Source organism: Carcharhinus amblyrhynchos, chromosome 17 (assembly GCF_965287045.1).
Source record: "Carcharhinus amblyrhynchos chromosome 17, sCarAmb.v2.hapA, whole genome shotgun sequence".
NCBI classification, from domain to species: Eukaryota; Metazoa; Chordata; class Chondrichthyes; order Carcharhiniformes; family Carcharhinidae; genus Carcharhinus; species Carcharhinus amblyrhynchos.
This window is the reverse complement of record NC_137340.1, coordinates 28,648,312-28,931,513: the sequence shown is the minus strand read 5'-3', so window position 1 is coordinate 28,931,513 and position 283,202 is coordinate 28,648,312. Positions and strand designations below refer to the sequence as shown.

The 283,202-nt window shown below is 42.7% G+C and overlaps 1 protein-coding gene across 1 annotated transcript; it reads right to left on the bottom strand.

Moving 5' to 3' along the window:
* Positions 1-55,301: 55,301 nt before the first annotated feature.
* Positions 55,302-239,499, bottom strand: cpxm2 (carboxypeptidase X (M14 family), member 2). The gene is made up of 14 exons (XM_080205676.1): positions 238,479-239,499; positions 237,673-237,768; positions 197,622-197,731; positions 188,770-188,909; positions 146,406-146,490; positions 142,921-143,071; positions 123,926-124,014; positions 112,676-112,799; positions 105,280-105,476; positions 104,995-105,174; positions 92,169-92,466; positions 75,110-75,249; positions 65,786-65,885; positions 55,302-62,505 (listed from the first exon to the last, which is right to left on the bottom strand). The coding sequence occupies exons 1-14, from the start codon at positions 238,714-238,716 to the stop codon at positions 62,255-62,257; spliced, it is 2,199 nt and encodes a 732-aa protein (XP_080061802.1). The 5' UTR covers positions 238,717-239,499; the 3' UTR covers positions 55,302-62,254.
* Between the last annotated feature and the right edge of the window lie 43,703 nt (positions 239,500-283,202).

Sequence of the window (283,202 nt, the reverse complement as noted above, 5' to 3'; positions counted from 1 at the left end):
TGAATGTGATAAGAGCTGAAATATTTTAATTAGAAGGTAATCATTGTCAACTAATTCTGATATCAGCAACAATCACTGATTATCTTTGTTTTTTAAGTTGGAGCCTTAACCATGTATGTCATAAAATGGAAATCACTGAGGGAACTATTATTAGAGAAGTATAAACAGAAAATGCCAAAAATATTCAACAGGTGTGCCAGCAAGAGAAAAACAGAGATTCAGGTCGATTAACTTTCTCCACAGATCTGCAAGATCGGCTGTGTACTTTTAGCATTTTCTATTTTATTTCAGATTCCCAGCATCTGCAGTCACTTGCTTTTTGCTTATTTGAGAAATTGCTTTCTGAGAATAATTTCATTTGATGTCCTCACTTCAGCAGTGAACATTGAGTTTTATAGGCATCATCAGCTCAAGCTTTATCTTTCCTAGCACCCATATAACCATTGTAATGAATTAACTCTATTTATCAATGTAGTGTTTTTAAAGCTAGGGGAAGCAGTGGTGTAGTGGTATTGTCACCAGTCTAGTAATCCAGAGCCCAGGGTAATGTTACTGGGGACCCAGGTGTGAATCCTAGATGGTGAAATTTCAAATTGGGAATGGAATTTCAAATTGGGAATTAAAGTCTAATGATGACCATGAAACTATTGTTGATTGTTGTAAAAATCCATCTGATTCACTAATGTCCTTTAGGGAAATAAATTTGCTGTCCTTACCTGGTTTGGCCTACATGGAATTCCAGATGTGCACAGCAATGTGATTGACTCTTAAATGCCCTCTGAAATGATCTAGCACTCAGTTCCAGGGCAATTAGGAATGGGCAATAAATACTGGCCTAGCCAGCAAGCCCCAATCTCCTGAACGAATAAAAGAAAATCATAAGAACTTGGATATTTTCAGGCATCCCAGCAAAAATGAGTTAGTATTGAAGACGATTGATGAATAAAGTAGCTTCATTCTTCATACCTTGATTAACATTGAAATATGTAAAAGACATGTCTGCATATACCTTCCTTTTCTCAATTAGGGAGGCAGGAAAAAAAGCAAATAAACTTTTAATATTCAACGCATATTCAACATAATTTATTTGAGAAGGGATATAATTAAAGCTTTTATCTTGACTGGCAGTCACTTCAGAATTAAATTTATTGGTAAACAATGTTAACTTTACAGCTGTTATTTTTGTATAATTGCATAAATGTACCCAGAAACATATCCGTTATCAGTCTGTGTGACATATCAGCTAATCAATCTGAAGTCAGTAAGCAATGGTGACATTTGGTGATAGAAAGGTGCTCAGAATGAGTTACACACATCACACTCACTAACCTTCAAGATGACCATTATGATGTATGTTCGCAATTTCTAGCTAGTCCACTGTGGGATGTAAAAGCTGGAAATTAACAATTTAAATCAGCCATTCAGTCAGTCACAAGGTGACTATGTGACAATGTGATAATATTCTTGTGAAAAGGATTGATACTATTATCTTTCTTGAAGCCCCCTAGCTCCAAAGTACAATGGATGATAATACTCAGGCCCATAAATACTTTCCCATTAAACACTCCACAATTAGTATAAGAAATCAATGAAAGCAGGTTGAAGTCAAAATCTTATATAAAGTTGACGTTGCCGACTTTATACTTTCTGTGTAACTATGCTTTAAATCGTTCTTTAATGAAAACTAATAGAGAACATCAAAATGTAAATCTAACTCCAAGCAGCATAATCTCTTGTGGTCGACATTGATAATTACAGGGTTCATGATGAGCGCTTTGTGCAAAAAAAACACACACACATGAACCTTGCTCAAACAAGAGCTCACAGGAAAGCAAATTCCAAAAGTTTTCTGTTCACCACACTATGGGAGTGATTTTCATAAAAACTAAATGCTGCAGATTTTAAAGCTCTGAAATAAAAACAGAATGTGCTGGAAAAACTCTGCCGGTCTAGCAGCAGCTGTGTAGAGAGAAACAGAGCTAACAGATGGAAACTTATCACTGTTCATGCTGGCAGGATTTTCCCATCCCACTGCAGTGAACAGAGATTTGGCTTGCCGCCAAATTCTCCATCCTTGCTACAGCAGGAGCATAGCGTGAATGGCAAGTAAGATTGTGCCCAATGTTTTAAGATGACTATGACTCTTCTTTGGAACTGAGCTGTACCTAAAGCTGACATTTGTCAGTGTAAACAAACACAATAAAATCTAGTCTCCTGAAGTTGCCATTTGAAATGTCAGTATGTGGCCCCTGCCTGATTGCAGTCATCTGACAGTAACACTGGTAACGTGAAACTAGTGTAGCTTTTTACATAGTAACAAGCCCTTTTCACCTATCGTCCTGAAGGGATTGGACAGGGTCGCTCCTGCTGAGGTCCTTCTTAATATATGAATGTCAGCTGTAAGTGACATCACTAAAACTTGAGTGCAGTTTATTCTTGAGTGGTCTGAGTAGGAAGTGGCCGGTAAATACCCCCTCAGGCCAAAACTATGGCAAAGAAGTGCCCTTACTTTCTTTTTTTTCACTTTCCTTCTTGTATCAGGAGAAGTAGGATGCTTCTCTGGGCCCCACGAGGGAAGTATAGGCCCTCCCTCCACAGTAACTTCACTTCCCACCAAGCCCAATCATGAGACTCTTGACAGATGGCCTGGCAGCCAATCCCACTACTTGGCTGTTGTTGGCGAGTGATCATTAGACTCTATGCTTTTCCACACTTGATGCTCAGAATTGGTTTACGGGATTTAAACCTAGTCCAACCATTACAGCAGGCCATGATTCTTCCATCGGCAGTTATAATCCAAGCCAAAGAATTTATAGCTTCAAATAATAAAAGCATAATTTGTTTGGTAACTATAATATTTGAAGCTGGTATAATTTCAGACTTGTTATTTATGGCAGTGCATTATATTCAATATAGATTCTTAGAAGAGAATACTTATCTGCCAATGTTCATTCTACTCAAATTTAGCTGAATATATTTGGGGGTTTTGTTCCTTTATTTCTATTAGATCAAATTGGAATATTTTCCTCTTGTTGACATACATTTCCAAGTTCAAACAATCATTTGAAAATTGTGAAGATTCTGTCAGAGTAGAACTTACTTTTCAAATTGGAAAGTCGAGATCAAAACAATGGCCCAATTAACCTTTACTGCTTTTTAAACACCCAAAAATATTAATCACGCTCTATATCATGAAATGAAAGGTAAATTCATTGCAAGTAATGCTTTATTAAAGTAATTATTTTTCAGTCCACATGAGAGTGGCTTGACAGTGTGAATATAATAACTTTTCCACAATGATTATTCTAATAAGTTACCAGAGGAATTGAATCAGTGTGGTCTTATGCAAGATGCTAAATGCTGTGACCTTTGCGGTTGTGAAGTATTTGAAGATTTACAATTGAAAAGGTCCCATGATAAAATTGTCTATTTAAACCATTTCATTTTGGGGGTTCATTTTACGGAGGGGTGGGTTATGCCCCCCCACCACCCCCTCGCACCTATCCCCATGCACCCCCCCCCCCACCCCCCCGCACCCACATCCCCGACCGAAAAGTCTATTAGCACTGTGTTGAGCAGAAACCCAGTTGCCCTGCCAGGGCCTAATTTATTGGAAGGGGCTCTCCTGCCCTCAAACCCAGCAAGAGGTCCCACCCTAGAGAACTGTTGGCCCATCTGATTGGCTGGAAGTTCTGTAGTTCCAGCAGCAGCAGAAGTAAGTGGTGGCTACTACAAGCAGTCCAGCAAGGAGAACAGCTTTAGATCCTCAGCGTCAGGCAGATCAAAAATTTTTTGGTCAGGCTTGCCTGGCAGACCTCAGTGAGGGGAATGTGAGTGAAGGGCGGTTGGGGTTTGGGTTTAGAGACCGACAGGAGAGGAATTAGGTGGGTGGAGGTATTATCTTGGAAGACTATCTCCAAAAGCCACTGGTTCTCCCAATAGCCACAAGAGGCTTCCCAAAGGAGGTATCCTTTCTTCCTGCCCCACAGAAGCCTATGCAATGAAAACTCCTGGGCTGCCTCCACCTTCCAGATAAGCAATTACTGTGGAGGCCGAATGAGGCCTATATGTGGCCATTAACTCCAAAGATAGATGGGATGCTTTATGCCTTCCTAGTCCACCATAATGTGGGAGACAGGTCGATAGTGAGTAGAACACAGCAGAGGCAGGCTGTTGTTTTATTTTACCTTCCTCCCTATTCCCGTCCTGAAAATATTTTGATTGTAAAGTTCAGTGATGAAGCATTTTCAGTCACTCCTTTGTATTTGCAAATAAGCTCTTTAGTTCTCTCTGAAAAGGCAAAACTTTATGTGTGTGTAGCTTACAGGTTCTGTCTGGAGTGCTTTATGTTCCATACAGCAATTAAAACCGCCAAAAGTTACATGAGAAAGTTAATGACACTTTGGCTTCTGTGAGCCTCTTAAATGAAGTGAATGTCAAAGATCTCACGTCACTGAAAAAATAGGAATTCAAAACAACAACATTTGCTAAGTCTAAATTGCATTTGAGTAATTGTATTTATGCACTGCATTGATGATTGATGATTGACATTAGTGATATGAGTTCAATCGCAATGTCTTGGTTACAGGGGAGAGTAGATGTATTAGTTACTGTTCCCCACCTACTCAACCTGCTGTTATAATGTGCATGTGGCGCCACAAAGTCATTATTGTCGGTTACCTATGTACTTGTAATTGCACTTTTAATTTCAGAGAAAACTAGACTGCTGATAGTGTGAGCAAGTTTAAATCTTCCAGTATAAGTGAAAGAGTGTTTTTAATACACATTGCTTGATGAGCATTGCAGCCTAGTAGCAGGAGAAACCATATTCTATTCTTCCAGTGATTAAAGATGCACAATATTTGCATGATTCCAATATACGGGTAGAAACAAGAACAGCAAATGCATCCCATACTCTTTTTTGATTCCAGTCCACCATTCTAGGGAAGTATGTAATGGAGCCCATCAGTGAGGGCGTGATGACAGGGTGTGGGGACAATCAAGCAGGAGTACCCACGATGGATCCCTGGCGTCCGTAAAATTGTTCCCTGTTAAGTGGAATAGGAAGGGCCCTGAGATACGAACCCTGCCTGATGGTGATTGGATATCAGTTAGAGTCATTAGTGAACTATTTGACTCCAATTATTCCTGAACCCACCAGAATTTAGTTTAGTTTAGGTTTATTTATTAGTGTCACAAGTAGGCTTGCATTAACACTGCAATGAAGTTACTGTGAAAATCCCTACTGTGAATTTAGTGGTGGCTCAGGAAATAATTGAAAGTTACACAACTTTCCCCTGCCTCTTGAAGGCAACTGGCCATTGGCCTCATAGAGGGTCCCTCATTCACTGGTATTGGGAAGGGAGGAGTGCTGGTGAAAGCCACTCCTTGCCCTTGCCTCTGACCCTCTGCACCCTTCCTCCATCTCCAGGGACTCCATCTCTGTGACATTCACTCCACCCCCACTCCCCTATGTCCTTGAATCTAGTGTTGATCATTGGGCTGTCTTTTGAAGAATTATTGTCAACAGTCATCACTTCCACTGCCATGGCCAGCAATAGAGGGCTGGAAGTTTCTGATTGACTTGCAACTCTAAATGGGTGGGATTTCCACCCTATGGTCTGAAGTGCCTCAGGGCAGGCTTGATGTTGGCAGGTTAAGTAACGTGGTATTCCAACCAGTTTTCCAACTGGTGGGGACGCTCTGTCACAGGAACAAAATCCCAGCCCTAGTTTCAGGGACAAGTAGGTTTCATAATCATGTTACTCATCTCTTTTCTTAGATGTTAGGTTTTTGTAATTTTACATTAAGGAGCATCAACTGGAATTAGCAGTGTAAACACACAAACTATTATGGGCGTGATCTTAGCACCACACTCCTGCTATAGCGAGGTCAGAGAATTTGACAGCCATCCAAATCTTCGTTCACAGCTGCAGGATGGGAAAATTCCACCTGCATGAACGGTGGTAAGATTCTGGCCTAAGTCTCCGAAACTAGCCTCTGTTGTGAAAACTAAAACATGTCAATTGGTTAAAGAGACTAAAAAGGCATAGAGTTAGAAGAAATTGGGATGCATTTAATGAAACTTTTTTTAAGTGTATCTTCACACCCACACGTTGAGAGCTTTTATCTAATCATTTGTTATGAGATTGGTTAGCTCCTTCTATCACATGTTACTTCTGCTGTTTATCATATATGTAGTTTTGTGGTGTAGTTTCACCAGATTAGCACTGTACTTTTAGTTGTTCCTGGCATTGTCTCCTGCATGCCTCATTGAATCAGGGCTGATCCCCTGGCTTTACGGTAATTGTAGAGTGAGGGAGATTTGGGACATGAAATTACAGATTGTACTTTTATACAATTCTTCTGCTGCTAATGGCCTGCAATGCCTCATGGATGCCAAATTTTGAGCTGATATAATTAGAACCACAGAACCATAAAACATTATAGCACAGAAACAGGCCTTTTGGCCCTTCTTGACGGTTCCAAACCATTTTTTTGCCTAGTCCCACTGACCTGCACCTGGACCATATCCTTCCACACCCGTCTCATCCATGTACCTGTCCGAGTTTTTCTTAAATGTTAAAAGTGAGCCCGCATTCACCACTTCATCTGGCAGCTCATTCCACACTCCCACCACTCTCTAAGAAGCCCCCACCCCATAATATTCCCTTTAAACTTTTCCCCCTTTCACCCTTAACCCACGTCCTCTAGTCTTTTTTGTCCCCTAGCCTCAGTGGAAAAAGCCTGCTTGCATTCACTCTATCTACACCCATCATAATTTTATACACCTCTATCAAATCTCCCCTCATTCTTCTACACTCTAGGGAATAAAGTCCTAACCTATTCAACCTTTCTCTGTAACTCTGTTTCTCAAGTCCCGTCAACATCTTTGTAAACCTTCTCTGCACTCTTTCAACCTTAAAAATATCCTTCCTGTAATTAGGTGACCAAAACTGCACACAATACTCTAAATTTGGCCTCACCAATGTGTTATACAACCTCACCATAACATTCCATCTCTTATACTCAATATTTTGATTTATAAAGGCCAATGTACCAAAAGCACTTTTTACGACCCTATCTACCTGTGACACCACTTTTAGGAAATTATGTATCTGTACTCCCAGGTCCCTCTGTTCTACTACACTCTTCAGTGTCCTACTTGTTCTGATTCTATCTCATTTAGCACAGTGCTAATTAATCACAGCATGGTGGAGGGTATCCTCAAGATGGATCTTCATCTCCACAAGGACAGTGTGGTAGGCACTCCTAACAATGCTGTTACAGACAGATGCATATGTGACAGGAAGATTGGTAAGGGTGAGATTAAGTAGATTTTTTTCTTTTATTAGTTCTCTCATTACCTGCCACAGGTCTTGTCTGTCAGGTATGTCCATTGGGACTAAGCCAGCTCAGTTAAAAACCTGGTGATGGACATTGAGAACCCCCACCCAGAGTGCATCTGTGCTCTTGCTACCCTCAGTGCTTCAAGTGATGCTCAATATAGATGAGTACAGATGGAAGGAAGTTGATAGGTGGTATTGACAGCAGAGTGGCTGGATAATGTTTGACCAGGGGTGGAATTTTCCCACCATGCCCACCACGGGGAATCGCTGCGGGAGGGGGCAGACCACGTAAAGGTCCATTGATCTTGGGTGGGATTTTCCAGTCTTGGGGCAAGCATGGCCATAAAATCTCACCCGAAATGTCTGAGACTTCATGGGGTCCAGAGACATGTTGAGGACTCTGAGTGCTGCTCTTCCTGACTGTATTGCACTGTGCTGCTGCCACATGGGATGGATGATGGAGTGTGCCTGAGACATGATTGGCTGTAAGATATAATTCAGTGAGTATAACTGTGCCATGCTGTTGCAAATTGTCTGCAGGACAGGTCTCCCACTTTTGACACTAGCCCCCACATGTTAGTAAGAAGGACTTTGCAGAGCCAACAGGGCAGACTGTGCCTTTGTTGTTTCCAGTGCCTGGGTCAATGCCAGTTTATTGATTTTTCTGTAGCTATTTGATATAACTAAGTGGCTCGCTAGGCTATTTCAGTGGGCAGTTAAGAGTCAATCATATTGCTGTGAGTTTAGAGTTAGAACTGATAAGGAGAGCAGGTTTCCTTCTCTGAGAGGCATTAATGTTTAAAGTTTACTTATTTACTAAAGTTTTAAGTTTGTTTATTATTGTCACAAGTTAGATTACATTAACACTGCAATGAAGTTACTGTGAAAATCCCCTAGTCACCGCACTCCAGTGCCTGTTCGGGTACACTGAGGGAGAGTTTAGCGTCGCCAATGTACCTAACCAGCACTGGCGGAAACCCACGCAGACAGGGGGAGAACATGCAGACTCCACACAGACAGTGACCCAAGCCAGGATTTGAACCTGGATCCCTGGCACTGTGCTACCATGCTACCCGTTAGTGAACCTGATGGGTTATTCTAACAATTTGGTAGTTTCATGACTGTCATTATTGATACTAGTTTCTTTATTCATTCCAAGTTTATTTATTCAGCTGCTATGGTGAGATTTGAGCTAATACCTCCAGAGATTAGACTAGACCTCAAGATTACTAGCATTGTAACATTACAATTGTGCTAGTGTCCCCTCACTTTGCAGGCTGCAAGTTTTTCCATTTTTCAGCTAACAGTCAAACTTGGTGAGAGTTTCTTTAATATGAAATGAAGCACATCCCATTTTCTCCATGGTAGATTAACTAATTAACACTCACTGAAATGCATTGAGAATTCCCTGCTTGATATCACAAAACATAACCATTTAGCTGAAACATCCCCTGAATTAATTGTTGTTATTCATAACTAGAAGCCTACTGAGAAAGAAGAATCTATGGGAAATTTTCCTGTCCTGCCTGCCACAGGAATCATAGTGGGCAAAGGGCGGACCATGCAAAGATCGTTGATCTCGGGTGGGATTTGGGGCAGCACGGTAGCACAGTGGTTAGCACTGCTGCTTCACAGTGCCAAGGACCTGGGTTCAATTCCCAGCTTGGGTCACATTCTGTGTGGAGTTTGCACATTCTCCTTGTGTCTGCGTGGGTTTCCTCTGGGTGCTCCGGTTTCCTCCCATAGTCCAAAGATATGCGAGTTATGTTGATTGGCCATGCTAAAAATTGCCCCTTAGTGTCCTGAGATGCATAGGTTAGAGGCATTAGCGGGTAAATATGTAGGGATATGGGGGTAGGGACTGGGTGGGATTGTGGTCGGTGCAGACTCGATGGGCCAAATGGCCTCTTGTTGCATTGTAGGATTTCTATGATTTTTCTATGATTTTGGGACAAGCATGGCCGGAAAATCCCATCCTATGATGTACACAAGATGCTAAATACAGTGATAGTACTTCTCACTGTAAGGTTTAAGTGCAGACATTTTATAGAATTACAGAATCCTACAGTGCAGAAGGAAGCTACACGGCTGATCAAGTCTACACTGACCACAATCCCCACCTAGGCCCTATTCCCCATAAAGCCATGCATTTACCCTAGCTAGTCCTCCTGACACTGAGGGGCAATTTAGCATGGCCAATCCACCTAGCTCACACATCTTTGGACTGTGAGACGAAACTGGAGCACCTGGAGGAAACCTGCACAGACACGGAGCAAGCGTGCAAACCCCACACAGACAGACACCCAAGCTGAGAATTGAACCTGGGTCCCTGGCGTTGTGAGGCAGCTATGCTAACCATTGTGCCACCATGTTGTCCTTGTCAAATTGGGACATCATTAAACTGAATATGCTCCAAGTTAAATTCTGCAGATGTTGACCACGAACACTTTAATTTACACTATAAAAACACTATTGCTTATAATTTATTTCTAATTTTATCTATAAGCACAATACACATGGTAAGAAATGCATTGTTTTCAGTGAACAACATAGGATATGAAGCTCGATAGACTAACTGAAGAGACTCCACGTTCCCTGAGAATCACTGAACCACCTGGTGAGAGCCATTGCCCTTAAGGAAAAGGAAAGTTGGGGAGACAGAGATTGAAGCTTTCACAGCAAAACTTAATTTTCAAGTCCAAGTATCAGGAAATATGATTTTGGATACCTCATTGCAACATGTTACAAGATAAAGTTAGCATGTGGTCCAGAACTATATTAGTTTCTCCCCAACCCCCACATAGTTATTTCACCTCTTGTCTTCATTCTATAGTTGTAACTTCACAGCAACTCTTCCTAACCCCACAATTTGCTGCAAAAAGGAATAATAGTCTGCCACTGCAAACTATCACAGCAATCCAGTATACCTGCAGTACAGCAGCAATTTATTGCAATGTAATATTTTATTTTGTACTCTAATATTGAACACTCCTTCAATGATCATCAGACCAATAAGTGTGAATCTCAATTATATTTGGTGTGGCTTTTTTCTAACAATTGATATATAACTGTCATTGGGGTTCCTTCATATAATGTGGCTATCAAAAACAATGAAGGCAACCTCTTTGAAGTGTTTAGTCTCTGTGGACCCCTTACATGTGGGTGGACAGTAAATCTCTTCCATATGGGAGATAAGAGCATGGTGATTTTTGATTATCCTACTATTCAAGTGTAGGTTGCAAAAACGTTTTTTGTTTTATCTTTTGTTCCCTTACATTCAGAATTTTCTTGAGATTGTTTCCAATATTCCAGTGAGATTCCTGCACTTTGTCCAATGTATGAATTCCGATAAGTTAAGATATTATTATCAATCATTAGAGTGTTTAAAACGTTTATCACATGTACAGTAGTTTTATTTTTCATAAATCGATGAACTGGCTAATGTATTTGTCATAAAATTCTACTGCAGTTCAATTTGTGAAAAAGTTTATGTACAGCAGTGCAGATTATTCACAGCAATGCTTGTTGAGTAGTGTTGTTCTGAGTTATATCCTCAGCTTAATGTTTTTCAGCCCCAACAGCTGAAAAGTGACCTTGTTCATAATGACCAAAGCACCAGGAAGCCTGATTGTGACTGTAGCAACTGAATTCATTGATAATCATGAGTTGTCAGTGTGGCAGTGCATTCATCTCAAAGGCACATCCAAACAGCCAAACCTGAACTGCCAAACAAGACGTGGGCTGGAAAGTGTTAAACACAAACGAGTATGATGTATGTTACATCTGTGCTATTGGAAGTGATTCTGTGTATGCATAAAGAAATATTAGATACTGTATTCTATTTTTAATATATGGGAATGTTGTTTGAATTTGCAGAAAATATTTATTGTGATTTTATTAAATGAAATCTGAATGTTGAATAATATTGCATCAGAGTAATTTGTCCCAGTCACCAGATGATTTTTTTCACTGCGCCCTTTATATGAACTTTATTGGCCTTCACTTTACCTCACCAGATTTATTTTTGCTTAAGGATCCCTATTCCTTTGAGTATTAACATGCATTTTATCACAGAAAGGTCAGAACCCGAGTGTGAAATAATCAATGGCAAAAATCCATGATGCATTACAGACTGTAAATACCTTGCCATGCTGTAATTGTGGAGCATTGTTTCAACATGTCTTTAGAGTCACGCTGGGTTTGAGGCATGTACAATAAATATCTTACTGCTTGTAATGCAAATCATACAATAATCTCAGTGCTAAAACACTAAATTTGTTATAAGTTGTAATGCTTCAAATGCCTAAAGAAGCCAATTTAAAAACTTGCAAAATTAATTTTTTATGATAGGGAATGAGAATCTGCTAGATATTTATTGGATGCACAGATTTGCTTAAAAGGCAGAAAGACCAGAAAACCTCTAGATTGAAACAACAATTAGATCACCCGGCATTTTCCACCAACCTCTATGCCTCTATTCCCATCTGTATAAAACGTTATTCCAAAAACTGATGTCAGGTTTAATCTTCATGAATCAGAAGACTCTTAATAGTTTCATGAGATAATTGACACAGTTAAATGTGTCAAAATGTTTAAACAGTGGTTATAGATCAAATTCTGTATTCTATACTCTGGAAAGCCCACAGTACCTGACAGCAGTCATTGGCAAATTGTCCAGTGATCAAAATGGCACCTCAGAAATGTCAACAATATTGTCTTCAATCATGGATCCTGTGAACACGTTTTAATACACATAAAGGAACATTATGTGGCATCCAGCATAATTTACAATATGACAAAATTAATGCAGTGATATTTGTATATTCCTTTTTTATATTTTTCTCATTTTCCATAATCTATTTGTCTTTCCAGTTGATTTGACTAAGGATTTATTCCAACTCCATAACTAAGATGTTGGAAGTATTCACTACAAAATGTTGAAATTAATGCACACGATATAAAAAAAACTGTCAATATCCTGCATCTCGGTAAGCCATTCATATCCTTGTTGACTTCAGTTATATCCTTGCTTTCATTTGATGAACAAACAGCCCACTCGATAACTCTGAATTGACTGGGCTAAAGATTGGATAGGGTCCATTAGTAGGTACAGAGATCATGATGCATGATTACCCTGCATCTGATGGCAATGCTATAAGCAGCACATAAACTTTGTGCTGTTTGCTCATCTACATGACTGTGGTATTTAGCCCCATGCTAACTGCACTGCTGTCAAGCTACACACTCAGCATGTGGACCAACTTGGTGTGAGGCCAATATCACTTAAAACTAGCCTTCAATTCTTAAAGAGAACTACAGCCTGGCCTCTGGTAGTGGAAGTCATTCTATGACAATTGGAGACCAGGAGGAGAATGCATGCTAAATTGTACAATGATCAAGATAGCAGATGGTAAGGTTCCCCGATGCAGGCTGAAGGCCTTAGTGCTGGAGGTACCAAAGAGGACATAAGTCCTCATCCCTCAGAGGACCAAGAGACCCTCCTGGGCCACATTGTGAAAGACAAGATAGCCACAAAATTTATCCCAGGGCTGTGATCCCACTCAAATGCCATAAGAGATTTAATAACCTCATGTGACAGGTCAAGATTAATGAAATAACATTTATTAGCATATGATACCACTAGTCTTACACACTGACCCATTCGCACACCCTTCAGTCAGCTACCAGCAATCACGATGCATAATCTATATTCATAGCCTTATCCCACCCTCACAAACCTAGCATTACCGCAAACCTCATGGTCACATCACACAACTTCCACATATTGCCAGCTATTCAACTGTGCCAGCCATATCACCCAAATTCATTGCACCACACCCACTGACACACTTCCCTCCCTCTTTTAGGAGAAGCAGAAACAAAAGTGGTAGAGGATAGCCGTGGCTATGTGCCTTCTTGGATGAGTCAGTGATGGAGGGCTATCAATGAAACTACGGCAACCGCAGGATTGAAAATATGGAGGATAGCGGTAAGCTTTTACTTAAGCATCTTCCTGCACATCACTCCCCCCTTTTCACACAACCCCTTCTAATGGACAAGCTACAGTTGGTATCACCACATAATTCTTGCCTTCCCGCCCTTCTGTCATCTCTATTTTCCTATTCTGCCTTTTCCTATTCACTGGTGTCTGGTCAGCCATATACAGGAGACTCATGTCCAAGTGGAACAAGGGCAGTGACGATCAGAAGCAACACTTGTTCAGCTGACACTTGCAGCCACCAGCTCAGTTACTGCTATAGTTTGTCCAATGGAAGGGAGTAGTATTGAGACAAGTGAGTCATTGGGCAGAATCATATCGCAACCAAGCCAGGGGAAAAGGATAGTTTAGGCACCAACTTCCCAGAGAATGACATCACAGGCAAGTTCTGCTGCTGAGGACTCAGGTGTGAGCTTTGCTGTGGAGGTGTATAGGAAAAGGCTGCTAGACATTTCCAGCAAAATGCTTGGAGCAGTGGCATACCTGCCCTATAGCTTCTTATCATGGAGCGTGACAGCTCCAACTTGGCATTAGGTCTCATGCAGAGCTTGCAGCTCGCCCTTTCCGGTATAGAAATGGTGACTGACATCATGCAAACACTTCTGGACGTAACCCATGATACAGTATGTGATGTCCGATATCTCGGCTTCCATTGCATCACAAGCAGAAACCATCCAATACCTGAGTGCTGCAATGAATATAAAAATTATCACTAGAACCAAATTAAACATTCAGTACCTTGAGCCAGCTCTGTTTTTCAATACGTTCATGGCTAATATTCTATCTCATTTTCATGTTCCTGCTTGCATCCCATACCTTTTTATTTTTTTAAAATGTCTATACTCAATGATGGAGCGTACCCAATGTGCTAATGTAGACAGTTCTAAAGGCTCATAATTCATGGAGTTAAGAAATTTCTTCTCATCACAGTCCTCAATGGTTAACCCTTTGTCCTGAGGCTGGGGCCCAGGGTCTAGATGCTCCTAGGGAGTAGTTTCCAAGGGCACTGCCTCAAAGTAAAGGTACCCTTTAGAACTGAGATGAGAAGGAATTTCTTCAGCTAAAGGGTGGGGAATCTGTGTAATTCATTGCCACAGAAGGTGGTGAAAGCCAGTTCATTGAATACAATTAACACAGAGATAGATAGGTTCTTGATTGGTAAAGGGATCAAAGGTTACGAGGAATAGGCGGGAGTGTGGGGTTGAGAAACATATCAGCCATGATCGAATGGTGGAGCAGACATGATGGGCCATTTGGCCTAATTATGCTATAACTTATGGTCTTATGGTCTAAACAATCTCTCAATACTGATCCTGTCAACAACCATTCAGAATCTTGTATGTTTCAATGAGCTCACCATATACTCTTCTCAACTCTAGAGAGTGTAGGACCAATTTTTTCAGCCTTTCACCACAGGAAAATCCTCTCTTGCCACAAACCAATCTACTGAATCTTCACTGCCCTGCCTCCAAGTCAAGTATAACATTCCTTAGCTTTGGAGACCAAAACTGTGCACAGTAGTCTAGGTATGGTCTCACCAAAGCACTATACAATTGCAGCAAGACATTGTATTCTTGTGTTCCAATCCGCTTCTAATAATGGCCAACATGTCATGTGCTTTCCTAATTGCTTGTTGTATCTGCATTCTTTCTTTCTGTGATTAAACCCAAGTCACTCTAAACATCAACATTTAAAAGTTTGATGCGTTTTATAAAAGTTCTCTTTGGTTATCCTTACTACCAAATTGAATAACCTCACATTTTAAGAACATAAGAACATAAGAACATAAGAAATAGGAGCAGGAGTAGGCCATCTAGCCCTTCGAGCCTGCCCCGCCATTCAATAAGATCATGGCTGATCTGTCGTGGCTCAGTTCCACTTTCCCGCCCTCTCCCCATAACCCTTAATCCCTTCTCTTATCAAAAACCCATCAACCCGCTTCTTAAAAATATTTAGCGAGGCAGCCTCCACCACTTCAACGGGCAGAGAATTCCAGAGATTCACCACCCTTTCCCATGTTATACTCCAACTGCCACTTAATTGCCCATTCATCAACCTGTCCATACCTCTTTGCAGCCTCATCATGTCTTTCTCATAATTTATATTCCTGACTAGCTTTGTTATCATACCAAGTTAGGTATATTATTCAGTTTCTTTGTCTAAGTCATTAATATAGAATGTAACAGGAGTTAGAGCATCTGGTAGAGATAGCTGAAGGACTTCACTGGTGAATTCTGGGAGAAGTTGGACCAGCAACATCTGTCAAGAAGTAGGAAGCAGAAGATCTGGTGTCAAGGAGTGGTAAACCTGAAACACTACATTAGTGTTTCCCTTCCTCCCTCCTCCTCTAATCAAAAAAAAAATGCCACTGTGAGATGATAAAAGTGAAGGTAAGAGTTTTATACATTTTTTCAAATAATTTAATTGATGCTCGAAATGTCAGTCAGTGGGGTTAAGTGTTGCACGTGAGATGTGGGAGATCTGTGACGCTTCCAGGTCTCGGACGACTATGTCTGCGGGGTGCACCCAATTGCAGTTCCTTACGGACCGTGTAGATAAGTTGGAGCAGCAGTTAGATGCACTTAGGAGCATGAAGGAGGTGCAAAGTGTCATAGATAAGAGCTTTAGAGACATGGTTACACCCAAGGTGCAGGCTGATAGAGGGCTAGAGCAATAGTTATAGGGGATTCTTTGTCCCTCCCTGCTTAACAACAGAGCCAGGCATGGTACCACTGCTTTGATTGCTGCTGCTGGTATCCCCTAATAGCCCTTCTCCCCCAACAGTATCCAAAATGGTATACTGCTCCAGAAGGGGCAGGCAGTCAGTGCAGGTGTCCCCTGAAAGGTGAAAGATGAAAGGTCATTCCCCCTTTCTAACAAGTATACCATTTTGGATACTGTTGGGGGAGATGGGCTATCAGGGGATACCAGCAGCAGCAGTTAAAGCAGTGGTACCATGGCTGCCTCTGTTGTTAAGCAGGGAGGGACAAAGAGGACTAGAGCAATAGTTATAGGGGATTCTACAGTTATGGGTGCAGATAGGCGTTTCTGTGGATGTGAAAGAGACTCCAGGATGTTATATTGCCTCACTGGTGCCAGGTTCCTGAACAGACAGAAAGCATTCTGAAGGGAGAGGGTGAACAGCCAGAGGTTGTGGTACATATTGATACTAACAACATAGGCAGGAAGAGTTATGAGGTCCTGCAGCAACACTTTAGGGAGTTAGATAGAAAGTTAAAAAGCAGGACCTCTAGGGTTGTAACCTCAGGATTACTCCCTGTGCCCGTGCTACTGAGGCTAGGAATAGGAAGCTAGTGTAGCTCAACATATGGCTAAACAGCTGGTGTAGGAGGGAGGGTTTCAGACATCTGTACCATTGGGGTGTCTTCCTGGGCAAATGGGACCTGTACAAGAAGGATGGGTTGCATATAAACTGGAAGGGCACAAATAATCTGGCCGGGAGGTTTGCTAGTGTCACACGGGAGGATTTAAACTAGTTTGATAGGGGGATGGGAATCAAAGCAAAGGTGAATTAACTGAAGGGGAACCAGAGAGTAGGGCCAGTAAGACTCAGAGAAAGAGTGGTTGCTAATCAGAGAAGGTCTGGTGGATTGAAGTGCATTTGTTTCAATGCGAGAAATGTAACAGGTAAGGCAGGTGAACTTAGAGCTTGGATTAGTAAGGAACTACAACATTGTTGCCATTACAGAGACTTGGTTAAGGGAAGGACAGGATTGGCAGCTTAACATTCCAGGATACAGATGTGTCAGGCAGGATAGAGGGGGATGTAAAAGCGGTGGGGGAGTTTCACTATTGGTTAAGGAGAATATCACAACTGTATTCCGGGAGGACACCTCGGAGGACTCCTACAGCGAGGCAATATGGGTAGAGCTCAGGAATAAGAAAGGTGTAGTTACAATGTTGGGGGTTTACTATGGGCTACCCAACTTGCAGCGGGAGACTGAGGAACAGATATGTAGGCAGATTTTGGCAAGATGTAAAAATAACAGGGTTGTCATGTTGGGAGATTTTAATTTTTCCTATATTGACTGGAACTCACTTAGTGCTAGGGGCATGGATGGGGCAGAGTTTGTGAGGAACATCCAGGAGGGCTTCTTGAAACAGTATGTAGGTAGTCCAACTAGGTAAGGGGCCGTATTGGACCTGGTATTGGGGAATGAGCCCTGCCAGGTGGCCGATGTTTCAGTAGGGGAGCAGTTTGGGAACAGTGACCACAATTCAGTAAGCTTTAAGGTACTGATGGATAAAGATAAGTGTAGTTCTCAAGTTAAGATGCTAAACTGGAGGAAGGCTAATTACAACACTATTAGGCAGGAACTGAAGAATGTAGATTGGGGGCAGATGTTTGAGGGAAAATCCTGTCTGGGAAAGGATGTGTAGATAGTTTGGGTCATGTTGAGATCAAAAAAAAGGAGGTATTGGGGTTCTTGGGAAGCATTAAGGTAGACAAGTCCCCAGGGCCTAATGGGATATACCCCAGAATACTGAAAGTAGCTTAGGCCCCTGATCCTCATAGCACTCCACTAGTTAAAGCCTTATCAACATGAAAATGCTAAGTTTATCCCTACTCTTTGCTTCCTGTCTATTAAACATTGTTCCATCTATGTTAATTATTGCCCTTATTATTTTCAATCATTCTTGGGATATGTGTGTCACTGGCTAGGCCAACAATTATTGCCCTTCCTTACTTGTCCTTGAGAAAGTGGTAGTGAGCTGCCTTCTTGGACTGCTGGAGTCATGTGGTATAGTTAGAGTTCAAGGATTTTGGCACAGCAACAGGGAAGGGCAAAATATTTCAATGTCAGACTGGTGAGTGACTTGGAGGGGAACTCCAGGAGGATGGTGTCCTCATGTGTCTACTGCCTTTGTCCTAGGCAGTAGTCATTGCAGGTTTGGAAGATGCTGTCTGAGAATGCTTGATGAGTTAAGCATTCTTAGCATAATCACAGTGTATACCAATTCCTAGCAAAGCTCCCTTTATTTTACCCACTAATAAATATGAAGCTAAACTTTAGTTAATCAACCTCATAACCTACCAGTGTCTAATTTTGCCTTTCTGAGATACCAACCACTTTGCAATCTTCTAGTTAAACATCATCAGTCTTGAATGCCTGTAGATCAAAAATGAGATCCCTATTTATAAAATAAACAGAGGGATTGGAAAATTATGGTAATTACAAATATGGTATTACAGTATATGCTTGTACTTGTAATCAAATTCCTATGATGCATAGAAATGTTAATGTGAGTATTTTAAATGAACTGTTAACATTAATATTCTGAATAAATATTTTGAATTCATCAATCTTACATAGATGTATAAATAAACATACTAGTTACATTTGATCTGTATATGTGCATGACAATAACTCCAATAACACACACCTTTATTTATTGTTTAATATCATGCAATTGGTTGATCTGGTTTAAATACATCAAACAAATTAACTAGATAATACCTTGCTTTTAAATCAGTAACCAAATTGATGATCTTAATCATACATGTTCAGAAAGCTGTTCAGAAGAAAAAGAGTTTTATCTGCTAAAAAGAATGGGGATAATTCTCTCATGAAAATTCTAAGTGCCAAATTTGCATAAAAACTGGAGTAAATCATGCTAGAGTTTCAAAAGGGATCTCCCACGCTCTGCATTGCAGAGGGCACTAGTGTGAATCTCATTAAACATCAGTGGGTGGGGCCCATTCCTGAGCAGGCCAGTGCATGGACCGAGCTGTCGTAATGGACTGCCCTGCACTGCTGTTCTCTCTATTGCTGCCAAGCTCAATTGCTGACCAACCCCGCATCATTGGCTGTGCGGCTCCCCCACCTCCACCACCCGCTTGCTGGTCTCCGAGACGAGTCTGGGTCAGCGTCGACCCCAATCCAGCCCCGTCCCACCACCACCGTCTTCTCCACCCCACCAGCCTACCTTGATCTCCCGGTTCCCCTACCCCACCAGCTCCCCTCTGCTCAACAGCCCCGACCCTCCCCAGAAAGGCCCCGATTGCTGGCCTCCTCCCTCTGTCACAAAGCCCTCGTGTAAGGTGGCAGCAGGGCTCCCCACCTCCACCGACCTGCCATCCCCCCACCTCAGAGGCCCACTCCCCTATAGATACTCAGTGGGCATTGCCAGGAGGCCAGGCTGGCACTACCAAGCTGGCAAAGCCCAGGGGGTAGCCACCCTTACCTCTAACCTCCTGGAGGTCCTCCATGACCCTCCTTCACTCCAACGGGGTCAGGCTACCAGCTCCTCGCTGATGGGGAGCTGTTGTAAACCCCATTGGAGTGAAGCACTCCTGGCAGCAGTGGGGGGCGGCTAGCAGGTCCAGAGACTTCAGTCCCTGGCCCGCTAGTGATATGAAAATCATTATTATAATAATTTATTCAGCTCCACACCAATTTCTGACATGGAAATCCAGTGGCTGGAGGCGTGCGGAGGTATGGCACCCAGCGAGGAGCCCAGCACATAGCCTCTGCTGGAGTCTCCCAGGCCGGGAGAATCGCCCTTCAATAAGTGGCATCAAGAGAAACATTTTGTAGGTTCTAGAGGTTCTTATAGCAGAAAAAATAGTCATGTGGCAGAAGTGTTTTTCATCTATTGCCTACTCGGTTAATAAGCGTGCAATGGTGGAAATGGCAGGGGAACAGTGACCATTACTTGGACAGTCAGGGCCTTATTTAGCAATGTTCAGGGCAGCCAGGGAATAGGTGCCAAGCTTTCACATGCAAAATGGACAGGAGGCTGGTTACATGTGCAAACCTATAGTGGTGGTAGGGCCTCATTTGCAATTTTGAGCTACAGATGCACAGAGTGTGAGTGGCATTATCACAATACCTACAGCAATTAAAGGGACTGCTGGAGACAACTTCAAAAACAGTGTGGAATATTTTGGGGGAAATTTGGTGAGCATTCCTCCAGGACCCACTGAATTACTGAGATATGTGCTGACTGCTCGGTAGATGTGCCCCTGGTGAATCTTCCCCCTCATTTTATTGATGAATTCTGATTTAAGAACATAAAAATGTAGAAAATAGGAGTCAGGAATAGATCACACGGCTATTCAGATCCTTCCACTATTCAATCTGATCTTGGCTACTCTGCCTCAGCTTCACTGTCCTGCTTGCTGCCCACATCACTTGTTTCCTTGACAGGTTATCCATCTCAGTGATAGAGCATTCATAATGCTCTGCGACAGTGAATTCTAAAGATTCACAACCCTGAATGATGACATTTCCACTTGTCTCAGTTCTAAATAATTGACCACTTATCCTGAGACTGTGCCCCCATGTTTTAGATCCCCCAGCCAAGGGGAAACAGCCTCTCAGTGTCTACCTTGCTGCACCTTCATAACTACACTCCACAGAGTACAGTTCCCTATTTACTTTGTGTGTTACCATAGGACAACCCTCTCATCCCAGGAATCAACCTACTGAATCTTTGCTTGACCTCCTCCAATGCAGATATATCCTTCCATAAATATGGAGGTAAGAACTGCACTCATACTCTGGGTGTGGTCTCCCCAAAGCCCTGTACTATTACAACTAGACTTACATAGCATTGCACTCAAACCCCTTGCAATAAAGGTTAACAAGCCAAATGCCTTCCTAATTATTTGCTGCGTCTTTGTGCTAACTTTCTGTGCTCTTCATGTGAATAAGTCCTAATTTCTCTGAATAACATAATTTAAAAGATTCATGCAGTTTAAAAGAAATCCTGCTTTTCTCACACTTCTTCGCATTGTATGCTGCCTGACACTTTGTTGCCCACTTGTGTAACGTGCCTATATCTCTTTGCAACCTCTTAATGTCTTCTTCACAGCTTCTATTCTCAAATAACCCTGCATCATTAACAAACATAGATACGTTATTCTTGATCTCTTCATCTTGGCTATGAACATGGATTGAAAATAGGCCTCAGACAGATCATTACAGCACTCCATTAGTCACAGTCTGTCAACTTGAAAATGCCAAGTTAACCTTTATTCTTTGCTTCCTTGTTCGTTAACTGATTCTCCATCTGTGCTAGGATATTGCCCTCAACTCCATGAGCTCTTAGGTTGTGTATTAACATTTGCATGTAGCTTATCGAATAGAAATCCAAGTATACCTCTTCTATCAGCCCCCCTTTATCTACCCCATTAATATATTCTTAAATAAGTTTGTCAAACAAAATTCCCCTTTTGGAAATCCATGCTGACTTTCTGTAATTGCACTTTGATTTCCTGGCTGCTTTGTTAAGTCTTCCTTAACAACAGCTTCCAGCATTTCAGCAACAACTGAGATCAGATTAAGTGGCTTGTAGTTCCCAGTTTTCTCTTTATTTTCTTGAATATATTTACAACTTCAATCCATTGGTATCATTCTCGTATCTGGGGAATTTTCCAAAATCATAAGCAGTGCATCCATTATCTCCCCAGCTACCTCTTTTATAATCCTAGGATGTAGGCTATTAGGTCAAAAAAGTAAAAGCCCATGTGATATAGGGTAATGTGGCAAACTGGATCAAAAGCTAGCTTAGTAACAGGAAAAAAGAGTAATGGTCAATGGATGCCCTTGCAAATGGAAAGTTGTTTCAAGTGGTGTTCCACATGGCATTGTGTTGGGTCCCTTGCTGTTTGTGTTACATATTAATGATTTAGACGTGAATGTGGGGAGCACAATTTGAAAAGTTGCAGGCAACAGAAAGATTGGCCAAATAGTGGATAATGTTGAGGATAGCTATATTCTCCAAAATTATATTGATATGTTGATGGAGTGGGCAGTAAATTGGCAGATGGATTTTAACATAGGGAAGGGTGAGGTAGCGCATATACGGAGATTGAAACAGCTATGGGAAGACACAATAAATGGGAATAAGAAGTGTAGATGAAGTGAGAGATCTTGGTGCACAAGTACACAGGTCCCTAAGGTAGCAGTTCAAATAGACACAGTTGTAAAGAAAGCATATGGAACATTCTCCCTTATTGGAAGAGGTATAGAGTATAAAAGTAAGGATATTAGAATTGTGTAAAACACTGGTGAGGTCACAACTGGAGCATTGTGTGCAGTTCTGGTTATCGCATTACAGGAAGGATGTAATTGCTCTGGAAAGAGTGCAGTGGAAGTTTACAAGAATGTTGTCAGGGCTAGAGAAGTATAGTTATGAGGAAAGATTGGATAGGTTGGGATCATTTTCCTTGGAACAAAGAAGGCTAAGGGTTGACTTGATAGAAGTGCACAAAATTATGAGGGGAAGAGATAGAGTGGACAGAGTAAAATTGTTTCCCTTGATGGATAATTCTGGAACCAGGGAACAAAGATTCAATTTACCAATAGGTGTAGAGGCAACATGAGGAAGAACTTTTTTACACAAAGGGTGGGTGAGTGTTGGGAATTTGCTGTTCAAATTGGTGGTGGAGGATAGAGACCCTAACTCTTTTAAAAAGTAGCTGGATCTGCATCTTAGGTGCTGTAAGCTACAGGGCTATGGGCTAGGGGCAGAAAGGTGGGATTAGAAAGGGTACCTGGGTGTCCCTGGTCTGGCATGGACAGGATGGGCCAAATGGCCTCCTACTGTGCTGTAACTTTTCAGTGGTTCTATGGTCCTGACAATTTGCTGGATTTTAGTCTCTCAAGTGCCTCCAATGTTTTTTCTCTGCTGGTATTAATTCCCTGAAGTTCCTATCTCTTACTAGTCCCGCCATTATGCTGTATTTCCAATATGCAATTTGTATCTTAGCTGCTTGCCTGGAGTCACAGGATTTTCAACAAATGGAAGCCATTTGTTGCCTCTATTGAATGCTGGGTGACTTTAATAAGGATTGAACCTAAACACAGTGCAGATTTCTGCTAGGAGTGTCCATGGGTGCAACTAAATTCACACCCTTTTCAATATATGTTTAAAATCACCTCCTTAGTCTTTCTGGATCTGACTTTGCAAATCAGCAAAAGTTGGATCAAACCAAAAAGCTCTTAACACGATGTGATAAAATATTTAGCCCTAAGCAACATGACTCTGAGACTCAAAGCCATGGAACACCTGCTTCTTCCCTGATCCCAACAAAACACAGGCTTTTCGAAGCCAGCTCAAGTATGATTCTGATCCAACTGAGTGAAGTCTAGAGGATGTGTACAGTTTGAAATGACCCGAGCATTAATCATTCACTGGAGAGAATTAAAAGAGAAAAAATAGACACATTACATGCCAAGGCAAAGTCTGCAGCTGAGTTTCACACTTACAAATTTGGGGAGCAATAATCACACAGGAGAATTGCCTTGGAAATTCATTGTGCTCCATTCTGTTGACATAAATATGATGGACCAAAAACCCTTCTTCAAAACTCAGAGATTTTGTCCCAAATCCCAGGGACAGGATCATTCGGTTGGTACGCCAGTCTAGAATCAGCTGCTAGGAGGCAGTTACACCAGCTTGAATCCAGTCATTCCCGGAATTCAACCATTCTTGGTATCCATCCATTCCCGGAATCCATTAATTCCCAGAATCCAGGCACGACTGGATTCCACCTGTAACCAGAATCCACCGACAACTGGGATCTACCTACAACGAGGATCCACCCACAGTCTGAGCCCATCTTGAAACTGATCCCACTATATAAAACCTTGATTAGGTCACATTTAGAATATCGTATGCCGTTCTGGTCACCACGCTACCAGAAGGACATGGAAGCTTTGAAGAGAGGGCAAAGAAGCTCACCATTGTGTTGTCTGGACTCGAGTGTGTTGGCTATGAGGAGAGGTTTAATAAACTAGGATTGTTTTCACTGGAAAGACGGAGGCTGAGAGGAGACCTGAAAGAGGACTATAAAATTATGAGAGGCATAGACAAGGTGAATAGTCAGAGGCTTTTTTCCATGGTGGAAGTGTCTATTACATGGGGGCACAAGTTCAAGGTGAGCGGGAGAAAGTTTAAGGGAGATGTGTGGGGGAAGTTTTTCATGCAGGAAATGGTGGGCGCCTGGAACGTGCAGATCGAAGATGTGGTAGATCAGGCACATTAACAACATTCAAGAAGTGTCTGGATAGGTACATGGATAGGGAGGGAATAGAGGCATACTGACCAAGTAAGGGCAAAAGGTTATTTTTTAGTTTAGTTAGGGCATCATGATCAGCACAGGCTTGGAGGGCTGAAGGGCCCCTTCCTGTGCTGTACTTTTCTTTGTTCTTTGACCTTTGCTCACCCTCAGCGTGAGTTCAACCACAGCCTCTTCCAACCCTGGCCTGTTCGCACCTCTGATTTGACCAATGGCCTGTTCCCACCAATGCTCTGTTCCCACCTAAAGCCTGAGGCCATCCATGTGACACCAGCCACTCCCTCAGCCCTGCTACTCTATAGGGCTGAGCTAAGTTCCACCGAGACCAAATAAGTTAAAACAGAAAGGGGTGATCTTACCAAAAAAGTCTAAGTGCCAAACAAGGGTGAAAATGGAAGAGAATTGAGCCCATTTTTTGGGCTAGCTCTCAGGCATGATTTTATGCCATTTAGTGCAAAGGAAAAGGCAAAATGTGATTCATTCCAGTCAGGGGAGTGGACGAAGTGTATTCTCACCAGAAAACTGGCTGTTGACAACTAGAGGGTGCAATTGAGCATGCACCTTGATTTCTCAGTGTTCTGTGTACAAATGTGTACAGAACCCTGAGAGACCTATCACTCCTCACCAACACCCCCCCAGATATTATCCTCCCCCACGCATGCCCATTTCCTGGACATCATGCCCCCGCCTTGTCCCCCAATTGCTGGCTACCCCAACTCATCACTGGCCTCCTTAGCCCATTACTGACCTCTCTGGCTGACTGCTAGCCTGATAACCGCCTGGCCGATTGCTGCGCCAGTAACCCCCCCTCCCAAGCTGATCATCTCTTGGCAGGTCACTGCCTGGATACCCTTTCTTCCCACGCTAGCATTGCCAGGTTGGCAATGCCCAAGGTGCACTGTTCCCCATCCCTGACTACCCAAGGGGCTTCAATGGCCATTGGCGAGGCCATCACATCTGGTCCCCTTTGGTGAAGGATCGTAAGTGGTCCTCATAGGTGACAATCTCCACTGGTCAGGCTGTTAAGGCAAAACATTTAAATATTATAATCAGCTTCACGTTCTTCCCGGGAAGCCAGTTTTTTGCCTCTTGCGATCTTACATACTCACCATGTTAACCGACTTGCGAAGCAAGCCAGTAAGATCACCTCCTTAGAGTTTTTAATGCTCATTGGAATCAGCTCAATAGGTGAAGATAAGCAATATCGTTCCTGCTACTAAGCTTTGGGGAATCCAGAAGACGCGAGAAAACATTGGTAAATTTCATAAGTGGAAATGCCAACAGCCAACATTTAACAACACACACAAGAGATGCAATGCCAATAACAGGCATCGACTTTGACTTTGTAGTCAGGGATGGAGAGAGAAAGTATCTGTGTCTTCATGGTTTCTTGAAAATGCATACTTTTCCATTATTAATATTTGTGTACATTTTGTCATTATCGTCATCAATTATCACATTCCTCATTAGAGATTCATTAACTACAGTTTTTATTCCAGAGGCGCAAAGCATTACAAAACTTAGAAGATTGCTGAAATCAAAAACCCTGTGGTTCCAGTTAACACTGTTAACCAGCTGCCCACGTCATCATTCATATCTCTCTCTTACACCCAGCATCTTAGAAATGTCACCAAATTGTAGTGTAGAAGATTGACACACGGTGAGAGGCAGAGGCACAAAGAAGCCAAAGGAAGGAGACGTGGAAATGTCACCTTACGTGATAGATTGGAGATGTAGTATATGTCAGTCCTGGCATATACTAAAGGTTCTACCAAGATGGATGGAATCTAGCAAGTGCATCAGACACAGGTTTTATTTACTCTATCCTTAAAGGTACAAAGCCAATGCTCAGAATTGACTGGGTAAACCCAGATCATTTCCTTACTTGCTTCAAAAACCAAATTCAAATTCCAGTTGAATATGATTCATGGTCCTCACAAGAGGGACAAACAAGACCCAAGCTGACTAGATAAGACATTGCGTTCCATTGTGGGCTTGATCTGATGCTTGATCTTAGCCAAGAGACCAAGAAGATACAGGGAGAGATGTTATTTGCTCACCTCCAGAATGGTTGGAGGTGCTGTCCACAATCCCAAGGTGTGCTAACATGATGCATTTTGTGGTGGAACTGCCTACCCATACACCTGTCTGTGTTACAGATGGCATTTAGGTGTTGAACCAATGGAGCCAAAACTAAGCATGAATCATCATCCCCATGGAGGAGAGAAGAAAATTGTGAAGGAATTAGTGCAAGTTAATAATAAGCTAGCAGACAAAGAACCTTAGGGTCCAAAATATCAGTATGTACTAATACATAACCCAAGCAAACAAAGGATCAGTTCTATCCATCCAGGGAGCATGAACTGTCAGTAAAATAACATGCTTATTTTCATGGTTATAATATTCCAAGGTTTCTTTCTGAAAATCCACCGCACGGAGTAGTGTTCGCAAATTTAAAAAAGGCAGGAGTAAGGAAGGAATACTGTTTCAATGTCAAGTACATTTATGAGTTAAGTCATATAGGAATGGTAAAGAATGGTAAAGAAATCTTAACTGAAACAAAACAGTTGAATTACACCACCATCTGGTGTTGCCAATATGCCTGGGAGCTTTGTCACTGACACCAAGGACAAATCTACCATCAGCTGCAAGAGGAATTTTCACTTCTTCCTCCAAAGATCTAGAAACAAAAGCAGCTGGACAATAATTTTGTTTTGCGTAATCAACAGGAAGGTAGCTGGATAGGTTAAACAACAAAAAGGGGATGACTGATTTGGTGACTCAATGATTAAGAACACCATTTAGTGTGGCACTAAGTCACAGAAACTATTAAAGTCCCAGGTTTGGTTCATGTCCGCCATTGACTTTGCTCATCTCAGTCTCAATCACCTAGAGTTAGCATTGCTGACTAATGACCATACCAGAAACTGTCTGTTTGTGGATGTCAAATCAAGATTCCCATGTCATGTTTCCCATAGCTGAATAACCTGCCAAAACTCAATGTCAGGATTCACAAATATAGGGGCCCCTTGGGTGAGGTGCTGGAGAACTGCCAGTGCCTTGAGTCAATATGAATCAGTGGCTTCAATCAGTGAAAGAAATAAAAACATTGCAGGAGAGAATATTCTTCATACAGGAGCAAGTGGACAGAACAAGCAAAATCTGGCTGAATAGCCTTTTTAATGAGTCTATCTTTGTACATATACATCTTTCTGTAAAGATCGCAGTGAAATAAACAATAGCCCAGAGGCTGTAAAATTAAACATCAAAATAAATAATCAAAGGTTTCAAAATTGAGTGATGCAATGTTGTGGTAGGAATGAAACAGCTGGGTGAAGATTTGGATTGTGTGCCTGTGAAGGAATCCAACCAATTTCTTTCCTATTAATTGAAATGGAAGGAATATCATGCAGGTTCCTTTATAGACACGCACTCTGACCCACCCAATGTTCTGACATCTGCGGTGCCGTGACTAACCAGAGCAATTGGCTACCGATCGAGGGAAGTGTCTCCTCTTGAGACTTTATGAATAAAGTCTATGGAAAGAAATGAATATTCACGGGTATGAGATATTTAATTGACTGGAACATGGAGAAAAATGAATTCAGCAGATTCAGTCAAATTTGAAATAATCTTCCATTAAAGTAATCTGTGTCAGCATACAAGAATCCTATTACTTCTCAAGACCCTCTGAATTGAGATGTGATGTCCTGGCAACATATCATCACTTTGATGTCAGGAATACAAGCGGTAGAGGCAGGTTGCCTCACATCCTTTAAAAAGTATCTGCATGAGCACTTTGCATGTCTTAACATTCAGGGCTATGGGCCAAGTGCTGGCGGATGAAACTAGGTGGGAGTTCAGGTGTTTCTAATGTGTCGGTGCAGACTCGATGGGCCGAAGGGCCTCTTCTGCTTGTATGATTCTATGATTCAATGAAAATTGTGTGAAGCCGAGAAGCTATTAGGCACTATGATAACTCAGATATAATATATTCATGAGTTCTAAAAATTGGACCAAATTTAACAGTGCAAAATATAAATTGCACTTCCTTACTGAAAATTTCTCCCATAGGAAGAATTCTGTTTAAATGTTCATTTACATAAGCTAGATAGCACTGCCGCAATTTCAGTACATCCCTTCCAGCTGACAATACTAATGCATGAGCAGTTCTGTGTTTGTTATGCAAAACTGTTGCCAGTTTAGCTTCTGGATAGCAAATCTCTTGATAATGACATTCAGGTTAGTAGTTTCTGTTGATGCTTTTATTATTCTATAATCTTTGGCTTTCAAAACAGAAATAGCATCAATTATCTTCTTTAATGTTTACAGAATTCTACCAGATACAGATCAAAGTGACGGACATGATCGAAGTGATGGTGGCTCAGGTCTAGCCATCAGTTCGCCCTATACTCCAACCCTTCCCCAACTCACAATTTAATGCTCCACACTGCTGCATTCTGGACAAGCGGATTTGCCACTATCAGAGATAAGTGTTTCAAAAGCAGAATGGGTGTAGGAACAGAGTTGGGAATATTATGAAGGTATACAGTGTGATGGATTTGAAAGAGCGAGCAAAAAAGAGTTCACTGAATTGGGTACGGAGGAGAAGGCAGATGTTGTGGTGTCGCAGAATGTTGAAGGCTGCAGAGGAGCTAAAGATTTCTCGTAGGGATACTGTGTCACAGTCACAGAATTCTTGGCTGTGCCTAAGGTCCTCTTGTTCTAAACTACCCCCACCAGGGGAAATAGCTTCTCTGTACTTGGCCTATCAAATCCCTTTATCATTTTGACTAACTAGATTTAATTATCTCTCAATATTCTGGAGAGTTCCACTCACCTGACAAAGGAACAGCGTTCCGAAAGCTTGTGGCGTTTACTACCAAATAAACCTGTTGGACTTTAACCTGGTGTTGTGAGGCTTCTTGATGTGTTTACCCTAGTCCAACGCCGGCATCTCCACATCATGACTCTCCATTTAGAGGCAGGAGTGGGAACTCATGACTAGGAGTGCCCTAGTTGACAGTCCTGCCACTGGACAATCAGTTGCGGCGAAAGGGACGGATGAGAGTTGAACTCGCTAAAAGGTAATTAGAAAACTCACAGAAATAGTACTGACATCATGTATCCCCTGCTTCCTTGGATTGGTTGGTGTCTGTGGACAGTCAAACTCCTGCAACAACAATGTTTTGCTGCAAAAATTATTTATAAGGAAAATGAATTCTCAGACATGACCACAAATGTTTGAGCAGCCTAAAATAAAAAAAAATTGGGCAATTATTGCTTGGCTGCATCTCTGGGTATTTGTCATTATAAGTACCAAATCTGCAGACAAACACAACACAGCAAGATAGGAATAGTAAGACTCAGGAAAGGATAAGAAGCTTTTGTGTGAACAATGAAACTAATTTTTTAGTGATGTTTCGCTCAGTCACACACATATTCTCACAGTACATTTTGGATTTTTCTCTGTGCAAAACCATCTGCTGTGATCAGTGACTGATGTAATCAATAGCCTCCCACACAATCCATTCTTATCTGCCTTTGCTGCTGCAATTGCCTGAGTTCTTTAATTTCTTGGTTTTTCTTCCACGGTCTCATAACTTCTAAGGAAAAGTTTTAAAGTGAAGCGGGATGTGGAAGTATTGCAGGTTGAAGCTTTATGTTCTGCAATGCAAGCGTAAAATATTCAGCTACATTAATTGCAAAGTGAAAGGAAGATTCGAAGCAGGAATACCATAGAAAAGGGCAGTTATATTAAGTATGTGGGAAGGAATGCTTTAAATTGTGATAGAATCATAGAACCCTACAGTGCAGAAAATCATTGTGATTCTCTTTGAAAGAAATATTAATTCTTAAAAGGCGTGTTCATGAATTTGTAAAGGTACAATAAAACCAGTATTATGTTTACCCCAGAAAATGTATTTTGTCCCACATTTCTCTCAATTAAAGATTCTTCTCCCAAAGCAGCTTTGACACAGGGTCATTTGGACTTGAAACATTGGCTCTTTTCTCTCCTTACAGATGCTGCCTGACCTGCTGAGATTTTCCAGCATTTTTTTTCTTTTGGTTTCAGGTTCCAGCATCCGCAGTAATTTGCTTTTATCTCAATTAAAAATGCTTTAACCGGCCGCTAACCTGATGTCTTGGGATTACCTTCCAATAATCACACAGGCTGCAGACTGAAGGGAAATAAATTCCGTGCCATTATCCCAAAATAAGTGTAATCTGCTAACTACATAACAATGACAACTACGAAGGTACAGGTAGTAGTTAAAGCTAATCGTTATGGGAAATTGGTTTGTCAGTATTTATTCACAAGCATCTGCCTGTGATCGAAGGAGAGATTCATTACTGTCATCACTGTGATGACAGCGCATTCAATTATCACTATTTTTGTGGGTGGCGGTGTACAGTGTGGGTGTCGCAGGAAGGCCACATCTGTATATCTGGTACTGAATTTAAGAGCATGGGAGAAATTACCAAAATAGTGCTTTCTACAGACTGAAGTCATTCTCATTTTTTTGTGACAGCCCAATCTTTTGTCGCTTTTATTGTTTCAGAGAAGAGGTCATTTTCTGAGCATGTAAGCAGCAGACTGATTTGAAACCTGCTCTGCCATTGTCAAACTGTCTGCTGCTCTAATAAAAGGCTGGCAATATCTTGTCAAAGGACAGGACGGATAAAAAATTCATCTATGTGACATAAGGAATATGAGGGAAAATTTTAACTCGTGGACAACTGGGGAGAAAATTGCCCAATCCTGCTGATGGTGGGCCCCACCATCATGCCGTTGGGGTTCTGCCTTGAGCTTCTGCTGTTCCTTGCTCCATCAAAAAAGAAAATTTATTTCACTTTGTGAGTTTGTGCTTTCAAGGCTGGGCAGTGTGATGAACTTGCTGCCTCAGCGTCCCTCGAAATTAAATCAGTGTTCCATGTACTTCGTCAGGACTCTGATTTGCAAAATGTTTGATGCAGTGGGTATTTACTTATTATTTATTTATTAGTCACAGTAAGGCTTACTGCGATGAAGTTACTGTGAAATTCCTCTAGTTGCCACAGCCTGGCACCTGTTCAGGTCAATGTATCTAACCAGCGTGTCTTTCAGACTGTGGGAGGAAAGCAGAGCACCCAGAGAAAACCCACGCAGATATAGGGAAAACATGCAAACTTCACACAGACAGTGACTCAAGCCGGGAATTGAACCCGGGTCCCTAGCGCTGTGAGGCAGTAGTGCTAACTACTGTGTCACCATGCCGCCCTGGGCTGCCCATTGAAAGGCTCCAGTGAATATAGTTAAAGTAGATTGATGTGGCTGGTCTATCATTGTCAGCCAAGCATGGAAAAATTCCAGAGGTGAGGTGAGTTGAGAGTGACTGATCTCAGTGTGGCACAAAGGAATCATGATGAAATTGATGTCAGTGAATTGGGGTAAACACTCCAGTGGGGAACAGGCAGAGGGTACACTTTTCTTCACACAAAATAACACACCTTTCCAGAGTGGAGGGTAAAAATGACTGTACACATGATGCTTCATAGGCACCAATTTGGAGAGTTACTACAGCCTCACTCCTTCAATTTTAGGTTGCTGTGTAAGAGACCAGTCAGGTCATTGTTATACAAGACCAAGGGGGCCATTCTCCCAGCCCACTGTGCTGCTTTTGCTGTGCAGTGGACTGGGAGACTCAAGCAGAGGCTTTGTAGTGAGCTTCCCGCCGGGCACCACAGCCACCGCGAGTCTCTGGGTGCTTGATTTACGGTGCCGTCAGCTTCGCACCAAAAATCAGCACACAGCTGTATAATTTATTTAAATTTGAATTTGCATGTAATTAGCGGGTCCAGGACTGAAGTCTCAGAGCCCACTAGAGTCTCCCCCTCCAACCGACCCTCCCCCCTCACCCCACCTCACACCCCCCCACCCACCCCCACTGGTGTTTCACTCCAAAGGGGCTTGCAATAGGTCCCCTCTTGCAGGGAGCTGGTGGCCCAGTCCAAATGGAGTGAAGGGGGAGGGCCATGGAGGCCCCCCAGGAGATCAGTGTTAAGTGAGGGTTGCGTCCTGGGCATTGCCAGCTTGGCAGTGCCAGCCTGGCCCCATGGCACTGCCCAAGGCGCAAAGTGGAAATGCTCAGGGTTTCACATTGGTACTGTTCCTGGACATTGGGCAATGCCAAGGTGGGGGTGGGGGGGCAGAGCTAGAGGGAATGGGGCCTATATGGGCGAGTCCTCTGGGGTGGAGATCAGTGAGGGTTGGGGATCCCACAGCCACTCTGCACTCAGCAGTGAAAGAGGGAGGAAGGTCAACGATTGGGGCTGGGCAGTGCGGGGTGGAGTCAGGACTGGGTGGATGTGGGGGAGGGAAATCAGGGCTGATGGAGGGGTAGGGTGGATAGAAGCTTGCCCAGGGTGGTGGGGTTGGGGGTTCGAGGCTGGTCCTGACATGTCCGGGGGGGGCAGCAATGTGGGGCTGTGGGGCTGGCCAGCAATCAGGCTGGCCAACGATGGAGAGGCTGGCAGTGTGGGGCAGATCGGCACATGTGCAGTGGCCCACTCAGTGCTGTCAGCCTCCCAGGCAAGAATAGGCCCTACCCACTGATTTGTTATATGATTCACACGAGTACACTCTGCAGTGCACAGAGTGTGGGAGATTCATTTTGAAACTTCTGCTCAAAAAAGCATTGGGATTTATTCCAATTTCTACGTGAATTTGACACTTAAGATTTTTTTAGGAGAGTCTCACCCCAGATGGTGGCAACAGGGTGGCATGGGATATTTGCTGCCACCTGGCTCATGAATCTGGTACCCATCCCATGTGTGGGTAGGCAACATAAACATATATTTGTTATTCATTCATGGAATGTGGACATTGCTGACATTTGTTCCCCTTCCCTAACTATGCTTGAGAAGGCGGTAGTGAGCTGTCTTCTTGAACCGCTGCAGTTCATGTAGTAGCAGTACACCCGTAGTGCCATTAGGAAGGAAATTCTAGGATTTTGACCCAGTAATATTGAAGGAATGGTGACATGTTTCCAGGTTAGAGTGGCATATGCCTTGGAGGGAAACTTGGTGCTCCTATGCATCTACTACCCATATCCTCCTAGTGATTGAGGTTGTGGGTTTTGGAGCTGCTGTCAAAGGAGCCCTGATGATTTGCTGCAGAGCATCTTGTGGATGGTACATATTGCTGCCCTTGTGCTTCTGTAGTGGAGGGAGTGAATGTTTAGGGTGGTGGGAGAGATAGCAATTAAGTAGATTCCTTTGTCCTGGATGTTGTTAAGTTTCTTGAGCAATATTGGGGCTGCACTCATCCAGGTAAATGGAACGTATTCCATCACACTGCCCAGATTGTGCCTTGTGGATGCTGGACAGGCTTTGGGGACTCAACAGATTACCAGCTTCCGACCCACTTGTATAACCACAGTTTAGTTCAGTTTTGATCAATGGTAATCACTATGTTGTTGATGATGGGGAATCGGTGATGGCAATGGCACTGAGTTTCAAGAGGGGATTTCTAGATTCATGACACATCTGTCTTCTCCAAGGTACATCTGTACTTGCAACTTTCTAGGTAGGCATTGCCAGCTCATCTAATCCTGCTAGAGAGAGAGAATTGTGTCAGTGAGCACACAGTAAGCTTGGATGATGTGTCACAATCAATAGCTGGCAGTGTGTGGATGTTGTGACATGTGGATATGAGACTTGTACCAATGCATAAGGGTGAGGTGATGAATGTGCTGTAGTGCAATGATTAACAGAGATTGCTGGTAGGTGAGTGACAGGCTGGAATGCATTGAGCAGTATGTGAGGCTAGTGGTTTAGTTGTGAGGACTCGCCATTTGAAGATGAAATCACTGACCTTGACCGCTTGTGTCAGGTTATCGAACTTCTAAGGTATTGCACCAACTCTTCGGGATCACACTGCTTAAATTGACCATGGAAAACATCTGCTCCCATTTACCTTCTAAGAGTTGATGGCCTCATAGTCCCTACAGATAAAGAGCAACTCTTCTGCTGTCCACTGTTTGCATCAAGGTCTTCAGTGCTGCATCTGAGAGTTATGGAACGTGTTCTCTCTGTTATTTTTGCCATTTGTTGCTCTTCTTCAAGGTCAGACACTGGTTCCCAGCCATTTCCATCAGCTCCAGCCGGCTCCTCTCCTTTAAGAGGTGCAGTCTAGCTTTGAATGGTGCACACTAGCTTTACCTTGCGCTCGGCTCATACAAACTCCAGCCACACCCCATCTGAGAAGAGAAGCCACTCCTCAGTGAACATATCATTGGACTACACATAGCTCCCATGCAAATATGTTTGTGTGCTTGTTGGAGTGAACGTGTGCAGTTTAATCATGCATCGTGATTGTCATCCACTTTTTCACTGTCAAGTTGGGAAAAGCACATTTCAGGGTCCTGTGAAATCACAGAAATCATTGAAACCCTACAGTGCAGAAGGAGGCTATTCGGTCTATCGAGTCTGCACTGACAGCAATCCCACCCCAGGCCCTTTCCCCATTGTGCCATACATTTACTCTGCTGGTCTCTCTAACCTACACATCCTGCGACAGTGAGAGGCAATTTAGCATGGGCAATCAACCTAACCCGTACATCTTTGGAAGCTCAATATCTTTGTATGATTGCTACAAGCCCAAAACCTCTCTCAGATTTCTTTAGAGAAGATAAATTATACCTGAAGCACCATAAACATGGTAATAATTTTGTTATCAGGTACACCTGGAACCAATATAATCCCTACAGTGCAGAGCTTACACCGACTCTCTGAGACAACATCTTAGTCTGAAAGATGTACTGGTTAGGTGCATTGGTCATGTCAAATTCTCCCTTGGCGTACCCGAACAGGTGGCAGAGTGCTGTGACTCGGCAACTTTATTGCAGGCTAGATAAGTAATAATAGGAAACAAAGAAATGGCAGAGGAACTGAATAGTTACTTTGCAACAGTCTTCAGGGTGGAAGACACCAATGGGATGCCAGAGCTCCACGAGAATCAGGGGGCACAGGTAAGTGTAGTGGCCATCACTAAGGAGAAGGTTCTGGGAAAACTGAAAGGTCTGAAAGTGGATATATCACCTGGACCAGATGAGCTACACCCTAGGGTTCTTAAAGAGATAGCTGAGGAAATCGTGGTGATCTTTCAGGAATCACTGGAGGCAGGCAAAGTCTGGAATGTAGCTAATGTAAATCACTGTTTAAGAAGAGAGGGAGGCAGCAGCTGGGAAATTATAGACTGGTGATCATTGGCAAGATTTTAGAGTCCATTATTAAAGATGAGATCGCGCAGTACCTAAAAGTGCATGATGAAATAGGACTGAGTCAGCATGGCTTTGTCAAGGGGAGGTCATGACTGACAAATCTGTTAGAGATCATTGAGGTGGTAACAAAGAAGTTAGATAAGGGAAAACCAGTGGACGTGATTTCTTTAGATTTCTGGAAGGCCTTTGACAATGTGTCGCATAGAAGACCATTAAATAAGTAAAAAGCCCATAGTGTTAAGGATAAGATCCTGGCATGGATCAGGGATTGGCTGACTGGCAGTAGGCAGAGAGTGGGGACAAAGGGGTCTTTTTCAGGATGGCAGCCAGTGATTAGTGGTGTGCCTCAGGGGTTAGTGCTGGGACCACAACTTTTCACAATGTAATTAATGATTTGGAAGAAGGAACTGAAGACGCTATTGCTAAGTTTGCAGATGATACAAAAATATGTAGTGGGACAGGTAGTATTGAGGAAGCAGGGGGACTGCAGAAGGACTTGGACAGGCTAGGAGAGTGGGCAAAGAATTGGCAGATGGAATACAACGTGAAAAAGTGTGATGTTATGCACTTTGGAAGGAGGAATGGAGGCATAGACTATTTTCTAAATGGGAAAATACTTAGGAAATCAGAAAAACAAAGGGACTTGGGAGTCATTGTTCAAGATTCTCTTAAGGTTAATGTGCAGATTCAGTTGGCAGTTAGGAAGGCAAATGCAATGTTAGTATTCATGTTGAGATGGCTAGAATACAAGAGCAGGGATGTACTTCTGAGGCTGTATAAGGCTCTGGTCAGACCCCATTTAGAGTACTGTGAGCTGTTTTGGGCCCCATATCTAAGGAAGGATGTGCTGGCCTTGGAAAGTGTACTGTGGAGGTTCACAAGAATGATCCCCGGAATGAAGAACTTGTATGAGGAACGGTTAAGGACTCTGGAGCTGTACTCGTTGGAGTTTAGAAGGATGAAGGGAGATGTTTTTGAAACTTACAAGTACTGCGAGGCCTGGATGGAGTGGATATGGAGACGATGTTTCCACTGGTAGGAAAAATGAGGACCAGAGGGCACAATCTCAGGCTAAAGGGATGGTTCTTTAAAACAGAGATGAGGAGGAATTTCTTCAGCCAGAGAGTGTTTGCCACAGAAGGCTGTGGAGGCAAGTCACTGACTGTCTTTAAGACAGAGGTAGATAGATTCTTGATGAATAAGGGGATACGGTTATGGTGAAAAGGTAGGGGAATGAGAATGAGAAAAAGATCAGCCGTGACTGAATGGCGGCGGAACATGGGCCGAGTGGCCTAATTCTACTTCTATGTCTTATGGTCTTATAGTCTTAACGTAAGTCTACATTGTGACTCTTAATAAATGGACTTTAAACTTTAAACTGAGTGTATGGGTCCTGTGAATAAGTGGCAGAGAGGGTTTCTTTCAGGGATGGTGAGAGAAAGATGACCATAAAGGGCAGGTTTGGTGGTATCTATGGTGGGGTCCAGGGCATGGAACTGAAGGCACTGGCAGTGAAGGGAGCAGTGACAATGAGAGGAGGAGTGGAATGTGATATTGTGCCAAGTACAGGGTTAGAGTCAGATAGTGAATGGTCTCATGGTGGAAGGGAGGGCTGGTCACCAAAACATTATAAAACAGGTGGTATGGATAAAGGCAGGGTCAGTGTCAGAATGGGCATGGTGACAATTACAGGTGTAGGTTTAGAAAGAAAAGAAGGCATGAAGCACATGGAGAGCGATAAAACAAGTGAACACATTAATTCTGATAGCAATGTGACCGCCCTCTTACCCTCTGGGGGCAACTGCCCACAGCCGCCTTTGTCTCTGGCACCTCATTCTGCTGATCCTTGACAGGCTTCTAACCTAGAACTATCCATTTAAATCACGTCTGAGGAACCACCGATGTGAATGCACCTGCACTGGCAGTGGGAGTACTTCAGTTGGTGCTGGTTCATCTAAGGCCTCTGGTGATGCTGTAATTCAGTGCTGAGTTAAGTTTAAAAAAAAATCTTTGCCTGTAGCACCTGCAGTCAGGGTTAGCAGACAGGGTTCAAAAACTTGCAAGTTGGATGGAGAGTGAGAGGAAAAAAAGTGATGCCCCCCCCCCACTCCAAAACTGGTCCTGCCAGAAAGGATTGCACTCATCTCCTTCATCTGGAGAACTCAATTGTTTTTTAGCTTCTCCTCCAAGCATTTCAGCTCTCCATCACTCGTTTGTTCATACAACACCATCCTCATGAAGTCCATGCTGCCTGACCCAGGGTAGTGAGGAGGGCGAGTGGGGGTACTCCACCTCATGTGCTGTTATGACCAGGTAAGGACAATTGAATGGCTTCCCTCTTTTCCCTCCTTGTTTGTCCACAATAGCTTTTTTGGAAAGGATATCCTTGCCAGTTCTGAGAATTTATGTTGTCACAGGAGTCCCAATCACAGGTTTGCTTAAGTTTTTTGTAAAAGAAAAGATGGTTTTTAATTGTACTTAACCCAGTCTTAGTAAAATAACAAATGATTCTTCAACATATGCACACACAACACACACAACAAACACACACACAACACATGCACAACACACACAACACACACACATACACACAACACATACACAAACACATATACATTCAACACATACACAGTAGACGTGCACACAACACGCACACATACACAATGTACACAACACAAACACAGGCAGATGCAATACACACACACACACGCATGTGCATGCACACGTGCTGATGGGTCAGTAATTGTCCTTGACACACAATCAGTGTCATGTTCAGGAGCAGAATCCACCCTCAAGCTGTTCACTGGTGTGTGCACTGCTTACTGCAGAGCTGGAACCCTGTCATCTGGCTGTTGTGTTGAATTCAGCTTGCCAGAATGAAAATCATTGTAAAATAATAGTTTTTAATTGTACTTAATCCAGCCTTAGTAACAGTTGGTGTTCAACTTGCACACACACATACACATACACGCACAAACGTGCGCATACACACACACACAAACACGTGTGCACACCCCAGACACACAGACAAGCACGCACTCATGCAAGTATGCACACACAGTATAAGGCTTTTGATTTAGCTGGCTTCAGACTGAACTCAGTTATCCTACCACTTTTAAAATAGAGGTGGGTTAAAGCTGCAGATGGGTGATTAATCTGTTCTTCCCGAGACCTCAGTGCTGAGTTGAGTTATATTTAAATCTCTGCTGTGGCACCTGGGTAGGCGGAATTAGCAGATAGGGTTCAAAAACGTGAAAGTCAGATGGAATGAGAGAGGGCAAAAAAAGGAACACATTCAGGGTTTTATTCCTTCAGTACCCTAGATTCTTGTCCTTCTCTGCAGTGAAAACGCACAAAGGGTTGGCTAATCACATGACCTTCTCTCATCGACAGCCCAGTTTCCAAATAGTATCATGGCTCATGTATTCCAGTTGTGACTTGATTAGATTATGACTGAGAATTCCTCTCTCAGTGAGAGTCTGATTACATTCAATGGTTTACTCCAATTAAATACCCAGATGATAGTCTGGACACTAATGGAATAGAAGATGGCCCCCATCCAGCCTCTTTCAAGGACTGCGATCCTAATGTGATTTTTCAGACAGGTTAACTCCATTTCAATGATTTTTTGAACGTAGAACTTAGAGCAATGCCAATCTGCTGACATTGTTGACTGTGATGCAAAGTGACTAGAATGTGGCTACAGTCATTTTTTAAAATTCGGTTTCCAGGCAGTAAATTCAAAATAATTTTTTGTAAAAAATGAATTCATATTTGTCCCTTCTCTCTGATATTCTGCAAGGACGAAAGAGCCATAGATATGGCAATGCTGGCCTCTCTCAACAATTCCAATGGCTCATTAAAATAAGAAGCTGCAACACTGCCAGGTCCTCATATCACAAAGGCTCTGACCCTTGCTGATGGGTCAGTAATTACCCTTGGCACACATTGCGGTCACGTTCAGAATCCACCCTCAGGCAGCTCACTGGTGTGTACACTGGTTACTGCAGAGCTGGAAACCTGTCATCTGGCTTTTGCATTGGATTCAGCTTGCCAGACTGAAAACCATTAAATCTTTTCCTCCCAGACAACACTGCAGCTCATGACAGGTTCTGCCAACTCCAGCCATGCTGGCTTACATGGTCTTTTCCTGCTCCCTTTCTGAGAACAAGACTCTTAACCTCTTGCGCACTGCCCAAAGATCACCTTATGGGTTGAATTGCTAAACTGTGGGACAATTAAACCAAGGGTGCCAGGTATCTGTTTTATCTCCAGTGATTTCTGCCTCCCGCTGATTTGCAAGATGGCTGTTACAATAATGGCTGCCGTCACACCTTTAAATCAAGCCCACAATTTCCACCCACATACCACTGCTAATTGGCCATCAAACCTACCCAAATAGGGCTAGCCTCAGGAAAAGCCTGTGAGTACTTTCCCATCAGAGCCAGGCTGGGAAATTGAAATTGTTCCATTATCGGGGTTCTGACCCAAACAGAAAATCCTGCCCATAATGTCAAATTACCATTAATCTTAATTTTACTTTTGTGCTTTCTGTTACGTTAGTACATAAAATAAATTAAATGCAAGGTTTTTCTTGGTTCACTGTGCTGGCCAATATACTATCTGATTGACATATGATTTCCAACCCACACACACAAGCAATCTGCAATCTGTAAACATTCATGCGAATCCTACCTTCCACAGACCATCTTGAGTGAGATAGAGGAGATATTAATACATATGCTTGTGAACTGACAAGACTCCAAAGCTGGTATTGATCCAATAGATACTTGAAGTTGATTTTATGCTTGATATTTTCTTATGAAATCTTAATTATATATCGAGGAAATGATGTGTGTTGCAGTACAATGTGCTAGGTATCTCAGGAAAATGATTTGTCAAGTGTTGATATATGGTTAGACACAAAGGTTTTTTATCATATCACACATTTGGTCCTGAATACTTCCTACTTATGACACTTGAAGAAAAGAAGTGTTGCTGAATAGTTCAGTAGTTTTGTTGTCACAAGGAAATTATTTGAAATGATGTTGTTAGATTGCTTTGTCTTCGCAAAGTTGATTCTTCATTTCTGTTGTTATTTCTCTCCTCGTGCTCTCCAGGCAGAATTCTCCACTTCCAAGACTAAAGAGGCAATTCTCCAACCTCTTCAGGTGGCCAGCGGGAATGGGGCAGCAACCAAAAATCAGGATTCGTGACAGGCGTGAAGGCTATTGGGATTAACCTGCCCAACCCTCTTGGCCCTGATCATGTTCCCGTCCAGAGTGGGTGGCAAACCCACAAGTTTGAATGCCATTAGAGGCTTTGTCAGGCCATTCATCCAACCCGCCAGTGGGAATGGCACTAGGCAGCTTTATATGTGCTACCCACAAGTGAGGACTTGGAGTACTGGATCCTGACTGTCCAGGGCAGCACCAGCAACCCCTCAGGGAAGAGGGACATCCTTCCAGCCCCCTCACCACTCAAATCACAGATCACCCCCACCCTCCCCCAACACACGCACACCACACAAGCATGAAGGTAACCCGATCTGATCTCCTCTGTCAACTTCCTTTCTCCTTCAGAGCCCCCACTCAGACTCCCCCTTCAGACCACGTGCCACTGGCAGTGCCCATGGTGGCCTGGCATTTTGAACGCCAAAGGGGCTTTGAGAGGTATGTCTAGTGGCCATTTTCCCCTTTGTTTCTGCCAGACTGCAGAGGAAAGGTCCTTCACGGGTACTGGGGATTGGACTGGCTCAGGCTGGGGGTAAGGGGTTGACCTCCCCACTCTCTCTGTTGGGATGGGGGTGTTGTGGTTGAACTGACCCTTCTGATCTTGGCAGCACTGAAGGTCATCCTGACACAATGATTTCAGGCAGCTGATGTTCACTGTCACATAGGGCCCTAGAGGCCACCATCCTGTGCTGCTCAACCCTCTGTTGCTTCATGTTGTTCATGTTCTGGTCATTGCTCTGCCTGGCTCTGGGCTACTCTCCAGCAGTTCCTCAGCAACTGACTCAACTGTGCTCACACGCAGGGGTTCAGGGATCACAATAATGTGACCAGCAATGTGAGGTGTTTGCCCACATGTCAGAGTTCTTTGAGGCAGTGCACAGTCCCGGTTGAGAATGGAGAAGCTCATTCAGCCCATGGCATAATGGCACAGTGGTTAACACTGCTGCCTCACAACATCAGGGACTCGGGTTCGATTCCCAGCTTGGGTCACTGTCTGTGCGAAGTCTGCACGTTCTCCCCATGTCTGCATGGGTTTCCTCTGGGTGCTCTGGCTTCCTCCCACAGTCTGAAAGATGTGCTGGTTAGGTGCATTGGCCAATGCCAAATTCTCCCTCAGGCACCAGAATGTGGCAACTAGGGGATTTTCTCAGTAACTTCATTGCAGTGTAAGACTACCTGCGAAAATAATTAAATACATAAATTAAAAATAAATAAATGAATGAATGAGCTCCTCCATTGAGAGACTGGCCAGCTTATAGAGAGCCATATGGAACAATAGGCTGAGTGGATGCAGGGACAGTTCACTGACTTGCACAGAATACATAGAATACACGGTTCACTGGAGATCTATGGATTTCTTGAAGAGGTTCAAGGCCACGGTGACATTAATAGCTACAGTCAAGGCATGGCGGGCAGTACAATGAGTATTCCTAAATGAGTGCACAGATCTCAGATGCCAACTGTTTAGATGGGCATAGTTCCTACAACACTGATTCACTGACATGACCAGATAGCTTCATCTTTGGCGGTATAGCTGATGCTAAGGATACGAACCTTGTTGCCTTCCTTCCCCTCGTCCCTCTCTTCTATCTACCTGTGCCCAGGACAATGCAATTGTCCCCGAGAATCTTGATCTTGATTACTACTCATCCCTACCTCCAAGTTCCTTCATCCCATATCCCACTGTTACCTTGCTTGTGGCCAGTTGCTTCCTGATGTTTCTTGAAACATACTGTTTATGCTTTCTTGATTGCTGGATAGTAATGATTCCCTCCACCTACCAAACACACACAGAATACTTACTCAAGACCTTGAATACTCACAGCAAGACCCTGGAGTCCTCATGCATCAGTTGCTGAAAGTAAGTGTGCAGGTATAGCAGGCAGTAAAGAAGGCAAATGATATGTTGGCTTTCACAGTGAGAGGATTTGATTATAGGGATTGGGGTGTTTTGCTGTAATTGTATAGGGTGTTAGTAAGGCCACACCTTGAGTATCGTATGCAATTTTGGTGCCCTTATCTGAGGAAGGATGTCCTTATTACAGAGGGAATATAGCAAAGGTTTATCAGGCTGATTCCTAGGGTGGCAGGTCTGTCATGTGAGAAGAAATTAAGTTGGTTAGGGTTATATTTACTGGAGTTTAGAAGAGTGAGAGGGCATCTCATAGAAAATTATAAAATTCCAGCAGTGTTAGATCCAAGGGTAGATTCAGAAAGAATGTTCTCAATGGTGGAGGAGTCCAGAACTAAGGATTATAATTTGAGGATAAGGGGTAAACCTTTTAGAACTGAGGTGAGGAGAAATTTCTTCACCCAGAGGGTGGTGAATATGTGGAATTCACTACCACAGGAGGTATTTGAGGCCAAAATGTCTGATGTCAAGAAATTAGATACATGTCTTGGGGCTAACAGGATCAAAGGATATGGAGGAAGGGGGGATCAGGATATTGGATTCGATAATTAACCGTGATCAAAATGAATGGGGGGTGCAGGCTTGAAGACCAAATGGCCTACTCCTGCTTCTATTTTCTCTGTTTCTATGTGCCAATGGATGACACCCTTCTCAGCTGTGCACCCTATAAACCCATCTAATGGAATGACACGGCCATGACGGTGTGCTGTTGTATTGCCGCTTTTTTCCGCATGGATAGCTCCAGAGCCATCATGTAACCTGTGTCTTCCCACAAAAGTAGCAGACTGGCCCTTAATGAGCAGACAATAAGCTCAGTAACTAGTTTAATTGGACATTGATCCAAATCAGGTCCTGCTTTCCCCCCTCTCCTGAAAAAAAACTGCTGACCATTAGAATGGCATCAGGAAAGTGGCATGACAGCAAGTGGCATGAAGTGATGTGCCTACCTCCCTCCCGTCCCTGCTCCTATATCACAGCTTCATATTTAGTGTTCCATTGAGGCCAATACAAATTGCGTAGCTATGAATATTGTAGTGTAAATGATCTTGAAAATGAAACAGAAGACACAAAGAGACCTAAATCAGAGGAATGGAGGGGTATAAATTCATCTCAGACAGCGGTGGGAAAGTTCCCATTACAGCTGCCAGATATTCAGTCCAATGTAGTTAATGGAATTAAAATTCCATAATATATGAATGTTGTCAACTCACTTGTACAGCAAGATAAAAGGATGGGTTACTTAACCAGTTAGTCGAGTTTTATTAGATGGATCTGATGGAAGGTCACCCTGACTCAAAATGTTCTATTCACTCTCCAAAGATGCTGTCAGACCTGCTGAGATTTTCTAGCATTTTCTGTTTTTGTTTTAGATTCCAGCATCCGCAGTGTTTTGCCTTTATTTTGTTAGATAGTTGTTGTTTGCCTACAGTCTAGGGTGGAAGAGAGGAAAAACCCGCAAATGTCTCTGACGTTGTCACAAACAGAGATGCATTGGTTTACAATAAGAGAACAGTATCCAATGCCATCTGATTTGCTCCCTAAGCTCCGAAAGTCCGTCCTTAAAGGCATCTGTCTTTCTAACTCTCTTTCTGATGTCACTTTGCAAATGACACCTCCTTGATTGAGTTTTTGGTCATCTGGCCTAATATCTCCTTATATAACTTGATTCAAATTCATTTTATTTATTATAGTCACATGTATTGGATTGTAGTGAAAAGTATTGTTTCTTGCATGCCACACAGACAAAGTATACTGTGATAGACAGAGAGAAGGAAAGGACAGGGTGCAGTGTCAAATGCTAATGTTCCTGTGTACAGTGGCATGTTTCACTATATTAACACTGCTACAAGTTATTACTTTGCTTTTGATTGCAAACAGTCCTTTCATTTCATTGTTTTCTCATATGGTGCATTCAAAGAAAGATGAAAATAATTAAAATAGGTTCAAATGTCTACACATAGAAAACATTCCTAAAGTTTTATAAATTACTAATGCTATGGAAAAGAGAGTTAACATTTGTTAACATAGCTCGGCACAACATCAAGGGCTGAAGGGCCTGTACTGTGCTGTACTGTTCTATGTTCTATGTGTAAAAGTTATATATTAACAGTCTCATTGCATAACCTTCATTCAGCTAATATTTTTTAGATTAGCAAAAAGCATTGTGGCTGTTAAGGGCATGTCACACCTCATGCAAAACTAAATAGTCTTTTCCAGGCTGAAACACAAAAGGGGCTCATAGTCACAAGATAAGTGGTGTGTTAGACTCATTAAACCTTCAGGTTCTACTTCAGAGTGGCGCTGCCCTATTATGTACTGGACCACCAGAGCAGCCCACTCCAGACAACTCCAAGCAGACAGCACCTATTTTAAATGGTTACTGAAGTGGAGGACATCATTAAAAATTGTAAAACCAAACTTTCATTCTGCTGGTCTCCATAGCAACCCAGTCCTTGACATCAATTCACCACTTTTCCAGTACCACTGATGTCTCTCTGTGCCCCACAGACCTGTATTCCCTCCCTCAGTGCCTGGGGTCCTCCAAGAAAGAACCTAAAACACAAAGGGCAGCCAGAGACTATTCACTGGCAACTGGTATCCCCGGTGTCAGACTGAAAAGCCAGGAACAACTGTGCCTCGGCCATCTGGGGAAGACTGGGCTACATTTTCTAAGCACTTAGGCAATCGATCTTTTCAAAGACAAGAATCCACCCCAGAGCTGACAGACTCTCAGCAGTTCCTCAATCTCAGCACTGCCACACGATGCAGTGGTCACTGCAGGAACTGCAGCTATCAAAAATACATGTGACCTCCCTACAAAATTGGAGTTGCCAGGGCCAATCACGTAGGTCTTGCTAAGGGGAAATGGGGGCGTGGGGGGGGGGGGCGGGGTGGGGCGGCGGAGGAAGGGGAGGTGGGTGATTGCCGGTTAGGGCAGGGGCTGTTTCCACAGGCATGGTCCTTATTGCAGGGAGTCTCTCCATGGGCCTCAGAGCCATCCAATCAGCTCCTGAGCCCACAGGAAAGCCGCCAAAGGCAGTCTCCCCACATCAGGTGAGGTCCATCAGCACCTGGCAAATTCACCTCTAGGCACCTTGCTAGCAAGTCATTAAATTCCACAGCATTGAAAGCCATCAAATCCTACAGAATCCCTACAGTGCACTTGGCCCATCGAGTCCGCACTAACTCCCCGAATGAACATCGTACTCCCACCCTACCGCTGTAACCCTATGAATTTACCATGGCCAATCCACCTAACCTACCCATCTTTGGGCACTAAAGAACAAATTACCTTGGCCAAATTACCTAACCTGCACATCTTTGGACTGCTGGAGAAAACTGGAGCATCCAGAGGAAACCCATGTAGACATGGGGAGAACATGCAATCTCCGCACAGTCACCCAAGGCTGGAATCAAACCCAGGTCCCCTGCGCTGTGAGGCAGCAGTGCTAGTTACTAATGGTGAGCTCTCTACATTCACACCTTCCTCCCTTAACACTTTTCCTTCCCACCTGCCTCTCATCCCATCCCTAGAATGCTGGTAAAATTCAGCCCTCAGTGAATAATAAGAAATTCCATCAATGTGGTAATGAATTATGCAAATATACTGACCTCATAGGCTGGCCCATGCATACGGTTTACCACTGATAGCATGGAACTTAGATTGGACTGTTAGCCTCACCACCGTATCTCTCTAATCTGGTTGAGTTTACAAAATAAGTCTGTAAAATATAAATTTTCTCCTTTTTTGTAGCCTCATCCTAACTTTTCCGCTTTTTAGCAATTACTTTCCCATTCACAAATCTTACTTTACTTTCACAAGGACAGCACACAAACAAACCTATGCAGTGCAGGCAACTATTTTGTTTTATTCATTCTTGGCATTTATTGTCCATTCTTAGATGCTCTGAAAAGACAGTGATGGGCTATTGTTACAATTCAGTCCAATTTTCTGTCTTGTTAGATCATTTCTGAGAAATGTTAAGGTGCAAACATGTTGGTGAATGTAGTAGCGTGGCCCCTTTAAGGGAGTATAGTAGCATGGCTCCTTTAAGGGCCTATCAGGAGGAAACGTGCAAATCGTCACCTATTGAGTGTTAAGGTGCGAGTCCCGGTAGGAGAGGACCTTCAGTGTGAGTCCGGGTGTCGGTGGAGCTAGATCTGTACCTATATTGAGCTTGGATAAAAGCAAATTAATGTGGATGCTGGAATCTGAAACCAAAAGAGAAAACGCTGGTCTGGCAGCATCTATAAGGAAAGAAAAGAGCTGATGTTTCGAGTCCAGATGACTCTTTGTCAAAGCTAAAAGGCATAGAAAGTGGAAAATATTTATATTGCAGGTGAGGGAATGAAAGATGAGTCATAGCCACAGAAAGCAGGGGAAAAGGCTGCTAATAGAGAGAATAAAGGGTGTGAATGGCCAAACAGCAGAGAAGCTAAAATGAGAAGGTAAGCTGTGACAGATCAAGATGTTGGGCAGTGGGGAGGGGGAGCGGGAGGGAAAGGATGAGGCAGAGGTGAAATTTAGAAAAGGGGAAGCAGTGGGGAGAAGAGGTAAGGGAAAGGGGATAAAGTAGGGGAAAAGAAAAGGGGGAAGAAAAATGAGGAGCGACAATAAAGAAACAAAAGGTAGAGAATAGTAAAAAATTAAATGAAATAGAATGAAAACAAAGGGGGCCGAGGTGGGACAGAGCAAACCATCTGAAGTTGTTGAATTTGATGTTGAGACTGGAAAGCTGTAAAGTCCCCAACCAGAAGATGAGATGCTGTTCCTCCAGTTTGTGTTGAGCTTCACTGGAACATTGCAGCAGGCCAAGGACAGACACGTGGGTATGGGAGCAGGATTGTGTGTTAAAATGACAAGCAACCGGAAGGTCAGGGTCCTGATTACGTAAAGTCTGAAGGTGCTCATCAAAGCGATCACCCAATCTACGCTTGGTCTCTTCAATATACAGATCACATTGGGAGGAGCTTACCCTTTCATTTTAGATTCTCTGCCGTTTGGCCATTCACACCCTTTATTCTCGCTGGGGACAGCCATTAGCAGTTTTTTTTCCCCTGGTTTCTATGCCTATGACTCATCTTTCATTCCCTCACCCTGCAGTAAAAATACTTCCCACTTTCTATGCCTTTTGGTTTTGACAAAGGGTCATCTGGACTCGAAAAGTCAACTCTTTTCTCTCCTTATAGATGCGGCCAGGCTGGCTGGGATTTTCCAGCATTTTCCCTTTTGGGTCCTACATTGAGCTTATTGTATATAGTTTTATCTTTCCTTCAATAAATCAATGTTGTGATTCAAGGCTTCTTCATCGTGATACCTTGCGCTACAACACTGGCAATAAGAATAAATGGGCTTACAATTGCTGAGTCCCTGAAAGTAAAACCTGAAAAGGAGGTTAAAAAAAGTTGTGCCTTCCTTGGCCGAGTAGCGTGCCACTGTTTGGGAAAATTGATCCATTTGATCCGGAGGTTGAAAGTTGGGGCAAGTACACGGAAAGATTTTGATGCAGTTTTGCAGCTAATGAAATAACATCCGAAGAAAAGAAGAAAGTTATTTTGTTCACTGTTTGTGACCCCCAAGCTTATAACCTTGGAGCCTTATGTCTGCAGAGGCACAGGACATAAAATCTTTTGACCAGCTATTCACTCTAGTCAGGAACCACAACAATTCCTGACCTTCCATTATTGTAGTGATGTAAATTCCACTCAGCCATTAGGGGTCCAGGGGAGACTGTTTCTGCTTTTGTCGCTAGGTTTCATCATTTGGCTGAACACTGTCAGTTTGGTACATCCTTAAATGATATATTATGTGATCGTCTTGTATGTGATATTCACAGTTTGAACGTCCGGAAGAAGCTGCCCGCAGAAACTAAAATATCCCTGGATAAAGTGGTTGAATTGGCTAAAGTGACTGAGAACACTGAACAAATCTTTTGAACTGCGAGGCGTGCGGAGCGAGGTGAACAAGATGAGTGAAGAACAGTGGCTTGCTCAGTGTACCAGAAATGAAGGCCCAGCAGAGCCTGAGAGAAATAAGAGAAATTGTCAGCCACAAGGGGTTGACGTGTGTTATGGTTGTGGGGGAGACCATCCCCAACACAGATACAAATGTAAAGAGTTCATTTGTTTTGGATGTGATTGGAAGGGCCACATATAAGCTAGATACAGAGTCAGACAGTCTGCACCTAGTTTCCAGAAATCTCCAGTAAACAAGATTGAGGAAGATTCAGACAATAAGTCTGAAGTTTGTAAACTCAACATTGTAAAGTTAAATAAGACACCCCCCCCCAATCAAAATCTCCCTCATAGTTAATGACCATCTATTAACTATGAAGGTCAATACACGTGCTTTGCCCACGGTAATAGGTGAACAAACCTGCAAGTATTTTCAGGAAGGTCTGTAACCTATGAGTCTCAGCAATACTCCAGCAAAGTTGACAACCTATACGAGAGAGACACTGAGGATATTGGGCACAACGTCAATACCAGTGTTTTACCAGCACTAGTCTGCTGAGATACCCCTGATGGTAGTGAAAGGACAGAGGCCTAGCCTTACAGGTTGAGACTGGCTGAAGCAAATCACATTGAATTGGCTGGAAATATTCAACATCACAGATGGGTTTTCCAAGAGCTCTTGTGCAAGTACCAAGAAATCTTTAAGGGAGAGCTAGAGTGTGTACAGGGAGTTATGACTAAAATTTACACGAACAAAATATTTTAGAGCTCAGTCTGTCCCTTATGCTCTACATCAAAAAGTTGAGGTAGAGTTGAAGCAATTGGAAAACTTAAGGAAAATCAAACAGGTACAATTCTCAGAGTGGGCTGCATCAATAATCCCAGTGCTAGAACAGGATCACACAGTGAGGATTTGAGGCAATTACAAGCTGACCATAAACAGAGCTGCTCAAATAGATAGATCTATCCCTAGGATAGAAGATCTTTGCACTAAGCTAGCAGGAGGCCTCAATTATACAAAATTGGAATTAAGTCAAGCATATCAACACTTAAGCTGGAAGAAGACTCGAGGAATTTTATCACCATTAATGTGCACAATGGCTTATTCCAATATACAAAGTTACCCTTAGACATTTCATCTGCATGCACTATGTTTCAATGCATCATGGAAAGCCATTGACAAGGGAATAGTTGTGTATCTGGATAATGTCTTAATAACAGGGCCATCACCCGAGGAACATAGAGCTAATATGGCGAAGTCCTCAAAAAAGCTGGTGTCTGCTTAGAAAGAGAGAAATGTACTTTTCAGGCCAATGAAATCATGACTCTAGGACTTAGAGTCAATGGGGCGAAAGGATTTCACCCACTAGAAGAAAAAGTAAAGTCAAAGATGAGAAGGTTAGTTGGATTGGCCATGCTAAATTGCCCTTTAATATCCAAAGATTTGTCGGTCATGTGGATTAGCCATGGGAAATATGGTGCCCTTACAGGGACAGGGTGGGAAGACAGTCTGGGTAAGGTATTCTATTACAGAGTTAGTGCAGATTCAATGGGCTGAATGGACTCTGCACTGCAGGGATTCTATGATAAGAGACTTGCCTGCACCCAAGACCATATGAGAGTTGAAGTCCTTCTTAGGGATGGTCAACTGCTATGACTGTTATTTCACCAAATTGTCTATCATTTTGGCACTTTTACATGTTCTGGAACCATATCAATGTTGGCAATGGGAAGATGCCCAGAGGAAAGTCTTTGACTAAATAAAACAGCCTTGCAATCATCTATCTTACTTGTCCATTTTGACCAAGCAGATGGAGACACATCATCTTATGGCATAGGAGCTATACTTTCCCATGATGAAAGATGACATGGAATGACCTAATTCCGAAAGGAAGTTCTCGCAGATTGATAAAGGGAGCCTAACAGTTATATTCGCTGCCAAGAACTTTCACCACTATGTGTTCAGCTGCCTTTTCACCATCATTTTGGATCATATGCCATTGCTAGGGCTATTCATGAAGATAAACCAATCCTGCTGGTCACACCAGCTCCAGTACAAAGATGGGCCTTAGTGTTAGCTGCTTACAGCTACACATTTCAGTAGAAGCTAGGGACACAGATCGCTAATGCTGATACTCTACGTTTGTTCCCACATCGACAAATTTTATGAGAATGATTCTAAGTGTCTAGCTGGTGTGAAAATGGGAGAGTTCCTGATCCCTCTTTTGGGCAAGTTTCAAACCTAATCTTACACACTTAATCATTGAAAAAATGATGTAGACTGTTTCAATCTGCTTCAGGCAGTGGGCTGGGCTTAATTCGCTAGCCAGCCTGTAGAGGGAGCTACTGCGCATGTGCTCTGATACTGCACATATGCAATTTTGGTAGCAGGGGTCTGACAGAGAGAGAGCTGCCAAGCCCCTGCTGCTACAGACAGCCTCAACCAGCTTCCCCCACCCCCCCACCCCTGCAATTGTGATGCCTACAGCCAGTCACGAGTCTCACAACACACAGGCATACAGACATCTAGCCCCTGCTGCTGCCCTGCTGCCCAGACTGATCATGCCACCAACCATACCCCCCCGCCCCCCGATCTGGTCACATCTGCAGAGTGGTAGTGGGCACCCCTCCCCCTTGAACAAGCTGCACCCTCAGGCCCCATCCCCCTCAGGCCCCACCCCATTAAGGCCCTGCCCTGTCAAGCCCTATCCTGTTCAGGCTCTGGTCATGGCCCCACCCCCATAGGCCCCACTCCCCACAGGCACCGCCCCCATAGGCTCCACCCCCCAGGCACCGCCTAGTATGCAATGTTAAGGTGCCTGCTGGGCATTGCCCAGGTGCCAGACTGGCACTGCCAAGGTGTCAGGGTGGCACTGCCAGGCTGGCACTGCCAAAGGGGCACCCCTCATTGCCCTATCGGGGGGCCCCAATGGTCTTTGGTTTCACCAGCAAGGTAAACAGAACTTCCCTCTTCATGGAAAGCAAATGTTTTCTTCACTGAGCCTCTCCCAGTGGTGCCATAAAGGCAGGCAAGCCCAGACACTTCAACGCTGGGCTCACTAATCACATGCTTCCCTGTTTCCCGTGCTGTGTTGTTCTAAATATAAATAATTTATTCAACCTCTCACCCATTTCCGGCAAGACACTGACCTCGCCAGAAATCCAGCTCTCATAAAATTGTGTGATCCTGATTTCTTGGCTCTCACACAATTATACCGGTTTGCTCCACCCATGGCTGGGCAGAGAGAGCCGGTAGAATCCTGGCCATGGTATCTTTGCCTCCCCTTCCATAGGAGATAGTCTTTGGTTTGAATTTTATGGCACTCTACCAATTTCACTGGCCCACATCAAAATGTGGACTAGAAGAACTTAGTCCTTTTGAAAGTTAAGAGAATGGGTTTGACTGGCTGGTATTTGACAGATCTGAGCAGGTTCCACCCTACTGGCAGCATAGGGGTGAAATCTGTGAAGACAGGGTGCTTTTTATGGGGGAGCCAAGTGATAGTACCACCTCCCGAGCTGACAGCGACTCCTCTAGAACTTGCACAGTGTACATCCTGGGCGGACCAAGATGAAGATGTTGGACAGGAGTTACATTTGGTGGTCAGGAATTGTGGTCAACTTATGCCAACATTGTTAAACACAACAAATCCTTCCACCCACAGCAAATGTATTCTCCTGGGAGTGGCCTGGCTCCCCTGGGATAAGGCTCCACATTGATTTCACTGGCCCTTTCATGGGGATGATGTTTTTTGGTCCTGATGGAAGCCAATTCAAAGTGACTTCATGTGCAAATCATATGTTCCACAATGTCGTTAGCCTCTGTATATAGTTGTGAGAAGTTTTCACAATTCATGGCATTCCAGAAGTAATTGTTTCTGACAGCTGAAGACTTTCAGCAGTTTTATCAGAACGAATGGCATCCAACACATATGCATGACCCAATACCATCCTGCTTCCAATGGTTTGGCAGAAAGGGCAATGAGAACTCTCAAAGCATCAATGCAGAAACAAGCCAATAGACCACTGTCCCTCCTGCTTAGCCAATTTCCAACTCCCCTATAGCACCCCCCACCACCACCAACCCCGCCCCGCACCCCCCCCGTGCCACTACAGGAGTTATACACCAAATTACTGATGGGACGACAGCTGAGAACCTGCTTGACCTCGTTTTCCCAAATTTAACAGGGAGAGCAGAGGCTAAGCAAGCCTCACTGAAGGAGTATCATGAGTCAGTCAAGGGAGACAGGTCATTGGACGTGGATGATTTGGTTTTTGTCTGGAATTTGGAAGGGGTACCCAGGATGATAATTCACAGGATTGGCCTGGTTTCTTACATTATCGATCTACAAAACCACGTTAATCACATCGGAAGGCAGGAAGCTGCAGCACCAGCCACCAGTCATTAAGAATCCGTAATGGAGTCCAGTGCGTCAGCAGCTAAGTCGGCACTAACAGGAACCTTAGTCCTTCCCAAGAAAGATCTTGAGTGTCAGCAGAGGAAGAGAGCACGAGCCCTAGTTGAATGTCAAAAAAATGAGGCAGCACAATGGTTATTACTGCTGCCTCACAGCACCAGAGACCCAGGGGTTCAATTCTGGCCTCGGGTTACTGTCTGTGCGGAGTCTGCACGTTCTCCCCGTGTCTACGTGGATTTCTTTTGGGTGCTCCGGTTTCCTCCCACAGTCCAAAGACATGTGGTTATGTTGATTGGCTATAGTGTCAGGAGGACTAGCGATATAAACATGAGGGGTTACGGGACTAGACCCTGGGCGGGATTGTGATCGGTGCAGACCTGATGGGCTGAATGGCCTCCCTCTGTGTTCTAGGGATTCTATCAAATCTCTCAGCCGACCTACTACTATTTTAGACTCTGATAGCCCCATCTTGGAGAACACACAGGCAGGGTTCTGTCACACCATGAGAGTCCGAATACCCCAGAATGACTGACTTTGTGAACTTTGCCGAATGGTCTCTTGCGCATTTTATTTTGACTATATATGCTATATATATCTGCGCAAAAGAGTTTTTCTTTGTAAAAGAATTAAGGGGATGGGGACGTGGTAGCATAGTTCCTTTAAGGAGTTGCTGTTCATGGTTCGCCTCCTGGTGCCTAAGAGAAGGAAGCGTGTGAATCGTTACGTATTGGGCACAGTTCCTGGTAGGGGAGAACCTTTAATGTGAGACTGGGAGGTCGGTGGAACTTGACCTGTACCTGCACTGAGCTTGTTGTATATAGTTTCACCTTTCCTTCAATGGATCAGTGCTGTGATTCAAGGCTTCCTCGTGATACCTTGTGCTACAACGATGTGATACTGGATTGACGAATAGATCAGACACATAAAGACAGCAGATTAACTCCCTTAAAGAACATCAGTGAGCTGACTGAATTTTTCTATCAATTTGATATCCCCCGTGGTCATTTGTTTTTTTTAAACATAAAGAGAAATTCCATTTTGTTTCCAAACTGCGACGCTGGGATTCAAACGAACGTTATTTCAGAACTCTAGCCTGCTAGTCCTGTAACAATACCAGAGCACGACCATGCCATAATTCACAGGGTAGTGCGCTGAAAATATCATGAGAATTATACAATTTAAAAAAAATTAATTTGAATATAGCTGCATAACAGCATGTGTACTTCATAAATAAAAAGTCCCATTTTAGAGGAAACCATGCAGCGTTAAACAATTCAGTTATCATTACAAAGGAAATGCATATTAATATTTCAAAATTTCTACTTATAGAGACTATCACAGAAAATAGATATGACGCCAGAGCCCCTGCTATGTTTGAAATGCAATCCCCCTTATTGACCTGTAACTGCCACACGTTATAGTGGAACTAAAATTCTGCTAGTAGAAATAACCACATGGGTCTCCAATGCCTAAGCATAGAATCCCTCCAGTGCAGAAAGAGGCCATTCGGCCCATCAAGTCTGAACTGACTCTCTAACAGAGTATCTTACCCAGGCCATTTCCCCCAACCTACACCCATAATCGACACACTTTCATGGCCAATCCCCTTAACCTACACATCTTGGGGCACTACGGGACAACTTAGCATGGCCAATTCACCTAATCTGCACATCTTTGGACTGTGGGAGGAAATCGGAGCACTCGAAGGAAACCCTCGCAGACACAGGGCGAATGTACAAACTCCACACAGACAGTTACCCAAGGCCGGAATTAAATCCGGGTCTGTGGCGCTCTGAGGTGGAAATGCTAACCACTGTGCCATCATACAGTCCTAATATCAATGCCCAATATCTATCACCAGGAAAGGCCAGGCTGCAGATCTCAACTGCCCTTTAAACACTTTTTAAATCTAAGGTGGAGGTTCCAACACATGGAACTCTATGGAACATGTAGAGAGTTATGAATGAAACTTTCAAAATGCCCTCAGCTGAGTTCTCTATTCAAATTGGCCAAAGCAATGGTGGCCACTATAAAAGAGTAGAAGAAAATAGGGCCAACACTGGGAAACATCAGCTCATCATCAATATTACTGAATCAATTCAGGAAGAAATGACAAACTGATATGTTATAATGCTTTATTTTAAAGTGCAAGAAACACTTCATGTTCAGATAACTGCAAGTTTACAAACCAGCACAGAATGACAAAGTAAACAGAATGAACAAGTTACAGATATTGTAGCAGGTTAACTATAGAAAAGGTACCAATATTCAGCTTACAGTTTCCACCATCAACCCGAGTGTATACCAAAAATATAAAAATATTATGCAACTGTGCTGAAATAAGGAAGGCACTACTTTCCAAGGCAATATTTAGAACATCAGCCATGACTACATAAATGTTTGAATTATGCTTTGATTACTTGCCACACAGGAATGTAACACTGGTTGTAAACAATACTTAAAACACTCAAAAGTGATGTGACAAACTATTTCTAATTGATTTTTAAGTGCCATTTCACTGACGGGAAGTGATACCACTTTGGGCTTAGAACATGTATGGAAACACCATCAAGTTTCGCTTCTCCCAGCTTCCATCAAATATCCACATTTCTTTGTGAAGCATAAATTTAAAATAAAATGTATTAACAAAATAATTATACCTTCTCAGATGTTACCAATCGAACACTAATTTTGAGCATCTTTAAGTAGAATTCCCCGTCAATGTTAACCTCACTTTTAAGCTTCTGTGTTCTTCTTCTGATTGACTATTTTTTGACATTTGCTAAGCAACAAGAACACGACTGTAAAGCTCTGTCCAATTTCAATTTTTTTTTGCCTGAAATACATTCAACCACAAAGTATAACTTATCACATCCCATCCCAAGTTTTTTTCCAGACGCGATGACCATTGGTGTTCCTCACATCCAACTGTGAAAAGTGGTTCCAACTTGAACACAAAGGAAAATTCTTCTTTGTCCATAGAATCAATGGCATGCATCCATTGGAGACCTGGCTTTATTTATCTTAGTATGTTAATGCCCAAAGAGTAGGAAGAAAAAAGCAGAGACTTGGTGTGACAAGAACTGGATGATGGTTATTGCTGTAACAAAGGGGACTGATACTGGACAGTAAAGATTGAAAACTGGAGAAAGAGAGAGAAAGAGAGCTATTCTCTGGGGATAGTGGGATTGTTGAGTCTAACTATTTGAACAGAGACCGCTGGGTGAAGGCAAATGATTTGTTGAAGAAGGAACACCCAGTTAAAGAAGAGTAGAAATGAAGACTTTTGGGGAAGAGAGAGAGAGAGAAAGCGAGAAATAGTATAATAAGGACACATGTGCTGGAAGTGTGATTTGACTATTGCTGTCAGAATTTCAAAACAGCCAATTCTCCGATGCTCAAAGAACAAAACCACCAGCCTATATAGGGCAATCTTCCAACTTCTGCCCCAAATGGACACAAAATCAATAGGGTGATTGCACTACCCATCCAAACACTCTGTCAAAGGACAAAATTATATTGCATTTGGGCCTGCTCAAGTGCCTTCAAAAGCCAACTGCTTCACTAATGTCCTTCAGGGAATGGCCACCTAAACCCAGTCTTGGCCTAATTGTGATGCTCGTCGCACTCAACATCGTTGAATCTTAATGTCATCAGGCGGTCTAGGTAACTGACATTACCTACATCCTGAGAGTAAGCAAAACACCCTGATATAACTTATTGAATCTGAGATGGTAGGGAAGTCAATTGATTCCCACACTGAGCAGACAGCAGGTTGGGCCTGCAGAGAGGGGAGAGCCTGGGACTGAACAGCAGGCAGCTGGCTGGAGTCCCTCCTCTGCTGGCTCAGGAGAAACACTTATTATTCCTTTCAGGTGACTCAGAAATAAAAATGGAAAATTTCTTGATTTGTTTTTGAATGGTCTCCAGTGATCGTTTTAAGGGGGAGGAGAAAGGAGGACGCTGGATAGACTGCTCTCTGTTTGGTGTAGAAATGGGTGGGGCCCATTCTGTACTCCAAAATTATAATTGGAATCCTGCAATTTTGCGGGAGCTCCATTTCCCACATTTAAAACCACCCACCGGGAGAAAGGCAGATGTTTGGCTCTCGTTTCCAAGCTTGTCTGAAAGTTCAATCAGATACTGTTAGTAGTTCGGCCAAGGAATCTGCAATCTGTTTATCCAGCAGTTGAAAAGGGGATTCCAATCTATTTAAAAGTGTTTAAATTGGCCATCCTTTTGATTGCAGCCAATAACAAAAGTTAATGTGCAGTAACATTCAATGGGGGAGTTTTCAGTTTGAGTAGAGACAGGTGTAAAATGGATATCCATTCGCACCCAGTCTGAAAATGATCCCTGTTTGTTGCGACTTTTTTTTGCTTCCTTTATATTGTTCCACATTCATCAGATTTATTGGAGCTTTGCTTTATTTACTGACAACAATCTCGCTTTCAAAATCAAAAGGTTTTGATCGAATCTAATTAGAACAGTATCTGGATCGAACCACTGAAAACAGCAAATGCTTAACAAATCAAAATGATATAGTTTGTGCCCAAAACCAATAAAAGAATATTGTGAGGCAATGTAATCTGCATTCCTCATTTTCCATAAGCCACAGACTGTTAGACTGTTCCCTTGTTGGCTCTTTACATTTTACTGCAGTTCAAATCAATTTTGTATTACAATGACTGAAATAGCAGTGACTCTTTGCAATAGTGGTGCCTCAAATGTTTTGTCTTAAGTGTAAACAAATACTTCCCTCTTTTTCAATTTAAGCATTTGCAATGTTATTTACAACCTTTGGAGATGTAGCACGAGAATAAGAGATCAGAAGAGATTTCTCAATTGTTTTCCTACTGTATAACAGTGGCTGTTACGCTCTGCCTCCGCTGCCAGTGAGAATGGAGAATTTGGCGTTCAGTCAAATCTCCGCTCACAGACTGGAGAATCCCACCACGGACGAGGTTGGAGAATTCTCAGCCAGTAACTGTGAAAGTATGTTACAAAGGTCAGGAAATTGCTTAAAGTTTATTTATTAGTATCACAAGTGGGCTTTTATTAACACTGCAGTGAAGTTACTGTGAAAATCACCACAATTTGGTACCTGTCTGGGTCCACTGAGGGAGAATTTAACATGGCCAATGCATCTAACCAGCATGGCTTTCAGACTGTGGGAAGAAACCAGAGCACCCAGAAGAAACCCATGCAGACACAAGGAGAACGTGCAGACTCCACACAATGACTCAAGCCAGGAATCAAACCTGGCACTGTGAGCCAGCAGTGCTAACCGTACTGTCTTTGCCTTGACAAATAGGGCTTCTGCTACATGACCAGTAAACTGATGGCACTGGAGCAGATCCCGACAAAAACTAAAGCAATATCTCAGCTTTCCAATATGTTTACCAGAAACATGGCTATTTTGATATTAGTACCAAAATCTCCACCTAGATGGAGAATATTTCAATACAACATGCCTTTACATTGCAACTCATTAAGAGTGCTTTTTTTGGTTCTAAATCCTGATTCAGAACCCAAACTGGTTCCAGAATAGAACAGCATGAAACGCTTTGAAATAATCTCACTCTGCCTGGTGTATCTGCTGGACTCCATGCAGGTATATTGTGCTAGCATCAATTCCCAATTTAAATGTTTAGAGTGTGGAAATTCTCCTCTCCTTGCCTAAAGCTTTATATATTGATTAAACACATCTGCATCCTGGCATGCCTGGAACTACCCTCTGGAAAAGGCTGCCAGGAATTTGACAATGTACATGTAGTGCTGCCTGTCAGGGACATGTGCCGTTACTGGCTTCATACTAATAGCTGCAATGTAAATGTACCCTCAGTTATTGCTTCAGGTCACACAGAATAAGTTCCTATCTGAACACATTGGTACAGAGTTATCACTTTGTGATAAAAGATCTGTGAATTTAGTACTGCAGTGTGTGTCTTGTGCCCGTTCTAATAAAACCGAATGCTAACAGCGCTTAGCAAACCAAAGTCCACTGTGGCCATTTGTCTGTGATGTGCTTTAGTCATTGAGTCATAGAGGTCTATAGCACAGATAAACTCCTGTTGGCCCATCCGCTGGAATTCTATCGCCTCACCCGCCACAGAATTGGAGTGGGCAAAGGGTGAACAATGGAAATGTCCATTGACCTCAGGCGGGAATTTACGGTCTCGCTCGAGCAAGGCCACAAAATTCATCATGTCTGCACCAATCAAATCAAACACCTAACTATTCTAATCTCGTTTTCGAACATTTGACCTATAGGCTTGTATGATTGACATCACAAGTGTATATCTAAATACTTCTTAAATATTAGGAGGGTCTCTACATTCACCCTCCTTTCAGGCAGTGAGTTCCAGACTCCCACCACCCTTTGGGTGAAAAAGATTTTCCTCACATCCCCTCTAAACCTCTTGCCCCTTACATTAAATCTATGCCCCTAGTCATTGATCCCTCCACCACAGGGCAAGGTTCTGTCCTTTCTACTCTATCTACATCCCTCATAATTTTATACATCTCAATCACGTCCCCCCCTCCCCTGCCGCCAGTCTCCTCTGCTCTAAGGAAAATAATCCCAATCTATCTTCATAACTAAAATTCCTCAGCCCAGATAACATCATGGCATATCTCCTCTGCACTCTTTCCAGCGCTATCACTTCCGTCCTATAATGTGAATTCCATAACTGCACACAATACTTTAGCTGCGGCCTAACCAAAGTTTGATATAGCTTCTATATAAGTTTTACCTCCTAGCTCTTAAACTCAGTGCATCAACTATTAAAGGCAACTACACCATATACCTCCTTAACTTGTTTATCCACCTGTTCTGTTAGACTGGTGTACATGCACACCAAGGTCTCGCTGATCTTTCCCTGCTTACCATGCCTGAGTCACTATGAACATGTAAATTGCCATTCTAAGAGATAGTGAATTTGGTAAATACAGGCTGTAACATTTCTGCTGCAACGTTTTCTTGTAGACGCTCCCTAACCATACTTACATAAATGAGGAAGAAAGCCTCTTTCAGGCTGTCCTCCTCTGCAACGTACAATTCTTTAGTAAAGTTGCCCCCCAGACTAAACTTGAATACACAGAAGCAAGTTAGTAGGCAGGTATGGTGCAAACCTCAAATAGATTTTAAAACACAACAATTCTATTTGATAAGACTTTTTGTGAAAGTTACTAGGGTAGTTGATGAGAGAAATCTGATAGATGTTGTCCACTTGGATTTCCAGAAAGGCTTTGATAAAACACCTTACACTAAATACCATCTCATGATGGAATCTTGATGCATTGGTAGAAATTTGAAACACTGGATCAGGAACTTGCTCTGATCCCCATGCCAAAAAGGTTGTACTTAATGATTGTGGGTCACATTACTAATGGTGATCCACAGGGATTAGTCCAGGACCTGTTACGCTTCATGGACTTTATCCCTGACCTGTAGAGCAGGCCTGAGAAAATGGTGAGTACGTTTGACACCAAAATCTGTGCAAGGGTTAAGAGGTTAGAGGAGTCCAATCAGATCCATAAGATTTTGATGTGCTAAGGGAGTGGGCTACACATATGCAAATGATATGAAATTTAGATAAATATAGTACTTTATTGGTTATAAAGTGCTTTGAGCTTTCTAGTGGTGATGAATGATCAATGCAAGGCTTTCTTTCATCATATATATTTTTGGCTAGCTCAGAATTCATTCAGAAATTTCAGGAAACCATAGTGAAAGAATTTGAGAGAAAAGTAGTCTTCATGTTATTGTGCAAAGGTTACTGAAGGTTCGTGGCCAAATTGAGAAGCCAAAGCTAACAGGGTATCTGTTTGTATTACAAGAATAAATTAGTATAAATCAAAATTAACATCATGACACAGTACAGGTTGGTAGTCAGACTGCACCTAGAGCACTGTGGCCAGTTTGATCTTCCTACATGATGACTGGAATAGTAGCCTTGAAACCAATCCAGAGGAGAGCGACTAGAATAATATTTAGCTCAAAGAGCCTCAGATACTTATGTAGGCTCAGGACCTTGAACTATTTGCTTTAGTGCAGTGTAGGCTTGATAAAGGTCTATAAAAATAATTCAAGGGCTAGGCAGCTTCCCCATTGATAGATGATTGCAGTTTAACAGATTGAGGAGAGCAAGGGGACATGCATTTAAATTAAATAAGGATAAGAATGGACTGGGAGTAAGGCATTTCATTTTCCCAAGAGAAATGTGAGCTTCTCAGTAGCATTGCCTCTTGGATGGAATTTTCCCGTCCAGTCCGCCACAGGATTCATAACGGGCGGGAGCAGAACATGCAAAGGTCCATTGACCTCGGACGGGAATTTCCAGCCTTGGGTGAGCATGGCCAGAAAATCCCGCCCTGAACCTCTGCTTGCCTTCAACAGGGATTTGGACCAATTCCTGGCTCTGATAGATTTTGCACCAAGTAAAAGATAAGCACCCTTATTCACATCACTCACCCAGCGTGATCTTTGAGACTGGTTTTCATTGTCTGTGGGGTTTGGAGAGGGGCATTATAGAGTATTTTTCCCTTATTGGCCATTTTTTTGTCTGTCTTTGGAGGTTAACTCGCGGCACTAGCGGATGCGTAGTTAGCTGCGGGAGGGTGACAGGAAATGGGGTGAGGTTTAACCATGATGGACCAGCCATCATGATGGGAAAGCTGGTCTTTTCCTGCCTGTCAATTTTTGAATGTTCAGATTCTATTTATTACAGTACAACTTGTAACACTGTAGCAAGCTAAACACTCCCAATAGTTACAGAAGATTTGAGGGTACAACCTTTTGAGATACATGAATCCTATCTATTAATGATGGCCAGTGTTTCTATGTATGCAGCAGTGTGGCAAGTTTTCTAACTACATCATGCAGGAAAGTGCTGAATAGTATTAAAGTTGCATGTGTTATATATTAAAATAATGAACTGAGTATCGTGCCCACAAATGGCATAAACCCAGATTGCACCTTGTTACTTGGAAACGTTTTGTTGTTATTTGATATAAAATATCTTGGCTGTGATCATTTAGAAAGGTCTTTTTTCTTCCTCGACAAGAATGTCCTATAACTGACGCCGCCTGTGTCGGACCCGCCTGAACCGTTTAAGGGACAGATTGATTGGCTGCTTCCCAAACTTCTCCATGATCTCTTTGATTCTCGACAGGTTTGTCCTGGCCAGAACAAAGTGACACTGTGTTGCTCCCATGTCGTACCCCACCTCGCAGTTTCGGGTTGCACTCGAGTAACCTTCAGCCTTGGCAGTGACTTTGTACTCGCCGGGATTTAAGAGCCGCCAGTAGTCTCCATCAATAGCTGCAATAAAAGATGCGTCCACAGGATTAGAAGCCATGATGTGGAGATGCTGGTGTTGGACTGGGGTGGACAAGATGGAAAATCACATAACACCAGGTTATAGTCCAGCAGGTTAATTTGAAATCACAAGCTTTTGAAGCACTTTGTCCACCTGATGAAGGAGCAGAGCTCCAAAAGCTTGTGATTTCAAATAAATCTGTCGGACTATAACCTGGTGTCACCTGACCTCTCACTTTGTCTACAGGATTAAAAGGCAGTTCATTTGGTATAAGATCAATTTTCACTGTCACTCCCCACAGCACTTTATGATCAGACTTGAATCAGAAGACAGCAGCACTTTGATTAACCAGCCAACCATTTCTTTTCAAGTGCACTCCAAACTCTGTTCAGCATGGAAAGTTTGTCTTTTTTTTAATGCTGTGTATTTTTGTTAATGATTGCAAGTAGTTTACAATTTACACTTTACTTATTATCAATTTTTACAGTCCAGGAATTGTTACTCGTATATTGACCAATACAAGCTGAGACATCATTCTTGCTGAAATCTGTATGGCTTCTTAATGGTGGGATTAACTATATTCTGCCTCAGCTTTTGTTAGAATACCTCCTTTACCAACCCACCCCTTTTATCATTAGCGCAGTCAATTTTCTATTTGTTCCTTGGCTTGATTAAATAAAACAAGTAATGGTAATTGGATTCCATACAAATATACATATAGAATATATATATAGATAGATTTTACTTTTAATTTTTTGATTTTCTTTATAATAACTTCTAAGGTGACACATTAAGATTTCAAGTTAAGAAGGGTTTATTACCAAATATACTAGCGATGGTCAGCCAGAGCTCTAAGACATGACTCTCTGCTCCCTGGCTCCAATTAAGCTTCTTCCCTGGCCCCAGATGGGCACCCTTGCTCCCAATTGGTTTGGTTTAATGTGCTGACTCTCCATTGGACCCAGCCCAAACATGGGGCCCTCAGGGATCATCCCCTTAAAGGGGCCACGCTCCCACATTCTCCATTTTCCTTTCTTCTTGCCTTATATTTGAGATATTCTTGTGATTTATTTAACCTCTCGAGCTGCTGTTATACCAGAAGAAGGTCAAAGTTGTTGAAAAGATAGTTGGGATGAATTTTAGTTCTCCCTCTCGGTGGGGAGAGAGGCAGAATGGAGTTGCCTGCATTTAAGATGCAGTGGCTCCATTTTCCACTCCCTTCTCAGGGATTCCTGATTTGGATCATGCTGGTCCACATGGTCAGACACAAGTGGGAGCCTCACGCATAAATGCAAATAAGAGTCCAATAACATCAAAAACTTGTTTCAACTTTGCAAATAGTTAGGAAAAGTGGGATAACTGTGGGGAAGGGAGAGCGAACACGCCTCCCCCTGCCCCCAGTAAGAGAAGCAATTTCTATTAGGAAGCATGGGATCAGAAGTACCGATCTGTACCTGTATGCCAGTGAGCTGCCACAGGTCATATGAACTTTGCCTTCTGGCTTGTGCTCTGCATGCCCAGCTCAACAGTGCCAAGCAAGAATGCCAGTGGCATTTGTAAAAAACCTGGGAGTTAAAGATGCCCCAAGCTTGTAATTTCAATCAGTGACTGTCTTTCACACTTGCCCCATCTCCATCTGTCTGTAACTTGGCTAAATTTAACTCCCTTATTTCAGCATTCCCTGAAAATCTCTGAATATTCCCTGAATATCTCAGTGAGCATGTGAGTGGATCAGAAAAAGAACTCCTTCAACCCCTACTTCAGCAAAGGAAACTAAATTGATATATCTGCTTCAGTGATTAGCTTCGATTTTTCATTTTTTCTTTCAAGAGGGTTGTTCTCTGTCTTGATTAGTTCTTCGCCTCTTATTTTCCCAGGTGGCTTTTCTTTTCTGGTGTATTTTTCATTGGTCCCAACCTGGTAGCAAGCATCAGATCAACTCAGTTAAAGGGCAAATGCATCTCTTAAGCAAGGAGTCACTGAACTCAGTTTAATTCAGCACTGTCATTGGAAGGATTCCGTGTGGTAACTTGTCTCACGCAACAGCACCTTACTTCTTTAATGGAGTGCCTTTGGTGGCAGTGAAGCAGGCAGGGCATGGAGACAGTTGGTTCAGAGACAGAGGTGGTTCAGTGACCTGACCAGGACATTGAGCAGGGTGAGTGCGAGCTTGTCTGGTTTTCTGCATTACACCCCGATGTGGCATTGCCATCTTTCCCACAGCACTTAAAACATTTCCCTCCTCCGTGACACATGCACTTCAGCAACTCTGTTTCTTCCAGTCACATACAGATCTTTGCCCTCACAACAGCAATAAAATGCAATCCTCTGTTTTCTACAAACAACAATGGAGCATTGTATTCTTCTGCAAGACTACCTTCTCATTTCACATGGCCTCCTAACTATCTACTTGCAACTTTATTGCTCACTACGTGATGTTGATTCTCACGTCAGCACAAATCTTTTCAACAGCCATGCACTAACTCTTGTAGGAGAAGTTGAGTCATAACAAACCAGTAGAGGACAAGAAGGTCCAGCATCCATCCCAGCCCTCACTCAATTGAGAGCTGCACTCACTCAAATGCAGCAAAGATAGACATCAATGGGGCAGGTAGAGCAAGGGACATTACTGATGGTGTGACAATGGTGCCACACTCAACAGGGTGTCAACCAATTGTTTGCATCCTTTTTCTTGTATCCAGTCATACACTCAAGGAGTGGTGCATCTTATGTCAACTTTCTGCTGGTATCTGAACTCTCTGTTGTGCTTTTTTTTCTATGCCCTTCTGAAGACATTGGAGGAGGGCAATCCTGCTGAAGAATCATGGACAATCCATCCCTTCAAACAGCAAAACAGAAATCGGCACCACAGAAGGAATGGATAGAAAGTTAGAAGCATCTGCACTGAGTAAAATACACAGCATAGATGAACAGGGACAGGGGCTGATGGAGAAGACAGTCCAGCAGATAATTCATTGGAGAGCAAGCTGAGATCATATTCTGCTGCAGAAGATACAATTGCCAATGCTTGGACCCTAGCCCTCAATTGAAAGTTTAGCACATATGCAATTGTGTGAGCTATTGGGAGGTATTATTCGATGTTTGAGGAGATGGAGACTCACATCCCGTAACTAAGTTTCCTTTGTGATACTGAGATATTTGCTGCTACCCCAACATAAAGTGACACCCTTAAGATTTCTTGCATATTGTATAGGTTTTAATTATATTATCATTTCTGCATTTTGGTCTAATTTTGTTGAGGGAAAAATGAAGTTTTCTTACCAGTTATGACATCGTGATTTATGCCTTCAACAGAAATAACAGCATTTGGAATTCCTCTGCCTTGTTTATCCTGCACCAATCCTTTGATCCCCCTATGGACCTAATTAGGAAAAAAACTCATACAGTATAACACAAATATTGAAACAGAAGTCTTCTGTTATTGTAACTCTTGCACTGAATATAATTGTTGAGCGCCAAAAGACTCATTCACCTGTAACCTTCATCCTGAAATTCCCAGAGGCAGACTTACAGTGAAACATACTATTCTACAGCACACAGTCCCAACTGGGGGGTGGGGGGGGTGCACCCATGCTGGCCGGTGTCTGTGGGGACACTAATCAGAGCCTGATAGCTCTGAATTTGCTGTAAGGCAATGAAGAGCAACGCTGGCTCTGATTGGTCGCATCCCCTTAGAGCAAGGCTTGATTAGAATCATTGTAAGTCCACTTCCGCATGCCTCTGTCCAGCCTGATCCAGGTGACTCGGGCCATCTCCCAATCCCTCCTGAACCACCCTGTCTCTCTGAGTTACCGAGCCAGGATGATCATGAGTGTCTGGCTTCAACTCAGCCCCAACTCCCTGTTTGATGAGCCGCTTTGGGTGTGGGTAAGTGGCCACTTTTGACTCCAACAGGTCATCATGAAGGCTTGTAGCTAGCCCCTTTAAGGGCCATTCTCTCCCACTCCTGGCAACCCAGAATGTTGAGTGGGACAACAAGATCCTTGGCGATTTCTTCACCAAAAGAAAAAAGAACTAAAGAATAAGAAAAAAATGACAAAACCAAAGGGATCAAAGTGGCACCACTCACCAGACTGGCCTAGGACACAGAGTTGCCTGAAGCTCCCACACTCATTCTGGCTCTATGCCCACCTTGCCCACCACCACTATTACCATCATCTTCCTCATGCCAGCGGTAGTGGTGGTTTCCGCTGAAACTGCACTGTTATTGTTCCCAGAATGACCAAGAAAATGAAGAAGGAGAAAAAATCAGGTGGTGAAGAGTGGGTTCCACGATTCCCAACAGGGGTAAGGGAGAATGAAGAATGGAAGGAATTTGTGCGAAGGAAGATGACTTGGAGTGGCTTGTCAAGCAGGGCATTTCACTGCTGGAGAGTAGCAGGGAGATGTCAGTGGAAGAGATGTTTCAAGACAGGCACTGGCTCAAGCTTGCCTGCACCATTACAGCCCTGGCTTTCAAGGCTGTGTCATCCTATTTCCTATCTCCTATTCTGTCAGGTTAGACCCTAAGCTGCAAACTGGGTAAGTCAGAACTAATTGAAGTTCAATGCATTTTCTTTCTTGATGTAGTTCCTCATTAATGCTATTTCTTTTGTTTTAAATTGAAGGCATTTAAGTCTTGTTTCCTCTTGTGTTTTCCCTGGCTCTGCAGTTGAAGATGGGAGATTGCCTGCGTTTCATATTTAAACCTATTTGATTTTGGGGAACCTCATGTGTGGGTGAGTTGGATTTCCTTGCTAATAGTGGGCAGCATATGTTTCTGCTGGACTTGCACCCATTTTGTGCCAAACTCCGAGGAAGTTGGGACACTGGTAGTCATGGCAGTGATCAGTTTGGCACACAGCCCACAGCAAGGCCAAGTTTCCTCTTCCCAGTGCCTGACCAGAGGCATAAACCCAAACAGAGTGGCAAATTCCCAGCACAATATCACATTATCAGGAGGAACAGTATTGTGCTTAGCCTAGTGTTTGGGCTGATCCGTTGAGTTCTAAATATCCTGAACGCTCCTCAGGATGATCCTCAGGACCCTGATGATTGTGAAATTCTTGTTGATGATGTTACATAGATGGTAACTTCCGTTGCCACATTCCTTTTGTCTGCCATATTGTAACAAATGTTTTAAACTGTCTATTTTTGAGTGAATCACATCATTGGTACTGTGAAGAAAGAGGTCATTCAGCCCATCATGTCTGCACCAGCTCTCTAGAAGAGCATCATGATTTTGCCCCATTCCCCTGCCTATTCCCTGACACCACTGCCTTCATTCAAACAGTGGATGCAGCAACCACAGGAACAAAGTGGGGCTCTTTGTGCCAATTACATTGTTCCCAGGGCAAGCCGAGTCAGTGAGTCGCTGCCTGTGGTTTCAGTGCTGATAGATCAGACTGATTCATGTAATATTATTGCTGCTGATTGTGTAACTGCACCAGAAGATTAGGAAATACTGGTTAGCAGATAAATATTGAAGGGGTGATGTTAAACCAGCTGCAGTTTGTGTGGGATCATGATATCATTTTCAATGAGCATTAACTGTCCAATGAAATGAGATGTGTTTGATCAAATGTTTTTCGTTTCTAGAAGCTTAAAAAAAAATCTTCTTTAATATTCTGGTATAATTTGTTAACACGAGGGGTGAACATTGGCTAAAGTAAGGCCAGTAACTATTTAGCATTTTAAATGCTAAGTGCGGGATGGGGTATGGGCATGATGTCATTGTGAGGGGCCCCCAGAAACAAAGGTGAGCAACAGGATTCCGCAAAGTGTAAGTCTGCCACTGCAAATTCCGCAAATATATTTATGTCATGACAGACCTTTCAGCACTTTGTGATGGAGGACAATGTGTCTTAACCACACAATTAACTGCAGTGGCATCAACTCCCCATGAAACCATTAGCAACACAGTCAAACAGTACATATGTACGTGAAAAGATACGGCAGTGCATTGTTCACTACAGATGCAGTTTATTGTCAAATGGGGTTAAACCCTAACAAAGTAAAACGTGCTGATTTTAATGCGATCGTTCATTGTAAACTCATTGCCATAATTATGCACAGATTGAGGCACAGATTTGGACATGGGTAGAGAGCGCATTGAGTGTGAGAGCAAAATTTATGTTCGCATGACAGAGAATTGCAGGGAAATGTCAGACTGGGGGAATCAAAGATCTTTGCAGACATAGATAATACTAAAAAAAGTATTTTCATCCAGCAATAGTCTCACCCACGACAGATGGGGGAGAGGACTAATGAACATTTGACAGGCCAAAATGAAATGTTAGGAAACTCAGTTATCAGCAAATGGTGGAGTAATATTAGTGCCACACAACTGCCAGGGAATGACCATCTACAACAAGAGAGGATCTAACCATTGCCCCTTGACATTCAATGGCATTATCATCGCTGAATCCACCCACTATTAACATCCTGGAGATTATTATTGACCAGAAACTGAATTGAATTAACCATATAAATACAGGGCTACTGGAGCTGGTCAGAGGTAAGGAATCCTGCAGCAAGTAACTCACCACCTAACTTCCCAAATCCGGTGCACCATCTACAAAGCACAAGTCAAAAGTGCGATGCAATACTCTCCACTTGTCTGGATGAGTACGGCACCAACAACATTTAAGAAGCTCCACAAAGGACAAAGCAGCCCACTTAATTGCTATCCCTTCCACAAATATTTACTCCCTCCATCACCAACAAACAGTGGCAGCCATGCATACCATCTACAAGAAGCATTGCAGGAACTCACTGAGGTTCCTTAGACTGAACCTTCCAAACCACGATCACTACCATGCAGAAGGGCAAGAGCAACAGATAGCTGGGAACACCAGCATGTGAATGTTCCCCTTCAAGTCACTCACCACCTTGACTTGGAAAAATCCCGCTGTGTCAAAATCCTGGAATTCCCTCTCAAACAGCGCTATGGGTGTACCTACACCGCACTGCAGTGATTTAAGGCGGCAGCTCAATACCACTTTCTGAAGGGCGACTAGGGATGCGAAATAAATGCTATCCTAGCCAGCGACACCCACATTTCCTAAATAGATTTTAAAAACTCAACCTCATGTTTGATGTCGATGTAGGACAATGTTCTCAATGTGCTCAATGTAGGAGCTTGACAGAAATGAAAAAGATAACAATTTGGAATTTGTATGGGGCTTGTCCTAATTTCTCACAGTAACAAAGGAATCCTGGTGAAAGGGTGTATATAACCATTTCCATGTTATTTGTTGGGGTTCTGCTGAACTTCTGGATGGCTGAATGGCTGGTTCGTGAGGCACAGTGATGCCAACAGCACGTGTTCAATTCCCCTACTGGCTGAGGTTATTCATGTAGGCCCTACCTTCTCAACCTTGCCCCTTGCCTGAGGTGCGGTGATCCACAAGTTAAATCGCCACTTGTCAGCTCTCCCCGTCTAAAGGGAAAACAGCCTCTGGTCGTGGGCGGCACGGTAGAACAGTGGTTAGCACTTCTGCTTCACAGCTCCAGCGACCTGGGTTTGATTTCCAGCTTGGGTCACTGTCTGTGTGGAGTTTGCACATTCTCCTCGTGTCTGCATCAGTTTCGTCCGGGTGATCCAGTTTCCTCCCACAGTCCAAAGATGTGTGGGTTAGGTTGATTGGCCATGCTAAAAAATTGTCCCTTAGTGTCCTGAAATGAGTAGGTTAGAGGGATTAGCCTATGTAGGGATATGGGGGTAGGGCCTGGGTGAGATTATGGTCAGTGCAGACTCGATGGGCCAGATGGCCTCTTTCAGCACTGTAGGGTACCTATGATTTTATAATCTGGGACTCTGGAGATTTTACCTTTATCTTTACTAAAGTTAGAGTTGAAGACTGGTAACTCCAAATTTCCACCTCAAGATTTCCACTCTAAAGTTTAGACTGAGGTTAGATCAAATAGTCAAAATTCAAGTCCTCAAAATATAAGTGACTCATCAGACAGTGGCACAGCAAAATAGGTGCTCATGAATATTAATACTCTTTTAATCGCAAAAAAACAGCGAAATGTCAACACTAGCTTCTGCTAACGTTTTATCACAGTATTATAACATTGAGAGAATTGGGTCAGCACCTCGACTACATGTAAAGGCAATGATTTATATGCAGGGCATGAGTATGGAAGATGAGGTGACTATTATAATTATATCACGATGAGAAAATGTCCTTGAGGTACTGCAAGCTATTACTTATGATTGTAACCTTGCTTCCACAAACGTTGCAACACCTTGTCCGCATGAAGAGAGTGTTTTGAGTTATTTTATGGTCATTTCCTTTGCTTATATCATTATCACAAATCCACTTTCCTTCGAGAATTACCATGAGATTGTTTCAAAATGAAAATATGTAAAAAGTTCACATTTTCTCAAAAATTTGCGAGAAGACAGAAAATGAAGAAATGCTTTTCGACAGCTCTATCTGATTTAACACAATAGAAATCCGCAGGAAATTGTGTTAAGTCATTTAAATAGTCTGCATGTTGAAAGCAATTGAGATCGCCTAAAGAATTAAGAAGTTTTTAGTGTGAGAATCAATTATAGAAAAAATTATTCACTGAATGGTTAAGATTTTTAACCTATCATTTGAATTTTGTATTTATATTTATAAAGGGTGATAAATGGTAGGATGATATGCAGAGAGGCATTTGTAGCAGTGTGATACCAAAGCAACTGAAGTAACATGCCCTGTCATTTGATTTAGTAAATAAATATAAACTGATGAACTGGGATTATTTTTCACAAATTGTATTTGAACACAAAATTCAAGGAAAACATATTTAAAATGGCATCTCTCAAGTCAAATGTATTTTCTTTACTTTTAAAAGGCATTATCTCTAAAAAAAAGGCCTTCTTAAATGTCCTGGTGTGGAATAATTTGAAAGCAATTAGTTTTTTTATTTATAAAAGAAGCATATTATTTAAATAGTGAGATATTTGCAATGCAGAGGGATCTGGGTGCCTTAAGTGCAAGAATCACAAAAGGCTAGTATGTGGGTACAGCAAGTGATTAGGAAAGCTAGTAGAATGTTCTTATTTATTGTGAGGGGAATTGAATAGAAAAGTAGGAAAGTTATGCTTTAGCTGTACAGGGGAGCATTGGTAAGACCACATCTGGAGTACTGTGTACAGTATTGCTCTCCTTATTTGGGGAAGGTGTAAATGCATTAGAAGCAGTTCAGAGAAGGTTTACTAGACTAATACCAGAAACGAATGACATGATGACACAGTGATTAGCGTTGCTGCCTCACAGCACCAGGGATCCGGGTTTGATTCCAGCTTTGGGCGACAGTGTGAAGGTTGCACATTTTCCCCGTGCCTGCATGGGTTTACACTGGGTGCTCTGGTCTCCTCCCACAGTCCAAAGATGTTCATATTGGCCATGCTGAATTGCCTCTTAGTATCTAAAGATGCATAGATTAGGTGAATTAGCCAGGGTAAATGCCTGGGGTTATAGGGATAGGGCTGGGGGTCGATCTGTGTAAGATACACATTTGGAGACATTATTGTTAGGATATAACTGGTGACAATTTTGTATCAGATGTAACGTGACCAATGGTAACAAGTTATAAGAGTCAGCTGATCCAGCAAACCACAGAACCAATTAAAGAATGATGTGATGGTCAGCTGAACAGCTGACTTACTATGAATAAGAACCTGTTGGGAATTGTGGGGAACTTGGAATGGCCCAGAGCGAGGCCCCAACTTTGGAGTAATGAAGTTCCTTTATTAAACCCATTCTTTGATTTATAAATTGGAGTAAGTTTTGTTATATTTTTATTGCCTACATTTGAAGAGTTCCTTCCAAAGAAACAATGATGGATTGAATGGCCTTTTTCTGCACTGTAGGGATTCGATGGGCAAGTTGTCATGAGGAAAGACTGGACAGGTTAGGCTTATATCCACTGGGGTTTAGAAGAGTGAGAAGCAAATTGATTAAAATATTTGAGATCCTGAGGAGTCTTGCCAAGGTGAATGTGGAGAGGATGTTTCTTCTTGTGGAAGAAACTATAGCTAAGGGTCACTGTTTTAAAATAAAGGGTCATCTATTTAAGACAGATGACGAGAAATGTTTTCTCTCAGAGAATATCTTGGAACTCTCTTCCTCAAAAAACAGTGAAAGCAGAGTCTTTGAATGTGTTTAAGGCAGAGGTAGATAGATTCCTGATTAACAAGGGGTGAAAGATTATTGGTCTAGGTAAAAATGCAGGGTTGAGGTTAAAAACTGATCAGTCATAATCTTATTGAATGGCAGAGAAGGCTTAAGAGGCTGACTGACCTAGTCCTGCTCCTAATTTGTACATATTTCAGTGCCTCAGAAATAGGATCTTACCTGAAAATGCACCTACGCTGTGGTTGCAGTGTGGATGCTACAATGATGTTGGGATCTCATTCGACTGTGTCAGGTAAGCAGCTAGAACTACCTGTGTTCAGGATGCCCAACTCTGTGGCAGGGCACAGGATGGCGGACATTCCATAAAAGAAGGGATGGTGGATCACCAAGGCTATGATATTCAAAGGCTGCTTGAGAGAACCAAGCATCAGTGGTCTCTGATGGCAGTCAGGGCTTCTCAAAAAGGTCAGTCTGACAATAGAGGGAGGAAAACAGTGTTGAATAAAGTTATTGGCTGCCGGGCACCAAAGTTACATGCCCTGGTTCTCAGATGATACTTTGGAAGCCCTCATTTTGGTAGTGATCAGGGGGGGAGACATTTGATGTAGCAAAGTGGAGAATGGACATATAAATTGTTCCAAGCTGGAATTTGCAGAGAAAGGTGGGTGAGGGCTCTTTCAGCTCCTACTCATGCATCAAGGTGGTCTATGAACCACTTAAAAAGCCCTGCAATGTTAAATGAAGATCTGCATTTATTACCAGTGATGCATTGAAGTTCTGATCCACTGCACTAGGCCAAGTGGTGACATTGGAACTGGGACTGTGGGTTGACTGTGAGAGATGATAGTTTGGAGTAACCGCTCTGTTTGACATTTTGTTTTTAGAATGTGCGACTTGTGAAGTAACTCTCAGAGATTCTATGCCACGGACCTTTTTGCACTATACATATAGCTGCTGCCATTTTAGAATAATGGAACAATCTGAACAGAAATGTGGCATAATTTGAGCAAAAGTCAGTATTATTTTACTGTTTCACGGGATGTGGACTTCACTGGACCAGCTGTTCTTTGGTAATTTAATTGGTTGGTCAACCCAGGTCACATTTTTGTAAGATTAATATTGGACACTCTTGCAGCTTCAACGATAAGACCTCTGAGCTGTGAAGCTCTTTTTGCTAAGCCTATTATCACCATTCCAGCATCAAAGAATGCCTATCATCTCTGATTCAAAGCAACAATCGCACACAAAGACCTATTGTTTCTTCCACTTAAGCTCCTTGCATTATGTTTTGATCCAGGAACACGGAACAGCGGAATGAAGAGAGTTAATTATTCACAAAGGGGCTACCAGGCTTATCATAGATGGGAGAAATATCAGAGGGCATGTCAAATGCAGCAGGGTGGCGATGACTCATTGCAGAAATGAGGCAGTAATAGCACTAACATGAGTACATTCCTGGCAGACTGGCAGGCATTATGTGCAGCAGTCTTCTTCCATTCAGGAAATGCAATTACAGCCACCCCAGCCGTCACCTCCGTAACAGCTGCGATCATTTGCTATAATGGTTCCTGAAATGGGCCACAACTGTCAACTACTTTTCTGTCCATGTGCCTAACAGGAGCGGGTATGACATACCTCACACATGAATAAAACTTAGTAAATCGATTGATCAAATAATGGAAACCTGGCTTCAAATTTCAGAGAAACCATATTTTTCAAACATGCCACGTGTCTGCACATTTTTTATTTATACAGATGTTTGGCTGGTGCATTAGGTTGGCAAAATATTTATGCATTTTAAGGAACAGTGTGCTTTTAATTACATTTAATGTCATTTCTGTCATTATTGGAATGGTAACAGCCTTGAAATGGGACGGTTAACTTTACAACCAAATTCAGCTCTACAATGCATAATCGCCATTTTGAAAAGGCTGTCTACTTCAGCCTCTTGGCTACGATGTCATTTGAGATGCTGATTGCCAGTTGCTGGTTGCAATTGGTCAGAGTGCATGCCAGGCCTGTTCTGATCAGTTGTGTGGCTGATAAATGTAGATTTGCTGAGTTTGTGTGATTCTAATATCTGTGGGGGCCAGGAGGTGCCACCCCAGCATCTTCCCCGCACCACACTCTATGATTGTCAACTCCATTCCCATACCTATCTGGCTGTCAGGTGTAGCAGCTCAATATTGGCCTGACTTTAATCCTTGAGCTTCAAACAAAAAAAATGTTTGGCGTCCTGTACTTTGATTTAAACAAAGCCAGGGCTTCAATTTGCTGCTTGTTTCTGTGACATCGATCAGTGACTCCTAAAATGATATATGACCTCATGTACTTTTGACCATTGCTATCGCCCAGTCCAGCTTGTCTTGCACTAGAACAGTATTATATCCTCCACTTAGCAATTATTAATCCCTTACCAATGTTATCGATGTGGATATATCATACAGTGAATGACTTTTCTATAATGTACCTGCTCCATGAAAACAAGGAGGGATTCTCGGTTGTTTTCCCACTGATCTGGGAGTTCACTCTCATGGGGGAATTTGTCACATCCCACGTACATTGAAATTTCAAAGCAGTTTGTATGCAGGTAACTGAAGTCATTCATGCCTTTAAGAAAGAAAAGAATGTTATTTTCAGAACAGTTGCTAATAATTATCTGGCCAATTATCATAGAAATGTTTCATTCCAATCAAATTAAAGTTCCACATTTTGCTAACATTGATTCTCCAACATTTACTTCCACTTCCAACTTACTTAAATATATTTTGCGAGCATCAAACTAACTAACATTCTCACATTGTTAACATTCTTCAAAATACATTGAGGAAAATAAACTGCTGTAACAAGAACAGAAAATGCAGGAAAATCTCAGCAGGTGTGGCAGCATCTGTGGAGAGAGAACTGAGCCAACATTTCAAGTCTGGATGATTCTTCATCAGAGCATTTTCTGTTTTTGTTTTGTTTCAAATTCCAGCATTCCACAGTAATTTGTTTTCAAAAACTACTGTGGTTGCTGTTTGCAACCACATTGTGAATACTTTCAAAAAGAAAACGTTGGTGCTTTCACTACTTTAGGGTACTTCTTGATGATTGAATGCAGAACTTTGAAAATCAAATTTTTATATCCAGCAAGTGATACATTAAAGGGCATAGCGGAGTCAACAACAACTTGCATTATATGTTGCCTTTAAAGTAAAATGTCCCAGAGCAATTGACAGGAGTTTAATCAGAATGGAATTCACGCTGAGGCTAAAAATGGATTAAGATTGCTGATCAAACGCTTAGTCAAAAACGTTGGGCAGAACTTTCCAATCCTGTCCGCCACGTGATTCGTAGTGGGCTGGGCAAGGACCATGCAAAAGTCACTTGACCTCAGGTGGGATTTTCCGACTTTGGGGATGAGTGCAGCTGGAAAATCCCACCCGTCATGTTTTAAGGAGAGTTTTGAAGGAGGTGTTGGAGGAGGAGGTGCATAAAGGTTTGGGAAAGGAAATCCAAAGCCTCCTTCAGCCCAGGTAGCTGAAGCCACTGTGAGCAAAAGAAGCGAGAGGTCAGGAAGGAAGTGGGGGGCCTCAGAAGATCACAGGGTACTTGGAAGGTTGTATGGATGAAGATGATAAGGTTAGGGTGGGCTCAGGCATTTGAACATGAGGATGAGAATTTGAAAACTGAGGCATTTAGTGGACTGGGAGCTGTAGTAGGTAAGTGAGAACAGGCAAGGTACCTGAACAAGACTTGTTGCAAGTTAGAATACTAGCAGCAGAATTTTGGATTAGCTCAAATTTATAGAAGGTAGAAGATGGAAGACCGGCCCAGGAGAATGTTGAAGTAAAAACAGAAAATGCTGGAAATTCTCAGCAGGTCAGACAGTATCTGTGGAGAGAGAAAAAGAACCGACATTTAAAGCTGATGACATTTCAGCAGAATTGTTTTGTCCCAACTATTGGCTAAGGGATTGCTTAGCTCTGCTGCATTGTATTGCTTCTCCACTATTCAGCATAAATGTAGACCTGTGGCGTAACTTCAGCAGATTGGCACCTTATTTTAAGCATGCGAGGTGTGGCTCCTGGCTGCCCTTTTACACTCCCCATTGAAACTGGTTTGAGGGTAATGGTGGAGTGAGGAATATGCCAGGCAATTCGGTTGCAGATTGTGATTGAATATAATTCTGCTGCTGCTGATGGTCAGCATGATTGGTCAGTTTTGGGTGACTAGATCTGTCCTGAGTCTGTCCCATTTAAAACAAGTGGTAGTGCCACAAAACACAATGGAGGGTGTCCTCGAGGAGTCTTTGCCTCCCCAAGATCTGACTGATGGTCAGCCCTATTAATATTGTAATGGACAAATGCACCTGGTGCTGTGTATATTGGTGAGGAGGAGTTCAAATAGGTTTTTCACCCCTGTTGGCTCCCTTGCCATCCGCTGCAGGCTCAGTCAGGTAGAAGTTTCCTTCAGGACTCAAACAGCACAATCTGCAGTGGTATGGCCAGCCCATTTGTAGTGATAAATATCACATTTTCCTACTCAAAAATCATCATTTTTTGCCACTACTACTCTCTGCATTTTGTCCAAGTGATGTTCAACATTAAAAAGCTAATGATTCCTGATTTGAAGAAAGGTAATCAGCAGGTGGTCGGTTGCTTGTTATTTTGACCTGATGCCATGAGATCTAACTGTCCAAAATCAATGTTAAGAACTCCTCACCGTTATATGCCATTGCATTCTCACTTCTAGCGTATCTGTGAGTATGACTATGTTAGCCTATTGCTTGATGACTCTTGGGACAGCTCTCCCAATTGTTGCACAATTTTCAGATGTCAGTAAGGAGAACTTTGCAGGATTGTTTTAGCTGGGCATACCTTTGCTGTGTCTGAACGAGGTGACTGGATTGATGCCAGGTAGTCCAGTTTTATTCTCATTATTGTTCATCAAGACAGTTTTAATAGAACTGAGTGACTTGCTCAGCCATTTGAGAGGCCAATTAAAAGCAACCAGTGGGTCTGGAGTCACATATATCATCACATAAGGATGATAGGTATTTTTTCCTGAAGTACATTAGTGAACCAGATGGATATTTTTAATGACATTTCAGTCATTTCATTTATATATTTGAGAGTTGTAATCTGATGCAGTTATACTAACAGTTGACAATGTGTTTATCAGAAAAGTAAGCCTTTTCAATAAGGAAAGTTCCTATGTGAATAGTCGTCCTCTGTGAATAATCGATGTAGAAATCACTGAATTAACTTAAAAAAAGTCACTGAACCATTTAATGCTCAATTTCTTACCAATTAAATATTTTGATGTGAAAAATGTTCAAAAAATGCCTACTAGTACCTATATGCCTAAGGAACTAAGCATAATTTGAAGAGCTGTCCTGAAGCAATGCCAATGGCACAATCTTACAATTGTAATCTGGGGCAAGGCCAGTTCAGTTAGTCGAGCTGGCTTGGCCAAATTGAAGTTGAACAACTGTGAAATGTCTCAGAAAGCATGACAAAAATGTAAGTGAGGGTTTAACTCACTTACATTTAATATTCCCATTGGTTCGGACCACCCAGATTGCATTGAAGTAATTAGCACAAAGAATAGACACTCATCTCCAAGACCTTCAATATATAAGAGTCAATCTCACATTATGTGGGATTAAGAGGGTGAGGGATAAATTGGCCCATAGCATACAGGTGTAATTCCACATTACTGTGATGGTTAAGCAGCAAACGTCTCAAATAATGTCAAAAGCAAGGAATTGGAGCTGGCTGCAGGTTTCTCTGCGCTGACTGACAGAAATTGGGAGACATAAAACTGAAATGCATTCTGCAGCTTTGGTATGTACCATATAGCTGCTGTGATAGCACAGCCCTGGAGCTAGATAGCCCTCTCCTTAAGGGAGGTCAAGATTTTGAGACAGGGTATCTGCCTTCCACTGATCTGTCACCAGTAGGTATTGTGCGCCAATTTGTCCTGCAAGGAAATAGGTAATATCTGTGAGACTTGCAGTTGGTTAACCATGTTTGAAGTGTAATTGCAGAGTTGGTGTGTGAGCAGTACAAGTTTAGGGATGCCAAATTGGTGGAGCATGCATCAGGGATGCATTAGTCAGTTGCTGCATGTTTAGGAAGTCGTGTACACATCAGGATAGCACAACGGAGGTACCCTGAAGCTGAGTACAGTCTGAATTGTCAGATGAATGAATGCTGCTTTCAGAGCATTTGGTCTGTAAGTGCTCAGGATGGACAAGAAAGAAAGTGTCTTACCTTTCTCTCTCTGATCATGTTGTTGAACTTCATCCTACACTGATCTGGGTTTGGGAGTTACACTGTTACCTCCCTTCAACCATCATGATCCCACATCCTGCTGGTTTGGCTGTACTGCCGGCCAGAAGTCAATCTCTTCTCATTTTTAATCTCTTCCACAAGTTCTTGTGAGTCTTCAACAACGACATTGCAGATCTTCTTCCTGGCTGCCCCAAGGGGCTACATGGTCAACTCTCTGGGCTCATTTTGAGCAACACTCACCTCAACCAGCAAGCTTGAGGTCAGCCTGAAATTGGTTCTTAATGCCACATAATGCATGAGCTGCTGATTCCTCCAAAGACAGAGCATGCATTTAAGAGGTATGAATATTGGGTTACTGATCTCACCAGTAGAATGTCCTAAGTTAAGTCCCTGGACAGTAACTTGAGTGGGAAACAAGAGAGCGGGTTAAGGAGGGGATAGACTGCATTCATTGCCAAGACAACATTTGGTAGGATAATATGATACAGAATTTTTTAAAAAATCAAAACCTTAAGTGAATGAACATTTAATAGCCTTGAACAGCACTTTGACCAGCAACCACCTTGCTTGTTGTGTGTAATCACTCTGTGTTCGATTGTGTCTGTCTGTTGACTTTTCTCTCTGCTGTGTGCTGGTAGTTAAGATTAAACCTTTATGTACAATCATAGAGAAAGAGCAACTGAAAACAAATAGGAGCTTATAACTGTAGCCATTTAAAAAAAAAGCTTTTGAAGAATGTCCTGTTCACCCATCGAACCTGATGTGCATCATCTCTGCATATCTCTAAGGAACAGAATGTTCTGCTTCTCATTTTAATTACATTTGTTAAGGGTCTTAAAACATGTGCTTGACTCCACATATAAATATTTAGAGGACCTGGTGCTTGATATTGGCAACCACCAAGTAAAGAATAGCCCAATTCAATCTTGGCTCAAATTTCTTTTTTGGCATCCTTTGGCCACAGGATGTTGGCACTCACTGCAGTGTTAATGTAAACCTACTTGTGACACTAATAACATAAACTTAAGCTTAATGTGGCCCAATTTCTACTCAACTGAGAAGAGAAATTAAAAAAAGAATGTGAAAAGCAGCTACTGGCACTTTTATCTCCTACTCCCAAACATTCGAAGAATGGTCTTTGTACAGCACATTTAAATTGCGAAACCTCTATTAGTCAGACTAAAGTTCAACCTGCTTTATATTGGTACCTATATTCAAGTGTGGGGAAATGAATTCTTCAGGAAATTGGTTCACAACTTCTTGTTGGAGCAGTCACTGAAAGCAACATGTAAGTAGTTAATGCTAAGACATTGAATGTACTCTAGAGGCGGCTGGATATAGCAATTGGGGCAAATGGGATCAAAGGTTATGGAGAAAAAACAGGATTAGGCGATTGAGTTGGATGGTCAACTATGATTGCAATGAATGGTAGAGCAGGCTCGAAGGGTCAAATGGCCTCCTCTTGCTCCTATCTTCTATGTTGCTATGTAAATAATGGTACAAGTATTAGATTGAGGAAATTCTAGACCATTCTGTTAATTATAAACAAAACATTATAATCACTGACGGTGATCCATAAATTAATTCTAGAGAATTCCAACTCAATGCATATTTGTGTATTATCAGTTCATCTTGTTACTATTCTGTATGAAAATAATCATGTAAGCTACCACTCAAAAGCTTTATGCAATGTGATGTTGCCAATATTGGTTTTCTATGTCTAGATGTGAGGCTCAATATAATTTACAGAAGCCTCTATTCTTGTACAGTTCATTTATAAAATGCCATTATTTTTCATGAACCATGTGAAGGAAAAATATTGTATTCATATAATGTAAAATGACAGGATAATGGTATCAATTACATAAATGGGAATCTTCATTATTTTTGATTTGTATATGAACCGGCAGCCTGAACCACATCTATCTCTGCTAATCACCTCTGTCTAGTCATTGTCTACTTTCTTTCACTGCTGTAAATTATCTTGCACTGAACTGTGAAATTATGATCCATTTCTTAAGATCAGACCATATGGAACAATAAAATGCCCAAACCTCTCCCTTCTTCTCATCTCTGCCTTATGCTGGTGCATAGTTTCAAGGGTGATAGCAGCCATCTGGAATTTCGCCCAAATGGTTATTAATCATGCAAAGAAGGTGGTGGCATTGTGGTATTGTCACTGGACCAGTGATCCAGAAATTCAGGAGTAATGCTTGGGTTCAAATCTCGCCACGACCAATGGTGAAATTTGAATTCAATAAAAATCTAGAATTAAAAGTCATTGTCAATTGTTGTAAAAATCCATCTGGTTCACTAACTTCTCTTAGGGAAGAAAATCTGTTGTCCTTACCTGGTCTGGCCTACATGTCACTTCAGAGCCACAGCAATGTGGTTGACTCTTAACTGCTCCCTTAAGTGCAATTAGGGACGGGCAATAGATGCCTGGCCAGCAATGTACATGTCCAATGAATGAATTTTTAAAAATGTGAGTTTATGTAGTGAGGGCTGCTGAGGTATTCATTTATGGATGACACTGGGGCAAATTTTACCATCCCACCAGCCATGGGAATTGGAGCGGGCAAGGGGTGGATCATGGAAAGGTCCGCTGACCTCGGGTGAGATTTTCCTGCTTCGGGGCAAGTGAGGACGGAAAATCCTGCCCACTATCTTTGTTGATGATACGAAATTGCTTCCCAGCAGTGGCTATTGCAGAGACATTGAGAGTAGAAATACCCATAGATCTCCCCATGTTTTTGAAAAGAGGTGCCAAGTTATTTCAGCTCCAGAACTGCTACCTTGGTAGAGACCTAACTCAGCACCAGCCGAGGGCCAAGTTTAGGAGTTTTGTGATATATATTGCAATTGCAGTGTTTGTCACTGAGTTCTGGGTAAGTTTGCAACTCAGATCAACAGATTCTTCACAAAAGGTAATCCACTAAGAGTTGGGATGTCCTGAGAATGTGAAAAGTTGTATAAAAATGCAAATTATTTCTCTTCTCTGAACAAAATTATTATTTTCCTAAGTTATATCTTGATAATGTGTACTTGTGTTGGTATCCGCCCATCAAATTGTAACAAGTGAGTGAAGTCACCATAGTCACAGGTGACCGTAGGTTGCTATGCCCTTTGAGGGCAAGAGTTAATTGGTGGTGAGAGTATGATTAAAAAGGCGGGACCTTCATGAATAATCTCAGTTGGTATGGGAATCAAATGTGCACTGTTGGCCTTACTCTGCATCACTAACCAGTTGTCCAGCCAATTGAGCTATCTGACTCCCCACATTGTTACGCTTCTTAATGGAATACACCAAGTATCCCTGATGTCCATTATATATCCTCTACTCTTTCTCAGAAAATGATTTCAACGACAGATGTTAAGGATGTAGAGGATACATTAGGAAAACCATGAGACATTTATTATCCACTGGTGGACCAACTTGATAAATCACACACAATGACGTCACAATAGATTTACTTCCAGAGTTTCCGTTGGGACATATATCAGATCCCAAAGGCTTTCAACATTTATTCTGCTTATAACATATGTTAAAAGAATGTGAACAGGAGAAATGTTAAACAAGATATATTTAATGGCATGTGGTCCCTTATGACATAGTTTCTTAAGCGCTATTTCTCTTGGTATGGTTCCTCCTTGCTACATAATTCATGACTTGCTTCTCAATGGTGCATTCCCCTGTAACATATTTCCCTGTGGGGTGGTTAAGTGTGATTGCTCATGACATGGTTTCTCATGATGCCTTCTTCATGGCATGCTTCCATTTGACACAGTTCTGGTGGAAAGGTTGCTTGTGGCACCACTCCTCTTGGTACCCTTTCTTGTGGCACAGTTCCAGTGCAGCCAAAGCTGGTATGATTTCTGATTAGCTGGTTATTATGTGGCATTGATTTATAACATTTGTAATTTGAATTTACTGATAAAATAGATATTGGAATGAAAGGTAATTCAATCAGTTTGAAGGCAATGTAACTCCATCTTGATAATATTTCAAAAATATTCATCGGAAACATCAAGTCTGGTGAAAACTGTTCAAAAAAGCGAACAGTAGTAAACACAACAGTTTTTCCTGACAAAGGGTGGAAAAGTCATCAACCTGAAACATTAACCCTTTTACTCTCTCCACAGATGTTGCAAACAGCAAGGTACATGAGTAGACCATACAGTCGCTCAAGCCTGCTGCATTGTTGATCTTTTGCCTTAACTCCAATTTCTTGCCAGCTTCCTATATCTCTCAATTCCCTGAGAGACCAATAATCAGTCTTGACTAGCTTTGAATATATTCAACACTTAAGTCGCTAATGCCTACAAGAGAAATCAAATGGAAAGATTGGGGTTTTTCAATGAAGAAAATGAATCATGGAACACTTACGCAGAGCATTTTCAGTACTTTGTACAAGCAAATAAAATTGCAGATGAGTTGCTCATATTAGCTTTTCTCAATACAATAGGAAGTAAAAATTTCAATTTGCTCCAGAATTTGGTTCATCCATCAAAGCCAGGAACCAAAATGTATGATGATTGGACAAAGATCCTTGAAGAGCATTACACTCAAGTTACTGATCATGGGACGGTTCAGGTTTCACTGAAGGAAACAAGTGAAAGTATTGCAAAGTTGTGGCAATCTTAAAAAGGCTGGCACAACATTCTGAATTTGGTGAGTCCTTGTAAAATACTCTTTGAGATTACCTGGTTTGTGAACACCAAAATGAAGCTTTCCAAAGAAGATTGCTTACTTGAACATGCTTTGGCTTTAAAGATAGCAGTAGAAATCGCAGTGTCAGTAGATTTGGCTGCTAAAGTGGCTTTATAATTTGGTGCACAAATGAAGATGCACAAATTGGCAACTGTTCATAAGAAGTCAAAACAACAACAAGCATGACACAGATGTGCCAAAATGGGCCACGGAGCCGGTGAATACTGAAGCAAAGATAGTCAATGCAAGAATTGTGGCAAAATGAGTCACATTGCAAAAGCTTGTTGGGCTAGTCCAGCTTCCCCTGAGGAGAGTATTCAGGAGAAGAATCAAGAAGAGGAGCAAGTTTCATTCTACAAAAAGAATTACAACATGGAAGAAAAGAATTATGACAGTGAAAAAGTGAATGTCCAGAAATATGATGAAGAGCTCCAACTGAATGTCTTATCCATACAGGATGGGTCACAGATTCTGGGTGATTTCAAAGTGGACAACATATCAGGAGTGAGATTGATACTGATGCTTCTATGTCTTTAATTCCTGAGACTACTTACCATCAAAAGCTGACACATCTCCCATTAAAACTAACTGAAGTGATTTTGATGACATACATGGTTACATCATGCTCAATATAGAGTTGAATGGAATAAAACTGGAATTTCTTCTTCATGTGGTCTACGGTAATTTTCCATCTTTGTTTGGGAGGTCATGATTAGAGAAGACAAAGCTTAACGACAGTGCTGTCAACAGATAGGTTGATGCCAAAACAGAATGGCAGCACCTTCCGGATAAGTACAAGAAGGTATTTAAAGACATGCTTGGCTCAATGAAGGGGTTCAAGAGAAACTCAAGATAAAGCCTAATCATCAATCACAAGTCTCAAAGCAAGAGCAGTGTCATATGCAGTCCTCCCACGTTGAAGAAGAGTTGGTACAACTCGTTGTGTTGAGCCGATTACAATTAGTAATTAGGCTATCCCCATTGCACCAGTCATGAAACCAGATGGTTCAGTTTGTACTTGTAGTGATTTTAAAACAATTATAAATCCAGTGTTATGTATTGATCAATATCCATTTCCTTTAATTGAAGATCTGTTTTCTGGGTTATCAGGTGGTGGAAATTTAGCAAGATTGATCTTTTAAAAGCATATTTACTGATGAATGTAGCTGCTGAACCACAACCATTGTTACTTGTAAAGTTCTTTCTTGTTATAAAAGAACCTTTTGGAATAACATCCGCACTAGTCCTATCCCAAAGATTGATGGATCAGATTTTAAGTGGTCTCTCTGGTGTATAATGTTATCTGGATGATATTCTAAGCACTTGGTCTAGTGAATACAAGTGAATAATTTCGAAGCAATATTGGAATGTCTTCAAGTACATGGTCTGTGTATCAAGAATGAAAAGTATGATTTTTTTTCCAGACATCAGTCCAGTATATGGCTCATGCTATTGATATTAAAGCTACTAAAATGATGGACATTAATTTCGAAGCACCACATCCAACGATTGTGATGCATTTGTGGTCCTTTCAAGGATTATTAAGTTATTACGGTATACTTGTTCCTAATCTGGCTACATTATTGAAGCCACAATTTATTTTGTGTGAAACAGTCATGGGACTGGACAAAAGAATATGAAAAAGCATATCAGGTTATCAAAGATGTGTTGCAGATGTCTGAAGTATTGGTTCATTTTAACCTGAAATTCCCACTACTACTTGCTTGTGATGTTTCACCTTACTGAATAGGGGCAGTCATTTTACATGCCTTTAAAGAAGAACGACCAGCAGCTTTTGCTTTGTGTACTCTGATTAGTGCTGAATCTAACTACGCTGAACTAGAAAATGAAGCATTGAGCATAATTTTTTTCATATAAAGAATTCATCATTATTTATATGGTCGTCATTTCACATTATTGACTGATCATCGACCCTTTACTATTTCTGGGCCATAGAAAGGCACGCCTTTAGTAGCTGCTAGCTGATTGTGAAGATGGTCACTGATCTTATCTGCACATTCTTATGAAACAAAATAGCATCAGAGTGCCATGCTAATACTGATACATTATCATGCTTATCATTTACCTATTGCCAGCTCCTCTAGCAGGATGAGGCCCCATCAACTAGTTTTGCTATTATTTCTCAGAAGTAGATCATTTGCCTGTGACAGCTTCTCAAGTTCAAAAACATACTAGAAATATTCCTGTGATGGGGAAGGTGATGGAAATGGTATTGACAAAAAGGATAGCTGGAATGCACCATCCGCACCTTGATTTGAAACGACATGTGTCAAGAAAGCTTGAGTTGACTGTTCAAAGTGAATGTCAATTGTGGAGTGTCTGAGTGATCATTTCTCCTAGACTGTGTGGAAGAGTTCCTGAACAACTACATGAAGGACATCCTGGTACAGTCCAGATGAAGCAATTAGCACATCATTATTTTTGGTAGCCAGGTTTGGATGCTCAGACTGGATTGGCCTTGGAGGTCTGGTAGGCCAGCGAATGTGGGGGAAGGGTGGGTGGGGGGGGGGGGGGTGGAGGGAGGAAAGCCAGTAGGTAGGAGTGTGTCTGGAGACCAGCGATCAGGGTGGGGGTTCGAGGATAAACAGGAAGCTAGTGATTGGGAGGCAGATGATTGGCAGGGCTGGGTGCAATGTGTACGTGCACTGGCACACTGACAGATTGGCGCATGCGCAGTGGCCTACTTAGCACTACACTGCCAGCTCCTCTAGCAGGATGAGCAACCCCCCCACCATTTTCCAGCATGAATCCCTCTAAAACACTCTGTGATGCACAGACAGTAAGAGATTCATTCAGGTAAGTATGCCCAAAGAACGGGCAGGAAATTCTACCATTTTCCTGCCCATTGGGCACTTAGTTTTTTTTTGGGAGAATCCTGGCTCACACCTTCTACTTTTTCTTCTATTTCATCCTTAGAGATGAGAGGAGGTATCATTAAAGAAACGCACAGATTAGAGAAAGTTGGGAGTGGGACCAAGTGAGAGCAGAGTGATGGAAGAAAATTAGATGGGGACACAGTGAAGGAGTTGAAATGGTTATCCACAGAGTTTATGTGAGATAAGGTGAGATTTAAAGACTTTGGGCGGAATTTTCCCATCATGCCCACCACAAGAAGTGTAGCGGGTGGACACGGACCATGCAATGGTCTATTGACCTTGGACAGGATTTTCTGGCTTTGAGGTGAGTGCAGCCAGAAAATCCAGCCCACAGCATTGGATTTTCATGGACTCAGGATTTTCATGGACTCATCTTTTAAAAATCGTAAGTCAGTCCAAATTCCAGGATTCCTGAGTCCGTTCCTGGGGTTTCCAATTTTCATGAATCCCTTCTAAGTGCATGGGCTGGTTCAGGTTGTGGGCTCGCTTCCTACATTCATTAGATGACCACTAGAAAGTGAATGGGAATAAACTAACCTGGGCTATTGATTCACTAACACTCATTTTGGTTTAATACCCAAGATCAATGTGATCAGTGTTCCATGTTCTGAAATGTAACTAATGATAGTTTGCTGTTGGAAAATGTTTTGCTGTGTAATGTTCAGAATTCAAATTAACCTTTTTTTCATAATTAGTTGCCAGATGTCATTTATTATAGCGACACAAATTACTTCCTTTTTATTCTTAAGAACTGTTGCAAGATCTCAGCTGTAAATTGCATGTGCATTATGGTTGGATTTAATGTTAATGTAAATTACTTCAAATCAATAATCTTAGTTTTAATAGCACAAGTTTGATGGCATCTGTCATTATCTGTTTTTTGCACACAGTTAGAATTCCCAGTAGATTGGGTAGCAGCGAGTTTTGAATATTATTTTCTAATTTCCACTGACAGAAAACAGATGTGTTGTTGCTAGTTTTGCTGCAATGTCTCCCGCCTTTCATAAACAGTTATAGTTACAGCATGGCCAACCCACCTGGCCAGCACGTCTTTCGAACTGCAGGAGGAAACTGGAGCACCTGGAAGAAACCCACACAGACTTGGGGAGAACTTGCAGACTGCACAGACAGTGACCCAAGCCGGGAATCGAAGCTGTGTTCCTGGCGCTGTGAGGCAGCAGTGCTAATCATTGTGCCACCCATATGTATTGATTTTCTTGAGTCTAACCTATCTCCTTCATTATTTCTTTGAGAAGTTAAGGGTGTGCTGGTTGTTTGTTTGCATTTCAGATATTTAATTGAATATTTTGCAGTGGTTCTATTGTTGTATTGCACCAGAATCAGATAATAGGACTTCAATTCCCCCCCAGTGTACCTGAACAGGCCTGGAGTGTGGCGACTAGGGGATTTTCACAGTGACTTCATTGCCGTGTTAATGTAAGCCGACTTGTGACATTAATAAATAAACTTTAAAAACTTTAAATAAGTGAATGGGAAAGAGTGAACCTAATGCAATGCTCAGGTAGAAGAGAAACAGGAACCTGGAAATTATAGGCCACTCAACTTGTGCCATTGTCTGAAAAATGCTCAACAGCAATATTACCAATGTCTGTTTAAAGAGCTCAGTGCAGGTTTAAAGACCACCAAGGCCAGAAGAAATAGTCAGTACGCAAAAGCAATAAACCATGCCTCATAAAATCTATTGAACTCTTGAGGTTGGCAACTATGTTCGTAGATGGGCACTTGATTATGATCTAAATGTGAAGCATTTAAATGAGGGTAATACTTATGGAATTAATGAAAAATTATTGCTCGATTAAGCATTAGCTTAATAGCAGAAGGTGATAATAAATTGAAAAAAGCTGTGTGTACGTCCGTAATTAAAAGAATCCTATAGACTTTGTAAGGACAGCTCAAATCAATCGAAGGAGAATACTTTGTAACATGATAATATTTGCCAATAATTCACAGTCTAAATGATAAGGTAGCCTCAAAAAGATATGTCAATCAGTAACAAATAGGCTAAGAAACATAGGAACCAGAGGAAGCCATTTAGTCCTTCAAGCCTGCAATGGGATCAAAGCTAATCTATAGTGTAACACCATCTTAATATTTGTAATTAACATGACTATATCAGTGGCAGGCTTCAAATTAAGAATTGATCTAGCATCAATTGCCATTTGCAGCAAAGGCATCCAAATATCTACCAGCCTTTATGGGTAGAAGACTTCCTAATTTCACTGTTGATAAGATTCTGCTCTGATTTTTGCAATGTTCCCTAAGTTCTAGACTTCCTAACCAACAGGAATAGTGTCTGCAATTCTCATGTTTTGTTTTCTAAATGCTCCTGCTCGGGGGAAAACCAGTTTCTCGCTACCACTGATAGTGCCTGTCAGGTGAAATTTAGCCACCTTTGATATGTAAAAGTATGTAAAACACGCTGGCCAGCCCAGCTTCACAAAGATCATGTTTAATGACATGAAGTGCACTCCTAATGCTACAATACAAAGAGCTTCTTCCCCCCAACTTCTAAAAGAACAGGTCAACCCTTTCCACACCTTGCAGACATGAGGGTGACCCAATCTTCACCCCTCTGGACAGAAGCCACATGCCCACCATCATCATCACAAGAGAGACATTCCAAAATAGGGTCCCGAGGTCAAACCCTTTCCTCAACAGCCCATGCTTGCCAGTAGCAGAGGGACACGAGTACAAACTTCACCTCCTTTCCCCACCATACCTCCACCAATCCCAGAATCCAAGGCACCAGGTCCACATTTGTCAGGATCTGCATCAAATCCCACCCACTTGGGGCAGATACATTGCAGGAAGGTATTAAATTGGGCTTATTTTAATATGGACATATGTCAGGTGCTGCAATTTCAAAGAGTAAACAGGAGTGTGCGTACCCACCAAAGTTCTGTCCAAAGAAAAAGACAGGAGTATAATTACTTACTATTCATCAAAGATTGACACCCAATGTTATCAATAAGCCAATCAATTATTTGCTCTGATGAAGGGAGGCATGCATTATGAGGTTAGGTTGAGGGAGCTGGGTCTCTTTTCCCTGGAGAGACGAAGGTTGAGAGGCGACCTGATAGAGGTTTATAAAATGTTGAGAGGAATGGATAGGGTGGATTCTCAGAGGCTATTTCCCTGGGTTGAAATGGTCGCTACGAGAGGACACAGATTTAAGGTGCGGGGAGGAAAGTACAGAAGTGATGTTAGGGGTAAGTTTTTCACTCAGAGGGTGGTGAGTGAGTGGAATCGGCTGCCGTCAGTGGTGGTGGAGGCGAACTCGCTGGGGTCTTTTAAAAGACTTCTGGATGAGTATATGGGGTTTTATGGGATTGGGGGTTATAGATAGGTGTTGATGTGATCGGCGCAACTCGTGGGCCGAAGGGCCTGTTTGTGCTGTAGTGTTCTATGTTCTATGTCCTAAACTCAAAATGTTGGCTCTACTCTCCACAGATGCTGTCAGACGTGCTGAGATTTTCCAGCATCTTTTGATTTTCAATTGATTATTCAAATCTACTTGTAGGTTATCTCATTACAAATAAAAAGTATTTAACCTAGCTTTGTGCAAATCCTATGGTGAAGTCACATTTAGAATAATGTGTGCAGTTTTGAATACTATTTCACTGTAATTTTTATGTCCTCATTGGCAGGATGAGTATTCTTATTGGCCTCTCTCCACCATTAGAAAGTTGATGGACAAAGAGCATTTCTCTGGAAGAACCAGAAAGACTATTGCTTGAGGGATGTTGAATGGGAACGCGCACTCACCACCACCCAAGTATGCAGATCCCCACAAGAGGCATGTCAGAATCAGGCCCTCAGCACCGACACGTTAGGCAACCTGTTCCAGGATGTAATTGTGCTCTCGAGATGACAACTTGTCTTACAGCACAATAATCTTGAGAATCTGGAAACTGCTGGAGTATGTACAAAGTGTCAGACCTGAACAGTCCAAACAACGCACACAACAACCTGAGTGTCAGCAACTAACAATCCATCTTGTAGCTGGGTTGATTTATAGTGATTCAAGGTTTTGGCTTTGGAAAATGTAACTGTAGCAAGGGAAATGGGTTGTTACAAGATGCCACAAAACCATTCCCATCTCAATTAAATACACCAGTCCATTGACAGGTGGACATTTCCACTTTCTGCCAAAAATAATGGGGTGGGAATCAAGCATTATGGATTGCCACCCCCATTTATCCTGAAATTACAACCACATGATGTTGACAATCTCAGCTCCTTTTGAAGTGCTATTCCATTTCAAATTGGAAGTATGTGGAATGAACAATAATAGGTATTTTGTTCTAAGATTTGTTTGCTCTGAAACTTCGCTAACACTCCACTTCTGTGCTGAATATTTTAATGTTCCACACTATTGTTATTAACAGCCCGAGGGAAGTGATTTATTTCTTACTGGTTATCGTAGCAGATCCTTTTGTTGTATACACTAAGGTCATAATCAGAAATCCTACAATCAGATGTATTTAAGTATCATGTTGACTATATTGTTTGTGAACCTTCATAGGTTCACAGACAACCTTCATAGGTTCACTTACATATGCTTCTTTGTACTGCATCAAGTATGTAGTGATTCTTCTTTCCCATCAGCTAAACTAAATATTTAAACCCTTGGGTTTAGTTTGATACAGATCCTTAATAATTTGTTGTCATTTCCCTACATTTCACTGCTCACAAGATGCGTGCAAACATAAACAGTTTAACAGTGAGGCAAATTTAATGACTTTTTTTCCAGCTCTGAGAAGCACAGGAGCTAATAATTAATAATGGCAATATATCAATCAAAAGAAAAGGTCCATATGAGGACCATTAATTATGGATATAATCTTCAATGGCATCATTGCAATAATACTCAACAGTCATTTATGTGCACCTCAAAGAAGCGATATTGTCTGTGTACAATAGCATTTTTATGTAAATATTCTTTGTATAAAGGAAAACATCAGGGGCAAAATTCTCTGGCCGCGCTGATTTAAAAGTCAATGGAATTTCACATTGTCCTCAACCCGCCTGCTAAAATTCCAGTGGTGGGCAGGATGGGAGAATTCCAACCCCGAAGTCTTTAGGAAGAAAGAAGTAGAAGAAGGAGAATTGAAGAATTTGGAAATGGGTAGATTTCTATATTCTTTCAAGGCAAGCAGAAGAAAAGCAAGGCAAAAGGGTGCTCAGGAAGAGAATTTCATAAGCTGGGGCAGAAGAGCTGGGGATCACAAAAAAAGGGGCACCAATTATTTTAACCTTTTTTTCATTCTTTCCAAACTCATAGCCACAGTGACATATAGTTAAAGTAGTTTATCATAGTTCAAGAAGTATTTCATCCCGCCTTTTAATGTGCTGAGATTCCTTTCCTCTGTTGCTTTACTGGAGGCAGTAACCCATTTAAAGTAAGCTGAGTAACTCTCTCCTGTTAAAATAACAGAAAGGATCATTTAACATGGATGAAATTTACGCAATACTATTCATAGTCAGTATCCGACAGAAACGGAGAAGTGGTTTCACAATGGCCGAGGTATTTCTAAATTAGAAAAGCAAGCAGCTGGGGGACATTTGTTAATTCTTATATCTTTGCTCGTTACGTTCATGCGCACGTTTCACACTTACTTCCTGCCACTGTGTGCCATGATGCCCCATTTATAGTTCCATCTTCTTTAGCAAAATCATCAGTGTGGCACACTCTTCTATTTGCATCCGTCATGAGTCGGTGAGTGGATGCATAAGAGAATGCCAGCCACCGGAAAACATGATCATCTGGCGTGGCAGAGTACTCGTGGACTTTTGAACTAAACCGTGTCATGTCGAATGGATATGTCACAACCAATTCTCCTCCATGTATGTTTCCACCCAAAACAAATGGAAATTTTTCCATCCAGGCAATCACTGCTCGTGTCTCAGCAGCTACCTGTAAAAATCAATTGTTTTCAATCAAAATGATGTTCAATATTTGGTGCGGAATTGAAAAACTGATAGATGTGCAGCTCTTACTGACTCCTGATATCCCAGACTATATATTCTCACTAATACTCCGCGGACTTAGAAAAGTTCAACCATCATCAAAGCTCCCCACAACCCTCGTAAAAGTAAAATGGGTTCACTCAGTTTGCTGGATGGCTCGACTATTGTACGGAATAACAGCCCTGTACTGGCTGAAGTGCACAGGGTGGAATTCTCCCACCCCGCCCGCCATGGGAATCGGAGCAAAGGTCCATTGACCTCGGGCAGGAATTTCCAGCTTTGGGGTGAGTGTGACCGTAAAATCCCCCCACAGTTCTTGGGGCTTGCCTCCTCACTTCATCATATAGTGATATCACGCATAAGACATGGTGAGTAACCCTTAAAGCAAGGATGCCACGTGACGAGAGAGACAAGTAAGCCTGCCTAGCTTTGTTCCTCATTAATGATCTGTGAATAAACCAAATAAAAGATCTATATAGTTTACCAATGACTTACAATGGTCTGTAAGTTCTTTGGAGTGGCAATCACCAGCAGGTTGTCACTCCTGTGATTTAGTTTCACTGGAATTCCAAAACCCCTGTCTCGCCTCACCTTCCTCACTCAGGCAGGGTGAGACACGAATAGCGGAACTCCCTGAATCTACTATAAGCCTCCCTTTTTACCCTTATCCAATGCTGTACATCCATTGACACCCAGGGTTCTGTCAACTCGTTGGTGCCATCCTTTACCTTTACAGGAACATGTCGGATTATACTCTTTGAACCCCAAGGGAACATAACTTAGGAATCATATATGTTCAGCATTAGGGCTTTGGGTGAAAAAGAGCCCATTGTTCAGTATGTAACTGTTGTAACAGTGCTTGTGAATTTGTGCAACCAAAAGATGATCTCATTAAAGATAAAATTGTCTTGCGCTTCAGAAATCAGACGATGAAAACAAATCGACTGTGAGAGGAGCAACTTACTCTCAGGAAAGCAACAGACATGTGAAAAAGTGCAGAGGTTGTAAAACATCAGTGAGAGGACATGCCTGGTAGAACAGACCTGGAATTACTTTATGCTCAAAGGCATTCCAGGCTGAAATAGTCGAACACAAAGGACAGGATGCAAATACCATGGAGGATATCATACAAAGGGAAAAAAGGATTGTCCAGCGCGGGAAAGCAATGTTTTAACTGCAAGAAACAAAACTGTTCACACGTAAGTGTTTGGCTAGAAAGAAGCAAAACAAGCCTTTACAAATGGTCACTGGAGAGATATCAGCAGCAAAGTCTGACAAATTACTATACACCAAACAACAGGTTGGCTCTATCAATTCTACAGGAGATAAAGATTTCCAACTTTGCTGATGATATGAAAATAGGTGGAAGAGCAGATTGTGATGAGGATATTGTGATTATTGGATATAGTTAGATTGGGTGACTGGACGAAAACCAGGCAAATGGAATTTCATGTAGGGAAATGTCAGGTTATGCACTTTGGTAGGAGGAATCAAAAGGCAGTTTATTATCTAAGTGGAGAGAGACTGTAGGTGAGTGAATTACAGAGGGACCAAGTGTTCCAGTGCATGAACCACAAAAAGCAAGCATGCAGGTCCAACAAGCAGTTAAGGCAAATAGCATATTGGCCTTTATTGCAAATGGGGTTGGAGTTTAAAAATAGGGAGGTTTTGGCGAGGATTTTACGACCTCACTTGGGCGAGGCTTGTAAAATCCTGTCTGAGGCCAACGGTGAATTCCATTCTGCAAACCTCATCCACGCCGATTCTGAGGGGGGCATGCCAGTGAAATTCCAGCTTTTGTTTCATTTATACAGGGTGTTGGTGAGACTTCATCTGGAATGCTGCATATAGTTTTGGCCCCTTTATCCTTAAAAGGACATAATAACTTTGGAATCAGTAAAAAGGAGATTCATCAGGCTAATTTTTGAGATGAAAGGGTTCTCCTATCACGAGAGACTAAATAGTCTGTGTCTGTATTCCTTGGAGTTTAGAGGATTGAGGGGTGACCTTATTCAAACATATAAGATCCTGATGGGGCTAGACAGGGTAGATGGTGAGATGTTTTCACTACTGGGAGAGTCTCGAACAAAGGGACATAGCTACAAGATAAAGGGCTGGTCGTTTAAAATTGAGGTGCATAGAGATTTCTTCTCACAAAAGATGGTGAATCTCTGGAATTGTCTACCCCAAAGGGCAGTGAAGGCTGCATCATTAGAAGTATTTAAAGTGGAGGTGGATAAATATTTGATAGATTGGAGAATAGAGGGCAATGGCGAAATGGCACAGAAAAGGAGTTGAGGCCAGCACAGATCAGCCATGAGTATATTGAATGGTGGTGCAGACTTGAAGCCCTTCTCCTTCTATTTCTTATGTTCTTGAGTTGTGGTCTTGTGGTCACTGTAGGTGATTGATCAGGAAGGCGGGATCTCACCAGCTGTAGAGTGTACAGAACGCCCAGACACCCAGGGGTCTACCAGGCCCCCAGTAATGGAAATGGAACAGCAGCAACATTTATCACGGCAATAACAAGTGCCACAGGAATGACATACTCTGGAGAGGGAACATCACCCGCACAAACAGACAATGATAACGCACACACGTACCATTAAGAAAACTGAACAATTTAATAATAATGTTTGCTATGCATGTGCAGTGAGTGATGAAAATAACAAAACAATTTGATGCTGCATGAGAACAGTTGGGGTATAGTGGTTGACTTGGGTAACTCACAGTTACACATAATAATGCATGCAAATTTCTCTTCTGTTTGCAAGGAAAAGGGGAATGTTTTGAAATGCAATCATTACTACATGTTCTATTTGGTTTGCTGTAGTCATGTTACCATTGCCATGCAGGATTCCCTGTGGGCTGCCATCTTGCACTCAGTTCAATGAAGACAGTAGACAGGAAAGACTAGTCTGTGATTTCATAGAACATTCACTTGTCATATACAGAGACTTCCTCTGCTAGCCCACCTGATCCCAATCACTCCTGAAGTTATGTAACTGAACTGACCTCAAAACTATTTTTATCTTAGTCCAAAACCCACTAATTACCATTTTGACAGGGATATCATGAGAGAAGAATAACTCAGCTTGAGAATCCATTAAAGGTAGCTGGCTTATAAAATGGGAGAACAAAAATTCAGTGCTGCAATCCAGAAATTTCTCCAAGGTTTGGTTAAAGACACATATTGAAAAAGTGACAAGTGCAATAGTGTTCCCACAGTAACATTACAATAAATGGGGACTATTCTTTTGAGTCGATATAGTGGTGTATGACTGAACAGTAAATGGCACTTATCAGTCAACATTTGATTTATTTCAGTAATTCTTACCATTTTCATATTTTGTTGCAATAATACGAGGATGAATGACTGTTGGGTTAAACCACTGCATTTTCCTAAGCAGAATGCACCTAGGTCACATGTGCTGTCTCACTTGCCAATAAAAAAAAGCAAAAGGATGTAGAAAGTGAACCGAATTTTATCAACACAATTTCATTACTGATGTTGGTATGTGCACTCACATGGATTTTACCTACTGACCCATTCTGTTTTACATTTACACGGTGCTAGCTTGCTACTGAACTCGCTTAACATCATTTCAGACTGATGAGCAACTTTGCAGGTCAATCTGCTGAGTGTGTTCTGAACCGGAAAGGAAATTGATGAAATATATTTCAAAATCTGAGAGGGGAAAATGCCTTAAGATTGCCTTAAAAGCATTCTCAAAGGAGAGCTGGTAGTTGGACTGAGTGCAGGGGAAGAGCTTTCATCAATTAAATTGTGAAGGCTTATCCAAAGAACACAGGGACAGAAGTCAAATTGTCAGAAACATTAGTCCAAAAATGGATTTTAAGTAGGGAAATAAATGTGTCTGCCCATCTGGGTCTGAGTTAGCCCCCTTTATTAGCCAAAATGTGAGAAATCAGATTTGCTGACATGCCAGTCCTTCATTAACTTGAAGGTCATCATAGTTCCAACAGAAGGGTTTTGACACATGTCACTCAAATTGATCAATACAATTGAAGCTTTCGTTGGAAATGAAGGATATCTAAGTGTTTTTGACACTGACGTTCTGCCTTCTGTTCTCTGTCTTCAGTCCTTGATTCCAATTTTCGTTCTAATTCTTTGAGCAATCTTTCTAGCAGAAACTGTATGAATTTTTTACCTGGATATGTCGAAGGTTGTGCAAAGTTAGACAGAGAAATTCTGCCAGCCAGGGAAAGGTCGCAAATGTTGTGATTAAGCATGTTGCTTAGGAGGTCCAAGTTTTCCAAGGCCCAGGCGTAATCCAGCTAGTCCAGAATGAGTTAGCAGGGTCAGCAAAAACAGAACCCAGGCCACAAGAATGAAGAGGAACAGAGCAGACAGAAGCTCCCCATCACTCTGAAGTCTCAAAGGGTTAACCTTGTGCTGCCTAAGAAAAGTGAAGTCACCAGTTCATGCTCACTAACTTATCAGGATGAGGTTGTATAAGTTCTCTAAATGTGAATAACTACAATTGGTAAAGGTTGTTTGATGTTTCATGCTGAGGTCTGGAGGCTTGAATATAAACTATTGATGTAACCCATAACTATAGACATATCTGAGATACTGCCATGCGTGCATGCTGTTTCCATGATGGCTCCTTCCAGGCTTTGTTCCACAGACAGTTTACAATCCTGTGACCCTACACTGTGGGCAGTACTGAGCAGATTTGATGGGCTGAATGGCCTAATTCTGCTCCTGTATCTTATGGTCTTACATTCTCCAATCCTACATTAACCCCTGCTCTCCCGAACACCCTTATCCTACAATGCATAAGTACCACACTGGGTTCAATTGACTGACGAACTTGTCAGCTATCTTTGGAATTTTAATCCTGAATTAACCTCAGAAATTTATATCCATCTCAGAACCTGATCTCACAAGCAGTTAATGCTGAGTACTGTGACATAACAGTGCTTTGTAATTTGTTACTTATTTTGCAAATTACCCCCACTAAATGTGCAAACTCTGTATTTAAGTGTTGATTACTGAAGCTAAGGTTAATAAATAATTGTTGGTTCACAACTTGTCAGCCTTCTTTTATCATTGGCAAGATGGGGTCACTTGATTTACGGAGTAACTTGCGTTGATCCTGACGGGAGTTTGGTGGTGTAAATGCTAATGTAATTCAAATTGGTTTCGACATGCCAAGTTTGAGCATCATTAACTCGCAGGCACTGACTTGGTAGTAAACCTCAGATGGTTCTTTAATGTTAAGGAAAATGCGTTAAGAATTTGGCTGACGCTGTTAATGAATATTCTTGGCTGCATATCGATCTCAGTGCTTTTAGAATATCCAAATAGGTAAACAAAAAGCTTTCCTGTCATCATGTCATAGCCTGTATGGAGGCAGCAACAACTTTGCTTCAATTATTTGCTTTCTTCAATTTGACATCAAATCCCAAATTGCCCATTCTATCTTGCATTGTAATCTTTGAGGGCACGTACATCAAAAAAGCTGTTAGTATTACCTGCTCTTAAACGTCCCTTTTGTATATGGACATTTTAAAGGAAAAAATATCAATCATTTCAAGCTTCTGATAGTCAACAAGATTTTTCGGTATCCCCCATTCTTCAAAACTGATTCAGTTCCAGATTTTGTCAGGCAAACACAATTGGCTCATTCTAATAGAAAAGGAGGGTAGGTTGACCCATTTTGCCACACTATCTGCTTGCAATCTGCCTACATTCAAGTGAATGGACAAAAACGCCTCCTTATTCTCCCTCCCACTCCCAGCTGTTTCACATTTTGAAGTTCCTGTAACAGATTGTGCCGTACAGTCATTTGGATTCTCTGTTAATACTCCGAATCCCAGGTTTGTGACTCACTATCTTTATTCTTGTGCCTGCCATTTGCTTTTGAGATAGAGCCATAGGGGTTTACAGCATGGAAACAAGCCCTTTGGCCCAACTTGTCCGTGTCGCCCTTTTTTTTAAACCCCTAAGCTGTTCCCAATTGCCCCCATTTGGCTCATTTCCCTCTATACCCATCTTATCCATGCGACTATCTAAACGCTTTTTAAAAGAAAAAATTGTACCTGCCTCTACTACTACCTCTGGCAGCTTGTTCTAGACACTCACCGCCCTCTGTGTGAAAATATTGCCCCTCTGGATCTTTTGTATCTCTCCCCTCTCACCTTAAACCTATGCACTCTAGTTTTAGACTCCCCGACCTTTGGGAAAACATATTAACTTTCTACCTTATTTATGCCCCTCATTATTTTGTAGACCTCTATAAGATCACCCCTCAGCCTCCTATGCTCCAGAAAAATGTCCCAGTCTATCAGCCTCTCTTTATTTCTCAAACCATCAAGTCCCCATAGCATCCTAATAAATCTCTTCTGCACTCTTTCTAGTTTAATAATATCCTTTCTATAACAGAGTGACCAGAACTGTACAGAGTATTCCAAGTGTGGCCTTACCAATATCTTGTACAACTTCAACAAGATGTCCCAGCTCCTGTATTCAATGGTCTGACCAATTAAACCAAGCATATTGAATGTCTTCTTCACCACTCTGTCCACCTGTGACTCCACTTCCAAGGAGCTATGAACCTACAGCCCTAGTTATCTTTATTCTGTAACTCTCTCCAATGCTCTATCATTAACTGGGTAAGTCCTGCCCTGGTTCAATCTAGCAAAATGCATCACCTTACATTTACCTAAAACTCTATCTGCCATTCATCAGCTCACTGGCTCAATTGATCAAGATCCCGTTGCAATTGAGATAACCTTCACTGTCCACTATGCCACCAATCTTGGTGTCATCTGCAAACTTATTAACCATGCCTCCTATATTCTCATCCAAATCATTAATATAAATGACAAATAACAGTGGACCTAGCATCGATCCCTGAGGCACACCACTGGTCACAGGCCCCCAGTTTGAAAAACAACCCTCTACAACCACCCTCTGTCTTTTGTCATCAAGCCAATTTTGTATCCATTTAGCTACCTGGATCCCGCGAGATTTAACCTTATGCAACGGCTTATCATGCTGTACCTTGTCAAAGGCTTTACTAAAGTCCATTTAGACAACATCAACTGCACAGTCCTCATCTACCTTCTTGGTTACTCCTTCAAAAACTCAATCAAATTTCCACTCACTGTTCCGTGCTGACTGTCCCTAGGGAACATGCCATTTTTCAGTTAGACCCTGACATTTGGCCATTTTTTTATAAGATTCCACCCAGGATAGGATGAGCTGGTAGATTAATTGGGTAATTAAATATAGAAGTGGTTCTTAAAAGGTTGACAGAGTAGAAAAATTCATTCAGTCTTGATGAGATGCAGCCTAAGTTGCTGAATGGGAATTGAAGATGCTCTGACCACAATCTTCCAATCCTTTTTAAATATGGGAGAGTGCCAGAAAACTTGAGGATGTCAACATAGCATCCCTATTCAATGAAGCAGGGATGGATAATTTTGGGAATTTCAGGCACGTCACCTTAACACTGCAGATGGGAAAGCTATTAGCGACATTAATCTGGGAATCGTTGATTGGTACTGGGAGAACTATGGGTGAGTAAATGAAAAGCCAAAAGAGATTCAGGGCGGCACGGTAGCACAGTAGTTAGCACTGCTGCTTCACAGCTCCAGGGACCTGGGTTCAATTCCCGGCTTGGGTCACTGTCTGTGTGGAGTTTGCACACTCTCCTTGTGTCTGCGTGGGTTTCCTCCGGATGCTCCGGTTTTCTCCCACAGTCCAAAGATGTGCGGGTTAGGTTGATTGGCCATGCTAAAGTTGCCCCTTAGTGTCCTAAGATGCTTAGGTTAGAACGATTAGCGGGTAATAATACGTAGGGGTACGGGGGAAGGGCCTGGATGGGATTGCAGACTCGATGGGCTGAAGGGCCTCTTTCTGCACTGTAGGGTTCTATGATTCTATGAGAATTGTTAAAGGAAAGTCATATGTAACAAACTTGGTTGAGTTATTTGATGGAAGTAACAGAGAGTAGATGAGTACACTGTGAACGAAGTTATCCTCAGGGACATTCAAAAGGCTTTAATAATGTACAACTTGTTTGCAAAATTAAGCACCTGGGATTAAAGGGGGAGTGTGGATACAAAAGTAGGTAAGAGATAGAAAGTGATGAATGAATGTTTTTCAGACCAGAGGGAAAGGTGTGCTGGTGCCCCTCCAGGGGACCACTGTTTTTTTGATTTGGATTTATGTACATGAGATCAAAGTTTCAAGATGAAGTGAAACCCAAGAATAGTGACAGCAATCATAATAAATGTCAGGACAAGGATAAACTGGTGAAATAGGCAGGCAATGTTAGTTGTATCAATTGAGTTAACTTTATACAGCTGGAGGGTGTTGATTGGATGGTTACTTGAGCAATTATAAAGAGACACTATCAATACAGGATTAGATTGGAGTTGAGAGATATATACCTGCAATGTGAGCACATATAAAGAGGCATTATTGATGCAGGAATAGAGTGGAGTTTGGAGATATATACCTGCAATGTGAGTGTTCTGATGGTCAAGTGGACCACAGTGGATCAACCAGCAGGTACCTTTAAGCTGTAGTTGTAGTTTCTGAGATGAAGACAACCTGATAGTAACCCACAGGAGCAACCTTTTCCTTTGGTTCATAATAAAGGATATTAATGACAGAAACTGGCATGTGACTGAATTACTACGGTGAGCACATATAAAGAGAGACTATTGGTACAGGAGTAGGGAGGAGTTCTGAGATATATAACTGCAACATGAGCATATTAAGAGAGACACTGTTGATACAGGAGTAGAATGGAGTTTGAAGATATATACCTGCAATGTGGGGGACATATAACGATGTACTATCGATACAGGAAAAGAGTGGAATTTAGAGGTATACGCCTGCAATGCATCACTCCTTTAATAAATCTGCCCCGGGACAGGCTTTTGTTCCTTCCTCTTCATCAAGTAGTGGTCAGGAGTATAACAGATAGACAGCAGATGATGGGATGCAGGAACAGGAGAAACCTGGGGTGCAAGTACATCAGTGTTCAAAGGTGGTAGGACAAGTTGAGAGGGCTTCATAAATGGAGTAACGCTAAGCTTTTATGAAAGAAATCTAGTTAGGCCTTAGCTGCAGAATTATGGCTAATTCTGGGCAACAAGCTTTAGACCTTAAAGAAGGTTTGGAGAAGATTTACTGGAACGATACAAGAAATGAAAGACTTTGGTTAAGTGTGTGGAGAAACTGAGGTTTTTCTCAGAGCAGAGAGGTTTAAGGGGAGGTTTGATAGAGCTCTTCAGATGATCTTGAACATTTTTGTAGTGTAAATAAGAAGGTTCTGTTTCCAGTGGCAGAAGAGTCGGAAGACATAAAATTAAGATTAGTGACAAAAGATACAAGAAAACAAACTACACAGTGAGTTATGACCTGAAAAGTACTGCCTGAAAGGGAGATGGAAGTAGATTCTGTAATCACTTTAAAGGGAAATGAATAAACAATTGAAAATGAAAAATGCTGAGCTATGAGGGAAGCACAATGAATGTAAAAAAAAGCTCTTTCAAAGCGATTAATGGTCTGAGCATAGGGGTATCAACCCTCCAGGATTGCGTAAGTCATGTGATGAAATTGCCAGGAATATACTTAATCACAGTTGACAACTCTAGCTGAGTGACCTCTTGCTGTACTATGACATTCATAGAAACCCTAACAGTGCAGAACAAAACCATTCAGCCTATTGAGTCTGCACCGACTATCCAGCAGAGCATCTTCCCAGGCCCTATCCCCCTACGCCACATATTTACCCTCTTAATTCCCCTAAACTACACATCTTGGGACAGTAAGAGGCAATTTAGCAAGGCTAGTCAATCTAATCTGCACAACTTTGAACAGTGGGAGCAAACCGGAGCACGCAGAGGAAACCCATGCAGACACAGGGAGAATGTGCAAACCCAACATAGTCATCTAGGTCCCTGGCGATGTGAGGTAGCAGTGCTAAGCATTGTGCCACCATGCCGCCATAGATAGAATCTATGAAACAACTTCTTAATTTTCTATTTTGGCAGTTATTCATCAGAACTCCATCTTCCTTTTGGGACATAATTTCATAGTTTTACTCTACTTAAAGGCTATCAAGATTGATTGTTTGCTGTTCTCCTGATTCTGATGGATTCCAGATTCAAAACTATTCAGTTCTGAAATAAATCAGTACTTCCTGGGACTATTTCCATGTTCTACTAACACTGGGAACGACTGATGTCCTCAGAACCAACAGACTTGGAAGCAGGCTTCAAGCATCATGATAGTTGTCAGCTGTAAAAATTCCAAAGCTTTCACAGTTTGTGGTGGATATCAGTCATTATTTTGCTGAAGGAGTTATAATTTTGTAAATCAAGGTTTTGTTCAGAGCAATGATGAGTGGCCATCTCTGTTTGCTCCCAAGGTGACCTGGGCAAGATATTGTTTTGTTATTGTCCTCATTAGCTACTCATTTGGCTTGCATGTTTTATCAAAAGAAATCTAGTCAGATTGAAGCTGCAATTTTGACCTAAATAAACATACGTACTGCCATCTAGTGAGAGATACTGCTGAAGAAAACCTGCATTTCAGGTGGTTTACAGCAAGGCAATGGGAAGCGTACCCAGGTTAACTGCACAATATCAGCAAAGAAAGACCTGAATTGTTGTGATTTTCAATTTCAATTTCCCTGGACCCCTCGGTAGCCCATCCATTCCCAGTGATGGCAGGTAGCCTGGCTCAATTTGAGGGCATGATTTCTGGGATATTTTGCACCACTTAGCAAGATTTTTAGTCTCTGGGAATTGTTGCTGCCATATATAGTGGTTATAGAAATCATAAAATCCCTACAACGCAGAAGGAGACCAGTCAGTCCATTGAACCTGCCCCAACAATAATCCCACCCAGGCTCTATCCCTGTAACCCCATGTATTTACCCTGTGAGTCCCCTGACACTAAGGGGCAATTTAGCATGGCCAATCAACCTAACCTGTACATCTTTGGACTGCAGGAGGAAACTTGAGCACTTGAAGGGAACCCACACAGTCCATGGAGAGAAAATGCGAACTCCACATAGACAGTCGCCCAATGCCGGAATTGAACCCGGGTCCCTGTCAGTGTGAGGCAACAGTGCTAACCAATGTGTTGCATCTATGTTTCAAATCTAGTTCTGACTTATACTGGGATTGTGCATTGGACCCATCGCTATTTAGGCACACATCTTACAAAGTAATGATCACCCAATGATAATTATCATCTTGGTATGCCTAAATTTGTCTGATTGATTGTATGAAATTGGGTTTGTCCACCAACAGTGGGTGATTGCTATATGTCATAGCTACAAAGGATAGCTTGTATGTGTAGATAAAGCAGCACATTGACAATGAGCAGAAATACCAGTATTGTGGAATTATCATTATTGGTCTGCTTTCATTGAAATGTAATGCCAGCTAATAATGACATCTCGTAGAAACTGTGGAGTAATGGTGTTGGTATAAGGTGGTAAACTGAATGCCCTAAGTTCATTAGCCTGTAATTAGACTAATTCATTTGTCACAGCTTTGAACAGCATTGAATGACTGCACGTGCATACTGTGCTCTGCAAAGTTGCTCTCCATCTAGTCAAATAAAGCCAATGATGAAGGAAAATATTGTTTAACCAAGCTTACTGATCATAGATGCAGAAAACCACATCTGATCATAAAACATATGAACATGTCACAGACTCCTGTTCAGATTGTCAAGAACAAGATTTTGTGAAGGCGGTGCACAATGTGTCCCATGTTATTTAATGCCATCTGTAAATTGCAGAACGGCTTAGGTCAAAACAGTCTCAAATGCTTGTGCTGGGGAATCATCCTTTTACCATGGAGCAGCACCAGCAATGACATAAAAACAACTGAACTTGCACAAGGCTGCACACAGGCAGTTGTTTAAAAGTTTCAATAGCAACTTTCATTTCTGGTTTCTCAACCTCTGCCAATTTATGTGGAAAGTCCATTTAGATGAGTTATGTGAAAACCACTGACCTGAATGTATGGACTGTGTTCAGTCATTCCCAGCCAGTGCAAATAGCTGTGCGTGCAGCAATGGCTATTTACATTTTCCCCTGGCAACAGCATTGCTCTCCAGGGCAGAAGCAAAGCATTGCATCCTCGAGTGACTCTACATTCACAATTTACAATACAGCACTACCTGCAAAGTCTGGCTGCTGCGGTGAGTGGTAGTGCTGTAATATAAAAGGAATGCTTAACTACTATGTTTTTGGGATGAGCTATCCGAAATGTAACCTTTATGACAACTGGCAAGATTGATATGAAGCATCTATTAAATGGATAATTTTGCCTGTGCTTCCATCTAACTGCTATTCTGTCCATTTGAAGTAATGAGATAATCTTCAACCATATGCCTTAAAACTTGTTATTCTAAACAATGCATTCAAATTATTAGTTTAGATATAGTTTGCATATATTGATAACTCACAGTGGCGTTTGCAGATAAGTACCACTCGGGGATGGGAAGGTGATGATTCTTCATTTTCCTGTACATGTTCCTGCGCTCCTCCCCTTCCCAAAGAACAGAGTTGAGGTCAGGAAAATTGCGATTGATATCGATGCCATCATGAGTCCAACGTCCCAAAGACCAGCCGACCAGCTCGGAACCCTAAAATTCAACACAAGGGAGTGATCACATTCACATACACCATACCTTCAGGTAAGTAAACAGACTCTGCTGAATTATGGATGGTGAGAGTTTTAATGACATTACCACTTCGTAAGCTTTCTCATATCCATCAGGATTAACAGACGGCAAGAAATGGATTCGAGTCTCCTCCACAAGGTGCTTGATTCGTGGATTTCCTGCCAGGTACTCCTGGCACATGAATTGCATCAGTAAGAGGAGCAACTCACGTCCGACAACCTCATTGCCATGAGCTCCTGAAGAATAATGGAACTCAGGCTCACCTGGTTCAAAAAATATGTTCAATAATTATTTCATACACAACTACAAGTAAATTACACAACTTTTACTCCATATCATTTCAATTAAATTTCTCAAGCACCATAACCATTGTCTCCTGTGTCCATTAAAACTGGAAAACTCAAGTTACACAACTGAATTCCCTTAATAAATAAACACGTGCCACGCAGTGCCCATCTTCAATAAGAGAGAATCCAACCCTCTTCCCTTTACCTCATTACCATCGTTAAATCCCCAATGAACCAACTCCAAACTGGGCATTACCATAAACCTGAAACTGTACTGGACTAGCAACAGAACAAATCAGAAGCTGGGAATACTGGGCTATTTCAACTATTTCCTTTGGGGAATGAAATCTGCTGCCCTTAACTGGTCTGGCCCACATCTGCCTCCAGAGCTACAGCAAAGTGTTTGACTTTCAACTGTTCTCCAAGGATAACTTGGAATGGGCAATAAATGCTGGCCAGCCAACGATGTCCATGTCCCACAAACGAATTAAAAAAAAACTTTCTCCCCAAAATCTGTCCACCCATCACAAGGCATAAGTCAGGAGAGTGATGGAATACTCTCCACTTGCCTGGATGACTGCAGCTCCAACACTTTGGTAATATATTTAGGTCATCATTAACATCTGACTTTGTTGAACAAAACTATTACACAAGGTCAGATCGCGTGAGATAAGGTCAGTTTGGTTTGCTTTTCTGGAAAATATCCTAAGGGTAAGTGGCTGTGCTAAGGAGCAAGGTGCAGTGAATTTATAATTTCCAGCACCATAGTTAGCCTTCTGAATCAAAATGTCAATATTTAATATAATATTCTGATCGCTTTAAGTTGCTTAATTAATGTTAGCAGTTTCAACATTTTTAGCAGTGAGCTTCTTTTAAATTCTCAATACACGCGACTATTAATACATTAGATCTAAAGATCAACTTGGATTGCCAGGCTCTTTCATCCCACTTATACTCATCTTTCCAAATTACCACCGTATCACATCCTTATAAGCAGCAATCAGTGAACTGAGCACTGTTTACATTGAGTTTCAAACGAACGAAAAGGAAAGCGATGTAATTTACTTCCAAACTATAGAGCTATTTATTTAATGGAAATGTTCAATCATTGACTATTCTGAACTAGAGCTGTGTAAATACTTGGAAGTTTATTTTGGACAGCTTTTTCAAAGTTTAAGAAAACTTGGATCCTGAGTAATGAATGTGCCGTCATCACCAGGGCAGACCCAGCGCAGATTCAAGTAGTGTCATACAATTTTTGAGTAATGTCTAATTTTTTCCACTGTGTCTAATGCCAGTTGATAGATTGTACCAGTTCAATCATTCAGTCCATATATTTATATTGTGTTCAGAATGTGTTTACAATTGGTAAATTGATGTGGTTTGATACACCCTTCCCTAAGAGTTCCACATAGACCATTGTTGGTATGACTGGAACATGATGTGGAGGTGCCGGCGTTGGACTGGGGTAAACACAGTAAAAAGTCTCACAACACCAGGTTAAAATCCAACAGGTTTATTTGGTAGTTGATGCCACTAGCTTTCGGGGTTTGCCCCTTCATCAGGTGATCCTGAGGTCACTCACCTGATGAACATAAGAACATAAGAAATAAGAGCACGAGTAGGCCATCTAGCCCTTTGAGCCTGCCCTGCCATTCAATAAGATCATGGCTGATGTGAGGTGGATCAGTTCCACTTTCCTGCTTTCCCCCCATAACCCTTAATTCCCTTGTCTGTCAAAAACCTATCTACCTGTGACTTAGATACATTTAGCGAGGTAGCCTCCACCACTTCAACAGGCAGAGAATTCCAGAGATTCACCACCCTTTGAGTGAAGAAGTTCCTCCTCAACTCCAATCTAAACTGCCCCCCTCCCCCCTTGAGGCTGTGCCCTCTAGTCCTGCTATCCTTTCTAAGCAGGAAGAATCTCTCTACCTCTACCCTATCCATCCCTTTCATTATCTTATACGTCTCTACAAGATCCCCCCTCATCCTCCTAAACTCCAACGAGTACAGACCCAGTCTATTTAGTCTCTCTTCATAGTCCAACCACCTCATCTCCGGTATCAGCCTAGTGAACCTCCTCTGCACTCCCTCCAAGGCCAAAATATCCTTGCGTAAGTGCGGTGACCAAAACTGCACACAGTACTCCAGTTGTGGCCTCACCAGTGCCCTGTACAGTCGCAGCAAGACCTCCCTGCTTTTATATTCTATCCCTTTTCTCGCTAGAAAGGCCAGCATCCCATTCGCCTTCCTGATCAACTGCTGCACCTGCAGACTGGGTTTTTGCGACTCATGTACAAGGACCCCCAATCCCTCTGCATGCTGCAGCTTTTCGCCCTTTAAATAATAATCCCTCCTACTATTATTTCTGCCAAAGTGGATAACCTCACATTTGCTAACATTATACTCCATCTGCCAGGTCCTCACCCACTCACTCAGCCTATCCACATTCCTCTGCAGACTTACCACACCCTCCGTGCAATTAGCTTTTCCACTCATCTTCGTGTCATCAGCAAATTTCGTCACCCTACACTCAGCCCCCTCCTCCAGATCATCTATATAAATGGTAAATAGCTGAGGCCCCAGCACCGATCCCTGTGGCACTCCACTAGTCACCAACCGCCAATCAGAATAGCACCCATTGATACCAACTCTCTGCCTCCTATTAGACAACCAATCCTCTATCCACACTAACACCTTACCCCCAACTCCATGCACCCTAACCTTCTGCAGCAACCTTTTGTGAGGCACCTTATCAAACGCCTTTTGAAAATCGAGAAACACCACATCCACCGGTTCCCCTCTGTCTACCGCTCTAGTCACATCCTCATAGAAATCCAATAAATTCATCAAACATGACTTCCCCTTAACGAATCCATGCTGCGTCTGCTCTATCAAACCATTCCTTTCCAGGTGCCTCGCTATTTCTTCTTTGATGACGGATTCAAGCATTTTTCCAACTACAGGCGTTAAACTAACCGGCCTATAATTCCCTGCCTTTTGTCTGCTACCTTTTTTAAACAGTGGCGTAACATTAGCCGTTTTCCAATCTTCCGGCACTTCCCCAGAATCCAGCGAATTTTGGTAAATAATCACTAAGGCATCCACTATCACCTCTGCCATTTCGTTCAGAACTCTGGGATGCATTCCATCCGGTCCTGGGGACTTGTCCACCATCAGTCCTGCTAGTCAATCAAGCACTACCTCTCCAGTGACAGTAATCGCATTCAGGCCCTCAACTCCTACCATCCTTCTATCTTTAAAATCCAGCAAACTATTCGCGTCCTCCTCCGTGAAGACAGAGGCAAAAAACTTATTTAAGGCCTCAGCCATTTCCTCATCTCCCACCACTAAATCCCCCCTCTCATCCTCTAAGGGTCCAACATTCACTCTAGCCAGCCTCCTCTTCTTTATATATTTGTAAAAACTCTTACTGTCCTTTTTTATATTTAGTGCTAGTTTAGCTTCATAGTCTATCCTTCCTTTCTTTATCAACTTCTTCGTCAATCTTTGTTGATTTTTAAACCTTTCCCAATCTTCTAATCGCCCACTACTTTTAGCCACTCTGAATGCATCAGCTTTTAATTTAATACTCTCCTTTATTTTCTTCATTAACCACAGCTGGTTATCCCTTCTCCTACATTCTTTCTTTACCATTGGAATATATTTCTGCTGAGCACCGAAAAAGATCGCCTTAAAGATCCTCCACTGTTCCTCAGCCGTCCTACCGACCAATCTGCGCCCCCAATCTACATTTGCCAATTCCTCTCTCATCCTATCGTACTCCCCTCTGTTCAAACAGAGGACACAGGTTCGGGACCCTACTTTCTCATCCTCCATCTGCATCAAAAACTCAACCATACAATGATCGCTCGTCCCAAGAGGATCCCTCACAATAAGATCCCTAATTGTTCCTGCCTTGTTACACAACACCAAATCTAAGATAGCTCGCTCCATTGTTGGTTCCTTCACACACTGTTCAAGGAAATTATCCCAACAGCATTCCAAGAACTCTTCCTCAAGCCCACCGTGTCCGACTTGGGTCAACCAATCAATATGCAGATTAAAATCCCCCATAATTATCGCCGCTCCATTTCTGCACGCATCATTTATTTGCTTGTTTATAGCCCGCCCCACCTCTGAGTTATTATTTGGGGGCCTATAGACCACACCCACCAGCATCTTCCTCCCTTACTGTTCCTTATCTCCACCCACAACGATTCCATGTTTTGCTCTTTGGAGCCTATATCTTCCCTTACTACTGCCCTGATATTATCCTTAATCAGCAGAGCTACCCCACCCCCTTTTTTCTCCCATCTATCCTTCCTAAAATGAAGGGGCAAAGCTAGTGGTGTTTACTACCAAATAAACCTGTTGGACTTTAACCTGGTGTTGTGAGGCTTCTTACTATGATTGGAAAACACTCCAAAGATGTGTGGGTTAGGTTGATTGGCCATGCTAAATTGCCCCATGGTGTCAGGGGGATTAGAAGAGTAAAGTGGGGTTACGGGGATAGAGCCTGGGTGGTATTGTGGTCGGTGCAGACTCGATGGGCCAAATGGCCTCCGTCTACACAGTAGGGATTCTATGATTCACTTCTCAAACAGCCTTATCATTGAGCTCCATTTCATAACTAATTGGGGTCAATTTTTGCGCCCAGGGAATGCAAGTGGCTGACTTCTTCAGGAGATGTCAATAGAGGACTTAGCCAACTTTAATGGCTAATTTAGCCTGATTTAGCCTGCTGATTGCTGACTTCTACCTGAAACGGCTTATCAGCTAGCTGGAAGCAGCAGCCCCAAACGTTAAGCTCAGGTGGCTTTTAAAAAATTTATTAGTGTCACAATAATTTACATTAACACTGCAATGAAGTTACCATGAAAGTCCCCTGGTCACCACACTCCAGTGCCTGTTCGGGTACACTGAGGGAGAAATTAGCATGATCAATGCACCTAACCAGCACATCTTTCAGACTGTGGAGGAAACCCATGCAGAATGGAGAGAACATGCAACCTCCACATAGACAGTGATGCAACCTGGCAATTCAACCTGGGTCCTGAGGGCTGACAGGCAGCCTCTGAAGGTGGCTCTGTACCTCCATGGCACATGGGAGTCAATTATTTCCCCTGTTCCATTTTAACCACCTGCTTTCTACCAGACAGATTGTGTTATGTCAACCTTATCATTTGTAGTTTAACATATTTTGAAAAGAGTATCTCTCTTATGACACTGACAGTTATTCAGTGCAAAGGCACCAATGAAACAAGACGCAACAGCATGTCTTCTTGTTATTCTGGGTTTTCTGTGGCCTAACTAGTGATCCTTAAAGAAGACCATTCTGAAAAGGTAAAAGAAAATATTTTATAATTTAGTTTCAATGCAGCCAATGAGACAGCAGGATTCCTCCTCTTCATTCAACAGAAGTACTGTGGTCCACACCTGCTTTTGCTTTTCCTCCTTCTCCATTCCTAGGACCAATCTGCAGGCTAGCTTGGCATCAGAATTAGTGAACTTTTTAAATTTGTTCATGAGATTTGGCTATCATTGACTTGGCCAGTATTTATTGCCCATCCTAATTTCTGTTGAGGAGGTGGTGGTGAGCTGCCATCTTGAATAGCTACAGTCTCTGTGGCGTACATACATCATAGTGCCATTAGGGACAAAATCCTAGGATTTTGACCCAGCCACTGCGAAGGAAGGATAATATATTTCCGAGTCAGGATGGCGTGTGACTTGGAAGGGAACTTCCAGGTGATGGTGTGGTTATGCTTCTGCTGCCCATACTCTTCTAGATGGTAGATGTTGCAGGTTTGGAAGGTGTTATCAAGAAGCTTTGTTGAGTTGCTGCAGTGCATCTTGTATATGGTACACACTGCTGCCACTGTGTGAGGATGGTGAACTGAGTGAATGTTGAACAAGATGTTTGGGATGCCAATCAAGTGGGCTATTTTGGCTTGAAATGTTATTAAGCTTCTTGACTGCTATTATAACTGCACTTATCCAGGCAGGTGGAGAGTATTCCATCTTGTTCCTCACCTGTGTTCATAGATGTAGACACACTTTGGGGTGTCAACATGTGAGTTACTTTCACTGAATTCCCAGCCTCTGACCTGCTCTTGTGTCCACAGTCTTTTTATAGCTGGTCCAGTTCAGATTCTGGTCAATGGTAACCCTCAGGATATTGATACTAAGGGATTTAGTGATGGTAATATCATTGAATGTCATGGGGAGATGGTTAGATTCTCTCCTCTTAGAGATAGTTCTTGCCTGTCACTTGTCTGACAAAATGTCCCCTGCCATTTGTTAGCCCAAGCCTGAATATGTTTCAGTTCTTGCTGTATTTGAACATGGACTGCTTCAGCATCTGAGGAATATGGTACTGAACACTGTGCAATCATCAGTGAACATCTCCACTTCTGACCTTAAGAAGGAAGGAAGGTCATTGATGAAGCAGCTGAAGATGGTAAGGTCTGAGGAGCTCCTGTAGCAATATACTGGGACTGAGATGATTGACATCCAACAACCATCTTCCTTTGTGCAAAATATGACTCCAAACAGTGGAAAATTTTCATTCAATTCCCATTGACTTTAGCTGTACTGGGATAATACATTGACACTTACAGTCCACCAGTTCAATGCAAATGAAGCCTGGTTGCCCATTTTGCTAGTGTTTTGAGATCGCAGTGCCTATTTCAGATTGGATTTTGATCTTATGCTTTCCTTAGCCTCAGCTGTGAAAGAACTGTTGTCATTGTTGCCAGATGTACAGGCCGGCTATGGATGAACAAGATCTGGGGAGATTGCTAAGAACTGATGCCAATTTGTCAGAAATGGAGACCGATGTGGGACCTGCTCTAATTGCTCAAGGGGTGAAAAATATATTCTAGTGCCTACGTTTAAAATGCTGTAAAACTACTGTCTAAATCAGGAGGCTAACCATGAAATCGGGGTTCAAATATTTTTCAATAAGTTTTTTCAGGCATTTTCTTTTGACAAATACCCCAGATACTACCTTGGGGACATATCATTTGTACCTTTTATATTTATGGGTAAAAGTTACAGGCGAAAGTAATTTCCTGTTTGGAAAATATTTATCTTGGGAAATGAATGGAAACCTTGCAGAGCAAATGAAGGCATGAAGGATAATCTAGTCTTTCAGATATCAATCTTACCAATTTCATGCTGTCCTGGATTATCAGAGATCTCAATCGCATACAGCTTCAATCCCTGATAGCTTTTGCCAATGTTGTAAATCCTGGTGATGTTTGGACACTGTTCATTTACTATCTTCATCAACTGTTCAACAAAATGTACAACTCAGTGAAAATTCAGTGCTTAGGGCTGAAAGAATCACAACCAGTTATTAACTCCCTTGAGTGGCATTTCTTAGCATTGTTCTCAAAGACTCTCTCCAATAGCTCATTTAATTGTGTGCACTCTATGCATACCCCCACACATCCAAGGAGTAGTATCATATAAGCCATTCAGAAGTTTAGACAAGTGAGTACTAAGCAATGATAAACCAATAATAAATCATCAGTCAACTGGGGGTTACACTAAAGATAGACATTCATGCTTAATTAACTGAATAAATTGGTTTGTCCCTTACTACAGAAATTTGTGTTTCTATATCAGGACATCATTATAGAAGTTAATGATGCACATTTGTGTCACAAATTGAACTGTAGCCCCTTGCAAGAAGCTAGATAATCAAATGAAGTAATATGTTAACATGATATGCAAACCATGCTAGTGTGAAAACTTTAAGCCTGGCAGCGGTCACCTTCTACAAGGAGTGGCACAGTAGTTAGCATTGCTGCCTCACAGTGGCAGGATTTGGGTTCAATTCCAGGCTTGAGTCACTGTCTGTGTGGAGTCTGCACATTCTCCCCGTGTCTGCATGGGTTTCTTCTGGGTGCTCCGGTTTCCTTCCATTGTCCAAAACATGTGCTGGTTAGGTGCATTGGCCATGTTAAATTCTTCCTCAGTGGACCCGAACAGGTGCCGGACTGTGGCAACTAGGGGATTTTTACAGTAACTTCATTGCAGTGTTAATGTAAGTTTACATGTGACAACCATAAATAAACTTTAAAATCTTTGATAATGGCAGGACAGGTTAACAAAGCAGTTAATAAAACATATGGGATCCTGGGCTTCATAAAGAGAGGCATAAAGTACAATGGACAGAAGCTCATGCGAACCCTAAATGAAATGTCAAGTCGAATTCTGAGCACTTGGCTTTAGGAAGGACATGAAAACTTTGACAGGACTGCTGATAAATTTATTAGAATGGTTCCAAGGGTGATGTATGGTAGTGACTTGGGTAAGCTGGAGAAGCTGGGATTGTCCTCCTTGGGGCAAAGAAAGGTACAAGGAGATTTGATATAGATGTTTCAGATCATCAAGTGTTCAAACAGCATAAATCAAAAGAGAAAGTTTCCAATAGCTGAAGAACCAGAAGATACAGGGTCAAACTAATTGGCAGAGGTGACATGAGAAAAGCATATTTTATGCAACAAATGGTTAGGATTTGAAATGTATTCCCAGATTATCACCACTAAATTTCAAAAGGTGAACTGGTGAACTATTTGAAGGATGTAAAGTTGCAATGATATGGGAGAAGATAGGGGATTAGAACTAACTAGATTACTCTTCAAAAGAGCTAGCACAGACCTGATGGACTGAATACACTGTGCTGCATTCCATTCTATGATTCGACAGGTGTTTGACATGATCACAGTTGGTTTGAAGGTTTTCACTCAACGTCCAGTTAGAGTTACATTGTTAATGAATCATGCCAATGATTTTCGATTTGAGTGTATAATGTATGCAAATACACTCCCAGTCAAACTTTAAGGGCAGAATTTGCTGTTCGTGATGCAACACTTTGTACATTTAGCATGTTCTTATCAAATAACTATCTTCACTAATTGTACCAAGATGCCAGCAATTCTTGTTGTCATAATCTTGATTACATAACTGGGTGACCAGGCATTGACCAACTTAAGGGGCTGGTTTTTCTTCTGGCTGGAATGGGGTCGGGTTTGTCTAATTTAATTTAATTGGTTTTCAAGAAAAAAATTGGAATAGGGCCAGGAATAGCAAGAACTTAGATTTTTTTGCACTAATTTCAAATTTGCAGTGCCTTCTTGACCTTTGTGTGGCCTTTTCACAGGATAGGAAGTCCTTGGATCATGAACCCATACACACCTCTCCTGAAGCTGAGGTTATCATTAAGCCCAAGAGGAAATTTCCTGCCCCCATTGTCTGCTGTTTTTGTCTGCTGCTGCGGGCTTTGTAAGCTCCAAGAAACTCGCCTGACTGGAGAGTTAGTGAACACTGGGGGAAGCTTGCTGAGGTCACAAAATCATTCTGGCAGGTAAGTGCAAAATGTTTAGACAACTTCATCTGATATTATTTGACGATGCATTGTAACATAGATTTAAAGTTTATTTATTTATTAGTAAACAAGTAGGCTTAGTCTATTAGTCACAGGTAGACTTACATTAACATTGTAATTAAGTTACTGTGAAAACCCCCTTGTCACCACACTCTGGCACCTGTTCGCGTACACTGAGGGAGAATTTAGCATGGCCAATGCACCTAACCAGCATGTCTTTTGGACTGTTGGAGGAAACTGGACTATCTGGAGGAAACTCATGCAGACATGGGGAGAACATGCAAATTCCACACAGGCAGTGACCTAAGCTGGGAATTGAACCTGGATCCCTGGCGCTGTGAGGCAGCAGTGCTAATCACTGCACCACTGTGCCATCCTGATGTGCTTTAATGACAAAGATTCATCATTGAGCTCAATTCTGAAACAGTAGTTTGGCCATTACATTGATCAGCATTGTTTAAGTGTTGAGATGACATGAAATGGGGCACTGACACGAGCTTGGATTTCAGAAGTCAGAAATGAGCTCAACTCATGTTTCCCAAGCCCGAGTCAATAATTGTGACTTAAAATATGCTCCTATAAACGATTAATTTTACCAGAGCATTGACCAACATTGTCACTTTGAAGGTAGGCAAATTAAGATCAGCTGTATCGCAACAGCAAATGTTTCAAAAAATGTCTTTTTTTGCATTTTGGAGAAATCACTGAATAAAACTGAAAAATCAAAATTGGTTTTAAGTTATTGCACATTTCTGAATTAATGTTTTGACCCATTCAGAAGTAAATTTCTTTAGAAATTTTGATTGTATCCAATTTGAAAATCAAATGCGTGTGAACATTTTTCCAGATACTTCCAGTTCAGATTTCAGTTCAGAAGATTTCAAAACCTCTTCACATTGAAAACCAGTTGTACATCAGAATCTGTTCTCCTGAAAACGTAACAGACAAATACTAGAAACAGATCAATAGGCCACACTTTACTTGTGATTTGCACTGCTGGTTATTTGTGCTGACTTAGGTTTGAGCCAGTTTCAAACATCAGAGATAATTCTGCCAAAGATATCAGCCTTAGATTTATTTTCTAGACTGTTATGGTTAAGTATGTGAGGATTGACCCTAAAATTATACCTGGATTGGTGTTATTGCATTCATCACTAAGTATCCTAAAGTCATTCCTTTTAATATTTTCTAAAAATACCATTTTCCTGCCACAAAAATATCCTCATAAAGTCAGAGGTTTACAGCACAGAAACAGGCCCTTCAGCCCAACTTGTCCATGCCACTCTTTTTTTAATCACTAAGCTAGTCCCAATTGCTTGCATTTGGCCCATATCCCTCTTTAGCCATCTTACCCATATCAACTGTCTAAAGGCTTTTTAAAAGACAAAATTGTACCCACCTCTACTACTACCTCTGGCAGCTCATTCCAGACACTCACCACCCTCTGTGTGGAAAAGTTGCTCCTGTGGACCTTTTTGTATCTCTCCCCTCTCACCTTAAACCTATTTCTTCTGGTTTTAGACTCCTCTACCTTTGGGAAAAGAAATTGACTGTCTCGTTGATCTGTGCCACTCATTATTTTATAGACCTCTATAAGATCACCCCCTAAGCCTCCTATGCTCCAGAGAAAAAAAAAACCCAGTCTATCCAGCCTCTCCTTATAACTCAAATCTGATTCAAGTTTAGAATCTGCTGTTTGGATACTAATTGTAGTTGATCTAAATCACCGTATCATCTAAGTGATGCAGTAGAATAAGCCCGATACCTGGCTGCAGGATTGCATCGATAAGCTGCTGAACCTTTGGTAGCCTCACATGCATTAGGGTTTATGGCTGAATAAGAAGGCAAATGCTATTTCCCTTCCATTTGCTGGCCCATGATGTGGAAGATATAGCCCATTGTTTGGCTCATTGGTTGAAAACAACAGGATTATTGAACCCACCAAACATGCTTAAAAACGCTGTTTCTAACTAAAATTAGTAATTAGGCATAAAACAAAATACAAGGGACAAGGGTGCACTAATTTAAATGACCCACCATTACCCACACATTACACATAGAGGAAATACATGCAACGCTCTTCATTTGAACATTGAGCCGAGTATTTATTTGCCGTTGGTTACAATGTGAGTTTCAACAAATTGTAACATTTCAGATTGTGAATAATATGGAACGGCAGAACGAGGTGGTTTTAGCATGGTTATTTGGCAGATGTGGCCTGTCAAGAAATGGTATATTCATAGCATGTTGCTGAACACAAAGTAAAACTGAATGGTTTCCATATCTTGTCAGTAATTTATATCATTAAAATGTTTTTTCTTTATTCAGGTAGAGTGACCAAGTGTATCCAGTAATATCCTGTATTATTTCCGTTGTGTATCTAATCAGATGAAAGAGATTATTGTTCATCCTGTCTCCAATTATTCAATGAAATTTTATGGTCCTGTCACAGCGGATTGTTTAAAGGTCCATTAACTTCCGTGGGACTGGAAAATCCTGCTGGTGGGAGGGGCCGGAAAATTCTGCCCCTAATTTTTATTTATGCAAGGTCATGTTTTGGTTCTTAGAAAGGATGGGCTTGTCTGTCCAAGTGGGACTTTGTAATGGACGGAAGACAAAGGACATGATTCTCTGTCCTCTTCAGATGGTTGCGTGGATTCCCGACAACCCAGTGAATGGGCCATCGGCCGAAAATTGGGATTCCTGATGGGCATCAGGGCTATCAGGATTCGTCTGACCCATCCCAGAGTGGGTAGCAACCTGGTAATTATGCATACCCACTCATTTGAATTAGCGAATTTGATGGCCAATTCATCAACCTTCCTACGTTCACCGGTTCCACGTCTCCGGCCTCGATTGGGTTCCTGTCCAGAGCAGGCGGCAGCCAGATAATTATGCAAACCAGCTACTTTGAATGTCATTAACAGGATTGACAGCAAATTCACCAGCCTCCCATCATTCACCCAGCCCGCCAGTGGGAAAGGCACGGGCTGGGCTTTACAGTTGCTACCCACAAGCAGGGACATGGTGTGCTGGACACTGAGGGTCCAGGGAAACACAATCAACGCCTCAGAAAAGAGGGGCATCCTTCCCCTCACCATCACTCAAGTCACAGATAATCCCCCAACACACACACAAACATGCACACATGCACATACACGCACATGCAAACACGCACAGACCGAGCAGATGCGGCCACTCACCCCCTCAAACCCTCAGTCAGCCTCACTTCAGGCCATGTGCCTTGGCAGTGCCAACTGTACCCTTCCCCCAGCACTCTGGCACTGACACCTTGGGCCCTGAGGGGGCTTGAGTTCCAGTCTGCCCAGCTGTGCACTGAACTCCTGTGTATGCATACAGCTTTGATTGAAGTTTGAGGCTTCCTAGCAAGTTGAAATTGTTGAAACCCTCTCCATTCCAATGGAAATCTTTGATCTGTAACAAATTCAACTTTATCTGCCTTGAAAAAAAACTTCCATTTATGCTATCAACCTCCAACCTCCCGTGTTTATTTTCATTTCCCTTCACGATTGAATGTACCTCAAGTACCCCATTGATCCTGACCACAATGTTGACAGAATCGGAACCTGATTGACAGCCTGTGGTTTCACTTCCTCTTTTGCAAACCACAATCGTTTTGAAGAACTTGCTGCAGAATTCTCTCCCAAAGCGGATCTCCCTTGAGCTGTTTCTATAAGGCTTCTTTTTGTCTCAAGCCCTTCTTGTTTGGGATCTTCCTCCCTGTTTGGGACCTTCTCCCTGTCCCCTTCCCTGTGTCCTTCTTCCTGGCACACCATCTCTTAAATGGCACTCCTGTTCAGTTCACCTGACTTCTGGTTTCATGCCTTTCACTTCCTTGTTTCCTTTTCTTCTTTCTCTTGTGTGCAGGTACTTCGAGCGTGTCAGTCCTGGCTAAAAGTTGAAAATGGGCAAACTGCACACATGCAACCCTTTTCCAGCTGGTGCATGAGTATGAATCCAGAGGACTAATGCAAACTATAGATCATGAACTCCAATTCTGATTTAAACTTCAATATTTTCTTTTTTTTTGTTTTATCACACTGAAGTGAATGCAAAGATCCTAAATGCAAATGTCATAACATGCTAAACTTAAAAATGTAAAAACTACAAGTTCCTGATGGCTTAATGGTTTAGTACTCAATCAGTCAGAACAGGAAGGCTCCTGGGTCAAGCCTAAGGGGAGATCTTACAAGCTGATCATGATCAGCGTGACAAACCGGTAAGATCTCGAATGAGGTGAAAAACAGGGTTTGCGCAGGTCTTGCGATCTTACTGGCCCTCGATTGCTGGCGTGATCAGGAAGGAGTGGGGAGTTCGATTGACCAGGTTGGATACTGGGGCAGTAATTGGCCAGGAGTGGGGGTATTGGGACAATATCTGGGAGGGGATTATTGGGGTGATATGTAGGGGGGGTGGGGATATTGACAGGTCTCTCCTTTCTGTTGCACAGAAGACTGAAAGAATTGCTCATGTGCAACAGCGCTCTATATATGTGAGCAGCCAGATTTCCAATATGAATAGACTCCCTCTGCTGGAGTGAATCACACTCTGCCTCTTTTGAGTGTGATTCTCTCGTGTTTGAAAGTTCGTTCAGCACTTAGAATTTTCTCTCTGGTCTGCTGAGCAAATGGCAAAAGCAGAAACGAGAGACCATCAAGAATCTCTGTTGTACTGGGGGATTTCAACCAGGCAATACGCAGGAAGCAGGAAGCCCCACAGGCATTTGTTCCCCTAATCTCTGTTCAGTTAGTCTGCCTCAAAGAGAATGCTCCTCAACTTTTAGGTCCTATTTTATAGAGTGTCAGCCATGGCTCAGTGGATAGCACCCTTGCTTATAAATTGCAAGTTTCTAGGTTCAAGTCTCTAAGGCTTGAGCACAATAACCAAGACTAACACTCTAGTTCAGCACTGAGACAGTGCTGCCTTTCAGATTAAAAGAATGTTTGAGTGGATGTAAAAGATCCCTTGGCACTAATGTGAAGCAGAGTATGGAGTTATCCCATGTCCTGACCAATATTTTTCCATTAATCAACATCATTCAGTTATTATCACATTGCTGTTGCTGTGTGTGAAATTACAAAATGACTGCCTTTATTTACAAACTTCATTTCAATGGCCATTTGAGTCCAAAGATGTGTGGGTTAGGTTGATTGGCCATGCTAAATTGCCTCTTAGTGTCCTGAGATGCGTAGGTTAGAGGGATTAGTGGGTAAGATATGGGGGTAGGGCCTGGGTGGGATTGTGTTCGGTGAAGACTTGATGGGCCGAAGGGCTTCTTTCTGCAATGTAGGGTTCTATGATTCTATTAGATTGATGGTAAAAATGGCGGATTTCCTTCCCTGAAGGACAGTAGTGAATCATATGGGTTTTTGTGATAATTGATGATGGTTTCATAGTTATCATTAGACTTTTAATTCTAGATTTTTTATTGAATAAAAATTTCACCATCTGACATAATGGAATTTGAACCTGAGTCCCCAGAATGTTACCCGGGGTTTTCTGATTATTAGCTGATAACAATATCACTACACCACTGCCTCCCTGATTTTAAAGCACTTTGAAATGCTCAGTGGTTGTGAGCAAGTTGCTTTTGATTTAAAATTTAAATCCTATGTCTCTTATCCTCATGTCAGTTGAATGCAGGGGGATGAGTGCATCAAAAATCTGGAGATCTATTTTTGGGCTTCACTAAAACTGCCATCCACAGGCCTATGATACAAGAGTAGGATGTAAGTGTCGTTGGCTGGCTTTCCTCTCCTGTGTATCCAGTTAACCCAGATCATGCAATCTCTCCTCATGCTTATCCAACAAACAAATACCTGTGGGGCTTCCTGCTTCCTGAGTATTGCCTGAATGAAATCCCCCAGTACAACAGAGATTCCTGATGCTCTCTCGTTTCTGCTTTTGCCATTTGCTCAGCAGACCAGGGACTCTGCAGCCTCCCCTTTGAGGCGTGCTAAGCATGCCTGATATCAGACTCCCCACCCTAACTGGATATGTGTGCAGCAGATGAATAAATACAGTGGGTGATGTTGGCTGTGTGCCTGGATGAGTAACATCAGTAGGCAGCACAGATATATTGTCTGTATTAATATTAAGTGGCATGGCTTTGCCACACCCACTGTATGTCCATTTTCAAGCATGATCTAATTTCTAAACCATTAATTTAAGATGAGGAAGAGGAAGCAAAATCAGCTTTATATTTTGCCTGTAGACATCATTTTGCATTGAGCCAAAGCTGTTTAACTTCATCTGTCTTATTTTCCTAACAAGTTCTCTGAGATGACATGTTAAACACTGCTTTGGTTGCCAGCTTCATACACAGGTCTGCACTTAAAGCAATGCATCACTTTGGCTTACCAGGGATCTCTTCAGCTTGGGTTGTGCTGCATTGAACTACACTGGGAATTGGCACAGTGACAAGTGCAAAGCTAATGTGACACACTTTGCAAAGTGAAAAGTTAGGTGAAACATTCAAATAATTTGATCAGAAAATCGCCAGTTAGCTGGGAAAATGGGAGGCAGTGGTATAGTGGTATTGTTGCTAGACTGGTAATCCAGAGATGCAGGGTAATGCTTGGGGGACCTGGGTTTGAATCCCACCATGGCACATGGTGAAATTTGAATCCAATAAAAGTCTGAAATTAAAAGACAAATGATGACCATGAAACAATTGTCGTAAAAACCCATCTGGGTCAACTTCGGGAAAGGAAATCTGCCTTCTTTACCTAGTCTGGCCAACACATGGCTCCAGATCCACAGCAAATTGTGGTTGACTCTTAAAAATGCCCTCAGGGATGGGCAATTAATGCTTGCTCAGCCAACAACGCCCACATATTCTAAAGGAGTCAAAAAAAAGAAATGAACCAGAATACAGTTGAGCCTAAGAAACAAGCTATTAGACTGTGGAAATGGGTATCATTGTAAAATGAATAATGTGTATTTTATCACTAGTTTATCACCACTTATCACTGGTTGACATATAATAATCTTCAGGAGATAGAGAAATTGCTCAGAATGCACCATTATGTCATTAGGTGTTTGCAGACTTGGATGAATTGATTTTCATATGAACATACAGTAAAAGTACAAATTAATTGATTCATATTTAGTATTACAGGTAAATGAATTGTTAAGTTGGGTTGTATAATAAGACACAGTATTAAAAAGACAAAACCTTGCTTCCAGTATTATTTTCCTTGCCTTCATTACTAAGCCTGAAAGGAGTTACAGCTTGTTTCAAATTAAAATGGTCTCACAGTCTTAGAATCATAGAATCACTACAGTGCAAAAGGAGGCCATTCAGCCCATCAAGCCTCTACCAACAACAATTCCACCCTATCCCCATAACTCCACGTATTTTATCATGCTAGTTCCCCTGACACTAAAGGACAATTTAGAACAGGCAATCAAACTGACCCGCACATCTTTGAAGTGTGGGAGTACCCAGAGGAAACACACGCAGGCATGGGGACAATGTACAGACTCCACACAAACAGTGACCTGGGGCCAGAATCAAGCTTGGGTTCCTGGACTGTGAGCCAGCAGTGCTACCGTGCCCCCCACATGGTATATGCACAGTGTTTGTATCGGTATAAAACCAATGAAAAGTAGCCGGGGGGGTTCAGAATTAAACTTAAACCCCATTAAGATAATGATAGTCATCAGTGCCACAGAAGTAATACTGGCAGATAGCTTAATGAAACCAATTATTATGAACAATTTATGCAATTCTAGCATGTAAAAGAACCTCCGTCATTTTATCTTTCATTAGGGATTAATAAACTTGCATTTGCACAAGCAAAAGTTGCAATTGGCATACTTTATGTGGACTATATAAACCTGCAATGGATGGTAATTATGTTTTATAGGCCAGGCAAGTTTAGAATAGCTAGACTATTAGATCATGGTGAATGTGTATGGATTTTACTTGCACTAAACACAGCTTATCTATATTTGACTTACTGTAGTTTATGCAGCAGTGTCATGTATACAAAGTAACTTAAGACTAATTCTTCTGTCTTACTGTATTGTCAGTAAAGTTCTTACCTAACCCATTAAACATACATGGAGAAACTAAATAGTTCAGCTGGTAATAGGACAGCACCCAGTGATTCAGTGTGTTGATGTAATAATGCAGTATGCCACTGGGACTAAAGCATTTCACGTGATGAATCTGTGGTTGATGGCAAACACATGGCTGTCTCTCTATCCACGGTATCCAAAAAAATCAACAGTCTGCTTTTATTCTGATGTCAGTGGAGCCTACTTCTAAGTGGCTTTTGTGAAGTCCAGCCAGGTTTGCTTGCTCCACTTCTGACTCACATTTGATGTACAAGAGGGGAAATGTGAACAGGCTGTGAGTGAAAAGAAACTGGTGTAGGCTTCCTCTCCCAAAACTAACAAAGCAGCTTTATTCACAATTTCCCACTCTGCTTTTATCCACTCTCAGGCAATTAGTATTGTGTGAAGGTTAAGCAAATCATAGAATCGTAGAATCCTTACAGTGCAGAAGAAGGTCATTCAGTCCATTGAGTCTGGACTGACCATCTGACAGAACACCCCACCCAGATCCCATCCACATAACCCCAACTATTTACCCCACTAATCCCCCTAACCTATACATTTTGGGACACTAAGGGACAATTTAGCATGGCCAATCTACCTTACCCACACATTTTTGGCTTGTGGGAAGGAATCGGAGCACCTGGAGGAAACCCACACAGACACGGGGAGAATGTGCAAACTGCAGACACATAAGGCCATAAACAATCAGTTGCTCTGGATGGTTCTCAGAAGGACACAGCCTGATTTATGTTTCTGGCCTGGTGTTGCTAGTATTGGATACCACCTGGAAAAATCATGTAAGAACACATCATCATTATGCAGTTCACATCCTTAACAATTAAGTGAAGTGTTTGGAACATACCAAAAACCTTTTCCTTGTTTAAGGTAAAGATTGATTTTTTTTTCTGTTTCTGATTAAGTGTCCTGCTCCTACCTGCCTCATTTCCTTATAACTGTGATGTCTGAAGTCGAGATCATCTGTTGTGGTGACTTCATTGCGCCTGTGGTAGTAGTTGTTGGGATCTGAAAGTAAATGAAACACAGAATTTAGGCTCCAACTTGTTAAGATCAGTAAGATTAATACGACTTGCAGGTGTAAAGCAGCTACAGTCAGTCCCAGTATGGAACTCCTTTTTTTAGGCTCCTTTGGCAACTGCCTAAAGCAGTCTTTAGGTATTAGGTACATCATTTATATGTCACTGAAATTGGAGTATGAATGAGCAGGGTGTATGTTGGGCCTGCTGCCTTGCTCAGACCCTGCGGCAAGTGAGGTAGTGAAGATAGCTTTTCTCAGGAAAACATTTTCAGCGATTCCTCCTGTGGAGCAAGGAAGAGCAGAAGTGCTATCCTGTACTCCAGTCATAGAATCCTAGAATCCCTAAAGTGCAGAAAGAGGCCATTTGGTCCATCAAGTCTGGACCAACTCTCCAAAAGAGCAGCATATCATGGTCCACCCTCTTGGCCCTATCCCTGTAACACCACACATTTACAATGGCTAATCAACTTAACCGGCATGTCTTTGGAGTGTGGGAGAAAACTGGAGCACTCGGAGGAAACCCATGCAGACACGGGGAGAACATGCAAACTCTGCACAGTCACCCAAAGCCAGAATTGAATCCGGGTCCCTGCGCTGTGAGGCAGCAGTGCTACCACTGTGCCATCGTGCCGCCCTAAAAGTCGTCTGGCACTGTGTATAATCTACAAGACGCACTGCAGGAACTCAACAAAGTTCCTTAGACAACATCTTCCAAACCACAACTGTTACCATCTAGAAGGAGGAGAGCAGCAGATACCTGGGAGCACGACCACCTGAGATTCCCCTCCCAGCCACTCACTAAACTGAATTGGAAAGATAATCACTGTTCCTTCACTGTTACTGGGTCAAGATCCTAAAATTCCATCCCTAACAGCATTGTGGATAAGCATTCACCCAGACAATTGCAATAGTTCAAGGAGGCAGCTTACCATTATCTTCTGAAGGGGACTAGAGATGCACAATAAATGCCTACGATGGGGGGAGAGGGTTACCTTATGAGGTAAGTTCGGACAGATTGGAGATTAGAAGATTGAGAGGTAACCTTATTGAAACATATAAAATCCAGAGGGGACTTGACAAGGTGAATGCTGAAAGCATGTTGCCTCCTGTGTGAGAGACTAGAACCAGGGTACATAGTTTAAAAATAAGGGGTCTCCCATTTAAGATTGAGATGAGGAGAAATTACTTCTGTTAGAGAAACATTAGTTTTTAGAACTCTCTTTCCCAGAGAACAGTGGAGACAGGGTCACTGAATATTTTTAAGGCAGAGGTAGATAGATTCTTGACTTAAAATGGAGTCAAAGAATATGAAGAATAAACAGGAATGTGGAGTCACAAACAGATCTGCCATGATCTTATTGAATGGAGAGAGGGTTCGAAGAGCTGAATGGTCTTCTCATAGAATCAGTACAGTGCAGAAGGAGGCCATTTGGCCCATCATGTCTGGACCGATAATAATCCATTGCTATTCCCGTAACACAATATATTTACCCTGCTAGTCCGCCTGACACTAAGGGGCAATTTAGAATGGCCAATCAACCTAACCCACACATCTTTGGACTATGGGAGGAAATCAGAGCAGCTGGAAGAAACCCATGCAGACACTGAGAGAACGTGCAAACTCCAGAGTCATTGAAGGCCAGAATAGAACTGGGTCCCTGGCGCTTTGAGGCAGCAGAGCTAACCACTGTGCCACCCCTTTGTTCCTAATTCCTTTGTTTGTATGTTGGTATGTCCAGAGATGACTAAATTATTGTCCCCTCTTCTTTCTCAGCTACACCCTGCTCCTTGGTGACACTATTTGTAAATTTATTGTAAACTTCCACATGTACAATGAAAATATACAATTCTTTTGAGCTGTGTGTGTGTGTGTGTGTGTGTCAACCTGCTTTTTTGTTATGAAGTATTGGATGAGTCCTAATCGCCTCCATTTAATAATGGCATGGCTTAAACCATTGTCTTCTCCCTGTCACAAACTCAGAATCATTGTCACCAATTCCATTCCTCACCCTGGCTAGAGGCGACTAAAAGCTTTGTCAAATCAATCCATTTCAGAGAGAGGGAGGGAGTGAAGTAGAGGTAGTATGGCATAGCTAATCCTCTCCAACCATCCCACCGTTTTCCCGTCCACCCCCATAACCTGGGGAATGGGTAGATGCCTATATCAACAGCCAGCACACTGTATTTAAATAAACAATGAAGAGTCAATTCAGCTGTTATCAAATCAACTGACCCCGAAAATGTCCCGCTACACCTTACACATTTGCATGGGAGCAAGAAACACTTTTCTTTTCTTTGTGTTCAAAGGGCAGGATGGAAGTCGGGGGTGGGGGGGGGGTGCGGGTTGCTCTGTAGGGGCAACCGCCCTCCTCGATCCCCGTAGATTAAACCCCTCCTTCCTTCCAACCTGCTTCCTCCCTTAAACCTACCCCCTCACCCACCATCGCCCCACCCCCTCCTCACAGCACAATTTTGGATAGCCTATGATTATGTCATTTAGAGGATGGGAGTGGGGGGATGGGGGGACGGGGGGTTGTAGTAGGGAGCGGTGGGGAACCTGGGAGAGCAGTTGAAGCTGGAGAATTTAGACAGTGGATTTACTGAGGCAGTAGTAGAAAGAAGTGATGTTATGGGGATGGTGATTAATGATCCTTGTGATGGAGAAGATACGTAGTTGGAAGCTCTGCCCAGGACCAGGTAGTACACTGAGTTGTTACATGGAACTGTGGTTGGGAAGGGCAATGAAATTGATGATAAAGGAACAAAACTTTGTGGCAGGATCCAAAGACAAAAAGCTGAATAATATGTGGGTGGGGTGCACGAACAGTACCTCCCCTGCCTTCGGAAACCAGGTCGATGTGGAGCCAACACACTCTATACTGACCTGCCCACATATAGAAAGTGATTCAGGGCAGACTAATGAGGTTCCACCCTCTGTAGCTGCCACCAATCCTATTGGCTGGCAGGTCCAAAAATAAGTTGCAGCCCTCTATAGTAATAATTTATCATAGGATACAAAACGGCCAGCATTTACAATTTTCTACTTCAATATTGGAGCATATTGGGTGGCACGGTGGTTAGCACTGCTGTCTTGCAGCTCCAGAGACCTGGGTTCAGTTCGCAGACTTGGGTCAATGGCTGTGTGAAATTTGCACGTTCTCCCTGTGTCTGCATGGGTTTCCTCAGGGTGCCCCGTTTTCTTCCAACAGCGCAAAGATTTGCGGGTAAGGTGCATTGGTCATGCTAAATTGCTCCTTAGCGTGCTGGGATGTGCAGTTAGAGGGATTAGTGAGATAAATATATGGGGATTTGGGGATAGAGCCTGGGTAGGATTGTTGTTGTTGAAGACTCGATGGGCCAAATGGCCTTCTTTTGCACTGCAGGATTTCTATGGTTCATAAACATCTAATCTTTAAACAGCAAACTTTAAAGCTATTTTAGTTTCTTTTGTGAAGTGCTTTGAAGGAGGCAGACAATATAATGTTATCTTCAACTCTTCAGGTCATTAGTTCTATTGAGAGAGATGAACTGTGATTTAGCCCACCCACCTCTGCTCCGTAGGAGGTATAAGTTATTTTAGTTACAAACATTAACTGGGAGGTGGTGGCTTTGTGGTATTGTCACTGGACTAGCAATCCAACTAATGCACCGTGGACCTGGGTTCAAATCCCACCATGGTAGCTGGTGGAATTTAAATTCAATCAATAAAATCTGGAATTAAAATATTCCTCTCAGTAATGTTGTAAAAATCCAGCTACTCCATGAATACCCTTTAAGGAAGGAAACGTGGCTTAAATGAGAGGTGGGATTTTATGGCTTGTGCTTCCTGAAACCATAAAATCCTGCCTGAGGTCAACAGACATTCCCATTGTCCATCCCTCATCCGCTCCAATTCCCACGATGGACGGGGTGGTAAAATTCCAGCCCAAGCCTGCAGCAATGTGATTGAATCATAGCGGGCGGGATAGGTTCAGGGAAAGGTCCGTTGACCTCAAGCAGGATTTTCCAGCCACGTTCGCCCCACTGTGTCAAAATTGAGTGAGTGGTCCCGAGGACTAAACCAATATCATAGTCACACGCAGAGAATCATACCTTACAGATGATGGGTGCAATTCTCCTGAATTGGGCTTACGTGCCTGCACCAGTGGGGAAACCAAAGTGTTTCCTGCTGGCAGTGTCTGTCAGATGGACGAATGAGCCAATCCAGAGAAACTCGATGGCCAGACCCACAATTTAGAGATCAGGGTTCCCTGGTCTCTGTGGTTGGAGACAGGCTACCCTCCCCCCAAAATACCAAAATGACAACCAACCCCCACCTCTGACCAAGGGAGGTATTCTCCCCGCCCCACTATTCAAATAATGGGTCACTGCCCCCACCACCCAACCCGTTCGTGCAAGAAGGTGATCCAACCCAACCCCCATTTAGGACCCACCTTAGGCCATATGCCTGCTCTGACACTGATACTCTAGCCTTACGGCTTGGACCTGAGGGGGGGTCAAGGAGGTAAATCCAGTGGCCACGAGTCATCAATGCCTCTGGGCTGCAGAGAAAGGGTCCCCCAAAAGTCCTGGGCTGGGGGCAAGGAGGTGACCTCGCTACTTATGGGGGTCTCATGGCTGGACTGCTTCTTCTAGCCCTGGAAGATCCGAAGATAACTCTTGGCATGGTGATTTCAGGCAACTCTGTGATCAACAACTTCATTCCTGCCTATTAGCTGTGAGATTTTGAAGTGGTCAGGTACTTTAATCTCTATATCCCCTGGTCAGTTTGCACGATTTTAAATCACAGCAGCACTCCATTCTGCAGCAGAGATTTTTTTTTCTTCCTGTCAGAAGCTGCAGGTGTGGGCAAACTTCTTTGAAGTCTTCTGTCAGAGAGGAGATATGAACTTCACTGGGGTGGGGATGCAGGGATGAGGGGGTGTGAGGGTTGGGGCTCTCCTCTCCACTGCTGCTCCCTTAGGACTACATGTGTGTGCCAAGCAAAATAAGCAGCAAGTAATAGAGCCAAGCAATTCCACAGTAATTGAATCCCGACAGTGCAGTCCCATTGAGACTGCACCAACAACAGTCCAACACAGGCCCTATCCCTGTAACCCCATATACCTATTCTACTAATCCCCAACACTATGGGGCAATTTAGCATGACCAATCCACCTAACTTGCACATTTTTGGACTGTGGGAGGAAACCAGAGCATCCGGAGAAAACTTACACAGGCAGGAGGAGAACATGCAAACTTCCACAGTCAGCCGAGCCGGAATTGACCCCTGGTGTTGTGAGGCAGCAGTGCTAATCACTGTGCCACTGAGCCGTCCCAAACAATGGATCAGATCTAAGCTCTGCAGTCCCTCCACATCTAGTCTTGGGCAGTAGAGGGCAAATTATAAGTTCATACGATAGGAGAATATAGGTTCCTAAGAGATAAAAGTTCATATAGGAGCAGAATTAGGCCATTCAGCCCATCGAGTCTACTCTGCCATTCGGTCATGGCTGATATATGTTTCATTCCCATTCTCCTGCCTTCCCCCAATAATGCTTTAACTCATTTTCAATTAAAAATCTGTCTAACTCCTTCTTAAATTTACTCGCTATCCCAGCATCCACTGCACTTTGGGGTAGTGAATTCTATAGATTCACAACCCTTTGGGAGAAGTAGTTTTTCCCCAACTCTGAAATTTGCTACTTCTTATCCTAAAACTATGATCTCTCGTTCTAGAGTGTCCCACAAGAGGAAGCATCTGTTCCATGGCTACTTTATCCATACTTGGGTTTGATTCCTGGCTTGGGTTACTGACTGTGTGGAGTTTGCACATTCTCCTTGTGTCTGCATGGGTTTCCTCCGGGTGCTCCAGTTTCCTCCCACAGTCCAAAGATTGATTGGCCATGCTAAAATTGCCCCTTAGAGTCCTGAGATGTGTAGGTTAGAGGGATTAGTGGGTAAAATATGTAGGACATGGGGGTAGGGCCTGGGTGGGATTGTGGCCAGTGCAGACTCAATGGGTCGAATGGCCTCTTTCTGTACTGTAGGGTTTCTATGATGATTTCTTTTATCATTTTGTATACCTCTATTTGATCTCCCCTCATTCTTCTAAATTCCAAAGAGCACAGGCCTGAAGTGTTCAATCTCTCTTCATACAACAAACCCCTTATCTCAGGAATCAATCTAGTGAAACTCCTCTGAATAACCTCCAATGCTACTGCATCTTTCCTCAAATAAGGGGACCACAACGATGCACAATACTCTAGGTGCGACCTCACCAATGCCTCGTATAGCTGCAAGAATACTTCCTTACCTCTATATTCTATTTCTTTAGCTATAAATGCCAACATTCCACTCACTTTCTTTATTATCTGCTGTGCCTGCATGCTAGTTTTCTGTGATTCATGAACGAGGCCACCCAGATCCCTCTGCGCCAGAGCACCCCAAAGTCTCTGCCCATTTAGATAATAAGTCGCCTTCTCATTTTTCCAACCAAAATGCATGACCTCGCACTTATCTATGTTAAATTACATCTGCCACATTTTGGCTCACTCTCCTACTCTATCTATATCTATTTGTAAGGTTCTTATTTCCTCTATGCAACTTATTGTCCCATGTATAAAACAAACAACTAACTGGTGATCCATAAAGATCCCCATTCTCAGTGATGTGGGAGCCCAGCACATCAGTGCAAAAGACAAGGGTGAGGCATTTACTACAATCTTCAGCCAGAAGCACTCAATCGATGATGATATCCCCAGCATCACAAATGCCAATCTTCCACCAATTCAATTAATTCTATGCATCAATTAATGGCTCCCCAGACACTGGATACTGCAAAGGATACAGCCCCTGACAATATTCCGGCAATAGTACTGAAGGCAAGTGCTCCAAAACTAGCCATGCCCCTAGCCAAGCTGCTCCAGTACAGTTACAACACCGGCATCTACCCATAATGTGGAAAATTGCCACAAAATGCAGAACAAATCAACTCATGCTCCATCAGTCTACTCTCAATTATCAGCAAAGTAAGTGAAAGCATTGTAGACAGTGCTTTCAAACAGCACTTACTTAGCAATAACCTAAATACAGACACTCAAGGTCACTCAGCTCCTGACCTCATTACAGCCTTGGCTGAAACGTGGATAAAAGAGCTGAACTCAAAATGTGAGGTGAGAGTGACTGCCCTTGACATCAAAACAAAATCTGACTGAGTGTGCTACCAAGGAACCCGAGCAAAACTGGAGTCAATGAGAATCAGGAGGAATATTTCTATTGCTTGGAGTCGTACCTAGCACAAAGGAAGATGGTTGTGGCTGCTGGAGGTCAATCATCTCAATCCTGGGACATCAGTGCACAAGCTCCGAGCCCCAACCATCTATAGCTGCTTCCCCAGTTACCTTCCCACCATCGTAAGGTCAGAAGTGCAGATTCTCGCCGATGATTGCACAACAATCAGAAACATTTTTGACTCTTCAGACACAGAAGCAGTCCATGTCCATATGAAGCAAGTCCTAGACACAGTGGGGCAGCATGGTGGTACAGTGATTAACACTGCATCCTCACAGTGCCAGGGATCTGGATTCGATTCATTTCCAACAAGAAAAAGAATCCAACCATCTCCCTTTGCCATTCAATGGCATTGCTTTGGCTGACTCCCCCACTGTCAACATTCTGGGGGTTGCCATTGATCAAAAACTGAACTGAGCCAGCTAGAGGCTGAGAATTCTGTGGACAGTAACTCATTTCCTGACTCCACAAAGGCTTTCCTTCATCTACAAGTCAGGGAGTGTAATGGCATACTCTACTTACCTGAATAACTGCAGCTTCAACAATACTCAAGAAGCTCAATACCATTCAGCCCTAAGCATAAGCAATCATCTTCACTGGCACCACATCCAATATTTAAATATTTAATATTCACCTTCTTAAGGGCAATGAGGGATGGACAATAAATGCTGGCCTAGTCAGTGACACCCGTACCCCATGATAGAATAAAAAAAGTTGACCTGCACAAAGACAAATAAATATGAGCCATGCTGACAGAAATTTTGGTCAGAATTTTACACCTCCCTCAGGGGCATGATGGCGGGTGGGGAACAGTCGTTGTGGGCGATGGGCAGGGTTGATATAATATAAAAGTACCATATTAGTCATCTTCCCACTCGCCCCAGCCATTGTATTTTATCCATGGGGGACAAAGTGTAATGTGGCCCACTCACTCATGAGTCAATTAAGGCCCTTGAGCAACCAATTAATTAATGATCACCAAAGGGTTACTGCCACTGTTTGGATTTAACCTGAGGTGGGTGAGACTCGCATCAGTTGTTTAAGCTGCCAATGTCTGGGACATTGTTGAACCTGGTGGTCATGCTGGGGTAATGCCTCCTGACTGAGCACCCTGTATCCATCACATGCCCACCTTGCTCCAAGATTTGAAGATTTATTCAAAGATTTGCTCCTCCTCCACTTGGCCTGTTGATTGCCTCTCACCCCCCTCACCCCACCCCCTCCCCATCCCACTCACCCCACCCCACTCCCCAAACTGGCAGCCTGTCTCTGGTGAAGGCCCAGTCACATCCCCGAATGTCATATTCCTAGCAATGGTGAGAAGACATTGTTGCTTTGAGAAATGTATTTGTGCCATGTTTCTTGTGAGGGGATTGTTTTATACTTTAGCTCTGATTACAGTGCCGATTGTTTACAACTGGCAGCCCACATACTGAGCTTGCAGAAGAGTAATTCCTCCTAGTTATTGGCCTGCTTGTTTTGATCTGAGTTCATGCAGTCTTGTTATTTTTAGCGTTGTCCCCTAGGGGTTTCAGGGGATGGTTTATTTAGGTAGATTGGCATGTCATGTGCTAATGGGAGGAGCTAGGTTTACAGAGAGACAAGTGGGCAGTTGCTGTTTGAGTTTGAAAGGGAGCAGTAGCTTTCTCACCCTCTCTCTCTCTGGAAATTGAAGTCTGGGTTCTGCTAGAAAATATGTATCTCTCTCCAGAGATCTTCAAAAGGCAAGAGGTGTTTTCTCCCTCTCTCTCTAGAGTTATGCTGTTTGAAGACACGTCCTTCTCTGGAGGCTGGTATCTGAGAGTCAGAAGGCAAGTATCTTTGTATCTCTGTTCAGAGGTGATAAAATATAGCCTGTGTGTTTTGCGAACTGATTCTTCAGAGGACTTTGTGTCTACGAGGGATGTTGTTTAGACAGTGATGCCTAGTTCTGCACTTCCCCAACATCCGGAACATGCTCCCTGCATCTAGCCTATCCAGTCCCATCAGGATTTTATATCTTTCTATGACATCCCCTCTCATTCTTCTAAATTCCAGTGCATACAGGAATCAGTCTGGTGAACTTTCACTGGACTCCCTCAACAGCAAAAATGTCCTTCCTCAGACTAGGAAACCAAAACTGCACACAATACCTAGAGTGTAGCCTCATCAAGACCCTCTACAATGGCAGCAAGGCATCCTTAAACTGATGCTCAAATTCTCTTGCTATGAAGGCCAGCATGTCATTAGCTTTCCTCACCATCTGCTGTATCTGCATGCCAATCTTCAGCGACTGTTCCATCATGAACCCAGGTCACGTTGCACTTCCCCTTTTCCTAAACTTCCACCATTCAGATAATAATCTTCCTTCCTGTTATGTATCATGTGTCTGAATTTTACGTTCAGTTTTAAAGGAGAGAAGAGTGGTTATTTAAGTGGAAATAAGGGCTATTATGAGGGCATGAAAGCACAGCTAGCTAAAGTGAACTGGCAAACTGGTTTAAGGGGTAGATCATTAGAGATGCAATGGTGGAGGGGATACACTTAAAGGTCATATTTCAAAATTTACAAAATAGATACATTCCAATGAACAAGAAACATTCCAAGGGAAGGATTCACTATCCATGATTACCTGTAAAAAATAAATATAATATCAAATTGAAAGAAACAAAAGAGACAACAGATGAATTGAATGGGTATTTTGCATCAGCCTTCACTATTGAGGATACAGGTTATGTCAAAGAGATAGCTGGAAAATGGGAAAAAGTGAGAATGGAACTTAGGAAAATTACAATCACCAGGGAGGTAATACTTACCAAATCGTTAGAACTGTGGGCTTACATGTCCCCAGATCTTAGGATCTTAAAATAAGTGACAAGTGAGACAATTGATGTGTTGGTTTGAATTTTCCAAAATTCCCTAGGTTTGGGGAAGGTTCCATTAAATTGGAAAATAGGGAATCTAACTTCTTTATTCAAAAAGGGAGACAGAAAGCAGAAAACAACAGGCCAGTTAGCTTAACATCTGTTTGAGGGAAAATGTTAGAAGCTATTGTTAAATATATTATAGCTGAGCATTTAAAAAAATTCAGCATATTCAGGTAGAGTCAACATGGTTTTGTGAAAGGGAAATCCTGTTTAACCACTCTATAGGGCTCTTGGAAGAAGTAACATATACTCTGGATAGAAGGAAACTGATTGATGTACTATAGTTAGATTTTCAGAAGGCATTAAGGTCCCATATCTAAGGTTTTGATTTTGATTTGAGTTGATTTATTATCACATATAAAAGTATACAGTGAAAAGTATTGTTTCTTGCACACTATACAAAGCATGCTGTACATAGAGAAGAAAAGGCGAGAGTGCAAAATTAATGTTATAGTCATAGCTAGCGTGTAGAAAAAGATCAACTTAATGCAAGGTGGGTCCATTCAAAGGTCTGATGGCAGCTGGGGAGAAGCTGTTCTTGATTAGTACATGTCCTCAGACCTTCGTATCTTTTTCCTGACAGAAGAAGATGGAACAGAGTATGTCCGGGGTACGTGGGGTCCTTGGTTATGCTGGCGAGAGTCGTAGCTGAAATGCCACATTTTTGTGGAAAATTAGCTAGCCATAAATGGACTTTTTCGGGTCGGCAAGATGTAACGAGTGGTGTCCCACACAGCAATCAATTCTGGGACTTCAAGTATTTTAAAATTTTATGAATGTCTTGGATGAGGGAACCAGAGGTATGGTTGCTAAATTCGCTGATGACACAAAAGTAGCTTGGAAAGTAAGATGTGAAAAGGACACACGGCGGCTACAAAGAGAAGCTATAGTTTAAGTGAGGGGGCAAAGATCTGGCAAATGAAGTATAATTGGGAAAATGTGAAGTTGCCTATTTTGATAGAAAAAAGAAAGCATATGATCTAAAAGTTGAGGGATTATAGAGTTCTGAGGGATATCCTAGTGCATGAATCACAAAAAGGGTAGTAGGCAGGTACAGAGATAAATAAGTAATTTACAATGCTAACAGAATATAATCATTTATTGTGAAGGAAATTGAACACAAAAGTAGGGACGTTATGCTTCATTTACAGACATTATGCTTCATTTACAGAGTTCTATGTACAGCATTTGTCTCCTTATTTATGGAAGCATGTAAATGTATTGGAAACTGTTCAGAGAAGGTGTCCTAGACTAATAGCTGGAGTGGGTGGATTGTCTTATAAAGAAAGGTTGCATAGGCTAGGTTTGTATCCATTAGAGTTTAGAAGAGCAAGAGTTGACTTGATTAAAACATCCTAAGGGGCCTTTCTCTTGTGGAAGAATCTAGTACCAGGGACCACTGTTTAAAAATAATGGGTCACCCATATAGGATAGCTTGAGGAAAATATTTTCTCTGAAGGTCTTGAGCCTTTGGAACTCTCTTCCTCAAAAGGAAGTGGAAACAGAGTCTTTGAACATTCTCAAAGCAGTAGATGGATTCTTGATAAGCAAGAGGGTGACAGGTTATCAGGACTAGGTGGGAATATGGAGATAATACAATCAGATTAGTCGTGGTCTTATTGAAAGGTGAAGCAGGCTCAAAGTGCTAAATGGCCTACTCCTGCTCCTAATATGTATGTTAAGTTGGAAGAAATTGAGTTAATATGTTTTTATTCCTTTAAAGTTCATAGTTTGTGAAAGGAAGTCTTCTGTCAAGTAATCAGACCCATGTTGTGAAGAATAGCTAAGCATGGTATGTTAGAACTGCCAATGCTTTCATGAGAACATCCTTCAACACAATCTGAAATGAAATCCATGTCAAATTTTCCATTTCCAACATCAGCTATACACTTGTGTCTGAATTACTGATTTCATGCTGAAATCAGGTTACCAAACTCATTTGGCTGGAAGCCATCAGTGACGAAAAACTTTTGGGCACATTTTCTGCTTCCAGTGTTCAGTTGGCAAGATGCTTTGAGCTTTGTGCTCACATAAACTGCAAACGACTAGCATTGGTGGATGTGCTGGAGCCAACTTTATTCCTATTCACAGCAAACACCTGGCCTGTATTGAGTTTACAACCATCAGCACACAGATTTACAGTGCTTTGGAACAGAGGGGGTTGGAGATGGAGAAATACTGTGCAGCTGAAAAAGTAGGAGGCAAAAATGTTGTTGACAAATGACTTGATACATTTTGTAGTTTCCTCTCAACTGCTTAACTTTGACTGAGCCACATGTTAAGCACTCAGATAACTACACAACAATTTCCCAGCTTTACACGGAAAGAGATAAATAGAACCAGGAATAGACCATATGTCCCTATGAGATTGCATCCTCATTCAGTAAGATCACTGCTGTTTTTTGGCCTCAACATCACTTTTCCACCTAATCCCCATATCCCTTCATCTTTAAAATCTCATTAATCTATCTCAAGTTTGAATTTGCTCAGCAACTGAGCACCCACCGCTCTCTGCAAGAGAGAATTTGAAAGATCCATAACCCTCTGAGTGAATACATTTCTCTTCATCTCAGTCTTGTGCTGAGACTATGTTCACTACTTCTGACTCTCCAGCCAAGGGGAATAGCTGCTCAAACAGTCTCATTCTTCTGAACTTCAGAGAACACAGGCTGTCAACGGTTCGCATGGACTTGAAACATAAATTGTATTTGTCGCTCCATAGACGCTGCCAAGACTTGCTGAGTTCATCCAGCATTTTCTGTTTTTATTGCCCATTTTACTCAATCTCTTCTCACTCTCCCAGAAATTGATGTTACAAACTTTTCTTGCACCCCCCTCTGAGGCAAGCAAAATTGTGTATTCAAGATATGGTCTTACCAAATCTCTGCACGAAAACTTCCTAACTCTTATATACCAACATTCTTGTAATTAAATCCAAAATATCACCTGTCTTCCTATTTGCTTGCTCTGTTTACTATTACCTTTCTGAATTTTGTGTGCGAGGACGCCTACATTCCTCTGGACATCAAGAGCAGGAGGATATTTCCCATTGACATCTGGGCCCCAACACCAGAATCAAATGAGTTCAAAAACTCACGCAGTGGGGGAGACAATCACCTGGCAGTTAGTTTCCCCAAATTGATCTATTTGTGACTGCAGGGTTAGCTCACTATCCAATTAAAGCCATAAGAAGCCCCCGCAGCACTGAAGAAGCAGTAGGCTGTTTAGGTAAGTGAAGAGAGAGGACCCTCTCGCCAACTTCTTAAGCTTTAAAATAAAAAGTTTCTTTAGCAGCCAGGCCACAGAAGGGGATCTTTTCAGCTGTGACCATAAGCAATCAAGGATGGCCTTTATGACTCACTGGAGTGTCGCCCAGGGTTGGCACCAGGAAGCCACATCCAGGCAGGACCATGGAGAGAAATCATGGGCTCTAGTGCTTCTCCTGTTTCCAGGTCTCTTTCCCCTTCACTGAATTGTGCGTGTTGTTGCTCCCCCCTCCCCCCCACCATTCAAGATTCACCAAGCAATATACTAAACAATCACAGAAAACTCTGAGTAAAATAACAATGCCCATTGTTGGCACCTGGTTATAAACGTCATCCAAGATGTGGGCAGCATGGATCACTAATATTAACTGCAACAAATATATAATGCAATGTTAGTTGTTTGCAACCACATTGGTCATCCCATATGGTTGTCAAATAGAATGGAGCATAAATTTTATAATAGCATTAGTGTACCATATTGTTAATTTGAAGGAGAAATATATTGTTAGCTGTTTATAACATTGTGCAGACCATAACCCTGATGGCTTCATTAATATGTTCTGTACATTGTATCATACATGGTGGTAGCAAATTCACAAAATACTGCAGATGCTCAAAATCTGAAATAAAACCAAAGATGCAGGAAAAACTCAGCAAGTCAGGCAGCACCTGTGAAGAGAAACCAAGTTAGCATTTTAGGTCGATGAATTTTCATTAATCAGGTTTTGTTTTATGTGTTTGAGCTACCTGTTCTCTATAAAAAAGAAAGACCATTTCTAAGCTTCAACTTGAATTGTTAATATGAGAGGCGAGGAAGGGGAGAGGGAAGGGGAGGAGGAGAAAGACGGTCACATTTACTTGTTGCTGCCTGAGCTGCTTCTTGCCACCCCAGACAGAAGTAGTCAATCAGGCAGCTCACTGCTCTACCTCTGTGCACCAACCCTGCCATGTAACTGTTGGCATGGGATCACGTTGCTCAAAACGACAATGATCCATCTCAATCTCCTGAGGTCCTCTGCATCACAAATGCTAATATTCTACAAATTTGATTCACTCGATGTGGTATCAAGCAGTGACTGAATCCCTGACAACATTGCAAGAATAGTAGTGAAGATGTGTGTTCCAGAACAAGCTGTACCCTTCACCAAGCTGTTTCAGAACAATTACAAAACTGGGATCTACCCGGCAAAAAGAAAATACTGCTCATCAACTCTCCATATGGCTTTTGCTTGGGCCACTCAGCTCCTGACCTCATTACAGCCTTGGTCAAAGCATGGACAAAAGAACTGAACTCAAGAGGTGAGGTGAGAGTGACTGGCCTTTACATCAAGGCAGTTGTCTGAGTGTGGCATGAATTAATCCTAGCAAAACTAGAATTAATAGGAATCAGAGGAAAACTTCCCACTGGTTGGAATCATATATGGCACAAAGGAAAATAGTTGTGGTCATTGGAGGTCAATCATCTCCCAGGACATCACCCAGGAGTTCCTCAGGGCAGTGTATCAGGCTCAACCATCTTCAGCTGCTTCATCAATGAACTTCCTTCCATCATAAGGTCAGGAGTTGGGATGCTCGCTGATGATTCAAAATGTTCCGTTGCATTCATGGCTCCTCCAGTACTGAAACAGTTCATGCCTATATGCAGCAAAAGCTGGGCAACATTCAGGTTTGGGTTGACATATGGCATGTTACATTCATGCCACACAAGCGCTAGGCAATGACCATCTTTACCATGAGAGAACCCAACCATCTCTCCTTAACATTCAGTAGTATTGCCATTGCTGAACCTCACACTACCAACATCCTGGGGGTTAACATTGACCAGAAACTGAATTGGAAACATCATATAAACACTGTGGCTACCAGAGCAGGTCAGAGGCTGGGAATTCTGTTGCGAGTAACTCACCTCCTCCCTCCCCAAACCCTGTCCACTACCTACAGGTCACAGATCAGGAGCGTAATGGGATATTGTCCACGTGCCTGGATGAGTACAGCTCCAACAAAACTCAAGAAGCTTGACACTATCCAGGGCAAAGCAGCCCACTTGAAGCAGCTAGCACTTCCAACATCCACTCCCCATAATGTGGACCATCTACAAGATAGACTGCAGCAACTCACCAAGACTCCCTCAACACCTCCTTCCAAACCCACAACGTCTGCCATGTAGAAGGTCAAGGGCAGCAGATGCATGAGAACATGATCACATGCAAAGCTCCCCTCCAAGCCACTGTCTATCCTGATGTGGAACAATGTTGGCATTCCTTCATTCTCACTGGGTCAGAATCCCAGAACTCCCTTCCTAACATCACACTGGGCGCACCTACACCACGTGAACTGCAGCAGTTCAAGAATTTAGTTAACCACCAGCTTTCCAAGGGCAATTAAGGATGAGCAATAAATGTTGGCTTAGCCAGTGATGCCCACATCCCATAAAATAATAAAGAAAAAGTAACATACTTGGAATTTGCCAAATCAAACGGAACAAGTAAGGCAAGGGGAAAGGGAAAGAGTTTTAATTCTGGGGTTTATTTACTTAAAAACTTGTTCTCCAAATTTTTCTCAGAAGTGCAAACTTTGTATCCAAGTGGGCTCCAATTCTTCCACAAACTCTAATAAGATGTCTTTGTATCATAGCTCCTGGGAATCCTGTACTGACAGTACTAGAGAATCGATAATGTATAAACACATCCAGTCTCCGAGTTATCTTTCATTGCCTTAGGGAAGTCATTGCTGTGACCAAATGTCATTTCACTGTCAGGAAGGTTAAATGTGAGTTTTGTGCTCCAGTATCTTGTCAGGCATCGTTCTACAGCTTTCATAACCTTACACTGAAACAAGTAACTGCATTCTCTCCCCAAGATATAACTGCAGCATCTTAAACAGGAATACTCTGCAATGTCTTTAACGAGGCCCATGATATGGATCTCTTTAAATACAAGCTCCAAGATTATAACAATAATGGCTTGTCCAATCAAAGAGCCTTGCATGTGCACATAACGTGGAGTTCAGGTTACTGGCACTCTGAGTTTATACTCTGTACGAAGATGAGTGTTGCTTGCTATGTAAATAAATTTTGTGAAGGGACACCAGCCTTGGAGGGGTTATTTAACTTTCTTTCTTGAGCAATTCAGCTTAGGTATCTTCCTACCAAATCAATGGAGGAGGATGAGCGGTGCTGTTTTTAATCAAGTAGCATAGTAGATTGCCCTGGATTAGCTCTTATTACTCGGTCTGACTCTGGACAAAAACAAGAACTCCATGATTTCCAATTACAGGCTGGAGCTCCACTAGCCCCTGCCCCTGGTGTTTTGCACCCTGAGCAACCCACTCCCCGCCCCTGTGGTCTAGGCCTGCAGACAGCTGGCCTAGTCCGCGGTACCTCCAGGGGTAAGTTATTGTTTGCCTCTGATAATTAGCGTTTAAAGAGCCTTAAAATAAAAGAGAAAATGCTGGAAAATCTCATCAGGTCTGGCAGCAAAGATGCCATGATATGGAGATGCCAGCATTGGACTGGGCTAAAAACAGAAAGAAATCTCATAACACCAGCTTAAAGTCCAACAGGTTTATTTGTAGCAAACGCCACAAGCTTTTGGGACAGACTCTCCCTTCGCCAGTGGAACTCCCACCCACCTGACGAAGGGACAGCCTGTTCCAAAAGCTTGTGGTGTTTGCTATAAATAAACCCATTGGACTTCAAGCTGGTATTGTGAGACTTCTTTCAGCAAAGATGCCGCCAGACCAGCTGAGATTTTCCAGCATTTTCTCTTTTGGTTTCAGATTCCAGTATCCACAGTAATTTGCTTTTATTTAAAGAGTCTTAACTGGCTACCCATCACTTCCAGACGTAGCCCTGCTGTCCCCATCCAGCCTCTGGGAAAAGGTCTGAGGGCAGAGTACTGCTGAAAAGCCAACATATCAGCTATTAGCATCAATATCCACGCCCGACTGCCTCCTTGCTCACTTCTCTCAAGGCCTAAAGACACTGCCAATATTTAATACATCTCACCATTTTTTTCTATTCCTTATTTTGCAGATGAGTGCAGCTCCAATAATATAGATGCTTAACTCCATCCAGCACAAAGCAGCCTGCTTGACTGGTGCCTGATTATCACCCTAAACCCTCACTCCTTTCATCGCTGACACGCTATGATTGCATCTACTGGATGCACTGCAGCAACCTGCCAAAACATCTTCCATAGCACCTAAAATGCTGTAACCATTGCCACCTAGGAAAATTGGGAACATCACTACTTCTAAGATTCCCTCCAAGTTACACAACATAAATGATTGGAATTTTATTGACACCGAATCAAAATCCTAGAACTTCCTACTTAATAGCACTGTGGGGCTACCTTCTCCAAACAGACTGCAGTAGTTTAAGAAGGTGGCTCACCAGCACCTCCTCAAGGTAGTTAGGGGCAGGCAATAAGTGCTGTTCTTGCCAGTGACACCCAACCACTAAAATGAAAAAATACATGGAATCTATATTAATTGAGAATTATAAAATATTTCTTTAATAGTTCATCATTGTTTATCTACCACCATATCTATTGATCTGATTTTTTAACCAAACTAACCAACTTTACCATCATATTTTTTTCATGGGTTTTATTTAGGTGTTATTTAAGTTTAACACACTAGCTTCAGACCTAAGTACATCACTCTCAAACTCAATCTATTCTAGTATGTTATGATCACTCTTCCCCAGAGGATCCCTTACTATGAGATTACCAACTAATCTTGTCTTTTACACAAGAAAAGATTGAAAATAGTTTCCTCCATCATTAGTTCCATGTATAAAGCAGGTCAACAGGAGATTTCATGCAGCTAGCATCCAACAAAACTGAGCTGTATGATTCATGTTTACTAAGTCACACCCACTGGAATGAAGCACAGGCACTCTGGCATCTCCCCATGCTTTTCAAATTTCCAATATTTTAACACCACTTTTTCACATGCAGAAAAAGACAGAGCATTTCAGGAGGGCAGGAACACATTACAAGGAGAATCACATGATAGCACTATTAACGCCACCTTCCATCATTGTGCTGATGATTGAGAGCAGGCTGATGGGGTGATAATTGCCTGGATTGGGTTTGTCCTGCTTTTTGCGGACAGGGCATACCTGGGGAATCTTTCACTTTGCTTGGCAGTTGTCAGTATTCTAGCTGTTGGCAGCTACTTCTGGAGAACTATAGTGAGGTTTTACCGAGGTGCATAGCCTTTGCTGTTTTGGGTGTCCTCGGGTGTTTCTCAATATCATCTGGCTATTCCTCACGGTTTCAATAAACAATTAGACTGCACCACCCTTGCCAACGACAGCACTTGATTAGGTTTTAATGTAACATACTCTCTTCTTACTCATTATCAAAATACTGGCTGAACTTTGAGTCGAAATACATTTACAAGGGAATGTGATTCAGCAATGTTAAAACAGAATTAATTATACCTGGCATAGGGCAACCCAAGAGTTCCACTCTCATACAGATGTCACCCTCTGAGTACCAACTCCGAGGGTTTATTCTTACATAGCGAGCAATCACTGGAGAGGGAAATTCATTAAGTACAGGAATCTCTTTCTCTTGATTTGCTTTAAAGATCTGAAACAAATAAAGATACAATAAATTACTGTTTATGCAATATTTTTAATATCTGCAACAGGCTAGTGTTTCAAACCCAGGTAGATTCAGGCAAGTGGAGATCATTCACTTCCTATTAATTTTAGCATACAGCTAATAACGATTATAAAGAGGGCATATATTTCATAAATTTAATACCAGTAGCTACTGGGATCACTAAGAAAAATTTGTTGATGGGCTAAGCTTTCACACAGTATAAAGCTTCATATTTTTCATACTTCTGAGGCCAAAACATTGTGTAATTTCAAGAGGAAATTAGATATAGTTCTTGGGGCTAAAGAGATCAAGGGATATGGGGGAAGGGGGTATCCGAATATTGATTTTGATGATCGGCCATGATCAAAATGAATAGCAGAACAGACTCAAACAGCCGAATGGCCGAGTCCTGTTTCTCGTTTCTTTGTTTTTTTATGCTAAATATTCTTGACTCAGAATATAATGGATAATTTTGCATTTATCCAGGAGAATCCTAATGGTCAACCATTTCCAACTCACTCTCATTTCCTGGAGGACCATTTTCACCCAATACACTTCAAAAATGCTTGATTATAAACTTTGACTAGAGGAAGCCACCAGCTCCTTGGGTAATTTCACAGGCATTGGTGGCATGGGACCATAGGAAGATTTAGAAACATATTATTTGTGAAAGATGGCCTACATGGGCTGAGGGCCAATTTTCTGCTGAAATCTATGCTGTTACTACAATGAGCAATTAATGTCTGGGATGATCATTGTTCCAGAAGGATGTAAAAAAAAGTTTTGGAACTGGAGAAAAAAATCCTGAAATTATACATGGAAATATTGAACTTTAAAAAAACATGAGTTTTATATGTTTATAAAGGACTCAGGCCTTGAAGATGTTTCAGAATGTCCCACTAACCCCTGATAGGAATGGCTGCAGGGTGTTTCTCGAAGTGATAAAGGATCCCCGCTCTGTGATTCCAGGCAAGATGATTCTAAAGGCATCCAATGACTGATTACTGTTCAAAGAAACATGATGGCTATCTCAACCAAAACCTTTGAAATAATTGTCTAGACTGACTAGAGGACTCCAGTTTAAATACACAAAGGCTTGGGTTAAAAGCCAGCTGGGAGATCTGCCCAGTGTCTGTCTGTCTGACTGTGTGTGTGTGTGTGTGTGTGTGTGTGTGTGTGTGTGTGTGTGTGTGTGTGTGTGTGTGTGTGTGTGTGTGTGTGTGTGTGTGTGTGTGTGTGTTGTGAGAAAAGCAACTGGAAGTTTGCCACACAAAGTGGTGCAGTAACCAAGGAAGGGCGCCTGCAAAAATAGACAGCTTTTGCAGGAACGTCAAAAACTCTCTTTCTCCAACTGTGAAAGTTGGTCAGCCAGCAGAAGGATCACAACTGGAAGAGGAACTGAAACCTCTCTAATGAATGACAGAACACTTAAGCCAAACCATCAACGAGTGGAATCAACTTGTATCAGTCGCAATGTGCAGTCATCTATTCCTCACGACTCAAGGACTGTTCCAATAACTTTTTATTCATATTTACTTACTATTGGACTTAATTCTTACTTCTAATCCATATGAATGTAGATATAAAAACAAAAAATGCTGGAAAGTCTCAGCAGGTCTGACAACATCTGTGGGGAGAGAATAGAGCCAACATTTCAAGTCTAGATGCCCCTTCATCAAAACAGAATTCTTTCCCCTCAGGTGTTGTCAGACCTGCTGAGATTTTCCAGCATTTTCTGTTTATGTTTCAGATTCTAGCAGTGTTTTGCTTTTATCTGAATGTAGACGCAGGTGTTTTACCATTTCTCCTGACCTTTTCAGTACTTAATAAACTTACATTATCTTAACTCAAGAAAGCCTGGTTAGTTTGGCTCCTTTTTAAACATAACTATTGGGTCTAAAAAAAAATCCAAGGGAAATGGGACCTTGTTAGATTAAAGCTTTACTGTTACCAGCAGAAGGTGGATTGATTAAAGACACTGAGCCGGTCATGACTCCTCACCTGTGTCTGTACAAATTGAGGAGTACCCCAGCCAGATGGTGACAAATCGAGGGGCCTCACCCAGATCAACAATTGTTGGGGAACCTCACCTGGGGCTGGTTGTAACAATCAGAATAAACTGATCAGCTCGACTTGAAATATGAGTTTAACCTAAGGATATTTGATAGCAAATGTTCAGTTTAACCTTTCTCTTCTGGAGTGAAGGAGAGGACAAAAGTTAGATGCTGACCTCCAGTTTACAAAGTATTTATCGGGATGATTGTGAAGACAATAATATTATTGTAGTGCTGCCCATATACCACCTGCACAATATTGAAATGAACTGCAAATGAAGGGTTTCCAATAGTCTATGTAGTATTGCCAAAGCAATCCTTTTTTTTCCAAAGTAAAAAGATCTTTTGTCTAAAAATTGGCACTGGAACTATTCCTTGCTAGCCTCTTTCTCAGTGAACTGATACAAAGCTAATCATTAGCACGTAATTCAGACACAGGTTTTACTTTTGCCACTCTGAATATGGTCAGAAGATGGCCTCAGTAATTTCTGTCTTACTTTTGGATACACACCCATAAGCACACATTCGGAATAGAATGTCTCAGAAAGAAACGTCACTTAATTTTCAGTACCATCTGAATGCACCTATTAAAGATTCATGGAATCTTAGAATCTCTACAGTACAGAAGGAGGCCATTCAGCCCATTGAGTCTGCACCGACCACAATTCCACCCTAGTCCTATTTCCTTAACCCCACATATTTACCCTGCTAATCCCTAGGGTCAACTTAACATGGCCAATCAACCTAATTCGCACAGCTTTGGACTGGTAAAACTGTGAGGGGAGGAATTTAAAAGCACAGTGCCTGTTTTTCAGGCATCCAAACATCCAAAAAGTCAGCATGGCTGTGTGTTCATTGCACACTATCCACCACATTGATAAAGGCAGATAAAAGGGCATCCAGTCCCTTTGCTTGAAGTAGGCATTAAGCTCTTTGTATTTGTAAATCGGGGACATAACAGCTGTTTGAGACCCAATGCGAAACCAGGCTGCAGTAACTGCACCTGACTATGAGCTTAAATGTGGAGCTGGAAGATACAGGAGTTCCCCCAGATTAACTAGAATGGTAAAGGTCATTGGAAACCTGTCACTGGAATTCTTACATGAAAAGTGGCTTTAAGTGCAAACTGGTCCAAATCAGTTCTTTGTTTTATATTCATGCTTTGTGATATCTATCTCGAGCATTTATTATTTGAAATATAGATTATTAAATGCAACTTACTTTTCTTTATCTATATAAATCATTACTAACATCGAGGTGCTCACCATATCATCTGATCCATTTTTGACAGTGACCCAGCTGTAGCTGTCATTGCTCAACAGAACGCAGTACGATGTCACCCAGTCACTCCTAAAAGGAGAAAATTGCTGGTGAATAAGGTTCTATCTTGGGCTTCCCGATGTTTCCACCTACTGGGTGGGATTTTCTGACCGCGCTCGCCCCAAAACCGGAAAATCCCACCGAGGTCAAACGGACACTTGCATGGTCCTGTCTCGCCTGATGTAATTCTCGTGGCAGGCGGGATGGGAAAATTCCACCCCCTGTCTTTCTTTCCTGGAGAAATGATTCATTTAATTTCAAGGGAAAACAATTTTTCAAATGTGTTGCAACAATGAGCTGACCTTTCCCTTTTCGAGTCATTAGCCCGACATTGGGCTAATTCTGGGTTGTGCACCTGGACATATGTGTGGCAGGATTTCTGATGCAATCTTCTAGAGGAGGCCAATGAAGAAGCTGTCTGCTGGAACATTGTCCAATAAGGGTGGCAGGTGGTCTGAGGTCACGGGAAGGCCAATCGAAGTGAAGGGAAGTCTGCAGACCCAGTAGCTGCTGAGGTGAATGTAGAAGGCGAGGACAGCTCAAAACAGATGCATCACTCTGCAGATGGGGCGCAGACTGAATTCCCAGCTTGGGTGACTGCCTGTGTGGAGACTGCACATTCTCCCCATGTCAGCATGGGTTTCCTCCAGGTGCTGCGGTTTCCTCCCACACTCCAAAGATGTACGGGTTAGGCGGACTGGCCATGCTAAATTGCCCCTTCGTATCAGGGAGATTCGCAGGATTGGGTTATGGGGACAGGGCCGAGGTGGGATTATTGTTGGTGCAGGTTCGATGAGCCCAATGGCCTCCTTCTGCACTCTTGTCGGGATTCTATGAACCAATCCCTCACACGAACCATTGTGTGGTGAATCTGGCTTTAAATGATAAACAATTGCAAGCATTTGCCACTAATGTCCTGAGGAATACCAACTTTATCTTTTAAGATGACCACAGCATATGAATCTCTCAGCTCTGCTTTTGTCTCCTGTAAGTAGATGAGCTGAACACAGCAAGGTTCTGTGCTGCACATGTGAATTTTCATAGCGTTCCAAATATAGCCATGAGTAATCTTCAGCGCTTGAAATTGCAGCTATGAGGAGAGATTGGATAGACTAGAGTTGTTTTCCTCAGAACAGAGGAGGTCAAGAGGTGACCTCATTGAGATGTACAAAATTCAGAGGGGTCTAGATAAGGTAGACAGGAAAAACTTGTTTCCCCGAGCTGAGGGGTCAATCTATGCTGAGGGGCATAGATTTAAGGTAATTGCAAGGATTAGAGGGGACATGAGGAAAACCCTTTCCACCAGAGGGTGGTGGGCATCTGGAATCTACTGCCTAAATTGGTGGCTGAGGTCGAAACACGCAACATATTTAACAGATACCTGGATCTGCATCTAACATGGAGTGGCACAGTTAGCACTGCTGCCTCACAGTGCCAGGGACCCAGGTTCGATTCCTGCCTTGAGTTACTATCTGTGTGGAGTTTGCAAGTTCTCCCCGTGTCTGTCTGGGTTTCATCCAGCTCCAGCTCCCTCCAACAGTCTGAAAGAAGTGCTGTTTAAGTGCACTGGCCATGCTAAATTCTCCCTCAGTGTACCCAAACAGGTGCCAGAGTGTCTAGGGGATTTTCACAGTAACTTCAATGCAGTGTTAATGTAAGCCTACTTGTGACTAATAAATAAACTTTACTTTATAACCTGCAAGGATAGGACCAGGTGCTGGAAAGTGGGATTAAAAAGTGCGGCTATTTTCTTTTTCTCTTTTTTTAGCTGGCACAGACAAGATGGGCTGAATGGCCTCTTTCTGATTGTAACTTTTCTATAGTTATATTGCTATTTTAATTGACTTCTCGCCACTGATTGGCGGTTTCAGTACTCTGAAGCCACCTCCTGTTAAAGTTAAAGTTTACTTATTAGTCACAAAGAAGGCTTACATTAACGCTGCAACGAAGTTACTGTGAAATTCCCCTAGTCGCCACACTCTGGCACCTGTTCGGGTCAATACACCTAACCAGCACGTATTTCAGAATGTTGGAGGATACTGGAGCACCCGGAGGAAACCCACGCAGACACAGGGAGAATGTGCAAACTCCAAACAGACAGTGACCCAAGCCGGGAATCGAGCCCAGGTCCCTGGCGCTGTGAAGCAGCAGTGCTAACCACTGTGCTACCTTGCTGCCCCGGCATGAGGAGGTGGGAACATGTTGGCAAACTGGCCTGATCCACTGCAGCTTACTTGTATCCCTTTCTCCAAAGCTGCCTCCAAGGTGCTGGGAAATTCCCCTGCAAAAGTGCTAGCAAAGATTTTCGGACTATGTTAACATGCAGCACTGACTGTGCCTGGACTCCCAGAACATAGCCTGTGTAAAGAGACACATTTGCTGCAATAAAATTATTTTATCAACAATACACACAGAAGTTGTGTATCTTGAGATTTGGAAACGAGCACATGGACATTTAACAATTTTATATGAAATCTTTTTGTTATTTGACCAGAGCTATGATTTAATCAATAATCGTTAAACAATCATACACTGCTCGCACAGTATACTTTCAAGACCATGATACGCGAGCATTCCTTACAATGGTATCATATAAAGAGCAAAATATATTTTAAATATAACTAAAATGCATTCTACCAGATGAGACAAAACTTTAATCAGCTGTGAGCTAAACCTTTGGCAATTGATATCTGATACTTAGTCAAGAATAGAGGCTGAAAAGAAGATCCACTTGTAACATTACCAAGGTCAGTAAATTTTTCATTCCTCCCAAAGACTATCCAATATACACCACAAATTGCAACAATATTGGATACTGTCATTAAAGCCACTTCAAATGATAAATGTCTCACTCAGGATAGATGTTCAATCATAGGTTTTGCAACAACATCTGATCCCACTTATTGATAAAGATGCAATGACAAAGAATTGTCAAATCATCCAAGAATTATTCCGAGTCCAATATTTCCAGTGAGGATGGGTGTATATTGCAATCAATATCCACCCAGAGTGCATCTGGCTGTGATTTTAGGCAGCAAAGCGAAACATTTTTGCAATCTGTCGAAACTTCCTCAATACACCATTATTGAGGCAAATTTGTTGAAGTTTAATCATGGAGAGGTCAGAATATACAGTACGAATGGAATAAAAAAAACCAGTATATTTTTGTGTGTGACTTGAGCCACACACAGCCAACTAGTTTGTAGTTCCCAGTGTTCCAAGCACTTTGACCAAAGGATTGCTGTCAGCTTGTTATCAATTGACACTGAAAGGCTTCAATCAGCTGCTGTACTTTTCATTTAATGTTAGCCTTGCGCTGTCAACCATGTCTATAAAATATGGATCATAATCTTCTGGTGGAAAGAATGTTGTGTGAAACAAGACATTACTGTACGAGCCACAATGAAACATGACCACTGTTGATGGAGAAAGGTCACAGCCTTTGCTACTTTCACCTCGTGGCTCACATCATATCCCTGACACATACGCATATATATTATCTGTCAGTACACCCCTGATGTTTTGCCAGCACTCGCAGCTTATTCAAAAGACTTAAGGTCCAATTTCTATCAATCTTCAGGTCTATTAGGTTGATCCCACATTCCTTCCGCAGGCCCAGTGCACCGGCCAGTTTGCCAATGGCGGGAATCTTGATTGCCCATTGAATCGGGTGTCAGGGTTAAAACCGGAATTCCCGCCGGGCATGAGGGCCATCAGGATTTGACTGCCAGCCCAGATTGGGTTCCCACCCATAGCGGGCTACGATTCGATTCATAGGCAAACCCGCTAATTGTAAAGAGGGTGGTCGAATCTCTGAACTGCTGGTCCGGCCGGCGGATTTTCCGAGATGGCCTCATTTTCATGTTTCAGGTGGGCGAATCCCACCCGACAGATGCTGTCAACACCAAAGGGAAACTCTGGGTTTCCTGTTGGCGCAGGTACTTAGTCCCAGTTCTGGTGAATTGCAGCTAGCGTCTCTGCAAAATGTGGAAAGAAGTTGGAGAAGACGTGCTGTTTTTAAGCAGGAGAAAGGGATGTGGTGGTGGTGGGGGCAGGGGAAACAGGCAAGGAATGACAGGGGAAGCCAGTTAGGAGAATGGATGGTAAAAGCAAAGTACTGCTGATTCTGGAAGTTCTGAAAGTTAAAGTGCCGCAAAAACTCAGTAGGTCTGGCAGCATCTGTGGAGAGAGAAGCAGAGTTAACAATGTAAATCTGATATGATTCTTCTCAAAATGGACGTCGTATATGATGGATGGTTGGACTGAATTATCGATAAACAGCAGTGTTGCGCATTTTTGCGTTTTAGGATGTAAAAAGTAAGGAACAGTCAGATGGCACAAACTTTATATAACACCTTAAAGATTTAAAACAAAGAACAAAGAAAATTACAGCACAAGAACAGGCCCTTCAGCCCTCCAAGCCTGCACAGACCACGCTGCCCAACTGAATTAAAACTCCCTACTCTTCCAGGGACTACATTTATTTGGTAGAGTTGCTCTGGATCTTAGTGGACTTAGTAAGAGGTCTCACAACACCAGGTTAGAGTCCAACCAGTTTATTTGATAGTAATCTTACAAGCTTTCGGAAACGGTGTTCCTTTGTCAGGCGTGTGGAAGGTTCAGAAGTGGTTCTGATCAGAACCTTCCACACACCTGACGAAGGAACACTGTTTCCGCAAGTTTGTGGGTTTACTATCAAATAAACTGGTTGGACTCTAACCTGGTGTTGTGAGACTTCTTACTGTGTTTACCCCAGTCCAACGCCAGCATATCTACATCTTAGTGGACTTGCCATTGAGCATGAGGACTAAAAGAGTTGACAGCCTTTCCTCAATACTTTCTGTTGACCCAGATACTGCTGTTACCCTTACAATGTCTGATCCCAGTACTGTTTGCTTAATAAGCTCTGATAGTTAGGTAAAGTTATGAAATTTAAGTTTATTGATTAAACTGATTGATAATTTGAACAAATTATGGGACCCATCTGCATGAATCAATGTGAAAATGCAAATCACCTAGAAAGACTGGACATATATTCAGCAAGCATTTACTGTAATCTAGCTCAATTTGAATACCACTTAGATGCTTTGCTCAATTCTCCAGGGGCATTGAAGCATTCAATTTATCCGATCAGCATCAGGAGCCATTTTATTCATGTGCTGGGTAATTACCACCTTAGAATCTGATTTATATCGTAAACTATAATAAATCCAAATCACCCAGTCTCACTTGTAATTTTAGTAATTGCTTGAGTAGATCAAATCAAAGTAGATTCCTCATGTTTCTTTGGAAACCATTTTGAATATTTGGTGATTGACTACACTGGAAACAATGAGTCACATTGAACCAGCACCAGAGTTCCCTCAAGACAGTGCAGCTACACAGCAATGGAGAATATGCTGTTCAGGGAGGCTGTGAACAAGCAATGTTCCCTTTCAGAGGCTCACAGTCACGCTTGCACATCAATCTTTGCAACAGCGCAAGAAGCCAACTGAGCATAGTTAATAGGACAAATAATAGCCAGGACCTTTCTAACATCACATTAAACAGGGTAGGGTGCCAAATAGATGCCCTGAATCTACCAGGTTGAGGACTTTCAAGATCAGGCTGCCCCAGACCACAGAAAGTTAAGTGTGGGACTGGTTATAATCACAGAGGGGGCTGGGGGTCAGGGGGCATCCCATAGCAGCATCAACTTGGTTCTTTTGGGGCTCCTCCTTTCTTCCCACGAACATCAAATGTTCGTGGACTGAGCCTGTTCTACTCTTATCACCAACAGAACTGATCAGAGATCTGACCATTCCTGATATAGAATAGCAACAAAAGTCCTAGGACCCTGATTATTATTTTGAAATAAGCTGACTGACTGCCTGAAACAGCAAGGCATTCTTTCAAAATGGCTGCATCACTGGCTTAATGGAGCTGTAAGACTGCCACCCCTGTTCTGAGGCAATTGCTGGCCTGTTAACAACATTAGGGCAATACAAGTTAAAAATCAACCTCTGCGATTAGTAAGTGACCTTCATTCATCAAAGCAAAATTACCTTTTTTACATAAGTACTTAAAGGAATTGTTTCCTGGTTATGTCCCAATACAGTGGAATAAAAATGATTCCAGCTCTACTGGAGAGAAAAGGGATGAATCACCAGACATTAACCGCAGCTAGCCCCACAACAGGACACACGGGAGCCAAACCAGATACTGGGCAAGACGACAGCTCAGTGACTATCGCTGATTGCTGTGCAGACACATGGATTTGGGCCGGTGTCTGTGGGAGTTTGCGCATTCTCCTCGTGTTTGCGTGGGTTTTCTCCGGGTGCTCCGGTTTCCTCCCACACCCCAAAGATGTGCTGTTAGGCTGATTGGCAGGAATAAATTGTCCCTAAATCAGTTTCCCTCAATCTGGGTGGCCATAAAACATTAGATAGGGGTCATGGGTAGAGAGGTGGACTGGTGGTGTTGAGATGGTGGCGTGGGCTCGTTGGGCCGAAGGGCCTGTTTCCCGGGCTGTTTTTGTTCTTTGTTCAAACTAATCTCAGCCAGACCTGGACTCGACCTTCAGCAGCCCTGGTGTAAAAGTGAACCTTTTACATCCACACAAAAATAATGATTTTCTAAGAGTGTCTTGGGCACCGTCCACAGATTGTTACAGTCTCACCTCAAACAATGGGGGTAATCTGGAACCTGTTAGGATGGCCTAACAAATCCTCTGAAAAAGATGAACATTGTTTTTTTTAAAACCATTGATAAACCCCTAAAACAAAAATATAGATCTGTAACTTTTCAAGCAATGTAAAAATGGAAGCCACACTGACCACGTGGGAACCTGCTACAATTAATAGACCAATCTAGGAAAAATGCAAATAGTTAAGGATTCAATCCCTGAAACAATAGGAGAACCCTGGACACAGGATAGCTCACGACAACTAACAAAAGGACCCTCCCTGAATCACCTTGAACAATGGAAGGAACCATGGCCACAAGGGGATTCACCATGACTGGCAAAGGAACCTCCCCGAAGTAGGGCAACCACTAACCACCACCGTCCCCCCTGCATCCGCCCTACGTGCCCCCCCACCCCCCGCACACTTTAAAATAATGTAAAGGACCCTGAGCAAAGGGAAGCTCATCATAACTAGCAAACGAGATCCTACCTAAGAATATAAAACTCTAACCATCCTTCTCTTTTTTACTTCTCCCTATATGGATTTCAAAATACTCAATCTTTAATCTAAATACCCCCTCTCAAAAATAATCCTAATCCTCCACCTCCTCATGAATAATAACCCCTGCCCCCAACACAAAGCACCAACACATGTGGAACACAACGTGTATGGTATCATCCTGCCACGTCAAACCATCCACGCAAACAGACCTGGGGAACTGGGTTGGAGTTCCAATTTGGATCTCTATCTTTGAGGAGTCTGCATGTTCTCCCTGTGTAAGTTTTCTCTGGGTGCTCCAATTTCCTCCCACAGTCCAGTGATGTGCTAGTTAGATGGATTGGCCATGCTAAATTCTCTCTAGGTATACCCTTCCACAGTAACTTCATTGCAGTGTTAATGTAAGCCTACTCAGGACATAAATAAACAAATTAATAAATCATTTGTCACCAAAGATTCTTGCCTCATGCCAAACCCAGAAACCTTCCTGATAAGTAAGGAGGTTCCTTCATCCCTTCACTCCGCTAACTAAAGTGCCCCTTCTGGCCTGATACATACTATCGTAATCCACACCACACCATCCTGCCCACCACAAATAAATCACCCACAAACAAAAAGTCACTCCATCCCAACAGCTCCAGTGGCTCGCTCTCCCTGCCCACCCCGACAGACACATACATGGGAGTCAGAAGAGCTAAGACACAGGAAGGCAACAAACCAGCCTTCAACCCACTACCATCCATCAACATCTCTATCAGGAAATCCTCAGGAATCTTCCCCCGCCGCCTGTTCTCGCCCCAGTAGTCCACCTACTATCCCCAGAAAAAGCCCCCATAATCCAAAGACTTATTCAACAACAGGCATACAAAGCCTCCCCAGCCAGAAACCCCCCCAAAAAATCCAACACACATATCACCTTGACATCCACCCCAATCCTCAGAAATACAACTGAAGTCCCCAACCTAACAGTGCCACCTCCCCCTCCTCAACCAACACACACCATCTCAACAACTACCTCTCCCCAACCACATACAGCAAATACAGCAGAACCCATGCACCTATTATCCCCTTCCTCCCAGGGTCCTGACCAACTTGTTCCCTCCACTTGTTTTCCCGTCACACAAATATATGGCCCCATCCACCACCCTGCACGAGAAAAGGCCCAGGAAACAAGAAAACAAAAAGCCACATTATAAAGTCAAGGCATCACAAGGGGCAACAAGGGTTAGACGTGAGCCGAACAAAAAAGGGCAGAGCATGAAGAAAAGGAGACATGCGCTCTCTCTGTCCAACCCCAAAAACCTCCCCTTTCCCTTCAAAGTCATTGACCATGCTGTTGCCTCCCAAATCCATGTTCATCTTTTCTGCAACTCTCTGCAAGAATCTCTCCAAATAGGGGCTATATGTTTGCCAGAGGATTGAGTCAAAATTAGAAATTCTCTTTCACTGTGGCAATGGGCATTATCACTTCTCACTTTCCCATTCTTTTTGATCTTTGTGGAGCCTTTGGTATCGTTGACTAAACCATCCTCTCCCCATATCTCTCACTGTTCAGTTCAATGACATTGCATTTGCTTGGTTTCATCATGATTATATCAATTATTTTTATGCCATTCTGATCTTGACCACTCCAGTTTCTTGGCTGGCCAAATTCTGTAAAGCTTAACTCATCCAAAACCCTGTTGCTTGTATGCTAGTCCACATTAACTCCAATTTAGCTTACCAACACTACATTGTCCATTGTTCATCCAATGTACCTTGTGTAAAATTCTCACCTGCCTCATTTCTCCCCTCCCTCTCTTTGTAATCTCCTCCAAGCCTTCAACGCTATGAAAGCTTCAGGTTCCTGCAACTCTAGTTTCTTCTGTATCTCCAGCTTCCTTCACCCAAACATTAGTCTTTAGTCACCTCACCATGAACTCTAGAATTCATTCCTTGTGGCTATCTGACCAACTTCTTCTTTAAGACTCTCTTCAAACTTAGAGCTTTTAGCCACTCTTTTTAATGTCCCTTCTGGGTCAGTATCTAGTCTGTCTGATTATGCCTGCCTGATGCACATTGCGATGTTTCTTTGTACATTTAAGGTGCTATGTAAATGCAATATAATTTGGTTTCATTGTAAAAGCATCTGCTAAAGTGCTCTTAAAGATTAGAAGAAACATTTGGGTATTGATGAAATAACGTTTTGTAAGCAGCATGAAGTATATTCTAAATAAAAATATTTGACCTGGAAAAGTATCTTTTTGTTACTTAGGCAGGTAAAGTGCTTTCTGATGGAGTGAAAATATGTAAAAATAATTTTAATAACACTGTTAGAGACAGTACGCTACAAATGTGGCAAATCTGAAGTGATTGCAGGACAGGCAGCATTTATAAAAAAGATTTTGTAGCAATCACAAGCCACCCTCCACCATGGTAAACTTTATTTTAATGCATTTTAAAATATTGACAGAACAATTTTTTTCACTGTAATTACTTTAGTTAAACCTTTCAAAGACACATGGAGTACCAGGGATGAGATCATTCAGACAAATAAAGTTAAGAAGTGGCCTTCATTGCAACATTTGAAAACCAAATTCACTCATATCTTTTGATACAGTTTGAATTATTTAACCTCTGAGATTACACCTTGTAGATGGGTTTTCTTACAATAACTTTAATTTTTTATATGACCTTGTGTGAATGCACTACTTATCGCAATAACTGTTTTTCCACCTTCTGCCCACTTTGGCAAGTTAGATCCAAACAGCACGTATTCCTGTCATTGTCAGCATCAGTAGAGAATGGTTGGAGTTTTACTCTGAGCAGGTGGTGGGGAAGGGAGCACAGGGCATGGAGGTTGGGTACCAGTGTGCCCACTGTCAGAAATTTCTGCCTCAATGGTTTCTGATTCCCAGGCCTCACCCAGCTACTCGTAACCAGCTGCTCACTTATGATGGGCAGAAAATGACCGCTGGCCAGATGGGAGGAGGACGGTGGATGATCCAGAGGTTGTCAACACATACTGAGAAATGGTTTGTCACTGATGAGCCAGCCATTCTAGCACCATGATGTCTGACCTAAGCCAATACTGAGCTCCATGATGGCACAGTGGTTAGAACTGCTGCCTTACAGCGCCAGGGACCTGGATTTGATTCCCGGCTTGGGTCACTGTCGGTGTGGAGTTTGCACATTCTCCCCGTGTCTGCATGGTTTCCTCTGGGTGCTCTGGTTTCCTCCCACTGTCTGAAAGATGTGCTGGTTAGGTGCATTGACTCAAACAGGCACTGGAATGTGGCGACTAAGGGAATTTCACAGTAATTTCATTGCAATACTGGTGTAAGCCTTACTTGTGACTAATAAATTAACTTTAAAACAAGGAATCTACAGCATCACAAAACCAAAGTTCCACACTATCTTTAGCCCTAAGGTTCTTTTATTCAGGCACGCAGGTCAAATTCCTGGCCTTTGCACATTCATTGGTGCTTTTAAAGTCAGTCATTTAAAAAAGAGGTTTTTGTATGAGGGTGTAGTGTTTTCACACTAAGCAGGAATACTTGGAATTGCCAGTCACAGTCACGTTAATCTCATGCATGGAAAACAAAATAAAGGCAAGTACTGCCATTTAAAGCTTTCCATTTTCTGCCCCTTTTGAGAGCAGATTAAAGTCTGGGCCCAGGTCTCCCGCCCACACTCGCAGCCTGGGATACTGAAAAGAATTAAATAAGACTCTGGTGAGATAAAGTGCTCCCTGTGGCATAGCCTGAAGCAGCACTATCTGAGTTCATTCCCTGACCTCCTCCCCTCCACATCTTATTATAAATCACAAACTGATTGCTAATTGTGAGGAGTGAGAATTAAAGTTGCTTCTCTCATAACAGTTCCAAATCTTGATAATATTTCCTGTTAAAAATATTCCAGTAGTTGAGCTAGGTCAGTGAACTATTAGTTACACTCAAAATCGTGGAAATGAAGTGCTGTGAGATTTGAAATTGCCACATGTATCACCCTGAGTTCTAAACTATAACTTCTTTCTACGAAAGCAAGTGAGCACGTCATGGGATATGATTAAATGACTGGGCATGACAGGCAGTTATGAGCAACCAAGCTGCCAGTGATATTATCAATTGGTTTTACCTCCTAACCTTGGGCAAGCACAATCCTTCACTGGTTCTGCAAAGATCAACCAACTAATTAATAAAACCGAGAAGCACCGTCTAGAATTTATTAGTGTCACTGAGGTGAGACCAATTGGCCAGAAACATATTATTGACTGCAGTAAGGAATTCATCTCTTGTGGAATGATGGACGTCCCACGACAGGAATCAATCTGCAGCTGACTGTGTTGCTCTTATTGAAGTACATTGGTGGCAGGCATAAGTCAACATCCTTTCAAAGGAGCCCATGCCAACCCTTCATAATTAGTAGTTTGAACCAATCATTTTTAGTTTCAATGAATGAATATTCAAGAGTAGTGAACCCATGATCTTCTGCTTTGTTCTGCAAGGTTCCCATGGCTAAAATCTATCTTAAGCATTAATGTGTTTTTTTGTGAGGCAATGTTTGAGAACTCGGTGTAAGAGGGGAGAGGTTCTTTGCTGACAGGAGCCAGAAGGCCCTCCAGACAAATACTTAGAAGGCAATGTGATCAGATAGCCACAGAAAATCAGTGTAAACCATATCATCCTGCAACCTTTGTTGTTGTTGCACAAGAAGTGTTCAGTAAATGTATCTTCAAATGTCAAATCTGTAAAAGGATGTATATCGCTGGGATGAAGACTTGGACGGGGGATGCAGAGTAAAGGGTTAACGTCAGAAGCACATGATGCTGATGTAAATAAGATATAATGACACATGACCAAGTAACAGAAACCCAGAGAGAGGAGAAATCATAATAACAAACAAACTAGGAGTAGGCCACTCGGCCCTTTGATCCTGCTCTGCCATTCAATAAGATCATAGCTGATATGATTGTAATCTCAACTCCACATTCCTGCCCATCCTCAATAATCTTTTACCCTCTTTGCTTATCAAGAATCTATTTACCTCTGCCTTAAAAATATTCTACTTCCACCACCTTTTGAGGAAGAGAATTCTAGAGATTCACAACCCACTGAAAGAAAAATAATTCTCCTAACCTCCATCTCAAACAGGTGACTCCTTATTTTTAAACAGTGGCCCCTGGTATTAAATTCTCCCATAACAGGAAATATCCTTTCCATATTCACCTTGTCAAGATCCTTCCAGAACTTATATGTTTCAATCAGGTCTCCTCCCATTGTTCTAAACTCCAGCAGATAAAGCCTAGTCTGTCCAACCTCTCATCATAAGACAACATGCCCAATCCTGGTATTACTTTAGTATTAAAAACAGAAAATGCTGGATGGACTCAGCAGGTCTGGAAACCTATAGGAAGGTCATATAGACTTGACACTTTGGGCAGTATTTTACCAGCATATCCATCTGAGGTTCGTACGATCCTGCCGTAGGCCAATAGAGAATGCCATCTCCGAGCCGAGCCTGCCCCTGGAATCGGGGTGGGCGTGCTGGTAAAATTCTGGCCATTAACTCTGTTTCTCTCTACAGATGGTGCCAGACCTGCTGATTTTATCTAGCATTTTCAGTTTTTATTTCAGATTTCCAGCAGTCAAAGTATTTTACTTTTATTAGTTTTGTAAACCCTCTCTGAGCTGCTTCCAACATTTTTACTTCCCTCCTTAAATGAGGTGACCAATACTATACACAGTACTCCAGATATGATCTCAACAATGTCCTATATACTAAAGCATAATCTCCCTGTTTTTGCAGTCAATTCCCAATAAGTACATAGAGCTGTAAGTAAATAACAATGTGTGTCTTTTTTTTATGTTTAAGAGGACTTTTGTTTACTGAAGTTCCCCTGGGATTTCTGATTAGACTGATTGACAGGGTCACGGGATGATGATTATGTTCAGAGCTGGGTTAAAGCAGAGAGAGAAAAAAAACTTTTATTGAAAGTTGTTAGTAGCAGCTGAAGCCTGGCTGAAGTCGGAAGGATTTTGAAGATTCCTGGTCCCCCTCTATCTTGCTCTAAAAGCAAGTATGCGTGGGTTTGCTAGCTACGGTATTTAAAAGTGGATTTGATTTATGGATGGATGGGGCGTATTTGGAACTGGCACAGTCATCGGCTAGAAAGTGCAATTGCTTCCTTTCATTTTTAAATATTATTCAACTGTTAATGGTTAAGCTGCTTCATTTGTTAGAGTTATATTTAAACTGTTGTTAAATTAAATGTGCTTCACTCTATAAGATCTCTATCTTGTCAATAGAATCATTTCTGGAAAGAAAGATCCTATCTTCACATTTGTGCCAAAATAGAACAGTTGATGAGGTCTAGTCTGACTTCATAATATTCCTTGGGGTTTGGTCCAGGACCCTAACAGTAGCTTAATCAGGGAAGAAAGACAGACCCCAGAAAATCCCATCTAAACCCCAAACACACAACAAAACATGGTAGCAGCGTATGACAGGTGAAAGACCCAGAAAAACTCTGAGTAAAGGTCACAAACCTGACTAACCTACAGATCTTTGAAAGAAGGATGAAAAGAAAGGATTGAAGACTCAACAAAAATGTCAGAGTATCACAGGTGCAGCAGATGCAAGCTGAGGCATAAACCCAGCAATGAGCACCTACTGGAGTCAACAAAAAAACCAGCGAAGCAGCAACGTATCTAGAGCTTGAACACGTATGGAATCTGCACTGCCATCTCCATGACCTTTTTGAGTTGCCGAAGGCTTGCAATAAGTAATTGAAGAAAGAGGTTTTTCAGGTATAGAACTGCTTCAGTTTGCACGAAAATGAGCAAAAGAATCAGGTCAGTACTTTGTTTTATGCAGTTGGAGATATTGCCAATGACAATCACAAGAAGAAGGGACTTCAAGCTCTTATAAAGAGATCCTCCAGGCATTTAATTCATATTGCAACATTCACAAAATTTTAATTACAGAACGGGCAAAATTTAACAAATGAAAATGAAAATCAAATGAAAGCATGGATTTGTTCACCCTTGATCTATATAGACTGGTAGAAATTTGTAATAATGGAAAATAAGGAATAAATTGATTTGTGATGATATAATGGTTGGGGTCCTAGAAGAATCTCTATCAGATCTCTTGCAATGAGAGAAGATCTCACTTTAATTAGGCTGTACAAATCATGTGGCAACCTGAGCTCTGAAAGCTAAGGAGATAGGTTGTTTGCAGGAAAAATAAGGTCCCTTGGAAACAAATGTGTTCTATATGTAGACCAAAAGAGGAACGACATCGCAAAAGGGAAGACTGTGAAATGAGAAAAAGTGCCATTTTGAAACGCTGTCAGTGTTGTGGGGAATAGCTGCACAAGTGGTAAGAATGCCCAGTAGGAGAAGCATAACACCCCAACTATTTGAAGTTGTGACATTTTACAATTGCTGATCTAAAATGCAGGTGGCCTACAGAAAGAAAGAACAAATTTCAAGAATACCAGCTGAAGGAACCAAAATAGAGGATTTGCAATTCATCAAGAAGATGGAGGCATCTACATCACTCATGACTAAACATCTACCAGCTACTGCAAAGAAGTTGCAGGAGATAAAACAGGCACAACAGATAGATGACAAATGTGTCCAGATAAAGAAATTCTGTCTGGAAGGATGGCCAGGCTATACGCTGAACAACTCAATACTATGGCAATACTTTGAACAGAGAAAGCACCTTACCATCATTGATGACCTCCCAGTGTTTAATGACAGAATAATCATTCCAAAAACACTTTGGCTTGATATTCTCCAAAGGAAATTCATCAAGGTCAATTAGAGATAGCAAAATGTTGAGTGAGAGCCAAGAAATCAGTCTGGTGGCCAGACATTACTCATTCTATTGAAGAACGAATAATGAATTGTGTTACATGTGCAATGAACAGCCACTGTATTGCCCCATTTTTCAGTCAAAGCCGTGCCAGTGTCTGAGAATGGATTTATTTAATTTTAAAGGCAAGGTATTCCTTATTGCCATTGACTACTACTCCAGATGGATTGAAGTGAACAGATTTCACACAATCACAGCAGATGTAGTCATTTACTCACTGAAGAAAATCTATGCAACATGTGGCATCCGAGACATTGTAGTGTCAGACAACGGTCTACAATTTGCAAATGAATTATTCCACAATCTTCAAAAGGAATATAGACTCATTCACCTGACCACCTCACATCAATATCCTCAAGCAAATGGAGAAATTGAAAGAGATGTCTGAAACTTCAAAGACAAGGTGAAGGAAAATGAAGATCTCAACTTAGCATGTCTTAGTTATTGAACCTCACCGCTGCAAAATGGGTTTCACCATTAGAATTATGAAGGGGAAGATGACTGAGAACACAACTTCCAGATTGGCAACAGAAACTAAAACCAATTTCAATATCACTTAGAAAGACCATGAGAGAGTTAAATAGCACAAGAGAAGAACAGAGATACGAATACATTTGTAACTTTAACTTCAGGACAGAGCACAAGAACTATTAGTGTTGAAGCCCAGGGGGATAATGTGGATACAAGACCAACAGAAAGGAGGAATAATAATAGAAAGAATTCCACAACTGAAATCTTACAGGACTGAAAAAAAAGCAGGGAAATGTAAAGAGAAACCACAGCACCTTAATGTCCTTGAGAAAAACCAACAGAAAATAACACTTATTATTCGGGTCCAAATGAAGATGAGGAACAAGAAAGAAGACAAAGCTCTTAGGCCACCCTGGAAAACGGACACTCATATCAGAAGAAGAGAGAATGCAGAAAGTCCTTGACCTTAGAAATAGATCAGAATGAGATCAGGGAGATTGGTCATGAACATCAGAAAGTAACCCTGTGAAGTCTTGAGGGAATATGTAAAGCTTTAATATCTAAAGCACCTGATGCATCGAGATGTAATTACACATGACCAAATACCAGAGATCTGGAGAGAGGAGAAGTCTAACTTTATACAGAGTTCCTACACTGAGCTGGAAATAAATAATAGAAACAATGAACAGTATAGCACAGGAACAGGCTGTTTGGCACAAAAAGCCTGCACCAACCATAAGTTTCTAACAATCCCCGGAGTGGGCGGGGAGCGTCCTGCAGCCTATCAATCGGCCAGCGGGAATCCCGATGTGGCTCACTGGGGCAGAGGCCAGAAATCGTGATTCCCGCCAGGCATGAGGACTATCGACATTCACCTGACACGAACCATCAGCCCCGATTAGGTTCCCACCCACAGTGGGTGGCAATCCGATAATTATGCAAACCCACTAACTGTATTACACTTAGCAGTTTTGATGACCCATCCAACCCCACTGCCCCCCTCCCACCACCATTCGCCCAGTACCCCCCAATGGGAATTGCACCGGGTGGGCTTTGGTACTAGTAATGATCAGCATGCACATCGCATGGTGGACCCTGAAGGCCCAGAGGAGCACCATCAGTCCCAAGCTGGCTTCCACTCCTTCTAGGAGTGCATGAACATCCCGAGGGAGGAGGAAGCGCTGGAGGCCATCCTGAGGCTGTCTACCCAGAGGCTCTGGCAGTCTCCAGCCCTTTTGAAATCCCCCTTTCCTGACAGCAATGCATCTCAAGGGCAGTGGGCTGAACAGGGTGGCATGGCTACATCCGTGACACCCGAAAGTCAGCCAAGACCAACCAGATCCTCTGGCAGCCCCACAAGAGGATGGCCGTCAAGGACATTACAAGCCATGGGATGCGGAACACAGCAGGCCACCTCCACATCTGACGTGCGTCCTGGGGAATCACCTAGAAATAGCTTTAGGCCATGCAAGATTAAGAAGACTTAGGAGCACCAAGAGGGTGCAGGTGAAGGCAGGCACCATAGTTTGGGATAGAGTAACTGACGCTGTAAATGATCAACTTTAATGAATATTGCACCTCACAAACTTTGTCCAGTTCCCACAGGGAGGATATCTCCCCATCTGTACTCAAGGGGCGGAAGTTTCTGGCTGGGCTCACCCCAAAACTGGAAAGTCCTATCCAAGGTCAATGGAACTTTGCATGGTCCACCCCCAACCCCACCCCCCACCTGCTACAATTCCTGTGGCTGGTAGGATGGGAAAATCCACCCCAGGAACTCCTAACGGTCCCCAAAGCAATCTCAACAGTCACAGCCATGGAGACCCATGGTGATGGACATTCTGGAATGACAGCTTCATCAATCACTGAACCCTAGGTCTCACCCCGCACCCCCCCCCCCAACCCCCACCGTCCCCCAGCCCCCAGAGCACTGGGCCTAACAATGGTGCCCCTGACCCTCACTCAGATATCATCCTGGGTGTCAGCGTGCAGTCAGAAGGCTGGCAGAAGTCAGACTTGGGCGGCACCGGGACAACATCACAGCTTGCCTCAGAGCGGATAACTATAACCCTCCTGCCCGGATATGTCACTCGCTGGCACGCCCAACGCAGGCCCATCACACTGGTATGATGTGAACGTGGCTCTCAGAGGCAGGAAGCACTATTCTGATGGGTGTGGACAAGATTTTTGGAAGGGCAAGCAGGGATCTTGGAAGGCTGGACAGAGTTCTTGGAAGTGGAGCGTGGGGGGTAGGGGTGTTGCAGATTCTCCTCGTGGTGGGGAAGGGGATTGGTGAGGTGAGCTGGAGCTGCCAGACACCCAGTGCCCTAACCGGATGGCAATCAGGGGCTCCCTGATCCTCCTGGCATGCTGGACCCTGGTCGTCGCCTGTCCTCCTTCCTTCAGGTCCTCCTTGGGCTCTTCCTCCACATTTTCCTGGTCTGCCTCCTCCTCAAAGGAATTTGCCTGGTCCCCCAGGACCACCACTGTAGTCCTCCCACTGCTGAGCCAGATTGTAGACGGCACAGCAGACCACCATGATGCAGGAGACTATCGAGGGGCTGTACTGCAGAACGCTGCCAGCGTGGTCCAGGCAGCAGAACCGCATCTTGAGCAGGCTGATGCAAGATTCAACGATGGACTAAGTGGCAATGAGGACATCAATGTAGTGGGTCTCCTCGTCAGTCTCAGGCCTCTGCACTGGAGTCATCATCCATGGCTTCAGTGTGTAGCTCTTGTCCTGCATGAGCTATCCTGGCTGCCTGGGGTAGTCCTCAAAGAGCCTGGGGATATCTGAGTGCCCCAGGGTGAAGCTGTCATACTGTCATACTCAATGCACCTGAACAGTCAGTTCATGAACTGTGACTTACAGCACAATGGGAAATCGGGTATTAACTCCTTCCCCCACCCTCAGGACATCTGTCCTGACTTTTCTCTCTGAGTGACATACAGCCAGTCTCTTGGGCTGCTAACTTCCTAACTCCTAACTTCTCTTAACTTGCATATGATTGGGCATTACAGTGCTTCAGTGTTAATGCAGTGTGAAGAGCTGTACGGACAAGTTCCCTTGATTGAAGCAACAGCTGCCAGGCCTGATGTTTATAACTGTTAGTGGGGCCTGGGATAGAAAGTTTACACTAAACCACAGAGCCTGGCCAGCAGACAGAAGGCAGGGTAAGCACTGCAACATCAGTGGGCTTTGCAATTTGTATCATAAGCTGTCCCTTAAGAGTTCTCAGCAGCCAGTCAGAATAGTCACCAACCCAGCAGTGGGCCCGCCCTATGGACCTCCAGCCCTACCAAGACCCCCCTTGAATGCCCCTCAACCCACCCCGCATCATGGCAATGGCTGACTTGCCCTTTTGCACCCAGGAGGTTATTGATGAATGGTATTCATCTCCTTGCTCACCCTTGTGATCCATGGTGCCTGGTCCAGACTTCAAGGGACCAGTAGAGATTCGTGGTTATGTAGCTTCCTGCTGGGAGAGTGGTGAGGGGGAGGGGGGTTGGGGTGGGGGGTGGTGGTGAATATTTGCCAAGCTCACTAATGAGATTGAAATCTCAATCTCATACTAATCAATCTTTCAGCCTCTCGGGATGAGATCCGGTGTCCGGCACAAGGAAGCGATGAGGAAGATGGCAAACTATTTGGCGCCAGGCACAAACCCTGTCTTTGGGTCTGCATGGAACTTTCCCGGATTAGCGGGATCTGTGCCAAGCATAATGGAGATGGAAAACCGCAGCCAGTGTTTATGAAATGTCCTGGTCTTTCCCTAAAACTGGTGATTTTGAATGTTGAATGTGGTGTTTCTGTTGTTGGTGACAAATGGAAATCTACTTTCCTGTGCTGAACAGATCCAGCACATGCTTCTGTATCAGTTCACTACCTCTCTCTTTCTCTATTTCTCTCTACTTCAATATATAAATTTAAAGTGATTTAAAGTGAAAACCGCTTTTTTCCTGTACTTCTGGTTCTCGGGGCTTGTTAGAGTGTAGTTTACTTCCGTACCGGAAGTTAGGCCAGGGGATTGTCGTTAAGGGGGAGCGGGGGGTATAAAAAAGGGGTAGCAGTATAGAGCGGGCAGCGTCGGGAGCGGGCAGCGGAGTGAGTGGGAACTGAGTGAGAAGGGCTTTGCCTTGCTGGGCTTAGGCGAGTGCAGGCTTGGAGAAGGTGAGTGACAGATTCCTACCTTGGGCACTTACAGGAGGTTGGGACATGGCAGGGAATATAGGGAGGAATGTAAGTTGCGTCCGGTGCCACATGTGGGAGTTCCTGGTGGTGTCACATGTCCCCAAGGTACACATCTGCAGTAAATGTTTAGAACTGCAGCGATTGAGGGCCCGGATCAGGCAACTCGAGGGGCGACTGGAAGATGCGTTTCTAGTTAGGGAGAATGAGGAGATAATGGCTGGGAAACATGAGCAGGAGGAGGTCTCAAGGGCGGAAGAGAAGGGAGGATGGACGACTGTTAGGAGGGGAAAGAGGAAGAAGAAGAGTAGTCAGGGTCCCCCGGCCTCCCCGGAGGCCCCCCAAGGTTCGTCAGCAGGGGCACAGAAAAATAGGAAGGAAGGGGAGACTGATTTAGAGGGACGGAAAGGGTCTAGTAAGGTGATAGTGGTAGGGGATGGGAGGGTCCGAGGGATTGATAGGAGGTTCTGTGGGCAAGGGCGCGACTCCAAGATGGTGGTCTGCCTCCCTGGAGCAGGGGTAAAAGATATAATGGAAAGGGTAGAGGGAATTTTGAAAGGGGAGGGGACCCAGGCAGAGGTCATAGTACATGTAGGGGAGGGGGATATAGGAAGGAGGAGTAGGGGAGAGGTCCGTAGGCAATTTAGGGAGTTGGGGGCCAAACTAAAGGGCAGGACCTCTAGGGTGGCACTGTCTGGGTTGCTGCCCAGTATGAGCAGGGCTAAGAATGACGAGATCATGCAGTTGAATGCATGGTTGAGGGACTGGTGTAGGGTAGAGGGGTTTACTTATGTAGATCATTGGGAGGTGTTTAGGAGAGAAAGGCAACTGTACAGGAGGGGTGGGGAGGATTTGAACGGGAGGGGGACTAGTGTCTTAGCAGGGAGGTTAGCTGGGGTGTTCAGGAATGATTTAAACTAATAGGGAGGGGGGGTGGGGAGGTGGCTGGGAGAGAGACGGGTGAAAGGAAAATTATAAGGGAGAAGGTGGTTCCGAGGGACGTTTGTGGGTTGAACTGTGTCTGTTTCAATGCTAGGAGTGTGGCAGGGAAAACGGATGAGCTTAGGGCCTTGATGTTTGTGAGGCAGTTGGATGTGGTGGCTGTAACGGAGACGTGGTTACGGGAAGGGCAGGACTGGCAGCTGAATGTTCCTGGGTACAGGTGTTTTAGGTGTGACAGAGGAGGGTTGAAGAGAGGTGGAGGGGTGGCACTGTTAGTCAAAGAAAACATCACAGTAGTGCAGAGGGAGGGCGATATGGAAGAGATAGGGATTGAGTCGCTGTGGGTGGAGTTGAGGAATAAAAAGGGAGAGATCACACTGCTAGGGGTGTACTATAGGCCACCCAACAGCCCAAAGTCAGTGGAGGAGGGAATTTGCAGGGGCATTTTGGACAGGTGCAGAAAGAATAGAGTGGTTGTAGTGGGTGATTTTAATTTTCCCGGAGTGAATTGGAGGGGGCCTAGAGCTGGGGGTACGGAGGGAGAGGAGTTTGTGAAATGTGTTATGGAAGGGTCGCTAGAACAGTATGTAACTTGCCCGACTAGGGTAGGGGCTATACTGGATTTAGTGTTGGGAAACGAGCCAGGGCAGGTGGGTGAGGTAGAGGTAGGCGAACATGTGGCGAACAGTGACCACAAGTCCGTCTACTTTAGGATAAAAATGGAAAGGGACGAGTGCCATCCAAGCGGGAGTGTGCTGAACTGGGGAAAGGCGAGCTATGGCAGGATTAGGAGGGAGATGCAGCAAACTGACTGGGAGGGACTGTTAGCTGGCAAGTCCACGGTTGGCAAGTGGGAGGCTTTTAGGGACAAAATGAAATGGTTGCAGGGGAGGTTTGTTCCGGTTAAGCGAAAGGATGGGAAAGGTAGGATTAGAGAGCCGTGGATTACGGGGGATATTGAAGACTTGGTTAGGAAAAAGAGGGAGGCGTATGATAGGTCAAAACAAATGGGTACGGAGTGTGCGCTGGAGGAATATAGAGAGAGTAGGAGGGAGCTAAAAAGGGGAATTAGAAGGGCGAAGAGAGGGCATGAGATGGCTTTGGCCGGTAGGATTAAGGATAATCCTAAGGCATTTTATTCCTATATTAGAGGCAAGAGAGTAGTTAGAGGGAAAATTGGTCCTCTTAGGGACAAGAGTGGAGAGTTGTGTATTGAGTCGGAGGGAATGGGGGAGCTCCTGAATGAATACTTTGCGTCGGTATTCACGAAGGAGAGGGGTTCGGAATCGTGCGGTCTCTTGGAGGGAGCGGAGGTTCAGTTGCAGGATATAGTTATTACGAGAGAGGAAGTGCTAGGGCTTTTAGGTAGCGTAAGGACGGATAAAGCTCCGGGGCCTGATGGTATTTATCCCAGGCTGCTTAGGGAGGCGAAAGATGAAATTGCTGGGCCTCTGGCGCACATCTTTGTCTCTTCTTTGGACACAGGTGAGGTCCCAGAAGACTGGAGGGTAGCAAATGTGGTCCCGTTGTTCAAAAAAGGTAGTAGGGATAACCCTGGGAATTATAGGCCAGTGAGTTTGACGTCGGTGGTAGGGAAGTTAATGGAAAAAATACTTAGGGGTAGGATGTATGAGCATTTGGAGCGTTGCGATCTGATTAGGGATACGCAACATGGCTTTGTTAGAGGGAGGTCTTGCCTTACGAATCTGGTGGAATTCTTTGAGGAGGTGACAAAAACGGTTGACGATGGGAGAGCCGTTGATGTCATCTACATGGATTTCAGTAAGGCGTTTGACAAAGTCCCTCACGGTAGGCTGGTAGAAAAGGTTAAGGCGCATGGGATACGAGGCCAGGTAGTTAGGTGGATTGAGAACTGGTTGGGAAATAGGAGACAGAGGGTAGTTGTGGAGGGTACCTTGTCGGGCTGGAGGCCAGTGACCAGTGGTGTGCCGCAGGGCTCGGTACTGGGACCTCTCCTCTTTGTAGTCTACATAAATGACTTAGAAGAGGGAGTAGGTGGTGTGATCAGCAAGTTTGCTGATGACACCAAGATGGCAGGGTTGGCGGGTACAGAACTGGATTGTCAGGTGATACAACAGGATATAGATAGGTTGGTGCAGTGGGCAGATAGGTGGCAGATGGCATTTAATCCTGACAAATGCGAGGTGATGCATTTTGGAAGGAATAATGCAGAGAGGAGTTATGTGATAAAAGGTAGGCCGATTAGGAGTATAGATGTACAGAGAGACCTGGGAGTGCAGGTCCACAAATCCATGAAGGTTGTGTCACAAGTGGAGAACGTTGTTAGGAAGGCTTATGGGATGTTAGCCTTTATAGGAAGGGGCTTAGAGTATAAAAGCTGCCGTCTAATGCTTCAGTTATACAGAACGTTGGTTAGACCGCATTTGGAGTACTGCGTCCAGTTCTGGTCACCTTATTACCGGAAGGACGTGGAGTCTCTGGAAAGGGTGCAGAGGAGGTTTACCAGGATGTTGCCTGGCATGGGGGGACTGGGTTACGAGGAGAGACTGAAGAGACTGGGGCTATTCTCCTTGGAAAGAAGGAGATTGAGAGGGGACATGATAGAGGTATATAAGATACTGAAGGGAATAGATAGAGTTAATAGTGAGAGACTGCTCCCTAGACTGGGTACGAACACAAGAGGTCATCAATTAAGGGTGAGGGGGGGGAGGTATAATTTGGAGGTAAGAGGAAGGTTCTTTACACAGAGAGTTGTGGGGGTCTGGAATGCGCTACCGAGGAGGGTGGTGGAGGCAGGCACGTTGGACTCGTTTAAGATGCAGTTAGATAGGCATATGAGTGAAACGGGAATGGAGGGATATGGTAGGGGCTATTAAATAGGGTAAACCTCGGGAGACACCGGAAGGGCAGGCTGTATAACTAATATGTTTTGTCTTTATTCCACAGGTGGAGGTCCACCTCGTGTCAAGCGAGGGGCATGCACACGGCAGGTTGTGCGTGGGCTGCTCTTGGAAGTCCAGGAGTGGCCTAGTACTTCGTGTCGGTGTGTGTGCTTGATCCTGGACCGATAGACGGGCACCGCAACAGCTCAGTGACTAGCACTGCTAGCTGTGCAGATACATGGATTTGGGCCTGCGTCTGTGGGAGTTTGCGCATTCTCCCTGTGGTTGCGTGGGTTTCCTCCGGGCGCTCCGGTTTCCTCCCACACCCCAAAGATGTGCTCTTAGGCTAATTGGTTTCCACCAAATTGACACTATTTCTTCCCTGAATCTGACTGAGTAGGGTCCCATTCGTAGACATGCAGGGTAGAATAGGTGTAGGGCGATGCGGCGGCGCGGGCTCGTTGGGCCGAAGGGCCTGTTTCCCGTGCTGGGTTGTTCTTTGTTCTTTGTATACAGTAGTTAGTGGGTTGTATTTTACCAATGGAGTAGGATTAACTTGCAGGTCACTTCATTTCTCTGCCATAAGATAAATAGATAAATAAATAATATAATTAATAATAACAATAAATAAATAGATATAGTGTCTGCATGGGTTTCCTTCAGGTTCTCCGGTTTCCTCCCACAGTCTAAAGATGTGCAGGTTAGGTGGATTGGCCATGGTAAATTGCCCCTTAGTGTCAGGGGATCTAGCTAGGGTAAATGCATGGGGTTATGGGGGTGGGACCTGGATGAGATTGTGCAAACTCAATGGGCAGAATGACCTCCTTCTGCACTGTAGGGATTCTATGATTCTGTGATTCTACGATTCAAATTTATTTTAATTGAGTTGATCATACTTTAATTATGGTGAAAACAGGTATGTTTTTGAAAAAGAACGAGATACTGAATTTCCATGGTGATTTTTCCCATCTGCAAGAACCTGGAAACCTTCAGGGAAATGGTGCAAATCTCTCTGTCCTATTTCAGAACCTAAATGTCATCCGATCACTCAGGAGGTAATTTGAAGAAGTTCTGCTACTGGCAGAGTGCCTCAGTAGATGTCAATGCAGATCAGAGACAGGGCTATAATAACACGGCATTAGAAAGCATCATGTGGAAACCTGATAACCATGGAAGGAAAATCAGGCTGACTTCCAGTCAACAAATAAGACAAATCAGGGCGAGGAAATTAGGCAGCAATCGATTTTCTCAGCTCCCTGCTAGATTAATTTAACGTATAAATGGCAAAGCAGCCTTGTGTGCCAGCGTAAAAAGAAAGTTGCTAAAAAAACACATGGAATCCTGGGCTTTATTTGTCAAGGAAAGGTAACTTAGGCAAGGAGGTAATGCAAAATCTTAACAAAACACTGATTGGGCTTCAGCTTGCGTTTTTTGGGCACTGTGCTTTAGAAAGGATGTCAAGACCTTGGAAAGAATGCATAAACATATTCACTAAATTGGTGCCACGACTGAAGGACTTCAGTTCTGGTGATAAGCTGGAGAAGCTGGGATTCTCCTGTTTAGCGCAGAGAGGATTAAGAGCAGATTTAGTAGGTTTTCAAAATCATGAATGATCTTGATAGAGTAAATAAGGAGAAACTGTCTCCAGCATCAGAAGGGTCAGTAACTAGCTGACATAAATTTAAGATAATTGGCGAAAAGAACCAGCAGCAACATTAAGAAAACATTTTTGCATGGGTTGGTGTGAACCGGAAGACACTGCCTGAAAGGGTGCAAGCAGATTCAATAGTTACTTTCAGAAGAGAATTGGATAAATATTTGAAGGAAATGAGTTTGCAGATCCATAGGGAAAGAGCAACAGAGTGGCTTTAATTGGATAGCAAAGAGCTAGCACAGGCATGATTGGAAGAATGGTCTCAGTCTGCATTGTGTCATTCTATGACTCACTTTTGCCATCATATTAGCAAGACTTACATTATCCTTCTTGCTCCCTATTACATACACTGTGACCTATATTAACATTGCCTGTATAAAAAACGTTCTTTTTGTTTGATTTGTATGTGATTATTTGATATTATGTCCCTTTGTTCCAGAGAAAATGCAGCCAATAAAAGATTGTTGGGGGCATCAGGGGTAACTGTATGGGAGTCAGAAGAGAAGTTTTTGTTGCAGATGCAGCAACACTGAAGTCTGTGGGAATCAATGAGAAATCTCTCCACTGGTTGGAGCCATACCTGGCACAGAGAAAGATGGTTGTTGTTATTTGAAGTCGATCATCTCAGTCCCAGATCATCATCACAGGGGATTCTCAGAGAGATGTCCTAGGCCTAATCATTTTCATCTGCACCATTAATGATCTTTTCTCCATCATAAGGTCAGAAGTGGGGATATTTTCTAGTGATTGCACACTGTTCAGTACCTTTTGCAATTCCTCAGATACTGGAGCAGTCCATGTCCACACGCAAGAAAGACCTGAACAACATTCATGCCACACAAATGCCAGGCAATGACCATCTTTCCTTGAATCCAACCACCGTTCCTTGGTATTCAATTGCATTACCAGTGTTGATTCCTTTACTTTCAACATCCTGGGGGTTACCATTGACCAGAAGCTGAACTGGACTAGCCACAAAAATACTGTGGCTACAAGGGCAGGTCAGAGGTTAGGAATTCTGCAATGAGGAACTCACCTCCTGACTCCCCAAAGCCTGTCCACCATCTACAAAGCACAATTCAGGAGTGTGATGGGGGACTCTCCACCTGCCCAGATGGGAGCAACTCCAACAACACTCGAAAAGCTTTACACCAACTGAGTGGACCTTTGGCTTACCTCCTCCATTGCAAGTATATCCTTCCCTATGAATGGAAATGATAAGTATGCACTGTCCTCCAGCAATAGTCTCATATCTACATACTAACTTTGTGTTCTTTGTACACGTACAACCAAGTCCTACTTTGTGTCTTTGCGTTTCCATTGAGCTTTCTATCATCAGCAAGCTTAGATAGATTTGGATATACTGTTTGTCTAAGTAATAATACAGATTTTAAATAGCTGAGGCCTTGCAGTACACCATTAGTCACAGCCTTCCAACTTATCTTTACTCTCTGCTTCCTGTCAGTTAACCATAGAATGCCTACAATGCAAAAAGAGGCCATTCAGCCAATTGAGTCTACACCGATTCTCTAACAGAGCATCTCATCCAGCAACCCCCTCTCCCACCCCCTCAACTCCTCGAGGCAAGATGGCATTGGTAGGTTCAGGTTCATTCATTTCAGTCTCATTTTACATAATGTTGCTTTTGAAGATCCAGTATTTGGCAGCTTTCTGGATTACAGCCTGCCTACTTCTTTAAATGGATGAATCCTTCCACCATGAGCAGAAAGAATGGGCTGTCTTGACAACTGTGTCATTAGATTGGACCAGTTAACGTTGCTTCTGAAGGGAGACAGAAAACTCAAGCCTGCTTCAAAAAGTTGTTAAGCATCACCTCACAAGTAGCCACACTGAATTCAAAGTCTCTGTTGGGTGGTCCAGTGTTCAAACTATCACTTCCTGCTTGCCAAATGGAAGAAAATTAATACTTCAGAAAGGCAGAGGGTGCAAAATGAGAGTAATTGTTACAAACACACACACAAAGAATAATTAGCCTGGATGGCCTGCGGTCTTGTGATTAGCAAGCTGGAAGTCCTTTCATCTTTCTTTTTCCCGTAAATTGCTTTCAATTTCTTTGCACAGTTAACACATTTATATTATATGTGCCACTGTTGTAAGGTTAGGTCTAAATCTGTAAACAGGTTTTAATGATATCTGATCCAACAGGTGGTCAAATATACAGAGTGGATAAATACAAAAATAAAAAAATATTGTGGATGCTGGAATCTGAAACATAAAATGTTGGAAAATCTCAGCAGGTCTGACAGCATCCGTGGAGAGAGAATAGAGCCAACGTTTCAAGTCTGAATAAGCCTTCATGCTGAGATTTTCCAGCATTTTCTGTTTTTGTTAGATAAATACAACCATGGATGTTCCTCTAAGATCTAGATCTCAGATCAAAAAGGACAATTTTTTTTATGTTTTACTCCATTCTTAAAGTTACAAAGCCAATGCTCAGAGTGAACCGGACAGACCCAAATCCATCCCTTGCTTGTTCCAGAAATCAAATTGCAATTGAATTTGGAGTATGATGGGAGTGGCATGGTGGCACAGTGGTTAGCACTGTTGCCTCACAGCTCCAGGGACCTGGGTTCGATTCCTGGTTTGGGTCACTGTCTGTGTGGAGTTTGCATATTCTCCCCGCGTCTGCATGGGCTTCCTCTGGATGCTCCAACTTCCTCCAACACTCCAAAAATGTGCGGCCATGCTAAATCTCCCCTTAGTGTTCCAGAATGTGTGGATTATTGGAGTAAATATGTGGGATTACAGGGATAGGGCCTAGGGGAAATTGTTGTCAGTGCTGACTCAAGGGGCTGAATGGCCTCTTTCCACACTGTAGGGTTTCAATGAATCCAATTCATGGTCCTCACAAGAGAAACAAACAAGATCCGAGCTGACAAGATAAGACTTTGTACCCCAGCTTGGGCTTGATTTGATGTTTGATTTAGCCAAAAGTACATAGAAGTCTTTTTTTTTGTTTATATCCAATTCAATCCAATCAAAGTCCAATTCAAAGTCTCAGCAAGTCAGACATTCCAGATCCAAGCTGACAAGACAGGTTCACTACTTCCAGTCTTGGGCTTGATCTACATGATGTGGAGGTGCCGGCGTTGGACTGGGGTAAACACAATAAGAAGTCTCACAACACCAGGTTAAAATCCAACAGGTTTACTTGGTAGCAAACGCCACTAGCTTTCGGAGCAGTTTGGGGCATGCGACCTCTGATCTTCGGGTAAGCGTTCTCCAAGGCAGCCTTCACAACACACAACAGCGCAGAGTCGCTGAACAGAGACTGATAGTCAAGTTCCTCACATGAGGACAGCCTCAACTGGGATCTTAGGTTCATGTCATACTATCTACTCCCACGACTTGCCTGGACTTGCAAAATCTCACTAACTGTCCTGATTGGAGACAATACACATCTCGTTAACCTGTGCTTAATGCTCTCTCCACTCACATTGTCTGTACCTTTAAGACTTGATTAGCTGTAAAGATTCACATTCCAATCATTATTCTGTAAATTGAGTTTGTGTCTTTCTATGCCCTGTTCGTGAACAGAACTCCCACTTACCTGACGAAGGGGCATCGCTCCGAAAGCTAGTGGTGTTTGCTGCCAAATAAACCTGTTGGACTTTAACCTGGTGTTGTGAGACTTCTTACTTGATCGACATGAACAGTAAAAGTCTCACAACATCAGGTTACAGTCCAACAGGTTTATTTTGCAGTACTAGCTTTCGGATTCTCAAGCTCCTTCCTCAGGCGAGTCATGATCTACATGATCCAAGCTGATTGGAACAGGCATTGCACCTTCTCCAAGGCTTGATCTCATTTGCATCTTAGCCAAAAGGTTTAGATGCTGTTTTAAAAAATTGCTTCAAGTGAAGCCTCAGTGTAATCTCATTGACTTATATCAAGTACAGGATGCCAAAACTACCCTTGATCTTAGCCAAAAGGCCAAGAATAGCCATTTCACTGGATTTGAGATTGGTCTTTCCCACCAGAATCTCCTGCGAACTAAAGGTTTCAACTGTGCTGATGCACAATTGAGTCTTCCTGAATAAACTGATCCCAATTGTATTGGCCTGCATTTATACCCTGATAACATTTTCATCCCTTCATTATACCCATATTTATATAGGAAAGAAGAAGGAGTAACTTGTTAAATCTGTGCAAAATATCTACTTGAAAAATACATTACCAGTTCAACAAATTAATTATTCTCCAAGAACAGCCAACCTTATTGAATAAGCTGCAAAGAACATAATGATCCCAGAGATATCTGACAAATTGATTGCCTTCTTAAAATGCGCTCAGTGCACATAAATCATTGCCATTTTCCATCATTGTGTTTTATTTTTAATTAGCACCTATACCGCTGCTTGTTTGGCTCAGAGAGATTAAATGAAACTGGGCACATCTCCACCCACACACCTGATTTACATTCCGAAAACTTTATTTCCAACACAACAGAGAGAAAGTGAAAAGCATCACATTTCAAAGGGGAAAAAAGGTGCAAGATCTTGTGATTTTAATCAGTCCTCTTTGGATTACTGATGTCCTTGGGAGCTCGTTTCAGCATATACATCGACCTCTCATCACCGCTTATGGCAGTGATTAGAGTGAACATGTTTGGTCACTTAATAGCACATCCTACGTTATATAAATTTCTCTAAATAGTTCCTGCTAAATGTGCAAAATGCTTTCCTGTCTAACTCCTGCTTACTTCATGTCGGTAGCATTCCTGAGCGGAACACAACAGTGTCTGACATAATTGGAATTGGCCTTGTAGCTCAGCTGTGATTTTAATGAAGGCTGAATGATCCTTTAATAGTCCCAGCAGCCTGCTTATAATTTCCACCTCTCTGGCGGCTGCTGGATATAAACAAACTGAGCGCACTGCCGGCTGGTGATCAGGTACCATGGAGGAAACATGTCGCGCAATTTTAATTGGAACGCGTGCAGAGATCTGTGTACTTGTCAGGCTCCAGTGAATGTTTGAATCCAGATCTTATTTAACTGTTGCTAGAAGAATAGCTTTTAGGACAGCACGGTGGTTTTAGCACTGCTGCCTCACAGCGCCAAGGATCAGGGTTCAATTCCAGCTTCGGGTGACTGTGTGGAGTTTGCATGTTTTCCCCATGTCTGTGTGGGTTTCCTCAAGGTGTTCTGTTTTCCTCCCACACTCCAAAGATATGTGAGTTAGGTTAATTAGGCTGAATTAAATTGTCTCTAAGTCAGGGGGATGAGCAGGGTAAATATGTGAAGTTACGGGAATAGAGCCTAGATGGGATTGTTGTTGGAGCAGGCTTAATGGGCCAAATGGCCTCCTCCTGCACTGTAGGGATAGTAAGTAAAATTCCCCTACATAGAATGAGCTACCTTTAGCACATGCAGCGCAGTTGACCTCTTAATTTCACAGAGGTGATCTTGAGGTGGACTTAATCTTGAAGGAAAGCAAAATACTGCAGATGCTGGAAATGTGAAATAAAAACAGAGTAAACTCAGCAAGTCTGGCAACATCGATGCAGAGAGAAACAGAGTTAGCATTTCAAGTCCAGATGACTCTTCTGCAAACTGAAGGGAGGTAGAAATGTAATGAGTTATACAGATGGAGAAAGGGGTGGAAGAGGTGGGACAAACAAAGGAAGCCAAAAAATTTAAAAAGGGGTCACAATGTAGGGGAAAGTTCAGTTTTGTTTCCAATGGGCACTAACCTTTGTTCTCCTATTAATGCATGCTGTTATCTTTCCTTTATGCCACTATTAGCACCTTCTTCAGTCCTTAATATCACCAGCAACACCCACTTTGTCTTATGTCCAAGACACCTTAGTCAATCTGTCCTTAGCTTCAATTTTTCCCTCACTTTCTTGTGCCCCATGCACCTCCCCCCTTCTCCAGCTACAATAATCCATTATACTTCTATTCCTCTTCAGTTTTGTAGAAGAATCATATGGACTTGAAACATTCATTCCATGTTTCTCACCACAGATTTAGCCTGACCTGCTGAATTTATCCTGCATTTTCTTTAATATTGAAGGATCTTTTTGAAAATATTTTACTATAGCACTGCAAAAAATGATAGCAGTGTTCTTTCTGCCATTAATGAACCAGATTCAGGAGAATGTCTTCCATAGGCCATGCTCTCTGTTTTTAAGTTGTGAGGTGGGGATAGATTTTGTCACGCTGCTCCACAATATATGTGAACACAGGAAACAGTCATTCTTCCTTCTTTCACCGCAATCCAGTCACTAACCTGATAGTTTATTAATGCATCTCATTGCTTTCTATGAAAGTGTGCAACTGTTGAATGAAAAAGTGGGCATCTCTGCTGTTGCATAGACACCAACAGGATTTACAACAACATTTTGCAGGAATTTTAAAGAAAATGGCCAGAATTTTAAAGAAAATGGCTAGAGTTTTCCAGCATTTCTCCCCTCCTCCCCCCTCCATGTTCTGGGTTTCCCCACAGCAGGGCTGTTGTGCCATTGAAATCTCCGTCTGCATCAGTGGAACTGGAAGTTCCCGAAGGGCTGGAAAGTTTTGGCCTATTAATTATTCCTTAGTCAGTACATTGGAGCATTACTGTACTAGAAAATGATAGTTACTGACTATTGTATTATGTCACTGTGTATATCAAGCACAGAATCACAGAATCCCTACAGTGCAGAAGGAGGCCACTTTGCCCATCAAGTCTGCACTCTCTCTCCAATAAAGCATATCATGCAGGTCTACCCCTGCAACCTCACGCATTTGCCTCACTAATCCCCTAACCTACACATCTTTGGCCACTAAGTGGCAACTTACCATTGCAAATCCACCTAACACCTAACACTGGTGGGTCCATTATACAACTGCTATATCGGTTAGCAGAATCTTGTTTTGTGACTGTCACAATGAAACACATTCATTGCTGCAGCACCTGAGTTATTCGAGAAGTCGAACAGCTTTGGACTCAAACAGGGGATGAATCCTTTGTAAAAAATATCAATGCATGGCTTTCTAAAACAAGGAATGGTCTGGTGGCAAAACCAATTACTAAGTAGTAAAATAAAGGGAGTTGCAACAATCTGCTAGCAACAATAATCAAGCTGTATAAAGTAGTGAGAGGCAGTAAACAGATGCCCAATAATGCTGGGGAACTGGTTGTTATTATCTGCGGGAAATCATTGATGTAGGAGCTGAACAGCTTTGATAATGAGGAAAATATACATAATATGCATATAATGACTTTGGAATGAGATTTTAGGAAGTAATACAAGTGCTTAATTGAAACAAGTAAAAACTAAGCAGTTTCACATCACAAATCTGTTAAGTTGGACAATTTCTAAATATCATTCCATTCAGCGAAGACTGATTTGTGTTAAGAGGCTGAATGTTCTTATTAGCATTTACATGGTTTTGTATTTTTACCCAGCCTCATCTACCAGACTTCCCCAGGTGACCCGAATGGCATCATTACTGAGAACCAAACAGAAAATGACTGGAGACACAGCAGTAAAACCTCCTTGATGTGTCTCCGAACATCAGGGCTCCCTGCTCCTTTGGTAAGATGTTGCTGTGTAACACTGAAGATTTCCTTGCACTGACAAAAGCTAAAAGGAAGTATTTATAATCTAAGTAACCACGCTGCTTATTACCATATATAAAAGAATCACTGCCTCTCCAGTTCCACATGCCTATAATTCACATTTACATTTCAAAACATTGTTAAAACAAGTGCTGGAGATGTCACAAAATGATAAAACGAAGTGCAAGATCTTAATCGTTTCCAGCCTGCCTCCATTTCACAGAGCTCAGAATATGTGAGGCCCCAAACTGACAGCAGGACATCGCAAGCAGCTGCTGCAGAATTTGTTTTGCTATCCATGATTTGGGATGAAAAAACGGACAGACCCAGCTGTCTGCACCTTCATTCAAATACACAAACCCTGTTTCAACACTTTACGGCCCAGACTTTGCAACTCTGGGCAAGGCCTTTCCACAGCATCAGACTTGCCCTGAGCAAGTGGGCACGCTGGAATATCAGTCAGATTGCCCGCTCAAGCAGACCTTGCAGAAAAAAATGATACAAACCTCCGTGAGCTGTTTATCCTCCACGTGCCTTTGGCAGTACTTGTGTTTTCATTGGAGTTATTGCAAAGGCCTCTGCATTTTTGTGATTTTTTTTGGTTTATCTTTCCACTGTTGGGTTTTGGTATTATGCCTGCGTACTGCTGATTTTGACATGGTACCATGAAGACAGAACAAAGAACAAAAAGAACAGTACAGCACAGGAACGGGCCCTTTGGCCCTCTAAGCCTGCGCCAATCATGTTTACCTATCTAGACCAACCGCTTATATCCCTTTATTTGTTCATAAGTCTATCAAGATAAGTCTTAAATGTGGTTAATGTAACTGCCTCAACCACCTCACTTGGTAGCGTATTCCAGATCCCCTCTGTGTAAAAGTCTTCACCCCCCCACACATCTCCACTGAACATTTCCCCCCTCATCTTGAACTCATTGTAATTGTAATTTCTGCCCTGGGAAAAAGCTTCCAAGTGTTCACCCTATTTATACCTCTCATAATTTTATAAACTTCTATCAGGTCACCCCTCAGCGTTCGTCGTTCCAGGGAGAACAATTCCAGTTTATTCAATCTCTCCTCATAGCTAATACCCTCCACACCAGGTAACGTCCTGGTAAACCTGGTAAACAGAATGCTGGTCATTCCTTTATAGTTATAAATACACTACATAACTGAAGTGAAGGAGAGAATTCCTGTGAAGCAATGGCTGGGGTGGGGTCTTGAAGCTTGCAAGGTTAATGAAAAGCACTCCAATTAAGCTGAAGCTTGCAGTTCAGGCAAGGGAGAGACAGGGGGCATCAAAGGGTGTTTCCATCTTGAGATTCCCTCTCTCCGACTGCACACTTGAATGAAAGAGATGATGGTCAACTAAGTTGAAAGGCACTAATGATCTCATCATTTTCACTTTTGCAAAAAGGCAGGACCTGGGCATGGCGCAGAGGTTTCACTGGATTGCAGTGTTCTCTTTGGAGTGAGCCTTCACACCACGTTGGCATAAGCACACATGGCAAGCATCAGAGTTTCATACCAATATTAAATGTTCTGCAAACAATTAGTGTTGGCATGAAACTGTGTCTTGTGGGTCGGTATTTGAAATCAGTGCAATCAGTAGTTACCTCATCTAACCTCTGCATTACCTCAAACCGAGCCCCTTGCTGCTTGCTCCTCTAATATTGCCTGTGAATAGCCTAGAATTCTCACTGAAAGCAAGGCTCATGAAGTGGGCTTTGCACTGCCTGATCACACTTCAACATCCACCCTACTCAGACCCAAAGAGTTAGCATACACTCACAAGATCATCACACACCCAGGACAATGAATTGAATATCTTTTCTAATGTAGATTTAGTGCAACAATGCCAGTTCTGAAACTTTAAACAAATACAATTCATTTCTGGACCTTCACTTTGTTCAAATAAATGAAATTAATTAATAAATAAACTGAATTAGATTAAGTTAATCTTACCTCTACCCCATGGACCAAAATAAATTAATACGCTATTAGAGTCTAAAATCTGCAATCTTGGCAAGTTTTTCCAGAAAATCCCAGAATTCCAGAGTTTAAGGCCCAGGCAGCTGAAGAGATGGCCACCAATATGGGACAAATAAAGAGGTTGCTGCATTAGAGACCACAGTTAGAGGAACACAGAGCTCTCAGAGGTTTGTGGGATAGAGGAAGATATAGGGCTGGTGAGTGACTAGACGACGGAGAAATTTAAATATGTAAACGAGAACTTTAAAATCACACATTGGTGAATCAGGAACCGACATAGGTCAGTGGTGTTTCTTCAGATGCAGACAATAAACATATAACAAAACTTACTCCAACTTATAAATCAGAAGAAAGATTGAATAAAGAAACTTTGTTACTCCAAACTTGGGGTTTCGCTCTGGACTAATCCAAGTTCCCTACAATTCCCAACAGGTTCTTATTCATAGCGGGTTAGCTGGTCAGCTGACAATCACATCATTCTGTAATTGGTCCCATGGTTTACTGGGTCAGCTAACCCTTACAGCTTGTCACCATTAGTCACATTACATCCAATACAAAGTTGTCACCGGTTACATTCTAACAAGTGAGCACCGAGGTAATGGGTGGACGGAATTTGGTGCACATTAGGGTAAGAGATGCCGAGCTTTGGACGGCCTTAAGTTCAATAAAGATGGGAAGCTGGCCAATGACAGCATTTAAGTAGCCAAGAGTAGAAGTGCGAGTGAGAGTTGCAACAACTAGACTGAAGCAGGAGTGGAGATGGGTCATTATGTGTGTGTGGAAGTAAGAGGCCTTTATGATACAGCACGTATGCGGTCAGAAACTCAGCAAAGGGTTAAACAGAATGCATGTAGTCTGGTTCATGCTGAGACATTGGCTATTGGGGGGATGGAATCAATGACCAGGGAGCAGGGTTTGTGGTAGGACTGAATAACTTTGGTCTTTCTAATGGTTAACTGGAAGGTGCTAATTCAGAATGGCACCTTCCCTTGCACTGGACTTCTTTTGTAATGCTGCATGTATTTCAGGTGCAGAATATGTTACGAAATTGTGATGTTAGAAGCAAAATTATTCCTCTATTCAAGTCCGATGACAACAAGGTCTGCATCCAAGAAAATGCATATTTTACATAAATCTCCTCTGCCTAGCTCCTATTGTCATGTCAACAAAATTAAGGAAATAGTCATCGACTTCAGGAAGCATCGAAGAGGGCATGCCCCTGTCTACATTAATGGGGACAAAGTAGAAATGGCTGAGAGCTTCAAGTTTTTAGGTGTCCAGATCACCAACAACCTGCCCTTGTCCCTCCATGCTAACACTATAGTTAAGAAAGGCCACCAAAGCCTCTACTTTCTCAGAAGACAAAGAAAATTTGATATGTCTGCTACAACTCTCACCAAATTCTACAGATGCACCAGAGAAGGCATTCTTTCTGGTTGTATCACAGCTTGGTATGGCTCCTGCTCTGCCCAAGACTGCAAGAAACTACAAAGGGTCTAGAACGAAGCCCGTTCTATCACTCAAACCATCCACTCACCATCTAACTTTGTCTACCCTTCCTGCTGTCTCAGAAAAGCAGCATATTTAAAGACCCCACGCACCCTGGACATACTCTCTTCTACCTTCTCCCATTGGGGAAAAGATGCAAAAGTCTGAGGTTATGTACCAACCAACTCAAGAACAGTTTCTTCCCTGTTGCCATCAAACTTTTGAATGGACTATTAAGTTGATCTTTCTCTACATCCAAGCTATGGGCAGCATGGTAGCACAGTGGTTAGCACTGCTGCTTCACAGCTCCAGGGTCCTGGGTTCGGTTCCCGGCTCAGGTCGCTGTTTGTGTGGAGTTTGCACCTTCTCCTTGTGTCTGTGTGGATTTCCTCTGGGTACTCCAGTTTCCTCCCACAGTCCAAAGATGTGTGGGTTAGGTTGATTGGCCATGCTAAGAAATTGTCCCTTAGTGTCCAGAGATGCGTAGGTTAGAGGGATTAGTGGGTATGGTATGGGGATAGGGCCTGGGTGGGATTGTGTTCGGTGCAGACCTGATTGGGCCAAAGGGCCTCTTTCTGCACTGTAGGGTTCAATGCTTCTATATCTGTAACACAAAATTCTGTATTCTCCTTTCCTTCTCTATGTATGGTATGTTCTGTCTGTATAGCATGGAAGAAACAATGTTTTTCACTATATGCTAATACATGTGACAATAATAAATCAAATATTGCACTAAGTCAACTATCAACTCAATTACTTTACAGTCTTTGTAGGAAGCCAATGTATTTGAATAATTTGCAATTTAATTTGTCCAAGAGATAACACATTGCCAAAGTGGCGTCATAGAACATTTCAGAATAAGACTTTACAGCAAATTTAGCTTTGATCACTGCATAGAAAATACAACTAAGAAACTTGCTTGTTTTAAAAGAAGTGACTCTCCAGAAGTCTTACAAAAACCTTACTGCATTGTGACCACTAGCTTGGGCAACAAATTATGACATTTCTTCCTTTGGCATGGCTTCTTTCACTCATCCACATTATTCTACTGAAAGCAGAGTAGCAGAGGGAGATAGCAGGAGCGAAAGTCAAACAATAAGACTTTGCATTTTAGTACCCAGCTACAGAAAGCCTCATTATAATATCTGATTGACCCATATGCCCATATTCTGTTCCATAAGTGTAAGGTGCCCATCGCTCCTTTTCACCTTGTCACACTTCTGTTAAAACTTTAAGTGATGGGTTGGAGGCACTTTTTTTTCTGGTTCCAGATGTTTTGCCTTTTAACCTGGGATATGACCCCAACCCATCAGGTTGTGATTCAGCTTATTCCTGCAGCTGTGTACTGAACATTCACAACTTTCACACTTCAAAGCATGTGTCAGCGTAGGAGGAAACCTCAAACTCAACAGGCTGTGCACTAGCTAAGATTTACCAAGGAAATGGAATATGTTCCTCTTGAGAATCAACAATCTAAGCAAATTGCTCTGTGTTGAAAATTCGCCGCATTATCCAGAGAGACTTCGCCCGAATTTTTCAAGTATTATAATGATTTAACACTTCCATTAACTTTAGCAAAACAACCATTTTTATGTTTTTGTTGTTACTAATAGATACAATAAAGACTTAATTAGCAGATCCTAGTGAGTTGATTTACAAAATAAGTATACAATGAATGGAATTAAACTAACACAGTGAGAGTTAGAGAAAAGAACATGAAAGGGATGAATTTTTAATACAACAGCACTTTATCTTACTAAACACTTTCAGTGTTTGATTGCCAATTTACTACTTTTGGAAATTGTTGTGTAGACAACCAATATAGGCACAGCAAGCTCTCACAGTTGGGAAACCAATGAACAGTTAACTCATTTTTGGTACGAGTATATCAGGTCAAAGTGTTCAGGGTACCGGGAGGATTTCCAGTCATTTAAATAGTGCCACAGCATCTGTTATGTCTGTTACAGTGGTGCAGTGGTTAGCACTGCTGTCTCACAGCACCAGGGACCCAGGAACCTAGCAATGCCACCATGCACTGAAGCACCAGTCTCAGCTGAACTCAAATTACCAGCTGAACCAAGTTGACATGAGTAACAAGGTTACATTCAATGTGCAGAGAATGTGTCAATAAAAATTTTACAAAGAAATTGTCTACAGAAGTTAGTTTAGATTAATTACTATATTACAGGAAATATATACTGTTGGTGATACTAGCAGGTGAAGGCTCAGCATGTTTATACAGTATGATTACATCTACTATTTCACATTTATTTTGACCATTTTACGTTTAAATAAACAAGCTAATGTTACATTAAAATAGTGAACAATGAAATGCTAGATTTCAAAAAGAACTCCTGTGGTGGGCACTTGTAACTTTCAGCGCTGGTGTAAGATGGTCACTATCAAGTTGGCTGTTGATTATACATGTTAATTTCAATGAGAAGATTGTCCAGCTATAGTGGAAAAACAATCAAATAAATATAGCCCCTTTGAAAGTATGAATATCTGTTAATTTGGCCTGGAGCAACTTTGAAGGCAGAATTCATTCAGAAAAGCCAGTAGAAAAATTGATCTTAGGGCAAAAGGAGTTGAGAGGAGGAAAGAACTGCACAAAGTTCAAAGTTTATAGAATAGAAAGATGGTTAAGGAAGAACAAGGTTGGAAAAATTGAAAAGGGCATCGGGAAAAACAAAGCAATAAATAGTAAAACAATAAATGACACCAAAACAAAGGTTTTGAAATTCCAAAGGTTGTACAAGGTTCAGGGAGGGTAAGGATGTTAATTGCAGAACTGTGCAACTCCAGCTTAAGAGGAACAAGAAAGAAAAGTTCAGAACTAATTAACTGTGGTGGTGTGAATAAAATACAGAAAGATGGCCAATCTGTGAAGGAGAGAAAAGATTTGCCAGCTGGAGAATGATTATTGATCAGGTGATCAGATTTCTTTTGAATGCTGTGTTGAGAGATGTATTAAAAGAGGCGCTCAAATATGAGAGAAAAATCCAGTATGGATTTAGGGTTTGTGAACAGTTAAGAGTCAGTGTGTGATACAGAAGAATCATCTTTGGCCTCTTTTTACGTAAGAAGAATCTTTGGAGGTAACTTTAGCAATGAGTAAGATGTGTGAGTTCTGTTTGAAATCAGAGCAGATGGTAAAGCCATGCATGAGAACAGATGAAAAAAGGGTATAGAGCTATAAAAGTAGAAAGGCTTGTGCTATTGGTTGGATTTGTGAGTGACACGAGGAGAATTGCTTGGATTTTCACTGAATCGGGATGACTCAAGACTCTTTAAAAGTAGCAGATGGATCCTAATTCCAGTTTTCGCCATATTCCTGGGTTTTCCAATTTTCATGATGGCCTTCCAAGGCTGCGGGCTGGTTTGGGTCATGAACCCACACCCCACACTCCTTACCTGGCCGGCTCCATTGTGGGGATAGGCATGCCCTACTCCTCCACAATTTTCATGGAGCCAGGCCGATTTTTTAAAGAATCGTGATTCATAGCACCTTGGAGGTATTTGAAAAATAAGTTCAAAAGATTCCTCTCATGTCCCTGTGCCCCTGCACCCAGCTCCCACAGAACCTCATGCCCCTATGCCAACCCACGCCTCTCTACTCATGAGAAGGACAGTGGAAGATTTTTAGGAGGATGTAGACAGGTTTTTGGAATGGATAATTGTTGAAGGTGAAACGCAATGCAGGGAAGTGTGAAGTAATGCATTCCGGTAGAAAGAAAATAAAACACAGTTTTTAAAAGGGTGCAGGAGCTGAAGGACCTGGGATATATGTGGACAAATCATTGAAAGTAGTGGGACAGGTTAATAAAATGGTAAATAAAGCAGATGGGGTCATAGGATTTAGCAATAGAGATATTGGGCCATATTTTCACTACCATGCAGCTACCCCAAGTCAATGAGATTTCCCAACTTGACAGAGCTGCCTTGATACATAGGGCCCCATCACAAGCAATTTCCACTGAGGGAAAGTAGGGGATTGTGTCAGACTTTCCACCTCTATAGGCAGTTCAGAGGCAGATGGGTGCTGAAGCAGGCTGGTTAGAAGGCCCACCTCAGTTTTCTGAGACATTGATTCAGTGTTATAAAAGGCTGATTTACAGCCTTTAACTCTCACCATGGCCACCTCATAGCCACTCATCTACTATCCACTATGGGCAGGCCTCAGGAGCCCTGTAATGATTTCTAACAATACAATAGAGCTTTCATTCATAAACACATTTTTATGCATTCATGGGATTTGGCTGTCACTAGCTAGGCCAGCATTTATTGCATATTCCTAATTGCCTTTGGCACAGGAAAAAAACCTCTCATTCATGAAACCCATTCAAAGATTTCACAGACGCTAAATAACCAATCTTTTACAAGAACAAACTTCTATTCAATAGCTGCATCTAAGATTTAGTATCCACATCATCCTTTAGTAACCTCTTAAATCTGTAAACTCAGCCACCTTATTGAGATAAGTGCTTCTGACCTTTTGAAATCCAGCTAAACATTCATAGTTGGCTTAGCTGTAATAAAAGTACTGGGAAACATCAACAATTAAGTCTACTGATATTATAGGAACAAATAGTAAAGGTTTTTTCCTGAAGATTGCCTGTAAATTAATGCACTCCAGCAGTTTGTGTTTTTGTTAAATCAGACATCTGCTCCTGAGTTTTATTTAACTTTTAAAGGGCTGGAGATTGAATAATTTCAGATCTTGAGACGTAAACAAGACTTCAAAAGTGTTTACACCCCAACCAAAAATTTGTGACTCAAGTATTGAGGGGTAAGGCATTTGGAGCAATGATAATGGTGTCCTTTTAAACTCAACACTACTTTAAAGATAATTTAAAATTTTGAATTTGTGTTTCATGCTTGTGCGTGAAACCCTACTGGTAAAAACTGGACTGGTTGAATGTGGTAATGGAATTTCCACATTCCAGTTCCAGCCGTCATTTTTAAATGTTCCTGGAATCGTCACAGCTCTGCAAAATCCCAACCCATTGAGTACAAAAAAAAGTTGGGACGAAAATTTATAAACTTATGGTTTGGCCTCAACGGAGTATTGTATCCAATTCTGGGCACCACACCTTTGGAAGGATATGAAAATAGTGGAGAGTGTGCAGAAATGATTTACAAGAATGGTTCCAGGAATGAGGGATTTCAGATATGTGGATAGATGGGTGAAGTTGGAGCTGTGCTACTCAGGGAGGACAAGATTAGGAGGAGATTTGATAGCGTTGTTCAAAATCATGTGGGTCTAGAAAGAATACATAAAGAGAAATTGTTCCCACTGGCAAAAGGGTTGAGGATCAGATGATATTATTTTAAGTGATTGACCGAAAAGGTGCATTTGGTGAAAAAAATCCTCTCCAAGTGGGATTTGGAATCCACTGACTAGGATTATGGCGGAGGCAGATTCAATCATGGGAGTTCAAAAGGGAATTGGATAATCACCAAAAGAGAATAAAATTGCAGGGATTTGGGGCAAGGGTGGAGAATGGATTAACTGGTTTCTCTTGCAGAGAGCAATGCACCATAAAAAGCATTCTTTCTGGTTGTATCACAGCTTGGTATGATTCCTGCTGTGCCCAAGACCACAAAAAGCTACAAAGGATTGTGAATGTAGCCCAGTCCATCATGCAAATTAGCCTCCCACTCTGCCTGTACTTCCCGTTGCCTCAGAAAAACAACCAGCATAATCAAGGACCCCTTGTGCCCCGGACATTCTTTCTTTCACCTTCTTCCATCGGGAAATAGATACAAAAGTCTGAGGTCGCGTTCCAGCTGACTCAAGAACAGCTTCTTCCCTGCTGCCATCAGACATTTGAATGGATCTACCCCGCACTAAGTTGGTCTTTTTCTAAACCTTAACTATCACTGTAACACTACATTCTGCACTCTCTCCTATCCTTCTCAATGCTCGGTATGCTTTGGCTGTATAGCGGTCAAGAAACAATACTTTTCACTGTATAGTCATACATGTGACAATAATAAATCAAATCAAACCAAATCAAAAAGATGGTATGGACATGAATGATTGTTGTTTGCATGAGTAAACAGTGTTTTACTTAGAAACATTGTTTTTGTACCAAGGCTGTTGGGTTTACTTACGACCAAAGAGAATTCCTTCCTTGTGTTATAACTCCAGTGAATTTTGTCAGTCTTCTAGCATCAACTTCAAACCACTGTGAATAATCATTCCTGCCAGCGCACCAAGCTCCATCATAGAAGTCGTCTTCATAGATGCCAGCCTGTGGGCAGGGAAACATGGGTTAAGTATCAATGGTGCTAATTTGCTTAAAACTCTTTTCAGATTCAGAAGATAAATAATAATGACAGACAATAACTTAAATAATATCTTGCCACTTAACTGCTAGACATATAAAAATCGAAGAACTCCTGCCAGCAACAGTTGATATAATAGCAAGGAGATAATTAACTACACTTAATTATTCTGCAATCATTAAATCCCTTCCAGTTACAAGGAAATTAATTATTGATCTTTTTGGACGATTTTCCAGCTAAGTGAAATCCTAATGTAGAATTTTTATGATAGAATTAGATAACTTAGGTCTAGGTTACGGGTGAGTGGAGACAGTTATGCATGTTGTATGGGCAAAAAATGGTTTACATTAGAGGTATAATTTTAACACCTCAGTTGCCTGTTGTGAAATATGAGGGCTGTTTGACCAGAATGACAGTATGAGGTTCCACAAATGGACCTCATTTATGGAGCCAGTGAGATTCCTGTTCCAGATTGGGGCCCAGGAGCAGTTGGTCAGATTTGGACTGGCATAACACTGGCAGTACAGATAAAGCCTGGTCAACAGGAAAGGTTTCAGAAATGCACAAGCTGGATCAGTAGTGGATCAAATAATCTTTACAGTAACTGAAGGAACATGTTTGCTGTTCCTGGGCCCAAAATAAAACATTTTCTTAATTACCTTGAAGAACCTCTACATCTTTTTGAGTGCTGTGATTGGATGGCCAGTTTGCATATTAGGTCATTTAAAATTATACTTTAGGCTCTTTTCTGCATGCTAAGACCCCAATTAGCATAATGTCATATGGCTCATGGTTACATTATATAAGCATATATTTACAGCATAGAATCATAGAAACCCTACCGTACTGAAGGAGGCCATTTTGCCCATCGAGTCTGCATTGACCACAATCCCACCCAGTCCCTATTCCCAAAACCCCAATATTTACCCTGCTAATTGCCCTGACACTAGGGTCAATTTAACATGGCAATCAACCTAACAGCACACCTTTGGACTGTAGGAAGAAACTGGAGTATCCGGAGGAAGCTCATGCAGACACGGGGACAATGTGCAAACTCCACACAGACAGTGACCCAAGGTCAGAATTGAACCCAGGTCCCTGGTGCTATGAGGCAGCAGTGCTAACCACTGACTCACTGTGCCACCCATTTTCACTCATTTTTCATTTTTATTCTGATGCCAATTGCCAAAGATTCTCTTTATTGTTCATACATCAGTAATCAAGATGTTACCACAGAGTGAAGGATGCCAGTGATGCTGATTGTAACGTGAACCGAGCCTTCATCTTCATGCTTCTGTGTTTTAGAAGGTCTCTTTAGCCCTCTGCATCATTGCTAATGCCAAATCCTGCCACTCATCACAAGTAGATATATGACAAGAGCTGTCTGGGAAAGTCACAGGAGAAGGAACAGCATTATGAAAACAGATTTCATCTGTTCTTCCAATTGGGCTGGACTCTTGATAAAAATTTGCACTGGTTACAGTAGGACAGGCATGATGATATCAGTTAGATCCTGCAGACATGGAGAGATATTATCCCAAAGCCAGCAGCAATTAGTTTTCCTTTTCGTCTCTTTGTGACCGCCAAGACCTGAAGGCCAACAGTGAAGGCATCCATGCTGGATGCACAGGGCCTCTCTGTCCAGGAAATGGTTGCATATGTTTGTGGTTTCATCACCAGCTTATCTCATATTGAGGATGTCACATGTCATTGTGATGCTCCAACATCTTTCCTCTAAGAGAAGATGTACAGACCTGAGTCTATTTGGTTCAGACCCAGAGGCTGATTTCTGTGGAATCTGTTATGATCCCAAACTAGACCCAAAGGTTTTTGGTAAATCCAGTTCGGGATTAACTTTTGGTTTAAAGCAGACAAAGCTTGAGATTCAATTAACAAGTTTTGAAAAAAAATTGAACCATACGAGGTCAGAAAGATAAAACAACTTACACAATATCTTTCATACACGCTACCATCCAGAATTTATATCAGGTACAGGTGAATTAATGGATAAACTGTAGTTGAACACACCACACTAAACATTCCATAAAAAATGACAGATGCGACCAAGACAGAGCCCACGGATTTCTCAATACCCTACCCAAGACATCAACAACATTGAGTTAAACAATTTCATTGAAACTCTGTCTCTCTCATTAAGGATTCCAGTCTTCGCTTTAGAATTCTCTCCAACCCAACAGCCTCAACGAGAGCCTGCCTCACAAAGTTGAATTCTTGTCTCCCGAGACTCTATTCCCGTGGATTGTTGAGTTTGTACTCCAGTATGAATTCATAAGCACAAGATTAGCTCCTTGGCTGTGTTAAGCAGAATACCAGTGTTCCAAAGGATTCCATTTAACCCAAAGGCCCATAGCATGGAATCACCATCCTCTGCTGCCTCCTTTAATCATGTGAGATCACTATCCACCAGGTACACAGTACATACACTTGCAAATCAGCCAATGTTGTCTACCTGATACGCTGCAGGAAAGGATGTCCGAGGCATGGTACATTGAGGAGACCATGCAGACACTACGACAATGGATGAATGAACACCTCTCGACAATCACCAGGCAAGAGTGTTCTCTTCCTGTTGGGGAACACCTCAGCGGTCACGAGCATTTGGCCTCTGATCTTCGGGTAAGGGTTCTCTAAGGCGGCCTTCATGACACACAATGCAGAGTCGCTGAGCAGAGACTGATAGCCAAGTTCCGCACATATGACGACAGCCTCAGCTGGGATCTTGGGTTCATGTCACACTATTTGTAACCCCTACAAACTGTCTGGACTTGCAAAATCTCACTAACTGTCCTGGCTGGAGACAGTACACACCTCTTTAACCTGTGCTTAACCCTCTCTCCACTCACATTGTCTGTACCTTTAAGACTTGATTGCCTGTAAAGACTCGCATTCCAACCATTATTTTGTAAATTGAGTTTGCGTCTTTATACGCCCTATTTGTGAACAGAACTCCCACTTACCTGATGAAGGAGCAGCGCTCTGAAAGCTAGTGGCTTGTGCTGCCAAATAAACCTGTTGGATTTTAACTTGCTGTTGTGAGACTTCTTACTGTGTTTCCCCTACTGCAACGCTGGCATCTCCACATTGTGGCCTCCTTTAATCACCAGGATTTCTCCTCTTGACTTAAGGTTCCAACCTGTTTTCTTCCTGAAGCCTTTCTTTTCTGCTTCTCTTTTTTCTTAATAAGGACTTCTCTCAGTCCCTTCTTCCTTTGAGATGTCTGCCTGCCTGCCCACTCTTCCTGGCCCTTATAATGACGGTATTCCAATCCTGGTCACATGATAAGGATTTTCACACCATTTTTCTTTTTGTTCAGGTGCATCAAGCCTGCCTTTGGCCCAAAGCCCCAGATTGTGCATGTGCCTCCTTATCCCAGCCTGTGCATGTGCAGAAACTCCTAAGGCACGCTGAGAGCTGTAGTTCCAGGCCTCCGCTCTCAAAGAGATACATTTGGAGCTCATATCAAACCCACTCCCAACTGATCAAATCCACTTTGACCTCAAAACACATCTGTCAGCATGTGAGGAATGAATAAAGGAGTGTAACACAGAAAAAGGGATTACAGGAAAGTACTAAGAGAGTAGACAATTCACCTTAATTACTCTGATGGGGCCATGAGACTTCCCTTTGCAGCTCAGAAGAGTCTTGTAATTTTTTGGGGGGGGGGGTGTGGTGGGGTGTGGAGACTGTCACTCTCGGTCATACCTCCATTAGAGGGGCATTCAGTTCTCCATCTGTCCAGCTATATCCACCCACACCGGCCACTTATGGCTCATCATTGTTAGCTGTGTTTCACTGGGAGCATTCTCATTTCCAAGTCAGAAGATTATGTATTTGAGTCCTGCACAAGGGACTTGAGCCCACATTCTAGTTTGACACGACAATGCAGCACTCAGGGGGTGCTGCACTATTGGAGGCGCTGTCCTTTAGACGAAACCAAGATTCAATGTGCTCTGTCAGGTGAATGTTAGATACCTCTAGCACTACATCGAAGTAGAGTGGGGAAGTTATTCCCAGTGACCTAGTTGATGTTTATTCCTCAACCAATGCATGAAATCTGGTCATTACCTCATTGCTGTTTGTGAGAGTTAATAGAAAGGATTTTCCCGCTGCGCTCACCCCAAGACCAGAAAATCCCGCCTGAGGTCAATGAACCTTTGCATGGTCCATGTCCTGCTGGCTACGGTTCTCATGGCTGGTGGGACGGGGAAGTTCTGCCCATTCTGTCCTAATTGGCTGCCATGTCCCTACATTAGAACAATGACTAGACAGCAAAGAAGAATTTAATTGTGAAGAACTTTGGGACATTCTGTGGTTGTAAACAATGCTATACGTATGCAAACTCCTTCTTTATTTGAAGCCTAATTCACATCTATGAATAATCTGTAGAAAACTCTATACACACAGCTGTGGTCTTGCAACAGGGTTAGCACTGTGACCTAATGGGAGGGCACACTAAGAAGCCTCACAACACCAGTTAAAGTCCAACAGATTTATTTGGCACACAAGCTTTTGGAGCACTGCTCCTTCATCAGGTGACCTCACCTGATGAAGGGGCAGTGCTCTGAAGGCTTGTGCTGCCAAATAAACCTGTTGGACTTCAACTGGCGTTGTAAAACTTCTTACTGTACTTACCCCATCCAATGCCGGCATCTCCATATCATATCTAATGGAAGGGTCAGCATCCCAATCCAGCAAAATGATGAAGAAAATATTTGGATTTTTTCGCACTGTTGTGCACAGTCTGATTCCACCCAGTGATAGGGCAAGCTGGTAACTAAACAGAATTTTGCAGTCTTAGCCCAGAGCAAACTGTCTGACAGGATTACCATTTATTATAAGCTGTTGAAAATGACTTGAAGGTACAACAGCTGAGTTCTGCTCAATTAGGTTGGACTCAATTTGATGTTAAAATCTTTGACATGTAGAAGTATGGGATATATCTGTGGTTACAATAGCACAATATTTACACCAACTCAAAATTACAGGGATATAACATCCAACATACTTGAGATTTTTGAAAAGTTTGACTTATGCGGTTCACACAAAGTTAACATTCTTTGAAGTGATTATGCATGACAAGTATTTGTTTGACAATTTAAGTGAAATGTATTTTAAGTGATCATGTGTTTTGTTTTTAGCCAGACGTAAATTCCATGCATAGTTTTCAAGTTTGAGAGCAAGCCTCAGATATGTGGTGTTCAACACAATGACCTGCTATAGAGCAGGTTTAAACCATAATTAACTCCATTGCTTAATTGCTCTCATTATTGAGTATTGTTGATTCAGTGCAGAATATTTTCAACAGCCAAATAAGTACGGCATTAATCATTACCAATTAATTCTGTCCTTCTGATTGACAGAGCAAAAATGAGTAGCTGTTGTGTAAAAAACAATATTCTATATATTAATGTAAGCATATATGACCATGTAACATATCAATGCACGGGTGGCACAGTGGTTAACACTCCTGTCCCACAGTGCCAGGGTCCCAGGTTCAATTCTGACCTTGGGACACTGTGTGGGATTTGTACTTTCACTCTGTGTCTGTATGCATTTCCTCTGGGTGCTCTGGTTTCCTCCCACACTCCAAAGATGTGCGGGTGAGGTTGATTAGTCATGATAAATTGCCCCTTAGTGTCAGTGGGATAAGCAAGGTAAATGTGTGGGTCAGTACAGACTTGTCAGTACCAACCTAGTTTGGTACAGACTTGATGGGCTGAGTGGCCTCCTTCTATACTGTAGGAATTCTATGATTTACAGTGTGGTTATCAAGCTTAAGAAACAAAATATTGAATTATGTAGATTTTGTTTGACTTATTTATATTATTAACAAAAATGTCAAACAGTTGGTTGATATAGAACTAAAGTGATATTCTTCTCATACATAAGTATTCCTCCTGCTTTTGTTGATTAAGTCATTGAGTGACTGAACAGTGCAAGTTTAAAAAGTCTTAGTTTCAAATCCTAAGCAGAAGAGCAGTTAGTTTTGGTCTTCTAAGGCCAGTAATCAGGATTGGAGGAACAGCCAGAATTTCAGCTCTTCTTCACTGCTTGGGGAGGGCAGGCTCAGAAGCGGCTATGTTGCTAATCAGCCTGCCATAGCTCAGTGTCTAGAACAATAAAGAATGGCTGTATTGGCAAAGATCAGGCAGCTCCTGGTCAGCATGATGTGAAATCCCAACAACCACTCAAGGGGAAACAGCTGGTCTCTTGTTTCTGCCTTGAACAGTGAGTGACCAGACGGGAGAACCTGGTTAACCCATTAACGCCCACGGCCCAGTTTCTAAGTGGGCTTGTAAGCGGGCAAGCAGTCTGTTCCTCTGAACCAGGTGCTGCCTAATTATCCAAACCATGGTCCTATTTACTGATGGCAATTGGGGGCCTACGCAGGTTTTCAGACTCTGATTGCCATGCATGGCTATACCAGGGAGTGAGCTGCCAAACCAGTGGTTCCTAAAGCTCAATGTTACTCAGGAAACCCGCCAGGAAACTTTCAATTTGTTTTTGGCTTGTCAGGCCTCTTTTAAGGCCAAACCAAATAAACAAACTCGAGTTAAATCAGATTGACTTGTCAGGGATGAGCCTGAAGAGGCCACACTTGCCTTCTGTAACAAGTGCCCTGGTGCTGGCCATTCATAAGCCTACCCCCCACGATCACCTCCCTTTCCTCAGGGCTAGTGTGACAGCCCGTTTTCTTGGAAACAACCTGAGCTATTCCTCTCACAGAACTGGCAAGCCGCAGTATCCCTGTTTCAAGATTAATGTGGAGATGCCGATGTTGGACTGGGGTGGACAAGATGAGAAGTCACACGACAGCAGATTGTAGCCCAACAGCTTCATTTGAAATCACAAGCTTCATCAGGTCAGTGGATTTGAGACCACAACCAGATCAGCCATGATCTTACGGAATGGCAGAGCAGGCTCAAAGGGCCAAATGCTGCTCCTCCTTCCCAAGTTCCTTTGTAAAATACACTTATGGTAGAACATTCTGTGTTTGAACTACAGGGTCCAACATTTTAAAATGTCCTCTTCAGTCGGATGGTATTAATCTGGAATATATGCCCATTTTGACTTGCCAATCAGGAAAAACTGCCTTTTACTATTTACCCTGTCGAAACCTTGAAGAAAATTATCAATAGGTTAGTTACAATATTTCAAATATTTCTTTTGTAACCATAATCTTTCTCTGCTGGGGTCAGTTCAGCTATCCTCATGTCCTTTTGATAGCAGATTGTCCCGCACGCCATGGAATACTCCAACAGTGCTTCCTGCAAATTCAACATTGCTTCCCAGCCTTCGTGGGTGGAATTTTCACATCCTACCCGCCATGGGAATCGTAGAGGGCAGGACACAGACCACGCAAAGGTCCATTCACTTTGGGTGGGATTTTCTGACCTTGGAGTGAACACAGACAGAAAATTCCTCCCCAGGTGGAAAACCATGAATCATATCTGTCCTTTATTTTTGGTTTGATAGGTTTTACTTCTGCTCATATTGTACAGAGAAATTACAGATTGATCTTTTGATTCGCAGACATTCTGCCATCTAACTTCAACATCAGAGTGTTAAAGCACACAGCTGTGAGGCATTTCTTAGGGATCGTGGTGGGACAGGGGAGTCCCACCCATCAGGGAGGAATGTTGCCAAGGTAAGTACGTGCTGGACATTACGGTGGCACAGTGGTTAGGATTCCTGCCTCACAGTGCTTAGGGACCAAGGTTCAATTTGGCTTTGGGTCACTGTCTGTGTGGAGTTTGCACATGCTCCCCGTGTCTGCGTGGGTTTCCTCCGAGTTCTCTGGTTTCCTCCCACAGTCCAAAGATGTGTGGGTTAGGTTGATTGGCCATGCTAAATTGACCCTAGTGTGAGGTGGATTAGCAGGATAAATATGAAGGGTTACGGGAATAGGGCCTGGATGGGACTATGGTCGGCGAAGGCTCGATGGACCGAATGGCCTCCTTCTGCACTGTAGGGATTCTATGATCACATTCTAACCTTTGAAAACAACACACGGTAACTCACCAACAGCACATGTTTGTATTTCTAATGCGTACCTCTGATGGACAAGGGTCCCCTCCCACAGCACTGGGTTAGAAGAATACCATGAACTGTTTTATTCACTGTGTTATTTCAAAATAACAGTGATTACAGTCCTCCACAGGGATGCTGTATCCTCCCATTTGAAAAGAGAGACTGTGTTTGAATAATATAGGAAAGGGAAATTCCCATGAAGCATCAGCTTCACAGGACCACCAACAGTTGCTTTGTAATGCTTAGGGCTGTTCACAGGCCACTCTCTCTATGTTTATATTTCCCCTGCTGCAATTGAGTATCCATTGTGTGTTTTCTAACACAGTAACAGGCAATTAACTGCTCTCACTCCTTTGCCCACTGTAAGGGAATCCCTTTTCCCTACAGTATGATACTGTGTTTGCCCTATTAAAAATGAAGAGATCAAAGAGTTACCAACGCAGTCCATTAAATGCAATTATTTTGAACACAATTAGGAAAATAAAATTATAGAGCACTGTTATTGATTTAAATCCTTCCATAAAGGTGTCCTTCAGTGTTGCATCTTTCATGAAATACTTATTCGATACTTGAAGGTTGGAGGAATCAGCCGCACACAAAACTTAAATATTCTTTTAAATACATACCTGAATATTCAGTCTGCCTCTGTGAGCCCCCAAACCATAACGCTGGACAGTAGATGCATGGAGCTGAAAGTCATCAATTCTCAATGTCTCCAAGCCCAGAGGAGGACATTCTGTTAAAGAACAGAAGGAAATCATTCAAACCTGTAATATATCAAAGCACTTTAACACAGCCTCTCACTGTCATTTATTGCTTCTGTCTGGCTGAAGTATTTTTCAGTTACTAAAGTGATAAAATTCTGCAAAGGTAAATAAGATGCAGCAAACTTTCTTTTAAGCTTATCCCTGCATAACTTAAAAAGTTAGCTAAAAGTACTTTATTCTGTTTTTATTCTTTTACAGTTAGGCTCAGTGATACCGCTTTCATTTCTGAATCCGAAGTCATGGGAACAAGATCTACTCTAGAGCGTGCATAACCTAGGCCGACACTTTGGTGCAGTATGCAGGGTGTGCTGCATTGTCAGCAGTGCTGTTTTTTTGGATGAAATGTTAAATTAGGGCTCCATTCACCTGCTTTATGTGGAGATGTGATTCTGTGTTCCGGGTTCCAGTGATTGGTTCTTTTTCAACCAACATCTCCCCACAGATGGGATTGGTTGATCGTTCATTCATTTTGTTGCTATTGGGATCTTACTGTGCCAAATTTGTTGTCAAGTATAATCCTTCTACTCTCTCCAATAAAAGCCATAGAATCCCTACAGAGCAGAAGAAGGCAATTTGACCCATTAAGTCTGCACCAACTCTCTGACAGAGCATTTTACTGAGGACTTTCACCCTATTCCCATAACCCCATGCATGTATCCTACCGAACCCCCTGACCTACACATTTTGGGATAATAAGGGCCCGATTTTACAATTGCGTTGCACCCGTTTTTGGGCGAAAACGTGAGGCCATTAACGTGATCCGCGCTCACGTCCAGCAGATGGCTACTTTACCGAGAACTGGAAATGGCTGAAACGGGCACAACAGCGATTTAAATGCATTTGTTTGCATTTAAATTGAATTAATGAACTGCCCACCCAATGTTATCAGCATTTCCCCCTTTCCCACCGTGTTCACCAATTCGGAACCACGCTGAAATGGACATGCTGAATAAAAAGCCTGAATCCAGCTGCTTAAGAGACAAGTTCTGAGCTTCCAACAGCTCTCTGACTCAGATTGGTGATAGGGAGGAGGAGGGAGATGGGGAGAGAGGAGGAAACAGGTCAGATGTGCCTCTGAGGGGTGAGGGGGGAATAAGGTCAGATCATTCTTGGCGGGGGGAGGGTGGTGAGGCCATATCATTCTCTAGCGGGGGTTGAGGTAGGAGGGAGGGCTGAGTGTTGTCTGGTTGGGGGTGGAGGGGATGTGGGTCAGACGTACCTCTAGAGGGCAGAGGAGTGAGGCCAGATTGTTTTCTGGATGGGGTGGGGGAGTGAGGCCACATTATTCTCTGGGGGGGGTGGGGGGGGGAGGTGCGGGGATTGAGGCCAGATCATTTTTGAGGGAGGGGGGAGTTGGCGAGGAGCAAGGCCACATCATTCTCTGGGGTGGGGGGGAGGTCATCCTGATCCCCCTCTGCAGGCGATCAGTTGGGGAGAAGGGAGTAGGAGGTTGCGATTGGTCTGGGTGGCAGGGGAATGGGTGGATAAGGGGGACAGTGATGGCTGTGGAAGCCCTCACATCCGCTTTTGGCTCCCAGGCCACTTTCTCCGCTTTTTGCAGTTCAAGAGCGATCTGACATGGGCACACGTTTTCAAATATTTTCTAACTGCGCACTTCAGGGCTCCAATCATTTTGGGCGCGATAAGTCCCACCTACAGTGCGACCCGTGATTTTGTTTTTCAGACTGAGTGCGTATAGGGGCACCTGAGAACAGGTTTCCAAGTCGGATCTGAATTGCGCCCAGATTCAGCACTTGGAATGAAAATGGTAAAATCAGCCGCCAACAGTCAATTTAGCATGGCTAAACCACCTAACCTGTACATCTATGGACTGTGGGAGGAAACTGGAGCATCCGAAGGAAAGTCACATTGACACAAGGAGAACATGCAAACTCCACAGTCACCCAAGGCTAGAATCAAACCCAATTGTCCAAAATAGTTTGATAAAACATTTGAAAGAAGTTGATAAACTTAAATACTACTGAGAAAACTTAATAAATAAGATTTAATATCAGAACTCAGCAGTAATTTACAAGATGTAATTGAGGATTATATTATGATTCTCGGGTAGGATTTGTGGCTCCTGTTTCACATTCCCCACCCTCCCCTCAGCTTGTCCTTGTTCACCCTCCATGTTTTCACTGTCAAAATTTCTACACTCAAGAGTTTCCTTGAGCCCCTGCTTCACTTGCAGAAGAACTTATCCAATCAGGTTTTCTCTCTCATATTCCAGCCCAAATGTGATGGCACATGTCCAGACACAGCACTCGATTTTACCATCACGTTGCGTCTGTTTTCGGGCGCGAAAAGTCGGTAAAGTTGGGCATGAGGCAAGTAGCATGATCCGTGCCCGCCTCCATGCCAGTTTCCCCTTTACCAAGGCCCGAAAATGGCTGCAATCAGGACTGCACCTGAAACAGGCTCAAGGGCCATTTAAATGGACTTAAAAGGCTACATGCTCAACCTTACCGGCATTTCCCCCTTTACCACCACATTCATCCATCCAGAATCAGCGCAAAACAGACATGCTCCTCAGAACACTGATTCGGTGCTCCAGTTAGTGAGGAGGTGAATGCCGAACATCCGACAGCTCCCTGCTTCAGACCGGTGTGGGGGAGGGGGGGGTAGAGGGGAGAGGAGGGAGATGGGATCCACTGCCTGAGATCAGTGAGGGGGGAGGGGGGGTCTGCTGCCACTCTGCCTCAGATCAGTAAGGGGGAAGGGGGGGGTCTGCTGTCACTCTGCCTGAGATCAGTGAGGGGGAAGGCGGGGGATCTGCTGCCACTCTGCCTGAGATCAGTGAGGGGGAAGGGGGGGTCTGCTGTCACTCTGCCTGAGATCAGTGAGGGGGGAGGGGGGGATCTGCTTCCACTCTGCCTCAGATCAGTGAGGGGGAAGGGGGGGTCTGCTGTCACTCTGCCTGAGATCAGTGAGGAGGAAGGGGGGGTCTGCTGTCACTCTGCCTCAGATCAGTGAGGGGGAAGGGGGGGTCTGCTGTCACTCTGCCTCAGATCAGTGAGGGGGAAGGGGGGGGTTCTGCTGTCGCTCTGCCTGAGATCAGTGAGGGGGAAGGCGGGGGGTCTGCTGTCACTCTGCCTCAGATCAGTGAGGGGGAAGGGGGGGGGGTCTGCTGCCACTCTGCCTGTGATCAGTGAGGGGGAAGGGGGGGGGGTCTGCTGCCACTCTGCCTGAGATCAGTGAGGGGGAAGGGGGGGGGTCTGCTGTCACTCTGCCTCAGATCAGTGAGGGGGAAGGGGGGGGGTCTGCTGCCACTCTGCCTCAGATCAGTGAGGGGGAAGGGGGGGTCTGCTGTCACTCTGCCTCAGATCAGTGAGGGGGAAGGGGGGGGGTCTGCTGCCACTCTGCCTGAGATTAGTGAGGGGGAAGGCGGGGGGTCTGCTGTCACTCTGCCTGAGATCAGTGAGGGGGAAGGCGGGGGGTCTGCTGTCACTCTGCCTCAGATCAGTGAGGGGGAAGGGGGGGGTGTCTGCTGCCACTCTGCCTGTGATCAGTGAGGGGGAAGGGGGGGAGGTCTGCTGCCACTCTGCCTGAGATCAGTGAGGGGGAAGGGGGGGGTCTATGTCACTCTGCCTCAGATCAGTGAGGGGGAAGGGGGGGGTCTGCTGCCACTCTGCCTGTGATCAGTGAGGGGGAAGGCGGGGGGTCTGCTGTCACTCTGCCTGAGATCAGTGAGGGGGAAGGCGGGGGGTCTGCTGTCACTCTGCCTGAGATCAGTGAGGGGGAAGGCGGGGGGTCTGCTGTCACTCTGCCTGAGATCAGTGAGGGGGAAGGGGGGGTCTGCTGTCACTCTGCCTGAGATCAGTGAGGGGGAAGGGGGGGGTCTATGTCACTCTGCCTCAGATCAGTGGGGGGGAAGGGGGGGTCTGCTGTCACTCTGCCTGAGATCAGTGAGGGGGAAGGGGGGGGTTCTGCTGCCACTCTGCCTCAGATCAGTGAGGGGGAAGGGGGGGGTCTGCTGTCACTCTGCCTCAGATCAGTGAGGGGGAAGGGGGGGGTCTGCTGTCACTCTGCCTGAGATCAGTGAGGAGGAAGGGGGGGGTCTGCTGTCACTCTGCCTCAGATCAGTGAGGGGGAAGGGGGGGGTTCTGCTGCCACTCTGCCTCAGATCAGTGAGGGGGAAGGGGGGGGTCTGCTGTCACTCTGCCTCAGATCAGTGAGGGGGAAGGGGGGGGTCTGCTGTCACTCTGCCTGAGATCAGTGAGGAGGAAGGGGGGGGTCTGCTGTCACTCTGCCTGAGATCAGTGAGGGGGAAGGGGGGGGTCTGCTGTCACTCTGCCTCAGATCAGTGAGGGGGAAGGGGGGGTCTGCTGTCACTCTACCTGAGATAGATGGGAGAAAAGGGGGAAAGAGCCCACGATTGGGCTGGGTGGCGGAGGGGTTTTGGGGGGGGGTCAGTAATGTTGGGGGTGTGGGGTGATGTCTGTTGGGGGCCAGGCGGAAGCATTGTCCGGCCTGAGAGCGATGTGACAGGGGAGCAGCATTCTATTATTTGTTTGCACATGTGCAGTTGGAGGCGCCGATCGAAGCTGCGGGATTTCGGGTACATTAAGCCCCGCCCACAGACTTCTGCAGCGTGATTTGGAATTTTTTCAGGCAGAGTGTGTATGGGGATGCCTGAGAACGGGTCTAAAAGTTGGATCTGAAACATTCCCAGTTTCAAGTCCGCCCAGCAGAATCAAAATGGTAAAATAGGGCCCACAGACTTTGTTTGGATCTCACTTATCTCCATGTTCAGTCTCATCACAACTTTTTTTGACTCTCCTGAATGCCTTGAAATTACTGGACTTATTGACTATTTACTAACTTAACTAGTAGAATGAAAGTAAACCATGACCTGAATGTAGCTGTAGTATATTGAAGCATAACATTGTATACTACTCAAAAATATTGCAGCTTGGACAAAGGAAATAAACAGAAAATTTGGTAGACTATTGACGGTTGCAACAGTTTAAGATGAATTACTCTTCCAAGCAAGGATGGCATTTTTAATTTTTGAGAAACTTTCAGACCAGTTTCCCTAAATATTTCCTAACCCATTTCCTTCCAGGCGATTGCCTACACAATGACAATAAAACTACTTCAATGTCTTCTTTGATAGCATCTACTAACTCTGCACCTGCCACCACCTGGAAGGACGGTCCACAGGTTTGTCAAAGACTATCAGCTCCATGTTTTCCCTCCAAGTCATTCATTATGTTGACTTGGATATAATATCACTATTCCTTCAGGGACATTGGATCAAATTCCTGGAATTCCCTGCCTTGTAGCACCATGAGGGCGTCTTCACCACACAGATTGCAGTCACTCAAGGAGAAAGCTCACTACCACTTTCTCAAGGGCAACAATGGGCAGGCAATAAAAGCTGGCCTTACTTATTAACACCAGCATTCTCAAAACGTATTCTTAAAAACTAATCCATGGTCACAAAGGAGTTGATAGTGTGTTGTGTAAACATAAGGGTAGGATTTTATGACCTCGCTTGGGTAAGACTCGTAAAATCCTGCCTGAGGCCGAAGAATTCCACACTGCGGTAAAATTCCGACCAAGTTCTCTAATTTTGAACATTTTGCTGGATAATCTTCACAAATAAACACACAATTAATGGAAGTTGTACACATCTCATATCTGGTCCCACGTGGTTGGGAGGGAGTTGAAACATTCCATATTACATAGTCATTACAACATTATTTACGTCCTGGCGCTGAGGTTACAATGAATGCTGCAGATCTTAGTGTTCAAGGCCGGAATTTTCCAGCCATTCACATCCTGCCACTGCTGGCAAGCGGGGATGGAGAATTCAATGCTTATCCAAATCTCCGTCCATTGCAGCGGGAGCAAAGAATCTCGGCCAGAAAGTTCCGGTCCAAGTGTTGACTGACAGGCAAATTCCACAAATCCTCTCTGCCACATTTTTTTTCCGTAAGCTGCTCCAGGACCTCCAGAAAACAAGCAGAAAATTTAAAGAAAATCTCACCTTGGAGTTCTGTAATGTACATTTTCTGATTTATTTTACTGGGTAAGCAGGGGCACACCCTGCCTTGAGGATGTCTTCTCCCTATCAGCTTTCATTGGAATCACAGAAACTCTACAGTGCAGAAGGAGGCCATTCAGCCCATTGAATCCACACTGACAACAATCCCACCTAGGCCTTATCTCCGTAACCCCACATATTTATCCTGCTAATCCCTCTAACCTACGCATCCTGGGACACTAAGGGACAATCTAGCGTGGGCAATGCACCTAACTAGCCAGACTGTGGGAGGGAACTGGAACTGGAGGAAATCCACACAGACACGGGGAGAATGTGCAAATTCCACGCAGGCAGTTTCCCAAGCCAGGCATCAAACCCAGTTCCTTGGAGCTGTGAGGCAATAGTGCTAACTAATGTGTCACTGCGCTGCCCGCTTTCACGCTTATATCTTCTGTTGCCAGACCAAGGGAGTTCTCTCTGGGGCACTGACCAATACTTATCCCTTAGCCAACATCACTAAACTAGATGATCTGGTCATTATCACATTACTATCTGTGGGTACTTGCGGTGTGCAAATTGACTGCTGCCTCTCCTGCAGACAATACAATTGTCAGACAAGACAATTCACTGGCTGTAAAGTGCTTAGGGGTGTCCTGAGATTGTGAGAAGTGCCATATGAATGCAAGCATTCATTTCTTTTCCAATTATGTTAGTCAATTGGATGGCTAGCCCTATGTAGCTGATGGATTTTAGGGTACCCATAACCCATTGATGGTAGAGATGGGTGGGGGTTCCACTCACGCCCACCCAGGCACAAGTTCCCCACTGGATGTCAACCCAGAATTTGGAGACAGGGCTGCTGTTTCCAATAGCTAGGGCTGTCTGGAACAGGACTTGGACACTGATTCAGAGATGGAATGCTAACCGCTAAAGCAGCAGCTCACTCCGGAGTTTTCTGAAAGGTACTATTAAAATAAATAATGCTTGCAAGAAACAGCATGCTTTTCCACATGCCAAGGGAACAACACTAATTGCAATCAATATTCCAATAAGTATTTTTGCTCTTTATTTCATTTAACTTTCTTTCTGAAAAAGTGGCAGTTCAAAATGGAGGCTCTCTTCACAAAGTTTGAAAACAGATCTAGTAAGAAATCAGTGAAGATAAAATTCCTTTGATGTTTGAGACAACAGCTTTCAAAATGTTAAAGTCTGCAGTTTGACAGGTGAAATTCTAATTTCTAATCATGATTAGATTCTGGCAGTAATAGTCAGTAAAACATTACGAGGCTTTCCCAATTAATTTGCTGAGGTGTAAGACTGTTAACACGGTGGCTGCTAGCCTACTTTTAAAAAAATAGTTTTATATGAAAGCAAATCTGGCTCAACTTCTGAATCCTGGCAAAGGGATCCACGTTCTGTAAACATGTGTGACTTGTATTACTTGGAAAAAAACACACGCACTTACTGAAAAGCTGCTGACAAGGAAAGAGAAATCTGACTGTCGCATCCAAAGGATCTGCGGTTTCAGCTTTCTGAAAAAAAGTAAATTATTCCCTTGCAGACTGGTTTCAAATCTCCTAGGACGGAGTTTACTGTCAAAAATAACGCTGAGGCTTATGATGTTATTTGCTATTTATGCATAAATGGTGCGTTGACTTCAGGTAAGCAGCAGATGCACAGCTAAATTTAACCATTTAACCATTGTTCTCTAAGTTGTGAGACTGTGGTGATTGTCCCTTTAAGGGCAACATAGCAGAGTAAGGATTACCAGGCTTGTGTGACCAATCAGGAGTGTGGAATTACCCCGTGTTGAGAGAGACTCCTAGGCAGAGATATTTTAAGAGCTAGCTGCTGCCACTGTATAATTCTTAAAAAATACCTTTTGTGTTCATTAATGAAGTCTGTGAAAATGAATCTTTACATCTGGTGATGAGGATAAATTATTCTGATACTGCCTCTGGTCTGCCACCTGTGAATATCCTGTTTTATCTGAAAAATAAAGTATTCACGAGCATGTCTCATTTTGGATGAACAGACCCATTTGACGCATCCATGGAGGATGGGCTCAACACCTCCAGCGTCTTGGGTATTATTTCCTTTCTATTTCTGCCTCGCCCTTAGGCCTGATGGTGTATGGCACTGACCTAGCCTTTAAACACCTTGCTTGGCTTGCATCCTTAATCTGCAGCTTGACGGAGATATCTTTCCTGCTTTCCAGCTCTCCATTAAAAACAATGGTACGTTTCTTTGAAATCTTTGGTAGACCTGCTTTGAACTCTGAAATTAGATTCACCTCGGCCCAAAAAAGTTCCATTCTCTCCAGCCAGGTTTCCCCATTAGGGCTGGATAGTTACCTTTAACAATGTGCAAGAACATGTCTGCAATCTGTCCGTTCAGCTGCACATCTACATCGACGCGATCCCTCAACTGAACTGCTTCCCCAGTATAGGTTTTTAGTATTATCTTTGAGGGTCTTAAGGCAATTTGTCAGAGTTTCACTTGATAAACTGTTTCTAGTAGCAACAAAACTGCTGCTTCGATATACACTGCATTTTCACTGGTTTACTGTCCAGTGAAGGAGTGACCCAGTATCGGTTTGTTGCAGCAGCAATAGCCAATATGTTCAATGACAGTTTGTCATCTGACCGTGACTCTGGTCTTTTTTGGAATCCTTTATGTATCCTGTGGTTCCTTTTCTCTCTATTCAGTTTTCCATTTGACACACTTGGTTCTTGCTTTTTGTAATTTTTTTGTTTGGAATTTGTTGTTTCCTTCTCCAACACACACTTTTGATCCATTCCTTTTTAGCACAATTCCTGCATTTTGCATCTTTGCTATGGGCCCATCTTTTGCACTTTGGTGGTAATTTTGAACCAGTTTCTGTTTTCAGCTCTCAGCCGTACCTTATGGACTTTAGTACTCAAGCTTAATTGTTAGGCTTATATAGCTACTAATTCCACAGAGATCACAACTTCTAAAGTCTTCTTTAGGTTTATGTTGCTTTTAGTAACAGTTTTTTCTGTTTAGCTTTGCTTCTTAACACACACACTAGCCTGTCTCTAATGGTATCATTAAAGACATTTCTGAATTCACAGCATTTAGCTCATTTCTTTAAGTTAACTCTGAATTGTGAGATTGATTCACCTTTTTGGTTAAATTTGTGGAACCTGAACCTCTAGGTGGTGACCAAAAGTTTCAGTGAGAAGTGGACCTGTAATATCTCCACAAACCCATTTTAGGTGTCTGAGCCTGATTTTTCTTGCTGCACCCGACTTCGCAGAAGATTGGATGTTTCCTCCCAGTGATGTTCAGGAAAGTTGGAACTATGCTCACCAATTTTGTTCACTTGGACAAAGTATTTGAATCTTTCAGTGTATGAGCTCCACTGCTCCGTGTTCTCATCAAATGGTTCCATGATGCCAAAAACTCCTGCCATTTTTCCTATGGGAAGGGCTCGCATAAGCACAATGTGTCACAAAGCTTTTAGCACAACCTCACTTCATTTTCTTTTAGACAGAGTAATCCAGGGCTCAGCCTGCATTCTTCTGAGTTTTGCAACATCCCCAGCTCTAAATTATAATTGCAGGGTATTTTTATTTGACTCAGGATGCTCCCTGTACTGTTCTCGCTCTTTCTAAACAGAACACATGGCAAGCTTATTGTCAACGTTGCTTTCTCTGAAATCTTCATTTAAACTTCAGCTCTTTTGATGGCTGCTACTGATATTTGGCACACCTCCGTCGCCAGCGTTGGTGTGGCGATGTTTTTATCTTAATCCTCTTCGGGTGTCTGCAACACCAATCAACAACTTTTCTGTATTGTTTTATTTCTCTGGGAGTCTGCCAGTGTGATTCCAATCTTCTCGTTGCCAGTTCTCTTTTGTGATATTTTTGAGAGATAGATTTGCAGACCACAAAGGTAGAAACAAGCAAGAGCTTTCTGGGAAAGGTGTTTACTCTGCAGGCTGTTATGATAGACTGTGAAAATTACCAATTATGTCATCAATATGTCATGTGATTTTACTCTTTAAGTGACCTTGTCCCAACTAAGAACAAACATGAATACATAACACTCATGATCCTCTGAAAGACGATATTACTTTCCATCTCTGTCTCAAATGAGCAATCCCTTATTTTTAAACAATGACTTGTATTTCTACATTCTCTGACAAGAGGAAACATCCTCTCCACTCTGTCAATACCCCTCAAGATTTTAAAGATTTGATCAAGTCACCTCTTACTGTACTAAACTGATAAGACAACCTGCTCATTCCTGGTATTGGTCTAGTAAACCTTCTCTAAACTGCACCTAATGCAATTATAACTTTCCTTAGATAAGGAGACCAATACTGTACACAGTACTCTGGGTGTGGTCATCCCACTGTGCTGTATAACTGAAGCAATACCTTCTTATTTTTCTAATCAGTTCACTTCACAGTAAATTGCCGTACCTGCAAACTAATATTGTGTGATTCATGCACCGGGACTCCCAGATCTCTATGGATCTCAAAGCTCTGCAATCTCTTAATTTTTAGATAGCTGTTGAGAGTTGTCAGTCTGCCTCTTTGATACTGAAATTAAATTGGACATGAATAGAGTCTCATTCCTTCAAGATTTATAGTTTTCATGGCGTTTTTAAAAATGTCCAGTTTTAATTTTTAATTTGCTCTTACTTTCTTTTTCTGTCTCACTTTTCTCAGTCTTATTCCAATCTTACTTTCCTTCACTTCAGTTCACATAATGTTCCTGATTTGATACAACATTAAATTCATCCAGTCTAATTCACAGTCCTTCTCAGTCCTTTTACTGTATATTGTCTAATCTTTAAATCTCATTGATAAAGGAGATACACCGTTGGTTATCACATTCACTTAGCCTCTAGATACCCCAGTTCACTTACTGTGCTGTTATCAGCTCACACTTTCTATATCTGTGTGAGCTGAAAGCTGTAAAGTAAGTGTATCTAACAACAAATGCTCAATAGGGACTTAAATACGGCCATATCAGACTGTAGAAGGCATTCCGGAGTTATGGAGGAGGCAGAGTGACCTGATCAAAAGGAATAGTGGTAACAGCAGCATCCAGTTGCCAGGTGGGAGGGTGGGGAAGGGCTGGGTTGAAGGGGGGAATGGCACACCAAGACATGATATTCAGAAACGTGAGTTTAAGGCACCATGAGCAAACGATGGGGTTTCACAGGTGACTTTCATTTATTTCATTATTACAATGTATTGTTTTTGTGTAACTGTGGCAGCTATGTTATGTTTTGCTCCTTGTATCCCAGTGCAAAATATGGACCAAGATTGAGTGTCCTTCATGTTTTCTGCAGCTGCAAGTCTCAACATCGCTTTAACAGGGACATCAGGGGCAGCGAACTTTATTTTGGAGGTTGTGCAAAACTCAGAAGAATGCAGGCTGAGCCCTGGATTACTCTGTCTAAAAAAAAGAAGTGAGGTTGTGCTAAAAGCTCTGTGAGCCCTTCCCATTGGAAAAATGGCCACATTGCCTTCTCAGAAATGTGTGAAGGAGGTGGTGCCCTTGCACTGAGGTGGAAGCCAAACCTTTTCACCCTAGCTGAAGGAGCATTGAATCAAGGCCTCCCTGATGTCCCTGTCTTCCTGAAGGTTCATCACATCTGACTCCTTATCCCCACCCTGTGCCTGCCTGGGCTCTTCATCAGGTCCATCTGTAGACTCTCCCTGTGAGGTGTGTGGAGCTACCTTGGTATTCTCATCCTTGAGTATGCACCACCCCACACCCTCCCACCCCGCCCACCACCCCCTTCCTCACAACTCATCCCTAGCCAGTGCCAGGCTGTGCAGAAGATGACAAAGATAAACGGCGCTCACTCTAATGGATATTACAGGGTTCCCTCCGTATGGTCCGGTCAGTGAAACAGCATCTTCAGTAGTCCTATTGTACTCTATATCACTGCCTTGTAGAAGCATGGCACCAATTGTACCTCTCTTGCTGTTGGAGTGGTGTCATATAGAGATATCTTTTGTCACCCAACAACCAACCATCCAGAGGAGATGGAGCCACAAATAGCATTGGCACGTGGCAGCGCTGCAGAACATATGCATCACAGGAGCTGTCTGAGTAACCTGCACAAATTTGAAGAACCTGGCCCTTGTGGTCACACATTCATGGAGTGGTAACCCATCCTATTCACAAAGGCACCTGACTAACCCATTGGCACCTTGATGGCCACATGGGTGCAGTCTATGGCACCCTGGTTGACAGGAGATCCTGCAGAAGATGGGAGGCCTCTGGCTCATTCAGCCTGCCTGGCTTGGTCCATCTGGTAATGAATGAATGTGAGGACCCAACTGAACAGAGTGTCAGTGATGAGTTTGATGCAGCAACAGATAGCTGATTGGGACACTCCACACAGATCCCCCACTGATACCTGGGATGATCCAGATGTATAAAAATTAAGAGCCAATGTGACCTTCAGAACCCCTGGCATTGTTTGTCTACCCACACAGTTGGAGGTGATCTCCACCCAATCATTTGGCACAATGATGTCATGGCATCCCCAGAGAGGTGGAGTCTCCTACTACACTGGATTTGGGGACCAAGCTAGTGATGCCTTCTATGGTGCCATCTGTCTTGCTCTCCCTGCTGGCCTTGCACTCCCTGTGCTGCATGTCTTCTCCCATAGGTCTGCCCTGTGATGCTGTATGCGGCAACCTGGCCTCCTCTCCATTTGGCCCCTCTCTCCTCAGAGCACTGTGTACCCAGTGGAGTACACAATCCCCATGTGCAGGAATGACGATGACATTGCCCTGGGCACTGAAGATTGCAATGGGCAGAAATGCTCCAACAGAATTAACAAAATGAAAGAGCCCTTTGAACAATGCTAAGAAAGCAAATACTTCAGAAGAAAACAGATGAAAAGATCCGAAATGTCAAGACTAAAATAACAGGAGGTTGAACTCCTAATAATTCACACAGCCAATGCTCCAGCCCCTTTTATCCCACTCCTGCATGTGCAAAGTGAAAATAAAACAGATGGCCGCCTGCCCTGTGTTACACGTGCACAGACCTACAAACTGCGTGGGTAAATTAAAATTCCAGTTGATAGCCCTTTTAGTTGCCGTAACTAGCTGATTAACCATCAGCTGGTATGCTTCCAGTTCATGCATATGCCAATGACCAAAATAAGTAAAAAGTAAAGTTTACTTATTAGTCACAAGTAAGGCTTACATAACACTGCAATGAAGTTACTGTGAAATTTCTCTAGTTACCACGATCAGACCAATGCACCTAACCAGCACATCTTTCAGAGTATGGGAGGAAATGGGAGCTCCCGGAGGGAACCCACGCCGACACTGGGATAGCATGCAAACTTCACACAGACAGTGACGCAAGCCGGAAATCGAACCTGGGTCCCTGGCGCTGTGAGACAGCAGTGCTAACCACTCTGTCATCATGGGCTACACGAGTGGGCAGTGACGTCAAGACATACGCCTGACATCTTCTTGTGTGATTTCACATTCTTCCAGATCAGCAGCGTGACCGCAGATAACGTGCAAACTTCAGGCCTTTATGTAGCAGAAAATGCTTCAAATGTGACTTCTTTCCACACTGGCCTTTTCTTCCTTTTATGACCAGTCATCCTCCCAAAACACAAATCATAGTTTCAACAGAAAAATGCTGCTGGGATATCACATAATCTGTTACCGTATAATATCATTTAACAACTGTATTTAATTTCAGTCATATAAATCTGAGCTAAGGTATATCTATATCAGCATTTTAAATGCAGTGTTAATAGATTTGCAACCACCCCAGACAAATCTCATGGTTTCTAATAAACGTTGGTAATAATTGGATCTGAACACACTCTATTCTGTCATTATAATGTAATGTACTAACTGGCAGGCATACAAAGGCAGGAAGAGGTCAAGCCAAATGATGAATATGACTGGATTATTACTGTCTTCTATCAAGTAGGTAAGATTTAATCATACCATAGAGCAGAAGGCAGTAACGTTGAATGAAAGGATTTATAGTTACTCAGAAATTGTTATAGCTTCCAATGCTGCACTGAAAATCAGTCACACAGCGAAATAAATTATACAAAGTAGGTGTCAAAGAAAAGGAGTCGGGCATCTTAATGCTTCTGTGTGAAATTGAGATATGACATCTTCAATAAAAAATGAAATATGCATCATTATTAATCTTTAACTGAGATAAAAGGTATGACACAAAATGTAGTCCATGTTATCTTAGCAATAGCGATATGTGGATCTGTGTGAAAACTTACTTTTGCTGCATTGGATGAGATTGCTTGCTCAATGCACTAATGTCAAATAATGTGCTTCTAATAATGAGGGAAGTATTGGGAGGTTCAATTGTTGAAATGTGTTACCAGAATTTTTAATTGTTAAACTTCACAAAAGTTATTCATTTTATATCAAAATTACAATTGCTTAACATATAATATATACTATTCCTATATTTAAGATCACTTTTGCATTATTCTGAACAGAGACAACTGTGATCCGCATGACTAATCCCAGACTTCAAATGATATTGAATATCTTTGCTATGTCCCACAAATGTTTCTTCTGCCAATAATCTAGTCAAACCCTCTTCGAAGCTGAGCCAGCACCTTCTCTGTGAAATAAATAATACTTTGCCTTTCCACATTTGAGATTCGGCCAGTGCCCCTGCTCCTGTTACAGAGCTCTGGGTTTCTTTAAAATCTACTTCTTTTATCATTGTTGTGCAAATACTAACAACTATTAAAAATTTCAGTGCTGCATTGTTGTCAATAATCCAGCGCTTAAGAGCCGAGTGTTTGGAGGGAGCTGGGGGATGGTGAATTGATCGTTGACAGTAGTGCAAAAGCAGCACTGATGAATCAGCAGCTTGTATTACGTCCATCTATCTTCTTCCCATTGATAGTCAATGGAATTGAAAATCAGCGAGGGTATCAAACAGCCTGCTGATTCATTATCAGTCATTTTGTCCTACTTCCAGAGATCATTTTTAGCCACCATAGCTCAAAAGTGAAACCACAGTTTCTTCATCATGTTTCAGAGATAGGTCACTTAGTCAACAGCAGTATGCGGTGTAATGTTATCCAGGCTCCAAAATTGCAGGAAAATCAGCAGATTTACTGAGTGTAATAAGTCTTCAGTGGCACAAAAATCCCTTTAGTTACAAGCTCTAAGTGCAATATACATAGTGCTAGAATTAGCAGTCTACCTCTGGGGTGTCAGAGAAACTGACACTCCCGGTTAAATACAAGGCAAATACTCCCTGATTGGCCCATCAATTGGATCCTTAATCAGAGAGTTCATGCTCCAATAGGCCAACTTTGATGGCCTGACTGAAGTCATTAAACTGAGATGGGGCTGAGATTATAGCCAAATAGTTCATTCAGTTTGAGTGCTGGATCCGGAGCAAAAGGTTAAAATGCCAGCAAACAGACTATGGGTGGGATTTTCCAGCTGTGCTGGAAAATTTCACTGATTGTCTCTTGTCCTGCTGAGGTGGCCATAATCACAGGGTCAAAAGCCGCAGACAATGTATATCGACATGTCGCACTATTCCTCTTCAAATCCCTTTGATTATCAAACATTAAAAACGGGGATCAGTACCAAACTAAATGGGGCAAAGGAAACAAATGTTCAAAAATGCTCAATCGAGTTTTTGTGCAAGTCTAAAGCGTGCTTTTAAATACTGAATAAAAGACCCCAAGACCATTGCCGTGGTTGACCCATTTAAATGTGCAAAGGCATTGGGTGGAACTTTCCCAAAAACCAACTAAGGCTGGAATTCTCTGACCTCACCCGTGACTGAGATTCTCCAGTCCCGCTGCAGAAAATGGAAGTTCCCCATTCTCGCTGGCAGTGGTGGCAGGGTGTCCAACATCAGAGAATCCTGGCCTAAGTATCATTCTGGGTAGGAAAACTGGTGAGATTCATGCCCGCATGTCCACACGAATCGGATCATGACCTTTGTGGACTTAGGAAAGGGGTAGGGTTTACACTGGTTCTGTGAGAGATAGAACCTAAACAACTGGCAAGCCCTACTTTGCAAAGAGTGAGCACTATTTTTAAAGGCATCTCCTCATCCCCACCCCATTGGATTCAGGTTTCTCACTCCCCCCTCCCCGATATAGATCGCTGGCCTGATCTCTTGCTCACCCCAAGAGATCAGGCAGCGGCGATCTCCCAATGGGCCATCCTTTATTTACCCTTCATGCTTCATCCCCTAATGCTGTGCCCCCTTCATGTCCAACCCATTTCCTCAGGCCCTACTGCCATTAGGCCCCTCCCCCCCACCTTTGCCACTATACCCTGACACCCTCACAGTTCAAATAAGAGCAACAAGTCTCCCTCCTCCCAAACCCAGAGATCTTGCTACATTCCCCTGAGACTGGTTTTTACCTGCTGTTTCCAGCATGCACACAGGCCACATGTCAGGCGGAAGTGGGGTCCTGCGTTAAGTGTGCAGATGTAATCCCAGTGACACCATCATAAACTGACTGAGCTGGTGACCAAAACTGCCAGCAGTTGCATCGAGGATCAGAAAAGGCCCCACAAGTTAAAGTGTTTAAATTTTCTTTAAGTTGCACAATGCATATCAATCAAATTTCTCCTCAAATAGCAATCAGGGATAAATGCACATCATTGGATCTTTATTTACATATTATACCACCTGAAACAGGCAGGCTTTCAGCTACCCATTGGAATAGGCCTGTTTTTAAATGGGGCTGTGCCAGTCATTGGGGCTAGCAATATGGTAAGGCAACTGACTCCATTTAAAGGCCCTTATTTTCTCAATTTTCCCAATTTTCTCAAGGGAAGATCAAGCCCAGTGTTTGTGAATAGCGCAAAAAATCCCCAGATGGAAAAAACATAGGTCAATTTTTAACTATGGTTAGCTTGTTTTCTTTTGATTCCTAGAAGATAATAATTGAACTGTCATAAATAATTATGTAGAAGTTCACTAGCAAACAGTTGTGTAAGATGTGATGGAGGCAGGTTCATTCAAGAGGACATTAAATGATTGTTTGAATGGAAACAATGTGCAAGGTTATGGGGAAAGGGCAGGGGATGGCACTAAATCATGATGCTTATTTGGAGAGCCAGTACAGGCATGATGGGCTGAATGGCCTCCTTCTGTGCCATAGCAATTCTGTGATTGCTGCTTTTGTTGTCAAGTTTAACTCAAAACTAATTCCAGTAACTAAAATAATAACTTATTATTCTGAATGGTAGTTCAAAGTGCTCTGAAATTTCCCCCTTCCAATTGATTCAGGATGATTCACTTCAGATGATAGATATTTGAAATGTTTGCCTTGGAATGATAGGGCAGCTTGTTCTCTGACAGATAACAATGATGATGTGGAGATGCTAGCATTGGACTAGGGTGGGCACAGTAAAAAGTCTCATAACTCCAGCTTAAATTCCAACAGTTTTATTTGAAATCACGAGCTTTTGGAGAGCTGCTCCTTCATCAAGTGAGCGGTGACGAAGGAGCAGCACTCCAAAAGCTCGTGATTCCAAATAAACCTGTTGGACTTTAAGCTGGTGTTGTGAGACAGGTAATAATGAAGCAGAATTCAGCAATATGGCACATAGCAAGACCAATGCACAAGATGAGTGAGCAAAAAGAAATTGCCAAACATTCCTTTCATTATAAGTGAGTGAAAGAATGTGTGCATGTATAAAATGGCCAATTAATTTTATATTCACATTCCATTTTTTCCTATTAATAAGAGGAAAATATACCCAGAGTTAAGTCAACAAGTTTGAGCCCAATTTAGAAGATAAAGGAATTAATGAAGAAAATGTATCAGTCAGGTGGTAAACAGTCAATTAGATTAAAAGACTTACTTGCGGATATTCCAAGGTACGATTGGCTGCTTACCTGAGGTGTGGGCTTTTTTGTTTCACTGCCATTGAAAGATGTCGAGGCATGCCAGATAGATTTTCCAGACCTCCACAATGGAGCAACGCAAAGCTTTAGTAAAGCACAATTGGGCTTTGAAAATGGAATTATGCTGGAATACTTCTCTCTGATTTATGGTCAAGTATGCACACCCATATGTTTAAGTCGTTTTTTCTCATTCCTTTCTTCAAAATTAGCCAGGACATCAGAGGACAACTTCAAGGATTAGTGGAACACGTCTGCGAGGAGAGGAGGAAAAATTGCTCAAACTGTTCAAAAATTGCCCTTGTGTATCTCCTAGTTTCAGAGGCCAAATCAGTAAAGACCTTGGGTTAGGTCTCCTAACCACCATATGGTCCCATGTGTAGATCCCACCCTCTAAGGTGTGCGCAGTGCCAGTATTTGAGCTAGTCTCAATTAAAGTGAAGGTGCTTCTTCCTCAGAGGTCTGCTCTTCTTCTGGGCCTTCAGTGTCCTTCAGACAGCTGTGCTTGTGTATCTAAAATCTTAAAAGAGCAAGGGGTGGGATAGGATGGGGGAAAGGGTGAAATGCAAAGGTTAAACGTCTGAACCATTTGCATGTACACCAGCCCAGATTGGAGGATAAAGGTGAAGTGGGGTTTGAGAAAGTGCTCGTGACAGGAACATACTGGATGCCGGCTTCAGCAACTTTGGCTGCCACAGCCTCAGTGACGGTTGTGTTAATAACTCTGAGCATCATCACTATGCCTGTCCCACACTAATTCTTTGCTGTTCCCTTCTATGTGTCAGTTTGTCCTGCAGAGAGAAAGAAGAGTGTCAGTAAGTGCAGTCCAATTTGTTTGGACGATATCCCTGTCATAGCTGAATAGCTGGAAATAGGTGGAAGCTGGGAGATGTGGTGTGAAGCTTGCAGGAGTGTAAGTTTGTGACTGTGAGGTGGAGCATGGGAATGTTAAATATGAGTCATGATTGCTAGAGATTACTGATGGTTGAGTGACAGGGTGTAATGCATTAAGCTCCAGGAGACTGTGGCATAGTGGCAAAGACACAATGTACTCTGGTTGTGTGGTAATTGGCAGATTAAATCTGTCCTGCTTTTTCTTGTCTGAGTTACCTTCCATAATGCTGGGTAGATGCCAGTGTTGTACTGCGTTGGAACAGTTTGGCTAGGGTGTGACTAGTTCTGGAGCACATTTCTTCAGTTTTATTGCTGAGATGTTGCCGAGGCCATTGGATGTGACTGCAGTGGTTCAAGAGCAAGTGAAGAAGGGCAACAAATATTGGCCTTGCTAGAAATGCTCACATTCCATGAAAGAAGAAATAAAAATGAGCTGTGTCTGAGGACCACCACCAAATTTCTAGGCCATGTCATCCAAAAAGAGAAGGCCACCATGGACTCCTACAAAACAAAGGCCATTACCGCCTTTCGCCAACCAAAGACATCCAATGGTTCTGAGGAATGAATAAATCTATCCCAAATTTAGCCACCATAAGCGAGGGGATTAAGGGTTATGGGGAGAGGGCGGGAATGTGGAACTGAGACACGACAGATCAGCCATGATCTTATTGAATGGCGGGGCAGGCTCGAAGGGCTAGATGGCCTACTCCTGCTCCTATTTCTTATGTTCTTATGTTCTTATGATCTCCTAAGGAAAGGCCAGCAATGGTTCTGAGCCATCGAACAACACAATGCTTTTCAATACATTAAACACAGATTCGCTTCTTCAAATGTGCTGGCACATTACAACATTTCCCATCATGGCTGCCAACACTTCCTACACTGGCCTTGGTACTGTTCTTATTCAACTCCAGAAAAATGGTAACAGGAAGACAGAAAACCTTGCATCCAGAGTGTTAATGGAAACAGAATGATGCTATGCCAGAAGAAAACACTAGCTGCCACATGGGCTATTGAGAGGTTCTCAAATTATCTGAAGGTCTTGTGCCCCCATGTCAAGACAGGCAACAAATCCTTCATTACCCCTTGAATTCCACAGAGGTTGATAGCATTCAACAATTTTGCTTTTGCCTGCAGGACCATCAATTTTCCAGGAAAGTCACAATCCATGGCTGATACTCTCTCCAGGGCCACAGTAGACCAAGCTATTGTCTTGTATTTCATATTTGTTTCAGAAAGGGAAGCTTTCTCTTTGACTGTTATAAACTTATTACCCATCTCTGCCATAAAGTTCCACGATGTCCAAAGAGAACAAAATGAGGACATAGAATGTGGTCAAGTGTGAGATTTATGTCTTCAAGGCTGGTCTGAATATAATCCTGTAGACCAAATTGCCCATAAATACCATAAGCAACACAATGTTATGTTTCTTAGCCAGACCCCACATTGTTGGTAAGATCTGTTTAATGAGTAATAAAGTTTTAAGTTTGAACTCCAAAAATCTTACAAAGTGAAGAAAGCCACAAGATTCCATGGGTTTTGAAGAAACAAAAATAAACTCTACAAGGTTAGAAAGATAGAACAATTTAAATTATCCAGCTTATATTCTAATATTCAGGGTAAATATGAGATAGAGATGAATTAACAAGCCAAGAGTAGTTAAACACAAAGGACTACACAATATATACCAAGTGTGACCAAAACAGATTCCATGGATTCCGCGATAATCTACCCAGATGTCGATAACACTAAGTCAACCAGTAAAACATCAGGCCTGATTTTACCATTGAGTCATGCCTGTTTTTGGGCATGAAAACTTGGTAAAGTCGAGCATGGGGTGAGTAGCGCAATCTGTGACCGCCTCCATGCCGGCTCCCCCTTGACCAAGGTCCGAAAATGGCCGCAATTGGGACTGGGCTCAAAACAGTCATGAGGGCCAGTTAGATGTATTTGCATGCATTTCCATTGACTTAATGGGCTGCACACTCAACTTTACCAGCACTTCTCCATTTTCCACCGTGTTCGCCCATCTGGAATTGGCGCAAAACTGGCATGCTCAATGTAAGTCACATTTGGGCGCTCCATCAGTCAGGGTTAGTGAGAAGAGAAGTGCCCAGCACCCAATGGCTGTCTGCTGCTTACAGGGGTCATTTTGTTGTGGCTATTTTGTTTCTCGGGTCAGTGGGCGCTGCGCGAGTGTGTGTTGGTGGGGGGTGGGTAGGACTGTTGCTTAGCAGGGTGTCCAAAGTCCGATTTGCAGGCAGACCCGGGACTCTGCACTTACCTCGGGTCTTGTGAGTGCTCTGGGTCCTAGTGCACTCAGCACTCTGCCAGCTGAAGGATGTGCACAAAGCCCTTACAAATTGCACTGCTGCAGCTTCAGAACCTTTCAAGGAGTTGTGATTCTGGGGAGCATGTGGGTAGTGGAATGGGGGTTTGTGATTCTGGGGAGCATGTGGGTGGAGGAATGGGGGGGTAGTCTGTGATTCTGGGAAGCATGTGGGTGGAAGAATGGGCAGTATGGACACTGCCTGTTGCTGGGCTGGGGTAAACAGTACTCCTCAACCTCTACATGTGTTCCTCTCTCTATCTCCAACCCCCACTCCCCTCTCTGAATGATGAGATGGTCATTTTGTGATGCAACTGATCAATCTTACCGTTCTTTTGGTTGCTGCTGGAGCTGAGGAGGAGGAGCAGGAGGAAGAACAGCGGGCACAGGAGGCCCAGGCCTTACCACTTGTAGGTGGAGAGGGAGTCGACCACCAGAGGCAGGAGGTGGCCATCATTCACCCAGAGGGAGGGGTCACAGGAGAAGGAGGGAGTAGTTCTGTGTGCAAGTGTCATTTGAACAGATATCGGACATCATGCGCTGCCAACAGCTCCACCTCCGAAAGGAGACAGTGTAACACCTGTGCAACTTATTGCAGGACCTGGCACCTGGGGCGGGAGAGTAGGGGGAGGCAACCAATCTCGGTGGTTGTCAAATTTAGGGCTGCCCTGAACTTTCATGCAGCTGGTTCCTTCCAGATCCCTAGCGGAGATTTATGTGGCATTTCTCAGTCAACCATGCACACATGTGTCAAACCGGTCACGGAAGCCCTGTATGCCCGGGCTGGGCAGTACATCAAATTGAACCTGGACCAGGCCCAGCAGAAAGCCTGGGTTGCAGGGTTCACAGCCATTGCGGGAATGCCTAATGTACAGGGGCTATTGACTGCACCCAGGTCATCCTTAAGGCCCCCCTACAGAATCCACGAAGATTTGTCAACAGAAAGGGATTCCACTCCCTGAATATCCAACTGGTGTATGACCACAACATGAACATTATGCACATTTGTGCGAGATGCCCTGGTAACATGCGTAACAGCTTCATTCTCAGGAGCTCTAACATACTGGAGGCTTTGAGGAAGAGCCCAGACTGTGGGGGTAACCCAGGCTATGGGTTACCCGCTTTGGCCATTCTGCCTGAGATTAGTGGGGGGCTCATTCTGCCCGAGATCGGTGGAGGAGAGGGGGATCTCTCTACCCAAGACTGGTGGGGTGGAAGTGTGGCTCTCTCTGCCTGAGATTGGTGGGGGAGAAGGGGAATGGGGGCTGCGATCGGTCTCAACGGCGGGGGGTAAGGAGGATAAGAGGGTCAGAAATGTTGGGGGAGGGGTGGGGCAGTCAGGGGGAGACATTATCTGGCCAGGGAGGGATGTGGCAGGGGAGCAGCATTTTATCGTCTTTTGCGCATGCGCTGTTGGAGGCTCTGATCAGAGTTGCAGGATTTCGGGTGTGTTAAGTCCTGCCCACAGGCTCTGCAGCACGATTCAGAATCACTGATGTTTTTTCAGTCAGAGTGCCTATGGGGGTACCTGAGAACAGGCCTAAAAGTCAGATCTGAAACACTCAGTTTCAAAGTCCGCCCAGCACTTCAAATCTAAATGGTGAAATAGGGTCCATGGTCTCTCTCACAAGGGTTTCCAGTCTTCATGTGGAACGTCTTGCCTTGGAATTCTCTCCAAACACTGCTCCAACTCAGACAACTCCAGTTTGGAGTCACTACCTGAGTCCCTCTTCATACAACACATGACCGAGCATGTCCATGAGCCAGGTCCAGCTGCGAGAGCAGAGATACACACATCTTGGAGGGAAGGAGACATGAGTTGTCATGAGTTGTTCACACAGACTCACAAAATTATATGGGAGATATTTATATTAATGCAACTGCTTTGGGAGGAACCAACACAAGCACCATCCCTGGATGGTTGCGAACCACCAGCCTTTGGGTTAATAGCTGAGCGCGCTAATTGCACCACAAAGGCAGACTAAGGGCCCGATTTTACCAAAAATTCATGCCTGTTTTCGAGCGTGAAATCACAGTAAATTTGAGTGTCGGGCCTTTAACACGATCTGCACCGAATCCGGGCAGATCACGGCATTACTAACACCTGATTCGGGTGTGGATCCAGTCTGCGCACAAAATCGGGCAGCCCAACGATTTAAATGCATTAACATGCATTTAAATCGACTTAATGAACCGCGTACCCAGCCCCACTTTATCTTCTTCTGACCCGTTCCAGATCTGCGCTGTAAGCGACCTGCAAAATAAAAATCCAAAGCCAATTTCTATTCTTGTTCGGATGAGGGGAACATCCAAAGCCCATCCTCCTTGACCATCCTTTGCAGACCTCCCCACTAACCAACCCCCCTGGATCAGACCCCGCTGAGAGGCAGACCCCCCAGCAGAACCCCACCTCCCTCCCCCTCCGCCGATATCAGAACCCCCTGGGAGGCAGGCCCCCACCCCCAGCAGACACCCCCTGTAATTGGACTCCCCATGGAGGCAGGACCCCTCAGCAGAGCACACTCCCACCCTACCTCAACCACTGGTCTCCCTCCACCATCCTTCCAATCTGCAGTCCTTTGAGAGCCTGCAGCACCTTCCTGGCCTTCTGCTGGCATCCGCCAGGGGAGGGGAGGGGGGGGGGGGGGGGGTGGGGGGGTGCGTCAGGTGGATCTCTGCTTGGGGGGCAGAGGATGCGGGGGGAGGATGGACTTGGGAGAATCTTGCAAACTGAAAATGATGTAGCATCTTCTTTGTGCTGCCTAATTATCTATGGAAAACGTAATTAAATTACAGTGTCCTACTGAGCAATTAGTGACCTGTACAATACACTTGTGATCTGTAACTGGATTGTTGATGTCCCTGTAGCCATGAGCCAGGTGCTCAAATGTTCAGAGTTATGTGGTGAACTTGGAAGAATTGTCCGCGTGGTGGAACTTGGTTGGAAATAAGATTCGAGGAGATTACCAAATCTGGGAAATCAACCATAGTGAAAAGAAGTTTGTATCGGCAACTCTTCTCTCACATTCCATGGCAGATGTGCCCCTACTTATGAATGTGATTTGTATGGGCAACATTGGGTGCAGCTAATCTGCCTCTGGAGCAGCCTAGGATCCTTTCTTTCACCTTATTTTCATCTGAACATTGCACAGAATTAGAGGAATTCCCTCTATACATATTTTGAAATATTTTCCCAAATTTTTAACTGCCAGGTTTTTAATTCCTGTGATTATAATTTTGACGTTATCTTCCAAAGGGAATTCCTCTAATTCTGTGCAATGTTCAGATGAAAACAAGATGAAAGAAAGGATCCAAGGCTGCTCCAGAGGCAGATTAGCTGCACCCAATGTTGCCCATACAAACTGCCCATACAAATAGTACAAGCTACTGTCAGAGTAGCTTGTACTGTGCAAAAGTTGCTTCTCCGAAGCTTTTTCAGTCTGCCGGAAGTCTGAAATAGAGACTGCAATGGTCTTTTCAGCGATTTCACATGGCAGGTCAGATACAAGAGTAAAAATATAGTTAATGAAAAGAACGCAAGTCACATTAGTTTTCACTTCTGAAGATGATACTAAAGTCTTGATGGTACTGGATAGGTATAATCGCTTTAAAGCAGAAGTAATTTAGAGTTAAGTCACTTAAACTAGATAATGCCGCTGCGCTGGTTCCATTTAGCCACAGTGTTTTATGACATGGGGATCACATATGTTCATTCGTTCAAATCTTTGTGGTTTATGTTGGCTTCAGTCGAATCAAGGAAGGTTCATATTGTCCCATTATTTAAGGAGGGGAGGAAATCAGACACTCGGAACTGCAACTGATCAATGTGATGTCAGCATTATGAAAGCTGCGGGGAGGCATTTGTGATTTATGACCACTTTGATAGTTCAGGAGTTTCTAACAAGACTTCAGGAAATGGAAGTCCTGGCTCACTAATCTGATTGAATTTCTTGAGGAAGTGAACAATATATTGGATGATGGCAGTTTTGTTCATTTTATAAATTTTGATTTTCAAAAAACCATAAAGTCATAAAGTGCTTCATAAGAGGCGATTTGAAAAGATTAGATCGTTTGGAATGGTTGCGTAAATATATGCTGGTAATCCAAGTGGGAAGGGATTGTTATTAATGTCAGCAGATTGCATGAGGTCTGGTCTCCTGTTGACTTATACAATGGTCCGTGTTAGGATTGTTACTTTTCATTATTTTCCCATTATAATCAGTGTGAGACAACTAATAGGGAAGTCATATTGAACCGGACATTTCAATGTGCTTTTCAATTCATACTCATCTAATTTGAATTTCCATCCCAGTTGAGTATCACTGAATCTGAGAGGCCTCTTCTTTCCTTGTAGCAACATGATTTCTCTTTGAAGATTCTATGGCAATAATCTTTTATAGGGATTGTGCCTTTAAATAGGGGAGGCTGCCTGGAACCCATAAGAACATAAGAAATAGGAGCAGGAGTAGGCCATCTAGCCCTTCGAGCCTGCCCCCGTCATTCAATAAGATCATGGCTGATCTGTCGTGGCTCAGTTCCACTTTCCTGCCTTCTCCCCATAACCCTTAATCCCCTTGCCTATCAAAAACCTATCTACCCGCGTCTTAAATATATTTAGCGAGGCAGCCTCCATGCTTTCTGTTGACCTCCATTCAGCCCTCTGGGGTGCAGAAGATGTCAGCACTGAAAGGGACACCAGGACTGCATTGTGGTGACCGTTTGTGATGTCTGAATCTTGGAAATGAGGTGGATGGATGAATTTTCTCTTTTGTCCACCCTGTTTCCAATGGCTGTGAACATGCCAAGAACTTCAGGACAGCTCAATTCCGCACCCATTGACTGTTTCAGGAGTATAAAATTGACCATCACTTCCTGACTGTTCAGTGCCTACAGGATAAGATTGTCAATTCTTTTGTGGTACCAAAGTATCCATTTTGATTGACAAATGTTAACATAAGAACATAAGAAATAGGAGCAGGAGTAGGCCATCTAGCCCTTCGAGCCTGCCCCGCCATTCAATAAGATCATGGCTGATCTGTCGCTGCTCAGTTCCACTTTCCCGCCCTCTCCCCATAACCCTTAATCCCCTCTCTTATCAAGAACCCATCAACCCGCTTCTTAAAAATATTTAGCGAGGCAGCCTCCACCACTTCAACGGGCAGAGAATTCCAGAGATTCACCACCCTTTGAGTGAAGAAGTTCCTCCTCAACTCCGTTCTAAACCGCCTCCCCTTTATCTTGAGGCTGTGCCCCCTAGTCCTACTGTCTTTTTTGAGCGGGAAGAGTCTCTCCACCTCTATCCTATCCATCCCATTCATCATCTTATACGTCTCAGTGAGATCTCCCCTCATTCTTCTAAACTCTAACGAGTACAAGCCTAGTTTATTCAGCCTCTCCTCATAGCTCAATCCCGTCAACTCCGGTACCAGCCTAGTAAACCTCCTCTGCACTCCCTCCAGGGCCAAAATATCCTTGCGCAGGTGCGGCGCCCAAAACTGCACACAGTACTCCAGCTGCGGCCTCACCAATGCCCTATACAGCTGCAGCAAGACCTCCCTACTTTTATATTCAATCCCCCTCGCTATGAAGGCCAGCATCCCATTCGCCTTCCTGACCACCTGCTGCACCTGCAAGCTGGGTTTTTGCGACTCATGCACAAGGACCCCGAGGTCCCTCTGCACCGTCGCCTGCTGCAGTTTTTCGCCCCGTAAGTAATAGTCCTTCCTACCATTCTTCCTACCAAAGTGGACCACCTCACACTTGCCAACATTAAATTCCATTTGCCATTTCCTGGCCCATTCGCCCAGCCTACCTAGATCCTTCTGCAGACTCTCCACACCCTCCGCACAATTTGCCTTTCCCCCAATCTTGGTGTCATCAGCAAATTTCGACACCCTGCACTCGGTTCCCTCCTCCAGATCATCTATATAAATGGTAAATAGCTGAGGCCCCAGCACCGACCCCTGGGGCACCCCACTAGTCACCAACCGCCAATCCGAATAGCACCCATTGACCCCCACTCTCTGCCTCCTATTTGACAACCAATCCTCTATCCACGCTAACACCCTACCCCCAACTCCATGTCCCCTGACCTTCTGCAATAACCTCTTGTGGGGTACCTTGTCAAACGCCTTCTGAAAATCCAGAAAGACCACATCCACCGGCTCTCCTCTATCCACTGCCCTAGACACATCCTCATAGAACTCCAGTAAATTTGTCAGACACGACTTCCCTTTAATGAAACCGTGTTGCGTCTGCCCTATCAAGCAATTCCCTTCTAGGGATATATATTTACTGTTCTTCAATAATCTGCTCTGAAGTCAGGGAGAGAGACAAAAGGTAGGAAACTATAGGCCGGTTAGCTTGTGGTAGGGGTGTTGCTGGAATCAACCATAAAGGAGGAGATGACTGAGCATTTGGAAAGACCAAGATCAAACCATCATTGTCAGCATGGTTTTATGAAGGGTAAATCATGCTTGACAAACTTGCTTGAGTTCTTTGAGGACATAACCAGCAAAAGTAGATAAGGGGGAATTTGTAGACGTGGTTTATTTAGACTTCCAGAAGGCATTTCACAAGGTGCCACTTAAAGGACTGATCCAGAAGATATGATCACAGGGTGTAGGGGTAGAGTACTAGATTGGATTGAGGATTAGCTGACTAACAGAAAGCAGTGAGTCGGGATAATTGGGTCCCTCTCTGACTGGTAAAATGTAACTAGTGGGGTGCTGCAGGGGTCAGTCCTTGGACCTCAATTGTTTGCAATCTATATAAATGCAGGAACAGAGTCTAATACATCAAAAGTTGTAGATGATACTAAAATAGGTGGGAAAGCAGACAGTGAAGAGGAGATAAAGATTTTACAGATGGATATAGATAAGCTAGGAGAATTGGCCAAAATTTGACCGGTGGATGATGTGAGGTATCCATTGTGACCAAATAAATAGAAAGGCAGATTATTATCTAAATGGAAAGCAGATTCAAAATGCATCCGGACAGAGGGATCTGGGTGTCTTTGTTTATGAATCATAGAAAATCAGTATGCAGGTACAGCATGTAATAAAAAAAAAAATCAGCATTTATTGCAAAAGGCCCGGAATAAAATCAGAGAAGTGTTGTTGCAGTTGTATAGAGTGTTGGTGAGACCACATCTAGAGTATTGTGTCCAGTTTTGGCCTCCTTATTTGGGGAAGGACGTGACATTGGAAGCAGTTTAGAGGAAGTTCACCAGATTGATTCCAGAGATGAAAGGGTTGATGTATGAGGAGAAATTAAACAGTTTGGGCTTATATTCGCTGGAGTTTAGAAGATGAGAGGGGATCTGATAGAGGTGTATAAGATATGAAAAAGGGTTGGTAAAGTAAATGTAGACCAAATGCCCCTTGTGGGGCAATCTCGAACCAGAAGTCACAGATACAGGTTGAGAGGCGGTAGATTTAAAACTGAGATGAGGAGGAACTACTTCTTGCAGAGGGTGGTGAATTTGTGGAACTTGCTGCCTCGTAGTGTAATGGAATCTGAGTCATTAAATGGTTTCAAGGAAATAGATATATTTCTGATAACAAAAAACAGGTTAAAAGGACATGGGGAACAGGGAGGTGGTTTTGAGACCAGGGAGAGATCAGCCACGATTTGATTGAATGGCAGAGCAGGCTCAAAGGGCTGACTTGCCTATTTCTGCTCCTAATTCCTATGTTCCTATGTAATCCTTGGTGGTTTTGACAATTTTCAATTTAAGAAAAGAGTGGGATTAAGTAAAGAACCATGAAAATGGCAACAAAAAGAGCCATAGGATCAGTCACACTCCAGACTTTTATACCCTATGAAAATAGGAATTTAAAAAGTCTGCAAAAATTATAAATGGGAGAGGGAAAGAAATGGGAAGAACTGAACTTTTAAATGAAATTTATAAAAATAAAGGGAATTAAAAACATTATGAAACAATGTCTGCTGAGCATGAAGATGTTATAAATAAACACATCAAATTCCATCTGTAAAAGCTTGGATTACAAGTCAGAACAATAATGGAGCCTGTTCTATAATATTGGCCACCCTACCTCAAAAAAGGATAGAGATGGCTTGGCAATGTTTCAGAGTAAATGGCTGGGTCAATTCCAGGCCTTGTGTAGACTCAGAAGGTTCAGGCAGCTCAAGTTATTTTCACTGCAGCAAATAAAGCTGAGCAGAGTCACATTGTGGATTCTTGAAGTAATGGAAAATATGCATTATGCTGAAGTAAGAAAAACGTTCATCTTGAAGAATGAGCATCAGAACAAAGATCCTAAGTCAAAATTCACCAGCCTCGACACACAGTTAGAAAGAGAAATTCTCCACAGATTGATGAACTACCCAAGGTTTTCCAGTTCCCTGCACACGGGTTGGCTGTTGAATCTGAGGCAGATGGAGCTGGAAAAGCGCTCAAGGATTCAATCTGCCATGTTACTGTCTATTTAGTATTCTTGAGTGGGCAGCACAGAATATACCAGTCCTTATGTGGGCAGGTTCTTGATAAGCAAATAAGAGAAACACAATTGTCATTTCCTACCATTTGACCTAACTGAATGCTTGACAGCAAAAGCACGTTGTTCTGATCCAGTATCCAGCCTTCAAAGGTTGGCAGAGAGGGCACCTGGTAATTCTTTACAAAAGGACCAGTGGATTTATTCTCAGAATATGTCATGAACATTTTTTTTAAACTTCCCATTTTTTTATGCAGCTCAGATCAAGCCTTCAGGATATGTGCCACAGTTTCTGGTCCCAGTTCCTACATTACAACAATGACTACACTTCCTGAAGCACTTAATTGGCTGTAAAGCACTTTGAGGCATCCTGAGGTCATGAAAGGTGCTATGTAAATGTAAAGTTTTCTTTCCTTCTATGATCAGGAAGCCCACATTTAGTAGCCAACCTGGGTCAATGCTCTTCACTGTACTGCCCTGTACCACTGGGTGATGCAACCTAATTAGAAAGCTTAGGTCACTGATTTTCTTTGGTAAAGATAGAGGAAGCAACTTTCTGTAACTGGAGTAAAAAAATCAATAGGTGATGGTGAAAGGGGGAGAGTTTATGATAAAATCATCGTACATGGACATATGACAGCACTTCAGAAGAACTAATTGGCTGTAAAGTGCTTTGGGACACCCAGAAGTCATGAAAGGTGCTCCATAAAACCACATCTTTGTTTTTTCATGAAGTGTGCTTTATGGGTCAAATGGTCTTCCTCACTCCAGACCCTCTTGGGTTTTTCAGACATGATTGCATTTGACTCTGATGAATATGCCTTAAATGAATGGCATTCCTATACAAGTATGCCTCATGAAATCTTTATGGAAGCTACCCACAGTCAGTAAATGTCAAAAGTGAAAGCAATAAACAGAACAGGGATATGAATATTTCTGCTGCATTAGACATATTTCTAACTGGAATATGCTTAAAAACACACAAAATGTTCTTGCTTGTAGTTATAGACAAGTGATTGGCATTGTGCATTCAGCATTATCTCTTTGAATCCATGTTATCATCATTATTTGCAGCTTAGATTAAACAAGGCTTAAAAATGAGACCCATTCATCCAAATCAGAACAAACATCAAATAATGACAAATCTTTCAGATGAGTGATCTGCTTTATTGAATCAAATGTTTTCTTCATCTGGGCCCAAGTAATATCAAAATAATTGTTCGCTACTCTACAGTCTTATTGTCAAATAAATGGAGTGAATTATTTTAACCCTTTCCTCTTTAAATTAACCAAATCAAACCATAAACCCAATTTCCCCCTTTCTATCTAAAGTCAGTGACTTCCTGCTCCACAAAGGGCAACACTAGATGTAGTGCTTTCCTGCCTAAAGACTATCACTACTAAAATTAGCAACTTCACCACAAACCAGGCTTTGAACCTGATTTACTATCTTGATCTCTAAGGTACAATACAATGCTAGGATATGGACTAATCACTCAGCCCTCTTACTATTCAGTTTTGATGAAAATCATAAACGCATCATAAATTTCTGTTATCAAAGTGAGAAAATTAAACATTTATGCACCAAATGTTTATCCTGTCAAGATGCTGTCAGTATCATTCAATAATGAGGACCAATCAATGTTACTTGAGAGGACAAGGCTGGACAATTCGAATTCACTTCATGAGGATCTGTGTCTGTCCAATTTGGTGGATTTGATGGGACTAGAATGTTACTAAGGAATAGGTATTTAGTTCCGGGCATCCACCCGTTCCATTGAAATGAACTGGTCGCACTCAACAACAAAAAACTCAAGGGAACATTGGTCTTCATCTCTGATTTCCACATTTACAATGTGGAGATGCCGGTGTTGAACTGGGTTAAGCACAGTAAGAAGTCTCACAACACCAGGTTAAAATCCAACAAGTTTATTTGGTAGCACAAGCCACCAGCCACAAACTTGCAGAGTGCTGCTCCTTTATCAGGTGAGTGGGAGTTCTGTTCACAAAAAGGGCATATACAGACACAAACTCAATTTATAAAATAATGGTTGGAATGTAAGTCTTCACAGGTAATCAAGTCTTAAAGGTACAGGCAATGTGAGTGGAGAGATGGTTAAGCATAGGTTAAAGGGATGTGTATTGTCACCAGCCAGGACAGTTAGTGAGGTTTTGCAAGTCCAGACAAGTCATGGGGGTTACAGATAGTGTGACATGAACACAAGATCCCGGCTGAGACCGTCCTCATGTGTGCAGAACTTGGCTATCAGTTTCTGCTCACTGATTCTGTATTGTCGTGAGTCGTGAAGGTCACTTTGGAAAACGGTTACCTGAAGATCAGAGGCTGAATGCCCTTGACTGTTAATGTGTTCCCCTAGAGGAAGAGAACACTCCTGCCTGATGTTCACTCATCCGTTGTCATAGCGTCTGCATGGTCTCTCCAATGTACCATGCCTTGGGACATCCTGTCCTGCAGCATATCAGATAGACAACATTGGCTAGTTTGCAAGAGTACATACCATGTACCTGGTGTTCTCATGTGAAATGATGGCATCTGTGTTGATGATCCGGCATGTCTTGCAGAGGTTGCTGTGGCAGGGTTGTGTGGTGTCGTGGTCATTGTTCTCCTGAAGGCTGGGTAGTTTGCTGTGGACAATGGTCTGTTTGAGGTTATGTGGTTGTTTGAAGGCAAGAAGCGGGGGTGTGGGGATGGCCTTGGTGAGATGTTTGTCTTCATCAATGACATGTTGAAGGCTCCAGAGAAGATGTCGTAGCTTCTCCGCTCCAAGGAAGTACTGGATGATGAAGGGTACTCTGTCCATTGTGTCCCATGTTTGTCTTCAGAGGAGGTCAGTGTGGTTTTTCACTGTGGCGCATCGGAACTATCGCTCAAGTCGAGAGCCATATCCTGTTCTTATGAGGGCATTTTTCAGCATCTGGAGGTGTCTGTTGCGATCCTCTTTATCTGAGCAGATCCTGTGTATACAGAGGTCTTGTATACACAGGGAATGGCTTCTTTAACTTGTTTAGGGTGGAAGCTGGAGAAGTGGAGCATCGTGAGGTTATACGCGGGCTTGCAGCACAGTGAAGTACTCAGGTGGCCGTTCTTGATCGAGATACGTGTATCCAAGAATGCAAGCAATTCCGGACAGTAGTCCGATGGTGGGATGGAACTTGTTGATGTCATCATATAGCTGTTTCAGTGATTGTTCACCATGAGTCCAAAGGAAGCAAATATCATTGATGTATCTAGTGTATAGCATTGGTTGAAGGTCCTGTGTGGTGAAGAGGTCTTGTTCAAACCTGCGCATGAAGATGTTGGCATATTGAGGTGTGAATTTGGTCCCATGGCTGTTCCGTGTGTCTGGATGAAGAACTGGTTGTTGAAGATGAAGACATTGTGGTCCAGGATGAAGAGGATGAGTTGTAAAATTGCATCTGGAGATTGGCAGTTGTCAGCATTGAGTACTGACACAGTTGCAGCAACGCCATCATCGTGGGGGATGCTTGTGTACAGTGCCAAGACATCCATTGTGATGGGGAGTGCTCCTGGTTCAACTGCTCCATGTGTGCTGAGTTTCTATAGGAAGTCCATAGTGCCGCAACAAAAGCTGGGAATTCTTTGTCTTTGACTCGCATTCCAACCATTACTTTGTAAATTGAGTTTGTATCTTTATATGCCCTGTTTGTGAACAGAACTCTCACTCACCTGATGAAGGAGCAGTGCTCTGAAAGCTTGTGGCTTGTGTCTTGTACTACCAAATAAACCTGTTAGACTTTAACCTGGTGTTGTGAGACTTCTTACTGCTCCACATTTACATGCAGAGAATAATCAGCTCCAATGAATCATCTCCCAATTACAGCTTTGCCCAAGACTGCAAGAAAGTACAAAAGGTCATGAACGTAGTCCAACACATCACACAAACCAGCCTCCCATTCATTAGCTGTCTACACTTCCCGCTGCCTTGGAAAAGCAGCCAGCATAATCAAGTACCCCGCACACCCCGGACATTCTCTCTTTCACCTTCATCTGTTGGTAAAACAATACAAAAGTCTGAGGTCAACATGCTAACCGACTCAAGAACAACTTCTTCCCCACGGCCATCAGACTGTTGAATGGACGTACCTTGCATTAAGCTGATCTTTCTGTACACCCTAGCTATAACTGTATCTCTACATTCTGCACTCTCTCATTTCCTTCTCTGTGAATGGTATGCTTTGTTTATGTAGCACATAAGAAACAATACTTTTCACTGTATGCTAATACATGTGATGATAATAAATCAACTCAAATCAAATCAATTATTTCATATCAAAATGAATGATTTCCATTCTACACATCTTGAATTGGAATTGTACAAGCTTTTCTTTGTCCTGCATCTTAATGTTATTTTAAGCGATCCTCATGGGCTTTAGTTATGTTTGCTGTTATAGAATTTTGAACTTTTTACCTATGTATGTATACATCTTTAACTTGCAGTAATGCATTACTATTTGGTATGTTGACTGTAAATCTCTCATCACTCAGTATATCTTTTCATGTTAAGTTAATATCTGATGTAATTAGAACATTTGGAAGTACTTTAGACATTTTAAATGTGAGGTCATTTTAAATGCCACATGCAGAAAGTAAAAATAGAAATACAATTAAATCATGGTATCTTAATTGAAGAAGTCTAATGATTCTGAGTTAACTATACCACCATATGTCACAATCCAGAAAACACAGTTATTTATCTTGAAGAATGGTAATGTTATCCAATTATTCATAAAACTCAGTAATAATGTTTGAATTAAATGAAAATATGCACACATTTTGTTGAGGCTGCACAAGAAAATACAGTCTCCATGGAGCCTATTGGTCCTTGCTCATCAGTCTGACCTTAGTCTTGGCTCTAGGGAAAAAGCTACCATGTTAAATTTTTCTAAGTGCAAAAAGGATGGTGCATTTGGGTTTTAGGCTTGACTTAACTACCTTCAAAACCCCAATACTTAACTTGTGAATCCTGGCAGGAATTCTGATAACAGCTAAAGATATGTTTAACCCCTTAACTGCCCTCTGAAATGTCCGGGCATGCCACTTATTTGTTTCAATTTGAGATCGAAGAAGGCCCAACTTCTCATAACAACTGGGAATGGGCAATAAGTGCCAGGAATGCCCACATCCTGCACATTTTGACATTTTAAAAAATTATTTTACAGTTAACATTATGCAATTTTTTTGTGTAGATTTGTGATGACCAATTGAAAAAGGATTTAAAAAAGAACTTAATCAATGTAATATTGAATCTGTACCATAGAATGAAAATACATTGGAAAGATAATTTAGATGATCCAAGTCCCAAGTCAATTTATGAGTAAAAATGTTAATCTCAGAGCAACACAGTGGCACAGTGATTAACATTGCTGCCTCACAGCGCCTGGGTTCAATTCTGGCTTCAGGTCACTGTGTTGTATTTGCACATTCTCTTGTGTCTGCACAGATTTTCTCTGGGTGCTGCGAATTCCTCCCACAGTCCAAAGATGTGCAAGTTAGGTTGATTAACCTTGCTAAATTGCCCCTTAGTATCCCAAGATGTGTAGGTTAGTGGAGTAACTGTGTGATATTATGGAGATTAAGTCTGGGTAAAATGCTCTTTTGGAGAGTTGATGCAGCCTCAGTGGGCTGAATGGACTGCTTCTACACTGTAGGGATTCTATGATTCCAATTGTTTTCAGATAATACACATGCACTCATACTCTCTTACACACTCACATTCTCACACATTCACACAAGCTCTTGATCACATATATTCTCATGTGCCCTGTGTATCGTACAGTTCAAATCTGCCAATCCTATGCTTCACAAATCTGAGTCGTGCTTTTTTGTCAACATTTAACACTGAAACATTTATAATGGAAAAACCAAAGAAACATGTCAACATTTTGCCAGCAGAATTTGCTGATGAATTAACTGAGTCATTTAAAATAATTATTTTCACAAAAATATTCTCTTTTTGTCAGAAACTGAAATGTTCAAATTTTCCAAAATCAGTTTGTAACGAAATATGTTAAAAATAAGTTTGATTCCACAGCTTTCATTTAAAGCTTTTACCTCAAGGCCTAAATCTGTGTCGAAAGCCTGGGCTTCAACAGCATATTTTTACCTCACAAACATTGAAAAGAACTCTCACTGCATTTGTTCATTGGTGTGTGCATTTTACAGAATTGCCCGATACACAAACATTCAAACTGCGGATCATTAAAACTTAAAGGATAAGAGGGTGTTTCCTATCATCCTTTCAGGATTTGACAACTTTTTTCTCCAAATGAAGTTAGGCACATTTAAACCAAAACCACTCTTCAAAAAACTGACAGGATTTGATTTGCTGAGTATTTATACTCAGGCAGCAACCTCATGCTAGGGTGGGACAGCGGCAATGTGGTTAGCACTGCTGCCTCACAGCACCAGGGACCTGGGTTTGATTCTTAGTTTGGCTCACTGTTTGTGCGTAGCTTGCATGTTCTCCCTGTATCTGTGTGGGTTTCCTCCGGGTGCTTCAGTTTCCTCTCACAGTCTGAAAGACGTGCTAGTTAGGTGCATTGGCTATGCTAAGTTCTCCCTCAGTGTACTTCAAAAGGTGCTGGAGTGTGGCGACTAGGGGATTTTCACAGTAACTTCATTGCAGTGTGCATGTAAGCCTACTTTTGACTAATAAATAAACTTTTTACTTCATGCCTAAATTTTAATGACGGCACTAGGGCCCTCATGGCATTTTACCCCTAGCCTCAGTGGAAAATTCACCCCACTCAGTGAGATCCAATTTGAAGGTGACAGAGACTCTCCAACACAAACAAAATGAAAGGATGAACAGGACTGGGTTTGGAATTGCTCAAGGAAGACCTGGATATCCAATGCCCTTTGCTCTCTCCCTTCTGAACCAACGATGCACTGCCAGTGAATCCCTCTAGTCCGCATCCCCAATGCACAAATTACCTACGTGATGGTAAGCTTTCCTGTCATGCCAACACAGAGCATCTGGATTGCCCAAATCTCTTCTACAGCCTATAAGTGAGGTTTGGAAGTTATAATAGTCTAAAATTTAAGTCAACAGGCCTATTTTGTACATGTTTTGTCCCATCCATCCAAACCCATCCAAGATGACATCCAATATGATTCTGTTCAATGTTACAGCAGAGGATAAATGGGATAATAATGTCAGCTAAAAGAAGTAATTTTAATTTGCATTTTTGTGGCAATTTTTCCAAAGCTTTACATTTGTCTATTCATGATAAGCAACCACAGGAGATAGAACAGTCGGACTTCATACAGTGTTTACATGTGTGAGATTCCAGCTGAGGTCACTGGGTAACTAGCAGAACGAGAACCTTGGCCAACTTTGCCTTCCTCTCCCAGGGACGCAGAGGCCAACTTAGTGCTCTCTCCACTGTCCCAAGTGAGGTGAGCCAGTTCACCACAGTACAAGTGACCCCTCAGGGAGGTCAAATAAATCACAAAGAGATAATATATTGTGTTACTGGTGAATAATAGCAGTGAAGATATGATTATTTTAGCACAAGATATGGTTTGTAATATGCTATGCATGCCATCAAGGGACAAAGAACTACAAACTAATGACAACACAAACATTTTATTTAAAGAAAAACAGATCTGGTATGAAAAATCCATTCTACAGTTACAATGACTTGTTTCGAATGAATTAGAGGACTATCCCATTCCTAGCGTGTGGATTTAGAATTTACAGAGAAAATATGCTAAATTAATATAGATTTCACCTCCTTAAAGATCTTAATTTTCATACATCTTAATATTTTAGATCTAAGAAAAATGGTTAATCTTAAAATCTGCAAATTCTGCATTATCTAGATTGGTTGTAAGTCACTGCTACAATCATTGATTCAAAAGCATTCACATCAGCAAAGATTTCCTAATTAGCTTATTGTGAAGTCGTACCAAAAGTAAACACCTTTGACCAAAGGGCAAGTGAGGTAAGCTTTGAATGCCAAAATTAGCTTGCTAAGGTTGAATTCTTAAAGTGCACGTTAGAGACTTGTAAATTCCTTGCTTGTTTTCTTTTCAACTCCCACATTAACCATCTAGTCCATGGGCAAAGTCCCACTCTTCATGTGAACATGGAACATGCCCAATCATATCTTCACACAAACACGACATTTAAATTAGATATTTATCATCTAGTGTTAAATTATCCAAACTACTGGACCGCTCATCCCAAGATCAAGTTGCCTGGTTCAAATGCCACATGTGATCACTGTAAATAACATTGGAGACTGCTGCATTTATCATGATAGAGAATTGCAAGATTGTAATTGAGTCATTTTGTAATTGTTGATGTTGATTTGCAGAAAGGATGACTGGTGTGCACAGTGTGTAATGTTAGAAATAGCTGTCAAACATTCAACTAATTTTATTACAATTAGTTATCACTCCAAAATCAATGCTGCAATAAAGATTAAGTAATTAGAACTGGTAGCTAATGAAGACATAAGGGACAAGAACTGAGTGATTACAAGCATTGTGTTTAATTGCAGCAAGCAATTCATTGTGCTATTTTGGGAGTCAAGATAGTGCCAGTTTCAAACACTGTTCACTGTAAATAAATCTACATGCCCATATTCATATATATGATCCAAATACCATAGTTGTTAAAAAGGGGTGGCATGGTGGCACAATATGCTGCCTTAAAGTGCCAGGGACTAGGGTTCGATTCCTGGCTTGGGTCACTGTGTGGAGTTTGCATGTTCCCTTCTGTCTGTGTGGATTTCCTTTTGTTTCCTCACACAGTCCAAAGATGTGCAGGTTGGGTGGATTGGCCATGACAACTTTCCTCTTAGTGTCAGGTCAACTAGGGTAAATTTATGGGGCTATAGGGATAGGGCCTGGGTGGTCGGTGCAGACTTCATGGGCCGAATGGCCTCCTTCTGCATTGTAGGATTCTATGATACATTATTTCCAGGTAGTTTACAAGATGTTTACCAGCAGCCAAAGCAAATATTGATGCATTTAATAAGTAATAATTTCAGGATTATTATTGTGATTACATTGGACAAATTTTAAAGATGTTTTATGGGTCTTTACAAACTTTCAGGCAAAAAGAATGGCAAAAAGCTTTATGAAGAAGCTGATACATGTCAAAGCATGCAGTAAATCCAGAAAATACATTCCACCCTTTCTCTCTAATAGGCTTTAATGATTAACGTTGTTTAAATTCCCTTTTATCCTTACACAGGTTATATAATATTTTCTAAAGGCAACTTGGAGGAGACAAGCAAGTTACATTGCCACAAAAATAGAAAATCTCAGCAGGTCTAATATCATCTGTGGCACGAGAACAGATTTTGAGACCATCCGGACTCAAAAAGTTAGTTCTGTTCTCTCTCCACAGATGCTGTCAGACCTGCTGAGATTTTCCAGCATTTTCTGTTTTTTGCCTCAGACTCCAGCATCCATAGTAATTTACTTTTAAACTATATTATCAGTTCCACTCTGCTCCTGCCAGGTCAAGTGGACAAGCATTGAGTTCTGCACGCTGGCATCTAAATGTAAGCTAAACTTGCAGAAAGATTGATGGAACAACTGCTTCTCTTTTCACATTAAACAATGTCAGAAGTTCCATGAGTGTGAAAAATCAGTCGAGGAGTTTTGCAAAATTTGCTCACGCTGAGCTAATTATATCTCAACCAAGGCAAATCTGAAGTGGTTGGTTCTGTGACAATGCTGGAATTCAGTCTGGCAAACTTCACTCTTCGGTTCACTGCACTAAATTTACATAAAATCAAACCTATCTGACATTGATGTAAACCATGTTGTATAACTAACCAAGGGTAATCGAATATGACAAAATATTTGAGCAATATTTAACCTATGTTAATAATTCCATACACTTAATGACAGGCACTTCGGCACAACAGTAACCATTATGACCACATTATATGGGCCACATCAACAGCCAAAAGATTTGGAGGCTAGATTACTAATCTACCGATGGAAAGTTGAAACATTGCAAACACTTAATGCATGGTACCATTCAGTGTCGCAAATACAGGAAATGTCACCAAATTTATTACAGCAAAGGCATGGAGAGAAGGTTTGCGATCTGTGCCTTCCTCTCAGTGGGAGAATCCAATAGCTGGTTTGCTCATACTGCCTACATGCATACTTAATCCAAGCTCTTCCTTAATGTTCAAGTAGAGCTTCTAGTAAATGTTCAATTGTAGTGAGGTGTAATTTAAAATTGTAATTTCTAGGTACCAATTAAAATTAATGGTCAGTGAAGTTGGCTAGCTAACAGAGATAATGTTTAAAGATTTCATCGCTCACCTTCAATCTTTTCTTCAGGCATTCTGTAGGTTTCTTGGCTGTTATTTGGTGTTTTTCCATTGGACTTTTTCTCAGCTTTTTTATTGCCATTTTTGACTGGAAAATGGAAGGAGTTTGTGAATAACCTTGTATGTTAAAATAGCAAAGCGATAGTTTCAGTGTTATAATAGAACATTTCAGAGATAAGCTAACAGTGCAATATTAAAATCCTTACTAAAATCGAGTCCTCATTTTGTGAAAAAAAGCAGACCTGCACATTTGTCTATACTTTCTATTTTGTTTCCCAAGTCATCATGTAGTCCCTTCAATTGTCAACTATCCTGGATAATTTATATTTATTGTCCATTATTCACGAAACGCCTGTATTGAATGAACCGTTCGTGCTTTTTTTTACAACTATCTGCTTGTCTTGAACGCAATTTTATTGAAGCGTATCTTTAATTCAAGTTTGCTCTATATACAAAATGCCTTCATCCTTGCGTGGAAACTCTTGCAAAGTTTCCTAATGAACTTTATCTGTCGCCTGTGCTTCAAGACAATGTTTACAAACCTTTCCCTTCACTCATAACTGTTAGAACTTGAATCCATATCCTTCGGGTTATTTAACCCCCGTCTCCTCTTCTGGAAATACTTTTAAAAACAGCTAAAATGGAAATCTCTTACTTTTTTAAAGGGTCTGGGTTGAGATATTAAAATGTGTATATTCATACCGGAATGCACATTGTGCGAATACAGATATTAAAACTTGTTCGAAGCAACCGGCACTAATCTGAAAGGCTTCTGTTTTAATGATAGTCACTGGTTACCTGGCGCTCCCACTGCTTTCTCTTTTTCCTTCTTTGCTTTCACCTTGGGCTGCCTTTCTAAGGGAACCTGTGGGTTCCTGCGCCGCTCCTCGGGGTAGTAGTAAGGGTCCCTGTCAATGATCTCTTGCAGGTAGTAATCGTGTTCTTCCACAGGCTCCCCACGGGCACCATCCGAAAAGATCACCAGACAGAGACCGAGAGCAGCAACGCAGTAGCCACGGGCCAGAAGAGGGAACATTGTAGGAAAGTCCAGTTCAACTTAGCACTGACTCCACCAAGGCAAGTGTGACCAAGCACATCTGTCGATTCCTTTTTTCAAGCATATAATCGCAAACTTGCTATGCCTCAAAGTTACGATGAGTCTGAATTGAGGAAGTCCACATGTGATTGTAAAATGCGTCAGGCAGGCAGAGCAAGGAACGACTTCAGTGATATTGGCAGGTGATTTCGGCATCAGGATCTCAGAGCTTACTAAAGCTTGCGGCCAAATCCAGAGGCACTGCATAATTTCAAGGGACGCAAAATAATCAAAACCATATCTCCTTACAAAGCACTGGAACGCATGTTATTTCACAAGAGGTTTGGCAGAGGCCACCAACCTTAATCTTCTCCAACTTCTAATAAAACAATGTCAATAAATGAATTCTGTCTGTCTTCTGTGTGTTTGTTTCATTTTGCGGATGCCTGCAGGTTAAGTAAGAACTTTTTTTGTTGTTGGCTTCAGTGAGACCTTTGCCAGCGTGGCTCCCGAACCTGGTCAACCCCAGAACCAAACTCGCGAAAGAAGTTGTGTATTATGCAACTTTTTTGTTTTAAGAAAATCAATTTCTCGCTTTCAGCGTTCGCATATACGTGGAGTTTTCTGAATGAGCCAGTAGCTGTCGGTTCTTGCAGAAAGCCCGCTTCAGGCGCTCTGTAAAAGAATCGCCAGCAAGCAAGTACGAATTGTTCAATTGGTAGACTCAGTTTGAGTGCAGAGAGTAGTTAGCGAAAGAGCTTAGTGTTCACTGCTGAGCGATATTTCAATGACCTGGAAATACCCACTTTCTCCCTCTCTCTCTCCGACAGACAAGTTTCAGATGCGGTGAGACAGGCTTAGACGGAGTCAGGACGGCTCCACTGTCAATCTTTCCCACTGTCACAAAAGAATCGCTTCACAGCGTGAAGAGTACCCCCTGCACCAGAAGACATTTTGATCTATCTGTCGCTTTAACTAAAAAAAACTATTCATAAGACATACCTTTATCTTTTTCAAGGATTAGAAAGTTTTCAAAATGTTTCAGTGGCACAGTGGTTATGGGCAGCCTGGTGACACAGTGGTTAGCATTGGTACCTCACAGCGCCAGGGACCTGGGTTCAATTCCAGCCTCAGGTGACTGTCCATGTGGTGTCTGCACATTCTCCCCGTGTCTGTGTGGGTGTCCTCCGGGTGCTCCGGTTTCCTCCCACAGTCCAAAAGATGTGCTGGTTAGGTGCATTGGCCATGTTAAATGCTCCTTTAGTGTACCCAAACAGGCACTGGACTGTGGCGACTAAGGGATTTTCACAGTAACTAAATTACAGTGTCAATGTAAGTTTAAAATTTAGTTTATTTATTAGTGCCACAAGTAAATTTACATTAACACTGCAATGAAGTTACTCTGAAAATCCCCTCGTCACCGCACTCCAGCACTTGTTTGGGTACACTGAAGGAGAATTTAGCATGGCCAATGCACCTAACCAACACTCTGTGGGAGGAAACTGGAGCACCTGGAGGAAACCCATGCAGTTACGGGGAGAATGCATAGATTCCGCACAGTGAGGTGACCCAAGCCAGGAACTGAACTCAGGTCCCTGGTGCTATAAGGCAGCAATGCGAACCAGGGTGCTACTGGGCCACCCCAAGTAAGCCTACTTGTGACACTAATAAATAAACCTTAAACCTTTGTAACTTTAAGAAAGGAGTTAAAAAAAGTATAAGCCTACCAGTCAACCACGTGGAAAGCAGCAAGAAATACACTCAGTGAAGCTCCAACATTTTGAGGCTAAGGTGTGATTATTTCTAATTTACAAGTTGCAGTGGACATAATATGGTGGCAGCAGGCTGTGTGTATGTAAAAACCCAAACATTCTGAACAAATTTTATGCTGAATTAGATTGAAAAACTAGCCCAGGTTAGTGCCAGGGAGAAAAATCTGAGTGCATCATACAAAAATGAAATGGCCATCACTACAACAATTAATACCCAGCTGATTTGATTTGATTTGATTCATTACTGTCACATGTATTGGTATACTGTGAAAAGTAACATTTCTTGCTCACAATACAGACAAAGCATACTGTTCATAGACAAAAAAAGTAGAGAGTGCAGAATATAGTGTTAGTCATAGCTAGGGTGTAGGGAAAGATCAACTTAATGCAAGGTAGGTCAAATCAAAGGTTTAATGCAACAGGGAACAGGGAAGAAGCTGTTTTTGAGTTGGTACATGCCCTCAGACTTCTGTATCTTTTATCTGATGGAGAAGGTGGAAGAGAGTATGTCCAGGGTGCATGGGATCATTAGTTATACTGGCAGCTTTTCCGAGGCAGCAGGGGAGTGTGGACAGTGTCAATGGGTGGGAGGCTGGTTTGAAGGATGGACTGGGCTTTGTTCATGACCCTTCATTCATGACTACAGTCTTGGGCAGAGCAGGAGCCATATCAAGCTATGATACAACCAGAAAGGATGCTTTCTATGGTGTATAAGTAAAAGTTGATGAGAGTCGTTGCTGATATGTCAAATTTCCTTAGTCTTCTGAGAAAGTAGAGGCGTTGTTGGGCTTTCTTAACTATATGTCAGCATGAGGTGACCAGGATAGATTGTTGGTGATCTGGACACCTAAAAACCTGAAGTTCTCAACCATTTCTACTTCGTCCCCTTTGCTGTCGACAGGGGCATATCCTCCACTATGCTTCCTGAAATCGATGACTATCTCCTTCATTTTGTTGACAAAATCTTGACATTCAGCCCATGATGAATTAGGAGGCTGATAATGTCAAATAGACAATTGAGAAGGTTAAACAAAAGTAAAGAATGACATTTTCTAAAAGGCACTTGTGAGGGGAAAGGGTGGGCAGGAGGTAAAGGGTTAAATTTGTTTAACAGCTGGGTGCTGAGTGAAGACAACAGCAAAAAGAACAACTTTTTTGAAAAATTAGGCGCACATCTATCACCAGGCAAATCACCAGATTTACCAATATGAATTATAAAGCTGGAGGCAGGATGCAGGTGAGTATTGTGTACAATTCTGGTTGCCACACTATCAGAAGGATGTTGATGCATTGGAAAGGCACCTACCAGGATGTTGCCAGGTTTGGAGGATATGGACTATGAAGAATGGTTGAATAAACTTGGATTGTTTTCTTTGGAGTGTTGGAGGATGAGGGGAGACCTGATAGAGGTTTACAACATTATGACAGCCTTGGATAGAATCTTTTTCTCAGTGTCGAAGAGTCAGTTACTCGGGGACATAGATTTTAGAGTTTATTTATTCATGTCACAAGTATGGCTTACATTAACACTGCAATTAAGTTACTGTGAAATTCCCCTAGTCACCATGGTCTGGTGCTTGATTGGGTCAATGCACCTAACCAGCATGTTTTTCAGAATGTGGGAGGAAACTGGAGCATCCAGAGGAAACCCACGCAGGGACGGGGAGAATGTGCAAACTCCACAGAGACAATGACCCAAGCTGGGAATCGAGTCTGGGTCCTTGGTGCTGTGAAGTGGCAGGGCTAACTATCGTGCTACCATGAAAGTGAAAGGGGGAAATTTTAAAAGATGTAAGGGGCAGGTTTTTCACACAGAGGGCAGTGAACTCCTGGAACGCACTGCTGGAGAAGGTGTGGAAGCAGATTCTATAGCAACATCCAAGAAGCATCTGGATAGATACATGAATATATATAGAACAGAGGCAAGAAAATATTAGATTCGTGAGGACTCTGTGTTGGCACAGAGTTGGTGGGCTGAAGGGCCTGGTCCTGTGCTGTACTGTTCTTTGTTCTCCTTTGTTCTTTGGGTGCTTTGACAATTTCTGAACAACATTGAAAAATGCAGCCAGAAAATGTAAATTCAAAGACACAGATGAAAGGCTGCTGGGTCAGCTCATTTCTGGCTCTGCGCATCCTGAAGTATGAAAAGAATTGATTGGAAAGGACAAGCTCACAATATCAAACTTTAGACACTTCCAGTGCACATGAAGGCAGCAGGGCTGATGCAGCAAAATGTCATGAAAATATGAATGCGCATCAGGCGGAGAGATGTGCAAATACTATGGATGGATAAACTAGTTCAGAGAAAGAAGGAAATGTTCCAGATGTGGATCAAATTGCAGGGCTTTTAAAAAGCCAAATCAATTGGAAAAGATGTGCAGAGCAGAAAAAGAAGCTTGCTAAGTGGGTCATCAGAGACCATGCAACAGGATGAATGAAAGGTATGGTATTATGGGATTTATTAGCCGTTTTGGGTGATTTAACTCTAAAATTCTGGTCTTTTAGCACAGAGTGTATTTCATCTCTTCGTGTTGCCGGGTATTCATGGAGGTTTCATCACATGACCTCCATCTCTAGCTGCTCCATCGAGCCAGACAGTCTTTTTCCCAGCTCCAACTTTTTTATAAGTAATAAACAAAAATGTTCAAAGAAAAAGAAAACAAAAGCAACATTTTTAAAATCCTTTCCCCCAGTTTGTTCACAGTACGTAGATACAGAGGGACAAGAGTTGATCATTTAGCCCCTTGGGCCTGTTTGCATTCAATGAGATCAAGACTGCACTTGTTCTGACAAAGGGTCATCTAGACTCAAAATGTAGGCTCTACTTTCTCCCCACAGATGCTGTCAGACCTGCTGAGATTTTCCAGCATTTTCAGTTTTTGTTTCAGATTCCAGCATCTGCTGTAAGCTTTTATGCTCTATGGCCTAATTGGGTGGCACAGTGGTTAGAACCACTGCCTCATAGCGCCAGAGACTAGGGTTCAATTCTGGCCTTGGGTGGCTTTCTGTGTGCAGAGTTTGCACAGTCTCCCCATGTCTATGTGGGTTTCCTCCAGGTGCTCCTGTTTCTTCCCACAGTCCAAAGATGTGGATTGGCCAAAGTGAATTGTCTCTGGGGTGGGATTGTTGTCGGTACAGGTTTGATTGGCTGAATGGCCTCCTTCTGTATTTTAGGGATTCTCTGATTCTAACTCCATCTGTGTGCCAGGTCCCTCAACATCTTTGGCCTACTTCAGATTTACCAATTAGTCCAACATCAATTCCTATTTGCAGGAGGGAGTTCTCCAATCCTTTAATCTCCAGTGGAGAGTTCTCCACTTCTCTAATCCTTTGCGTGTAGAGGTGTTTCCTAATTTTACCCCTGAAGTGACAGCCTAATGAGCCCTTGACCTGGACTTCCCCAACCAGAGGGAATAGTTCCTCTCCATCTATCCTATCCCTTCCCATAATATTGTGAACTTTTTGCCCCTTAAACTTCTAAATTCCAGTGAATACAACCTTAATTTATGCACAAAGTATTTTCCATCAAAAGGCAAAGGTGGAGCAAGCAAAGCCATATCCCCCAAATGAAAAAGGGGATAGAAATTAAGATAAAGAAGAAAATGTGTGCTTATGGCAGATACCAGGTACAATTGAGAACCTAGAGGAATGTAAAAGGTTCAGAGGAGAGGAGAAGAATTACGTTAGAGGAGAGATTATGAGAAAAGATTGGCAGCAGACATAGAGAGGAATCCCAAAGTAGTCTATAGGCATATAAGTGGTAAAAAGATGGTAAAAGGAGGAGTGAATTTACATAACGAAGCCAGGGCACATCTGAGGTATTAAATGGATACTTTGCATCTGTCTTTCCAAAGAGGTAGATGCTACCCAGGCCATGGTCACAGAGGAGAAAACTTTGTCTTTAAAAAGGTTGAATTTTGATAAGGAGGGAGTATTGAATAGACGTAAAGTTGACAAGACACCAGGACCAGATGAGATACAACCAAGGATGTTGAAGGAAGAGAGAGTGAAAATTGCAAGGGTGCTGGACATAATCTTCCGGTTTTCTTTCAACTTGGGGAAGATGCCAGAGGACTGGCAAGTTTCAAACATTACAACCTTGTTCAAAAAAAGTTGTAAGAGTAAGCCTAGCAATTATAGGCCAGTCACCTTATCAGTGGCAGGGATGCTTCTAGAAACAATTATTTGGGACAGAATTAATAGTCACACGGGAAAGCATGGGTTGATTAGGAAGAACCATCATGGATTTCTAAAGTGGAAAATCATGTTTAACTAACTTGCTTGAGTTTTTGAAGAGGTAACAGAAAGGATCGATGAGGATACCATTGTTAATATGGTGAATGTGGACTTTCAAAAGGTATTCAGTACAAAGAGAAAAGTTATAGCTCTTGGAATAAAATGAACAGTCACAATGTGGATTGAATATAGGATAAATAATAGAAACCAGAATAATGGCCTGGATAGGAAGATTTGTAGTGGGCTTCTCCAGGGGTATTGGCAAGCTTGCTTTTCCTGATGTATGTTAATAATCTGGATCTTGGTGTGTAGGGGACAATTTCAAAGATGATACAAATTTGGAAATAAAATAAATTGTGTGGAAAGAAGCTGTTCTTGAATCAGAACTGGAGCCATACCAAGCTGTGAAACATCCGGAAAGGATGCTTTCTATGTTGTATGTGTAAAAATTGGCAAGACCATAGCAGCCTTGTGGGAGGACAGTGTAAAATTTCAAAAGGATATAGACAAGCTGGCGGAGTGGGCAGGTAAGTGGTAGATAAAATTCAATGTGGAGAAGTGTGAGGTGATGCATTTTGATAGGAAGAACAAAGAAAGACCAAACAAAATAAGGGGTGCTATTCTTAAAGGAATGCAAGAACAAGGAGACCTGAATATATACCTGCATAGTTCATTGAAGGAAGCAGGGCAGGTGGTGAGATTAGTTAATAAAACACGAAGTATCTTGGGCTTTATTAATAGAGGCATAGAGTTACATGGGCAAGGATGTTACGCAGAATTTATACAAGTTAGACCTTAACTGGAATATAATGTACAGTTTTGGGTGCCACACTATAGGAAGGACATAAACATGTTGGAGAGAATGCTGAAGAAGTTTACAAGAATGATTGCAGGGTTGAGACATTGAGTTATGGAGGATAGATTGGAGCGGTTGGGACTGTTCTCCTTGGAAAGAAGGCTAAGAGTTGTTCAAAATCATGAGAGAGTTAGACAGAGTAGATTGGGAGAAACTGTTTCTGCTCATAAAGAAATCAAAAATGAGACGGCACAGATTTAAAATGATTTTCAAAAGAAGCAATTGTGATGCAAGGAAAAACATTCTAACGCAGTGAGTGGTTTGGGTTTGGAATGCACTCCCTGAGAGTGTGGTTGTAGGTTCAACTGAGGCATTCAAAAGGGCATTAGATGATTATTTGGATAGAAACATTATGCAAGGGTATGGGGTAAAGGCAGGGGAATGGCATTAAGCTATAATGTTCATTGGGAAGGCTGGTGCAGACATGTTGGGTGAATGGCCTCCTTCAGCAACATAACAATTTTGTAATTTACCCTTAGGGTTCAGGCATCACCCTGGTAAATCAAACTGCCTTCTCTTCAAGGCCAAAACATTCCTCCTCAGCTGCAGTGCACAGATCTGCTCAATGTTATCCGGGTGTGGTGTAGCCATATCGCTGTATAGCTGAGGCATTACTTCTATCCTCTTGTATACTCATTGTCATCATATAAAGGTCAGTATTCCATTATGCCTTTTGATTATTTTTGATTTGATTTTAATTTGATTTATTATTGTCACATGAATTGGGATACAGTTAAAAGTATTTTTCTGGTGCACTACAGACAAAAATACAGTTCATAGAGAACATTGGGGAGAAAAAAGGAGAGGGTGCAAAATATAATGTTACTGTCATAGCTGGGGTGTAGAGAAAGATCAGTTTAATAATGGTAAGTACATTCAAAAGTCTGACTGCAGCAGCGAAGCTGTTTTTGATTCGGTTGGTACGTGACCTCAGACTTCTGTATCTTTTTCCTGATGGAAGAAGGTGGAAGAGAATATATCTGGGGGGTGTTTTGGCTAGTTTTCCGAGGCAGTGGGAAGTGCACATGGAATCAGTGGATGGGAGACTGGTTTGCATGATGGACTGGGCTACATTCACAATCCTTTGTTGTTTCTTGAAGTTTTGGGCAGAGCAGGGGCCATACCAAGCTGTGATATATCCGGAAAGGATGCTATCTGTGGTGCATCTGTAAAAATTGGTGAGAGTCTTAGCAAACATGCCGAATTTCCTTACTTTTTTCTTTTTGCTGCCATTCATGACACTTTGATGTCTATATACCTGGATGCCCATGTCATCTTTAGACTTCTACTGTTTCCAGCTTTTCATCCTTCATGAAGTATCTGGTTCTATCCTTTTTAGGTCCAAATGGGCTGACTTCTCATTTGCCTATCCTAAAATCCATTTGTCAACCATTCTATTAGTAATTTTTTATTTTGTTTTTGTAATTTTGAGCTTCCACCTCCAGTATCTCCAGTGTCACCTATGTTTGTGTCATCAACAAATTTAAATCTTCAACTTTCAATCCCATCATCTAAGCATCAAAATGTACAGTGAATAGTTGAGGCCAAAGGCATTTTTGCAGACACCTCTCATTACCTTCTGCCAATTTGAGTACCTGCCCATTTTCGCTATACTCTGTTTCCTGCCATTCTGCCAATTTCCTAACCATTGGCTCCTGAAGATTAATTTTAATTCCTCGAGACTCCAGGATAATCATGGAAAGTTGGCAAGCTCACTAATACAATGTTTGCCAATTCAATGAAAACAGTTATCAAATTCAGCATGAAAATGAATTTTATATCCAAAGTGTCTCTACACCAGGAATCAGGCTAATGTCTTGGGAATGTGGAGAGGGCAGAGTGGATGTTCAAGTGCAGCCATTGAAAAAAATGAAATGGTATCGCAAATGTGTGGGCCATAAACAATCAGTGTAGTGGATCAGAGGGAAGTAACTTTTTATAATTTTTTACAGGTATTTTTATAATTTTTTTGTAATTTTTCATGTAATATTTTAATTTTTATTTGGGTATCTGAGGGGAAATAAATATAAGAGGGACCAAATTGGCTCATGGTTATTTTCAGGTACTCATGATACAAGAACCAGATTAAGCCAGCCTGTGGAACACCTGAAACTGGCCCCATCAGGCCTCATCGGACTAGTACTGATGTGCTAATGCAGCCTGCCACAACTCCAGCAGCAGCTTGGTGCATTCCGATCACCTTCATTTCAGGCTGCTTGCATTGCTAACACTGACTCTTAGATAAATTCTGGAAATGGGATGGGGGAGGAGAGCAGAAGGAATTCTGAACCTGAGTTGACAGTAGTGTGCAGCAGAGTTAAGTGAGCAGGCAGCATACCTGCTCCTTCCAGCTCCTCATCAAGGTTAACATTTGGTACAATGTTACATTCTTGGTCCCAACCTGCCACTCTGAGCAAAGCAATTTCTGTACTAAAACAGGTGTTGAGCCTTGTACTTGCACTTTCTAGAGAGGATTAATGCCTTTTCACTTGGCTGCCGGCAGCTCGACACCTCGACAGCACTTGATCTAATATAACTTTGAATATGTTTCTGATAATGCACAGATTTCAGAGGTTAGCCCCTTGAACTGGATTCCTGTACCCTCATATTCAGCTGGCATGCAGAGCAATGAGGTCCAATTAATCCTCCAAAATGTTCAACAGGTGTTTTAAGGAATATAAAGTTTTTACTTGGATTGTTACTTCCCTCTGATACACACAATTCTGGAATTTGCAGGATCTTGTGGCAGCAGTAAGGGATAAGCATCCTAGAACAGATTGTCACAGTGTCCAAACTGCCCAATCTGGATCATCTATTCAGTCATTAGGAGAAATCCCTCAATTAGCAGGAAGGCAGTTGGAATAGTCACTGTTGGCAGTGAGAGTTCCAATTCCACAGCAAACGTTCTAACATAACAGACTGGTTTATACAAATACTGTGATTGCATCTGTTATGTTCCACAATGTAAGAAGGAATCTGAAAACGACACTTCCAATGTTGGTAGTACCACAGGAAAAATGTCACTTTGAAATGGTCTCTTTGAACTCTAAGTGCAAAAATGGAAAGCTAAATCAACAAAATAGATCTTACTGAAATGAATTGTTTTGATCACTGATGTAGTTTGTTGATAATATCTATAAATTCAGACAGTGAGTATGGCAGCATTGTGGTTATGTTAGTGGATTAGTAATCAGGGCCTGTTGTATTGAGGAAATTAAAATTTAGTTCATTAAATACACGTAGAACAAAAAACTAGTGTTAGTGATGGTGACCATGCAACTGAATGGTGAGAAGAGCCCCTCTAGTTTACTAGTGTCCTTTGGAAAAGGAAATCTATTGTCTTCATCTGGTGTAGTCTATATCTGACTCCAGAGCTGCAGCAATATGGTTAACTCTTAATCAAACATCAGATCAAGCCCAGGATCAGGTGCAATGCCTTTTCCAGTAAGTTTGTACCTTGTTTGTCTCTCTTGTGGGGACTAAGAATTGGATTCATTTGGTATTGGTCTTTGGAACAAGCAAGGAGATGGATTAGGGCTTTTTCTTGTCCACTCCATGCATTGGCTTTGTAACTTCAGATGTTTAAAAAAAAATGCCCTCTGAATTGGTCTAGCTAGCTATCCAGTTAATTTCAAAAAGTTGGCTCACCATCACCTTCTCATGGGCAAATATGGGAAGGGCAATACATGCTGGTCTTGCCAGCAATACCAACATCTCATAAATGAATGTATAAAAAAAGTTTCTTTTTGGAAGAGTGGAGTTTTGTAATTCCTATGCAGCAGCTTAAAATTAGAAGTAGTGCTTTGTTCTGTAACATTTGGAAAGTGAAGGTCAATGAGTGCTTTGTCCTTTTACTCAATCATCACTATTTTTGATCTTGACTTTTCTAAATGTAGTTCAGAATTAGTACGCATTAAAGTAGTCTGCAAATTCTTTAAGAATGCAGAAATAATTAGAGAAAGTCAGCAATTTCGTGGAGACAAGACCAATAACTCAGCCTAAGTGTGGTACTACTGACAGATTTTCTTTTTAGTTAATAGCATTTTGCAGCTGTAAATTTCACGAGAAATACAGTCAATGTAACATCAAAAGTAATCTCAGTGATGAGAAACTGTGGACAGGACCAGTTTACACAGACATTCAGTTGTAGTGAATAGGTTTAGGGCAGCAGGGTTAGCACTGCTGCCTCACAGCACCAAGGGCCTTGGTTCAATTCCTGGCTTGGATCACTGTCAGTGTGGAGTCTGTACATTCTCTCTGAGTCTGCATAGGTCCCCTCCAGAGGCTCTGATTTAACCCCACAGGCCAAAAGATGTGGTGGTTAGGTGCAATGGCCATGTTAAATTCTCCCTCAGAGTACCTGAACAGGTGCCAGAGTGTGGTGACTAGGAGATTTTCACAGTAACTTCATTGCAGTGTTAATGTAAACCTTACTTGTGACACTAATAAATAAACTGCAATTTTAATAGGTCTTTAATTGCACTTCAAGTTATTTTCCTTATTCTGTGCTGTCTTTTTATCTTTATTTTAACGAAGAATGATTGAAAGTATTTTGGGCTTTTAAATTTTATAGTTCTCAAAAAATAATAATTTTTAAGATTGTCAGCAAGGGAACTAAAGCAGGGAATTCTGATCACATGAGAGGTTGTAATTATTAGGAACATATATATATGAAAGTGAGCTAGAAACAGATTCAACAGTAACTTTCAAAAGAGAATTGAATCTACATAAAAAAGGAAAAAAATAGCAAGTCAATGGCGAAAGGTTAGGAGAGGGGACTGTGGGTAACTCTTTCAAAGAGCTGTCATGTGAATGGCTCACTGAATGGTCTCCTTTGGTCTCCTTCTATGCTCTATGTTTCTATGACTAGTCTAACCAGCATTGAAACCATATAATATTTAATCTCCTTATATATTTAACGTAATAATTTGTCTGGTAATGTTTAAGACAAGAATATTTAAAATACTACAAGGTCAAAAAATCCTAAAACCCTTATCCTAAAATCCAGAAAATAAATAATATTCTCCACTTCTTACCATTTGACTGTGTTATGAATGAGTCTAAGATCTTTGTCTCCTTTATCCTACCGGGAAGATCACTCATCAAATTATTGTGAAAAAGAACTGTGTGAAGTTCTTCTTGATGCTTCTCCTATGTAGCCCTTTGATCACTTTTGGCCTACGATTCTTCAAATAACTTGCCATGATGTATTACCGATTGAGCTTATCTATAACGTTTCATGTCTTGTAAGCTTCCTTAAGGCAGATGCTGGGTGAAATGCAAGTCGAAATGCAAGTCAAAATGCAAGTGGTACAATTATGACTTTATGGCTTTTTACACTGACATACATTGGACTCTAAAGATCGTTTCATCTTTTATAGAATGAACATTACTGATTTTTTTTTGCTCAGTAAAGCCCAGCAAGCAAAAAGCAGAGAGCGTCGTTATGAATTATTTTTAGGGAATTTCAAGGAGGAGATGATTTTCCCTGGCCTATATTGGATGTTTGGTCATTACCATCTCAGACTCACCTGCGTGCTGCACCTGAACCCCTCGGTGATTTACCTGAAAGCCAGCCAGATGTCTCCAGGCCCCCCAACGTTCATTGGACAATCGAGTGAGCTAGCCCTGGGCAATCCTTGTGGGTGGCTACTCAGCTCACCACAACTATGTCAATAAAGCTCGGCTGCAAAAGTAATACAATGATCTCTCAGCACCTCTCAAACGGAAGAAACTGACATTCCACAGGTCTGGCACGTCAAAGTCTGCCTTCCAGATTTCAATATTTCTACCATGTCTTGGTGGCCAGAATGAAACACAAGACTGAAGGTATTGCTAATCAGAACATTGCAAACATTTAACTTGCCACTGTGGACTCATATCCAGTTGAGTTAGCTGTGTGGTTCAACATTATATGTGCTGCATGGTGATTTGAACTACTGGCCTGGGTGTTCACAGGAATGGGTGACAAGGGACAACGTTTCACATTCAATGGAGTTGACAGGCTTCCCACTTGGACATCAGCCTGAATGACATTCTTTCTGCAAGAGAGCTGGCTGCAAGATAAGTTAGCTCTGAAGTCAAGGTGCTCTGAATCCCAACCACAGGACTTGGAGAGCAAGGTGGGGGTGGAGGGGTAGGGGAATGATGTGGTGCTACAGTGTGGTGAGATGCACAATGACATCTGATGTCAGTGGTTTTTGTGGAAAGCATACATGCTCCACTTGGGCCACAGGTAATGCTGTGAGCTTACTTAGATTCTCACCTCCTTTTAACTGCCTGGTTAACCAAATTCTTTTAAGCCTGACTGCTCACTTCGAAATTTGCAAAGCAAGTTAATTCAGATGCCAATAACTCTATTCACATACTTAAATACTCAGCATGCCTCCTGGGAGTGCTTTTGTTCCCCACCACCCTTAAACCCAGAAGTGGGCAATTAGGAAGTGGGTTGATCTTGGATTTTCAGATTTTTAAATTATAACATTTTCCTTGACCCCAATCCACCTGGTTTTTGGGACAAAAAGTTCAGACTTTTAGGTGTTATATTCATTATAATATCTGGGCTTTTCATTTTTAGCCAGGTTCATCACCATTGGCATATCAGTAAAACATGGAAGAAATCAAAAACTTTGCCAATCAAACTTCATTCTTTTTTGTTCATTCAAAAATCAACTTTGCCTAATCAGGGGATGACTGCCATGAGTCACCTGATGTTTGAAATTGTGATGTGACCAGTAAAGCATTATATGTATGCACTGGAAACATACTTTGTCATGTTGCTCATAGAATCTCACACCTGGGACTCAGAGTCATGGAGGTTTACAGCATGGAAGCAGGCCCTTTGGCCCAACTTGTCCATGCTGCCTTTTTTTCCAAACTCTTAAGCTAGTCCCAATTGCCCACATTTGGCCCATATCCCTCTATACCCATCTTACCCATGTAACTGTCTAAATGCTTTCTAAAAGACAAAATTGTACCTGCCTCTACTACTACCTCAGGCGGCTTGTTCCAGACACTCACCACCATCTGTATGAAAAAATTGCCCCCTGAACCCATTTGTATCTCTCCTCTCTTACCTTAAACCTATGCCTTCTAGTTTTAGACTCCCCTACCTTTGGGAAAAGATATTGACTATCTGGCTAATTTATGCCCCTCACTATTTTATAGACCTCTGTAAGATCACTTTTCAGCCTCCTACGCTCCAGAGAAAAAAGTCCCAGTTTATCCAGACTCTCCTTATGACTCAAACCATCAAGTCCCATCCTAATAAATCTCTTCTGCACTCTTTCCAGTTTAAAAATATCCTTTCTACAGTGGGTGACCAGAACTGTACACAACAATGAACTGTCGAGGTCCATTTCAAAATTGAACTACTGAAAGTGAATACACGCCAGTCACATCTTCATAAGTTTACCCTTCTAACGGAGTCCACAGGTCTACAACAACATTAGCTACCCAGGACAGATTCAGAAATTATAGATAATGATTCTTTCAGATGTCAATGACAGGGATGGTATGAGCCACAAAACAAAAATCAGATCCAGTCACGAGGTAAACATCTCTTCATGAAATTATTGTAGAGGAAGGAGGTCATATAATTTGAGTGACTATTTTGAAACCTCTATACACAGCTAAGAATTCAGAAGCATGGGAAGTTGGTTGATTTAATGCAAACCTGCAAACATCCAGTAAGAGGACTTCAAAACAAGCTCTCCTTAAAGTCTGTTTATCTGAAAGTTTTATGCCACCACCTACCAAGCAGACTAAGCGTACAAACATCATCGCACAGCGGCACAGTCAACCTTAAAGACGTTCTGTGCTTCTGACTTCAGCTAGGAACCCACCTGAGCTGGATCTTCACTGTGAAGGAGTCCCCTCTGGGTGTTGACAAACATATGAAGCCATTGCTGTGGTTCTTTTTACTGTTAAGTTTCATCGTTGTAAAACCCTTCCTTCTTACCCCTCATTATATATGCGTGTGTCTGTGTGTGTCTGTGAGAGAGAAGTATTGATCAGTTTGAATGTATGAATAAACAAAAGATCTGATTTAATCCTAAGAGTGTGTGGTGAGTTACTTTACAAACTGACTATGCAAACAAAGGACATTTGAAATATGCACCACAGCCTATGTTTAAATTTAAAAAATCCTCTGTTTATGCACAGATGGCAAGAAAACAAAATAGTTCACTCCCTCCATCACTCTCATTTCTATCACAACCATCCTCATGTAAATATAAGTAAGAAGTCTCACAACACCAGGTTAAAGTCCAACAGATTTATTTGAAATCACAAACTTTCGGAGTGCTGCTCAGGTGAGTGCCTCACCTGATAAAGGAGCAGCACTTCAAAAGTTTGTGATTCCAAATAAACATGTTGAATTTTAATCTGGTGTTGTGAGACTTCTTACTAGTGCCCACTCCAGTCCAACGCCAGCGTCTCCACATCATGGTAGTCATTTTCAGTCAGAGTAAAGAAAATGGAAAATAAATGCAACAGTTCCATCTTTGCGTACTTTTAAATTTGTCCATGTCATTATTGTTTCAATATTGCATGGTGGCACAGTGGTTAGCATTGCTGCCTCACAGTGACAGGGACCCAAGTTCAGTTCCGGCTTCAGATCACTGTCTGTGTGGAGTCTGTATGTTCTCCTCATGTCTGTGTGGGTTTCCTCTGGGGGCTCCAATTTCCTTCTAAGTCCAAAGATGTGCAGATTGGCCATGCCAAATTGACCCTAATGTCAGGAAATTAGCAGGGTAAATACGTGGGGTTATGGGGATAGGACCTGGGGTGGGATTGTTGTCGGTGCAGACTCAATGGGCCAAATAGCCTCCTTCTACACTGTAGGGATTCTATAATTCTAATACTGTATTTGTACTTGCAATCATCAAATTCCCTTCTGAAAACTCACCAGATGATGCTACTGATATTGTTGCTTGAGAAAATCACTTCCTAATCTGATTTCCAGCAGTTGGCATTTTGCAAACACCTGTTCCCAAATAACACTAAAGGGACCAGCTGGGAATAGTTAGCAGGAAAACATTAGAATGATTTGGCTGTGCAGATTTGCAGATGGCATTCTTTGCTGCCATTTCACAACCTGCGCAGCCTCTCATTTCTCTATGTTGACTTCTAGACCAAAGCAAAATGACAAACACTGCAATGTCCATTGATAATGGGCCTCCAATATAACCCTGCCCCCCTCCTAAATAAGATTTGACAAGGGGTCACTTGTAACTTTTTCCAAACTCCATGCCAGCAACCTGATTAGCAAGATGACTCATCACTGATTGATATTTTTGCACAGAAATATTCAATTTTCAGTTCCATTTGTCATTAGCTAGTTCCAAATCTTCACATACTGAAGCAGCCCATACCTAGGGTGGGATTTTGTGGCCTTGCTCATCCTGAAACTGTAAAGTCCTGCCTGAGGTCAATGGGGCTTTGCATGTTCCACCTCTCGCCCAGTCTGATTTCCCATGGCAGGCGGATTGGCAAAATTCCAGTGCCAGAGCCAATAAAACCTGGGCAACATTCAGGTTTCAGCTGACAAGTGTGGTCAGTAACATTTGTTTACAGGGAATGACCATCTCCAAAGTCTTCTCCTTTACATTCAGTTACATTATGATCACCAAATTTCCCAACATCAGCATCCTGGGGTGTTAATCATTCTTCAGAAACTGAACTCAACTAGCCTCATAACCATTGTGACTACAAGAACAGATCAGAGGCTGAGAACCTGCAGCAAATAACCCATCAAAGCATGCTCAACTCTGAAAGGCACAAGTCAGGAGTGCGATAAAATATTCCCCATTTGTCTGAATGAGTGCATCTCCAGTGACACTCGAGAAGCTGGACAACATCCAAGACAAAACAACGCATTTGGTTGACACCTATCCACCACCATAAACATTCACTCCCTCCATCACTGATGCATAGTATCAGCAATGTGTACCGTCTACCAGATGCATTGCAGCAACTCACCAAGGCTCCTTTGGTAGCACCATCCAAACCTGTGACTTCTATTGCCCAGAGAAGCAAGGGTAGCAGCTGCATGAAAACACAACCATCTAAAAATCCCCCTCCATGCTACACACCATACTGATTTGGAATTATGAGCTGAATTTAACAGTGGGAGGGATGGGGGTGGGGGCCTAATGGTTGCTTGTTCCCCTCACTCCAAAGCAATGTTGGATGCCCATTGTCCCACATAAAACAAGGCCATCCCGCGGTGATATCATGCTGCTGAAGGCCTTCGGTAAGAGAGAGTGGGAGGGATCCCCGTCCTTGTGAATTGCCAGCCAATCTGATTGGTTGACAGTTCTAGCAGTCTCGGCAGCACCAGAATTCAGTAGTGGGATCTGCTGGGAATGCATGCACGCCTCAAGAAGAAGATAACATGGATCTCAGACAAAGGTAGCTCCTGGATTTAAGATGAGAAGGGATTGTGAAACTTACGGCAGGTTTTGGAGACCAGGTGAGGATAGGGAAAGAAGGTTAACATCTTGGAGAGATTTCCCTGATATGCACATAGCATCCCCCAAAGGTTAATCCCACCCCTCCCCCTTCTTCCTTCCCATCTTTTAGTCATTAAAAGAAACAGCCTGCCCACTCCCATCCATCTGCTTACACCAATGCTTTATGGCATAATATTCAGGTCAATTGGCTTGTTAACAAGCTCCATTTTCCATCACTTGTCTTTTTAAAAATGGCAGGTGGGTGGCTAATTTCAGTGTTCAAATGTACGAAATAGAAGCAGAAGTAGGCCATTCAGCCCATCAAGCCTCCTCTGCCACAAAATATATTAATTAGCAAGGAAAAACTGTACAGAAGCTTACAGCTCCCAGGCTGCCCCAGTGCTTACATGTCTTCTACAAGTCTGCTTAAGAGAGGACTCCACCCCGTGGAGTGATTACCCACTCTCAGTCCCTACTGGTCACTCAAGCCTGGTGACCTTCGTCTGCTGTATTGCCCTTAAAAGGAAAATCACACATTCTCTTATTGAAAGCATGCTTGGCAGTGTGCTGTAAAATCCAACCCTATATCTCCATTTCTTTTCTGCCATTGGGTCAAATCCAGAAATTCCCTTGTGAACAGCCTCATGGGTGTACTTGCACCATATGAACTGTGGTTCAAGGTGGCGATTCATTGACACCTTCACAACAGCGATTCACGATGGGAAATAAATGCTCACATCCCACGAATAAATAAAATAAAAAAACCTGAGACCAGTGACAATCATCACTGCTGACAGCCTCTAGGGTCTCCCTTGCTTTGAGATGCAGGTCTCTTCAAAGGGGGATCCTGCATTGGGGAACACCAAAGGCATGGTAATGTCCTGGAATTATAAATAGAAATGGACTAGTGTCCCATCAATGACAGGCATCAATGAGTTATGAATGCTACAGGAAATTTTGTATTAATTAATCCATTTTGGAACATGTCCAATACTTGCCGAGAGACTCAAGGCCCTCATTGAAGTTAACAATTGTCAGGATAGTTGCCTGTTCTTTGTTCAGCTTCAGGATCCTTGGAGGTGAGCCAATCTGTAGATGTTTTATGACCACCATTAGCTGAGGCGATGAAGGACATGAAACTTGCACATTTAAAACCAAAGAAGTCAACAAGTGAATTTGGGGCTGACAGAAGCTAATGTAAAGAAAGAGTAAGGTCACGGAAGGTGGATGATGTAATGGCCTCTTCCTGAGGCTATAACCGTGAAACTTTTGTTTTACTAATTAAGAAAACCCAGGGTTAATTGATCAAACTGCAACTGAACTCAGCGACCAGAACATGAGGTCTCCAGCAATGCTTACATTATTTTCTGCCGTGTCTGTCAGGATCATTTCCTCTAATAAATCTAAATTAAAAACAAAAATCTCTGCATCCAGAACACTCATTCCTGGCACAATAACAGCATTCCCTCCAATATTAATCAAACAGTGAACTGTGACAGTGCTTTGTCCAGTTTGAACTCAGCGAGAGACAAGAGCACATTATCCCAAAGTGTAATTATTATAAGTGGACTTCTCCTGCCTCGCCATTGATATCTGTCAATTTCTTAACTTAAGCGTCAAGATCAGCCAATTTAACTTCAGTGGTGGGGAGGCTCCTAAAAACAAACATTTTGGATAGAATTAATAGTCACTTGGAAAAATGTGAGTTGATTAGAAAAAGGCAGCATGAAGGGGAAATCATGTTTAGCTAACTTGGCAGAGTTTTTTTAAAAAAGAGGGAACAGAAAGGGTCGTTGAGGGTACCACTGCTGTACATGAACTTTCAAAAAGCACTTGATTCAACTCAGCATAACAGACCTGTGAGACAAGTTGTAGCTAATGGAATAAAAGGCACTGTGTCACATGAATAAAAAACTGGATGAGTAATAGGAAGCAGAGAATAATGATCAATGGCTATTTTTCAGGTTGGAGGCAGATTTGTTGCAGAGTTTCCCAGAGATCGGTATAGGGGCCCCTGGGTTGAGATTTTCCGGCCCCCTGCTGTGTGTTTTCCAGCAATGGAGGGGCACATTAGTGACTGTCATTAGTCCTGCAGAAGTCAGTGGTGGTTTGCATGGCTCACCCACCCACCACTTGGGAAATCCACCTCAGAGGTCACCTTTGGTGGGATCAGAAAATCCTGCCCTTGCTTTTCCTGATTATACATTAATGAGCTAGATCTTGGTATGCAGGGGACAATTTCAAAGTTTGCAGATGACACAAAACTTGGAAGCTTTGTAAACTGTGAGGAGGACAGTGTAGAACTATAAAACAACAGACAAATTGGTAGAGTGGGCAAATAAGTGCCAGATGTGGAGAACTCTAAGGTGGTGCATTTTGGAAGAATGCATATTGACAGAGAATATAGAATGAGGGTGTAGTAATTGCAAGGATTGGCAACCGCCAGTTAGTATAATGAGCTAAAATGATTTATTTGCAAACAGATAAATATACAGAACACTTTCACCATGTTAGCACTTCCAGCTCTGGGATCTACTCAACTGCAAAACCCCGCACTCTGCACAAGATTTCCACACTTGTTCCCCATTGGATGATGAGGTCACATGATCATCCCATTGTACATCCTCTAAGGGGCCAGCTGTGACATATTCACCGCACCACCCACCCCCCAAAAGCCTCATTATGACATAGATAAGTATCTTATACAATTTCCAAAACAACAGCAGTAATGAACATTTTTAACACAGTTTATCTGAAACTCAATCTATCAGGAGACTTTCTCTTTCTCTGGTTGTGCTTCAACTGTTGAGGTAGTTTTGGTTGGACTTGCTGCACAAGGATTCTCTTCTGGAATCTATGCCTCACCTCCCATCTCAGTTTCATTGGGACCAGCACTTTGGCTTGACCCTGGCTGACCAGATACATCATCCCTTGGACAAACAACAACATTCCTGCTGGCACAATTGAATCAGACAGTAGCACTGACTTTTGGGATGGCTCCCACCTTCTCAAATGATCTAAATGTTTCTTCAATAACTTGTCCTGCACTTTCACCTCATAACTCTGGGGCCCTGTCCTGGCCACCACAACGCTTGAGATTCAAATTGGTCAACTTCCAAAATTCTTCACCAAGACTGGATAGATTGCCTATCTCAAATACTCATTCTACTTTTCAAGAATCATAGGAACATAGGAATTCTGAGCAGAAGTAGGCAAATTCAGACCTTTGAGTCTGCTCCACCATTCAATCAGATCATAGCCGATCGCTCCCTGGTCTCAAATTCACCTCCCTACCTGTTCCCTATGTCCCCTTACCCTTTTTCTATTAGCAATATCTCCTTCTTGAAACCATTCAATGATTCAGATTCCATTGTACAATAGGGCAGTGAGTTCCACAAATTTACCGTCCTCTGCAAGAAGTAAAGAGCAAAGAGCAAAGAGCAAAAAGCAGTAGAGCACAGGAACAGGCCCTTTGGCCCTCCAAGTCTGCGCCAATCATGCTTACCTATCTAGACCAACCACCTGTATCCCTCTATTCCCCATTTGTGCATATGCCTATCCAGATAAGTCTTAAATGTTGCAAACATGTCTGCCTCAACCACCTCACTTGACAGTGCATTCCAGACCTCTACCACTCTGTATAAGGCTGTGGTTAGACCCCATTTGGACTACTGTGAGCAGTTTTGAGCCCCATATCTAAAAAAGGATGTGCTGACCTTGGGAAGGATCCAGAGGAGGTTCACAAGAATGATCCCTGGAATGAAGAGCTTATTATATGAGGTATGGTTGAGGACTCTGGATCTGTACTCGTTGGAGTTTAGGAGCGGGGGGGGTGGTCTTATTGAAACTTACAGGATACTGCGAGGCCTGGATAGAGTGGATGTGGAGAGGATGTTTCCACTCGTAGGAAAAGCTAGAACTAAAGGGCACAACCTCAGGCTAAAGGAAGATCCTTTAAATCAGAGACGAGGAGGAATTTCCTCAGTCAGAGAGTGGTGAATCTGTGGAACTCTTTGCCACAGAAGGCTGTGGCAGCCAGGTCATTGAGTGCCTTTAAGACAAAGATAGTTAGGTTCTTGATTAATAAGGAGATCGGGGGTTATGGGAATTTGGCAGGAGAACGGGGATGAGAGAAAAATAGCAGCCATGATTTAATGGCGGAGCAGACAGGAAGGGCCGAGTGGCTCAATTCTGCTCCTATGTTTTATGGTCTTATAGAAGGTCATTCAGCTTATCAAGTATGCACTAGCCACAATCCTACTCAGGCCGTATTCCCATAACCCCACATATTTACCCTACTAATCCCCCTGACACTAGGGGGATAATTAACATGGCCAATCAACCTAACCTGCACAACTTTGAAGTGTGGGAGGAAATAGGAGCACTTGGGGGTACAGAGGGAGAATTTAGCATGGCTGATGTACGTAACCAGCACATCTTTCAGACTGTGGGAGGAAATCCATGCAGTCACGGGGAGAACTCAGTTGTTGGCCCGACACCACTGTCATCTGGTCGCTGTGCTGACTGCTGTCTGAAACTCACAGGGGTGATAGTTGTTCCTACTGTCTTTATGGCTTCTCCGGTATATGCAGCTTGTCTTGCCACAGTGTTCATCAGCTTCAGAGGTTGAATTCCTTCTTTAAGATACTGGTAGGTCCACTCACTCACAACAGTAGCTGATACCGCCATGCCTACCTGTATCTTTAGTGGCCGGCCAACCGCTACTGTGATGGGGGCTGCCTTGCCCATTCCTACATTGTTTAATGGCATTACATTTCATTCCCCCACCGGACAATCTTCCATATTAGGCGCCAGAGCTGGATTATTTATTCTGTTTGTACTTCACGGCTGCTGCTCGCTTCTACATTTGCGCATTGTATAATGATGTTTCCACATCCAAAGCACTCTGCTTCTCTAAATCCACAATTTCTCAGGAATGACTTCCCCTACATGAAAGCACTCTGCGTTGCTCCTAGGTTGCTTAAATCTTGGGTACTTAGGGATTCTTCCCACTTCTGCACTCAATCCACTGCTTGATTCCATGTCCTAGCTTCTGGCCCCGTTACTACTCACATTTTCCTGTCCTGACTGGTGGACCTCAATGATTTGCTCACTTTGTAACTCCTGGGGGCCCTTCTCAGCACTCTCTATTGCTGTCATTTCCATTGCCTTCTTAAAAGTCAACTCAGACTCAGATAACAGTTTCCTTTGTATATCTGCATTATTAATATTGTATACCAATCAATCTCTTAACATGTCATTTAAAGCTAACCTCAAATCTCAATGCTCTGCAACCTGCTTCATGAAGGTTGTAATGGTCTCCCCTGAGGCCGTCCATGTTGAGTTAAACTTGTATCTTTGCAGTGTTCCCCAGGCTTTAGAGTGGTAATGTTCCTTTGCTAACTCAATGACCTCTGTAAATCACTTAGTGTTTGGAATATCCATGGATGTTAAACTTTGGGTCAAGTTACCCACGTGTGGTAAATAAAACCTACCATCCCCCTCTATTCCATTACTTGCACTCATTCCCCTTGGGCAATCAGGTAACATGATCCTCCCAATATATGCTCCTTAGAGGGACCTGCTACTACAGAGGAGTACAATTCTGAAGTGGGTGTAGGAGCAGAGCAATTGGATGTATATGTGCATAGATCATGGAAGGTGACAGAACAGGTGGAAAAAACAGTTAATAAATCATAAAATATTCTGAGCTTTATTAATAGTGAGCAATAGAGTACAAGATCTAGAAGGTTATGCTGAACTGAATAAGACACTAGTTAGACTTCAATTGGAATATTGTGTACAATTCTGGGTGTGACATGTAGAAAGGATGTGAATGAATTGGAGAGAATACAGAAAAGGTGTTTTAGAATCATTCCAGGAATGAAAAACTTCAGCTTTGAGGATAGAGAGGAAATATTTGGACTGTTCTTCTTGGAGAGAAGATGGCTAAGAGAAGATTTGATAGAAATGTTCAAAATTACAATGTGGTTGGTCAGAGCAGATAGAGAAAAACTGTTTCCACTCAGAAAAGGATCAAGAACGCAAGGGCACAGATTTAAAGTGATTTATGGAAGAAACACTTGTGATGTGAGAAATGACATCTTCACACAGTGAGTGGTTTGGGCCTGGAATACACTGCCTGGAAGTGTGGTGGAGGCAGATTCAATCAAGAGGACATTGGATGATAAGCGGAATAGAAATAACAGGAGGATTTTACGCCCTTGCTTGTCCCAAAAACGTAAAATCATGCCTGAGGTAACTGGACCTATCCATGGTCTGCCCCATGCCCACTCCGATTCCCATGGCAGGCAAAATGGTAAAATTCCAGCCAATGTGTAAGTTTGGAGGGAACAGGCAGGAGAATGGCACTCAGTCATGATGCTCATTCGGACAGCTGCTGCAGATATGATGGGCTGAATGGCCGTTTGCACTGTAACAATTCTGTGATTCTGGTTCTTAATTAGTTAGTCTGGAATCATACCTGTCCTTATTCTTTAAATCCTTTCTAATGCATTTATAAAGCCTCATGATTTGCCTCTTACATGCAATAGCCTATGCAACATGCTTGGAGAGAAAGAGGAATAAAAAGACCAAAAAAAAATTAATGTTGTCCTTTTCACAGTTTTTTTTTCTCCCAAAATAGTTCCCATGGGTAATGGCTTCAAATAGTAATCCCCCTATTTGATTAGTGCCATGCCATTTGGAATTGAATAAGAACATCTCATAAAACACTATAGAATTAAGCAGTAGTAAACCTGCTTTGGAAAATAGCCCACAGCTGCTAATCATTAAAATGCAATGAAATAGTGTTTGGAGGGGATGTCTCCAGTTTATGTTGAGTGCAGCTGTTATTGTGTTTTCATTGTCAATGATATCATGATGGCACTTGATGGAGTAATTGCTAAGTTGCTGACAATGTATAGCAGAGTTAATGTGTGCACACCAGGCATTGCTGCACAGGTACAATTATGAAGTTCCTCATGTGGACCATTAGATACCTACTGGGGACATCATGGGCATACACAGATCTCTCATGGTCTCCTACTGCACTGTAAGGATTCTATTTGGTCCAGCCAGTCTGCACCAACTCTCTGACAGTGTCTTATCCAGGCTCTATATCCCCGTAACCCTGCACATTCAGCACAGCTAATCCATCTAACCTATATATCTTGGGACACTGAGTGGCAATTTAGCATGGCCAATCCACCTAACAGGCACATCTTTGGAGTGTGAGGGGAAACTGGAGCGCCCGGAGGAAACCCACGCATACACAGGGAGAATGTGCAAACTCCACACACTGTCATCTGAGGCTGGAATTGAACCCAGGTCCCTGGCTGTGAGGCAGCAGTGCTAACCACTGTGCCACCCCTGTATTCAGAGCAGACAAATCAGGATATCTATCAGCCTGGAACAGTCAGCTGATCTGGCTCCAGTATTGTCACTTGTGGGCTCAATGTTCCCATCAACACACTTGTTACCTTGAACAATTGACTTGTTGTTCAGCATCAGAAAGGAGTCCACTTCTTTGCTATTTAAGGGGATGGTGATTAAATTCTTCCAGTTGTTACTTTGAGCATTGTTGGGTGCTTCCTATGGCTGTGTAATATAGCAAAGGTTTATAGTGTATGGTAATGGTAGGTATTGAAGGCTATGTTGCTGTTCAAGGCTTCTGTACAAACCCAGTAGCTCCTGGTTAGGGGCACACTGAGCAGATATTTTCCTGGAATGCAATACAGCTTGGAGAATGGGGTGGCACAGTGGTTAGCACTGCTGCCTCACAGCTCCAGGGACCCGGGCTCAATTTCTGGCTTGAGTCACTGTCTATGTGGAGTTTGCACATTCTCCCTGTGTCTGTGTGGGTTTCCTCCCACAGTCCAAAGATATGCAGGTTAGGTTGATTAGTCATGCTAAATTGCCCCATACCAGTGTCCTAGTATGCATAGGCTAAAGAGATTACCAGAACAAATATGTGGGCTTATGGACCTGGGACCAGGGTGGGATTGTTGTTGGTGCAGGCTTGATGGACTGAATGGCCTCCTTCTGCATTGGAGGGTTTCTATGAGTTCTAATGACTGAGGCTATGCAGAGCAGGACAAGCTGCTGGAAGAAGGAGCTAGGGGAGATGAAGAGCTCTGTGGAGGAGGACAAATTCAATCAGGGCACTTAGGGATCAATTCTTCTACCTGAAAATCTGTGGGGATTAACATGTTGGATTTTGTAGAACCTGCTGGAGTGGACAAGATGGCAGGGTAAGCACAGAGAATTGCATGGGAGGGCATGCAGTGCCAGCAGCGCCAGCAGCAGGAAGACTGTGATAAAGTTTGTGTTGCCTTTCCACCACCATGGGAAACTAGCCATGATGGCAGCAGTCTGAGTATCACTCATATTGGTCACTGCTGCTTGTGCTACCATGGACAGTGCAACGTGGGCCATCAGATGCTGTATCAAAACTGGATTCACAAGTTTGTGAATAGAGTTGGCCACCATTTCCATACAGTAAAAAAATGAGCTCCGGGCTGTGCACAAATCCCTGTGCCTAGTTTACACAGGATCCTTGTGTACGCTGTGGCCAGAGCTTTTCTGGAAAGCTTCTCAATATGCAAATTTGATTTATGATTGTCCCATGTATTGGGATACAGTGAAAAGTATTGTTTCTTGCACACTGTACAGACAAAGCATAATGTTTATAGAGCACATAGGGTAGAAGGAAAGGAGAGGGTGCAGAATATAGTGTTGCAATTACAGACAGGGTGTAGCAAAAGATCAGTTTATTATATAATATGTCAATTCAAAAGTCCAATGGCAGCAGGAAGAAGTTGTTCTTCAGTCAGTTGGTACGTGACCTCAGTCTTGTGCATCTTTTTCCCGATGGACAAAGGTGGAAGAGAGAATGCCCAGACTATGTGTGGGGTCCTTAATTATGCTGTCTGTTTTCCAAGGCAACAGAAACGTAGACAGTCAATGGATGGCAGTCTGGCTGAGTGATGGACTAGGCTACATTCACATCCCTTTGGAGTTTCTTGCAGTCTTGTGTATAGCCATCAGTGTTTCCCTGTTGGCTGCCCCCTCATCGTGCTCATCTGAGTGCTCAGCAGCAGAACATGTTTGTGACCTTGCATTCCAGCGAGCTGGTACCTGAGTTATCCTTGCCCTGGCTGCTATCTCAGAGTCTTAACGCATTCAAATCCCACCTAAATGCTGTCCTTTAAATTACACACAGTGTCTGCATCTGAGATGGTGGCTGCAAGTGCGAAATCTAATGGTGGTGCTATATCTTCATCACTGTCCCCCTGTATTTCACATTACCTGGCCCAGGTTGCACTACTTGGGCATCTGAAATAAGAACCACATGATGGTAAGATTGTGGTGAGACAAGGAGAAAGTAGGAGATAGATGCATTAGAGACAGGAGAGAGGCAAACTGAGCTTCCTTATCCTCTCCACACCTATCCTTAAACAGAGTTGTCTTTGAATTATTTTTAAAGCAGGTTGTGACATGTTTCCGCAATGCCTATGTTTGTAGGATCCAATTTAAAAACCATTTGCAGCAAACTTGTGCTCTGGTTAACTCAGACTCACATTCACATCTGGGGAAGACTTTCACTAATACTTGCATTTGCATGTGTGTGTGCGCATGCTTGCACACACACACGAAAAAAGGAAGATTTACAACTGTGGGTAGCAACATTAAATGAACCACGTAAATGGACATTGGAAATCATAGGAACCAAAGCCCAAGAAGTCAAAGTCCAGAGGGTATTTCCTTCATTATAGAATTCAAGTCATTTGAGTTTCTGGTTGGATGCAACAATGAAATGAGTGATACATAGAGGTTCTGTGCTTTGATCACCTGGCATATGACAATAAGAGACTATCAAAATCAAGCAGACTTAGAGGAGTTGAGCGCTAGATGCCAGCTACTTGCTGAGCCAAGTGCTGTGTGGTTCTTTCCAGTTAGTACGAAAACAGCAATGAGGGTTTCTCAGTGCCCAAAGGAATATTGAAATTTCAAAATAGTCACAAGTCATGTGACCTTCTTTCTCCACAATAATGTCAAAAGGGTGTTTATCTATTGTCTGAATCTGATTTTTGGATTCAGCACTGAAAATGTCGCACCCATTGGCTTTTGAAAGAGTTACTCATCCATTTTAAGAATCTTATGTTGGGAAGAGATTGTCAAGATAAGCTCTCTGAGTCCACTAGAGTGGTAAACTTATCATGATGCAAATGATGTCCACTGTCACTCTGAAAATGACCTAGATAGTCCCAGGTGTAAGATGTATCTGGTACTAACTCTACAGGCATAATAAATTTTGAAGTGCAAGTCCTATGGTTATAATGAATTTACAATTGAGTATGATATTTCACAATGATGAGAGGAGGATGGTTTTATTCTTCTGACCCCTGTTGGTAGCTTCCAGAACACAAAGGACCAATCCTGTGGTCATGTGGCTTGTGGCAGCCATCCTTTTGTTTCAGCAGAGGGTCCATTTTAAAACTAGGAAAAAGCAATGAAGTGCTGATATGTACAGTTTGAATTTTTTTTCTGTTGGATTTCTATTGATTAAACAAATGTTTCCATCATGGGCAGTTTGTAAATCAGAAGATGAAGTGGAATGAGGGGAGGTAGGATGTGAAGAGGGACATTGGATATGAGGATGCTATCATCTTCACACTTCAGCCCACCATTGGCCAGGGCCTCAGAAATGGCTGTCCCATCATTCGCCCTTGCTATAATTCCTGCTGCCTCCAGCCATGCACTACCTTGTCTTTCAAGAGAAAAGGTGTGTCAGTGAGTGTTATGTAAACTGTTTGGGTGATATGGCTGTCATAGTTGAATAGCTGGCAGCACGTGCAAGCTGCAAATTGTAGGTGTGTGATTTGCGGCGGTGTTAACTGTGGGAGGGTAAAAGAACAACGCAAATATCAGTTTGGAATCCTGATTGATATAAGTTATTGGTAGGTGAGTGATGGGGATGTGGTGAATTGAAAAGTGGCTGGGACTGGTGATGCAGTTGGTCGGATAAAGTATTTGAGGATACATTCGCTGACCCTGACCACTCTGAGGTCATTTAACACATTACAACACTGCATGCTGGTACTCAGGTTCTTGGCACTCCACAGCTATTTGCTCCCAATATCATTTCAAAATATGTATGGAGGCCCTCCTGCAAATACAGAACACCTCAGCTTTCCACTTCCGTCCCCTCCAGGGCAGCATTTGACAAATCTGAAAGCCAGTCTATCCCACTTTGTGCCACTCATCATTGTTTCTCAAATTGGATTCACTTCCTAGGTGAATCTTAAGCACTTGCTGCAGCCATAATACACCATCCATAAAAACATAGAACATTACAGCACAGTACAGGCCCTTTGGCCCTCAATGTTGTGCCAAGCTATGTCCAATCCCAAGATCAAGCTATCCCCTCCCTATAATTCTGGTGTGGTCTATGTGCCTATCCAATAACTGCTTGAAAGTTTCTAAAGTGTCCGGCTCCAGCAGTAAAAAGAACAGCTTTAAGTGGTGTTAGGGATTTAAGACTTTGGGCTCCCTGCTGAAGTGCTCAGCCACTGAACAGTCTGGTTAACCCCAGCTGGATTTAGGGAATATTCAGATTAGTGAACAGCACAATGGACCTGGTGCAAATTTAGCCCCCAGAATGTCATTAGAAGTATCTGCGATTCCAATGATTTTAATTTCATTTTATATGCTGAGTTAATAATGATCACTGCACTTCACAGCATGTGGTAAAGTAATGACTCACAGCACTTCACAAATTTAAGTCCTGCATTGAAATTTCAATGCGGTTTTCAAAACCTAAGCGAGAATAACATTTTTAAGTTATCAACAGGCTGTGCAGTGATTTGCTGTAGGACTTTGTTTCCACGATGTGAAGTGAAATTTTTCCAAATAAAGTTTTGGGAAAGCAAAACAAATGGGAAATAGTTGCAGGGCTGTGGGGAAGCAGAACTCATTGTGCTGATCTCCAAAAGAGCTCATGCAGACTCAATGTGCTGAATGGTGTCCTTTTCATCGCAGGAGGCCACCATTCGGCTCATCAAGCATGTACTGACAACAATCCCACGCAGGCTCTATCCCCATAACCTCATATTTACCCTAAGAGGTAATTGAACATGGCCAATCTACCCAACCTGCACATCTTTGCAGCGTGTGGGGAAATTAGGGCATCTGGAGGAAACCTAGAATCTGGGCAGCATGCAACTTATTTGAGAAAGTCAAACATTTGGAAATTGGGAAGTGCTTACGTTTGTGGTAGAGCCTGAGCTGACTGTCACTGATGGTGCAGTTGTTATCCTCCCCAACCAGAGCCTCAAAATCAGAAATTACTCACAGATCAGGCATACCACTCCTTGTCTTCTGCCGCTCCCATTTATTATGGACATTGTTCTCCTGTGGGGTCAAAAGGACACATGTAAAGGCTGATGACTAGAAGCATGCAGGGTGTCAGGGGGTGGCCCTCACAGGGCAGGGATTGTGTGGTGACTAATGGGGTGGGGTGGGGGGGGAAAGCAGAAGTGGAGGCTTGTGCTAGGGAGTCAGAGCTGGAAGCATGCAGGATAAGGAAGGGGGGGGGGGGGGGGTGGGGGGGCAGTGTGGATAGTGGGGGGATGCACACAGGGGGACAATGCCAGAACAGGATGTGCACTCACCCTTCTGTTTTCATGGGGTAATTGATTGTTATTTTGGCACTGGTAGCCTGACCTTGCACTGATTGCCATTGCCATTGCCTCCCAAGCCAATCCACCTTCCACCTACCACCACCCCCAGCCTGATGTCTGTCTGAGGGGAAAAAGGTGTCCCCCATTGATCTCCCACATCAGCAACCATGCCAGCTTCCCCTCTGTAAATCTCAGGGTTGTTCTTCTAGAACCATCTTCCTGCCCTGTCTCTCCATCCTTGGGGTTTATATACAACTCTCCCTTGTTAAGACATTTCAGCTGCAGGCAATTTGGGTGGGTCACACACCCATTAGGAGATTCCAGCAAGATTAACTGCAGTTTGATTTATTGTACTGAGAGGGGAGCCAAGGCAACACTTGCAGGTGTGCTGTGGGGGAGGGGATGGGGGAGGACCGTGTTACTGTAGTGATGGGGGCGGAGATAGTGACAGGGAGACTCTGCAAACAGGGGGAGGAGGGGATTGCCACCATCGAGGACATTGGGGGGGGAGAGGGTGGGTGAGGGACAGTCTGCCAATGGGGACATGGGAAGGGATGAGGGACAGTGTGTCATTGGGGACATGGGGGGGAGGGGGTGAGGGACAGTGTGTCATTGGGGACATGGGGGGGAGGGACAGTGTGTCAGTGGGGACATGGGGGGGAGGGACAGTGTGTCAGTGGGGACATGGGTGGGGAGGGGGTGAGGGACAGTGTGTCAGTGGGGACATGGGGGGGAGGGACAGTGTGTCATTGGGGACATGGGTGGGGAGGGGGTGAGGGACAGTGTGTCAGTGGGGACATGGGGGGGAGGGGGGGAGGGACAGTGTGTCAGTGGGGACATGGGGGAGGAGGGACAGTGTGTCATTGGGGACATGGGTGGGGAGGGGGTGAGGGACAGTGTGTCAGTGGGGACATGGGGGGGAGGGACAGTGTGTCATTGGGGACATGGGGGGGAGGGACAGTGTGTCATTGGGGACATGGGTGGGGAGGGGGTGAGGGACAGTGTGTCAGTGGGGACATGGGGGGGAGGGACAGTGTGTCATTGGGGACATGGGTGGGGAGGGGGTGAGGGACAGTGTGTCATTGCGGACATGGGGGAGGAGGGGGTGAGGGACAGTGTGTCAGTGGGGACATGGGGGTGAGGGACAGTGTGTCAGTGGGGACATGGGGGGGAGGGACAGTGTGTCAGTGGGGACATGGGGGGGAGGGACAGTGTGTCATTGGGGACATGGGTGGGGAGGGGGTGAGGGACAGTGTGTCATTGCGGACATGGGGGAGGAGGGGGTGAGGGGCAGTGTGTCAGTGGGGACATGGGGGTGAGGGACAGTGTGTCAGTGGGGACATGGGGGAGGAGGGGGTGAGGGACAGTGTGTCAGTGGGGACATGGGGGGGAGGGGGTGAGGGACAGTGTGTCAGTGGGGACATGGGGGAGGAGGGGGTGAGGGACAGTGTGTCAGTGGGGACATGGGGGGGAGGGGGTGAGGGACAGTGTGTCAGTGGGGACATGGGGGAGGAGGGGGTGAGGGACAGTGTGTCAGTGGGGACATGGGGGTGAGGGACAGTGTGTCAGTGGGGACATGGGGGGGAGGGACAGTGTGTCAGTGGGGACATGGGGGGGAGGGGGTGAGGGACAGTGTGTCAGTGGGGACATGGGGGTGAGGGACAGTGTGTCATTGGGGACATGGGGGGGAGAAGGCATGAGAGACAGCCTGCCATTTGGAACACGGGGGGCGAGGTGGGGAAGGGGGTGAGGGACAGTCTGCCAATGGGACATGGGGGGAATGGGGGTGAGGGACGATCTGCAATCAGGGGAGGGGGGAATGAGAGGGACAATGTGCGAGGATGGGGTGCTGGGAGGTGGGGTCTGTGAGAGTGGGAGGGGATTGTGACCATGTGGCAGGGTCGCTGATGTCTAATGAGGGTAGGGGGAGGCTGCATTCTCGACTGGGGAGGGGAGGGATGTTACGGGGAGGTGCAGGGAGGGATGTTGCGGGGGAGGTGCTGGCAGGACAGCTACTGTTTTTCAGCTTTTTGCACACATGCACATTTGGAGCCTCCAATCCGAGCTGCTGACATTCGGGCGATTTAGGCCTCGACCCTTCCCCTACAGGCGAGTCTCAGTTTCTGCTACTTGTCTAAGTGGACAAGATCGCAGGTTTGAACTCGCCCAAAAAAATGACCAGAAACTCTCCTATTTTCACGCCCATCCTGGACTTAGAATTGTGTTGGTAAGATTGCCCCCAGAGTGCTTATTCCATCTATCCCTTGCCAAATTGGAATTTTGAAACATGGTGTGAACAGCTCAGTATTCCCAGGGATGGGAGCCCCTTCCCCAGCCGGGATTGGTCTGTATTTTCACATTTTCTAGCCTCGTGAATTTTACGTGCCGAGCCTTTAGGTTTGTCACAGTCGATCTGATCTAATGTTAAAGGCTCTAACTTGGTTGGCAAAATGTATCTGCAACAAATTTGAGCATGGCATCAAAAGTTATATCAACTGTCATGAAAAACCTCCCACATCATGAAAAGCCTTTCGGAGCAGCCACTATTTTCAGACATGGGCGTATGCTCACTCTTCACTGTTTAGCCAAAGCTTCTCAGCTAAGGCTCTTCACAGCAACATTCCATTCACAAGAGGACCCTGTCCAATGCTGCCAGATTTGCATATGCTCCATAAAGAAAATGATTTATATGTGCAAAAGGATTGCTGAACTTTTCTCTGCACTGGGTTTAAGGCACTGCTCCTGTAGGCACATGCCTGTAATAAAGATGGGCAACAGCTGTAGACATCTGTACGAAAAGGAAGAACAATGATCTTCCTTTCATTTGACAGGATAATTGATACATGCTATTTTTGGCCGGACATAAAAATGCAAAATATTTAAAACTATTCATCAATTATTAATGTGACATTAAGAGGATAATACAGAGAAAGAAAGGGGGAAAATATGATGGGTCTATCGTTGTTTTAAACACACTCATTAAAAACAAAATCATAAGTGTTTGAAGGATATCATTCCAGACTGTCATGTAGATTTGCTAAAGTGCTAGGATTAAACATGTGGCATTCAATCGTGAACAAAGTATTTATTTTGTCAGAACGTGTGAATTACAATTTGACCCACTGTGCAAAATTACATCATTGACTTGCATAAGCTGCCATATCCATGGGCAACCTCCAGGCTATTGATGCAACTGAAAGGGCCTCTGTCCAACAGAAGACATTAATTGCAAGATATTCATTACAACTGGAGTGTTCATTTATTTTTCTGTGACATTTATGTGCATATTTGAATTTGCGGTGATATAAAAACAATTTCCAACCATTCCACTTAGTGCAAATGCTCCGTCACTTGGCTTAATTCTACCAGTGATTTAAATTATATTATAGTATCTATTGACTGGAATTGACAGAAGCACTCTTGTGGTTTTAATAAAACCAACAATCAATAAATTAAGCAAATATGATAGAGGTAATAGTCCCTAGTGGGACTGTGCAATTAAAACAAAATGTCAAAGGAAACTTAACTAACTACACCAAAATGTTATTCCTGGGGGTGATGATGGACCTGATTCCCCATGGCACCCACTGATCACAGAAGGCCTGAAGCATACCAGTGGACATCTTGTGCTTCCTCTCCCATTTTGCCTGACCATGAATGTAGCTGCAGTAGAGGGGCAGACTGTAGGGTCGGATTACCTCCTTGATCATCCTGGACCTCTTAACGGTCCAGGAGCAGGCCCAGGAGCAAGCCTACCAGATGTCCTCCTTCCTCCCTACCCCCTCTCTGTACCAGGTGGCAGAATATTTGGAGCAAGTACCAAAGTGCAATCAAAATCTGAGGGGCTCCTTCAAATAACGAATACTTATGCACATAAGTCATTGTCTGATGTGTTTTAAGATAGCAAAGGGGATAATTAGAAAAGGAATTTTGTGCTGAGTACGTTTTGAGGCATTTGGATGGACAGCCACCTTGGAAGGAGTAATTTCATGATGAGACAATAGGGTTTTGCTGTATTTCCTTGAGATGTTTAAGTCAAATATCAATTTAAGAATAACAGGTCTCCCTTTTAAGATGGGGAAGAATTTTCTTTTCTCTCAGAGGTTGTTAGTGAAATCTCTTCCCCAGAGAATAGTGGAGATGGGGCCTAGGATATATTCAAAGGTGAAATTAAATACGTTTTTGGGGAGTTGGTAGGGTGGGGTGGGTTGAGGGGTGGCAGTGGGCAGGTGGTTGGTCAGTGCAGACAGGAAAGTGGAGTTCAAATGGCAGAGCAGTCTCAAAGGACTAAAGACTTACTCCTGCTCCTAAGTTCTATATTAAACAAAATGCACAACTTGGCAGCTGCACTACTCCGAAGACGTACACTCAATGCTGCCAACGTTAAATGACCGCACTGGGAACAGTAAACTCTACAGTGTAATCTCAGATTAATCTGAAGCACCATGCTAGGTGCACGAACTTTTCTTTCCTGCTTGTAAACACTCCACGACGTCTTCAGGTTTCAATGGTTCTAATTATGTCATGCTATTAACTTCCTAGATCCTTCCTTAAGCAGCATTGCCTCCATCAGTATGAGACTATAAAATCCTGTATTTTTCTTTGTACGTCACCTGCATGTTGTGTGTTGGTGTTTACCCAGTGATAGAATCTAGACACATGCGTTTGTATTTCATGTTCACTTTCAGTGGGCTTGAAGACAGTGGACATAAAATCCAGAGAGCAGCCTGCCCACCACCTATGCATCCACCTTGCCCCACCACAGTTTTAGCAATAGTGAGGTTGGCATTGGGCCAATTGAGGCCATTAAGTAGACAAGTAATTCCCATTTATTGATTTGAACTGCCAAGGAAATCTCCCTGTGAAGCATCCAGCTAGGTTGGTTCCCATACATGGTGGACAGAGGTTGGTGGTCCCTCCTTAACTAAGCCTCAGGATCCATTGTAGGAATCCCCAAGGTGCTATCCCCCAGGTTTCCCTCCACCTGCACCCCATGACTTCTCAAACCTCAGTCCTCCAACCTCCTTGCTCTCATCACTGGGGCCTGCTTATTTGGCACCAGCACAAGAGCCAAACACTAACCCAAATTCTGATCCAACACTACAGGCCTCTCTCTGACTGGCCAGCAGCTCCCTTAGCAGCTCCACTGTTCCACAATGACAGAAATCCCACTGCCAGCCGATTAATGGCCAATTGGCTGGTGTTGCCTTTGCCCTTTCAGCCGTGGGACAGGGTATCCAGCAGCTGGTATAACTCAGCCTATGGGCTTTGAAATCTGATATGCCCAAATATCAACTACTCAGCAAACACCTCTGATCTTGTTGGAAGAGACAGTCTAACAAGTGGGAGACTATGGCTATGTGGGAAGATGTCTAGCCAAGTTGCCTATTTCTTCACGTTTGAAGATGTGGTCAGTTCTTTGATGAAAATTAGTTGGCAGCAAATTAAAATAAGGCTCTGTTGTCACGAACAAGCAACAGCACAGATATATCCATCTTCAAATATTTAACCAGTGAGTTTGAAACAAGGACTGGAAGTGAAGTGAAGTGAAGTGGTGGAGGCTATCTCGCTAAATATTTTTAAGAAGCGGGTTGATGGGTTTTTGATAAGAGAGGGGATTAAGGGTTATGGGGAGAGGGCGGGAAAGTGGAACTGAGCAGCGACAGATCAGCCATGATCTTATTGAATGGCGGGGCAGGCTCGAAGGGCTAGATGGCCTACTCCTGCTCCTACTTCTTATGTTCTTATGTTCTTAAATGATGGCACTGGAGGGGCAGAAGGTAGTTGCTAGACCATCGTCTACAGATGACAAGATAGATTTTAAAAGAATCTATCTTTTAAAATTATTTGCTCCAATATCAAATCATTTCGATATTGAAGCAAATAATTTTAAAAGGTAGACTCTTTGGCAGCTGTCCAGATTGTGGGCTTGACGGATGAATACACTTGTGTTACTGAACCAGGTGACTCCAACAGGAAGCATCATGGGGCCACATTTACAGAAGGCAAGAGTCACCCCAACCCCAAGAACCTCTCCTAAAAGTGCATTGCTGCCAACCAGCTCAGAAGCTCCATCAAGGAACATCCAGATTAGATCGCTTAATCTTAATCTAGCAGGGTATTAGGCAAGGGAAGAGCTATTGGGCGGAATTTTACAGCCTCGCTCATCCTGAAATCGTAAGATCTCATCTGAGGTCAATAGACCTTTCCATGGTTTACCCCTCGCCCACTCCAAATCTCGTGGCAGGCGGGACAGTAAAATTCTGGCCAAAATCTAAGACACTAAATTCATCCCGTTACTTGCAATAAATTTTGTTGGCACTGCAGCTGTGCCGTCTAAGTTGGATGGTAATTTTTTTCACAGGGTGTAGGTGTTCCCGGCTAGATCAGCATTTATTGTCCTTCCCTCATTGCCTTTGAGAAGGTAATAGCGAGTTGCCTTCTTGAACCATTGCAGTGGTACAGGTACACCCACAGGTAGGGAGGTGCCATCCTCAGTGCTTCCTCCAATTTGTGTTCAACATGAAGGTGTACTCATTCATCATCTGAGGGGATGGGGCTAGTGGGGTGGGGGTGGGCCATGGTAGGTGGGATTCAGTATGAAGTTTCCTTGCATAAGTTTGACTTGATGTCATGAGACTTCATGTGTCCAGGAGTCAAGATTGAGAATTCACAGGTCAAGTCCCTCCCAGCTGTATATACTGGGCCACCCACCACGTCTGCTGAGTCTGCCCTGCGTGTAGGGCAGGAAATACCCAGGGATGGTGATGCCTTGGTCATTGTAAGCAATGATTCTCCAAGTATGATTATGTCAGGTTGTTGTCTGACTAGTCTATGAGACTGCTTTCCCAACTTGTGCACAAGCGTCCAGAAATTAGTAAGGAGGGCTTCACAGGGTCAAGAGGGCGAGATGTACTGTTGTTAATTCCAGTGCCTGGGTGGGTGGTGGGTGGTCTGTCTGGTTTCATTCCTTATCAACTTTACTGCAATGGATTGATACAACTGAGTGACTTGCAATAGCCATTTTGGACGGTATAAACAATCCAACCACATCCGCTTGCAGTCACATATAGGCTAGACCAAAATGAGGATGGCAGATTTCCTTCCCTCAAGGACATTAGGAATGTAAATGTTGAAAATGGTGATTTATTCCAAGAAATGGGGAAGATGTAGGGTGTATTGCTAATTGCAAGAAACATGGCTGTTTAGTAAGGTGCAATGAAAGTCCCAGAGCTTCTGTCGGTGTTTTTATTACTGTCTTCCCCTGTTCCTCAGGGTCCTCAGCGGTACTCTGCTTCACCAACTCCAGGTCAATGGGTCTTTCACCAGCAAAGCTGTGGATTAAATTCCCAGTAAGAAGCAAGAAGACAACACCAGGTTAAAGTCCAACAGACTATTTTGGTAGCACAAGCAACTAGCTTTCAAAGTACTGCTCCTTCATTAGGTGAGTGGGAGTTCTGTTCACAAACAGGGCATATAAAGACACAAACTCAATGTATGAGCAAATTGAATTTGTGTCTTTATATGCCCTGTTTGTGAACAGAACTCCCACTCACCTGATAAAGGAGCAGCACTCTGAAAGCTAGTGGCTTGTGCTACCAAATAAATCTGTTGAACTTTAACCTGGTGTTGTGAGACTTCTTACTGTGTTTATCCCAGTCGAACGCCGACATCTCCACATCATGATTAAATTCCGAACCACACTAATGCTGGAAACTTTCACTGAGAAGAATATCTGTCAAAACATCAAGACCTGGTAGAATTGATATAAAGCTTCTTCATCCTTATGCTTCAATCTTTTTGAAATAAAGCCTGGTGTTAAACTTGCGTCCTGTACTTGCATGTTACCTCTAATTCAAAGATTTCGTGCAATAATTTTGAGTAATAACCTCTTGTGTGACACCGTCTCATAAGCTATTGCTTGCTACTTTCATTTTTTGATAACCCAATGCCACTTACCCATAAACTTAAACTGGATTATTGTTGGTTTTCTTCCAAACACAGGGAATTAATGCAGTTTCTCTAATTTATAGCATTCACTTTGAATGCTTTCTAATGTCTACCGCTGCCAGAAGAAAATTAATTTGGGAATATTCTAACAAAGCGTCATGGATAAATTAAAGATCAGCCCCTCCTGCAAGTGAAAAAAATATTTGAGTTCAAGCCTTTTCAAATACTTAAAATCAAGTTGATTAACCAGTTATACTTTTCCTAAAGAAAAGAAAGTTCTTGTTAGGTTGCCATTAGTTTGATAACAGTTTAGAAGAACTTTCCTTTTACTTTTCAAACAGAGGAAAAACATGTATAAGCAAATTTCAGAATGCATTATGTTCAAATTTCAAGAATATCTAAAAGTACAGATAATACGTGCACTTCAGAAATCTTAGAGCTCAGATTGCTCAATGCTACAGACATTTCCAATGCACTTGTAAAGTGCTTATGTCCTGAAAGTCTGAAGTAAAAAGCCCTAAGTAAAACCATTCCACTGCTCTATTCATGTTCAACACTTGCTTCTTGGGAGATTCAACCATTTGCCAGTTAAAAGATGTGTCTAAAAGTGCACTCATAGAAGTTCAAAATTGGACAGCAAATAGGCTTAAATTTATTCCACATCCATCCTTGATAAATGTGCTGTTCCATTAGTATTACATTCCACAGTACTCTGAGCCAAACCACAAATGACAGGGATTCAAAAGCTCTTCAATGAAGTATAATTCCTATACAGGCTGAAATAACTGTAGCTTATTCATTTTCTCTGTGGGAGGGGCAATCGCAAAGTCAAGTTGCAAACCCAGGGGAGCAGGAATTAAGCCCTTGAAATATATTGATGCCAATAATGTTTTAATGAAGCTTAGCCTAGCAATGCAATAAGAATCAGGCTTTAGGAACACCCAATACATGTTCTGGAAAGTTGCCTTCACACTGTATCCTCTGTTACATTACTACAAATGTGAACATGTGAACTTGGAAAAAGCTGAATATTTATTATATTCCTCCAATTTATCTGGATAACTGTAGCCCCTCACCACTAGTATAATTTCAGTGAACTTTCTCTGTGCCCTGTGGAAGGACTCAATATCCTTCCTAAAGTGGATTGCCCAGTAGCTGGATGCAATAATCTAACTTATGATTTTCCAATGATTTATAAATGTTTAACCTATGGTTATTTTTCAGGATGTAAACTTTGTTAACTAATCTTCATTTATGGAAATTTGTGACCTCACAAAACTGTTTTTGGTGATGGACTAGAACATAGAAAAAAATGCCATTTTATTCAAGATGCGCAGTAGGATTTAGTATTTTTTACATAAATTTTCAATAGTTTTCTACAGATTGAGATTGCTAAGGGTGTTCCCCAGTCTTGGAATCATACAGCGCAGGAGGCCCTTCATGCCTGTGCCAACTCTTTGAAAGAGCTGTCCAATTTGGTCCACACCCATTTTCTGTCCCTTGGCCCTGAATTATTTACTTTTCAAGCATATATCAAATTCTCTTTGAAAGTTACCATTGAATCTGCTCCAGGCAATACATTCCAGCTCGTAATAAATTACTCCATTAAAAAGTTCTCTTCGTCTTCCCTTTCATTCTTTTGCCAATTACCTTAAATATGTATAATTTGGTTACCAACTTTCCTGTAGGTTAAAAGTTTAGTTACATGTACTCCATTCTAAACCCATCACAATTTTGAGCACCTCTATTAAATTCTTTCTTTAACCTTCCCTGTTCTAAGGAGAAGAATCCCAATGGTTATGACATAGACATGGAAATCATCAATAGATTGCTCCATGGGCTTCATGCAGTACTAGTTTCCTTACTGAGTGAGTAGAGGTTCACCCAATGAGAAGTGAATAGCAGTTCCTTATAAACCTGCTGTTCAACACATAGTGGTAGTGTAGGGCCTGATGTGTAGACACGTCTATCTGTAAGCCCCAGGTGGCCCTTCTCTTTGGTACTTAGTAAAGGATCTTTGGTGATAATAAACTTGCCTCTGGCTGAATTACTATGTTGGCGATGAGGAGAAAATTTGTTTTTCTCCATCTCTTCCTCTGGACACCCTCCGTAAGTCAAGAATCTTCTCCAGTATGGAAAAGCTATTAAACCTCTTTTCAGGAAACTTGAACCCTCTGACACCAGTGGGAAAACTGGGCCCAATATACAGAGCACTTGGATTACTTTGTCCATGCTAACAACATTGAAGGAGTCAGAAAGCAAAAGGTGATGATGTTTACGGCATGCAGGATCCTAAATTTCAGTGTGATTAGAAAGTCTGACCTATCCAGTGCCCTTGACTCAAAAGCTTTTAATGAACTAGTAGACCTCTATTACTTACATGGCGAAAAACTGCAGCATGCGATGGTGCAGAGGGACCTCGGGGTCCTTGTGCATGAGTCGCAAAAACCCAGCCTGCAGGTGCAGCAGGTGGTCAGGAAGGCAAATGGGATGCTGGCCTTCATAGCGAGGGGGATTGAATATAAAAGTAGGGAGGTCTTGCTGTAGCGGTATAGGGCACTGGTGAGGCCGCAGCTGGAGTACTGTGTGCAGTTTTGGTCGCCGCACTTACGCAAGGATATTTTGGCCTTGGAGGGAGTGCAGAGGAGGTTTACTAGGCTGATACCGGAGTTGAGGGGGTTGAACTATGAGGAGAGGCTGAATAAACTAGGCTTGTACTCGTTAGAGTTTAGAAGAATGAGGGGAGATCTCATTGAGACATATAAGATGATGAATGGGATGGATAGGATAGAGGTGGAGAGACTCTTCCTGCTCAGAAAGGACAGTAGGACTAGAGGGCACAGCCTCAAGGTAAAGGGGGGGCGGTTTAGAACGGAGTTGAGGAGGAACTTCTTCACTCAAAGGGTAGTGAATCTCTGGAATTCTCTGTCCGTTGAGGTGGCGGAGGCTGCCTCGCTAAATATTTTTAAGACACGGATTGATAGGGTTTTGTTAGGCAAGGGGATTAAGGGTTATGGGGAGAGGGCGGGAATGTGGAACTGAGACACGACAGATCAGCCATGATCTTATTGAATGGCGGGGCAGGCTCAGGGGGCTAGATGGCCTACTCCTGCTCCTATTTCTTACGTTCTTATGTTCTCCTCGTAATGAAATGTTGTGGGACAGATTGGTATGCGGCACAAATTACCTAACTATCCAAAATAAGCTGTTGGCAGAATCCAATTTGGATTGTCCCATGTACGACATGAGGGATCATTGATAGATCTCATTTTTGAGTATGAGGTTCCATATTAAGCAAGCGGAGGTTTGCCCAATGAGAAGTGGTCAGTAAGGGGGTTTTAAACCAATTGCTCAGTCCAGACTGGCATTGGAGGTTCCAAGGTATAGACTGTCAAGCTGTAAGACACAGGCTTCTTCAGATTAGTATGCAATAAAGTGTCTTCAGTGACAACGTATTGGCCTCTGGGTGAATCACTGCAGAAAGAAGTCTCACAACACCAGGTTAAAGTCAAACTTTAACCTGGTGTTGTGAGACTTCTTGCTGTGTTTACCCCAGTCCAACTCTGGCATCTCCACATCATGAATCACCACACCCGGCTTTAGAAGAAGGAGAAGCAAACCCGTTGAAACTGACTAAATTAGAAGACGACTCGGCAGGGCAGATGCTGAAATGTTGCTTTCTCTAGTCGGAGAGTCTAAAACTAGGGGTCACAGTCTGAGAATAAGAGGTTAACCATTTCAGTATGAGAAGAGGAGAAATTTCTTCATGTAGTGAGCTGTGAATCTTTGGGATTCTCTATCCCAGAGAGCTGCTGGATACCCAATTGTGGAGCATGTTCAAAACCAAGACTGATGGATTCTTTGGCACTAAGGAAATCACAGGAAAAGAAGGCAATGATGCAGGAACATCTAGTTAAGTTGGATGATGCATTTTGATAGATTGAACCAGGGCAAGACTTATTCAGTTAATGGTAGGGCACTGGGGGGAGTTACAGATCAAAGAGATCTAGGGGTACATGTTCATAGCTCCTTGAAAATGGAGTCACAGGTGGACAGAGTGGTGAAAAAGGCATTCGGCATGTTTAGTTTCATTGGTCAGAACATTGAACACAGGAGTTGGGACGTCCTGTTGAAATTGTACAAGACATTGGTAAGGCCACACTTGGAATACTGTGTACAGTTCTGGTCATCCTATTATAGAAAGGATGTTACTAAATTAGAAAGAGTGCAGAAAAGATTTACTAGAATGCTACTGGGACCTGATGGTTTGAGTTATAAGGAGAGGCTGGATAGACTGGGACTTTTTTCTCTGGAGCATAGGAAGCTGAGGGGTGATCTTATTAAGGTCTATAAAATAATGAGGGGTACAGATCAGTTGGATAGTCAATATCATTTCCCAAAGGCTGGGGGGGGATCTAAAGCTTGAGGGCATAGGTTTAAAGTGAGAGGGGAGCGATACAAAAGTGTCCAGAGGGGCAATTTTTTCACACAGAGGATAGTGAGTGTCTGGAACAAGCTACTAGAGGTAATAGTAGAGGCGGGTAAAATTTTGTCTTTTAAGAAACATTTAGATAGTTACCTGGACAAGATAGGTATAGAGGGATATGGGCCAAATGCGGGCAATTGGGATTAGCTTAGGGATTTAAAAAAAAGGGTGGTGTGGACAAGTTGGGCCGAAGGGGCTGTTTCCATGCTGTAAACTTCTATGACTTTAATGATGCTATCAGCTATGATCTTACTAAATTTGGAGCAAGCTGAAGTCACCAACTCCTTCTCCTGCTTCACAGGTTTATTATATTCCTCTAGTTTATCTGGATAACTGAAGTCACGCACCCCTAGAATAATTTGGTAATCCTCCTCTGTGCCCTCTTGAAGGTTTCGATATCCTTCCTAAGTGGATTGCCCAGGATTTGAATACAATGACCTAACTGATGATTTCCCAGTGATTTACAAAAGTTTAACCTGTGGTCATTTTTCAGATTGTAAAATTTGTTAACTAATCTTCACTTAAGGAAATTTGCCACTTCACCAGCCCTAAATCTGCTTTGGAGATGGAATAGAACATAAAAGAAAAAGCATTGCCATTGTGGTCATTCAAGTAAACAACATAACATAAGGACCTCATCATGCTCCTAAGATTATTCAAGTGTCACTTTGCTGAATTTCAAAGCTGAGAAAAATTGATTTTGGTTGTTTCCAAACTTAATATTATTCACAAAACAGCTTTTATATTTAGCTTAACTAAGGGTGAATCCTGCCAATTGGGTCTTTCCTTTAATTTGCATTTCTATGAAACTAATTTGCATTTTCAGGATTCATCATGATGTTATCCTTCAATTGGCAAATTCTCCCCTTTGAAGAAAAGTCTTTCTCGAAATGAACTGAAGCGACCATTTATCAAAATGTCTCCAGCTCAAGAGGCATTAGCTTTCGTTCCATTTGATGCTGCTTTTGTCTGCCCTGGAAGAAGAGGGGAAAGCAATTGTCCATCTGTTCCGCTAATAATGAGCCTTCATTGGCCAGTTCATCTTTGCAAAACATTTAATTTGTGCTCCATGTGACCTCACATTGGCTGCTATTCAATTAAAATAGTCTGGAACCATCAGTTGTAGTGTATTGAAACCATGAATATGGAGTGCTGCAACTGTTATTATGAAGTATGTAAGACTTATCCATTGCTATTAACAGCAACACCCTTGAGTGCTCAAGCAAGTTAAGTTGCAAATGGTTTTGTTGATGAGAGAGCACTGAGCATAAATCCCTGGATAAAAGGAATAAAGGAGAATGTGGTTGGAGTTTTCTTTTAGGCACATTTAAAAATAGCTTAACAAGGGAAAATAAGTGACCTCATAGATGGTCAACTCTCATTTACCATCAACCATCTGTACAGTCAAGCATTACTAAATGATGATTTCAAATGCACCTTACTTTGTTAAGGGACCAGCATCCCACAATATTATTTAAAAATAACTTGACAACCGAACGTTACTTAAGAAATATCAGAATTCAGTGTGATCAAAGGGTTTCCATATTAAGTACCCAAACTGAGAAATACTATCTAATATTTTGATTATTACATTACTTTATCAATACAAGTCCTTTTGCGACATTGTAATTATTTCTGTGCGTTCGTCAAAACATGCATGATGGTGGTCAATCAGAAATGACCTGTTAAGCTCCTGTGCTCAGTCTATATATTTTCCGCTTAGTTTTGCAGGCATGGTAACAAACAGATGGCAATTAGCACTCAGAAATTACCTCAAACCACCCAGTTCTGGCAAAACTAGATACAGTTTAAATAACATCCCGATGCTCACAATACATTAAGCCCCAACTTCCTAAGACTACTTCCAATTAAATTAGTCATGCATCAAATTAAATCAGATACAGTTGTCAACTTGCGTCCATTTGTAACTTGTTTCTAAGTCAAAAGATTGTGTGTAGAACTGAGTAGACCTTGAGCACAGAGCCTAAGTGGACACTTGCATGTTGTATGCTGTTATCAGATCTCATTGTTCCGTGACTCTCCCCAACG

What these genes read in the sequence shown, in the direction of transcription:
- cpxm2 (XM_080205676.1), bottom strand. Translation starts at nt 238,716, where the DNA reads ATGTTCCCTCTTCTGGCCCGTGGCTACTGCGTTGCTGCTCTCGGTCTC. An exon ending in GAAAGCAGTGGGAGCGCCAG is followed by an intron (nt 237,769 to 238,478) that starts GTAACCAGTGAC and finishes TCCATTTTCCAG; the next exon opens with TCAAAAATGGCAATAAAAAA. An exon ending in CTTGGGTTGCCCTATGCCAG is followed by an intron (nt 124,015 to 142,920) that starts GTATAATTAATT and finishes ATTTACTTTCAG; the next exon opens with ATCCCAACAACTACTACCAC.